This window comes from Giraffa tippelskirchi, chromosome 9, assembly GCF_054371585.1.
Source record: "Giraffa tippelskirchi isolate mGirTip1 chromosome 9, T2T-mGirTip1v1.2.pri, whole genome shotgun sequence".
Taxonomy (NCBI): Eukaryota; Metazoa; Chordata; class Mammalia; order Artiodactyla; family Giraffidae; genus Giraffa; species Giraffa tippelskirchi.
Genome location: NC_137283.1, coordinates 86822667 through 87111024, shown reverse-complemented (window position 1 = coordinate 87111024; position 288358 = coordinate 86822667). Strand labels below are relative to the sequence as shown.

General features: G+C 36.8%; 2 protein-coding genes, 6 long non-coding RNA genes and 2 other non-coding genes across 13 annotated transcripts in view; 6 read left to right on the top strand and 4 right to left on the bottom strand.

The window, feature by feature from the left end:
- LOC145521632 (uncharacterized) overlaps positions 1 to 5800 on the top strand; it is an 8916-nt gene extending 3116 nt beyond the window's left edge. The window contains exon 2 of the long non-coding RNA XR_014065550.1: positions 5413 to 5800. This is a non-coding gene — a long non-coding RNA (uncharacterized LOC145521632). The remainder of the gene's footprint in view (positions 1 to 5412) is intronic.
- A 23461-nt stretch (positions 5801 to 29261) lies between these two features.
- On the top strand, positions 29262 to 30317 carry LOC145521630 (uncharacterized). The gene is made up of 2 exons (XR_014065548.1): positions 29262 to 29493; positions 29612 to 30317. It is a non-coding gene; the product is annotated as an uncharacterized LOC145521630 (long non-coding RNA).
- A 5540-nt stretch (positions 30318 to 35857) lies between these two features.
- On the bottom strand, positions 35858 to 35930 carry TRNAR-CCU (transfer RNA arginine (anticodon CCU)). The gene has a single exon. It is a non-coding gene; the product is annotated as a tRNA-Arg (tRNA).
- A 35652-nt stretch (positions 35931 to 71582) lies between these two features.
- TRNAH-GUG (transfer RNA histidin (anticodon GUG)) lies at positions 71583 to 71655 on the top strand. Its single transcript has one exon. It is a non-coding gene; the product is annotated as a tRNA-His (tRNA).
- Positions 71656 to 110743: 39088 nt separating this feature from the next.
- On the top strand, positions 110744 to 115883 carry LOC145521631 (uncharacterized). Its single transcript, XR_014065549.1, has 2 exons — positions 110744 to 111080; positions 115540 to 115883. It is a non-coding gene; the product is annotated as an uncharacterized LOC145521631 (long non-coding RNA).
- A 6237-nt stretch (positions 115884 to 122120) lies between these two features.
- Positions 122121 to 266045, top strand: PHIP (PHIP subunit of CUL4-Ring ligase complex). Of its 4 annotated transcripts, XM_081530386.1 has the most exons (41): positions 122121 to 122293; positions 122428 to 122486; positions 122620 to 122649; positions 122851 to 122910; positions 138342 to 138492; positions 138593 to 138691; positions 158382 to 158542; positions 170915 to 171136; positions 171412 to 171512; positions 173515 to 173585; positions 174946 to 175046; positions 175144 to 175184; positions 175944 to 176042; positions 177527 to 177680; positions 178097 to 178231; positions 190214 to 190342; positions 191390 to 191615; positions 192884 to 193021; positions 193781 to 193964; positions 197037 to 197154; positions 200918 to 201058; positions 203689 to 203765; positions 206458 to 206689; positions 210264 to 210383; positions 211600 to 211707; positions 212220 to 212344; positions 212474 to 212556; positions 219793 to 219904; positions 220085 to 220146; positions 222237 to 222392; positions 224748 to 224868; positions 227502 to 227627; positions 230670 to 230739; positions 231070 to 231123; positions 231366 to 231515; positions 234614 to 234766; positions 235362 to 235525; positions 235982 to 236241; positions 236795 to 236992; positions 240887 to 241563; positions 265912 to 266045. In XM_081530386.1, the coding sequence occupies exons 1-40, from the start codon at positions 122254 to 122256 to the stop codon at positions 241522 to 241524; spliced, it is 5469 nt and encodes a 1822-aa protein (XP_081386512.1). In that variant the 5' UTR covers positions 122121 to 122253; the 3' UTR covers positions 241525 to 241563; positions 265912 to 266045. The 4 variants fall into 4 exon arrangements, with proteins under 4 accessions (XP_081386512.1, XP_081386511.1, XP_081386514.1 ...); XM_081530385.1 differs by lacking the exon at positions 265912 to 266045 and having other exon boundaries at positions 240887 to 241586; XM_081530388.1 differs by lacking the exons at positions 236795 to 236992; positions 265912 to 266045 and having other exon boundaries at positions 240890 to 241586.
- Positions 149393 to 151530, top strand: LOC145521629 (uncharacterized). The gene is made up of 2 exons (XR_014065547.1): positions 149393 to 149830; positions 149975 to 151530. It is a non-coding gene; the product is annotated as an uncharacterized LOC145521629 (long non-coding RNA).
- Positions 188509 to 196700, bottom strand: LOC145521626 (uncharacterized). Its single transcript, XR_014065545.1, has 2 exons — positions 196547 to 196700; positions 188509 to 189681 (listed from the first exon to the last, which is right to left on the bottom strand). It is a non-coding gene; the product is annotated as an uncharacterized LOC145521626 (long non-coding RNA).
- LOC145521625 (uncharacterized) lies at positions 247127 to 252547 on the bottom strand. The gene is made up of 3 exons (XR_014065544.1): positions 251254 to 252547; positions 249237 to 251085; positions 247127 to 247759 (listed from the first exon to the last, which is right to left on the bottom strand). It is a non-coding gene; the product is annotated as an uncharacterized LOC145521625 (long non-coding RNA).
- Positions 266046 to 269058: 3013 nt separating the features above from the next.
- IRAK1BP1 (interleukin 1 receptor associated kinase 1 binding protein 1) lies at positions 269059 to 284871 on the bottom strand. Its single transcript, XM_081530389.1, has 4 exons — positions 284530 to 284871; positions 276264 to 276329; positions 269681 to 269811; positions 269059 to 269573 (listed from the first exon to the last, which is right to left on the bottom strand). The coding sequence occupies exons 1-4, from the start codon at positions 284842 to 284844 to the stop codon at positions 269294 to 269296; spliced, it is 792 nt and encodes a 263-aa protein (XP_081386515.1). The 5' UTR covers positions 284845 to 284871; the 3' UTR covers positions 269059 to 269293.
- Between the last annotated feature and the right edge of the window lie 3487 nt (positions 284872 to 288358).

Here is a 288358-nt window from a genome sequence, read left to right as displayed (position 1 = left end):
CAAAAGCTTACAGATAGATGGTACTGTATAGATGCAAGCAAAAAATGTGCATGACACTCTGCAGTAGTCATGAAGCTGGGCATTTGCTCTTTGAATATGTGCATTGATGTGTGAGCAATACCCTGACACAGGTTGTGAGGGTGCTATTCTTCCCTGGCCACCCCCCAAAAAGCCTGGAGGTAAGCAATTCACTAGTGGGGGAAAAATTCGGCAATGCCAAGAGCACAGTAAAACAAGAGAAATTCAAGAGATTAAATCTCAGCTGCTGCTTTATTCTCTAATGTGAGCCTGATGGCCGAATGAATCTCTAAGAGGTTTTAGTTTGGGCTCTTCCGTGGAATTCCTAAAGTGGCTTATATTTCACCTAAGACAAAATGAAACAAAAAAACCCCTGCAACTTCAAACATTGTGGTTTGAGATAATGCTTTGCTTTGATCTCATTTTCCAGTTTTTTTCAATGATTAAAAAAAGTCATTTTCCAATTTTCTCAATGACTAAAAACTTGGTTTCAAATTTTCCATTTTCCAAATTGTAGTCATTTTCCAATTTTTTCAGTGATTAAAAAAAAAAATTGGTTCCAAAGTGTTACTAGGCACAGTCCTAAAACCTTATGTAGGAAAAAAAAAACGGAAACAAAAAGAAGGAAAGGAAGAAAGAGAGAAAGGAACCACCACCAGAGGAAAACAGGAAATGGTATTTACGTGTTTCCTCAACTGTTAAATAAGAATAAAAGTGCCGATCTCATAGGGCTATTGTGAGGATTAAATGAATTAATATTTTTAAAAGTTCTTAGAACAGTGCTGGTCATGTAGAAAACTATATAACTTCATTTAATAAAAATGTTTAAACACAAGTGAAAGAAACTCTGCAGGCACCAGTGGAATGAAGTGACCGTCAGAGGAGCTGCCTTTGTCTTCCGTAGAAGTGATTAAGTACCACGAGGCAGTTCTAGAGGCAGAGAGAATTGAGGTGCAGCGGGAGAAATGTGTTTCCAGCAATTCTTAGCTACGTGCGTTATTCCTGGGTTTATTTTCATAATATGAGTTTTTGATTCCTGCATACTTTGAAGATTGCCTCAAGGGAAAAAGTTGAATTGGGACTCTTTGTGACCAGAATCTTTTGGCCTGGCAGGTTGGCGCCTTCAACTGTTTCTCATGCCAAGCCTGGGAGATTCTGTTCCCATTCCAAAAGCTGACAGGAGCTTCCTTGCAAATTTTTCTCAAAGAAATGAATGAGACTAAACTCCAACAGATTTCTGCCTTTATGCACCCTTAACTAGCCTAATTAGCTTGGTGAATTAGCAGTGCGAAGGCCAGAATGCACAGTGCAGTGGGCCCAGCCCCGGGGGCAGGGTGGAGGGGGAGACTCAGGAGGCTCCCAGATCTCGGATGTCGAAGCAGGAACCTTCCCGCAGCTGGCCAGGGATGCTCACGAAAGGCTGCAGTGAAAAGACCGCAGAAAAGCTGCTGCCATCTTTTGGCTGAGTCCACAGGAATGTGGATTTTGAACTTTGAGCCATGCAAAATTATATTTCTACCCAGAAAAGACTTCGTAATGCCAAACCTAGTGAGCGTAAGATATTACATCATGTACACTTTGGGACATAAAAAAAGAAAGAGAATTTTAAGGTCGTTTTCAGTAGCTCTTTTCCATCTCCAAAGGGAGAGGAGGAAGACCGAAAATGGAAAATGGCATTAAACTGTGACGGGAGGGATCCAAGTCTAATGCAAAAAAGAACCTTCAGGCCTTCAGTTGAATAGTTGTATTCAACCCTATTGGACCCACCCACTTTGTATAACAAATATTTAACATTCCTTTTATTGTCCTGAGCTAAAGTTCACAGACAATATACCATGCCTACAGGCATTCAAAAGTTAACATCATTGGTGGGATTGTAAATTGGTGCAGCCACCATGGAAATAATATGGAGGTTCCTCAAGAAATTAAAACGGGAACTACCATATGACCCTGCAATTCTACTTCTGAGTATTTATTTGAAGGATTTGAAGGAAATGAAAACAGTATCTTGAAAAGATATATGTTCATTGCAGCATTATTTATAATAGCTGAGATACGGAAACAACCACTGATGGATGAATGGATAAAGAAGATGAGGTATATTAAAATGGAATACTGCTGCTGCTGCTAAGTCGCTTCAGTCGTGTCCGACTCTGTGCAACCCCATAGACAGCAGCCCACCAGGCTCCCCTGTCCCTGGGATTCTCCAGGCAAGAACACTGGAGTGGGTTGCCATTTCCTTCTCCAATGCTATTTAGCCATAAAAAAGAATGAAAAATTGTCATTTGTGACATGGATGGATTTGGAGGGCATATTATGCTAAGTGAAATAAGTCAGACAGAGAAAGACAAATACCACATGATCTCACTTATATATGGAATCTAAAAAACAAGACAAGTAAAAACAACAAGAAAAACCAAGATCATAGATAGAACAGATTGGGGCTTCCAGGGTAAGGGTGATTTGGGAATAGGTCAAGGGGTCAAAAGGTACAGTCTACCAGCCAGCTATAAAAAGAAAATAAGTTTTGGGAATATAGAGTATAGCATTTGTGATGCATATTTGAAAGAGAGTAGATCTTAAAACTCCTCATTACCAGAAAAATGTCTGTGATATTATGGTGAAGGACACTAACTAGACTTACTGTGGTCATCATATAACATTGGATACAAACATAGAATCATTATGTTATGCACCTGAAACTAATATTGTATGTCAATTAGACCTCAGTTTAAAAAAAAGAGAAAAAAAACCTTGGTAGACTGTTCTAACTGTAAAATAAAGAAGGATGTAAATCAAAGTCATTTATGATGACCTATGTATTTCAATATGTAAATGTTTGGGTGTGACTTCACAAGAAGATATAATAAAGTATAGATAGATGCATAAAATAAGGTCATATCTAAGAAAAGTAAGACATATTCAGTGAGTTATCAGCATATTTCCTTTACACTTGATACTTTAAAATAGGAGATAAATATGTTTATTTCTAAGCTTGGAATCACAGCGATGCAACAGCTGCATTGGCATCAGAGATTCAAACGCTGCAAATGGCATGTTGCTCTTGGTGATGTGGTTTCCTGAAATGGTGCACAATGCTTGTTAAAGTTTTCAAACTAAGCACAACGGTTAAAACTGTGCAAAAAGCAGTCAGAATACTCAGTGTGTAGATGTCAAAACAGAGTTAGATTCTAGGCTCAGAAACTTATAAACAGGATTTTTTAAAAATCCTGGACTTTCTACGTGAAAGTCCAGGTGGACACGTGAAATTCATGAGAGATGCAGAAACAATGTGACGTTGTGCGGGACTGTTCACACGAGGCATAATGTCTGGCATCCCTGGTTCCTGCCTGGGAAATACCAGTCCTCCCCTGGGGACCACCCTCACTCTCCTCCCCACTCTGGCCATTGTGACAACTAATAATGTCTCCACACCCTCTGAAGCAGAGTACAGCCCATGGTAAGATGTGCTGCTCTGAAACCCCAGTCACCTCCCCCACAAAGGCAGGGTGAGAGGTCAGGCCCCAAGGGGTGAGGTCTGTGCTCTTCCTTGGGAGTAGGATGGAATGGGAGGTTTGAGATCACAGATAAATTTCCTTCTCTTTGTTTTTCCACTCTAACTTAAAAATTTTAATTTGCAGTAGGTCCCCTACACACAAATGAGTTCCATTCTGAGAGCGCATTCATAAGTCCGATTTGTTCGTAAGTCCAACTATGACAGCCTAGATACCCAACTAACACAACTGGTTATATAGTGCTGTACTGTAATAGGCTTATAATACTTCTCATGCAAATAAGACATAAAACACACACACACAAAAATAAAGAAAACAGTTTTTAATATTACAGGATAGTACCTTGAAAAGGACAGTAGTACAGTACAACAGCTGGTATCCAGGGGCTGGCATCGAGTGAGCAGGCAAGAAGAGTTACTGACTGGAGAAGAGGAGGTGGGAGATGGTAGAGCTGAAGGATCGTCAGGGGCAAGCTACAGTCACTCACGCCTGACGCTGATGGCACGGGTTCTGGTTCCTTGCTGGATTCAGTTCTATCTACCCTCTTAAAAAAGAGATCTACTTTTTTAAGTAGATCTACTTCCGGGTAGTAGCACGTTCACATCTTTGAAAGTTCACAACTTCAAGATTCCTGTATAGGGGACTTACTATATGTTATTGTTTTTAATCAAATGCTTTAAAAGTCAAGAAGTCTAGTCTATTATTTTAAATAATAGATGTTTTATTGAAGTATAGTTAATTTACCAGTGTTGTGTTAGTTTCAAGTGCACAGCAAAAGGATTCAGTTATATACACATACATACAGATAATTCTGTTTCAGAGGCTTTTCTATTATAAGTTATTACAAGATATTGAATGCAGTTCCTTGTGCTATGCAGTAGGTCTTTGTTGTTGCTCTGTTTCATTTACAGTAGTGCGTATGTGTTAAGTCAAACTCCTAATTTATCACCGCTCCCACACTCCAACCCCACTTTCCCCTTTGGTAACCGTAAGTTTGTTTTCTATGTCTGTGAGTCTATTTCTGTTTTGAAAAGAGCTTCTTTTGTATCATTTTTTAAGATTCCACTTAGAAGTGATATCACATATTTGTCTTTCTCTGTCTGAGAAGTCAAGTAGTCTTAATAGTTCCCTGCTACACACTACCCCAAGCCCTCTCCCCAAAGGCATATATTCTCAGAAACTTTCTCTCATATTTGTTTCCATAATTCTAAATAATGTGCTTTCCTCCTCCTACAGTGTGATTTTTTAAATCATAATCATTTTAATTACACACTATATATAATGATATGTTGTAGATTATTCAAATAATTTATAATCATAAATATTATCTATTGGCTTTCAAATAGGGAAAATAAACTTCCAGAACATGTGTATAGCAGATATTACACTTAAGCTATTCCCATACAGTATTTTAGAATTTACAAGTGAGTTTACACAGACATTGTATCATGTGACCCTTGCAAAAATTTTGAGAGGGATATCATGAGTTTCATTCTCATGTAAAAGATAGGAAATGGGAACACAGATAAGCCCACAGATAAGCCCCTTGGGCATGCGGTCTTGACATGCCCAAGACCACACGATTGTAAAATAGCAAAGACAGGACTAGAGCCGAGGATGTTTGCTTTCTTAGGCTGTTTTTAACCTTGCTTCGATAGCTGAAGTGTCATGGGACTATTCCGCTTAGATTCCCTTCTAACAAAAACTCCTTCGAGGTCCCATTCCCATGGCACCTTCTTCCTGAAACCTTTGCTGATCCTCTCCATGCAGGTCTTTTCTCTGAGCTTCAGTGCCTCCATCTTGGCATTATCACAGTAACTCATTAGGTGTCTTTTTCACACTACTCTAAGCAGTTTCTGCCTCCTCTTTCTGTCCGCAGACCCCAGCAGGTCATCAGTTGGAAGTTGTGGCATCTCTGCTGGGTATCAGTTGGAAGTTGTGGCATCGTCTGTGCCCAGCCACACAAATGACCGGGACAGAACACCTTCCCTCGTTCCAAGCCCCCAGCCAGTAAACCTGTGAATGTGTGATCTACTCTCTGAAATGGAGACAGGACCAGTGACTTCAGTTGGACAGCTACACAGAGACTCATGTCTTCTCAGATTTGGCTGCTTTGCACTTCAAACTTGAAAGATTAGACAAATCAGACCAAAAGAGACACGCATACAGACAAACCCGATTCACAAAATCATGAAGATCCTGCTAGGGGACTGAAGTTAAGAGGAGGCCAATAACAGTATTTTCTTACAAGAACGAGGATGGAACTTGAATTTTGGTGAATGGAAGTGATTTATAAGTAAGGCTAACTGGACAAGTTTACGTTAATCGAGGTGGGAAATGGTAACCGTATGAATGGATATTTTTTCTGGAACAATATTGAGTAGTTTTATTTAGTTATTATTCTTTCATTTTGGCTGCACTGGGTCTTTGTGGTGGCATGTAGGCTCTCTAGCTGTGGCATGTGGGCTTAGTTGCCCCATGCATGTGGGATCTTAGTTCCCTGACCAGGGATCAAACCCACGTCCTCTATATTGGGAGGCAGATTCTTAACCACTGGACCACCAGGGAAGACCCCTTTAGCAGTTTTAATAATGGAGAAAATATCATTGGCTTTCTAGATGGTCAAGGAGAAAGAAGGAGAGGAACAATGAAAGTGATCAGCTTAGCAGCAATATGGTGAGAAAAAGGAGTGGGATTTAGCACTAAATTAGTAATGGACATGGACTTAAAGGGGGTTGATGAAGTTATCAAGTGCTGTTGAGAAATTATGCAGGAAAAGAAAAGAGACAGTTTTGTAGGGGGTGGGTGATTCTTTCATTGCCCAGTTGGGTAAGAAATAATGGTGATGAATACCTAGTATTCACAGTGCATACTGCAGTATAGTGCATAGTGCAGTGCATAATGTATAGTGCAATATTTATAGTGCATAATGCATAGTGCAATATTTATAGTGCATAACATATACTATGTACATAACATATAACATGTTATACCCATGAAAGACTGGTTATACCATAAATGCCATTGAAAAGTATTTGAATTGCCAGCCTTTCTTTTTCAACCTAAGAAGGAAAACATCCTCATTAACTTTGATAAATAACCACAGTTATAAATAAATAACTGTGAAGGGGTAGCCTATTCCTGAGACCAAAGAATAGGCTCATGATGTTTGTCAGTTGCCATACACCAGACACGACTAAGTGACTGAGCACACACACATACCCTCTGAAGGCTTGTATGGGACAAGATGAATACCTCCTACCAGCACCTCCTTGCCATGAAAAGACCAGCTTTGATATATATGATTGGATTAAAAATTGGGGGAAAAGTAAGACTGTATTCACAAACAGCAGGATCCTGTATATAGAAAATCCTGAGGGAAACACACACACACACACACAAACTGTTAGAACTAAGGAGAAAAAAATAAACTCAAAAAGATCTTAGGATGCACGATCAATATCCAAAAATCAATTGTATCTTTATGTACTAACAACAAATAATCCAGTATGTTCTAAAACTGGGGCTTTTGCAATGGTTGCAAAACTTGGTAAACTAACCCCCCCAAAATCATTTTTCACTTAAAATGAAAATATTTTATGGTATGTAAATTCTTCCTCAATAGTTTTTTTTTTTTAATTGGGAGATGTCAAAAATCAATAAAAGGTTTTTTTTTCATAAAAAGAGGATTTACTCATTGTCCATTTCTGATTTCTATGTTGTTATCTCTTGTGTCAAATATAAGTGTGTATGGAGCCTGGCCTGGGGTATTTCTAGGTTATACCTGGAGTGGAAGTTGAGAGATGCAAGCGTCATAAACCTCAGCACTGCCACCAGTGGGCAGGACTTGTTTGTTTGGCAAGGCACTTATAAGCCTGATCACAATAAAAAGAAAAAGATCAAGGACAATTCTGAGGGGTTAGGCAATCCTAACCCCTGGGGTTGGATTGTACTCTAATGGGACAATAGGCCCTGGTTTTTTGGAAAGAAATCATATCCTCGACTTCTAAGACACAGTCAGCTGTTCATACCAGAAGAAAGGCTATGACAAACCTAGACAGCATATTAAAAACCAGAGACATCACTTTGCTGACACAGGTCTGTATAGCCAAAGCTATGGTTTTTCCAGCAGTCATGTACAGATGTGAGAGTTGGACCATAGAGAAGGCTGAGTGCTAAGGAATTGATGCTTTCAAATTGTGGTGCTGGAGAAGACTCTTGAGAGTCTCTTGGACAGCAAAGAGATCAAACTAGTCAATCCTAAAGGAAATCAACCTTGAATGTTTATTGGAAGGACTGATATTGTAGCTGAAGCTCCAATACTTTGGCCACTTAATGCAAAGAGCCAACTCACTGGAAAAGACCCTGATGCTGGGAAAGATTGAGGGCAGGAGGAGAAGGGGGTGACAGAGGACAAGATGGTTGGATGGCATCAGTGACTCAGTGGACATGAATTTGAGCAAACTTTAGGAGATAGTGAAGGACAGGGAAGCCTGGCGTGCTGCAGCCCATGGGGTCACAAAGAGTCGGACATGACTGAGCGACTGAACACCAACAAGGGGTCCTGACTTTGACAACCAAAGTGAATAGAATGCACAACTCTCAACATTTGACTCTTCACAACTCCGAACAGCTTTGTACACCAAGTTGAAAATACAGTCCTGAGCACCTACAAATGATCTTTGCAGAAAGTGTAAATGGCACCATTCAGTTACTCAATTCTTACCAATGGCCCTCTGCCTTAGGCTTTTCAAAGCCCTAGACACTTTTAATTCAAATCACATTTGTAAACATAAAACATTCCTAGGAACAACTGTAAGAATATTTAATAGTTTCATGAAGAATGTGTAGTTCCTGTTTAGAAATATCATGAAAACCATCAGCGGAGTAAATTTACATTCTGGGCTCAGAGACAAAGTTTTCAGATATAATCTCTCATTCTTTGGTGATTAAAAGAAACAGGTGCTCAACAAAAAAGTTCTCTCTCTTGTTTTTAATGCAACGATGCAATTCATGAACTGATTCTATGGCATTGGGCCTATCTTTAAGCTTGGTTTTGTTCTTTTCTAATTTTTTTGTATTTGAGAACTGTTGAGAGACTTGTGATAAATACAGTAATTCTTTGTTATCAGTCATATTTTAGGAGTACTATGCTAGCCAAATACTCTGGTTCAAAGACAGTTCACTATGTGCAAAGAATAACAATAATAATTATATATATGTGTGTGTGTGTGTGTGTGTGTGTGTGTGTGTGTGTACTAGGCCTTGTGTACTTGTTCTAATATTGTGGAAATGTTGCAGGAAGGGGAACCCCTTCCAGGGCCCGAAAGTGGACTCTTGTCTAACACTCAGAAATGAATTGTCTGAGGAGACACACATGCTGACAAAGCAAGAGATTTTTTGGGGAAAGGGTGCCTGGGTGGAGAGCACTAGGGTAAGGGAACCCCGGAGAACCGCTCTGCACGTGACTCGCAGTCTCCGGTTTTATGGTGATGAGATTAGTTTCCGAGTGGTCTTTAGCCAATCATTCTGATTCAGAGTCTTTCTTGGTGGTGCACACCTTGTTCAGCCAAGATGGATGCCAGCAAGAAGGATTCTGGGAGGTGGTCGGACAGGTGGCGTCTCCTTTTGATCGTTCCTGAACTCTTCTGGTTGGTGCTGACTTATCGGTTCTGCGTTCTTTACCAGGACCTCCTTGTCGTAAAACAACTCATACAAATGGTTACTATGATGCCTGGCCAAGGTGGGTGGTTTCAGTCAGTGTGCTTCCCCAACAGAAAGATATTTTACTGAGGAAACTAACATCTTGTCTGTGGTCACAGGAGCAGCTCATAGATTTGCTGTGTCAGGTACTTTGCTGAGCATTTTGTTTACATTATGAACTTTAATCTTCATAATAAATCAAAGAAACATGAATTTAGGAATAATTCTTATCCAAAGCTGTTAATAAAAGTTGTAGAAAGAATCTCACCAGAGTCTACCTGGTTCTAAAGTGTATCCTTCCTCTCTTTTATGCAACATCTTGCAATTCTTCTTTTTTGAGAAAGGATGTAAGATTGTCGACATGTCAAGTTCACCAAAGTTGTCAATGTGAAAGTGAATGGTTATACAGTGTCCAAGAAAAGCTAGTTGACTATGCTCTCTTTTATCAAAAAGGTATCATCATAATTATAATCATTGATAACAAACATTTGCTATTCCCCTCAAAGTCTCACAACTTCTTTTAATGATATTGAACTGTAAAAATTCCTCAAACATGGTAAGTCAATGGCCACTTTGGATTTAGAAAATAAGCTCAATAAGAAGAGCAGCAAAAGGAAACAATTCTTTTTTTTTTAATAAATTTATTTATTTTAGTTGGGGGCTAATTACTTTACAATACTGTAGTGGTTTTTGCCATACATTGACATGAATCAGCCATGGGTTTACATGTGTTCCCCATCCTGAACTCCCCTCCCACCTCCCTCCCCATCCTATCCCTCTGGGTCATCCCAGTGCACCAGCCCTGAGCGTTTGTCTCATGCATTGAACCTGGAATGTTGTTCTGTTTCACATATGATAATATACATGTTTCAATGCTATTCTCCCAGAATGTCCCACCCTCACCTTCTCCCTCAGAGTCCATAAGACTGTTCTATGCATCTGTGTCTCTTATTCTGTCTTGCATATAGAGTTATCGTTATCATCTTTCAAATTCCATATATATGCATTAGTATACTGTATTGGTGTTTTTCTTTCTGGCTTACTTCACTCTGTGTAATGGGCTCAAGTTTCATCCATCTCAATAGAGCTGATTCAAATGTATTCTTTTTAATGGCTGAGTAATATTCCATTGTGTATATGTACCACAGCTTCCTTATCCATTTGTCTGCTGATGGACATCTAGGTTGCTTCCATGTCCTGGCTATTGTAAACAGTGCTACGATGAACATTGGGGTACACGCGTCTCTTTCAATTCCGGTTTCCTCGGTGTGTATGCCCAGCAGTGGGATTGCTGGGTCGTATGGCAGTTCTATTCCCAGTTTTTTAAGGAATCTCCACACTGTTCTCCATAGTGGCTGTACTAGTTTGCATTCCAACCAACAGTGTAGGAGGGTTCCCTTTTCTCCACACCCTCTCCAGCATTTATTGCTTGTAGACTTTTGGATAGCAGCCATTCTGACGGACGTGAAATGGTACCTCATTGTGGTTTTGATTTGCATTTCTCTAATAATGAGTGATGTTGAGCAACTTTTCATGTATTTGTTAGCCATCTGTATGTCTTTGGAGAAATGTCTGTTTAGTTCTTTAGCCCATTTTTTGATTGGGTCGTTTACTTTTCTGGAATTCAGCTGCAGGAGTTGCTTGTATATTTTTGAGATTAATTGTTTGTCTGTTGCTTTGTTTGCTATTATTTTCTCCCATTCTGAAGGCTGTCTTTTCACCTTACTTATAGTTTCCTTTGTCGTGCAAAAGCTCTTAATTTTAATTAGGTCCCATTTAGGAAACAATTCTTATAGCTTTAATACAAAGCATTCATTAAAAATGTAATTTATGAAAAAGGTAACTGAATGAACTTCAGGATGAAGTAATGAATGTTAAATTAGGCTTTTTAAATCTCAAAGGAAGTTGCAGAGTAACCACATACCATACTGTTATATTTCAAATTTTCTTCTTTTATATAGCATTTGTTTTAAGAATAGTCCATTATTCATCTTTAATGGGCATCCAACATTAAATGAATTGATTTTAAAAGAGGGTTTTAATAAAATACATCTGTTTCTAATACATTTCTGTCTCCAACAGTGTCCTTACAGAGTCCAAGAGCTAAAGAGTAATTTGGGATTGGGCCCTTTTAGTACTAGGTGAAATTGCAATCATCTATGTGATGGGGTCAGCACAGGGCCAAATAGCTTTTCCTGAATTAGTGTGTAAAAGGCAAATTCACTGTGTGTGACTAAACTCCACTTTATTTGCTGCTAGATGACACACAGCTAGAGCGGGCAGAGGGCCTTTTTCCAAAGCAGAGCTTTTTCCAAGGAAGCCACACAGATAGCCAACCTGCACATGAAAAGATACTCAACACCATTAATCATCTGGGAAATGCAAATCGAAAACCACAGTGAGATATGACCTCACACTTGTCAGATTGGCTATTGTTAAAAAGACTAGAAATAACAAGTGTTGGTGAAGCTGCAAAGAAAGAGAAGGCTTGTGCACTGTTGGTGGAATTATAAATTGGTATGACCACTGTGGAAACAGTATAGCGGTGCCTCAAAAAATAAAAGTGGAATCACTGTATTAATACAATCCAGCAATTTCACTTCTTGGTATTTACCTGAAGAAAACCACTAACTCAAGAAGATTCAAGCACCCCTATGTTCATTGCAGTATTATTTACGATAATCAAGATGTAGAAGCAACCTAAGTGTCTATCAATGGAAGAATGGATAAAGATGTGATACACACACATAATGGAACATTAGCCATAAAAAGAATGAAATCTTTCCATTTGAGACAACATGGATAGATCTATATGGTGTTATGCTAAGAGAAATAAGTTACACAGAGAAAGACAAACATCATATGATCTGACTTACATGTTGAATCTAAAAAATAATATAAACAAACAAAAGAAAATGAAACCAAACTTAAAGATATAGAGAACAAACTGGTGGTTGCCAGAGGTTGTGGGACTGGGTGAAATAGGTGAAGTGAATTAAGAGGTACAAACTTCCAATCAGAAAATATATGTTATGAGATACTATATATCATAAGAAATAGCATCAATGATACTGTAATAAAATTGTATGGGAACAGATGGTTACTAGATTTATCATGGTGATCATTCTGTAATATATTTAAATATTGAATCACTATATTGTATACCCGAAGCTAATGTAATGCTGTAGGTCAACTATATTTCAATTTTTAAATAAATGATTTAAAAAACCCAACAAGGTAAATCAGGGAAGAGCGAGTCTTCTAGTAAAGATCATTTTTCCCTTTATAATATGAAATAAAATCCACTTAAACAGGTATTTCTAGAAAAGCTCTTGGATTTTACTTATTCATAATTGATTTGGGTAGTAGTAGATGTTATTGAGATGATGTTTCAGCCTGTAGAACAAGGAATATATAGGGATCCAACCTCAGATGAGTCCCCATTAATTACTAAATTCAAAGCCAAATCTCAGAATTTATTACTGAAAGGTGACAAGGAACCTCTCCCAGAGACAATGAAATCAGACCTCCAGAGAGCAATAGAAAATATCTTCCATCCACTTAGCCAAGAGAGATATTATCAAGTCTTTACCAAACCCATTTTACTTTCTTTCCTCTTGGGCCCCTTAGCAGTTAGGCCAGGGCCATGTGAGTTCTGGCCAATGGAAGTTAAGAGGTAGTAACAGCTAACCTAAACTTTCTGCTACAGATCTTCTTAACAAAGGCAAAGCTCAGTCAAGGAGATCTAGCCTCTGGACAGAGGCAGACCAAGTTGGATTTGTAGGGGAGTATGGAAAAGGGCAATAGTCTTCAGACAGCTAAGTTTCATGACATTTTACCTTCCTTCTTCCCATCAACATTGGACTCTTCTCAAAAATTCATTCAAGAGTTGCCGTTCCTAGACTTCCCTGGTGATCCAGTGGTTAAGAATCTGCTTGTCAATGCAGGGGACATGGGTTCCCCTGGTCCCAAGGCTTCCCCATCCCTGGTCCAGGAAGATCCTGCGTGGTGCAGAACTGAGACCGTGCATGTGCCACAACTACTAAGCCTGCTAACACAACCACTAAAGCCTGCGTGCTCTAGAACCCATGCCCTGCAACAAGAGAAGCCACCACCATGAGAAGCCAAAGCACTGTAACTAGAGAGTAGCTCCCACTCAGTGTAACTAAAGAAAGCCCGCTCACAGCAAGGAAGACCTAGCGCAGCCAAAAATAAGTAAGTAAATAAGAAGAGTTGCCAGTTCTCTTTGCTTTGCTTCTGCTTCTCTGGTGAGCTGAATACAGTGTTGGTGAAGGGAAAAAAGAACTAAAATGGAATCAGAGAAGGACCCTACTTGAAATTGCTGGACTCCTTTGATAATTCCACCCCTGGAAAAGCAGACCCTTCCCCATGTCGAAGTCAGATCACTGGGGTCAGCCCTCCTCCAACCACCTTGGGTGGAAGCAAGCTGTGTAGAAGGGCAGCAGAGAAGAATACTCATGCTCACTGTTCTGGGGACCACCTGGCTATGAATGGGGCAGACCACACTGGTGACAGCCCCCTTCTGTGCACCAACTAGCATGAATAGGCTGAACCAGATTTCACCTCCCTAAGAAGAAAACTCTAAAGCCCTCTAAAAGCACCATTTATATACAATTGCAAATATGTTTATTGTGGATCACTTTTAGCTGTTCATTAAACCAAATCCCCTGGGGCCATTTTATGCCTATGCTTTGGAAATTAGTCCTTGTTACTTTATGTAATTGAAACAATAAAGCTAAGTGCCTGTTATACTCTTCTGTAATTTGAAACACGGACGCCCAACCTCCTATCTCCAGGCCCCTTGATGGCCTCAGAGGTAATGAGGGGAATCTGTGTATTATTTTCATGATAGCAGAAAACCTTTCAGAAATGGGAAATTTAACTTAAAGTTGTATGAGCTATCTGTTTTGTCAAGTTTCAGTCTTTTGACTGAGATTACATCAGCCTAGGACAGTAATTTATTGTCTCAGAGAATAATTGATTGATAATTGATTATCTCAGTCTATTTGGAAACCCTGAAGTACAGTCATTTAATGTCTTTGATTAAAATAAATGGGTTAATCACCAATAAAACTTTCATAGAGAACAAATTTTAAGAAATAAGCTCTACGTAGAAAAAATGATCAGTTTAAGAATCTATCCACCAAATGGAAATATTATAATAATCCAAGTGCCTATGAATAAATTAAATATGGTATAGCTCTACAATGGAATACTATTCAGCCATAAAAAGAATGAAATACTGATATGTACTACAACATGAACGAACCTCAAAGAACCATTATGCTTAGTGAAAGAAGCTAGTCACAAAAGACCATATATTATATGATTCCATTTATCTTGAAATGTGCGTTAGACACAAATCTTTCAAGACAGAAAGTAGATTCATGGTTACCTGGGCTGGGATGGAGGAGAATGAGAAGTGTCTGTTAGTAGATATGAGATTTCTTTTTGAAGTGAAGAAAGATTTTGCTGATGGTTGCACAACTTTGTATAGGATATATTAAATCATTTAATAATACACTTACATGGGTGAATTTTATGGTATATAAATTGTATCTCACAAAAGCTATTAACATTTGTCAGACTCATAAATTAAACTCCATAACTTTTCATTTGACTTTACACCAAATTTGTGTGAATTAATGGAATCTTACAGCCTTAGAGTAAAGTTGGGTTCTTGAGAAAGAATGACAAAAGCAAACAGTAACTGTATGTCTTGCCTCGGGGAAAAAATGCTGGGACCTCAGCCCTCTCTCCCCGCTCTCTCAGAATCCTCTCCTGCACCGTTTCTTACCCATGGCAAGAGGCCGTGAGACAAGCCTGTGGTTCGGGAACTGTTTGTCCTAGTGCTGCACCCCCATAAAGAACCCAGGGCTTCATAAGTCTCTTCCACGCAGAGAATAAGGCCCAGGGCCCTTCAACCACACTAAGGCCAACCCTCCTCTTTGAACATTTCTGTTTTTCTCCCTGAAGCCAGTTTTATCTGGCACTAGATCAGCACCTGTGAAACTTTTTTGTTTTCACCCTTTGAGGCATTTAACAAATTTCTACCAAAGTCATCAGCATACAGGACAATAGTCTCCTGATGATGTCATAAGTCGATTGTGAAAATTTCAGAAAATATATGAAACTATAAGGAAAAAAAATACAGCCATCACCTAATAATAACCTTTTAAAAAGACATTTTAGCATGTTTCTCTCTAAAATTATGTATATATCATTTTCTTTACCTAGTGGAGAGCACACTGTAAATTCATTTTTGTGGATTATAGGAATCATATAACTAGTCACCTTGTAGGCAGTAACTGCTGAAAAGCCTAGCATCAAAAATACAAAGCCTTACAACATTCGTGTTGTGGACAAAACTCACTCCCAGCTTAATTTTATGCTTTTCTATTCAGATTTCTTCTGTCCTACTTTCCATCTTCTCTTATTTCTATATTTAATCTTGTTTTATTATATGTATTTCTATAAAACATTCTAAAGGCTTTCCAAAATAAATAGTTTTTCCATCATAACTATTTCAAGTGTACTTTTCAGTAGTGTTAAATATATTCACATTGTAATCTTGCAAAACTGAAACTCTAGACCCATTGAATAATGCCCATTCCCTGCTCTCTCTCCTCTGGTAATCACCATTCTACTTTCTGTGTCTATGAATTTGATTACCCTAGATACACTTCCCCGGTGGTTCAGCGGTTAAAAATCTGCCTGCAATGCAGGAGACCAGGGTTTGATCCCTGGATCGGGAAGATTACCTGGAAGAGGGCATGGCGACCCAATCCAGTATTCTTGGCTGGGAAATCCCATGGACAGAAGAACCTGGAAGGCTCCAGTCCATAGGATCACAAAGAGTTGGACACAACTTAGCATGCACGCACGCAGATATCTCTTATAAATGAAATGATACTGTATTTGTCTTTTTTGTGACTGATGCTATTGTAAATAGAATTGCTTTCTTAATTCCTTTTCAGATTGTTCATTGTTCGTGTGTACAAATATAACTGATTTTTGTGTCGATTTTTATATCCAAAAACTTTGCTGAATTTGTTCATTGGTTCTAACTTGTTTTGTGTGTGGACTTTTTAGGTTTTTCTACACAAAAGATTGTGTCATTTGCAAACAGAAATAATTGTATTTCTTCTTTTCTGATTTAGATGCAATAAACATCTTTTAAAATAATAATTGCTTTCCTGTTTGAGATATAATTGATCTATCATATTGTATTTGTTTCCTATGTACAATGTAATGATTTGAAACATGTATATACTGTGAAATAATTGCCACAACATAAATTTGGTTAACATCCATCACCTCTCATAAGTACACATTTTTTCTTGTAATGAGAACTTTTAAGAACTGTCTTAACAGTTTTCAAGAATACAACACAGTATTGTTAACTATAGTCACCATGCTGTAGATTACATCCCTAGAACTTATTTATATAACTAAAAGATTATGCCTTGTAACCACCTTCACACATCTTCCCAACTCCCACCTCATGCTTCTATTAGGTTGATACAAAAGTAATTACAGTTTTATATCATGAATTTTAAATCATTATATCTAAGCTCAAACATATCTTTATTAATCAAAATAGGAACCATTACCATCAACACATTTTTGCCAACAAGAAATAAGTTTGCTTATTCTTGTAGCATAAAAATCCGTGCTTTGGGAATCAATGAAATCTTGGAAAGCATTTTCTGCCTCCTGTTGGGTGTAGAAGTGTTTTCCCTGCAAAAAAAGTTGTTGAAATGCTTGAAGAAGTGGTAACTGGTTGGCAAGAGGTCAGGTGAATATGGTGGATGAGGCAAAACTTCGTAGTCTATTCGTTCAACTTTTTAAAAAATTATATTTACTTATTTTTAATTGATTGATGATTGCTTTACAATATTGGTTTTATTTCTGCCATACATCAACATGAATAGCCATGTGTGTGTTACTTGCTCAGTCATGTCCCACTCTTTGTGACCCTGTGGACTGTAGCCCACCAGGCTCCTCTGCCCATGGAATTCTCTAGGCAAGAATACTGGAATAGGTTGCCATTCCCTTCTCCAGAGGATCTTCCCAACCCAGGGATTGAACCCGGGTCTTCCACATTGCAGGCAGCTTTTTTACCATCTGAGCCATCAGGGAAGTGCCATAGGTATACATATGTCCTCACCCTCTTGAACCTCCCTCCCATCTCCCACCCTTTCCCAGCCCTCTAGGCTGTTACAGAGCCCCAGATTCAGTTCCCTGAATGATACAACAAATTTCCATTGGCTATCTATTTTACATATGGCAGTGTATATGCTTCCATGCTACTCCCTTCGTTCAACTTTTGAAGAGTTGGTTGTGTGACGTGTGGTAGGGCACTGTCATGGAGAATTGGGCCCTTTCTGTTGACCATAGCCAGCTGAACATGGTGCAGTTTTTGGTGCATCACATTGATTTGTTGAACATACTTTTCAGAGATAATGGCTTCACCAGGGTTCAGAAAGCAGTTGTGGATCAGACGGGCAGCAGACCACCGAACAGTGACCGTGACCTTTTTTTGGTGCAAGTTTGGCTTCGAGAAGTGCTTTGGAGCTTCTTCTTGGTCCAATCACTGAGCTGGTTGTCTTCGGTTATCGTATAAAATCCACTTTTCGTTCCTCGTCACAGTTCAATTAAGAAATTGCTCGTTGTTGCTGCTAGAATAAGAGACGATGACACTTCAAAAAGCTGATTTTTTCTTTTGTTTTTTTGCAGTTGCTCAGGGGCACCAGATCTTTTTCACCTTTCCAATATGCTTCAAATGCTGAATGACCATAGAACGGTCGATGTTGAGTTCCTCAGCAACTTCTCATGTAGCTGTAAGAGGATCAGCTTTGATGATTGCTCTCAATTTGCTGTTGTCAACTTCCGATGGCAGATCACTAACACTCCTCATCTTCGAGGCTCTCTCTGCAAAACTCCTTGAACCACCCCTGCGCTGTGTGTTCATTAGCAGTTCCTAGGCCAAATGCACTGTCAGTGTTGCAAGTTGTCTCTGTTGCTTTATGACCCATTTTGATCTCAAGTAAGAAAATTGCTCGAATTTACTTTTTGTCTGCCATCATTTTCATAGTCTAAAATAAATATTAATATAAAATAAGCAGCAAGTAATAAGTCATTAGCAAAAAACATGAAGTGATAAATGTGCATTAAAATGATGTATAACATAACATTTATTGAGAACATATTCCAATGTCAAATGGCAAATTTCAACAATACAAAAACCACAATTACGTCTGCACTAACGAGGTTTTTTTTAGATTCCACATATAAATGAGATCATACAATATTCATCTTTGTCTGTCTAACTTATTTCACTTAGCATAATACTGTCTAGATCCATCAGTGTTGTTGAAAATTACACAATTTCCCTCTTTTATGACTGTATAATGTTTCATTATTTATACATATCACATTTATCCATTTATCCATAGATGGATACTTATTTTGTTTCTATATCTTGGCTATTGTAAATAATACTGCAATGAACATGCAAATGCAGATTTTTTTCAAGATAGTAATTTCTTTTCCTTCAGATGTATAGCTAGAAGTGGAATTGCTGATCACATGGTTCTGTTTTTAAGTTTAGGGGGAAAATTCATGCTATTTTCCACAGTTGCTATACCAATTTGCCTTTTCACCAACAGCACACAGTGTTACCTTTCCTCCACATCCTTGCCAGCACTTGCTGTCTTTTATCTTTTTGATAAAGCCTTTCTAACAGGTGTGAGATGCTGTCTCATTGTGGTTTTGATTTGCATTTCCCCGAAGATTATTGCTTTCCCCCTTTCATGTACCTATTGGTCATTTTGTATGTCTTCTTTGGGAAAATGTTTATTCAGTTCTTCTGCCCAGCAAATATTAAAAATATTTTGTAACATTTGTAATTAGCACATATGAGTCCATCATCCAGAACTGCCATAAGTGACATGGACATTTCTCATTCCTCTATTGTTGGATATTTAGATTGTTTTAAATTTGTATTATAAAGAACAATATTCCAATGCTGTGATTTATGTCAAAGCTTTATAGTTTCCTGCATTGCATTTAAGTCTTTAACCCATTCTGAGTTTATTTTGTGCATGGTGTTAGAAGGTGTTCCAATTTCATTCCTTCACATGTAGCTGTCTGGTTTTCCCAGGGCCACTTATTGAAAAGGCTGTCTTTTCTCTATTGTAAATTCTTCCCTCCTTTGTCAAAGATAAGGTGCCCATAAGTGCATGGGTTTATCTCTGGGCTTTCTATCTTGTTCCATTGCTCTATATTTCTGTTTTTGTGCCACTATCATACTGTCTTGATGACTTGTAGCTTTGTAGTATAGTCTGAAGTCAGGAAGGTTGATTCCTCCAGCTCCATTTTTCTTTCTCAAGATTTCTTTGGCTGTTCAGGGTCTTTTGAATTTCTATGCAAATTGTGAAATGTTTTGCTCTAGTGCTGTGAAAAATACCATTGGTAGCTTGATAGGGATTGCACTGAATCTGTAGATTGCTTTTGGTAGTACAGTCATTTTCACAATATTGATTCTTCCCATCCAAGAACATGATATATCTCTCCATCTGTTTGTGTGGCCTTTGACTTCTTTCATCAGTGTCTTATAGTTTTCTGCATACAGGTCTTTTGCCTCTTTAGGTAGGTTTATACCTAGGTATTTTATTCTTTTTGTTACAATGGTGAATGAGACTTAATTTTTAATTGCCTTGTTTTTTATTTTTCATTGTTACTGTATAGGAATGCAAGGGACTTCTGCATATTATTTTTATATCCTATGACTTTACTATATTCATTGATTCAGTTCAGTTCAGTCACTCACTGTGTATAGTATCGTGTCATCTGCAAACAGTGAGAGTTTTACTTCCTTTCCAATCTGGATTCCCTTTATTTCTTTTTCTTCTCTGATTGTTGTGGCTAGGAGTTCCAAAACTATGTTGAATAATAGTGCTGAGAGTGGGCACTCTTGTCTTATTCCTGACCTTAGATGAAATGCTTTCAGTTTTTCATCACTGAGAATGTTTGCTGTGGATTTGTCATATAAGTCCTTTATTATGTTGAAGTATGATCCTTCCTCAGGATTGATTGAGATTATCATATGGTTTTTATCTTTCAATTTGTTAGTATGGTGTATCACATTGATTGATTTATGTATATTGAAGAATCCTTGTGTCCCTGGGATAAAGCCCAGTTGATCACAACGTATGATGTTTTTAATGTGTTGTTGGATTCTATTTTCTAGAATTTTGTTGAGTATTTTTGCATCCATGTTCATCAGTGATGTTGGTCTATAATTTTCTTTTTTCTGTGGCATCTTTGTCTGGTTTTGGTATCAGGGTGATTGTGCCCTCATAGATTGTGTTCAGAAGTCTTCCTTCCTCTGCAATTTTTATGAAAGAGTTTGAGCAGTATAGGTGTTAGCTCTTCTCAAAACTTTTGGTAAAATTCACCTGTGAAGCCATCTAGCCCTGGGCTTTTATTTGTTTAATGTTGAGCTCTTTTGTTGACTTTTACATTCCTTTCCAAACCCAGCCCCTCCTTCTTGGGGTACCAGACAGCCAGTACTGCAGGTTGGGTTCCAAGGGGTCAGGTTGGGGTGGAGTAGCTTCCTCTACTTGTAGCAGGTAGGAAGCAACCATGGAGCTGGTTTTAAACCAAGGTCTAGGAAGCAAAGGGCAAGGCAGAGAGTGATTTTTCTGAGGAAATGTAGAACTAGCCTGAATGGCCTGAGGTAGTCTGGACTTAAAATACAGAGCTGTGGCTTCAACAAGGCTGGTGTAGCAGCTGGGGGGCAATTGGAGAGGGGGCATATTTGAGGTTGTCACAATGATTGGGAGCATAGTGCTGGCATTTAGCAGGTAAGGGCAAGAAAGACTAGAGGTATCACATGGCTTGAGACTATTCTCTTAAAGAAATTTTTCAGACCCTAATGCAAATAACTCTCCCAGTGATACACACTTGTATATCTTGTGTTGATATAGCTAAACTCCAAGGGCCATTCTGTATTCTGTTCCTTTTGCCATTAAGGACCATAAAATCATAAAGTAGCTCTTTACTGTACAGCGGAAATGAACACATTGTAAATCAACTATATTCCAATAGATTTTTTAAATGTACATTTCAATGATGATGGGTCGAGAATAAAAGGAGAAAATTTATATTTATTAAAAACCTATTATGTACTGCATAACTTTATTAGTTTCCTATGGTTGCTGTGATGATAGATTACCCTAAACCAGGTGGCTTAGGATAACAGACCTGTCTCACAGTTATGGAGGTCAGATCTCTGAAATCAGGGTGCCAACTTTTGGAGGGGCTGTATTCCTGCCACAAGCTCTAGGGGAGGCTGCAGCCCCTGCTCCTCCAGCACCTGGTAGCTGCCAGCTTCCCTTGACTTGGACTCCTTTCCTCCAGTGTCTGACCCAGTGGCTTCCTCCTCTTCTCTCGTCTCACTCTTTCATAAGGACGCTCGTCATTGGATTTTGGATCCACCTGTCCAAGCCAGAATGACCTTCTCATCTCAAAGTCCTCAGCTGAATGTCAAAAGCCATCTTCCCAAACATTTACAGACTTTGAGGATTAGAATGTGGCTCTCTTTGGGGCTTCTTCCCAGGTGGCTCAGTGGTAAAGAATACACTTGTCAATGCAGGAGACACAGGAGCCGTGAGTTCAGTCCCTGGGTCAGGAAGATCCCCTGGAAGAAGAAATGGCCACCCACTCCAATATTCTTGCCTGGAAAATTCCATGGGCAGAGGAGCCTGGGGGGCTGCAGGTCAGGGAGTTGCAAAGAGTTGAACATGACTGAGCTACTGAGCATGCGTGTGTGCACACACACGTGGACATCTTTGTGGAGTGGTGAGCCATCATCCAACTCACTACACTTTATTCCAGAATTGCGTTAAATTTTCCAGCAATCTTGTGATGGGGGGACATCATTAGCTCTTGCTGATAAATGAGTAAGTTGAAATTTAGAAAACTAAATACTTGGCCTAGGTGTCCTGGTGCCTTCCAGAGCTGAGATTCACCCTGAAGCTCCTGCCACCTGGATGCACTGTTGATAGGGTCCGCCTGGTGCTTGTCAGTTACAGGGCACTGTCCTTACTAATGCAAAAGTAGCCTTAGGCAGCAGCGTTCACAGGTGACCTTGTATACTCCACTGATCTTGACCTAAAAGAAGTAAAAGTTCTCTACTAAAAGAGCATTCCACTTAATATAAGAATAAAATACAGTCGAGCAATTAAATGTATTCTATCACAATTCCAAATAGGTATCCAACTAACCTAAATTTAGACATTCATGTGATGTTCCAAAAGTGCCTTTTTCCATTTTCTTATCCCCTGAAAAGAAAAAGACACATTTCTTCAGCCCAGTTTAATTTATTCTTTCAACATTTGTTGAGTACCTACTATAAGTTATGGTCTAACCTCTCATGAAATCCTTCTTCCCCTATTATGGACATTTTAATTTTAGTGTAAGAATACATTTGAACTCACACAAAAAAAGGTATAAAGATATTCTGGCAGTTTCTACATCCTGGATTATTTTTTAATCTACTTTATGGAGTATTAACTTTTTGTTTTACTCTTTTCCATTGCTTAAATTTAGGATGTTTTAAATAGCGTTAAGATTTTACATAACTGCAACTGGTTACTTCTAAAAATTGTTTTTCTTTAAATAAAGCTTGTTTTTACCATTTAGATTTAGGAGAGGTTTGTAACGGGTTCAGGGTTCACATTCAAATCAGGTCCATCAAAGCAATTATAAAATAAAGAGAATATCATGATGTTTTCAAAGATAGCTTGTCCTTCTATCAAGGATGAGTTTTGCAACAGATATACATTCCAATGCCTCAGGATTGAAGCATCTTACGTATTCAAAAAATTGGTAATTTAGAATCATAGCACCTTTTAGGGAAGGGATAGATTTCTTAAAAAGCTTGTGTGTTTAAGGAAATAACATATTTATTGAACTCACACACACAAATAACATCTGTTATCACTGATTAGGGAAATTTAGTGGAACTGCAAAAATTGAAATGACATTAATTTGGCCACACTGGAGAAGATCTGCAGAAAAGACCCGTGTTTAGATGCTTTAAAATGTAAATAGTGCCCATCAGGGAACATAGCCTCACTTCACATAATGGGTTTTCAGATAAACAAGTAGGGGGAGTTTGCACTAATTCTATAGGGGCATAATTAAAAATAATTAGAAAACAAACACCACATATTTTATAAAATGACTTCAAGAAAACAGATTTTGCATTTTCAGAGGGTGGTAAGCATGTACAGGCTTGGGGTCTGAGGTCTCCAGTGACACAAGCTTCCTTCCTTGTGCAAACCTGCCAATACACTTTTCAAAAAAGAAAAGAAGAAAACATTTACAAAGGACAGTCTCCAGGGGGCAAGAAGGTATGCCTTTAATGATTCAGACCTTGGCAACCATCAATAAGTATGCTAGTAAAAGGCAACGAAGAGTATAATATACATATCGCAAATCCAGGAAAATACTACTGTAGATAGAGAGATGGATGGACAGATAGATAATTCGTGGTGAAATGAAAATGTAGGCAGAATGACCATCGCTCTAGACTTTGCTATAATGACAAATAATAGCCAAATCTCAGTGCAACTGCAAATATTTATTTCTTGCTCATATTACATGAGGGCTATAGGTCTACTGGACTTGTGCTGAATTTGGCGGCACCCTATGTGTCTTATTCTGGGACCCAAGTAGAAAGAGCAGCTGCTGTCTGGGGCTTGCGATACTCATAGTGGAGGGCAGACGTTGAGAGGTAGGGCTAAACCACACTAGGGTGTCATAATTTTCTGCTAAAACGTAGTGCGTTTCTCCTTTGCTCACCTTCCGTTGACCAAAGCAAGTCCAAAGTCAGCAGGACAAGAAAGTTTGTTGCAGTACAAGGAAGCGTGGCTAAAGTGGAGAGGAATGAAAAGTTGTGAACAAATAAATATTTATCACACCTAACATGTAAAAAACAGCACAATAATATGACCAATACATTTATTTTAAAGAAAACTTTATGATTATTAAACACTTAGGCAATTCCAACAGAAAACTCCAGTCAGTGGTGGACTCAAGTTTTATGGGGCTTAAATACATTCAATTTTTGTGATCCTCTTAAGAAAATGTGATCAAATACTCCCATTTCAAAACTAGAGACCCTGAAGTTTAAGTTTAATTATCTTCATGGTAAAGTGAATTTTGCCTTCAGAATATATGTTGGAAAAACTCTGATTCTATTCATCAATAAAATTGTAGCAAAATATATATTGTTGTTGTTCAATTGCTCAGTCATGTCCAACATTTTGCGACCTCATAGACTGCAGCACAGGCTTCCCTGTCCTTAACTGTCTCCTGGGGTTTGCTAAGACTTGCATCATCCACTTTAAACTTTTATTGGCACAAATTCTTTAAAAATAAAATACTCTAGTTTTTAATAGGCAAATGGCCATTTATTAATTTGGATTTAATAAAACAATCTCTGTCGTCCCGAGGCCATATACGTCACAGACTTAAAGGAAGGTAAGAATTCCCTAGAAGTCTTCATTGGAAGAAAACGATTTTTGTTCATTCAAAGAATCCAATTTGTTGCCATTGTTAAATATATTATGACCCATGATGACCCCAGAAGACAGCAAATGTGAAGACCCAAGATTTTTACTAAAATTAATTGATGGCTTTTTCAGCCTACACAGAAAGTAATTTCTTATAAATTTTCTGCACTCCCCAATATTGTTGAGAATAATGAAGGAATGGTATGATTTTTAAGCCAGGTAAGTTAAAACAATAAGAAGAGAACAAGGCTGACATATGTTGAAGTGTATGGTGGTAATCCCAGATCCATTAGTAGGTTAAGACCTAAGGATAATGTGAAAGATGGAGGCTAGAAAGAACACCTCCCAAGTCTTCATCACTCTACTCTTCACTGGGGGTGCTAGGCAATGTCCCCCCATCTGTGTCCAAATCTTCAGAACCTGTGAATATGTTAGGGACCTTGCAAATAATGTTCGGATTACAGACCCGAAATAGAGGAAATTATCCTGGAATATCCAGATGGTTGGATGGCATCACCAACTCGAAGGACATGAGTTTGAGTAACCTCTGGGAGTTGGTGATGAACGGTGAAGCCTGGCGCACTGTAGCCCCTGAGGTCGCCAAGAGTCGAACACATAGCGACTGAACTGAACTGATCAAGATGACGTGCTTAGTCACTCAGTCGTGTCTGACTCTGTGATTCCATGGACTATATAGTCTGCCAGGCTCCTCCATCCATGAAATTCTCCAGGCAAGAATACTGGAAAGGGTAGCCATTCCCTTCTCCAGGGGATCCTCCTGACCCAGGGATCAAACCCAGGTCTCCTGCATTGCAGGGGGTCTTCCGCATTGCAGGTGGATTCTTTACTCGCTAAGCCACCAGGGAGGCCCAGGGAATATCCAGATGGGCCTCATCTAATGACAGGACTCCTTCAAAGCAGAAACCCTCTTCCAGCTGTGCTAGGAGAAAGAGATGTGATGACCATAGGGTCAGTGAGACTTGGGAGAGAGACTCAACCTGCGGTGCTGACCTCTAAAAGCAAACACAGCCTTGCTGACATGTTGATTTTAGTCCAGTGAGATTCTTACCGGACTTTGGTCAAAAGTCCTGTAAGTGTCCAGTAAGGGTGCTTCTTTAAGCCACAAATTTTGTTGCAATTTATTACTGTAGCCGTAAAAAACAAAACACTTGGCAAAGCAGGGAAGTGACACACGCAGATGGCGCCCTCCAGTTCCTGGTGTGAATGCTCCAGGGAGCTCAAATTCCCCAAATCTTAGCTCCCCAGTTTCTGGGTTCTCCCAGGTACATACGCCACCACTCTGCCATGGACCACCGGGCGTGTTTTCCAACCCAGAAATCTCTTCTAGTTATCTCCTACAGTTTCCTCAGTTTGTGAAGTGCCATTCCAGATCCTCTTAGTCTGATTATTCTGTGTGAGATAAAGTGGGAAAATACACTTTGGCAAACCCGTGGGTCACATTCTTCAGTGTGATCAAGCTGTTTGTAGTGGATCAGGGCAATGTTTGGGAAGTACATTCATTTTCCACTGGTACAGTGTTTGACAATTTGGATTGTTCTTGCCGCTGAGACAGAGCAGAGAACGTTAAGTGCTTCTGTGGTCCAGGAAATATTTGAACTGGTTGATGGCATTCTGATTAAACCCACTGAAACCTTGTGGCAACACATGTCTGTATTTTTTTTGTTTTGTTTTCTGCTGGACATACTGCTGTGCAAAGCAAGTTATCTCTCTCATTCCAAAGGGGATACACAGGAAGAAACCTTACAGGAAACTTTAATTAAAAACAAAGACAAGAGTGAGTCATTTGGGAGAATTACGAAAAAATACAGAATAGATGCAAAGGTAAAGAATGGGCTGATTCTGAAGCACTGTTTAAAATAGTTTGAATGAAAATGGTCATTGACTGGAGGTAAAAAACAGTCACACATAAACTATAATGAATGGTTTTCTTTGCACATAAAATAGGCTGAAAAAAGGATTCCAGCAGCAGTGAAGATGTGTTAAATAAATGGGCTAACTCTATTGAGAAAGAACTGAAATCCTCCTGGAGAAAGACACTGAAATAATAAAGTCATTTGCCAAATAATGAACCAGAATGATGAGCTTTGTATTCACTGGCATTATACAGTTACTATATAATATTTTAATATACCTTAATACACATTCGCTTTCAACATCAAAGGATTTAATAATGCTGAAAGGAGCGTTTAGCATCCTCACAGAGCTTAATTTCTGGATTTCAGCTGTGCATCACTGAACAAACAGAATGTAATATTAATGGAGCACTGCTTTGCCCAGAATATTGACTATTTATAATATTACAGTCATTAAAAAGAAGCACCAGTGTACTGATACAATTTAAATACTAGTGGTTGGAAAAAGAGAAGGTTATTTGTGTTCCTAAATTAGAGACATTTATTCATGCCAACTTTCTTTCCACTATAATAGAAGTGGAAGCGACAAGAATATATTGTGTATTTCCCCTGGAGAAACAGCTAAGTGTAACACAGAGCTCTGGACTTGGTGCCAGGACACCTGGGTTTTAGTCCCCATTCCTCTGGTTCTGGCACTGACAACACTTGGATGCCTCCTGGAGCAGGTTCTGTACCTGAAAAACAGAGATAATGTTACCTGTTTTTGTCTGATTCACAAAATGAGGTAACATGATATACTGCAAGGTGAAAGCGCTTTGCAAATTTTAAAGGGTCCTATCCATTAGGGTCCTTACATTAGGCTTAAAAAATATATATAATAGTATATAAATCATTGAAATACCAATTCAGCATAAATATATATTGTTATAACACTTGGTAGAGTTTTTAAAATATTTAATTTTATGATAGTTTCATGATCCTGGCCTTATCATCAACTTAGGCTATGTTCGTTTATAGTGATGTTAACTACACATGAATATTTGGAAAATAAGCATTGTCTTCTCCATAGTTTTGCTTAGAGCTAGGCTTTTCCCTTTGTTTTGAGTTCTCTTATATTGGTTGTTGACAGTCAAATCGTATATCCATAAAAGTGTCAGAATAAATGCTAAATTCATTTATTTACTGACCAGCAAATATCAATCACATATTATGTGCCTAGCACTGTACAAAGTACTATTCAGTAAACTCGCAAAATGAGCAGTTTTATTTTTTTCCTCTTCTAAATTGACTAGCTCTTTGTCTGAATTAATCAAATCAACCAGTAGGTTTTGGGCTTCCTGTAGATACAGCTTAAATGTCACTTTCTATCTTCAAATTGCTATTTTGAGAACTGGTGATGTGTAGGTGGAGAACACTTTACTATTTAGAAATAGAGTACTATACAGTAAGTCTTATTAGACAGTTGTTTTCACTTTGTAGGTTTCATTTCATTTAACTTTTTAATATGGAAAAATTTAAATGTGCATAAGCATATGATGTAAGAAATCCTCATATACCTAACCAAGGTTCAACAATTAATGATTCATAGTCAATCTTGCTTCACCTCAACCCTTCCCTACTGCATATCATTCTGGATCAAACATCAGTGATCATGTAATTTAATCCTTATATTTTTCAGTATATATTTCTAAAAGATAAGGATTCACCCCTCCCCCCCCGGAAAAAAATAATCACTATAGCATTAGTAGTAGTTAGTTGCTCATTCGTGTCTGACTCTTTGCAACCCCACAGATTATACCTTGCCAGGCTCCTCCATCCATGGGATTCTCCAGGCAAGAATGCTGGAGTGGGTTGCCATTCCCTTCTCCAGAGGATCTTCCCAGCCCAGGAATCAAATCTGGGTCTCCTGTATTGCAGGCAGATTCTTTTACCGTATTAGCTACAGGGAAGTCCCTACTAGTGCATTATTACACCCAAAATAAAATTAACAAAAAATTCTTAATAGTATCAAACATTCAGTATGTATTCCAATTTCCAACTATTTTTTAATATTATGATTTTTTCAGTTTGTTTCATTTAGTATTCAAATAAGGGCCACACATTGCAATTTGTCGAAATGCCTCTTAATTTTATTTTAATCTTCAACTCTCTCTTTTTTCTCCCCCTTGCAAATTATTTGTTGAAGAAACTGGGTCATTTGTCCTGTGGTCTTTTCTACAGCCTAGATATTACTGAGTGCAACCTGTTGTATAGTTTAATTTGTTTTCCAGTCTTATGTGTTTCCTGAATATTAGTAGTTAAAAATATACCTGCATGTAACATCTTTTTTTAAAATAAACTTTTTATTTTAGAATAGTTTGGTATACAGAAAAACGTGAAGACAGTACAAAAAGTTCACACCCAGTTTCCCCTATGATTAACATCTGAAATTAGGATGATACATTTGTTATAATTAATAAACAAATACTGATACACTATGATTATCTAAAATCCATACTTTATTCAGAGGCTCTTAGTTCTTACCTAATGTCCTTTCTCTGTTCCAGGACCCCATTTGAGAAACTATGTTGCATTGAGTTGTCATATCTCCTTGTCCTCCTCTTGACTGTGACAGTTTATCAGACCTTCCTTGTTTTTGATGACCTTGACAGTGTTGAGGAGTACCAGGGAGGCATTCTGTAAAATGTCCCCTAATTGGGATGTCTCATGATTAAACTGGGATTTAAGAGCTTTGGGGAGGAAGAGTACAGAAGTAAAGTGCCATTTTCATCAAAGGTACATCCTATACACATGTTTTATCACTGTTGACAATAACCTGGGTCACCTGGTTGAGTTGTGTTTGTCACGCTTCTCCATTATAAACCTACTCTTTTTATCCCCTCTTTCCCTACAGTACCCTTTGGAAGGAAAGCTCTTTCTGAAGCCCCTATTCAGAGTGGAGAATTACTATGCATCTTCTTTAGGTGGAGTAACTACATACATTATTTAAAATTCTTCTTAATTTTTCTATTTATTGAATATATATTTAATCATTTAATCATGTGTTTGTATCAGTATGGACTCATGGTTATTTATTTTATACTTTCGGTTATAATCTAAAGCTATGTTATTTATTTTGTTGCTCAAAATATTCCAGCTTTGGTCTTTGGGAGTCTTTCAGGTGGTTCATTTGTCAGACTCCCACGATTGTGTGTGTTGGAGGGGGAGGCAGGATGTCTGTTTTAAGCACTTTCTCACTTTCTGGCACACAAGTTACCCCAAGTTCATTATGAATATTCCCTGCCTCCATCCTAGAATCAGTCATTTCTCCAAGGAGCCCTGGTTTCTTCTATTGGAGAGTAAAGGATCTGGGGCCAAATTTAATAAAATATTTTAAAACCATTCTTTTGCTGCCATTTAGTCTGTTTTGAAAACTTTGGATTATTTTTGTTACAGTTTTTTTATTGTAAGTTTTTGATACTTTATAGTTCCAATTTGCAAAAGTCATTTTTAGTCAAAAATTTCTGCCTATATTGAATATGGAGCCTTTTATTTTAAGCAAATAATTTGCACAGTTTTGTTTCTATGTATGTCTTTATTAAACTCAGTGTTTGAAAACATGAATTTTTCTACATTGTGTCCATTCAATCAGTTTAAGTGGCTATTTGGTTAAGTGATGCTAAGTGTATGGGACCTTTGACTGTTTTTTAAAAAAATTTTAGTGAATTGACTAAATATTTTGACATCTTATAATTACAAAGTATCTGAAGAAACTAGATAAATAAGCAAATATCATAAGGAGTGATTGTGTTTAGTTTTATGAAAATCATCCAGTTAAAAATTTATGAATGTTTAACTTCCATGGTAGACTTTCCTGTATAACTAGGTAAATCAGTAGCAAAAATTTTCACTGTAAAATTTATGAAATACTTCTTAAGAAAATAAACAGTGGAAATTTTTGTACCTTATACCAGAAGACTAAAAGAAAACATTGTCAAGGAGTGTCATTTCTATAAAAAATATACTAGCTACATTTTTTTTCATTTATTGGTTAGAGGTCTCTTTATATAATTTATTTTTTAAAGCTAGGCTTATAAAAGTTATCAGGATTCCAAAGCCAGGCTACCCTAAGAAAAAACTTATGAACTATCTATAGGGGGCAAGTCTCCTCTGTAAAATGAGTTGTAGATATAAATTGGTTCATATATATAAAGTAAAAGTGTTAGCAATTCAGTTGTGTCCAGCTCTTTGCAACCCCATGGACTGTAGCCTGCCAGGCTCCAGAATTCTCTAGGCAAGAATACTGGAGTGGGTAGCCATTCCCTTCTCCAGGGGTTCTTCCCAACCCAGGGACTGAACCTGTGTCTCCTGCATTGCAGGCAGATTCTTTACTGTCTGGGCTACCAGAGAAGCCTCATACATGTAAAGTAATTAACATATACAAGTATGTGTAATATATGGTATATCTACACATATAGGCATATATGTGTTTTAAATATTTACATATGTGTGCTGTGCATGCTAAGCGCTTCAGTCATGTTCAACTCTCTGTGAAACTATGGACTGTAGCCCACGGGGCTCCTCTGTCCATGGGATTCTCCAGGCAAGAATACTAGAGTGGGTTGCCATGCCCTCCTCCAGGGGATCTTCCCAACCCAGGTATCCAACCTGCATGTCTTCTGTCTCCTGCATTGGCAGGGGGGTTCTCTACCACTAGCTCCACCCAGGAAGCCCCATACATGTATATATGTATATGTATACACACACACACACACACACACACACAATATGTAAATCCTAGCCCTGGTGGCTCAGACGGTAAAGAATCCTCCTGTAATGCGGGAGACCTGGGTTCGATCCCTGGGTTGGGAAGATACCCTGGAGGAGGGCATGGCAACCCACTACAGTATTCTTGCGTGGAGAATCCATGGACAGAGGAGCGTGATGGGCTACAGTCCATGGGGCCACAAAGAGTCAGACATGACTGAGCAACAAAGCACAGCACAGCCCATCCAAATGTTCAGTAACAGTAATCCCACCATAGTTAATATGCTTTCTCCAAGTCAATATTGTAAGGGTATTGTTGAGTTTTTCTCTTTTGCATTTCTTAGTGTGTGACCTTTGCTCATTCTCCCCAAGGCATTAGGGTTATGTTATATCTGGAATGCAAAAATAGAGGCTTTTAATTTACAGCTTTTCAAATCCAAAGCAGGGGTTTTGAATCTGCAGGAAGAAAATAATCCTAAAATCCAGGTTTTGTCAAAAGACTCTGCAACTTTCCAAATTGTTTTAACTCCATGTTGACTTTGTCCACAGCAGTTATCAAATGCCCGGGATAGACGGGATTCAGGACAAGACTTAAGGGAAGACCTCGTAGTTTGCCAAGGCCACAGAGAATTCAGACTATCTCTTTTGTCCTAGGGAAGATTTGTAGCCAGAGGAGAGAAACAGAGATGACAAGGAAGACCCACTCCCAACCATCGCTTTGCAGGCAGAAGCTGCTCTAGAAGGGAAGGTGCTTTAAAGATGCTAAAAACCCTTAGAAGCAGAGGGCCTTTGCTTTGCTCCCTCTGTGGGACTCTGGGGGGAGATATGGGATTGGCACCCACAACAGTGTCTGGTGTAAAGAAGTTATCTAGACCTTTAGGGTCTGGACTCACGGCTCCCCTGGCCTGTGCGTGGCCTGGGCTGTGTGTGGCGAGCAAGGGATCCAGAAGTGAGTGTGTGTCCTGGTGGGGAAAACAAAGATCCAGAAAGGCCCAGTGAACCAATACGATTCATGGTGAGGCATAGAGGCAAATGGTCCACTGGTATGTGTCCACATGGTGACTCACAGGGCAAATGCGACCATCAGTAACCCGCTATCACGCGTCCAGGGACCAGACCAGGCATTCAACTGAAGAGACCAGGGAGAGTCCATGAGGTCACCATCCAAATCCTTCTCACCACTGCTTCCCTCACCCCCACCCTCCTTCCATGACATCATGACTGTCTTGGAGCTAAGGAAGGGGAAGAGAAAATTCTTAAATAATGAGCATTTTCCCCAAAGAGACTGAGTAAACCACCCAAATTCAGTTACAGTGAATCTGTAAATATAAAACCCACGCACTATCAGAACCAGACAAGCAGGGGGTGCAGCACAGCCCTGGGCCAGGAGGCCAGGACTCAGGCAAGAGGCCAAGCTCAGACCAATTACAAGCTGCCAAGTAGAAGAAACCAGGAGATGAGAAGAGCGGATTCAGCTCAGAAGTTGTGAAAGAGAAGCCAAGTGGTAGCAGAGGACCAGGGCTGAGCACGACCTCCCTTCTGAGGAAACAGGGACTGCAGTCTCCAGGAAGGACAACAGGCCTAGGACTACCTGACGTTTTCCTTCATTGGGTGTCTGACCCAAAGGTTGTATATCTAAAAGCAGTTTCACCTGTAAGTATGCACTGAGTATGACTATTAGTAGCGTGGAGACAGAGCCTGGAATTAAAATTAAGAAGCATATGTCAGAGTTGAGAAATACAGAAAGGATAAATCATAAAGCTAAGTGAGATCAGGATCATTCATTCATGAGAAAATTTTTCTCAAAATTTCAATTTCAGGAAAGAGAGCCTTTGCAAGAATCTGGGGGGAAAATTGCTTCAGGAATTCTAAAAGACCAGGTTGCCATAAATATAAATGGGTTCATATTTATGGCACCTAGGAGATGCCATGTTCTTTGTCAGATAATAAAGGAGCCCTTGCTATCTATCCGTAGGAATACAGACACATAAACGGACCTTTAAAACAAACATACAACTGATAAACCTATTTGCAGGGCAGCAATGGAGGGGCAGACATAGAGAACAGACTTATAGACATTGGTAGAGGGGAGGAAGGAGAGAGAGAGAGGAAAGGAGAGAGAAACATGGAAGTATATACACTACTATATGTAAAACAGATAACCAAGGGAAATTTGTTGTATAGCTCAGGCAACTCAAACCTGGCTCTGTAACAATCTAGATGGGTAGGAAGGGGTGGGAGGTGGGAGGGAGGTATGAGAGGGCGGGGACATACATACGCCTTTGACTGACTTGTGTTGATGTATGGCAGAAACTAACACAATATTGTAAAGCAGTTGTCCTTCAATTAAAAATAAATAAATTTATTAGAAAAAGCACAATAACGGGGTGCTATGGGAATGCAGAGAAAGGACATGGAAGGGGGGGACATCTTTTACCCTGACCCTGCCAGCATGTGGCTAGCTGATGAAACATTTCCTTAATACATATTCATGGAGGACCTGCAATGTGGGAGGTTGTCCTAGAGAACATAGAAATGAATGGAGGGGGGCTGCCTGGTAAATGTTGCCAGAGGGGCTTCCTGGTAAAAGTAATATCTAAATTGAGACCATCACTTCATGGCAAATAGATGGGGAAACAGTGGAAACAGTGACAGACTATTTTTTTGGGCTCCAAAATCACTGCAGATGGTGACTGCAGCCAAGAAATTAATAGACGTTTATTCCTTGGAAGGAAAGTTATGACCAACCTAGACAGCATATTAAAAAGCAGAGACATTACTTTGCCAGCAAAGGTCCATCTAGTCAAGGCTATGGTTTTTCCAGTAGTCATTTTGAATATGAGAGTTGGACTATAAAGAAAGCTGAGTACTGAAGAATCAATGCTTTTGAACTGTGGTGTTGGAGAAGACTCTTGAGAGTCCCTTGGACTGCAAGGAGATCCAACCAGTCCATCCTAAAGGAGATCAGTCCTGGGTGTTCATTGGAAGGACTGATGTTGAGGCTGAAACTCCAATACTTTGGCCACCTCATGCAAAGAGTTGACTCATTGGAAAAGACGCTGATGCTGGGAAAGATTGAAGGCAGGAGGAGAAGGGGACGACAGAGGATGAGATAGCTGGATGGCATCACTGACTCAATGAACATGAGTTTCAGTAATCTCTGGGAGTTGGTGATGGACAGGGAGGCCTGGCGTGCTGCAGTCCAAGGGGTCACAAAGAGTCGGACACGACTGAGCAACTGAACTGAACTGAAATTGAGATCTGAAGGAATCCACAGGTGAATCAGAGGGTGAAGGTGATCCAAATCGAGGAAACAGCATGGCCAAAGAGCTGGAAGGGAAGTGGGTTGCTCACTGAGGAATCTGCACATGCTTGACCCACCCTGAGGATGCGCAGAAAGGAGAGGTGGGAATGTAGCAGAAGTGAGCAGAGACACCCCCCACCACCACCAGGTGACTGGGGACTCAGACCAAGGGAGCCGGGGAAAAGGGAGGATGCAAGAGCCCTTCAGCAAGTGTAAGTGACAGGGCTTGGGACCGAGTGGATCTCTGGGCAGATGAAGAGAAGCTCAGAACTAGTCCAGCTTTCTTGCTTGAGCAACTGGCGGTGCAGTTGACCTGGAGAAGCTACCTCAGAGACAGAGCGAACAGGTGAGCAAGGCAAAGGCACACCGAGTTCAGCTGGGACTTGCTGAGTTTGAAATTCCTGGGAGAAATCCAAATGGAGCCCTAGAGAAACAGTTGGCTCCTTGGATCTGGGGTTCTAAAATGAGATCTGGGCTGGAGATGCAAATTTGACAGTGGTCAGTGTAATTTAAGATGCCTGACTATTGAAAAACAGTGACTGTGTCCTGTTCTTTGCCTCAATAGAGCTGTGGGAAATGGTCTTTATTTTTCAAATTGCGTACCATAAAAACAAAGTTTCAAAGTATAGTGTGAACTAGGAATATCATTCTTAATATTAAATAGGTACTTAGTAATTAAAAAAGAAATCTGATTTCAGTTTACTGATTTCAAATGTTACTGTTTCAAATGTTTTGATATGACATATTTTCTAACAAAATCATTAAACGCATGTTTACTTCAAATTATATATTGTTGTTTGTAATCTTGCAATTAAAATGCTTTAATTTCTCTAATTTCTTATTAATGTTAATAGGACTGGGATACAGATATTTTTCAAGCCACAGATCAAGTTTTAACCATTTCTTACAGAATTCAGTTCATTTGTGAGGTCATTTCATTCATTAATATTTCATGTTTTATTGGGATATAATTGGTATATAACATTGTGCAATTTTAAGGTGTATGTGAGATTATTTCTTTTTAAAAAATTTTTTATTTTTTTATTTATTTGGCTTCATTGTGTCTTAGTTGCTGTGTATAGGATCTAGTTCCCTGACCAGGAATCGAACCTGGGCCCCCTACATCAGGAGCTCAGAGTCTTAACCACTGGACCACCAAGGAAGTCCCAAGGTTATTTCTTTACAGAGTAGCTTCATCCAAGCATACATGAGTACCAACATTTTGAGTCTTTCATTGTCAATAGATTGGGAAAATACTAGCATGGAAAACCTTGATTGGTATCATTGGGGACTTATTTATAGCTGTACAGTAACTTGCCACAAACCCCGGTAAGCTGCAGCACACTGGAAATGTCTTTGATTTTAAAATCCTAATCATTGTTCCTTTCTCCATAGAACCAGGTGGGCTGAAGATCAGACTGCCAGCCTTGAGCCCTGCCTGCCTATGAGGCCCTGCACAATCATGGCCTTTGCCCAAGGCTGACACTGCTTGACTGTGACCCCAGTGTCTACAAGGTCAAGCCCTTACTAAAACCCTGGACAACATGCTCTGTGTTCACTGTGGGTTTTTTATTTGATGCAAATGGAATAGTTGGGCTAGACAGAGAGTCAACTTATGTAAATGTCTTAAGAAGACAATTGTCTTGCCAGGTAAGAGTTTTTGTTTTATCATACTGTTATAAAACTTCCAAGGGAATTGTGACAGACACTAAGCACTTGAAATCTGTTTACCAATCTAGTGCATCCAGAATTCCTGTCTGCCATACCTAGTCATAGCTTGGTGAAGTCCCAGAGGGTGAGAATTCTATATCAAAGCTGGTGTGTTTGTCACTTGTGAAAGGTGAGTTTGGGCAACTATTATACGAGAATGGCATGAAAATACTATTTGGAGTTTCAACTTTAAATCCAAATATTAGAGAAACTTTAAAATTGTTAAACTTTGCACAATAGGCAAAATTTACCTTTCTATATCTACCAGCTGTACTCATTATGCTGTTGTTCAGTTGCTCAGTTGTGTCCGACTCTTTGTGACCCATGGACTGTAGCACTCCAGGCTTCCCTGTCCTTCACTATCTCCCGGAGCTTGCTCAAACTCATGACCATTGAGTCAGTGATGCTATTCAAGCATCTCATCCTCTGTTGTCCCCTTCTCCACCTGCCTTCAATCTTTCCAACATCAGGCCAAAGTATTTAAAAACCAGGAGAAAGTCCCAAAAGAAAGAAAGGGGTGGGGTTTAGTGACATATAGAAAATGTGGCTTACTTACCAGAAAAGAGATATTTTATTTTTACTTTCTTACGTTAGCTGGGGACAAATTGTTTGCTTGTTTGTTTTTATTAGTTTATTTATTAAAAATAGAGTATGAAAAAGATGTAGAAACCTATCAGCTTACATTTTTGGAATAATGAAAAAACAGAACCTTTGCAAAGCTGTAATCATGTAGATATACATTTAAAAATCACCCAGCATTCAATGGGCTTTTCCTAGGAGTAGATTGACTACTGAAAAAAAGAATCTATGAAGGAAACAGAAGGCATGGCTTCTGTGGTCAACACTTTATACAGCTAAAACAATTGTTTGATTTAAATCTGACTTTCCTGATGCATTTATTCAGATATGGGTGTAGACAGTTAATGTGAAATGGAAATTTGAAGTCACCTATTTGAACATAGACTGCCAGACAGTTTAAATAGTGTTCTTGAATGAATTTTTTTAGCCTGAAATATCATGTGGCAGCTAGTTGATCAAATATCTTATTAATACATATTTACTGAGGACCTACTATGTGCTCAATTGTTCTAGAGGATATAGAGAAATCCTCTAGAACACTGTCCCTATCTAGGGAGCCTTTGTATTCCAGCAAGATAATAACAGGGCTTCCCTGGTGGCTCAGTGGTAAAGAATCCGCCTGGCAATGCAGGAAACCCAGGTTCAATCCCTGGGTTGGGAGGATCCCCTGGAGTAGTAATTAGCAGCCCATTCCAGTATTCTTGCCTGGAAAATCCCATGGACCTAGGAGCATGCCAGGCTACAGTACATACGGCTGCAAAAAAAAGTCAGGCATGACTCAATGACTAAACAACAAAAACAAGAGCAGGACGATAACAATGTTATATGAGCAACAGCCACACCATTCAGGCAAGGTGTGATGAGGGTCAAATAGACTGAGAAGAGTGACTATCTTGAAAGGTCAGTGGAAGAAAAGGTATCTACAGGTTGTGAGCGTCTAGAAAGAATTCTGAAAGAAAAAAGTTCAGGCTTTAGAGTAAAGATTTTCATCATTTAGTGGAACATAATTATACAAAGACCAAAGAGTTACTTATCTCTTACCTGAGCTGTATGATTCTGTCGGGCTATTGTGTATGCCATTTTGTTTAATTTTTGATGATTTTAGTTTCTAAATTCTTTCAGTTACCAATGAAAACTCAACAAAACAATATTTGTCACATGACTATATATCTCCAGATAATGAATCTATATAAACTCATAGTTATAAAAACAAGTGGTACTAACAAAAGACTCTAATGAATAAGAAGTTATATAACTGTTAATGATAATGTTGTAGCTTAAATCTGAGTGGGAAAAGGTGACCAGTTTTTCTACAAATGTGCATTGATATATTTTCCTTAAGATTTTCTTCACATTCACAAGATTTTGTTTCTTACTTAGAAATTAGCATGACCCAGAGTCACTGCTTTTCATTCAAAATAACCACACTTTACAATTTTCAAAAGAAGTTTCCTTTTTCTAACGTAAGAAGATCCAGATAGATCAGATTTTTCCCAGTGTTTTCCTAGTCAAGTGTTAATTTCTGGCCAAAGATTCTGTCATAAAGGCTAACTTTGGGGGAGATTTAGCCTTAGGGTAAAAAAGAAGCAATATAATAGTGTAATTTTAAGAAGAATATTATAGCTATGGGTACTAATTTATTCTTTTAAATGCCTTAGAATTAAGAATTGGTCTAAACCAGACAAACCCAACTAAATTTGTATTGGATGGTTGTTCAGCTATTATGTATGTGCAGAGAGGTGACATACCATAGGGGTTAAATGCCCAGACCCCAGACCCTGGAGTTCAATTTGCCTGGCCTCAAATCCCAAACTCATTGAATTTTTAGAACATTTCCCTGGGAAGACTGCTTCAACTCTATCATTTTCTCAACTGTAAAACAGGAATAATAGCAGTACTTGTCTCAAAAATAAACTGGTACATGAAAAGCACTTAAAATTATCCCTAGCAAAGAACAATCAGTAAGTGTCAATCGTTTAGTATCATTCAGTTTTCATGTAGTGATAACTGTAGGTGTACTGTTTGTTTCTATTTTTACTTTTCTGTCTAAACCCTCTTTTCTTCCCTCTCCTCTGCCACCCTCACTCCCATCTCCCAGATCATTTGTCTTTCATTTTCATTGCCTAACACAGCATGGTGTCTTCACAAAGGTGCTCAGTAAAGGTTGAATGAAGAATGAATGAACCAGATTTCTAGTTCTTTTCTCAGTCTCCTCAACACCATCCCCAGACCCTGATGCTCTCCTGTATTGGAGAGAGAGCCCTCCTTCTTGCCCCCATAAGCCCTTATGAACACCCAGTTACTGCAGTGAACACTGTAGGCTTGGTTGATCTGTATATGACACTCTTTTCCCTTTACAGTTCTTCAAATTAGCAAGTTCTTGCTTATCACTTAGGAGTTATTTGAGCCAGAATCTGTGAACTTCTTGAGAGTAGTAGCTCTCATCTGCATCACCTGATGCTTGGCAAATGATTGATTGAATGAGTGGATGAATGAATGACTGGACTCGTCCCAACTCCTCAGCAGATCCCTGATAGTCTCTGACCACCTGTCAACTTCCAGGAATTGTAAGCACAGGCCCCTGGCTCCTCTGAAGAGTAGCCTGACCCTGGAAAAGGCTGACAGGAGCCAATAGCAGAGAACTCTGCCTGCTACCATCTGACCACTGAATGAATGCAGTCGCTGGAACTTCCTTTACCCTAATGCCTTCGTTTTACAAATGAAGAAGCAAAACCCTCAGAAAGGTTCAACTCCTAACAAGAACCGACTGTGTAGCACATGAAACTCTGCTCAATGTTATTGGCAGCATCCATAGGAGGGGAGTTTGGGGGAGAATGGAGACATATATATGTATGGCTGAGTCCCTTTGCTGTTCACCTGAAACTATCATAACATTGTTAATCGGATATACCCCAGTACAAAATCAAAAGTTTAATAAATAAAAAATTTAAAATTTAAAAAGCTCTAGCTGTCAAGATCACCTAGCTTATTAGAGAAGCAACTGGAAATACAGTTTAGGTCTCCTGGCTTGTACTCTATACATATTCAAGTACAAATAGATTTTGCATATGAGATTTGCATGCTCCATGGAAAGCTTAGGAGGAAGGAGTGAACCGAGAAGGGAAATTGGATAAACAGGAAATATTCTTGTTTATCTTATTTGTTAGTCTTAACAAAAGTCATTGCTAGTTACAGTATCCTCCCATATGAATGTTTTAACTATTAATGATCAAGCCATATATAGAGCAATTATAAATAAATGTCTTGGTATCTTATATTTTAGAATCTGAAAACATGTACTGCTTTTGCCTACCTAGAATATTCTCTCCTTTTTTGGTGGCCACACCTAGATGTCCCTTTTGGGGGTCTGTGTCTTCCTAGCTGCTAGCCTTCTTCATGGTCATTTCAGGGAAGACGTCCAGATCGCCCCAGTCAAGGTGTGTCCTTGTGAACTTTGCTAAGCAGATCAGACTCTCTCCCAGGAATGTAGATCCTAAGCAGAGAGACACTCAGACAGAAAAGGGCAAGCACAGATTCATTCCAGTAAGCTTTCTATGGACAGTTTTGGATTCCTCCAAAGCTGTGGATTCTATGGATAATCTATGGATTCCTCCTACCTGGATCCATGGAACTGTTCTAGGATCTGTCCTCACCAGGATGGCTTATCAGCTTTATCTTTGATTCTGTGAGCTGACCCATATCCTTCCAACAACTTTCTTTACTGTTGAAGTGGTAGAGTTTGTTTGCAACTAAACTCTACTGGTGGTTGGACTGCAAGTTGGCTTGTCTACAAAGCAAGCTAGCAGAAAAAGAAAGAAATGTGGAAAAGGTATGCATGTGTGTGTGTACTACCAAGTATATAACTGCACAAGAGAAAACAGACTTTGTGCTACTATATATACAAAGTGGAGACAGGCCAACTATGATTTTACCATGGAAATGTGTCTGAAGATGGCCTTGAATTTTAATTACTCAACTTTCCTTGCATGTTTAAAGTTGTCATACTCTTTTACAAAAACATATTATGCAGTACTACAGGTTTCTTTCTATAGTATACATTTTAAATCTAGGTTCTTTGTTAACTGACATATATTTCCCTTACAATTTAATATTTTAAAGAAACCACCTTATTTATATCATAATAGTAAAACAGTAAAACATATCAAATTCATAAATTAGAAAAAATAATACATAATTGTAGCTTAATTTATTCATATTTATTACATTAAGCTACAAATCCATTGCACTTTATGAATACATAGATATATGCAAAATTCTGTGTAAATCTTATATTAATTATTTCACCATGAACTGTAGCTGTTCTTTAATTTTTAATTCCACTTAATAAGCTAGAAAGTTCACTAAAGGTGTTCATGTAAACAAAAATTTATGAAAAGTCTCTAAGAATTAACCTACAAAAATAATCATCTATGCTCTCTATGAAAAATGATTTTTTTTTTGGAAAAGTGTGACACAGAGGTCTTCAATAAATCACACTGGGGAATTTTTACCATCTCTCCTTTTGGTTGTGAAATTTTAAGAAATGTAATCTATTAACTCTTTCTAGGGTGACTATATTTTCCAAGAAGAATGTAACATCAAGCACTGGAAATAATTCTGAAGCAGTATTTATAATGGTAGGGAAAAATTACCTACAAATTCACCAAGAAGTATTTATAATGCCTATAATACACATTTGTATAATATATATACATATATTCTAAAAAGTTTTCTAATGGTTAAAATGTCAGCCTCTCTTGGCATACTCTGGAATTTTTAAAATGCATACAAGTCAATACTAGGTTTTATTTCTTCCTCAATACAGGAGTTTCATACATAATATTTACAACTCAGCAGAAAGATTAAAGAGACATGAGGCTGATATTAATACCATCTCCGTCTCTTTATTTGAGGTTAGTTTCCATTGCCTTTCACACCCTGACCTGTAGAACAAGCTGAAATAACAGTTGTCAGCAAGGGTTTACTTTGAGGTTGTACGTGCAATATTGCTTAGCAAACATTCTCTGATAGCACTTAGTAAAATGGTTTGGTGAGTTGACTGAATCTTTAAAAAGACAGTCCTGGTTTCCTTTAATTCTGTGCTTAGGAATTTTGTGAAAAGTACTAGAAATGTGTGTGTGTGTGTGTGTGTGTGTGTGTGTGTGTGTGTGTTCCATTTAATCACCTGCTTGGGGTTGCTCTTTTGTGCCAGTTTTCAGCTGAGAGTAGACCTTAAAAAAACCACTTTCTTATTGTTTGTAAGATAGAAATCTTTACTTTTAAGCATAAAACATATTTTAAGATTTGGAAAAAATATACAACAACAAACTATGAATTCATGGCTACATTGGTGGAAAAATATTTTAGGGAAAGAAGGAGCAATGGTCAGGAAGGGGAGAAAGGGGAGAAAAGGAAAGATTTTTACTTTTAACTCAGGATTTTTTTCTTTTTTTTTGGTTTTTCAGTAATTTATTTTTTTACATTTCTTATTTTAAGCTGAAGTATAGATGATATACCATATTATATTCATTTCAGGTATAGAATATATTGATTTGGCATTTATACACATTATAAACCGATCACAAATATCTAGTAACCATCTGTCACCATACAAATTACAATATTGTTGACTTTTTCCCCTATGCTGTACATTACATACTGATTTATTTTATAATTGGAAGTTTGTGCACCTTAATCCCCTTCACCCTTTTCACCCACACCCACTCCCCTTTATTCTGGCAATAAGCAGTTTGTTCTCTATATGGTCTGTTTCTGTTTTGTTTTGTTTGTTTATTGGTTTCTTTAGATTCCACATATAAGTGAGAATATACAGTATTTGTCTTTGTGTAACTTATTTCACTTAGCTTAATATCATCTAGATCTACATTGCCACAACCGACAGTATTTCATTCTTTCTATGGCTGAGTAATATTCCCTTCTATATGTATCTCACATCTTCTTCATCCACTTATCTATTTATAGACACTTCGGTTGCTTCCATATCTTGGCTTTTGTAAATAATGCTGCAGTAACCATAGGCGAGGAGAAGGACATGGCAACCCACTCCAGTATTCTTGCCTAGAGAATCCCGTGGACAGAGGAGTCTAGTGGGCTGCTGTCCATGGGGTCACACAGAGTCAGACACGATTGAAGCAACTTAGCTTGCAGGCATGCATTGGAGAAGGAAATGGCAACCCACTCCAGTATTCTTGCCTGGAGAATCCCAGGGATGGAGGCGCCTGGTGGGCTGCCGTCTGTGGGGTCGCACAGAGTCGGACACGACTGAAGAGCAACAGCAAGCAAGCAGAGGAGGCTGAAGAAGGAAATGGCAACCCACTTCACTATTCTTGCCTGGGAGAATCCTATGGACAGAGGAGCCTGGCAGGCTACAGTCCATGGGGTCAAAAGAGTCAGACTTGATTTAGCGACTAAGCCACCACCACCAAACATAGGAAGCATACATGGTTTTGAATTGGTGTTTTTGTTTTCTTTGGATAAATACTCAAAAGAGGAATTGCTGGATTATGTGGTAGTTCTATTTTTAATCTTTTGAGGAACCTACATACTGTTTTCCACAGTGGTTACACCAGTGTATATCCCCACCAATAGTGTTCAAGGGTTTCCTTTTCTCCACTTTCTTGCCGGTCTTTGTTATTTCTTATGTGTGATAATAGCCATTCTAACAGGTGTGAGGTGATATCACACTGTTGCTTCAGTTTGCATTTCCTAAATGATTAATGATCTTGGAGCATATTTTCATGTATCTATTGCTCACCTGTAAGTCTTCCTTGGAAAAATATCTATCAGATCCTCTGCCCATTTTTAAACTGAATTGTTGATTTTGTTTTTTTAATACTGAGATGTGTGACTTCTTTATATATTTTGGATATCAACCCTTTATCGAATGTACCATCGTTTCCAAATATTTTTCCCATTAAGATTGTTATCTTTTCATTTTGTTGATGATTTCCTTTCCTGTGCAAAAGCTTTTTAGTCTGATGTAGTCCCATTTGTTGTATTTTTGCTTTTGCTGCCCGTATCTGAGCAGACATATTCCCCCCAAATATGGCTAAGATCAATGTCAAAGTTTTTCTTCTATTTTTTTCTAGATGTTTTATGATTTCAAGGTCTTACATTTAAGTCTTTAATCTATGAGTTTATTTTGTATATGGTATAAGAAAACGGGACTGGGAGCCTGATGTGGGGCTCAGACCCTACCCTCCTTGGGGAGAACATCTGTGCTTATGGGTTACCACACCAGGAGGGTAGGTCTGACTCAATCTCATCTGTACCCCTCCTACTCATCTCACTGTGGTTCTTTCTTTATATCTTTTGTTGTGGGACAGCAGAACATCGGCTTTTCGTTGCAGAGTGTGGGATCTTTATCTGTGGCATGTAAACTCTTAGTTGTGGCATGTAGGATCTAGTTCCCTGACCAGGGATCGAACCCGGGCCCCCTGCATTGACAGTGTGCCATCTCAGCCAATGGACCTCCAGGGAAGTCCCTCAAGATATACTCAATGTTGACTTACACGGGTAGGACAGCATTGGAGGTGGTCATGTTAGCTATTGAATAATAGCATTATCAGTGTTAGGCTAAGGGATGGAAAAGAAGTGACAGAGAGCTGCTCTAAAAAAGTGTCATGTGGGGGCTTTGAGTAGAAGGTTGAAATGGCTGATTGCACTTGGAAGAGATCAGGAGATCTCCTGAAAGATGTAAGTGAAAGAAAAGTAAATTGGACAGGTTTCAACCTAATTTGAAGATTTGCATATTTTCAATCCTAAAGTGCTGATAAATGAAACTAGGTTTAGGGGTGATCCTTTAGGGCTAGTGATCTGGAGGCAGCTTTGCAAGAGCTGCCAGGGTACTCAGTGCTCTTTAATTGCTATTCATCCTTAGGTCTTTAGGTCTAAAGATCCCAGCAATTTCCTTGGTGAAAATAGGAGGGTGGAGGGAAGGAAAAGTTTTGAGTCTCGTGGAAGTTTACTTTCCTGGCAACTCAAAAATTATACTCTCTGGTGAGCTCCACTTATTGATCCATTTATTCAAACTTTTTCACTGAAGACCTATTTTTGTGAATAGGTGAGACCTAAGTGTTGGAGAAGACTCTTGAGAGTCCCTTGGACTGCAAGGAGATCCAATCAATCCATCCTAAAGGAGATCAATCCTGGGTGTTCGTTGGAAGGGCTGATGTTGAAGCTGAAACTCCAATACTTTGGCCACCTCATGCGAAGAGTTGACTCATTGGAAAAGACCCTAATGCTGGGTAGGATTGGGGGCAGGAGGAGAAAGGGACGACAGAGGATGAGATGGTTGGATGGCATCACTGACTCGATGGACATGGGTTTGGGTCGACTCTGGGAGTTGGTGATAGACAGGCAGGCCTGGCGTGCTGCGGTTCATGGGGTCGCAAGGAGTCGGACACGACTGAGCAACTGAACTGAACTGAACTGAGACCTAAGGATGTGGGAAGTACTCTTGCCTGGAAAATCCCATGGACGGAGGAGCCTGTTAGGCTGCAGTCCATAGGATCGCGAAGAGTCAGATACGGCTGAGCAACTTCACTTTCACTTTTCACTTTCATGTATTGGAGAAGGAAATGGCAACCCACTCCAGTGTTCTTGCCTGGAGAATCCCAGGGACAGCAGAGCCTGGTGGGCTGCTGTCTATGGGGTCGCACAGAGTTGGACACGACTGAAGCAACTTCGCAGCAAGGATGTGGGATCTAGTTCTTTAGACATGTGGGATCTAGTTCCCTGACCAGGAATCAAACTCGGGCTCCTTGCAGTGGGAGTGTGCAGACTTAGCCAATGGACCACCAGGGAGGTCCCTCTCTTCCATTCTTGATTACAGCACTGAATTTGTAACAGGAGATTCAAGTTCCATCCCTAGGTCGGGAAGATCCCCTGGAATAGGAAATAGCAACCCACTCCAGTATTCTTGCCTGGAGAATTCCATGGACAGAGGCACCTGGTGGTCTATAGTTCATAGGGTCTCAAAGAGCTGGACACAACTGAGTGACTGAGTGTGCACATTGCCTATCTTTCCTACTATTCTTTTTCTGCATTCCAGTCATTATCTCAGTTTTCTCTTCACTCCTAAAACAGGCACAGTCATCATCTTTTTCCCTGAAATGATTCTTTTCTCTTTACTCTCCATTTAGACAATATCTACATATGCTTCAGGTTTCCAATTAAATGACACTTTCTAAATGAGTTGTCCCCAGATTTATAAGCCAGATGAGATTTCCTTCTTATATATCTTGTCATAATAATTTAATTTGTTTTATTGCATTTATTTGTTGAATGTATCTTCTCTGTAAGTTCTATGAGGGCAGAGACAGGGGTCTTGGCTTCTTCACTCCTGTCCTCTCAGCTCCCTAAGCTGTAACCCAGGAATCTACAGGCTTCTAAGTCTCTTTATGTTCCTTACCAAAGCCAAGGGAATCGCTGTCTAGTCTGGAAAGTGTTGAGAAAACTTCTCTTCTGACACTTTCTACCTTCTTCCAAATACTTTATCTTTGCCAAGGCCGGTGTTTGAAACTCAAAAGCAAAGAATTGATCCCTTTGTTCTCCACATTCTGCTGTTTCAACCTTCTGCAGAGACAATGGCAGAGAAGTATGGGGTATAGGAATGTGCATGAGGGGGAGGGGACCACTCAAATATTATCTCCACCTCATATCCGTAGACAACACCTGCCCCAAAGATGACGCCTGTTCCCCATGACTTCCGGATCCTGTGCTGCACTGCCTAGATTCCCCTTCCATGACTAAAGGTCTTATTCTCTGGGGAGCCTAGGAATTCGCCTGCTGACAGCTATCAGCTTGGAGCTTTCTTTGGGAATTGCCCTCAGCTATGGAGAGCCTCCTAGCCTAGGTTCAAACCTCTTCCCTTCGATATCTCATATCCAGTATAAAGGGTGGCTCAATCTGCTAACCTAATCTCATCAGTTGGCTGAAGTCTTGTGATCACAGCCCACCTGCTTAGTCCCATCCAGCCTCCTTCCCTTTCCCCATTGGTGTCAATCCCAAGACTCATTCCCAGTAAATTTTCTGCACACAAATCTCTATCTCAGAGTCTACTTCCTGGAGGACTTATCCTGCAACAGCTACTTTTAGACTTCTTCTATCTGTGATTATATGTATTTTTCATCCATCTCCCTCTCAATTCCAAACACCTAAAAGTTGGGGGGGGGGTGTACTTTAGATTGCTTAGAATCTTGCTTCAAACAAGTCATGTAAGGAAAGAATTATAGCTTATTTCTGTTGATTTTAGATTTGGGATACAGTCAGTGGGATACTATTGCAAGGGATGAAAAGAAGAGGAAGAACAAATTTTTCATATTTACTCTTCCTAGACTGCACTGAGGAGGATTTTATGTAGATATATTGGGAGAACTTGTAGAATTAAAAATAAGAAAGGAGTATAAGAGAAAGTTGCTGACGATTTTTTAAGTACAAATTATAAAATTTTAAAAAATGCTCTAAAAGCCAAAATAACGTGTGTCATCTTGAAGAGTAGAACTGATGTATATACGCAGATTGGGAAATTCCATATACCAAGACATTTAGTGTCAACTGCTTTTCCCTAGAAAACTGAAGAAAATCAAGTTGAAGAAAAGGTAAGACTAAAGAGACAACATTCGTCATGTTTTTTAGTGCAAAGGAATAATATAATTTTATTTTTTCCTGAGAGTTGGAAGGATCTTAGAAGTCATAAAGTCCTGGCCAATGCAGGAATATCTTCTGGGAGTTATTATACTTTTGCTTAGCACACACAAATATAATATTAATTTTATATTTTCTTATTTTGAAGTTTAATAATCTTTGCTAAAGATTAACTTGAGGTTATATGCACTACACTGCTTTTTCTTATTCCTCAACTGTGTTAATATTGATGCTTTTACCATCTCCTGTTTAATCTTGCCCCTGGGACCTATTACAATTTGTTAGCGCAGAGTGTCTAAAGGAGATACATTGATTTGCTTTGGTTTGTCCTCAAATTCATACTACACTTAACCCATCCATGTTCATGATTGTTCAGGTTTTCCCTCGTTGCTGGAAAACTACAAAACAGAGGCGGACAGTGTTCAGGTCGTGTAGTATAACAACTGTCTTAAGCAGTGCCTCATTCTGGATGGATTATACCACCAGAATGCATCTGTAATTTGTTTCCCTGTGTCTAAGTACATGTGTATGAGGAACATGGGAATGTCTCCTTTGCCACATGGGTTTTTTGGTTTTGGTTTTTTTTTTTGGCCTCTTTATGAACATAGAGCAATTTTATTCAGAACATGGAAATTAAAGCAAAGTAATAATCATCATCACCTTTTAAAGTGGTTCCTATATTCTAGGCACCATGCTGAGTGTTTTACATACATTTGGCTCACTTAAGGCTCACAACCCTCTGAGGCAGGTAGCTAATACCCATATTTTTTAAATTAAAAAACCCTGAGTCCTCAGAGAGGTTTAAGTAATTTGTCTTAATTTGTATGGCTACAAAGTTATCATAAGTCATAGCTGATTTTTTTTTTTTTAGGCACTCTTTTCAAAACTTTTTTTGAAAAGAAAATTCAAAGATTTTCACTTCAGGTCTTGACTGACTTCTCCCAAAACAACTTCTGTGCCCTTAACTTTCCCTCTGTGTTTAAGTAACTCAATTCCACAGCTTTTCTTTCTTTCCACATAAAAATGCCCCGCGCTCCTTCCCTCCACGTACTGTATCCCCTTCCCCCAGCCATCTCGCTACTCAGCACTTGAGCTCTTTGTTATCTCCTAGGCGTCGCTAACTGGATGACTAGCTGCCAAATAAAATCACAGGAGGAAAAGATAAAGCATCTCATCTTTCTCTCTTGAGCCTTTGCTCTCTACCACTTCCTTGTCAGTGAGTGTTCGAGTTCTCCAGTTTCCCCAGGCAGGCCCAGCGCTAAAAATAGCCCACCCTGCCTGATGGCGCTGGTGGCATTTCCTGGGGTAGAAGAGGCCGAGTGAAAACAAAAACAACTGGTGAGACGAGAGGATCAGACTCTGAAGCAGTCCGGGGACACCCCACCCGCACCCACTGCTGAAATCCTGAGACTTGGGCAGGAATTGGTTCATCGTCGCTCTTGCAAGGATCAGATCAAAAGGAATTAGTGTGTTTCCTCTTCTCAGATGAGAGGGGCATAACTTACCATTGTTTCAAGGGCATAAAACAAGTGTAATCATAGAAATATAATTCAAGTTTGTCTGTCCACCCTACTGTTGTTTCAACTAAGTAGAGAAGTTTGATGAGAAATAAATGTTAATTGAAACTGCTAATGTTTAACAAACATAATGAAACTCATTGCTTACTTTTTCTCATACTTACATAATGTTTTGGGGGCTATCCACGGTGACCCAGTGGTTAAGACTCCTTGCTTCTACTGTAAAGGGTGCAGGTTCAATCCCTGGCCAGGGAACTATGTGGCCAAACGAAGATTAAAAATAATAATGCTATATATATTTAGGGCCTTCCCTGGTGGTTCAGAGGGTTAAGAATCTACCTCTGGTTTAATCCCTGGGTTGGGAAGATCCCCTGGAGAGAGGAATGGCAATCCACTCCAGTGTTTTTGCCTGGAGAATCCCATGGACAGAGGAGCCTTGCAGGCTATATAGTTCATGGTGTCTCAAAGAGTCGGACACGACTGAGTGACTTTCACTTTCACTTTAAAAGAAGATTCCATTTAAAAAAAAGACTTCCTGCCAGGACAAAGATGGAAATGAAATGATTTAAAAAAAAAAAATCTGTGTAAATCCATACTCTCTCCAGCTGTTATTATGAGATACATTTTTTTCCACAAAAATAATAGCTTTATCATTTTTTTCTGATTGAAGTAATAATATATGTTTACTTTTAAAATTCAATCTGATATTAAAGAAGAAAGTAAAAATTACACAAAATCCTCCACACTGAGAAAACCAAATTTTGTGACAATCCTTTTATGCATACACACCTAGGCCTAAGCCCATGAATTCATTTCCCTCCCTACAGGGACTCAGAAAGGTGGCCAGCTGGGTCCAATGAGGTGTGAGAAGAAACTTGCTGTGGCTTTTTTCCTTCACTCTAAGAATGGACAATAGGAAAAAATCGACTCTTTCTCTCCCAGCCATTGTCAAGTATAGATGCCACTTCCAGAAAACCTGCTGTAGCCACCTCAATACCAGCCTCTAGAACGCCAATGGAAAAAAAGAAGGCAAAGATGGGAGAATCACAGAAAGTGATTCTGCTGAAGACACTGAGTTGAGGCACTGTACCTCTGGACTTCCCAGCATGTGAGCCTATAAAGTCCCTTATTGTTTGTATGACTTGAATTTTTTGAAACTTGAAGCTGAATGCATCCTAACAAAGATATAATATGCCCTAAGATAAAGTTTAATATTTATGTAAGGTCAATCCTGTATTTTCTTAATAATTTCTGGCTTAGTGATTAGCTGTTAAAAGTGTCTTCAACATGCAGTTATATACATATATATGACTGAGCAAGCGAGCTAAGCTGCTTCAGTTATGTCCGACTCTTTGCGACCCCATGGACTATAGCCCACCAGGCTCCTCTGTCCATGGGATATTCCAGGCAAAAACACTGGAGTGGGTTGTCATGCCCTCCTGCCAGGATTTTGCCATCCCAAGGACTGAACCCATGTCTCTCATGTCTCCTATGTTAGCATGTAGGTTCTTTATCACTAGTGCCACCTAGGAAGCCCTACATATATATGTACAAAAAACATCTACTTCTACTTTATTGACTACGCTAAAGCCTTTGACTGTGTGGATCACAATAAACTGTGGGAAATTCTTAAAGAGATGGGAATACCAGACCACCTTACCTGCCTCCTGAGAAATCTGTATGCAGGTCAAGAAACAACAGTTAGAACCGGAGATGGAACAATGGACTGGTTCCAAATTGGGAAAGGAGTAGGTCATGGCTGTATACTGTCACCTTGCTTATTTAACTTCTATGCAGAGTCAGTTCAGTTCAGTCGCTCAGTCGTGTCTGACTCTTTGCGACCCCATGAACTGCAGCACGCCAGGCCTCTCTGTCCATCACCAACTCCTGGAGTCTACCCAAACCCATGTCCATCGAGTCAGTGATGCCATCCAACCATCCCATCCTCTATCGTCCCCTTCTCCTCCTGCCCCCAATCCTACCCAGCATTAGGGTCTTTTCCAATGAGTCAACTCTTCGCATGAGGTGGCCAAAGTATTGGAGTTTCAGCTTCAACATCAGTCCTTCCAATGAACACCCAGGATTGATCTCCTTTAGGAAGGATTGATTGGATCTCCTTGCAGTCCAAGGGACTCTCAAGAGTCTTCTCCAACACCACAGTTCAAAAGCATCAATTCTTCAGCGCTCAGCTTTCTTCACTGTCCAACTCTCACATCCATACATGACCACTGGAAAAACCATAGCCTTGACTAGACTCTATGCAGAGTACATCATGCAAAATGCCGGACTGGATGAAGCACAAGCTGGAATCAAGATTGCAGGGAGAAATATTAATAACCTCATATGCAGATGACACCACCCCTATGGTAGAAAGCAAAGAGGAACAAAAGAGCCTCTTGATGAAAGTGAAAGAGGAGAGTGAAAAACCTGATTTAAAACTCAACATTCAAAAAACTAAGATCATGGCATCTGACTCATCACTTCATGGCAAATAGATGGGAAAACAATGGAAACTGTGAGAGACTTTATTTTCTTGGGCTCCAAAATCACTGCAGATGGTGACTACAGCCATGAAATTAAAAGATGCTTCCTCCTTAGAAGGAAAGCTGTGACAAATCTAGACAGCATGTTAAAAAAGCAGCAACATTATTTTGCCAGCAAAGGTCCGTCTAGTCAAAGCTATGGTTTTTCCAGTAGTCATGTATGGATGTAAGAATTGGACCATAAAGAAAGTTGAGCGCCGAAGAATTGATACTTTTGAACTGTGGTGTTGGAAAAGGGACTCTTGAGAGTCCCTTGGATAGCAAGAAGATCAAACCAGTCAGTACTAAAGGAAATCAGTCCTGAATATTCATCGGAAGGACTGATGCTGAAGCTGAAGCTCCAATACTTTGGCCACCTGATGTGAACTGACTCATTGGAAAAGACTTTGATGCTGAGAAAGACTTAAGGCAGGAGGAGAAAGGGACAACAGAGGATGAGATGGTTGGATGGCATCACCAACTCAATGGATGCGAGTTGGAGCAAGCTTCTGGAGTTGGTGATGGACAAGGAAGCCTGGTGTAATGCAGTCCATGGAGTTGCAAAGAGACAGGACTGAGCAAGTGAACTGAACTGAACTCACATACATATATCTATGGACATACATATATATATGGTCTAAATTTTAATCTTTATAAAGCTTTGTTTATTTAAAATTTTTTTAACTTTTATGACTAATGCAATGTCTTTATATGTTCTATTGCAGCGGTCCCCAACCTTTTTGGCACCAGGGACCAGTTTCATGGCAGAGTTTTTCCACAGACTAGTATGTGGGGGTGGTTTCAGGATGATTCAAGCACAGTACTTTTATTGTGTATTTTATTTCTATTATTATTACATCAGCCCCACCTCAGATCATCAGGCATTAGATTCCAGAGATTGGGGAGCCCTGTTCTATCACATCAACCCTGCCAAAGATGTCTTGATCTCAAACTTCTGGCCTCCAGAACTATGAGAAAATAATTTCTTTTGTTTAAACCTCCCAGTCTGTGGTACTTCATTATGGCAACCCTGGCAAACTAATATATCCACTCCTACCCTCAAGCTCAAGCAATCAATGATCTATATAGTATCATTATAAATTTGACCTTTCTTGAACTTTATAAAAATATTGATAGAAGTACACAGTATGTAACATTTAGCATTTGACTCTTCTTGCTTATAATGTTTTTGAGATTCATCCATGTTGTTGCTATATTCATGTTTCATTCTTTTTAATGATGAATAGTTTTCCATAGTATGAATAAATTGCAGTGTCTTTATTCATCTTTCAGTGGATGTGGCTATTATAAAATAATGCTCCTGTGAACACTGATGTATGTTCATGTGTGGACATATTTCACTTAGAAAAATACATAGAAGTGGGATTGCTAGATTCTATGATAAATATATTATTAATCTTATGAAATAACTGCCAATCTGCTTTCAGAAGTTGGTATCTGCGTCATTTTGCATTCCCATAGGAAGACATAAGAATTACTGTTGTTTCTCATTCTTGTAAACACTAGATGTTTATCAGATATTTTATCTTTATTCTAGTGGGTATGTTGTGACGTGTGATTGTGATTTTGATTTGAATCTTTCTGATGAATTGTAATATCAACCATCTTTCATGTGCTTATTTGCCAGCCTTATATCTTTTATTGTGCAGTGTTCAAATTGTGTGTCCTTTTTAGATTATGTTGTTCATTTTCTTATTGATTAGTTTTGAAATTTCTTTATATATTCCATATACAGGTTCTTTAAGAAGGATGACATTTTTCTTTTCTTTCTTTTTTTTTTTTTTTACCAATGAGTTGGAGAGTACACAACTGGAAATAGAAATACTACTTATGAGGTAAATGCAGTGATCAAATTAAAATATCTTCTATCTGTCTAAGAAAATGGTTAAGGAGATGAAAAGACATGAATTGGTTTGAGGGATCTTATGAACAATAGGCAAAATCAATAGGATTTAGTGATTGGAAATGTGGTCAAGTGGGAGAAATAATTGTTGAGGATACTTTTTAAAAAATATTCATTTATTTTTATTTTTGGCTGTGCTGGGTCTTTATTGCTGCACAGGCTTTTCTCTAGTTGCAGAGAACAGGGACTCCTCTCCAGCTACAGTGCAGAGGCTTCTCATTGCAGCGTCTTCTCTTGTTCTGGACCAGGAGCTTCAGTAGTTTTGGCACATGGCTTAGCTGTTCCATGGCATGTGGGATCTTCCTGAACCAGGGATTGGCCCATGGTGGATATTATACCTGCTCATTGAGGAATTTAATGTAAAAATTTGGATGGTAGCACCCAAGCACTAAACATGAGCATGCCTGTTTTGGGAGTGGTTGATGGGTAGCATATGTTTTTGGACATATGGACTTGGTATGTTAGTGAAAATGTGAAATGGGCGCTTGAATAGGTATGCCTGAAGCTCAGGTAAGAAGTGGGTATAACAATCTGAGAACTATTGACATGTAAGAGAGTAAATAAAGCTTTGATGGAAAAAAAAAAAGACTAATGCAATGCTTTTATGTATCATGTGAGGTAGTGGTCCAGTTGTAATTTTTTTCAAATGACTATCTAATTATGCTACTTACCAACATTAAGTGTGCTCATTTGCTAAACCATTCTCTCTCCATTGAAGTGAAATACCACCCTTTTCCTCTGTGGTCCTCCTACACATTCTGCAATTTTTGTTTTGTTATGCTAATCAATTAGTCTGTCCCTATGCTAATAACCAACACTTTTGATTATGCTAACTTTATAACATTTTAATATCAGGCAAGGAATCTCATCATCATTTTTCATGTTTGTACATTTCTTAGCTTCTCATGGACATTTATTCTTCCATATAAAATGTAAGATAATTCAATTTTCAAAGACCATAGAGATTTTAATTGAAAATTCATTAAATATGTCACAATATGGGCAGAATTGATGTATTTGTAAAATTAAATCTTCCCTTGCAAGAACCAGGTATGTTTTTCCATTTATTCAGCCTTGATGTAGCCCTTTAATAAAATTCTACGGTTATTTTTAATAGGCTTTGTAGTTTTCTTATTAAATTTATTTCAAAATATTTTTAAAATTTTGTATTATTGTATGTGGCTTCTTTTCCATTTCTAATTCTATCTGATTATTTCTAGTACATAGCCACTATTGCTTTTGAAATATTGTGTCTACAGGTTTGTTACTAAATTCCCATGTAACAGTTTTAAAATAGATAGAAATTGGTTTTATATAAGTAGCATTTATCATATTTAGGTGATTTTCTTTTATTTCTATTTTGATTGGAGTTTTAGTAGAAATGGCTACTGAATTTAACCAAATGCCTTTTCAGCATCTATTTGAATCATTTTAATCCGTTAATGTATTGGTATAATGGGCTTACTTAGTGTCTCAGATGGAAGTTATGCTAAGAACTCTTTTATTGAAAGAGTTCCTGACAAGAAACTATCTTTTCATCTTAGCAGTACTAGTTCATCACTGACACACTATTGGACTTTATTTGCTAGTTTTTTATTAATAATTTTGCATCTGTATTCTTAAGTGAAATTGGACTATTATTTTTATTATTATTATTTACCTTTACTGTTAACATTATGCCAGGTTCATAAAATATATTAACAAGCTTAGTATAATTTTCTATGATTTGGAATGGTTTAAACAAGATTGAAATTACTTATTCTTCAATAATTTTAAATGTGATAAATGTACTTTTGTCTAATTTACATAATAAAAGAGCACCACGGTCAGCTCTAGGTTACACCTGAGAATACATACACTCTAATAACAGTACAAATGGTCAATGTAGAAAAGAAAACGGATGTGTTAAGTTATATGAAAACCCAAAGTAACTTAACCCCCCATCTCTTAGCCCAAGATAATGGCTCAGGGTGTGTATTCTTCCATTTCCCTTCAGAAAACTTCTTACTTTTTCTTTCTCCAAGTCTGCAATTACTGATTCTGCTGAGAAAAAAAAAAACCTTTTCCCATACAACTTTGGAACTCTTCATTCATGAATATCCACAGATTTTGCTTTATTTCCCCTCATTTTCTTCTCCTCCTCACTGCATTGACTAAAACGTGGCTTTTTTCTTCTCTTTTCTTTTTTTTTTTTCCTGAGTTGTGTAGCAGGTGGGACCTAAGTTCCCTGACCAGGGATGGAACCTGTGCCCTCTGCAGCGGAAGTGTAGAGTCCTAACCACTGGAAAGCCAGGGAAGTCCCAAACATGGCTTTTACTTGATTAAAGTTACTGAAAACTCTTTTTTTCTGTATTCATATATACACACATATATATTCTTTTTCAGATTCTTTTCTATTACAGGTTACTACAAGATACTGAATATAGTTCCCTGTGATATATAGTAGGTCCTTATTGGTTATCTATTTTATACATAGTAATATATATATATATTTAAATTCCAGACTCCTAATTTATCCCTTCCCCCACCTTTCCTCTTTGGTAACCATAAATTTCTTTTCTATGTCTGTGAATCCATTTCTGTTTTGTAAATAAGTTCATTATATTATCTTCTTAGATGCCACACATAAGCAATATCATATGGCGCTTGTCTCTACATGACTTACTTCATATGATAATCTCTAGGTCCATCCATGTTACCGCAATGGCATTATTTAATTCCTTTTTATGGGTGAGTTTGGGGTCCCAAAGAGTTGGACACAAGTTAGCGACTAAACACAACAACAAATATTTCACTGTGTATGTGTACCACGTCTTCTTTATGCATTCCTCTGTCAGCGGACATTTAGGTCATTTCCAAGACTATTGTAAATAGTGCCGCAACGATCATTGGGGTGCTTGTATCTTTTTGAATTAGAGTTTTCTCTAGATAGATGCCCAGGAGTGGAATTTCGGGATCATACGGTAATTCTATTTTTAGTTTTTTAAGGAACCTCTGTCCTATTCACCATGGTTCTGCACCAATTTGTATTCCCATCAACAGTGTAGGAGGGTTGCCTTTTCTCCATACCCTCTCCAGCAAAGATTCTGAAAACTCTTGAAAGGAGAGGTTGTCATCATCTTGTGCTCTCTGTCTCAGCAACAAGTTGTAGGGATGGGCAGTATTCCTAGACTACTAAGCTAAAAGTCTTGAAGGTCATGCCACAGTTATGCCATTCTCCTCTTCTCACGGTCATTATCTTAAGATGTCACGGCGTCAACCAAGGATGGACGTCACACTAGTCCACAATTTTCTTTGTGTCTCCTCAGCACCTTGAGAACACACAGCGCTCACATTCACCAAGTCTCTCCTTCAATTTCGTAACCCCATTTCCACCCACGGTGCCCATCTCCTTACACCTCGATACCCATTTCCATGGCTGCATATTTTCTGTATATGTTAGTCACTCAGTCATGTCCATCTCTTTGCGACTGCATGGACTGCCCCCCTCCAGGCTCCTCTACCCATGGGATTTTCCAGGCAAGAACACTGCAGTGGGTTGCCATTTCCTTCTGCAGCATAATTTCTACCACTATGTTGATAGTAACTCACACGTATAAAGCACTTTATGCCAAGCACTACTCTAAGAGCTTTATGTATATTGACTCATTCAGTTATCACAAAAATCTTTCAATGGAGCTTAAACTGTGCTATGAGGAGACTGAGACACAGGAAAAAAAACACGGCTAACTTGGTTAATATCATATATCCCTAGTAAAGGACAGAGCAGCTATTGAAACCCAAACAACTTTCTCTTAACCATTATACTACACTACTGTCTCTATAATAACTTCATGTCTTTTACCCAGTTCTATACCGATAGTCCGGATTAACTTTCCCTTTAACCCACTAAAATATCCAGGTTTTTGTTTGTTTGTTTGTTTTTAAGAATCTTTTGCTTCATCAGCCTCCTTTGGGCTTCACTTTCTTCCTGTTTGCATCCAGGGCTGTTGTCATTCACTACTTTCTCAAGCCTCCCTAGTTTTTTAAAGATCTCCTCTTCATACCATAACTTTTTTCCCAAGCCCTCATATAGCTTAATTGCTTGTTTTTACTCTCAAGTTGGCAATCACTGCTGTACGAAATGACAAACTCATGTTGGCTGACTCCTCACTATAAATGCAAAAGCCACAGACCCAGTTGAGCACGTACCTCTGCTCTGCAGTTCTTTCCCTTCTATCTACCTGATTCTCTTTCCTATTCTGTAGAGTAACTGTCCCCTCAGCAACTGCCCCATCATTTTATTTCCCTCAGTCTTGCCACTCACCTCCTTAGCAAAACACTTAATTTCAAATATCACAGGAATGTAGTCCCATCATGAATAAACGGTTTTAACTTCTCCTTTCTGACCTCAAAATCCTTCTACACTTTGTGCCCCCCGCCCCCACTAAACTTTCCTACATGTTTCAGAGGAAGAAGTAGCTCCATTTCTCTCCAGATCTCTTAACTTATAACCTTGAATCCATTCTCTGACTCCTTTGAATTATATGCTCATTAAATACTAACTTTGAAATTTGTGTTTTGGTCAGGATCAACTCTACTATGCTGCAGTGACAAAACCCCTAAACTCAATGACGTGATAAAAATATCTTTTTAATGTATTCTGTCCACCAAACCTACTGTGGGTCTGTGTTACCTTTAGGGCAATTGTCGTTGATGTGGTGACTCATGAATTCAGGCAGCCATGATCTCGTGGTTCCTCATGTCAACAGGAGGCCCCCTTGGTTTCCATGACAGGGGAAGAGAGACACTGGAAAAATAACACAGGGGTTTTTCACTACCTCAGCCCAGAAGTAACGCATTAAACTTCTGTTTACCATGTATTGGCCTGACAATTTGTCTGAGCTTGCTTAACAGCAAAGGAACTGGAAAGGTAGCCTTCCTTGTGCATAGAAAGGAAAAATCTGAAACAGATATGAGAACCATGTTTCTTTCATCTTTTGTTTTTATTCATCTCTTTCATTTTGCTGAATCTATTGTCCCTATCACAAGTAGTGCCAAGTCTAAACCATCTTGAAAAGTGCCCGCCCATCATTTTACCTGCATGCCTTCTCCTTTGTATTCCCAGCATTTCAGCCACACTGCACTGCCTGATGTCACCCATATGCCCTTGCATTCACAGACCTCCTTGTCTCTCCTATGTGATTCCACCTTCCACGCATGCAGACGTTTCTTCCTGGAACGTGCTTTCTACATCTCTTGCCTCTAGAGCAGCCCTGCTCATTCTTCAGAGCCAGTTCAAATCTTCTTTTCGTAGGTCTCCCTAAGTCCTGTAAACAGAAAGAAGGCTCTCATCTCTGCAATTTATGAATAACTCTATTTCAACCTATATCATTGTGTATTATAATCATTTGCATGATTTCTTGACCTTCCATCTAAACTATGAATAATGATATTTTATTTACCCTGTACTCAGAAACTTGCATGGGCTTCCCTGGTAGCTCAGCTGGTAAGGAATCTGCCTGCAATGTAGGAGATCGTGGTTCGATTCCTGGATCAGGAAGATCCCTGGAGAAGGTGTAGGTTACCCACTCCAGTATTCTTGGACTTCCCTGGTGGCTCAGACAGTAAACAATCTGCCTGCAATGCGGGAGACCTGGGTTTGATCCCTGGGTGGGGAAGATCGCCTGGAGAAGGGAATGGCTCCCAGCTCCAGTATTCTTGCCTGGCGAATTCCATGGACAGAGGAACCTGGTGGGCTACAGTCCATGAGGTCACAAAGAGTCGGACAGTACTGAGAGACTAAGCCCAGCACAGCAGAAACTTGCATAGTGGTACCTGGCGTGTAGAAGGCTTTCAATAAATGTTTAAATGGCTGAATAAATCCATAAATACTAAAATTTCTGAAAACTGATACTGGAGGGGGTCTGTTGCAATTTTTGAGGTATTATTTATACTAGAATTGTTTCATTTCCAGAGAACATAATAAATAATTATTTTTAAAAAATTATTTGATAGCAGAAGTAGAATGAGGCAAAGAATTACTCAGAATATTATAGTGCATCATTTATGCAACATTAAATAAACATAGTGTGACACAAAGTACAGATTAGACAAAGTATCCATTTCAAGGAGCTGAAGTATGTCTCCATATTTATGATACCATGCCTTGCAATAATGCCTGGGGTACTCTGGCATGTCTCCTATGATTGGTGATAATGTTTATAACAGTAATATAAAAGTGAATTTCACTTCTATGTGAAGTATTGATGTTATAAATGTCCCCTCCAATATGTAATCTTAATGTTGGAAAAGAGTTGACTAATTAATAATTATAATAAGGCTAACCAATTGTTTAAGGAAAGGTCTTTTTAAATATTCTGAGGAAGATTATCATTATTAGTCAGAGTTCTTGAAATTTAAATTTGAAATAGATGGTAAGACTAGGGTTATGAATAAAGCTAAAATATTAGAAAATTATTTCAACCACTAATTTTGAATAGTTCTATAATGCTTATTCACTTGATTATCACAGTCTACTGTTTCATTTGAATTGCAGGACAAATGATTATCTTCTGACCCTTTCTTTTGTCTTAAATTATAAGCAAATAGGGGGCTTCCCCAATGGCTCATCAAGTAAAGAACCCGCCTGCAAAGTAAGAGACATGGGTTCTATCCCTGGGTCAGGATGATCCCCTGGAGGAGGGCATGACAACCCACTCCAATATTCTTGCCTGGAGAATCCCATGGACAGAGGAGCCTGGCAGGCTACAGTCCATGGGATTGCAAAGAGTTGGACACAACTGAGTGACTAAGAAGCACATAAGCAAATAGGCAAGAGGATCCTGGCCAAATAAAACACCATTGTTTTATTCACTCATAATAATTCATCCATATAGAATTTAGCCAATGTGGACCTTGCTTTTGTTAGAAAATACTTAAAAATCTTTTTAATTGGAGGATAATTACTTTACAATGTTGTGTTGGTTTCTGATGCACAACAATGTATATCAGCTATAAGTATAAATATATGCCATCCTTCTTGAGCCTCTTTCCCACCCACCCACCCCAGAAAATGCTTTTCAAAATTAAGGTTTTTTTCATAAACTGAGCTCATCAAAGTCCCCCAAATAGAGACTATTGGTTATTAAGCTTGCCATCCTCCTTTTTGTTAACATATCCTGGAACTGGTTGGAGGCAGCTGGGGAAGAGCCAGGAAGCCATCAGGACAGGTAGCTAGGTATGCAAATATTCATCAAAGGCTTGCCGTGAAATGGGAGTCAGGAACCAGAAAGAATCAAGGGGAGATGTTGAAGCCAAGGATCAAAATCAAGTTGAGCCCTAGGAGACAGAAAAATTGAAAAGCAAAAAGAAAAAAAGACCAAGCAAGGAGTCTAGCAAAAACATAGTACAAGAATCAAGAAGGGACAGAGCAGTTAGCTTGGAATGAAGTAGTGCCAGAAGGATAGTTCAAAGAGCAAGGGCCCTTGTTTAGAATTCTGCCGGACATCTCACTTGCTTCTGTTTTTGTTTATTCTCAATCCTCCCATCCTGGGGCTTTTGATCTCAGGTCTTGAGGGCAAGAAGAATGGCTTCTGACATTTCAACTTTCACAAGCATTTTCTTTCTCTCCAAGAGAAAGTGTAAAGGTCTTAACATTTCAAACTCCAAAGGTAAAAGCATATGACTGAGATCTTTTTTTAACACTGAGGAATTGTTTAAAAATTCATACAAGTCTTTTTAGTCCTATACATTGTTTCAAATTCATCCTAAAAGAGGAATATATCTATATCTATATATACAAGATATATATCTATATGTACATATATATCTATAGGTACAAGAGGAATATATGTATATCTATACATCTATACATGCTTCCATGGTGGCTCCGCTGGTAAAGAGTCCACTTGCAATGCAGGAGACCTGTTTCGATCCCTGGGTTGGGAAGATCCCCTGGAGAAGAGAAAGGCTACCCATTCCAGTATTCTGGCCTGGAGAATTCCATGGACTGCATAGTCCATGGGATTGCAAAGAGTCAGACATGACTGAGTGACTTTCACTTCACTTGATACATACAAGAGGAATATATCCATATGTACACACACACACACACACACACACACACACACATATACATGCTTTTTCTCCCTGAAATACAGTAATCAAATACTTGTCAATCATTCTATATGTTCTATTCCATCTCACCGATTCATTCATCTTCTACTAAGTAAGAATGAGTGGAAAGTATTCAAGTCAACTCTTCGCCATTTTGTTTATTTTATAAAAGATTTGCTGGTGCATTAGGAACATATAAATCTACACAACTCATGGTCATATCTTGCATTTACTGTCTTGTGGCAAAATGAAATTTTGGATTCATTTCCAGGAGGAAACTTGGGCCAAGAATTCTTGCATGGTGGAGGCTTCATGGAATCGTCCTCCTTAGATAAACAAGGAAAAGCTACCCCAGACGGTGTCTGTGAATGCTTAGAGACAAGTGGGCATCCATTTTTCTCTTGTGTGAGGTTGGAAAATCAAAATTATATGATTGCTACTCTATAGCAGGCACTGACATATGTTCTTGTTTAAATCTTCACAATAGGATCCTGACAATTAGGATCCTATTAAGTGGGCATTCTTATATGAATTTAATTCTGCAAGGTGAATCTGAAAGAGCTGGCTTAAAACTGGATATTAAAAAAACTAAGATCATGGCATCTGGCCACATTATTTCATATCAGATAGAAGGGGAAAAGGTGGAGGTAGTGACAGATTTCCTCTTCTTGGGCTCTAAAATCACTGTGGATGGTGACCGCAGCCATGAAATCAGAAGACATTTGCTCCCTGGCAGGAAAGCCACGACAAACCTAGACAGTGTGTTGAAAAGCAGAGACATTAGTCTGCTGACAAATGTCCGGATAGTCAAGGCTATGGTCTTCCCAGTGGTCAAGTACAGTTGTGAGAGCTAGACCATAAAGAAGGTGGAGCACCAAAGAATTGATGCCTTCAAACTGTGGTGCTGGGGAAGAGTCTTGAGAGCCCCTTGGACAGCAAGGAGATCAAATCAGGCAATCCTAAAGGAAACCAACCTTGAATATTCATTGGAAGGACTGATGCTGAAGCTGAAACTCTAGTTTTTCCGTCATTTGTTGAGAACAACTGACTCATTGGAAAAATCCGTAATGCTGGGAAAGATTGAGGGCAGAAGAAGAGGGCATCAGAGGATGAGATGGCTGGATGGCATCACCGATGCAATGGACATGAACTTGGGCAAACTTAGGGAGATGGTCAGGGACAGTCGGAAACCTGGTGTGCTTATGTCCATGGGGTGGCAAAGAGTTGGACATGACTGGGTGACTGAACAAGTAGGCATTACTATCAACATGATTTAAATGCAAGCAGAGGTTCAGAGAGGTTTAAAAGTTTAGTAAAGGTAACAATGTTAGTGAATGGTGGAATCATAGCCAGTCATAGCCAAACATAGCTCTGGTTCCAAAGTTATGATTCTCACCTTAGGCAAGATTGACATTCACTCTCAGCTTCAGTTTTTTCAACTATCAAATAGAAATGCCTTGCTATTAATTTAAGAGAGATCCCGGCACACAATCCCAGGTTGTCTAGAGATGAGATCTTTGAACTTGTGTGAACATGACAAAGATACTGGCCAGTCTCTTCCGAGAGTGGGGAGAGTAGTATATTTCAGCCAATTTCCTCTCTAATGAAGCACATATGTAAGAGGCTTTAAGAAGTCATGGTTAAGAGCACAAAGCTTCCACTTCTTCATCAGTAAAGTGGACTGGACATGGAACAACAGACTGGTTCCAAATAGGAAAAGGAGTATGTCAAGGCTATATATTGTCACCCTGCTTATTTAACTTATATGCAGAGTACATCATGAGAAATGCTGGGCTAGAGGAAGCACAAGCTGGAATCAGGATTGCTGGGAGAAATATCAATAACCTCAGATATGCAGATGATACCACCCTTATGGCAGAAAGTGAAGAAGAACTAAAGAGCCTCTTGATGAAAGTGAAAGAGGAGAGTGAAGAAGTTGGCTTAAAGCTCAACATTCAGAAAACAAAGATCATGGCATCCGGTCCCATCACTTCATGGCAAATAGATGGGGAAACAGTGGAAACAGTGGCTGACTTTATTTTTGGGGGCTCCAAAATCACTGCAGATGGTGATTGCAGCCATGAAATTAAAAGACGCTTACTCCTTGGAAGGAAAGTTATGACCAACCTAGAGAGCATATTAAAAAGCAGAGACATTACTTTGCTGACAAAGGTCTGTCTAGTCAAGGCTGTGGTTTTTCCAGTGGTCATGTACGGATGTGATAGTTGGACTACAAAGAAAGCTGAGTGCCGAAGAATTGATGCTTTTGAACTGTGGTGTTGGAGAAGACTCATGAGAGTCCCCTGGACTGCAAGAAGATCCAACCAGTCCATCCTAAAGGAGATCAGTCCTGGGTGTTCACTGGAGGGACTGATGTTGAAGCTGAAACTCCAATACTTGGGCCACCTGATGGGAAGAGCTGACTCATTGGAAAAGACCCTGATGCTGGGAAAGATTGAGGGCAGGAGGAGAAGGGGACAACAGAGGATGAGATGGCTGGATGGCATCACCGACTCGACGGACATGGGTTTGGGTGGACTCAGGGAGTTGGTGATGGACAGGGAGGCCTGGTGTGCTGCGATTCATGGGGTCGCAAAGAGTCGGACACGACTGAGCGACTGAACTAAACTGAACTGAAGAGCACAAAGCTTCCACTTCTTCATCAGTAAAGTGGAGATGATAATAACTGGCTCATGAGGTCGTTGTGAGGAGTAAATAAGATGATATTTAAAAGTGTTCAGCTCAGAGTTTGCAATGTAATCATCAGTCAAAACATGTTAAAAAGTAGTAATCCTATGATGATGATAATGACTGATGGTGATGTAAAAACTACATCTCAATCTTGGATTAGAATTATCAGAGGCAATAATGCTATTAACAGATTCTAAAAATATAAAAACTCTTAAGTAAGTAACCCACCAGGCTCCTCTGTCCATGGGATTCTCCAGGCAAGAATACTGATGTAGGTTGCCATTTCCTTCTCCAGGGGATCTACTGGACCAAGGGATTGAACCTGGGTCTCCTGCATTGCAGGCAGATTCTCTACTGTCTGAGCCACCAGGGAAGCCCTGGTAACTGTAAGTTACTTTCTAAATACAACAGTTTTCATTTACCTAACTTCCTGGAGAATTTTGCTTTGTAGGATCTTTCCAAGTAGAGACCACTCCAGATGGATGAAAATTCTTCCTGACTTGTACTCAAGGTGCTTGATTCTGAACGTATGATTAGCCAGCTTTTGGGCCATCCGTGCATATTTGTCTGAAGGAGTAGGGTCTGGAACTCAAGGATGTCCCATTACCACTCTAAGCCATTATCAAATTGAACATATTCACAGAGAACCCCCAAACCCACATCTTTGACCTGGGTATAATTTTGGCCACAAGAGCCATTTAATCTTAATGAAGGCTTTTTAAAGTTATTAAAGCTAGTTAAATAGAAATAATAGGCAAGTGATTTGGTTGTAATGTATGAAGAACCAAATTAGGCTTTGTTTTTATCATTTAGACTAGGTGAGCATATCCACAGTGGACATGTAAAATACAAATGAAGTGTATTTCTGATCTTTCCAGGGCTGTGGACCTCCATATGTAAACCAAATAATTGTTGGATCAAATGACCCATTATTTAAAACTCGGTCATCACAGAATTAAAGTCTACCTCATATTGTATATCCACAGTTAACAGTGGGATTTCATGGCTTTAATGAATAAGGAAAAGTGAAATATCTTACTATTTCCATAAAACATTCAAATATTATACTCCTACTCAAATTATTTATTATTATAATGATGCTTTTTATAGAGATCAAGTATGAGTAACCTGAAAAAAAAAAACTTAAGCTGTTTCTAAGGGCATAACATTTAGAAACAACATATGGTTCTTGTAGTCAAGAATAGGTTCCTTAAATTAGCCAAAGACATTCACAGAGAGATGAGTTGGAGGAAATAGGATCGTGGGCAAAAGGAAAAAAATTGTCATCACTCTTCTCTCTGCTCTTCATCATCTTTGCCTGGCTGAATGTGGTTTTCATTTTCTGCCCCATTCGAAACGTAAAAATAAAAGAAGAGTAAGTCTCATACTGCAAGTTCTTTGAATGCACTCACCTTCTGTTTAGATACTATTTTAAGTGCTATTAAAATAGAAGAGTACACCATATCATAAAATGTAATATTCCATTCATTCAGTCAATCAGCAGGCGTGGATGCCTTCTCTGTGCCCAGGGCTGCTCCCTAAAGAGCAGCACCTGTTATCTGTTGCTGTTACAATCCGGATCAAGGGAGAAGGCAGACCTAAACTGGATCCTCTTACCCTCATGTTCTCAACTCTTTTCGTATTCCTCATCTGCCGAAAATGTTTCAGTGGCTTCCCATGTCAGTAGAATAAAACCCACACGGATTTCTCTGTTTCATACAGTCCTGTGTGATCATGCTTCTGCTTCTCCAGTGTCAGCTCGTGCTGGAATCATCCACTGGCCTTCCTTCAGCCTCTCACACTTATTTGCCATGCTTTTTCCCATTGCAGGGCTTTACATGTATCTCTCCTCTGGAGCATTCACACACACCCCCCACACACACCCCATAGCTAGCTCCATTTCATTCTTCAGACTTCAACTTAAATATCACCCCCTGAAGAGACTTTCCCTGAGACCCACATGTAAAATAAGTTACTTCACATGCTCTTTCTTACTCCCTATTATTTCTATTACTACAATGTATAATCACACCACTTACTTACACATTTTTATGTGTGGTTCACATAAAAATCACTCGCATTACCACCTGAACCATCCTCCCCATCCATCCCCAGCCATGGAAACTTTGTCTTCCATGAAACTGATCCCTGGTGCCAAAAAGGTTGAAGACACTGGGCTTACTATAACTGGCTTTGTCAGTTTCTCCTTTCAGTCCCATCACTTTTTGTTCTATGCATTTTGAAACTGTTATTAGGTACATACACATTATGTTATGTTTTTTTAGTAAACTGGCTCATACTATTATGTAATGTCTATTTTTCTTATTACAAAGTCTTTGATATTAATGTAGTAAATTCAGCTGTCTCTTGACTATGAAAGTGAAAGTGCTAGTCACTCAGTTGTGTCCGACTCTTTGAGACCCCATGGAGTGTAGCCTGCCAGGTTCCTCTGTCCGTGGGATTCTCCAGACAAGGATACTGGAATGGGTTGCCATTTCCTTCTCCAGGGGATCTTCCTATTTTTCCATTCTTTTAGTTTTTGTCATTTTAACTTACCTATGTGTGTGTATTTAAAGAGGGTTTCTTATAAATAGCATTTAGTTAGGGCTTGCTTTCTAATTTAATCAGAAAATCTCTTTCAACTTATGTGGTTAACTGGAACTACAGTGTCAGTAAGATAGCTCCCAGCCACATGAGGCTTTGAAGAACTTGATATATCACTTGTCTGAATTGAGATGTAAGTGTAATATACACATGAAATTTTATAGAACAAAATGCAAAATATCTCATTAACAATTTTATATTGATTATATGTTGAAATAATATTATATTACATAGATGCTGTAAATATATGATTAAAATTAACTTCATATGTTTCTTTTCCTTTTTTAACATGAGTATCAGAAAATTTTACAAACTCTATTCACATTATAGTTCTATTGGACTACACAGGTTTAGACCACTTTTATTTCATTGTTAGTATGATTTTATTAAAATCTACCATCTTGCTGTTTGGTTTTTATTTTGTACTCTTCCCCCTTTTCGTCTCTTTCTCTGCCAGCTTTTGAATTAATTTACTATTTCATTTTTATACATTCCTGGCTTATTACTTATAATTTTTAAAAGTTTTAGTGGCTTCCCTAGGGTTACATTGTAATATATTTAATGTACATTAAGGTACATTGCAGTCAATTATTTACTATGTATGTGTGCTCAGTTGCTTCAGTCATGTTCGACTCTTTGTGACCCTATGGATCATAGCCCACCAGGCTCCTCTGCCCATGGAATTTTCCCAGCAAGAATACTGGAGTGGGTTGCCAGGCCCCCCTCCAGGGGATCTTTCTGACCCTGGGATCGAACCCGAGTCTCCTGTGTCTCCTACATTTCCAGGAGGATTCTTCACCGCTGAGCCTCTAGGGAAGCCTCTTATTTACCACAGGCTCCTTTAAATTATGTTACACTTCTATTATACAGTATAAAAATCCTATAACAAGATACTTCTAATTCCTCCCTTCTTTTATGTTATTTCTATCATACATTACACCTTTACATCTGCTATAAACTTGCAAGACATTGCTTCTATTTTTACTTTAACAGTCGATAATTTCTTAAAGCAATTTAAAATAGGGAGATGTCTTTTATATTAACTTCATTTTAATTATTTCTGGAGCCCCCATTTCTTTGTACAGATCTAGGTTTTTGCATGGTATCATTTTCCTTCCATATTAAAATTTTCCCTTAACATGTCTTATAGCACAAGTCTGTTGACAATAATTTCATTCAGCTTTCATTTTTATGAAAAAAATCTTTATTTTCTTTATTTTGCTTTATTTTTGAAAAATATTTTTTCTAAGTAAATATTCTGGGTTGACAGTTTTTTTCCTTTATTACTTTAAAAATGTCAATCCATTATCTTCTGGCTTGCATAATTTCTGATGTAATATCTGCTTTAATTATCACCTCTATCCCCCTGTATGCCATGTGTGTTTTATCTCTTGATACCCTCAAAGTTGTTTCTTTATTTTCAGTTTTACACACTTTGAATATGATGGGTGTAGGGTTTTTTGTTTTTTTGATATGTTGGGATTTTTGGTATTTTCTGAGGTTCTTAGCTCTGTGTTTGTCTTCTTTAACTAAGTTTGGCTATTTTCTTTTCCAAGATGTATTTTGTACCATTATCTCATTCTCTTCCTTCTGTAATTCCAGTTACACATATCTTAAACCTCTTGTATATTGCCCCACAGCTCTTAATTTTTCCACTCTCTTTTTTTCTCTTTGTGTTTTAGTCTGGATAATTTTTATTTAACCATTTTCAGATATTACATCGGAAATTATGCCAGCCAGAAGACAGTAGATTGATATCTTTAAAGTAATAAAGGAAAAAACTGTCAACCCAGAATATTTACAACCCAGATTATTTCCTGTGGTAAGTGAGAAGCACACTGAAGGCATTCTCCATCTCTGTTGCCTTTAAAAAAATATTCTAGCATTTTATTAGACTGTTTTGTGATTTTAATCTCTGTGCTAAAATTCCCCTTTTGCTCATGTTTGTTGCCCACATTTCATAGTTCAATTCAGTCGCTCAGTCCTGTCTGACTCTTTATGACTCAATGGACTGCAGCACACCAGGCTTCCTTGTCCATCACCAACTTCCGGAGCTTGCTCAAACTCATGTCCATCGAGTCAGTGATGCCATCCAACCATCTCATCCTCTGTCGTCCCGTTCTCCTCCTGCCTTCAATCTTTCCCAGCATCAGGTAGTTATTTCATATTTCATAGTAGTTATTTTAAATTCCTTGCATGACTTTCAAGCACTACATCCTATCTGAGCCTGATTCTGTTAATTGCTTTGTTTGTTGAAAATAAGTTGCATTCTCTTCATTTTTTGTGCCTAATAATTTTTACTGAATCCTAGACAGTGTATGTATACTAGACAGTGTATATAATACTAGACAGTGTAGAACTCCTTATTGCCAAATTCAGACTTAAATTGAAGAAAGTGGGGAAAACCACTAGACCATTCAGGTATGACCTAAATCAAATCCCTTATGACTATACAGTGGAAGTGACAAATAGATTTAAGGGACTAGATCTGATAGACAAAGTGCCTGATGAACTATGGACAGAGGTTCGTGACATTGTACAGGAGACAGGGAGCAATACCATCTCCAAGAAAAAGAAATGCAAAAAAAGCAAAATGGCTGTCTGAGGAGGCCTTACAAATAGCTGTGAAAAGAAGAGAGGTGAAAGGCAAAGGAGAAAAGGAAAGATATATCCATTTGAATGCAGAGTTCCAAAGACTAGCAAGGAGAGATAAGGAAGCGATCAATGCAAAGAAGTAGAGGAAAACAATAGAATGGGAAAGACTAGAGATCTCTTCAAGAAAATTAGAGATACCAAGGGAAAATTTCATGCAAAGATGGGCTCAATAAAGGACAGAAATGATATGGACCTAACAGAAGCAGAAGATATTAAGAAGAGGTGGCAAGAAAACACACAAGAACTGTACAAAAAAAGATCTTCACCATCCAGATAATCACAAAGGAGTGATCACTCACACTCACCTAGAGCTGGACAGCCTAGAATGTGAAGTCAGGTGGGCCTTAAGAAGCATCACTATGAACAAAGCTGTGGAGGTGATGGAATTCCAGTTGAGCTATTTCAAATCATAAAAGAGGATTCTGTGAAAGTGCTGCACTCAATACGTCAGCAAATTTGGAAACTCAGCAGTGGCCACAGGACTGGAAAAGGTCAGTTTTCATTCCAATCCCAAAGAAAGGCAATGCCAAAGACAAAGATTGCTCAAACTACCGCACAATTGCACTCACCTCACACGCAAGTAAAGTAATGCCCTAAATTCTCCAATGCAGGCTTCAGCAATATGTGGACTGTGAACTTCCAGATGTTCAAGCTGGTTTTAGAAAAGGCAGAGGAACCAGAGATCAAATTGCCAACATCTGCTGGATCACTGAAAAAGCAAGAGAGTTCCAGAAAAACATCTATTTCTGCTTTATTGACTATGCCAAAACCTTTGACTGTGTGGATCACAATAAACTGTGGAAAATTCTGAAAGAGATGGGAATACCAGACCACCTGACCTGCCTTTTGAGAAACCTGTATGCAGGTCAGGAAGCAACAGTTAGAAGTGGACATGGAACAACAGACTGGTTCCAAATAGGAAAAGGAGTATGTCAAGGCTGTATATTGTCACCCTGCTTATTCAACTTATATGCAGAGTACATCATGAGGTACTCTGGTCTGGAAGAAGCACAAGCTGGAATCAAGATTGCCAGGAGAAATATCAACCTCAGATATGCAGATGACACCACCTTTATGGCAGAAAGTGAAGAAGAACTAAAGAGCATCTTGAAAGTGAAAGAGGAGAGTGAAAAAGTTGGCTTAAAGCTCAACGTTCAGAAAACTAAGATCATGGCATCCGGTCCCATCACTTCATGGCAAATAGATGGGGAAACAGTGGAAACGGTGGCTGACTTTATTTTTCTGGGCTCCAAAATCACTGCAGATGGTGATTGCAGGCATGAAATTAAAAGGCTCTTTCTCCTTGGAAGAAAAGCTATGACCAACCTAGACAGCATATTAACAAGCAGAAACATTACTTTGCTGACAAAGGTCAAAGCTATGGTTTTTCCAGTGGTCATGTATGGATGTGAGAGTTGGACTACAAAGAAAGCTGAGCATCGAAGAATTGATGCTTTTGAAGTGTGGTATCGGAGAAGACTCATGAGAGTCCCTTGGACTGCAAGGAGATCCAACCAGTCCATCCTAAAGGAGATCAGTCCTGGGTGTTCATTGGAAGGACTGATGTTGGAGCTGAAACTCCAATACTTTGGCCACCTGATGCAAAGAGCTGACTCATTTGAAAAGACCCTGATGCTGGGAAAGATTGAGGGCAGGAGGAGAAGAGGATGACGGAAGATGAGATGGTTGGATGGCATCATCGACTTGATAGCCATGGGTTTGGGTGGACTCTGGGAGTTGATGGACAGGGAGGCCTGGCGTGCTGCGGTTCATGGGGTCACAAAGAGTCGGACACGACTGAGTGACTGAACTGAACTGAACTGAACTGAGACAGTGTATGTGGGGCTTCCCTGGTAGCTCAGCTGGTAAAGCATCTGCTTGTGATGCAGGAGACCCCGGTTCAATTCCTGGGCCAGGAAGATCCCCTGGAGAAGGGAGAGGCTACTCACTCCAATATTCATGGACTTTCCTGGTGGCTCAGATGGTAAAGAATCCACCTGCAACGTGGGAGACCTGGGTTCGATCCCTAATTTGGGAAGATCCCCTGGAGGAAGGCATGGCAGCCACTCCAGTATTCTTGCCTGGAGAATCCCATGGACAGAGGAGTGTGTTGGGCTAGAGTCCATGGGGTTGCAAAGAGTCGGACATGACTGAGCGACTAAGTACAGCACACAGACTGTGTGTGTAGAACAGTAGAAATTGAGGTAGATAATTATTTATACAGTTGACCCATAAAAAACAAGGGAATAATGGATGTCAATCCTCCATACAGTTGAAAATCTAAGTATCACTTTACAGTTGGTCCTCCATATCTGCAGTTCTGCATTCATGGATTTAACCAATTGCGTGCAGATGGTGTAATACTGTAGGATTTGCTGTTAAAAAAATTCCTGTACAGTTCAAACCCATGTTGTCCAAGGGCCAACTGTACATGGAAATTGGCACACTTATTCTATAGGCTTTCCAGGTGGTGCAGTGGTAAAGAATCTGCCTGCTAATGCAGGATATGTAGGAGATGCAATTTCCATCTCTGGATCAGGAACATCCCCTGGAGGAGAAAATGGCAACTCACTCCAGTATTCTTGCCTGTAGAATCCCATGGACAGAGAAGCCTGGCAGGTTATAGTCGATAGGGCCACAAAGAGTTGGACATGACAGCACACACTCATGCACTTATTCTATAAGATCATGGATTTCGGATGTTGAGCCAATCTATTCAGAAGTTGAATGGGGTTTTGGTTTTGCTGTTTCTGTGATAACAATTTTCTTTCTACTGGTTTCAGTTTCCTCTAGCCTTACCTTGTGATTAGAGCTGGAGACTCTGGGCTGAATGGTTTGAATTTTTGTTCCAATGTCCCTGAAATACTCTCAGCTTTTGATCTTTCCTGTGCAACTATGCCACACTGGAGTTCTCCACAATATTGCCTATTCCCCAGTGGTAATCAACCAGTCCACCCTAAAGGAAATCAGTCCTGAATATTCACCAGAAAGACTGATGCTAAAGCTGAGACTCCAATCCTTTGGCCACCTGATGCGAAGAACTGACTCATTTGAAAAGACCTTGATGCTGGGAAAGATTGAAGGTGGGAGGAGAAGGAGCCAACAGAGGATGAGATGGTTGGATGGCATCACTGATTCAATGGACCTGAGTTTGAGTAAACTCCAGGAGTTGGCAGTGAACAGAGTGGTCTGGCGTGCTGCAGTCCATGGGGTCGCAAATGGTCAGACATGACTGAGCGACTGAACTGAAGTGAATCTACTATTGTTTATTATTCAGTGTTTGCTGTCTACAGAGAGGGCAGGAAGTTTTGCTGTTGTCCTGGTCAGCTCAGTCCTAGCTATGCTCTGTGAGCCTGGGTCTTTGTAGTAGAACTTTCTTATGTTCCTGTCCCTCTTCCTTATGACAGCCAAACTCTGCCTTGTATCCTTAGGGGGTCTTTTCAGGAGTTTCCAGATTCTCCTGCCCACTCTTCTCAGTTCAGTGACTCAGTCATGTTCAACTCTTTGCGACTCCATGAACTGCAGCACGCCAGGCCTCCCTGTCCATCACCAACTCCCAGAGACCACCCAAACCCATGGCCATCGAGTCGATGATGTCATCCAACCATCTCATCCTCCGTCATCCCCTTCTCCTCCTGCCCTCAATCTTTCCCAGCATCAGGGTCTTTTCAAATGAGTCAGCTCTTTGCATCAGGTGGCCAAAGTATTGGAGTTTCAGCTCCAACATCAGTCCTTCCAATGAACACCCAGGACTGATCTCCTTTAGGATGGACTGGTTGGATCTCCTTGCAGTCCAAGGGACTCTCATGAGTCTTCTCCGATACCACACTTCAAAAGCATCAATTCTTCGATGCTCAGCTTTCTTTGTAGTCCAACTCTCACATCCATACATGACTACTGGAAAAACCATAGCCTTGACTAGATGGACCTTTGTTGGCAAAGCAATGTCTCTGCTTTTTAATATGCTGTCTAGATTGGTCATAACTTTCCTTCCAAGGAGTAAGCGTCTTTTAATTTCATGGCTGCAATAACCATCTGCAGTGATTTTGGAGCCCAGAAAAATAAAGTCAGCCACCGTTTCCACTGTTTCCCCATCTATTTGCCATGAAGTGATGGGACCAGATGCCATGATCTTAGTTTTCTGAATGTTGAGCTTTAAGCCAACTTTGTCACACTCCTCTCTCTTTCATCAAGAGGCTCTTTAGTTCTTCTTCACTTTCTGCCATAAAGGTGGTGTCATCTGCATATCTGAGGTTATTGATATTTCTCCGGCAAACTTGATTCCAGCTTGTGCTTCCTCCAGCCCAGCGTTTCTCATGATGTACTCTGCATATAAGTTAAATAAGAAGAGTGACAGTACCCACCAGCAATATGACTCTCTAATCATATCCACTGATCTAGGATTTGTGTCTATTTCCTGCCTTTCTCTTAGAAGTAGAGAATATTTTTCTTTTACCCATTCACCAGCCACAGTGGCACTTCAGATGTGTCTTGGAAGTATCCGAGTTTGCTGCTTCTACCTCCATGACTTACGCTCTTATTTCCAGGGGTAAAGGTTTCAGGAGGTGCTTTATACCTCTTCCACAGCAGCTCCCAAACCTCTTCAGTGACCCTGTACCACTGAAGCAAGCCCTTTCTGGTCTGCTGTCCTGCCCACAATCTTTCTTGTGAGTACCCAGTGGAAACCCATGGAAAAAGGTTTGTGAGTTGGTGAAGACTCCTTTTGTGTCTGTGGCTCCCTGGTATCTGTATTGTCATACTAGCCCACACTCAGCCTTTTTATCAATTTCTTACGTTTTTAGCTGAATTCGCCTTACATGCTTCTATGATCCGTATTATCTCTTTTTCCTATGCTATGCTGTTGATAAACCAGTTCTCACGTTCTCTCTCTCCTTGCAGAGCCTATCTGGTTTTGGATTTCAGACCTCATGGTTGCCCTGTAATCTTAGCTCTCTGATGGATTCAAGAAAACAAATGAATTTGTAACTCACTGTTAAAATGTTTTCTCATTATTATGATAGAAACAGCACTCTTTCCAACTTTCTACAAATGTACCAAGAGAAAGCAGAAGTTTTCTTCACTATTAAAAGTTTCTTTTTTCTGGGTATAAAAATACAGGTTAAAATTTTTTGATTTATTTTGGTTTCATTTATTTAATGAAGTTCCTCCATTATCTTCTGGACTGTATGGTTTCCGATTAGAAGTCTGCAGTCATTTTTAACTTTGTTCCTTTTTTTTTTTTAATTTGAAAAGCAACCGTTTATTAGAACCAATACAAAAGTATGAAAAGAGGGAAAAGAGGAGGGTGGAAGAGGGGGACAGAATGAGGTCTACATCAGATGTCAGTTGTGGAAATACATAAATTGCCTACTTTTAAACATCTATAGTTAAAAGACAAATACACACACACATATATGTGTGTACCACTTATCAAAATAAATCAAAAGGAGACATGTTTGCTGAAATAAAACCAAGAAACACAACCAAAACACTCTCACAAACCAAAATGTTTATAATGTGTCCTGTATCTCCACATGCTTTTGATATTTGTCTTATCAGTGATTTTTAGTAATTTGATTGTAACATGTCTTGATGTGCTTTTCTTCATATCTATACTTGAGGCTCATTGAGATTCCTGGATCTCTGGGTGTACAATTTTCATCAGAGCTGAAGAAATTTTGGCCATTGTTTTCTAAAATATTTTCTGTTTTGACCTTTCTTTCTGGCATTCTAGTTATATATATCTTATTTGATTGTTTGATATTGTCACACAGCTCATTAATCTTATGATTATTTAAATTTTTTCTTTCTCTTTATCACATTTTGGATAGTTTTTCTTGCTGAGTCATCAATTTCACTATTTTTTTCCTGTAGTGTGTAAATACTATTAATCTCATTCAGTTACTTTTCATTTCAGATCATGTGTTTTTTTACATCTGGAAGTTCAACTTGTTTTTCTTTAATACATTCTATTTCTCTCATCTTCGTGTTCTTATTTTACCTTCTTGAACATGTAGCATATATTCATAGTAACTATGTTAATATCCTCGTCAGCTAATTCTACTATCTTCTCATCGCTGGGTCTGTAGCTATTGATTGATTTTTCGCCTGGTTATGGGTTGCACTTTCTGCTCCTTTACATATCTGGAAGTATTTGATTGGATGCTGACAATATTAATGTCTACACTGCTAGATGCTGAATTTTGTGAAGTGAAGTGAAAGTTGCTCAGTTGTGTCTGACTCTCTGCAACCCCATGGAATTCTCCAGGCCAGAATACTTTCCCTTCTCCAGCTGAATTTTGTAGTACTCATTTAAATATTGCTGGGCTTAGTTGCTTGAAATCAGTTTTAAAGATTTGCTTTTAAGCTTTGTGAAGCAGTCTGAACTAATGTGTTACCATTACTGAGGCATCATCCTTCTGCGGACTCCATTTAATGCCCATAAATTAGGAGGTTGTTTCTCTCTGGTTAATTGGAATAAAAACTATTGCTTGCCTGTGTGAGCTTAAGGATTGTTTAGCCTAGTCCTTCCTAAAGTACTTTTCTTCAGTCTCAGACAGCTCCTTTCATTTATTCACAAATCAGTATTCAGCCTCAAGACTTGCGGGGAACCCTTGAAAGACCTCTGTAGCTACCACCACCACCACCACCACCACCAAAAAAACTCTCCAGTCTCTTCGGCATTTTGCTTCACAAATTCTAGCCACCTACATCTCTTTGAACTCTAAACTCTGTCTCTTCAACTGAGCAAGGCTGCCAGGCTGTCTCTCACTCTTCCCAGTGACTTAGCTGGGGCAATCAAAGGACTCATATTATTAGTCTGCCTTCTCTTAGGGATCAATAGCCTGCACTGCCTACTGTCTAAATGTCTAAAAATTGTCTGTCAGTTTCTAATTGTTAGTGGAAGTTAATATACTTTCTTGCTGTATCATGTCTAGCAGTGGATGTAGCCAATTTAAAGCTGTGAAGGTGTAGAGAACATGGGAAAATACATAGTTAAGCCACTCCAGTGGGCAAATAAAGTTGATAAGAAGAAAGTAAGACTAGAGACCAAATCAGGTTAAGATGCTAGTAGTCCAAACAAGACAGCAAGAGTATGAATTCTTGGCAGTAGACATTGGTAGGGAGTAAGAAGTGATGGATATATTAATAATAAATATTTGGAGCAATGGGGTGTAGTGACAAGATGAATTTGAGAAAATCAAATGAGATAATGAATACAAAATCATTTTCAAATATCCATATAAACATTTATTGAAAAATTACTGTTTGCCCAGCACTGCTGCTGCTGCTGCTGCATCGCTTCAGTCATGTCTGACTCTGTGTGACCCCAGAGACGGCAGCCCATCAGGCTCCGCCGTCCCTGGGATTCTCCAGGCAAGAATACTGGAGTGGGTTGCCATTTCCTTCTCCAGTGCACGAAAGGGAAAAGTGAAAGTATGGTAGGTTAAAGACCACAAATATAAACCTGTCTAAGAGAGGTAACAGACTGGTAACTATAAAAACAACATGTGCATGCTTCATGTCATGTCCCACTCTTTGTGACCTTAAGGACCGTAGCCCACCTGGTTCCTCTGTCCTTGGGATTCTCCATGTAAGAATATTATAGTGGATTGCTGTGCCCTTCTCCAAGGGATCTTCCTGACTCAGGGATCAAACCCATGTCTCTTAAGTCTCCTGCATTGTCAGACAGGTTCTTGACCACTAGTGCCACACTGCTGCTGCTGCTAAGTCGCTTCAGTCGTGTCCGACTCTGTGTGACCCCATAGACAGCAGCCCACCAGGCTCCACTGTCCCTGGGATTCTCCAGGCAAGAATACTGGAGTGGGTTGCCATTTCCTTCTCCAGTGCATGAAAGGGAAAAGTGAAAGTGAAGTCCCTCAGTCGTGTCCGACTCTTAGCGACCCCATGAACTGCAGCCTACCAGGCTCCTCCATCCATGGGATTTTCCAGGCAAGAGTACTGGAGTGGGGTGCCACTGGAAGCCCATAAAAACCAACGCAGGAGCTGACATACTGAAAGTACAAACAAGGTGCTATATTACATAAATAATAGAGCAAAAACAGCTGAAGTGAGGCAAGGAAACCCTTAAGGAAGAGATCATATTTGAGATAGTTCTTACAAGGTAGGTAGAAGTTTTCTAGGCAGATAAGGAAGGAAAGGACATTGCAGGAAAAAGAATAATAAAGGCACGGTGATTTCCGGGAACACCACCAGTTTCACTGTGAATGAAGTGCAGAATATGTTGGATAATCAAGGTATGTAAATATCAAAATGTATCATTATTATATCTCTAAAGGATTGATTCTCTAGATATAGACACCATGTGAAATGTATAAATAACTTTTGCTGATGCTTTGGTACTCAAAGTAGACTCTGTGTCATTATTTACATACAACAGAAGAAATCAATACTTATGCCTACTTGCAATCCAGGATACAACAAATGCAATTACTTAAAATGTCGGCATTCGTGTACCAAATAATGTTCAGACAGTCCGTGCACTTTAAAAGAAATAGAAGTAAATATGTGAAATGGCTCTAAGAAGTAAAGAAAATTTTATGTAGTGTTCATTTCTTAAAGTTTCCTTTATGTGGGCGAACGTCGCTGGCAATTACACATTAAAATAATTTTCTTTTTGTTATTTGTCTCTGTATCCCTAAGCAACATATACAGCACCTTCTTGATAATTCAGTTTTAAGCATCTTAATGTTCATTTTGACTGAATTTACCTGTTTTGTATTTGGAGTTCTCATCTTCTTGTGTGCCTCTTGTTCTTCAGTCAAGACCCTCTCTTTAATCCTTTCCAGAAAATAAACCTCCAATCTGTTGCTGTGTAGGAGAAGGTTAATCACTTGCAATGCAGAATGGAAAAGGTGCTGTAGGTGTAATTGCTTCTCAAACAGACTTTCATCCAAGTCTGTTGTTGCCCTGCACTTACCTCCTCTATCAGAGGTGAAAGTGAAGTGAAAGTTGCTCAGTCATGTCCGACTCTTTGTGACCCCATGGACTATACAGTCCATGGAATTCTCCAGGCCAGAATACTGGAGTGGGCAGCCTTTCCCTTCTCCAGGAGATCTTCTCGACCCAGGGATTGAACCCTGGTCTCCCGCATTGCAGGCAGATTCTTCACCAGCTGAGCCACAAGGTTCTGAGTAAATCAGGCTGCCTCTTGGCTTCTCCCCATGGCAGCCTCAGCTTTCCTGCTACTGATAAGTTAGTTGCCATTTATTTGTCTTCTTCTAGCTTCCCCTACTCTGGTGCTATTGTTTTACTCTTGTTTCCATTGTCCTTGTGGGTTTATAATTTCTTTTTAAAAATCCATTTACTATTACTGTAGTGGTCTCTAGGAAGGAGCTAAAAATGCACGTATTCAATACTTCCTCTTTAACTGGAAGTCCTTCAGTTCACGCTTTTTTTTTTTAAGTTTATGACTGTGTTTTTTATAATACATGTAATATATTTGTATAATAATATGTATATCATTTATAAATAAAAACCTACTATGCCCCTGCTCAACTTCAATTATTATTTTTTCTTCTTATAGTTGATTATATGAGATGATAAAGGTTTGAAGATCACTACTTTGCTTGACCTCTAAATGGTGGAGTCCTCCAGGGCTCAGAGCTTGGCATTTTTCTCTGTGTTCCTACTCCCCCAGGTGATCTTACCTAATCCAAATGTCAGTGAAGCCAAAATTTATATGTTTAGCCTTGATCTCTGCGTTCAGCTCCAGAAATACAGATTCCCATTTGATATCCTCATCTGTATGTCTAATAGGTACCTCAAATTTAACATTCAAATCAAAGATCTGGATTGCTACAACCCCACACCCTCCACAGACTGCTCCTTGTCCAGGACACCAGTTATTCCGTGAAAAATATGTATTAAATATCTAAAGATTCCAAAGCCTGAGAATACAACACTAAACCAAACTGAAAAGAATGCTGTCATACAGCTTACATCCTCCAGGTTGGAGGGGTGAAGGAAGGAGGAGGAGATAAAGAAACCTTTAAAGTAAATATATACCTTATTTGATGGTTGGATGGCATCACTGACTCGATGGATATGAGTTTGAGAAAGCTCTGGGAGTTGGTGATAGACAGAGAAGCCTGGCGTGATATAGTCCATGGGGTTGCAAAGAGTCGAATACGACTGAGCGACTGAACTGAACTGATGTACCTTATGTTTGTATTTATCCACTTTTATCCAGGTTAAGTGCCTTTGAGAAAAATAAAGCTAAGCAAGTGGAGTGGATAGTCTTGAGTGTGTGTTTTCTGTTATCTCCTCTTTCCAGCTTCCAAAATGTGGTCATATTAGTGTCTCCTCTTTTCTCTCTTTATCTTTTTGAGTCCATGGGCTTAAAATACAGTCATTAACTGCTGTTTAGTAGAGTTTGAAGAGAATGCCGAGGAATGTGGTGTGTTCAATCCCCCATCTTCACTTAGAAGATGAAGTGTAAAGGGAATGTCTTTAGGAGAAAATGATATTCAGGCAGAAACCTGCAAGCAGTGAGGAAGTAAGTGAGGAAGTAAGCCATGCAGATATCTAAAAAAAGAGCATCCCAGATGGAGGCAGTTGCAAGTGAGAAAGGTCCTAACGTGGGCGTATGCTTAATGCGCTCAAGGAACAGCAAGGAGCCTAGGGATGCCAGAGTGAAGCTGATGGTAGGATGGAGAGGGAAGGCGATTTAGCGAAGAGTGGTAGAGAGGTGGTGAGGGGCCGGGTTATTTATTGGAGGCCATGGTAAGGATTCTGAATTTTATTCAGAATGAAATGGGAAGGCTTTTGATGATTTTAAGCAGACACCATTAAATTACGTTTTAAAGATATCACTCTGACTGCTGTACAATATCTTGTAGGGAGATGAATGCAGAAACTGAGACATCAATTAGGAGTGTATCGGAAAGAGATGATGATGACTTGACCTAGAATGGTGGCCACAGATGTGGTGATGTTGCTGTGAATTTGAGGTTCTTGCTTCATCATGAAAGAATCTGGAGACAAAGTGATAGGTAAGCAGACAGAGTGTGGACCATCTCAGAAGGTGAGAGAGAGACAGAGAGAGCTTTGAAATATGGCATGGTTAGTTTTTATGGACTGGGTAATTTCATAGACTAATGAGTGGGGGTATTAGTTCAATTATTTTGGGAAAGGGGTAGAGATTTCCAGAGATTGAACCAATGCCCATTTTTGGTCTTTTATGGTTAGCCTCGGAACTGTCATGGAGCTGGTGGGTGTGACATTTAGCATGCTTATGTATTACAATGAGCATATAATGAAGTAAAATCTTCCACCACCTTGGACCTATTTGGTTCTAACCAGTCTCTGCCATGTTCTGTGGCTATATCATTCTTTTAATGATTGTGCCTTGCCCCTTCCCTCCTGTTTCAGTGAGAAATGGTATGACTCTGGATATGCTTTGGAGTTAGAGCAAACAGAATTTTACTTCTGGATTGGGCAACAGAAGAGTCAAGCACATTTCCAAGTTTTTGACTTGAACAAATGGAATTGATAGTGTTTCTGAAAGGATAATGGCTACAAGTGGAACAAGTATTTGAGCGTGGAGATCAGGGGGACAGGAGCTCAGCTAGACATGCTAAATTTGAGATAACTATAAGACAACCAAATGGTGATGCTAAGTGGTAGTCCGGGGTTTGAGGGACTGGGTAGGTGGAAGATACTAATTAAGGCTCATCAGTGTATGAACAGGGTATAAAACCACAAGGCTGAATTAGATCAACAAGGGAGGGAGAGTGGATAGAAAAAGTGTAGAGCTCCAACCACTGAGATCTGAGAGGTTCACATTTACTGATGTGAAGATGATGGACTCACTGAGAAGAAGAAATAGAGTGGCCAGTGAGATAGAAAGGGAAGAGAGGATGGTGCCTGGAGGGAAAATGAGGGTGTTTCAAGAAAAGAGTGATGGACTGTGTCAAATCTGCTAAGAAGTTAAATTCTGCTAAGAAGTATGAAGTCTGGAAAATGATCATTAGATTAATAGTTTGGAGGTCACTGATGACCTTGACAATGGTAACTTCAATGGAACAGAAGGAGTGCAAGCTTAACTAGAGTGCTACAGATGCTGACTGATGACGCAGGAAAGACAGGCATTACTTGTTGAGGCAATGTTCACAATTAGGCAAGAAAGTTGAGATCCAGAGTTCAAATGGAGATGGTGGGTGTAGGTGGAAGACCAGAGATATTGGAGAAAGGGAAGAAGGGGCCATTTTAAGTAAGTTGGCAGATATAGCCAGAGACCCAGAAGCTCACTTTTCACTGAAATAGAAAGCAAGGTCATGATCAGCTGAGAAGATGGAGAATGGAGAGGTAACGAAGGTTAAGGGAGAGAGAAGAACATATAAAATAGTTACTGAGGAGAGCAGGATGATGAATTACCCAGATGTTAGAGAAGGATTGCATGGCAGGACAAAGGCCCATTTGAAGTTTGAGGTCCTAAAGTGAGATCAGTCAGCTTGGACATGTGCTTTTTCTCCATTCATGTTGGGTTGCTTGGGTGCAGATGAAGAGTCAATGGAGGTATATTCAATCAGGTTTGTGGTTTTTCCAGGTAAGTTTGATGGAGATGTGCAAGGGATTGGCCATCTCAGCAAATGCCCTCTTAATCACTTGGTTGCTCCTCTGTGGGTATGAGTCAACTTTCATTCTTTCCTTTTTTCATTTACCACAACCATTTCATCAGTAGATCCTACTGTTATATCCACTATATGTCTACCACTTTTTCTCAAACCCCATGGCCACCACCTTGGCTTAGTCAGTTGTCTCCTTTTCGTGCCAGGGTCTTGGCAGTCTAATTGGTCTACCTGCTTAAATTCTTACTGCCCAGCTATCTACCTTCCACACAGCAGCCAGAGTCACCTTCTGACATCTTCATCCAATTATATAGTCCCTTATTTCAGCCTTTACTGACTTCCCACTGAACTTCTATTTTAATCCAAATGATGGCCACCAGGGTCTTTGCTCCTCTGCCCGGCTCACCAACCTCCTCTAGCACTGCTTTCTCTGATGATCACTGTACTCCAGCCACACTGGCCTCATCTCTGATTTTCAGACATGCATGCTCTTTTTGTCTCAGATTGATGAAATTATTTCTTCTTCTACCTGAAATGCTTTTCCTCTGGCTCTTTTAATTGGTCACTTTTCCTCATTCTTCAAGTCTCAAATCAAATGGTAACTTTCTCAGAGATTTCCCTGAGCTCAGTATTGAAAGCATTTTTACCAATAATCACATCACCCCATTTGTTTTAGAGCCTTACACATCTGAAATCATGTTTATACATTTGTTTACCTGTATGTCCCCACTGTGACGAGGTCCAAGACTCCACTCTGTCTCTTTCATTTTCCTGCTTAAGTCTTAGAGCAGTGGTTCTCAAATGTATTCATCTCAGAGACACTCCACTCTTTTTTGATTTTGCCCACACCATGAAGCATGTGAGATCTTAGTGATCTGACCAGAGATTGAACTTTGTGCCCTCAGCAGTGAAAGTACAGAGTCCTAATCACTGGACTGCTAGGGAATTCCTAGGGTCTTTTCACTCTTAAAAACCACTTAGGAACCCGAGGAGCTTTAGTATAAGTGAGTTATATCTATTACTATCTACTACAAATCAGAAATTTAAACTGATAAATTTAGAAAATTATTTATGTATTCCTTTATTTAAAAACAACATTAATAAATCTACTACATGTTAACACAAATAACATTTTTATGAAAAATAATTCTATTTTCTAAAACAGAAAAAATCATGAGAAGAATAGTATTCTTCATTTCTGCGAATACCTTTAGTGTCTGGTTTAATAGAAGACATGTGCATTCTCATATCTGCTTCTGCATTCAATCTGTTGTCATATGTTTTCTTGCTTGAAATATATGAAGAAAATCTGTCCTTACACTGACATATAGTTGGAAAGGGAAGAATATTTTATAGGCTTTTCAGATACTTGTGTACCTATTTCATCAACTTACAATAGGGTTATGACCCAAAAAATTCATTATAAGTTGAAAATATCATAAATCGAAAATGCATTTACTACATCTAACCTATTGAATATCATAGCTTAGCCTAGCCCACCTTAGATGTGTGCAGAACACTTACGGTAGCCTACAGTTGGGCAGAATCATCTAAAACAAGCCCTGTTTTATAATGAAGTTTGAATATCTCATTTAATTCATTGAATCCTGTATGAAAGTACAAATGGAATGGTTGTCTGGGTAGAGAATGGTTATAAGTGTATCAGTTGTTTGCTCTGGTGATTGTGTGGCTGACTCAGAGCTGCAGCTCACTGATTCTGCCCAGCATCTCTAGAGAGTATCATAGGTCAGGCATATCACTGGCTCAGGAACAGAGAAAAACTCAAAATTCAAAGTATAGTTTCTACTGAATATGAATCACTCCCCATCGTCATAATGTCTAGAGATTGTAAGTTGAACCATCAAAAGTCATGGACCATCTGTATATGTTTAAAGTAGTTCATTAAAGGATAGTTGCAACATGCACTCTGAAATCATATCAATTAAACTTTTCATTGTGCATTAGAATTCATTGGTCTATTTTGAAATTTGAATGGATCAGTTGCCACTGAACGATTTTGTAACTTCATGCATTGGTTATTTACTAACTAGTTTATGAAGATTTTTCAAATGTGACACATTTTATTAGGCAATATCAAAAAATCACATTTGTTCTAATCTCATCAGAAAGTCTTTAAATATTGGGAAGTCATCAAGCTCATGATGATGGATAAAAGTTCTCCAAAATTCTACTTTTCATGTGGAAGCTTAGCTTTTACTGGCATCATCTAATGCTTCTTTTGAAATGAAATATTCACTTTTCTCCTTTTTTGAGGAAATATTTGCCAAATGTCAAGTGTGATAATCATAGTTTGTCAACCAGTCATTTTTTCAGTTATTTTTTAAAAAAACTTTATTACAGTATAGTTACTTTACAATTTTGTATTAGTTTCTACTTAAAACAAAATGAAACAGTTAAACATATACATGTATGTTGTGCTGTGCTTAGTTGCTCAGTCCTGTCCGACTCTTTGCGACCCCACAGACTGTAGCCTGCCAGGCTCCTCTGTCTATGGGATTCTTCAGGCAAGAATACTGCAGTGGGTAGCCGTTCCCTTCTCCAGGGGATTTTCCCAACCCAGGGATCGAATCCAGGTCTCCCGCATTGTAGGCAGATTCTTTAACATCCGAGCCGAACATATACATATGCTGCTGCTGCTGCTAAGGCGCTTCAGTAGTGTCCGACTTTGTGCGACGCCATAGACGGCAGCCCACCAGGCTCCCCCGTCCCTGGGATTCTCCAGGCAAGAATACTGCAGTGGGTTGCCAGTTCCTTCTCCAATGCATGAAAGTGAAAAGTGAAAGTGAAGTCGCTCAGTCGTGTTCAACTCTTCCCGACCCCATGGACTGCAGCCTACCAGGCTCCTCCGTCCATAGGATTTTCCAGGCAAGAGTACTGGAGTGAGGTGCCATTGCCTTCTCCGAACATGTACACATAGCTCTTCGTTTTTAAATTTCAATCCCATTTGGGTCACCATAGAGCAACGAATAAAGTTCCCTGTGCTGTACAGGAGGTTCTCATTAGTTATCTATTTTATATATAGTATCAGTGGGATGAATTAGGAGTTTGAGATTGACATATATACATTATTTTTTCAATTTTTAACGATGTTCTATGAAAAAACTAACTCCGCTTTTAAATGATAGCAAAAGTCTTTTTCCTCAAGATGACCATTGTACTTCAATATGTATACTTTCCATTTTGTCACAAAATATGAAAAAAATACTCAAGCATCAGATTTGATAAAATTAATAATCTTATTGCCTCATCAAGGAAATTCTTAATATCACTGGTGTTTTTAACTTTTTCACTATGAATGCATGTCAGTGGAGAACACAATGACTGTGGGACAGTTTGGTGCTATGGCCTTGATTCATGCTGAGGCTCTAGCAGTTTTACTCAGTTGCTTTTGTACCATCCGTGTAAATGTAAACAGTGGGAAAAGCAAATAAATCGTAGAATTGTTATGAATATAATTTTATTTCACAGACCTCTTGAAAGGGTCTCAGGAATCCACAGGCCATATCAGAACACATAATAGCCTGCCAAATTTCAAAAGTAGGAAGTTTTCATGAAAATTTTGTAACATAAACTTCCAGTTCAAGATGGCAGAATAGAAGGACGTGCACTCATCTCCTCCTGCAAGAGCACCAGAATTTCAACTAGCTGTTGAACAGCCATTGACAGGAGGATGCTGAAACCCCTAAAAAAAGATACTCCATGTCCAAAGACAAAGAAGAAACTACAGTGAGATGGTAGGAGGGGATGAAATCATGATAAAATCAAATCCCATACCCACTGGGTGGGGGACCCACAGACTGGAAAACAATAATACCAAACAAGCTCTCTCACAATTCTGAAGGTTCTGAACCCCACGTGAAGCTTCCTAGCCTGGAGATCTGACAAAGGAACTGGGAATCTGGCCTTGAGGGCCAGAGGGATTTGATTATAGGACTTTTAGAGGACTGGGGGAAATTGAGACTGCAGTCTTGGAGGACACAAACAAAATTTTGTGTCCCCAGAGGAGGGGAGCAGTGACCCCACATGAGATTGAACCAAAACTACCTGCTAGTGTTGAAGGGCCTCCTGTGGAGGTGTGGGTCGGCAAGGGTTCACCAGAAGGACAGGGCACTGGAAGGTCCCCTTGGCATGAACCCTCTTGGAGTTCACCATTAACCCTACCATAGAGCCTGTAGACACCAGGGCCAAACAACTGAGAGGGAGGGAGTGCAACCCCACCCATCAAGCAGAGGATTAGATCTTTTCTGAGCAAGGCCCTACCCATCAGAGCAAGACCCAATTTTTCCCATCATCAGTCCCTCCCATCAAGAAGTTTGCACAAATCTCTTAGCCTCATCCATCAGAGGGCAGACAGAAGAAGCAAGAAGAACCATAGTATCATAGCAGCTAAAACAAAAACCATATTACAGAAAGTTATTTATGATGAAAAAGCAGAAAGTTATGTCCCAAATGAAGGGACAAAATAAAACCACAGAAAAACAGCCAAATGAAGTGGAGACAGGCAATCTTCCAGAAAAAAGAATCTCAGAATAATGATAGTGAAGATGATCCAGGATCTTGGGAAAAGAATGGAGGCAAAGATTGAGAAGAGGCAAGAAATGTTTACCAAAGACCTACAAGAAATAAAAAAAAAACCAAACAAACAGATAAATAATACACTAGAAAGAATCAATAGCAGAATAACTGAGGCAGAGGAATGGATAAATGACCCGGAGGACAGAATGGTGGAAATCACTGCCACAGAACAGAATATAGAAAAAAAGGATGGAAAAAAAATAAAGACACTAAGATATCTCTGGGGCAACATTAAATACACCAGCATTCACATTATAGGGGTCCCAGAAGGAGAAGAGACCTGAGAAAATATTTGAAGAGATAATAGTTGAAAACTTCCCTAACATGGGAAAGGAAATAGTCAACCAAGTCCAGGAAGCACAGAGAGTCCCAGGTAGGATAAACCCAAGGAGGAACATGCTGAGACACACAGTAATCAAATTGACAAAAATTAAAGACAAAGATAAAATATAAAATATTAAAAGCAACAAGGGAAAAACGACAAATAACATACAAGGGAACTTTCATCAGGCTCTCACCTGATTTCCCAACAGAAACTACAAGCCAGTAGGGAATGGCACGAAGTGGTGAAAGGGAAGAACCTACAACCAAGAATACTCTACCCAACAAGACTCTCATTCAGATTTGATGGAGAAATCAAAAGTTTTCTAGGCAAGCAAAAGTTAAGAGAATACAGTACCACCAAACCAGCTTTACAACTAATGCTAAAGGAACTTCTCTAGACAGGAAACACAAGAGAAGGAAAAGACCTACAGAAAATAAACCCAAAAAATTAAGAGAATGGTAATAGGATCATATATTTCGATAATTACCTTAAGTATAAATGGATTCAGTGCACCAACCAAAAGACATAGACTGGCTGGGTGAAAGAAAACATGTACAGATGTGCAGTTCCACTTACCACATCACTCTGCTTGACCTCCCCCTCAAACTGCATGCAATTATTTTATACTGTGTTTTATATTATATAATATATATTATATTTATATTTTATATTTAAATTATTTTATATGTTAGTCATGTCGCCATTATGGCTTGCAATTGTAATTACCTTTTATTTTTTGTCTGGCTATTGATTGTGAAAACTGATAAACATCTTTTACTATTGTGATTATGTAACTATTACTCACTTAATACCATTGTATCATGATTGGCCAACAGAAAAATAACAGAACTCTTTATTACCAAAACTAGGATCCAACAGAAAAACCTGTAATCACTTTTTAAAATCCAGATGCATATCAGCATTATCTTGAAATTTTTTGAAAATTACAAATGCTCAGATATTGCTTTTTTTCACCAGACCTTCAGATACGTTTCTAATGAATAGTCATGTTTAAAAACAACTGGCTATATGATGATCTTTTACTTTTATCTAGTTTGTTTCACTTTTTCTATTTCATATACAGTTCTCCCATTTCATTTAGTTTATATTCTCCAATTTCTCCATCTCTTCATTTTTTCTGATGTTCTTTCTCAAGCCTTTATCAAATGTAGTAGTAAAGGTTTTGTATACATATATACATATGTATAACACATATATTTTAGACAACTTATGAATTTTTGCCTAACTAAAAAGATTATGACATGTTGATTCCACTTGTTTGACTTAGTATGAATAGAATGCTAGATTTCTAATTAAAAAACAGATATGCAACAAGCAACAAAGGTTTACTGTATAGCAGGGAACTATAGTCAATATCTTGTAATAACCTATGATGGAAAATAATTTCAAAAATTTTATATGTATATTTGTATAACTGAATCACCTTGCTATGCACCTGAAACATTGTAAGTCAACTATACTACAAGAAACTATATATATTTTTAAAAATTTTGTAATATAAATGTGGGACTCGATAATTCAAATACTTGAGTGCATTATTATTGGTTCAGCAACTCTTTATTCTAAAAATAATTAGGCCTTAGAATTTATCACTTTTGAAGCATTTTATGAGATAAAAAGAAATCATTTAATCAAGAGTACATATCAATATCTATCTTTACATGGATCTGTGTAGACACTGCACAGATAAAGTTAAACAGATCTTGTCTTGAGTTTACAAACACTCCAGACATAAAGGGCATGAAGAGGGCTAGTATTGAACATGTACATTAAATTAGTTTATGCCAAACTGTAAAGAGATAACTACATGTTAGGGGTGTGTGTGCCTGTGTATGTACTCAGTCACTTAGTCGTGTCTGACTCTTTGCAACCCCATGGACTGAAGTCTGCCAGGCTCCTCTGTCCATGGAATTTTCCAGGCAAGAATACTGGGATTGAACCCAGATCTCCTATGTCTCCTGCACATGCAGGTGGATTCTTTACCATTAGCACCACCTGGGAAGCCCCATATTAGATAAGATATCATTAATGACTTAGCCCTCTAATATCAAAGAGTGTTAAAAATGATTTGAATAAATGGAGATCTAGCTTATGCATATAGATGGAGTGACTTGACAGAGTAAAGATGTCAAATATCTCTGAATTACTCTGCAACCCCAATCCAAATATCAGTTGAAACAGACAAAAGATGAATAGAATAGATGTAAGAATAGATAAAGGAATAACAGGTATAGCAATATTATAAAGGGAACTCCTGGAATCAATAAGACTGAAAGCCCTAGAGAGATGGAAATACATATGAATAAATAATAAGTATATTTTATCAGTTCGCAGAGAAGAAAATCAAGAATGAGATACTATTTTACACCCACAAGATAGGGGAAGATTGCCCACTTCTGTAATGCTAAGTGTTGATGGGGAAACAAGAACTCTTTCACACTTGGTCACTGCCATCCTGGAGGACAATCTGGCACAGTAACTGCACTTGTACCAATTATCTATGATTATCCAACCACACCCCTAAAGGAAAAAGGAAAGAGAGAAACTTATAGAAATAGAAGCACATAAGGGAATATATTTTTCACATCATTGTGGAAGCAGGAAATTGGAAACAACCTTGTTGTCTACCACTAGAGGAAAAAAGCTGTGGATGCACCCTCCTGAACTTGACACAGCAGATAGCAACACCATAGCTCTTAAGATCATAATGTTTGGTGAAAATGGAAGAAAAAGAATGAAATCTATGTATGTAAATTTAAAATATACAGAAAAAACTATAATTGAAAAAGACACATGTACCCCAATGTTCACTGCAGCACTATTTATAATAGCCAGGACATAAAAGCAACTTGATGTCCATCGACAGATGAATGAATAAAGAAGCTGTGGTACACATATACAATGGAATATTACTCGGCCATAAAAAGGAACATATTTGAGTCAGTGCTAATGAGATGGATGAACCTTACAGATGAAGTAAGTCAGAAAGAGATACACAAATAATATATGATATAAATATCATATATTAACACATATATATGGAATCAAGAAGGATGGTACTGATGGACCTATTTGCAGGGCAGCAATGGAGATGAAGACAGAGAGGACAGACTTATGGACCTGGGGGTGGGGGAAGGAGAGGGCGGGATGAATGGAGAGAGTTCATGGAAACACATACACTACCATAGGTAAAACAGACGGTGGGAATTTGCTGTGACAACCTACAGGGGTAGGATGGGGTGGGAGGTGGGAGGGAGGGTCAAGAGGGAGGGGATATATGTATAATTATGGTTGACTCATGTAGATGTATGGCAGAAACCAATGCAGTATCATAAAGCAATTATCCTTCAATTAAAAATGTATAAATAAAATGTATACACATACACACAAACAAAATGACACCACATATTTTCAAACATGTATTTAAACTTAAGAATATACATTAAACACATTATAGCAGTTACCTGTTGGGGAGCAGAATATGTGAGTGAGCAATTGGATACAGGGAGGAAATCCATTTAACATTGCTTTTTTGCTTTGCCCAGATCAATGATGATACTGTGCCATGAATAAAAAGTTAGATTAATTCAACGTCTGCATCTACCCCACTCTCCTCTGAAAAAGATAAGAAAAGACAAAAAAAGAAAAGAGAAATCTGTACATTATAGGATGGTAACAAATTCACATGGCATGCATAAACAAGAATAACTACAAAAACTTGCTACCTACCAATTTTATGATTAATCAGGAAAATTAGCCAGAGAACTGTAGAATTCTTGAGAACTAAAAGAACTCAGTAAAAGCTTTTCTAGTTTCCTGATTGCAAGTATATCTGTTCCCTGACCATAGCAAATTGATTTGTGTCTATTCGTCTTTGGAAAAGTCATCAACAAAATAGCCTCCACATCTTTTAACAGCCTGTTTTAATATTTAACAAACAACCCTATCAGTAAATTCTTTCTTCTTCCATACAATATTTCCAGTCTCTTTCCAGTCATTTCTTAGAGAAGATGGGTAAAAATGGTCTACATTTTTGTTATGGTAATGTCTCATGTATTAGGAGGCTATTATTATCTCCAGACTAATTAATTCCAACTCCTTCCACCTGTTCTCTTGGGTCTTATTTATTCACCACTTTAATCATATTATTAAAATACTCTGAACTTCTCCACTTCGCAGCATCCTCAAGGTGAGGTGACATAAACTGAATGAAATACTAACTCCACAATGGCCCAATGTGTGACTAATTGAGAGAGAAATGATTTCCAACCATTGCCATTACCATGAGTCCTTAAAGAAAACAACCAGTGGCTGAGAAATCTCATCAACCTTTTCTTTATGCATTTTAATTATAACAATCCCTTTACACATATAAATGTTATTGTTACAAAGCACCGTCTTATTTGATCTTCCAACAACTCAATAATGACAGGAAAGGTGTCCTGATTCTCACTGCATAGATGAGTAATGTAAAGTGTGAAGAGGTTAAAGTAACTTGCCTGAGGTCACTAAGCTCTTAGGCCTTGGAGGTAGGACTTCTGATTCTAAGCATGTAGGAAGCAAGCCTGATTTCAAGCCTGTGAAGGGCTTGAATGGGAGGCAGAGTAGAGCAAGAAAGAGAACACACTAACTTGCTGCCCGAGGCCTTGGATTGAGACTCGAGCTCTGCCACTGGTAGCTGTGTGACCAAACAGAGATAATAATAGGGTTGATGTGAAGATTGTGGTTAAGGTGTAATGAACTCTATAAAACTTTGATTTTCATGTTCTTTGTTCTGATGATTTGAATACCTCTGACTTCAAGAAGTTACTTCAAAATAATTTTCCTTTTCTTCTCTGTTACCACATCACCAGTTTAATTCTTCTTGCAAATGTAGTTCTTTTTAATTTATTTTTAATTGGAGGATAACTGCTGTACAATATAGTGTAGGTCTTTGTGCGGGTTTGATAGTGGGTCAGGAAGATCCGTTGGAGAAGAGCATGGCAACACACTCCAGTATTCTTGCCTGGAGAATTCCATGGACAGAGGAGCCTGGCGGGCTGCAGTCCGTGGGTCACAAAGAGTTGGACACGACTGAGCAACTGACACTTTGACTTTCTGCCATATATCAACATGAACCAGCCATCGGCATACATATGTCCCCTCCTTCTTAAAACTCCTTCCCATCTCCCGCCCCATCCCATCTCTCTAGGTTGTCACAGAGCACTGGGTTGAGCTCCCTACATCATACAGCTCCACTGGTTATTTTACATATGGTAATGCACATGTTTCCATGCTACTCTCTCAATTCGTTCCACCCTCTCCATAAAAAAGAAAGTACTTAAGTCAGTCTTAATGAGGTGGGTGAACCAAGAACCTAATATACAGAGTAAAGTAAGTTAGAAAGAGAAAAAATAATATTAAAATTAATATTGTTTCTTAACGCATATATATAGAATCTAGAAAGATGCACTGATGAACCTATTTGCAGGGCAGCAATGGAGACAAAGGCATAGAGAGCACACTGTGGACACAGTGGGGGAAGAAAATATGTTTCTTTTGCTGTCATCAGTTGTTTGGTTTTTATTCCCCTTCCACCTGGAGCAACATTCTCTTGCTCCTCTTGTGGTTTAGCTATTCATTAACAAAATTGGGACGTTAGGAAACACATTTGCTTTGACACTTTTGTCATTCCTTAGATTATGTAATCAGTCTCAAAATACTAATCAACTATGGACAGAAAATGAAAATCATTAGATATTTCTGCTCCCTGATATTTGTGGGTTTTGAAGCAGTAAAAGAGAGATTACATGACCACAGGCATTGAGAGAGAAATAACTAGTATTACTGTAAGTTATGCAGGACAGGGAAGCCTGGTGTGCTGCATCCCGTGGGGGCGCAAAGAGTCAGACATGACTTAGCAACTAAAAAACAATGACTTTTTAAAACTTTAAAAGTTAGTCATTGAGAGCAGAATTTCAGAGCAGAATTTCGGAATGTGTCAGTGATCCAGTATTGCAATATTTTCTTTATTTTACTTTATTGAACATAATTGCAATACTTTACAGAATATAACTGTAGTAAAGGTGATGGAATTCCAGCTGAGCTATTTCAAATCCTAAAAGATGACGCTGTTTAAGTGCTGCACTCAATATGCCAGCAAATTTGGAAAACTCAGCAGTGACCACAGGACTGGGAAAGGTCAGTTTTCATTCCAAAACCCAAAGAAAGGCAATGCCAAAGAATGTGCAAACTACTGCACAATTGCACTCATCTCACAGGCTAGCAAAGTAATGCTCAAAATTCTCCAAGCCAGGCTTCAACAGTACATGAATTGAGTACTTCCAGAACTTCAAGCTGGGTATAGAAAAGGCAGTGGATCCAGAGATCAAATTGCCAACATCTGTTGGATCATAGAAATAGCAAGAGAATTCCAGAAAAACATCTACTTCTGCTTCATAGACTACGCTAAAGTCTTTGACAGTGTGGATCACAACAAACCATGGAAAATTCTTAAAGAGATGAGAAAACCAGACCGCCTTACCTGCCTCCTGAGAAATCTGTATGCAGGTCAAGAAGCAATAGTTAGAACGGGACACGGAACAATGGACTGGTTCGAAATTGGGAAAGGAGTACGGTAAGGCTGTATATTGTCACCCTGCTTATTTTAACTTCCATGCAGAGTACATCATGTGAAATGTTGGACTGGATGAAGCACCAAGCTGGAATCAAGATTGCTGGGAGAAATATCAATAACCTCAGATGTGAAGATGACACCACCCTTACGGCAGAAAGCGAAGAAGAATTAAAGAGCCTCTTGATGAAAGTGAAAGAGGAGAGAATAAAAGCTGGTTTAAAACTCAATATTCAGAAAACTTAGATCATGGCATCTGGTCACATCACTTCATGGCAAATAGATGGGGAAACAATGAGAGACTTTATTTTCTTGGGCTCCAAAATCACTGCAGATGGAGACTGCAGCCATGAAATTAAAAGATGCTTGCTCCTTGGAAGAAAAGCTATGACAAACCTAGACAGCATATTAAAAAGCAGAGATATTACTTTACCAACAAAAGTCCATTTAGTCAAATCTATGGTTTTTCCAGTGGTCATGTACGGATGTGAGAGTTGGACCATAAAGAAGGTTGAGCACCAAAGAAGTGATGTGGTGTTGGAGAAGACTCTTGAGAGTCTCTTGGATTGCAAGGAGATCAAACTAGTCAATTCTAAAGGAAATCAGTCCTGAATATTCATTGTAAGGACTGGTGCTGAAGCTGAAACGTCAATACTTTGGCCACCTGATGCGAAGAACTGACTCATTTGAAAAGACCCTGATGCTGGGAAAGATTGAAGGAAGGAGGAGAAGGGGATAACAGAGGACGAGATGGTTGGATGGCATCACTGACTCACTGGATGTGAGTTTGAGCAAGCTCCAGGAGTGGGTGATGGACAAGGAGGCCTGGTGTGCTACAGTCCGTGGGGTTGCAAAGAGTCAGACATGACTGACTGAACTGACTGACTAGTATTTATATGGGCTTCCCAGGTGGCACTACTGGTAAAGAACCCACTAGCCAATGCAGAAGACATAGAGACTTGGGTTTGATCCCTGTGTCAGGAAGATCCCCTGGAGTAGAAAATGACAACCCATTCCAGTATTCTTGCCTGGAGAATCCCATGGATGGAGGATCCTGGCAGGCTACAGTCCATAGGGTCGGAAAGAGTCAGACACGACTGAAGCAACTTAACACGCACACACATAGTACTTATACACCAGATTTTCCCACCTAGAGTGTCACAAAGCCTTCACAAATTACAAACAATGTGTAAACTTTATCTTTTGCTACGTAGGGAACATCTGCAAGTGTCTAACACTCCTCTTCTTGGATCTATGATAATATATGTTTCCATGCTACTCTCTCAATTCGTCCCACCTCTCCTTCCCCTACTGTGTCCACAGGTTTGTTCTCTATCATTCCCTTCTTCCAGAAAATCCTCTCTTTTTATCCACATAATTAATATTAGCCCAGGGCCTCTGTCTATGTTTCCAGAGTGTTCTGAGGCAGTGATTCCTGACTTATGGATGATTTGGTTGTTCAATACTTCCTCAGATTACATGAGCCGGTTTATTTTTTCTTTTGCCTTAATGTGGTAAAAACTGAGACCTCTCTCACCATCCAACTAATATCTGCTACAACTAAGGTTCACATGGTTGAGGTGATATCTCTCAGATGGGATGCTGAGCTGAGCTGGTCACGTGGAAAAGTGTAGAATAGAAAGCATCATTAAGTTGGCAACAAAGGAAAAAATCATGGAGCATGGGAAGATGCAAAAACTTTATCTCATGAGTATTAAAGAGTAAATAGTCAGGGCACCAGCAACCTAGTACTGAAAGAACCATTAAGCGAACTGTCTGAAAACTGTCTCTGCTTTTATAGACACTACGAGATATTATTATAAAGTTGCCATTAATTGTGTTGTAATTATTGCTCACATTAACTTTGCTTTAAGTCTTTAACTGTTTCAATGTGCTGCCATAGCTAACATGCAAAAGTGTGACAGGAACATGAAGCCTTGGGGATTCAGACTGACACACAAAATAGAAAAGAAAGAAGCGGAAATGTTACCATATTTTCTCAATTCTAGCCTTCTCTCTTCACATTTAATGAGTCTAGAGTTGGAATGTATTTTGCAGAGATGTTTTCTTAAAACCCTGCAAGTATCAGGAGACAAAAAAAAAAGTACATAGTCACTGTCTGTGTTAGTTGCTCAGTCATGTCTGACTCTTTGCAACCCCATGGACTGTAGCCCGCCAGTCTCCCCTCTCCATGGAATTTTCTGGGCAAGAATACTGGAGTGGGGTGCCATTCCCTTCTCCAGGGGATCTTTCCTATCCAGGGATCAAACCCAGGTCTCCTGCATTGCAGGCGGATTCTTTGCCATCTGAGTGCAAACTTGTGTTTCAAGAGAATCTGTTCAACTTGTTATTTACTGTTGAATTTTAAGTTATATGAGGATCTTGTTTATGTGAAGTGAAAGTCTTTCACTGAAGCATTGGACATTTATCTGTCAAAAGCTCCAGCTGGCTTTTAAGAGAGGTAATTTTTAATTTACCAAAAAAAAAAAAAAACCCCACAAAAAACCAAACCCCTATGATTTTGGCCAAATAGAAAGCACAGGGAAAACACTGGTATTCCTCAATATGCCCAAAGAGTCTTCTGTCAGGTTTTAAGATGTCAAAGAGATAAAGGTCTGAACAGGAATTATGAAATGTAGTGGGTCACTAAAGCTGACTTCTTAGATGTCAAATCTGATGTGAAGAGCTGACTCATTTGAAAAGACCCTGATGCTGGGAAAGATTGAAGGCAGGAGGAGAAGGTGGCAACACAGGATGAGATGGTTGGATGGCATCACTGACTCAATGGCCATGAGTCTGAGCAAGCTCTGGGAGATGATGAAGGATAGGGAAGTTTGGCAGGCTGCAGTCCATGGGGTCGCAAAGAGTCAGACACGACTGAGTGATTGAACAATAACAACAAATGCAGAAGATTTACTCTTAAATTTCTATTTGCTGCTGAAAGAAAGAAATATGTAAATATATGGATAAAAGAATGATATTACTGGCAAGTAAAAAGAAATTATTTTAATTTAATATAGTTTTTACCCTTGAAAGCTACTGTAAAATGGGCGAGGTGGCAACTTGTAATTGAGGGATTCATGTATTTTTTCCTGTGCTTCTAATAGATTGCTAGCTGTGACTCTAGTACCTGTTTTTCAAATACGTGAGTCTAAAAAACATTGTTGGAATAAATATACCCAGGTACAGTTGAAGTCTCTACAGATAATTTTATTCTCTTCATCCTCTAAAACTTCCAGGATATGATTAGTTAATAACACATCGAAGCTTCAAGGTTTTATAAGTTTCTGCTACCATACTTTAAAAATTATCTTTTTAGAAACAGTTGGAAAACTTTCTATGAGAGGTTTTCACCAGGAAGTCTTTGAAAACAATTGGTGATGACTAAATGAGTTTCATTGTCACTTTGGGAATCCTTTTTAAACTCTCATGAAGATTTGAATTAATTGGGGTTGAAACAAAAAGAAATCGCCAACTTTAAAACATATGAATGACCTGGCTCTAAAAAAATAGAATCCTGCAGGCTTTGAGGTTAGTGGCTAGATCCCTAACTGAGATGAAGGGATCATTAGTAAGGCAAATAGTAGCTATAGCTGACCATGCCGTGGGTCTTGCATACCACTGGTTTTCTTCCATTATCAATTGAACTGACTGAGAACATTTAAGTGATCTTCAGCTCAGAGTTGTAACAGTTTTGAGACTTTTTATTTTAGAATTTCTCATTTAATTGAATTCTATAGCCTATCTAGAATTTGTGGCCCATGTCAAGAATGCACAGCTTTCTCAAAACCCATAGATAAACCCATGTACCTGTAGTCACCTAATCTATGACAAAAGAGGCAAGAATCAACAGTGGATTAGAAAAGCAAGTCTCTTCAATAAGTGGTGCTGGGAAACCTGGACAGCTACATGTAAAAGAATGAGATTAGAACATTCCCTAACACCATATACAAAAATTAACTCAAAGTGGATTAAAGACCTAAATGTAAGCCTGGACATTATAAAATTCTTAGAGGAAAACAGGGAGAACACTCTTTGACATAAATTGCAGCAAGATCTTTTTGCCCCACCTCCTAGAGTAATGAAAATAAAAATAAACAAAGGGGACCTAATTAAACATAATAGCCTTTGCAGAGCAAAGAAAACCATAAACAAAATGAAAAGGCAACCCTTGGAATGACAGAAAATATTTGCAAATAAAGCAACCAACAAGGGATTAATCTCCAAAATATGCAAACAGCTCATGAAACTCAATATCAAAAAAACAAGGAACTCAATCAAAAAAAAACAAGGAACTCAATCAAAAAATGGGCAGAAGACTTAACTAGACATGTCTCCAAAGAAGACATATAGATGGTCAAGAGGCACAAAAACATACACTCAACATCACTAATTATTAGAGAAATGCAAATCAGAACTACAATGAGGTATCACCTCACACCAGTCAGAATGTACACCATCAAAAAAAAAAAAAATTCTACAAACAATAAATGCTGGAGAGGGTATAAAGAAAAAGAAACCCTCTTACACTGTTGGTAGGAATGCAAATTGATACAGCCACGATGGAGAACACAGTATAAAGTTCCTTGAAAAACTAAAAATAGAGCTACCAAATGATCCAGCAATCCCACTCCTGGGTGTGTACCCAGAGAAAACTATAATTCAAAAAGATTCATGCACTCCAATGTTCACTGCAGCACTACTACAATAGCCAGGACATGGGGGCAACCTAAATGTCCAATGACAGATGAATGGACAAAGAAGATGTGGTACATATACACAACGGAATATTACTCAGCCAGAAAAAGGAACAAAATTGTACAATTTGTAGAGATGTGAATGGACCTAGAGACTGTCATACAGAGTGAAGTAAGTCAGAAAGAGAAAAACAAATATCAGATAATATTGCTTATTTGTGGAGTTTAGAAAAATGATATATATGAACTTATTTTCAAACCAGAAATAGAGACACAGATATAGAGGATGGATGTATGGATAATTGAGGACTTGGCAGGCTGGGATGAACACATATACGCTACTGTGTATGCAGCCTCCCTTGTAGCTTAGTTGGTAAAGAATCTGCCTGCAATGCAGGAGACTTGGGTTCAATTCCTGGATCAGGAAAATCCCCTGGAGAAGGAAATGACAACCCACTCCAGTATTCTAGCCTGGAGAATCCCATGGACAGAGGAGCCTGGCAGGCTGCAGTCCGTTGGGTCACAAGAGTCAGACATGACTTAGCAACTAAACCACCACCACTACTATGTATAAAATAGATAATTAATGAGAACCTACTGTATGGCACAAAGAACTCTATTCAATGCTCTGTGGTGACCTAAATGGGAAGGAAATCCAAAAGAGAGGGAATATATGTATACATATAGCCAATTCACTTTGCTGCACAGAATAAACTAACACAATGTTGTAAACTAACTAGACTCCAACAAAAAGAAATTTTTTTCAAGAATATATAGCTTTCTAGGATCTCTCATATTTTTGTTTTCTGAATAACTGTCATGATATGTTAATGTTACTATGCCTTTTGTAAAGCAAATTTCGTTATGTAAATATTAAAAAAAAACTAATTGAATACCTTTGTTTATCAGGATCCTAGTAAAACGAAGTGTGGATTATTGTAGCTTGATATAACAGATCAGATTCAATGCCTTTGATCTACTTAAGTTTCCACCGGGATGGATCTTAAAATAGTCTCTATATCATGCTAAGATATTGTAGTTTGTCACTTTTGCCACCTGTGCCACCAACTGCCCACCATTGTTCAAGGGAAGCCACATAAAAGTATGACCAGACTTTATTAGCTTTATCACTGTTACTATAGTCTGTAAGTTAAGAGAACATATTAAAAGCATTTCCTACAATCGTATACTACTTTTTTTTTACAATTTACAATTACAATTGCTGGTATTATATTTAGCTTTTTTGAACCCTGGCTTTTATATCGTTATTACATAGGCAAATGATAATTTCCTTTCAAGGAGAAAAGTACTTTACCCAATACAGTGGTTACAATGGGAATAATTAAATAATGATTTAAACTAGCAACTTTAGGAAGAACATATATGAGAGATGGATTTTCATTTTCAAAAAAGACTTGGTACTTTTTAACCAATATTTACTCATTATACTTATAAAAATTTTTAAAATGTAATTCTTACCAAAAGAGAGAAAGACTTAGTAGAAAAACTCAGAATATCTAGCTATATTTATTATATTGGATATTTAGCAAGTAAGATATATCCTCAAATAATAATGTACTAAAATGCTTCAGTGATCAAAGAAAGCACTTCCCTCTTGAAATACATTTGATATTGGTATATTACAGACTTTGTTGTTGTGGTGTGAACTGCTTTTTTGATATACACTGCTTAATTCTTGAATTGAAGAAACCAAAATGAGAAACTGCCAAAGGGAGAGCTGAGTGTAAGCTGAGTCTGAGACATGACATGGAAAGTAAAAATATGAATGGATGATGCAAAAAATTTTTTAAAATATGACTTCATTATTACCATTCTTTTCACCAGAGAAATATTCCTATGTATCAAAAATTAAACTAAATGGAGTGTTAGGTCAAAATATGGAGCTTAATAAGCATAATTCAAAAATAAGGAGACAGACTTTCTCATGAACATAAGCTGTTTTGGAGGATCTAGTTTGTTAGAAATGTCATAGAAATAACAGTGCTTCCCCTATATAAATAGTGAAGTCAAGATAAAGTGAATTATTCTAGAATGATTAAAATGACTAGTTTACAGCCTGAGACCTAGTATTGCTTGACTGGAAAGAGGACAGTAGCCAAGAACTGGCTTGCTGTGAGAAAGAATGATGTGATTTTAAAAATATTTCAAGTCTTGATAGATAATGTAATTAATCTTTTCAAACTGGCTTCATGATTTACTATGGCACTGATAAACTAACATCTCATTGCTTTCACCTGAAAAGTTGATCATGCAGATGGACAACTTTTTCTTTTTTAATGTGAGTTTCCTAGAAATATTTTATAGTCTTAAACATAAGCTTTGCCTGATTATATATTTATTTATATTACATATTTATTTTAACATGACAGAAAAAAATAAAAACCAAATACAAGACAGTCATATTTTTAAGGCACCAAAAGATCTGATTAATCTGGTATTAAACTGCCAGCTATAATTTGGTATATGGCAGGAGATCATCAGACCAAAAATGTCTACTCTGAGGCCTGGGTGATCTAGATTCCTAATTTATCCTCAGAGGACAATTTGATGGGGGTTTCATCCTTGTACTTTTACAACATCCATGTACTTTTACAACAGATTTCATTATTCTGTTGTTCTACTCTACATGGAGGACTCATTTAAAAACTCTCTGTGTATCAAATAAAACTTACAGACTCCATGTACCAAAAATATGCACGCAAATACAAACATCTGCATACAGTTACAAGATGTTCACAGATCACAAAGCTCTGTGTACCTGATTCCAGGTTAAGAAATTATTTTGTAATGTCACATATGCTCTGAACTTAATGTGAGCACAGTCTTTCCTCTGCCACTGAAGTCTATATACCTTCTATAATATGATAGTCTCGCCTGCTAGTAGGTATAATGCTTGCAGGAGCATAGAACAGCAAAGAAGAGGAGCTTTGTCTGGCAGTAGTAAACTCCAGAAGGGTATACACCAGCACACACACACAAAATGAACAAGCCTTAGACAGTCTGTCATCACTGCCAGCCCCAAAGAAGTCAAATCTCAATTTTGTCTAATGTTCAAAGTTTAGTTCTTGATTTTATGGTAGATTTGATATACAAATGTATGCTTTACATAAGTAACTGTAGAATAATTTATATTTTTCTTCTTTTAAATGGTTAAAAAATGTCTTTATGACATTCCAACTAACTAACCCTAGTGGCAAAAAAAAAATACACAAAAGAGAGTATGGCTGGTTTCCAAGCTTTTCTGCAAAGAATAGTTCAGTGATGAAGAAGAATTAGGCACAGCAGTTAAATCTCTTGCTTAGACTTTTTTCCCCCACAATTAGAAAATGCATTCATCATACAAAGTTTTACTGTCAAATTGATCCCAATAGCTTACACTGAAGACCTTTTATGAAGCTGATGGGTGAAAATTATATGAGTCAAGTTTTGAGATGAATACAAAAGTGAAAAGCTTTTTTCCTCCTTGGGGAAAAGTCACATTTTTTACAGTGTGAAAGTTTTAAAATATTACTAAAAAGGTAAGCATAAAGTAAGAGGCATAAGTTAGTCAAATTTGGTTGAGCTAAATATTTTAAAAATTGAAGAACAGACTTTTGCTTTCAGATAAGATGGAATAATAGAGGCTAGATTTACTTTCCTGCTTGAAACAAACTGAAGACTTAATGAAATATATGATTCATTGATTTTTAAGAAATTGGACATCAAGAAATGAGTTGATTGTGATTCTAAAACACAGGAAACAAATCATATGAGCGCCAAGATAGTCTCGGTTTATTTCCTAGAAACAGTTTCTAGATCGTGGCACAGATTGGAAGAATTCAGGTGGAGACAGGGCAGTCTCCTTCAGTTCAGAAAGCATAGTTAAGAGTCCAGGGAGGCCAAGAATGCTAGAGCTTTCAGGGCACAAATGGAGGAACTTTATAAACAGAGATAACCTACAGATACTAACAAAGTTCACTCAAGAAGAAATAGATCATTTTAATGGTCACCTATCTGCTCAAGAAATTGAATTTTTACAGAGAAAACTCTAAGTCCAGATGACTCTATTGGTGAATTCTACCCAAAGATTTTAAAAAGATAAAAATCTTGCAAATGCTTTATCAGAAAAGTAAAAAGAAAAAAAAAAACTTCCCAATTCATCCTATGAGGTCAGCTTTGCTGCCAAGCCGCCCCAGTCGTGCCCGACTCCGTGCGACCCCATGGACGGCAGCCCACCAGGCTCCGCCGTCCCTAGGATTCTCCAGGCAAGAATACTGGAGTGGGTTGCCATCTATGAGGTCAGCTTTAGACAGATATGAAAACCAGACAAACACTTCATAGGAAGAAAACTACAGACATATTTTTCATAAACATAGATGCAAAAATTCTTAACAAAATTTTAGTAATTGAAATAAAAAAGTGGGTTCCAAATGGGTTTTTCTCAGGAATGCAAGGTTGGTTTAACATTTGAAACTCTATCAATGTAATTCATCATATTAACAACTAAAAAGATAAATCATATACTTAGCTGGTGAAGAAAAGCACTGAACAAAATCCACACCCATTCTTGATTTAAGAAAAAAAAAAATCTGTCCACAAACTAGGAAAAAGAGGAAACTTAATCTGATATTTGATAAAGGACATTTATGAAAACCCCACAGCTAACATCAGACTTATTGGTGGCAGACTGACTGCTTGTACCCTGATGTTAGCAACAAGGCAAGTATGTCTGCTCTCACCATCTCTATTCAACATTTCACTGGAGGATACAGCAAGGAAAAGAAATAAAAGATACAGAGAGTAGAAAGTAAAATTGCCTTTATTCATAGGCAACATGATTTTCCTATTAGAAAAAATTTGTGGAATCACATAAAATGTTTAGAACTACTGGAGCTTAGTGAGTTTGAAGCATACAAGTTCATTATATAAAATTCAACTGTTCTATATACTAGCAATGAAAAATTAAAAACTGAAAAAAACTGACAAAGAAACAGAGGCAATTAACTAGAGAAAGGATTATCTTTTCAACAAATAATACTAGAAAATTTGGATATGCATGTACAAAAAAATTTTGATCAATATCTCACATCATACACAAAAATTAATTCAAAATGGATCCTAGTACTTAATAAAATCTAAAATTATAAAACTTCTAGAAGAAACATACAAGAAAACCTTGCACTAGACAAAGATTTTACACATAAAATTTTGGAATTTTACACATTCCAAAAGCAGACTGCATGAAAGAAAAAAATTGACAAACTGGGCTTCATCAAAATTACTCTTCAGATGACACTGTTAAGAGAATGAAGAGACCAAGCCATGGGTTGGGAGAAAATGAATGCAAGTAATCATTACATATATCTCATAAAAATTTATATCCAGATATGAAAAAAAAACCCCACCTCTCAGGCCTCATTAATAAGAAAACAAAGAACACAATTTTTAAAATGATTTAAAATCTTTAAAAAGATTTCAGTAGACACTCCACCAAGAAAGATATAAGGATAGAAAATAAGTATACATGAAATGATGCTCAACATCATTAATCTTTATAGAAATGCAAGTTAAAACTATAAGATATCATCCCATCTCTATTCAAAAGGCTATGGTTGATTCTTGTTGATGTATGACAGAAAACCACAAAATTCTGTAAAGCAACTATCCTTCAATTAAAAAGAAATAAAAGTGGCAAAAAAATTCTAAGTAAAAAAAAAAAAAATAATGATCATACCAAGTGTTGGTGAGGATGTGGAGTAACTGAAACAAAAAAACTCTATAGCTAGGCATATTATTTAGAAACTACAGAAAATCAAAGATAAAGAAAAGATGCTGCAAGAAGTCAGAGGGGAAAAAAATACCTTAGCTATAGAGGAGAAAGAATTATAATTACATCTGCCTTCTCCTCAGAAACCAAGTGAGAGGAGAGTACAGTGAAATATTTAAAGTACTAAGATTTAAAAAACCCATCAACGTAGAATTCTGTATCCTGTGAAATATCCTTCAAAAGTGAAAGAAATAAAGACTTTCTCAGACAAACTGATACTGAGGATATTTGTTGCCAGTTTTTTATGCTAATATATAAGTGAAATGAATGACAGCAATGATACAAGGAACTAGAGGGAGGAATTAGGATTATTTTGTTGTTATAAAGTATTCACCTGACTTATGAAGTGGTATAGTGTTATGTGAAAATCTATATTGCAAACTCTAGGGCAACCACTAAAAAAGTTTAAAAGATGTATAATTGATATACATAAAGGGGGGGAATGGAATCATAAATGTTCATCAGTTCAGTTCAGTTGCTCAGTTGTGTCCGACTATTTGCGACCCCATGAATTGCAGCACAACAGGCCTCCTTGTCCATCACCAACTCCCGGAGTTTACCCAAACTCACGTTCATCGAGTCGGTGATGCCATCCAGCCATCTCATCCTCTGTCGTCCCCTTCTCCTCCTGCCCCCAATCCTTCCCAGCATCAGGGTCTTTTAGAACCACAAAAGGAAGAAAAAGAGCAGAAGATAAAAACAGGAACAAAGAACAAGGACAACAAAAAGAAGCTAGCAACAAATATATCAGATATTAATCCAACTATATCAATAATCACTTCGAATATCAATGGCCTCAATGCACCAACTGAAAGACAGATAAAGTAAATCCAACTATACGTTTTACATAAGAAATCCACTTTCAATATAAAGATACACATAGACTAAAAGTAACTGGATGGAGAAAAACATACCATGCACTAATGAGAACAAAACAGAAGTAGCTGCATTAATTCAAGACAGAGTAGACTTCAAAGCACAGAAAGTTATCAGAGGTAAAGATGGGTATTACATAATGATAAAGGAGTCAATTCTCAAAAAACCCATAATCCTTAACGTGTATTTACCTAACAATATCATGTCAAAGTACATGAGGCAAAATTGACAGAACGTCAAGGAGAAATAGATAAATCTGCTATCATAGTTGAAGATTTCAATATCCCTCCACCAGAAATGGACATATCAGCAAGCAGAAAACCAAAAGGATATAGTTGAAATCCACACCAACAATCAGCTGGGTATAATTGACATCTATAGACTACTTTATCCAGTAACAGCAGAATACTCATTCTTCTCAAGCTCACATGGAACATTCAATAAAACAGTTTACATTCTGAGCCATAAAACATACCCTAATTTAAGACAATAGAAATCAGACAATATCTGCTTTTAGGTGATAATGGGATTAAACTAGAAATCAATAACTGAAAATTCCCAAAGCATGTGAAACTAGACAATATACTTCCAAATACTATATGAATCAAAGAAGAATTCTCAAGAGAAATTTAAAAATATTTTCAACTAAGGGAAATGAAAACACATAGCTTAAAACTTGTGAGATAACTTATGATTATATTTAAAAAAAAAAAAACTCGTGAGATACAGTGAAAGTAGTGCTTAGGAAGAAATTAAAAACATTGAATGCATGTACTAGAAAATAAAAAAGAGCAAATTAAATCCAAAGTAAGCAGAAGAAATAATAAGAATTAGAGCAGAAATCAGAGAAACAGAAAATGAGTTCAATAGAGAAAAATCAACAAAATCAGAAGCTGGTCCTTGAAAACATCAGTAAAACTGATAAACTTTTAATCAGACTAACAAAGAAAAAAAAAAGATAGGACATAAAACACTAGTATTAGAAATGAAAGAGGAGGCATCACTATAGATCCTATGGGCATTAAGAGAGTAATGGAGGAATACTATAACCAACTCTATGCCCACACATTTGACAAACTAGATGAAATGGACCATTCCTTGAAAGACAGTTTGCAAAATTCGTACAAGAAATAGATGGCCCAAACCCATGTATCATGTGTCTCCTGCATTGGCAGGAAGGTTCTTTACCACTGGCACCACCTGGGAAGCCCAATATTAGTACACAAATTGAATTGACAATAACTTTCCAAAACAGAAAACACCAGGCCCAGATGGCTTCACTGGTGAAGAATACCAAACATCTAGGAAAGAAATTATACCAATGCTCTACAATCTCTTTCCAAGAGTAGAAGCAGAGAGAATACTTCTTTTAAAATAAGAGACCAACATTACCCTAATAGGAAAACCAGACAAAGACAATGAAAGAAATGACAGACCAATATCTTTAGCGGATAGATGAACAGATCTTTAACAAAATATTATTTCTTATATACCAATAATTAGGAAGTGGAATTTGAGACTAAAAACACAATGCCATTTCTACAACACCCAAAATCACACAATATGTAGGTATAAATTAACAAAATTTGTGCATGGTGTAATGAGGAAAACTACAAAACTCTAATGAAAAAAAAATCAAAGATGAATGAAGAACATAGATATTCCATATTTATGGACAGAAAGACTCAGTATTGTTAAGTTGTCATTCCCTTCAAATTTGATCTATAGATGCAATGCAATCACAATTGAAATTCCAGCAGTTATTTGTGAATACTGACCAACTGATTCTAAAGTTTATACAAGGAAGCAAAAGACCCAGAATGTTGTTCAGTCATTAAGTCTTGACTGACTCTTTGCAACCCCATGAACTACAGCACGTCAGGCTTCCCTGTCCTTCACTATCTCCCAGAGTTTGCTCAAACTAATTTCCATTGAGTCAATGATGCCATACAACCAACTCATCCTCTGTCACCCCCTTCTTTTCCTGCCCTCAATCTTTCCCAACACCAGGGTATTTTCCAAAGAGTCTGCTCTTCGCATCAGGTGGCCAAAGTATTGGAGCTTCAGCTTCAGTCCTTCCACTGAATATTCAGGGTTGATTTCCTTCAGGATTGATTGGTTTGATCTCCTTGCTGTCCAAGGGACTCTCAAGAGCTTTCTCCAGCACCACAGTTCAAAAGCATCAATTCTTTGGCTGTCAACCTTCTTTATGGTCCAATACTCACATCTGTACCTAACTACTGGAAAAACCATAGCTTTGACTTTACGGACATTTCCATACAAAGTGATGTCTCTGCTTTGTAATATGCTGTCTAGGTTGGTCATAGCTTTTCTTCCAAGGAGCGAGTGTCTTTTAATTTCATGGCTGCTGTCACCATTTACAGTGATTTTGGAGTCCAAGAAAGTAAAATCTGTCACTATTTCCAATTATTTCCTGCTTCTTCAAGTTATATGCAGAGTACATCATGAGAAACGCTGGGCTGGATGAAGCACAAGCTGGAATCAAGATTGCTAGGAGAAATATCAATAACCTCAGATATGCAGATGACACCACCCTTATGCCAGAAAGTAAAGAAGAACTAAAGAGTCTCTTGATGAAAGTGAAAGAGGAGAGTGAAAAAGTTGGCTTAAAACTCAACATTCAGAAAACTAAGATCATAGCATCTGGTCCCATCACTTCACGGCAAATAGATGGGGAAACAGTGGAAACAGTGACAGACTTTATTTTTGGGGGCTCCAAAATCACTGCAGATGGTGATTGCAGCCATGAAATTAAAAGACGCTTACTCCTTGGAAGAAAAGTTATGACCAACTTAGACAGCATATTAAAAAGCAGAGACATTACTTTGCCAACAAAGGTCCATCTAATCAAGGCTATGGTTTTTCCAGTAGTCATGTATGGATGTAAGAGTTGTACTATAAAGAAAGCTGAGTGCTGAAGAATTGATGCTTTTGAACTGTAGTGTTGGAGAAGACTCTTGAGAGTCCCTTGGACTGCAAGGAGATCCAACCAGTCCACCCTAAAGGAAATCAGTCTTGAATATTCATTGGAAGGACTGATGCTGAAGCTGAAACTCCAATACTTTGGCCACCTGATGCGAAGACCTGACTCATTTGAAAATACCCAGACGCTGGGAGAGATTGAAGGTGGGAGGAGAAGGGGATGACAGAGCATGAGCTGGTTGGATGACATCACTGACTCAATGGACATGAGTTTGAGTAAACTCTGGGAGTTGGTGATGGACAGGGAGGCTTGGCGTGCTGTAGTCCATGGGGTCGCAAAGAGTCAGACATGACTGAGTGACTGAATTGAACTGATTTCCACTTTACCCCCATCTCTTTGCCATGAAGTGATGCAACCAGATGCCATGATCTTCATTTTTGAATGTTAAGTTTTAGGCCGGCCATTTCACTCTCCTCCTTCACCCTCATCAAGAGGCTCTCTAGTTCTTCACTTTCTGTCATTAGAGTGGTATCATCTGCATATCTAAAGTTGTTAATATTTCTCCCAGAAATCTTGATTCCAGCTTGTGAGACATCCAGCCCAGCATTTTGCATGACATACTCTGCACAGAAGTTAAACAAGCAGGGTGACAATATACAGCTTTGACGTACTCCTTCCCCAATTTGGAACCAGTCTGTTGTTCCTTGTCCAGTTCTAACTGTTACTTTTTGTCCTGTATACAGGTTTCTCATGAGAGAAGTGAGGTGGTCTGGTATTCCCTTCTCTTTAAGAATTTTCCACAGTTTTCTGAGATCCACACAGTGAAAGGCTTTCGAATAGTCAATGAAGCAGTAGTAGACATTTTTCTGGAATTCCTTTATTTTTCTGTGATCCAATGGGTGTTGGCAATTTGATCTCTGCTGAGTTTTCCAAATTTGCTGGAATACTGAGTCCAACACTTTAACAGCATCATCTTTTGTGGTTTGAAACAGCTTAGCTGGAATTTCACTGACTCCACTAGCTTTGTTCATAGCAATGCTTCCTAAGGCCCACTTGACTTCACCCTCTAGGATGTTTGGCTCTAGGTAAGTGATCACACCATCATCATTATCTGAGTAATTAAGACCTTTTTTGTATGGTTCTTCTGTGTATTCTTGCCACCTCTTCTTAATATCTTCTGGTTCTGTTAGATCCTTGCCATTTTTCTCCTTTATTGTGCCCATCTTTGCATGAAAGATATCATGGTATCTCTAATTTTCTTTAAGAGATCTCTAATCTCTCCCATCTTATTGGTTTCCTTTATTTCTTTACATTGTTCACTTAAGAAGGCTTTCTTATTTCTCCTTGCTATTCTCTGGAACTCTGCATTCAGATGGGTATATCTTCTTTTCTCCTTTGCCTTTTGCCTCTCTTCTTTCCTCAGCTATCTTTAAGTCCTCCTCAGACAACCACTTTGCCCTCTTGCTTTTCTTTTTCTTGGGGATGGTTTTGGTGATCACCTCCTGTTCAATGTTATGAACCTGCATCCATAGTTCTTCTGGCATTCTAACAGATCTAAATCCTTGAATCTATTTGTCATGACGAGTAAGTTCAAGGGATTTGATTTAGATCATACTTGAATGGTCTAGTTGTTTCCCCCACTTTCTTCAATTTAAATCTGAATTTTGCAATATGGAGCTCATGATCTGAGTCACAGTCAGGTCCAGGTCTTGTTTTTGCTCACTGTATAGAGTTCCACTTTTGGCTGCAAAGAATATAATTAATCTGATTTTGGTACTGACCATCTGGTGATGTCCATGTGGTGATGTCTGACAAAATGTGGTCCACTGGAGAAGGGAATGGCAAGCCATTTCAGTATTCTTGCCTTGAGAATCCCATGAACAGTATGAAAAGGCAAAAAGATATTTTACTGGAAAATGAGCCCCCCGCAGGTCGGTAGGTGTCTGATATGCTACTGGGGAAGAGTGGAGAAGTAGGTCCAGAAAGAATGAAGAGGCTGAGCCAAAGCAAAAATAATGCTCAATTGTGGATGTTTCTGGTGGTGAAAGTAAAGTCTGTTGCTGTAAAGAACAATATCGCGTAGGAAGCTGCAATCTTAGGTCCGTGAATCAAGGTAAACTGACGTGGTCAGGCAGGAGGTGGCAAGAGTGAACACTGACATCTTAGGATGTGAACTAAAACGGACAAGAATGGGCATATTTAATTCAGACAGCCATCACATCTAGTACATTGGGCAAGAATCCGTTAGAAGAAATGGAGTAGCTGTCATAGTCAAGAAAAGAGTTCGAAATGCAGTACTTGGGTTAAATTTCAAAAACGACAGTATGATCTCGGTTCATTTGCAAGGCAAATCATTCAGTATCACAATAATCCAAGTCTATGCCCTAACCACTAATGCTAAAAAAGCTGAACTGAACAGTTCTATGAAGACCTACAAGACCTTCTAGAACTAACACCAAAAAAAGATGTCTTTTCATCATAGAGGATTGGAATGTAAATGTACGAAGTCAAGAGATCCCTACAGTAACAGGCAAGTTTGGCCTTGGAGGACAAAATGAAGCAGGGCAAAGGCTAATAGCGTTTTGACAAGAGAATGCATTGGTCACAGCAAACACCGTCTTCTGACAACACAAGAGACAACTCTACATGTGGACATCATGAGATGGTCAATAATGAAATCAGATTGATTACATGTTATATTATAGTACTAGTGTTGAATTTCCTAAGTGGGATTAATACATGTGATCCTTATAAAGTAGATATCCTTTCTCTTGGGAGATATATTCTGAAGGATTCATGTGTTAAGAAGAGCAACAAGGTACTTGCTGGTTCTGGAATTATAGATTTTGTTGAGTAAGTTTGCATTCATCCTACTCATTTTCATCCTGACTTTATTATATTTTATTGTATCACCTTTTAGTTTTCAAAGGTACTAATAGTTTTAGTCAATTTCTGGCAGTCAACTTTCTATATCTTTGTCATTTTAATTATCTTTCTCTAGATGCTTTCTAACTTTATGGCCTTGTCTTCCTTGAGGTGTAGTGACTAGAACCACAAAATATTTCTAATCCTGATGTACAGTATAATGGGATAATGTTTTTTATTTCTGATATTCTTCCTTGTGGCACTTTGCATTAGTTTTTGGTACAAAAGCTTTTTTGGCCACTGTTTTATAGGGGATAACCTAAAATGACAATAGATCCCCTGTCTAGCAGTTCATTGGAGGAGGAAATGGCAGCCCACTCCAGTGTTCTTGCCTGGAGAATCTCATGGACAGAGGAGCCTGGTGGGCTACAGTCCATGGGGTCGCAAGACTCGGACATGACTTGGCGACTAAACCACCACCACCACCACCTAGCAGTTCGTCTTAGGATCCTACCATCTGATATCATCAGCTTGGCTTCATCTTAGGATCCTACCATCTGATATCATTGGCTTGGCCCTTCTTTCCGTATAAGAGCTTACTATCAACTGGAAATTGATCAATGTTTATGTATTAATATTTATGGATGCCATCACTCTCTAAATAGGAAACTTGACTAGCTCCAGTGTTGACTTTGGGGATAGCAACCATCAGGTTCTGCTCTTCAGAAACTTACTAAATTCTTTCTATTATTGAATCTTTGCTAAAATATACTCACCTATAGGTCAAACAAAACATTGATTTTATGTATATGTATGCCTCACATCTTAGGTACATACCTATTCATATGCCTAAGTGTATATTTGGTACAAGAGGAATAACAAATAAGAGAACAGACTGGAACACAGTAAGAAGATAGGCTTTGGAACAAGATCAATGTCCCCCCGAATTCCAGGTCTGACTGGGTTGAACCATGGAATCTCTATGGGCATCTGTGGCCTTCCAGGCTAGTTGTAAACGAATGCATTATGCTTCAAGTAGGTCTTCAGTCAATATTAGGCCTCCTTTTCTTTTTTACATCTGAGAAAGTATGAACATATAACTAAACTTATTAAGCCCTTATTACATACCTGGTCTGTGCATGAAAAGGGGTTTGTGCATATTAATAACACAAAAGTAAGGTGACTGGCTAAGAGGAAGAACTCTGGAACCAGCCTTCCTGGGTTCAATTCCTGACTTTACCAGTAATTAGCTTCAGGACTCCGGACAAGTTTCTTATCCGTCTTTACAGTGGTAAGTAGTAACAGTATTTTCTTTGGAAGGGCTAAGTGAAATAATATTTGTTATTACTTAACAAGCTGTTAGCTTTTATTATAAACAGTATTATTATCTCATTCAATCCTCATAGTAACTCAGTGAGTTAAGTGAAATTACTTTTCTTATATTATTTCTGGGAAAATGATAAGTGAGGCAAAATAATTTGTTCAATAACACTCAGTAAAAACCAGAAATAGGACCTGATTCTTTATCTACGATATGAACTACTCAAATTTCTCCTTATTTCTCTCCAAGCCAATTTCTTGTGAGGATTGTTTAAATAGTCTGATATAGGAACTTGCCAAAAGGTTTTTTGAAAGTGTAAATATAAATGTTTTCTCTAAATCTCCTCAGTCATACCTATTCATCCCCTCAAACAACTCTAGTGAAACCAATAAATATCAGTTCTCGTACAGAAATCATGTTGATTTCTCCAAGCTAAGTTATTTTCTCTTGGTTATTCAGCTATATCCTACCCTTTAACCAATAACATCAGAAAGGTTGCAAGGCTGAGACATTTGAAAAGGAGACTGTAAGTTTGGCTACACCATTTTCTCTCTTGAAAGGGAATCTGGATTAAATAATCTCTAGGGTTCTTCCAGCTCTAAAATTCTGTAATCCTTCGTGTGGCATCCCAGTAATTATGGATGTAGTAACACAGACCCTCTCATTTATTTGCTATAGGAGCCTTGCTGATGCACTATTCCACTTATTTGATATCTTATTTACTTGTATATTTGTTTTCCCCTTGGTTATTTAGGGCACAAGATATAAGATGGAGATAAAAGATACATAAGAAAAGGGTACTAAAAAAAGACAAGTTAAAGTTAAGTGGCAAGGGGGAGAATGAACTGAAGTCATTCACTTTAGGTTAGGCTTCCTTTTTTTGTCATTATTTTGGTATTCTGTGACCTTCTTTTAGTGACCAGTTCATCCCTTCATTTTATATTCAAATAATACTGGAATAAATACTCTGAAACGGTAGAGCTGATATCCAAATGTCACATGATATTCTGGTGTTTCTTTAAGTATTACATTTACTTTGCTTCCTTTCAATGGGAAAACTATCACTGGTTCATGAGCCTCTGCTAGCCCTGTGAAATCATGGCAAACTGGGGTCAAATTTTGTTTATCTGATAAACATATTTCAAGAAAAAAACCAATTAATGTATTCAGTGCCTGTTGTTTATTCTGATTGTTGCATATAATGGGGATACAGAAATCCAAAATTCAGAGACTATCCTAAAAAAATCTTGGTTAATACGTCAGGACAACAAAAAACTATGATATTTCTGAAAGCTGTGCTATAGTTGAGACATACAGGAGATGTTCTGGGGATACAGAGGACCAACACCAAGCCATTTATTTTCTTGGAGGAGAGGTATACAGGCTTATTCAAAGAAGTGATGATTGGTGGTGTCTTGAAAACTGCATAAGAATTGGTTGGATTTTGAGATCAAGATTCTGGAGAGGGACCACCATGTTCAAAAACTGAAAGGACACTATTTGGGGAGCTATTTTCATACAGGAATTGAGAGTGCTCCTGGTCCTGTGGGTAAAGGTGAGTGTGGACAGGTTGAGAGGGTTATGAGGGATCTCATATATTATACTTAACAACTGTCCAGGAGTTCATGAAGCATCACTGGATGGGGTTTAAGGAGTTGAGTGGTATGATATTATTCCTTAACAGTTTACATTTTTAATCAGAACTTCTTAGAAAGAGTTCCAAATGACCATATCCAGACAATCAAGTTTCAGGGCTTAATTCAGCATCTAGAATATGGTAGATGCTCTACAAATGCTTAATTTATGAGGTGGTAAATAAATTAAAGAAACAATCAATGAAAGAATTAAATTCAGTAGAATTTGCTTCTGGACTCCATACCAAATTATTTAGATGGGCAATAATGACATTTACTTTAAAACAAGAAAGGGGGTGGTTGGAGGATAGATTCTATGCTGCTGCTGCTGCTGCTGCTAAGTCGCTTCAGTCGTGTCCGACTCTGTGCGGGCCCCATAGACGGCAGCCCACCAGGCTTCCCCGTCCCTGGGATTCTCCAGGCAAGAACGCTGGAGTGGGTTGCCAGTTCCTTCTCCAATGCATGAAAGTGAAAAGTGAAAGTGAAGTCGCTCAGTCGTGCCCGACTCTTCACGACCCCTTGGACTGCAGCCTACCAGGCCCCTCCGTCCATGGGATTTTCCAGGCAAGAGTACTGGAGTGGGGTGCCATCGCCTTCTCCGATAGATACTATAGGATTGTCCAAATGTGGACAATTATGAATGCTGGGAATCTGGTATCAGGGGATCATACTGCTATTTTCTTGACTTTTTTTGGAATGTTTGATATTCTTACACAATAAAAACGTTTTAAACACTTCTCTTGAGTTAAAGAGATGATGTCTAGACTTCAAATATTAATGTTTCGAAACACAAATAACCTAGTTAAAAAGAACTAAATTTTAAAAGAATGATACATATATGTGTAACTTTAAGAAACTAAAAGGAAAAGAAAAACCTTGAGCATTATAAGAATTTTCAGAGTCAATGCAATTCTTGATCTTAGGTTTGTAAATTTTCAACCTGGCTAGAAATCTTCTTGACTCAAACCTCTTAATAGTTTATACTGTAGAACTAAAACTAATCTGTTAGAAGGTAGTTGTTACAGTTTTTAAAAAATATGGAAATCATATACTCATTTGAAAACATGTTTCCAAAAACTGCTTTCATATTAATCTATATCACACTCAATTGATTATTTCACAACATTTTATGTTATTTTGTAGTTAATAACAGTGGAATTAAATGATGCTAGTATTAATATTTATCAAATATGAACATTTTATACTAAAAGCAATTAGGTTAAAACACAAAAACTACAGTCTATAAGTAGTTTGTTTCTTTTTCAGGAATGTGAATTCTTTGTAGTTAAAATTTGATTGGTATGTATAGCCATTGATTCATATCTCTTGTAGTCCATTCAATAAATTCTTATTGCTGCTAAATAAAGTCAGGTTTTAATAATTGATCATTATCTGGAGATTGGCCAAACTACCACCGAAACCTTTGCTTTTCAGGTATAGTTATCAAAGCGGGTCTCAGTGACTTCAGGTTAACTCTCATCTCTATTATCAGCCTCTAGTGAACAAAGGCATCTCCCTGTGTTGGACTAAAGTACACAGTGAAAGTCAAACTGCAAACCATTGTTTAAATGATGGTTCTTCAGCTGATGTACAGAATGCTGCAATGGGGATGCCACAGCAGGAGGAAAGGCACAGAAAGACCAGGGAGAGACACTAAAGGTGAACTTTGGATCCTTAAGTCAACTCAAACAATTTTGCCTGGAAGAAAGATGGCTTCACAGAAGTAGTACAGGTTGCTGGAACTTGTGACAGTTTTTATTCCCTTTTCTTTTTCATATTTAAAAACTAAATGTATATTAAAATATTCTTAACAATAAAAAGGAAAAAGAAGAGGCCACAGGAGAAACTGGTTGATTGAAAGGGGAAATGACCTTTGTATTATTACCCTAATTTAAAAAAAAATCACGATGTAAACAGACATTAGGGAAAAACATCTTACTGTTTTGCCATGGAAATTTGCCATTGTGTGTTCATCATGGATTTCTTTTTCAAACATTTTTTAGGCATGATGAGATCTGGCCTGAAATGAAGTGAATTTCCATCCTAAATATTTCAAGGAGGTGACGTTAAGCAGTATTGACCAGAGAGTGGTTTGAGTCAATGTAAATCCTCTTCAGCCACTATTAGATTGGAAACTTGACAAGAGTCTGAAAGATGCATAAATTACTCCAAAAATAATTTTTTACAAAATCAGTAATTCCTCTTACTCAGAAAATCTAATGTCTAAAGAGGCCACGTTTACCTCGTTTGGCAAAAATTTAAATATGAAAAATTTAGTAACACAAAATTGTATACGAATACTTCATACACAAACAATGTTTACCGCTTGGCACTTCATTTCTTTACTACTTATGGAGAAGTAAAGAAAGGAGAGAAGACTTTTTTTTTCACAACAGTTATGTAAATGGTTTCTCTAGTCTTTTGTAAAACATCCAGGGGGATAAACAGTAGTAGGGGTGTGGAACATTTTAATGTGTGAGTTTCAATTATAAGAAATAAATAATAAATTCATCTTCATACTCTTAGAGCTTAGGACATATTCAAATTAATTACATATCTTAATTCCCTTACTTGGTTTACCATTAAAGTTTCAGTGATGAAAGAGAAGGAAAATTTTATAGAGACACCAAAAAAAACTGAAAAGCTGGGGATCAGGGAAATGTAGAACTCTTACACACACACTTACCAAAAACTCCAAAACACTGAATGACAAAACAATCTAAAGTACAACACATGCAAACCGGAGAGGTGAGGATGGCAAGACAAAAAGGCAACATATTTCTTCCTTCTCATATGATATCACTTACTCAATATTCTTAAGAAAGATGTTCCTTAATGATATTCAGTGACACCACTTCTGATAACTGTTGAGAGGAAATAACACATATGTTCTTACCAGGAGATTCCAATTAGAGGCTATATTAGTCTTTCTATAATTCGCTGTCGGTTGCTAAGTTTGCATAAGCACTAAAAAATCCACTATAACCACTTAATGTGCACCTTTGTGTGTGTTCAAATGTAAGCAGAAAAACTCTGAATGCAATGGGATTTGTAGCTGTAATCTCAAAATCAAAGTCTAAGGTTTTCTTTTTTTCTTAAATTTTGAACACACACACCTCATTTGAAAGATCTACTTGGTATCGATATTATTTTAAATTTCCTAATTGTATCACAGAACTCATTCTTTGTTTGGGCTAGTTAGCTAATCACCATTTCAACAAATAGGTATGATTATACCCACTGAAGAAAGTAAAGCAACACAGGCATAAGTCAAGGTGATCTTTGCCAAATATATACATAATATATATATACATGAAGAAAAATAAGAGTAATTTACAAACAAGGTGGTATAATGAGACATGACTTTCTATAGAAATTCAGAAACTTGGAACACCATTTTTGATTACAAAGTCAGTTTACACCTAAATTGGTTTCCTTCTCAATTTTTAGTTGGATCTTACTTTTATACGTCTTATTCTCAGTCTCAAGGCAGCCTTGTAGGCACTCTGGTGGTCAGATTGTACTCTTTCAAACAGCCATTGTCCTTCTTTATCAACACTGTCTACTTTGGTGTCCTTGATTCTGATTATCTAGAAGTCCCTCACTCACTTGTCAGGCAAACCTGTCCCTTTCCATGAATAAAATAATTTTTCTTCTTGAGAGAGTTCTCGAAGTTTATGAATTCAGGTACATATGAAGGCAAGTGACTGCATTAACTTCTGTTCTCAAATTCCATCTTAAAATCACGCTGATAATATCACGCTTTGTTTAATACACTACCACTAGTAACTTCTGAAGTCTTGCATCTCTTCTCCTGTGTCTTCCTTCTCTTCTTTCACTGTTGCCCGTTCAGTCCAGCCCACTCTCAATCCATCAGACACCATCATATAATAGAACATGCCTACAGACTTCTCCTTTAAGTTTCCTGCCATCTGGAAGAGCTTTTTCTACTTCATCCACCGTGTTGCTCCAAATCTTTGGGGAATATGTTCTAAAATTGCTTTTCTCCTTTAATCTTTGTAGTTGTACTGTTAACTCATGAGATATATATATATATATATATATATATGGACATATGTTTTTTTCAATTAAGATATGTATTTCTCCTTTTCATGCAAACTAAGACTTATATTTTAAAAAATCTAAGCTACTAAAATAATTTAATTTGGAGGAAAAGAATTTAGTGGTAAAATACTAATAACATTTAAATAAGTAAGGGATCATACAGTTATTGACAACCAGCTAATCTTTATTACAGATGAAAAGGAATTGTGTTCTAATTTAAGTAAAAATGTTTCTCAGTGAGATATAACAGAGACAATGCAAAGTGTTAAAATAAAGTTGGTTCTCTCTATTCTTCTTGTAGCAGCCATAGTATACATGCTTATATGGTTCAAATCTGACACGTATTCAACCTTTGTGATGGAAGAAGAGTATGTATGTTGAGAGGGAGAAAGTCAGACTGACATGGACAGAAACCATACTGGGGAGCAATCCAAAAGCAGGAGTGTGGTGTGTAAAACTACACCCCTTTGACAATTGTTATTTTGTTGTTAGGGAAGACGTGGATTAAAAAAGAAGGTGGTTTTTGAAGAGGAGTGTTTTCTACTTTTCCATTTCTATACTTTATAGGAAAAATTTTTGCTATTCAAAAAAGCATAATATCACACACACAAAAGATTTAATACATAATCTTAAAAGTTGTAATTGTAAAGTGTTTTTGAGCTACACATTAATTCACCATACTAGTGAAGGCAAACTAAATTTCATGAATGTGGTTGAATCTTTCTAAATTATCCAATCTTGCTTCAGAAAGAACTTGAATGGCAGCATTTGATTATTTCATTAGAATAGTCTTCTAGAGACTGTATCATATAAAAACAGCAGTTGTTTGCTTTCCAAACTTTTACTATTTTTGCTAGCCTTCTTATATAAAAAAAAAAAAGGCATGAAAATCTTTTTAAATTGGCATTTTATTTCTGAAGCTCATGAAAAAGTTAAAATAAACAAATAGAAAGGGATATAGATGGAATTTGAACTTATAGAAGTGCAAAAGAGTTAGCTGAGAATGCCACTGCCCTGGGAACTAAAATATAGGACTTCAAAGTAAGATTTTCTTCCTATTCGATATGTGCAGACTTTTTTGTGCACACATGCACAACAAATGACATAATAAACTCTATAGTTAACTGATGATGTCAGATTCCAGAAGTGTTTTATGTTTAAAGAAATATTAAAATGTTATAAAGGAACATTTGTTACATTTGAATAACTTAGTAAAATTCAATTTAACATCTACTGTTAAAAACAAATAGTTTTATTTAGCTGAAAAGTTTTCATTTTTAGCAGTTTAACCTACATTTTCTCATAACAGATTGATAGTTATAAATTAGTTCAAAGGCAGGCTTAAAACTATCTTTAAATTAGGTCTTTGAAAAAGAAACTATAAACTTGTCAAAGGCTAGTCAAAATGACAGGAACATCATATTCAGGAAATTTACAAGGAAAATTTTCCTTAAAATTGTTTTAGGAGCTAAGTACTAGAAGCATACTTAAGAAAAGCTTATAAATGAAAAGCATACATGAGCTATTCATACTTGCTCTCCATGTTTACATAATACTCACAAGATATATATAGAAAACTTTACCCAGAGTAATTTTATATTCGTTGTCATAATTTGGTTTATTTCCTTAGCAAGGATAAAACATCTATTAGTAAGAATCAGGCAAATACATGCATTTTAAAACTTCAAAATTCTAACTGTAATTTTTAGTTTCTAAGAATCTGTTTATTTGAAGATCATAATGCAAAAAAAAAAAACAAACAACCAAACAAACCACAGTTATTGAAGAAAGATACTTCTAAAAAGTTAAGATAAAGTAGGAAGCATCCTTCATAGAAATAAACAGAATTTCAAAAAAGCATATTAAATGTCTATCTTTTCAAACCTAACTGGCTAGAAGCAAGCTACTTTATCTATAATACATAAAGTGGAATTAATGTCTTTAAAAATGCAAATATTTTCAGGTCTTGAAAGATAGCCATTTCAAGAAATAACAGTGACTCTGATAACTCGGCTGCCATAGCACAAGTCATGGTAACTTCTCTTTTTAAAAACATTTGGTTAAGATTGTTACAAAAGGCAATTTTTTATATCCCATTATTCCAAAGAGGTTTAGGTGTTTTTCCTTCTCTCACATGTATGGTGATTTCTGGCTGTTTCAGTACAAGGCATGACACCAGTGCAGTCTTGCAATGCAGCCCACGGCAGTTGCAGCAAGTATTTCCCACTAGGAATGTAAGGAGCTTGGAGGGTACAAGGGTTGAGGAAGCAATCTAGAAAACCACAATGCAGCTTGTGGGTCATTTCCCCACAAATAACCTTTTTAGACCGGGTCCATAAAATGCAGTTTATTATCTAAATTTTTTTAGGGAGCCTCTTTTGTTAAATGTTAACAAAAGAACCACTATCCTATTTCCCTTTAAAATGCAATCCTTAAAAACAAAAATCAACTCTCAAGTCTTTTTGAAAAGTGCTTAAATCATCTGGAGATAAATATCACTTGGTGTCCTTGTTGCCTAACAAATGGCTTTTTCCATTGTTTCCATTAATTTCACCCATATTCGTTTTTTAAAAAACAAGGCCCTTATCCTCATCAGCAAAGGACAGACGTATGATTTAGCATATAAACCCGGTAATTACTACTAATTTACGAAAGATTAATTTTCTTTCTCTTTTCATCAGTTTTCAAGAAGTCTTCCCCTTGAAACTGTAAACAGGAATGGTTTACACCTCAAATTAGAAGCCATTAATTAGCGTGACGAAGTCAACTGCAAGATACACAGATAATTTAAATTATTTAATCACCAATCACCTCGACTAAAGTGTTCTATACTCTTTCATTATCCTTCGGTTAGGTTATTGATCTGTCACTACATTACCTCCAGATCAGTTAGAGATAAATATTAGCGTTCTTCCCTTTCTCTCAGGCTTACATTACTCCTTCTTGTAAACACTTAAAAAAGCTTTAAGGTTCTTTAATCCCAAATCCCTAATTAGCCATTACTAGCCTTTTTGTAAGAAGAAAAAGAGTCTCTGAAGTACAGATCAGGAGTTCGCTGTGCCCAGATAACAATAAAAAAAAAATTTTTTTTAAATGTACGCTTAAGGCAATGGCAGTAATAAAAGATATGCAGAGGTGGCTACAGCAAATAACGGGCTCGCAAACGCAAGCGCTTCTAACAAAAAGCGCCTGAAACCTCTATGGCAATATACAGCACTCCAATAAATTACACAACACTTTGCATAGGCTGCAGAAATAACGCAGGACAAGACTTACACGGATGCCCATCCGCAGCATTTATACATATGCACATGGCCAAGAGACAGAAACCAAACACTATCATTCAACTCGGGCAGGGTAACGCGGTCCCGAGTTTGCCCAGCGTGAGAGTGCTCTCTGCGGTAGTGTCTGTGCGCGCGCGTGAGAGCGAGACCCGTCCTCGGGGCATTTCCCCTCTTTGGGCAGTTTTGCTTCATTTGTTTCCTATTTCTGCTACAGAGAAACTAACTTCCATCTCAGCCCCAGCCAGCGGCCGCTGAATAGAGCCTGTGCTGCGGCTCCGTGTGCGTCAGATTCCTCCGCGGAGCCGTGCCCGGCCCCCCTCGCTCGCTCCCTCGCTCCCTCCCTCCCTCCGCGGTCGGCCTCCACAGAGAAAGCGCCTTCCAACCAACCGGCGGCTCCGGCTCCGACATCTTCGACTGGAAATAAATAAATAAATCGCACCTTCGGCCCGGGGAGCCGCGGGCTGGGGGTCTCGCCGCGCCGGGCTGCGGGGGGCGCCGGGGCCGCGGGCGGGCCGGGGGCGGGGGGTCGGAGGCACTCCTTTTTTTTCTCTCTCAGTGCCGGGGAGTGGTGGGGGCGCGGGCCGCGGGTCGGCTGGGCCCGGGGCCGCCAAGGGCTGCGGACTCCTTTCTGCGGCGGAGGGATCCGCGGCGGAGGAGGCGGGCGGCTGGAGCCGCTTGCCTGAGAGTTGTTGTTTCCTCCTCCTCCTCCTCCGCCTCCGCCGCCGTCGCTTGAATGGTGGAGCCGAGGCTCGGGCTCGTGAACACACACTGACAGCTATAGGGCAGGCGGCGGCCCCGTCCCCGCTTCCCCTCGGCGGCGGGGCGTCCCGCCGGCGGCCCCGAAGTGACCCATAAACATGTCTCGTGAGAGGAAAGGCCTCTCGGAGCTGCGATCGGGTAAGTCGGGGGGCTCGCCGGGGCCGCCGGCGGCGGGGGGCGATCCCGCCCGCGGCCCCCCGCCCCCCGCCGCCGCCGCCCGGCCGCTCAGCCTGTGTGTGTCTCCCCCCCGTGTCCCTCTCTCTCCCGCGCAGAGCTCTACTTCCTCATCGCCCGGTTCCTGGAAGATGGACCCTGTCAGCAGGCGGCTCAGGTAGACGGCGGCGCGCGGCGCGGGCCGGGCCGGCGCTCGGCGCTCGCGGCGTGGGGGAGGGCGGCGGCGGCGGCGGCGGGAGCGGCGGGGCCGCGGCCCGGGGCGCTCAGCTCTCCCCGCTTTGTCGTTGCAGGTGCTGATCCGCGAGGTGGCCGAGAAGGAGGTAAGGGCGGCGGCGGCGGCCCGGCGCCGCGCGACCGCCCTTGGGCCGCCGCCGCCGCCGCCGGGGCGCCCGGGGCGCGCGGGGCTCGGGGGTGGGGGGGTCCCCGGCGGGGGCGCGGGGCGGGCGGGGGAGGGGCGCGGGGCGGGCGGGGGCGCGGGGGGCCGGGCTCACGGGGCGTCCTTTCCCCCCCGCACCCCGCAGCTGCTGCCCCGGCGCACCGACTGGACCGGCAAGGAGCATCCCAGGACCTACCAGAATCTGGTGAGACATTCACGTCGCGGAGCAAAGAAACTTTTCCCCGAGTCGAATAAAAATTGAATTTCCCGCAATTTTTTTTTTTTTTTTAACCGAGACAAAAACTTGGCCCCAGAACCCGAAAGCTCCCTAGGCCCCCGGGGAGGGTTGGGGAGGGGCGGCGCGGGGGGCTTGCAGGGGGCTAGTGGTGCGGGGGGGGGGACCCGCACCCCGGGGCCGCAGGGGCTGCCGACGATTTATTTGCGATATTTTGTTAACGTGCTAGAAATAAAGATACGTCATGAGTGTTGTGCAGTGCAAGGCCGGAGGAGGAGGGGCCGGCGCGCGCGTCCGTGCGGCCGCGGGGGCGCGCGCGAGGCGGCGGCGGCGGGAGCGGGAGCGGCGCGAGGGAGGCGGGCGCGCTCGCTCTGCACGCGCGCTCGGCACGGCTTTCTCCTGCCGCACACAATAGCTGGTGACTGACTAACTGCTCCGAAGTGGCATTAGCATTTCACAAGCGGGCTATTCAGCCCGGGCGGAACCGCTGCAAGACGTGTGTGCTTTTTTTTTTTTTTTTTAATCTCTCAATTTTTGGAGGGGGGTAATCTCTTACCTTCAGAATTAGGTTTTTTTTTGATCGGAAGGGTTCGGATGTGCGATGATCGTGGGCCATCGGCACCTCTTGCATCTATCTGCCCAAGCTTTTTTTTTTTTTTCCCACGGAAGGAAAGCCTGTAAACCCTAAAGTAAGGCGTTGAACCCGGCTTTTTTTTTTTTTTTCTCTTTTTGCTAATTCCTGCGTTAGGCCCCTCGTTCAATTAAAAGCTAGTGTTGGAAGCCACTGAAGAGTTCGGATTTTTTTTTTTTTTTAATTTTATCCGTATACTTACTGTGGAGTGGAGATGGGCAAGTAAAACTTTTTCAGTTTCTAGCGGGACGTCTTTTGTTTTTTAGGTTTAAAAATAACTTTGTCTTAATTTTGTGGGTTTTCGAAGTGCGTGTTTTAGTCATTTCTAAAAAAATTGAAAGTGGACCTATCACTTTTAAGTATTGGGAAGGGCCCAGTGGGATATTTGTATTGGCGAGTTTTGTATTCCGTGCTAATTTCTCCTCTTGAACTCATGGAGGTGGTCTGCCTCTGTGTGATAGGCAGTTCAGGCAGTCACGGGGGCAGAGCAAAGAGCAAGCCTTTGAAATCTCTACAGTGCCTTGGTTTTTCTGAGATGTTTGCAGCTGATGTTCTGAGACAGTTACAAGGTTGCCTCAAGAGTGCTTCTGAAAGATCAGGAAGTTGCAACTCGCTTTAAATGTCTTCCGCGAGATTGAAGGCATGACAAGATTTTTGATGGCTCTTCTTTCATTTGTATATGGACGAACGTCTAACTTTCTTTGTAAATGTGTTAGGATGTAATGTAGGTTGTTGGTAAGTGTTCCCAGGTATTGAAATAGACGTACTCAGGTTTAGTTAATTTAATGAAGACTTCAGAGCGCATTCATTTCCATACAGCAGTTTTCAAGTAGGTAGTGATTTCGGCTAGTCTTACTCAATACTAGGCTAAAATGAAAGGAATTTGAAGCAAACTTAAAGGTTCAGTAACAGCAATATTTAATTTTTAGGTTTGTAAATACTTGACAAAATCTTACGTGGGTGTCCATGTTTTTCTTATTACTTAAAGAATTACTAAGATTGTAATACTCCATTTTTAAGAATTGGAGCGACAGAACTCATCTTGGCCTGTTTTAACCAGGCTCATTTCATAAAACCCCACAAACCCCAAGTCACTGAAGGTGGCTGTTTTTTTTTTTAATGTTCAGATTATTGGTTAATGTTATGTTTATATTTTTTAAATGAAACCGCCAATGGTATCTGGCCAGATTGTGAAACTGTCTAATCCTTGTAGGGATATCATTTGATTTTCCAATAAAAACAAGGTTACCAATATTTTTCAACTTTTTTTGAGCGAATTTCTTATCTCTCAAATATTAATAAAATGAGTTTATATTCCTCGTCTCTTCATCAGATTTAGGATACTATAAGTTCTGTCTTTTATCTTATCAAAATCCACCCATTTTGGATGGAAGTGGTGTTTCTTGATTAGTGTTTCCAAATGTTTTTACCAGAGCAGTCATGTTGGCATGCTCATGAGATAGTTAAGGATTCCCATTAGACTTCAGAGTTCCTCTGGCACATTTTCTCGTTTCGTTTGTTCAGTCTGTATAACTGGATTCGAGGCACCATTTGAGGTGCTTTCATACCCGTCAAACAGTGTATCTAGGTGTGTGGTATTTGGTTTAAGTTTGTTTGACTTTTGATTGAGATTTAGTTAGCTCTAAAAACATTTTGGAACCCGAGGTATTTGAGCACGTTTTTGTTTAACAGTAGGATTTTGAAATTCCGTGGTGAGCTAGGTGAGCACATGCAGTCTCTTGTACAGCATTCTCTATTGTCTTAATTTATTTTTAAGACTGGGAGTTTTATTTCCTATGGAATTGAATTTATTTAACATTGGTTTGAAGATTGTTCTGGTGTTTGAAGCCAAAATAACAACTATTGTTTGTGGTTTCAGTAGCATTTGCCTCTACTTGGGAATTCGTTGCTTGTGTTAACTGATAAATTGGGTAATATTTTAAATGTAAGAATTTGTCAATTTGAAATTTCTGGAGAACCTCAAATTACAGCTATTTAGGATGAGGTATAATATTTGTACTTGGGAGCTTAAAAGACATAGATCAGGATCTGAAGTCGGGTTACAGATAAAATTCACAGTAGTTGAGTTTTGACCAAGCAGAAAGTGGAGTTTAAGAGCAGTTTAAAAGTTTGCAGGATAAAAAAAGAAAAATTAATTTAATACTTTTATTTCAAGTGTCATTGACAAAGGTATTGTAAAAGAAGATTGTGATTATTGTCCTCTACTCAAGACAAAACATTTTTAACAGTGGATGGAATTTGATAGGAAGTTAAAGCATTTTTATTTTTAGCCCAGTGGTATATATTTAATCAGGTTTTCTTTTTTTTTTTTTAAAGGATGAAGTTGCTTTTAAATCCAACGGGCATTTTTTTTTCAACTTTCATTGGAATTTTTATTTTTTAAATGGAGTCACGCAGGAGGCACACTTTACAGAATAAGAAAACAACTAATTTTGGGGCTAAGAGACATCTTTGTCATTTATTTATTTTTCAGTTTGGACAGTGAAATTGGTTTATTAAATTTTGCTCTCCAGTTGTCACCTTAAGTAGTGATGACATATTTAAGTTGCCTACTTATGAGATCTTAAGGCAGAATTTTTAAGTGTTCTTGCCAGGTTTGGGACTCTGATTACATTTCTTGCTTGCAAGGTATTTTCCAAACTGTTCTTGTTTTGCTAATCTGTTAGATATAATTATTATAATTTTTTTTGTAGTGGTATTTGCTTTTAAAAAATGATTCTACTCTATTAGAAATCTAAATCTTTGTGTTCAAGGGAAAGCACTGGAAATAGGGAGATTGTGTATTGTGATCTTAGCCCTGCCAACAGTTAGCCTTCAAGTTAACCTCTGGCAAGTCAGAAATTTCTCTGGGCCCCTGTTATCTCATTCTTATAAAATAAATGGATTGAAATCTGATTTTTAACTAGAAGTAGCAATGCATTGTTTCTGAGAGCTCAACTTTTAAATTTTGGAGTTATTGTCTAAAACACAGAAAAGTAGACCTAGACAAATCATTTGTATTAGGAAATCGTATAAACACTTTTTGTAGCGCCATTCTTAGGTTGTTGTATCATTTTTCCTTGAAAAGATGAAGATTTTTGAGACATGACCACTTTGTAGACTACTTTCTTTTATAATTAGTATGTTTTCACCATGGTTTGAGTACTAGTTTCATAAATCATTGGTGGTTTTAAATTCAGAGATCAATAGAAGTCTTGAATAGGATTTATTTAAGTACTTACTTAGAATATGCTGGTTAATGTGAAAGTGTAGGTATAAAACCTAGGAGACCAGTTTTAAGTTAAAAAAATAGATAACATGTTAAAAATTATTTTGAATTAGGGATTCATATTATCTGGAATGGGAATCCCTAATTCAAAATCATTTTAACATGTTACATAGTAGTGTCAAAATTTAACCAGTTTCAATTTTGGAGGGTGGTGGCATATAATGAAGTAAATGTCTTATAGACTTATTTTTCTGTTTTTAATAGCGTATCAGTGAAATGGTAAGTTTTGCTTGATAGTGTTTGTAACATGGTTTTAATATCTCAATCATTATAATGAAGAAATAATGTTAGATGTAAAGGGAATAGTATATTTCCTTGAAGGACTGAAGTAAATCTTCATCTTTTCTTATACATGCAGTTATTCGATTGATATTTATGCCATTATTTTAAAGAGCTGGAGGCATTTACAAAAATTTTAAAATAAGTACTTGTTAAATTCTTAGCACTCTTGAATAATTGTAAAGTGGCATGAATATAAAGGAGGAGTTGGGTTATCCCTTTCCCAACTGCATAGTGGTGTTTTATGATTGCTGTGAGGCAGAAAAACACTGCTGGAGTCTGTTTCCTAGTCTGTACAAGGGGTTAATAATAGCTCCTACTTGGTAAGATTATTACGTGAGTGATAACTGACTGGTACAAATCAAGTATTATGTAAGGGTTTGTGTTTGCTATGATCAGAACTTTAGTAGTAGAGGTTGTTACAACTATAGTTTTATAATGTATAACATTTAAGAAAAAACATTATTTCAGAAACGATATTCATAACTTTCTGAATATAGTATTTACCATGTAAGATTGGCCGCTTAGATCTTTAAAAGACACTATTAGCATAGTTACTTTGTAGATTCAAGGATGAAGTAATTAAACCTAAGATGAAAGTATAGTAAATGTAAAAAATCAGTTTTAAAGCATTTGTGGATAGATTTCTAGAAAAATTTTGTTGGTCTATACAGTAAGTCTTAACTGTGAACTGTATTTGTGGAACAGTCAACATTAAGAAATATTTGGGTGGTTGAAATATGCAGAATTGATTAGAGGATGCATGAAGCTCTTTCTTTTGGTAATGGTCAGATGGCACTTAGAAATATGTGAAAGGAGCTTGGCTGTTGCATCTGGTTCCTTCTGTACAGAGATTTTCATAATTTAAAATCATCACAATAGTTTTAGTGTTTTGGAAATTTTCAGGAGGAGATGTTTTGTAGTCCGGCTTAAAGATTCTGTTTTAAGCCGAGTTTTAAAAAGAGTTTGTTGAATTTATTCTTGAGTATTAGGTTAAATAAATCTATGAATGTCAGTTTTTTAGTCCATACAGAATTTCTTTGTCAGACCACAAATTTCTGTTTCTTTTATCTAGAAACTTTTCTCACCTTCTGCAGTCTTTCTTCTCTTTCCTAAATTTTGTGGTTATCTATCGTGTCACTACAGAATTAGTAGCAAATAAAATTGTATTCTGCACAGTTTATTTTGGATAAGTGATACCAGGTAGGTGAATTTCATTGTGACTAGTAGTTTTCACATACAAATTTTAGAATTCATAGAAAAATATCCCTAATACTAAGCAAAGTGGCCATTAGTAAAGAGGGCTAAGCATAAACGTTTAGAATAATTTCCTATTTTTAACGTACTTCTAATTCACTTTAGGAAAGTCAAACATTAAAAATGAATATATTAGAGAAAAAGGATATTTAAGTTGCTTTTGTAATTATATCTAAAAGTGATAAAGGCTGTTATATAATAGGAACCAAATTGAAAAGTCAGGAAGTTTTATGTGTAAAGTTTCTGTTTTGTTTGTGAGAAGCTGTGTTGGTGACGTATGAGTGATTCGTGAAAATAAATTATTTTGGAATTAATATCTTATTAAGCATATTGAATATAGAGGGCTAAGTATTTTCTAACAGGTTAGGGAAAATGATAATTTTTTTTCATTAGGGCATTTGAGAATTCAGGGTATTAAAAATAAAAAATTGTGTGACATTGAGCGGTGAAATAGAAAATTCTGAGAACCTTTGGTCACTACAGAGAATGCAGTCATCAGATGTGAAGCTGGTCGACCTTTAGTGAGTTGTCTTACACACACATAAATACACACACAGAAGCAGCTTTATTTGAGCTCAGGGATCATAGATAAGGATGGCCGGATGAGAAGTTTTTGGTATTAAGAAAGTTGGGATCGCAACATGGTTTCTGATGAAGCTTCTGCCTTAGTTAAAACTAATTTAAATAGAGTAAGATTTATAGTGTAAGGTGTAAGTTGTTCATTGCAACATGGGTGAAGGCAGCCTGCTGCAAAGGAAGCACATCAAGAATCCGTGTGTTCTGGCCTCCAGATGGCCATGGTCACGGTAGCATGACCCATTTGGTCTCCATCCGGATAAAGAACAGACACATGATCTGTCTTGGCAGAGGTTATAATATAAATCCCCCAAATACTCACCTTTACTTGAGTCACTGGATTCTGGTTTAGTTTTGGGTTGTGGAAGTCCTTAGTTGTAGGCAACTTGGAGAAATATGGGTTTTCTGAAACAGCTTTACACTGCCGTTATATGTGTGATGTTAGTTATTTTGAGTGTAGTGTTTAAAACTGAAACATTACTAAAAATGAAACTGATTTTTCTCTGAAGTACCCATGTAAATGGGTACTTTAAGAATACGCGGTTTAAGGATTCTCAATCTTTAAGGTAGTGGACACTAACTTTTTTAGCAGAAGCATAGATTTGAGTTTTAAATTATGCTTCACTAAGTAACTGATGTTTTAAAGAAGATTTCTTATTGCACAGATTTGCTTAGCAAATGACTTGATTTAAAAACAAAACTTCAGAATGTTATTTTAAAAAGTTAAACTTTGTCATTTTGTTGTGTTTTAAATTATTTTTATAGTGCATCCTTTATGGTTTGTGGAAACCTTAAATCTGGGTAGAGTTTTTTTTTTTTTTAAACAAATACAGTCAGATTGTATAATAATGAATAAAATTTTGAGAAGCAGTATTGCATTTTATTTAAATGACCAGTATGTATTGATAATACTAACTGAATTATCTAAATGAATTCTTAGGTGATTGATTAAACTGTGAATGTAAGACACAGACTTTCAAACATATTTATTCATAGTTATTTAAGAGTAAATAGACCCCCATGATTAATTTTGACATGTAAGATTATGTATTAATTTTACTATACTCTAAGTACAAGTAAATCATAAGCTTGTGAGAGTCCTTCTGAGACTAGTTACCCAGCTTATAGCATTTAACTTGAAAAGTGGTTATATAGGTTCTATTAAGTTTGTAATCATAAAGCCTGTTTGGCGGTGAGGGAGAAACTCAAGTTTTGAAAAGGAAACTATAACGTAATAGAAATAACACTAAACTTGAAATCAGGAGACCTGGGTTTGAATACGGTTTCTCCCACTTTCTACTGTTTCTCCTATTCATTCTGTGAAATGAAGACAACACTTAAACTTATTTGCTTTTGAAGATAAATAAATGTTGAGAATATAAGTATTCTATATTTTTTTTCTTGGGCTTCCCTGGTGGCTTAGTGGTAAAGAACCTGCCTGCCAATGCAGGAAATGCAGGTTTGATTCCTGGTGGGGAATATACCCTGAAGAAGGAAATGGCAGTCCATTCCAGTATTTTTGCCTGCGAAATCCCATGGACAGAGGAGCCTGGTGGGCTACATACAGTCCATGAGGTCGCAAAAGATTCCAACACAACTTAGCAGCTAAAAAGAAATTATTTTCCTATGTGGAAAAGCTGTTAGAGTTTTGAAAAGCTCAGAAAATGTAAACTTGTGTTAAAGGGTATAAATATAGTTTAACCTGTGCTTTGTAATAATGGTGTAACATTTATAAATTAAAAGTTTAGAAGTTTTGAGATTTTTAAGGACTGGGTTTTAGTAACAGGCCTCAGTAAACAGTGAATAGAGTTTTTTTAATTTCTGATTTTGTTTATATGCTACAATAGGACTAAAAATAAGAACTGTATTATGTTAAGCTGACCTTTTTATAACTCAGAACTATAGTAGAAAGCATAAGCAACTAGCCTTTCAAGTCTGAAAAAATTGTGAGAAAAAAATATGCGAGAAAATCTGAAAAACTGTTTTAGAACCAATCAGGTGTTCAATACATTGGGGTAAAGTGAAGAGCCTGGTCAAATCAGATCGTATTGGTGCCAAAGATTAGGTGGATCTTATTTTCATTAGGACTTCTTAATTACATCCTGAGGAAGGACGGACATTTCTAGGTCTCACAGGTATATCAAGTAGTTGGAATGAATATATTGACTTAACCTCATTTTTAAAAGGTCATTAAAAAGATTCAAGTTTTTTTTCTCTGTTTAGGTCTAGAAGGATTTTTTTCAACGTGAAGGTATGTAATGCGGAGAGTTTTACCGGCCAACTTAAGTGTCAGGTACCGTGGCCAGCTCCCAAGTGGCGGCTATTGCAGTCCCAGTTATAGGGGTTAGGACACCCGGTAGGTGTTTTCCTCCCCCTCAGCAAATTTAAACTGAGGCTCTTGACTTCAGAGTTCTTAATTCAAAACTGCTGACCTTTTCTTTACAAACTGAGAAAAGAAATTTTTAATGACAGTATGGCTGGTGGCTTCCAGGTATTCTCTTCCCACCAATAACACTGTTGACAATACTTTGCACTGATAATGGCAAAATTTTCTTGGCTGAAAAGGTGGTCATGTATAAAGCAGCATATCAAGCAGAAGCAGATCGGCTTAGCCAAAAATACAGGAAAATAAACACACTCAAAGAGCTCAGTTTCTTCCTTGTTCCTTTCTTGCTACAAGTCACAATTTCGGAAGGTTTTGTTGTAATTGATAATCCTAGAAAACGTATGTGCGGTCTGAGAAACGAGTGACCCAAGTTTATGATTTGGGCCAAGATGGGCAAGGCAAGAGCAGACTTGCCTTTGTCACAGAATTCTGTTCCCCTTCTGTGGCGGGACGCCAGGGATCATTCTTTAGGAATGGGTAAATTCGGGCTGTTGCAGGTCAGTTGTGTAGAAGACCTGTTTTTGCAAGGCCCCTGAGCTGGAGTTATTAAATTTTAAAAGAGTTGTTTTTTTATATATATATATGAGATAGTAGCCTTCAAAGCCTAAAATATTTACTGTCTGACCCTTCGCAGGAAATGTTTGCTCAGCTCTGCTCTAGATAATGCAACATGTTTACAGAAAGGATGCATTTATTTAATGCATGTTTTAACTATTAATTATGGACAGTTAACCAAAGATGGTTGATTTTTCTAATTGGGATTGGAGGTGGCGGGGTGGAGATATGAGAAATTTGAAAAAGCTCTGTCTTGTCTCCTGAATTTCAGTGGGTGGCATCAGGGTTTACATTCATATAGCAGGTTCATTTTCATGGGGAAAGAGATGAAATGTCTGTCGAAGGGAGGAGCATAGATTTTAAAAAGTGAAGCAGTGCTGATAACTGTTCACTTAAAAGTTTTTAAAATAGTGATCATAAATTTTATGGTAACCTTTTAATTGTTTAATCTGTTTATATGTTATTTAACTTTAAGATTTAAAAATTTTAATCTTAAAAATATTGAGAAAGGTAGAGTTGGTCACTTTGATTTCCTTTAACCATTTTTGTAGAGAGTATTTAGGGTTGTCATTATATCATTTATCTTCTCCTATCCTTCGATTTTTAAGTGTTCCCCTTAATCTATAGGAATTTATGCCTTTGTGCAAGTTTGCTTAGTAGTGAAAGTCAGCTTCTGAAGCATTTCTTTCTGGTTCAGTTTAATGTGTGTGTTGAAAACTATTCAGGATGTCTGCTTTATAGCTTGCACGTATATTTGAGGAAGTAAGTACTTTGTAGGGTGTAGGGGGTGGGCAGTATGGTTCTGGCTCTGCAGTTAAACTGCCTTGGTTTGTCTCATCTCCACCATCCATTAAATGTGTATGACCTTGGGAGGGTTGTTTTTATCTTTTTGTACCATCATTTCTTTATTAATGGGAATAATAATAGAACATACATCTTACGGTTATTAAAATCATTGACTTGGCTTTTTCATAGAAAACAGCAATTACCATAAGGGCCTAGGATTTACTGTGCAGCCAATATGTGTTCAGTAGCTTCCCAGGTGGCTCAGTCAGTCAGGAGTCTGCCTGCAATGCAGAAGACCCAGGTTTGATCCCTGGGTTGGGAAGATCTCCTGGAGGAGAGCATGGCAACCCACTCCAGGGTTGTTGCCTGGAGAGTCCCATGGACAGAGGAGCCTGGTGGGTTACAGTCCACGGGGTCACAAAGAGTTGGAAGTGACTGGGCGACTAATGGAGAAGGAAATGGCAACCCACTTCAGTCTTCTTGCCTAGAGAATCCCAGGGACAGAGGAGTCTGGTGGGCTGCTATCAGTAGGGTCGCCCAGAGTCAGACACTACTGAAGTGACTTAGCATGCATGCATGCATTGGGGAAGGAAATGGCAACCCACTCTAGTATTCTTGCCTGGAGAATCCCAGGGATGGGGGAGCCTGCTGGGCTGCTGTCTGTGGGGTCACACAGAGTCAGACATGACTGAAGCGACTTAGCAGCAGCAGCAGCAGAGCGACTAAACCTACCTATGTTAATATTACTAGTATTTATCACACTTTACCATTTGGTCATACTTTTTATGTATTGAATATCTTTGAGAGCTTGAAAGCAGTTCCGGCTGTGAAAAGTATGGGCATATTAAAAATGAGAATGTCAAGTTCTGCTTTTCCTAAAGTGTATGGACAGTTACTGAGAATCCAGTAATTGGATGTCTAAATCCAGATATAGACATTTTAGATTAGGGATTTTATTACAATATCATTTCAACTTACCTTTTAATTATTTACTAGTAAATTAAAAGTTCATTCAGATGAAAAAACTTAATATTAAAGATACAGGTTAACATTTAAGTTAATGTTAAAGATACAGGGTTCTTAATTTGAAAATTAGAAGTCATGTATATATAGCCATAAATGAGCTATTTTAATTATTTTTACATTTTAAATATTGACCATAATTACATGAACTAATATCCTTGAAGAATAATGAGAAAAAGTAGCAAAAATAAAGTTTTATTGATTTTTTAAAAAATATGTTTTAGGGGTGTGTGTATATATGATGCATTTAGGAATGAAAGGAGATGGTCCCTGTTCTCATATAATTTATGGTGAAGTCAAGAAGAGAAACATTAAACCCTTAACATTGTTGAAGGTACAGTCATGAACTGGTACATGAGTTAAGAGGAAGTCACCAAGAGTGTTCAGTCAAGATGATATACCTAGGCTGAATAAAGTAAAGGAAAACAAATAAAGTTACATTAAAGGAAAGATCTGAAGCAAGTAGAGTTGTCTGGGCAAAGGGAGGTGGAGAAATGCAGAGAGCACACCCCGTGGGGAAAGCCTGACAGGAGACAGTGCGGGTAAAGAACCTGAAAGAAAGCCAGTGTGTCTAAATGAGGAAAGTGGGGGCTGGAGGGTGCAGGACTAGGAATGTGACAGAGAAGGCAGAGAAACAGTAATGGACTCTACATGTAATTCAGGGCTAGTAGACCATATGTAGGATTTGGATTGCCAAAGAGCACGACAAGCCTCTGAAGTGCTTTAGGTAGAGGTGACGACCAGATCTGTGTTTTGGAAAGAGGATTCTAATTGCAGTATGGAGAGGAGATTTGAATGAGGTGAAAAGGGTCCATAGGGTCGCAAAGAGTCGCACATGACTGAAGCGGCTGAGCAGGCAGAGGGGTAGAAGGCACGTGGATGTGGGAAAGATGGATGCTTTGAACTTGGATTGTTATTATGGAGATAGAGACAGGTAGTTGGGTTTGAGGCTAGGAAAGAAACATTCAGTTGGATGTGGTGGGATATTTGGAATGAGGTGGGAGAGGGAAATGGGCAGTGTGAAAAATGTGACTTTATTTTATATTGGAGAGATGGTAATGTTGCCAGTCACCGAGGTAGGGAACTTGACGGGGGGGCTCTTGGCATGAGCATCATGAGTGTAGTTTTGGACATGTTGAGTTGAGGAGGCTTTGGGACTCCCAAGGAGAGGACTCTTAAAGTTCAGTGAGCAAGCCTAACCTAGGCTGTAGATGCAGATTTGGGAAGTTTGGCATAAAGATTGTCCAGAGAGTATAGAGAGAGTATGAGAGCATCTGGAACTGAGCTGTGGGATGTCAGACCTTAAGGAACCTCTCCATTTAATGGCCAGCGAAGTCAGTTGTTTTCCCCTGCGTATTTTCATGTATTCGTTTATCTTAATAGTTAAACACTTACCTGTAAGTACTGTGTTAGGTTCTGGGCAGACAAGTGAACAAGATCTAATCCCATCTGTTCTAAGGTAGGACATGGACCAAGTAAATTGGCAGGTTTAGTATAGTGTAGAATCTTAATGAACCTCTGAACGGGGCAAGATAGTGGTAGGGACTATATATGTGTTTTTTTGGGGAAGAGGATCATAGCTATCATTAGATTCCTACATCTTAAGAACAATTAATACGGGGTGATAAGTACTACAGAGTTCTGAGGAGTGGGGTAAAGGACTGTTTGGGAAGGAGTTTAATTAGTGTGCTGTGGAAACACAGAATGTCCACAAAAGAAGGGGCAGAGGCAGGTCATGGAAGGCAGTGAAGCACAGACTGACATGGAGGAGAATTTAGGTGTGGAGGTGCATGGGTAAACATTTTTATCAGAGGAGTCAGCTTGCATAAGATCTCGAAGCCAGAAAGCACAAGGAGTTGAAGAATTAAGTATCTCTTCTAACTTTAAAATGAAACTTGGCTTCAAAAAATTGAAATATACTAAATAATCAAGGAGCGATATCACTGGAAAAAGTGGATTCATAGTATTTTATTAAAAAGATACAGTTCTGCAATCAAGATTTTCAAGTTTACTGCTTGAAATGTAAGTAAGACCCTAAAACAGGATCATCACAAAACTAAAGTTAACAAGTAATGAACTTCCTTGTCAAACTAAAAATTGTAAAAAGAATTTTGATCAATTTTAAAAAGTCACATTAGATAATTATCATGTATCAAATTTAACTAGTTTATCAAGTTTAAACTAGAAGAGACCCTATAAATATTCAGACTTTTACTTTCAATTTTTAAGTAAATTATTTTAGGAAGGATTAGAGTATAAATACCATTTAAAATTTTTATATTTTTGTTGTACTTTCTTCTGAATGCTTTTTCTGTTTAAATCATACTAGTGCTCGAAAAAGTATGTTTTGAGTCAAGATGATATTAGGGGGAAAAAGGATTCTGTAACTAGAGTTTGTGTAATTGTGCATTAAACAATTAAATAGATTTATCAGGACATTTCAGAGGCTTTAACATCATTGTGCTTTTGTGAATCTCCAAAGCTGAGATGTAGTATGTATTATTTGATTTAGAACTTCTTTTCCAGAAGTATTCGTTCTATCAGTAATGATTGACCTGACTCTGTATTGTTTTAAATTGTCTAATCAAAGTGAGACAGTATGGCTCCATATTGCCTCTATGACAGTATATTAAGATAAAAAGTAAGATAGGTTCCCCTTAATTGGCTTCAACCTAGAGAATGAATATCAGCTAATTTTTAAAAAATAACATTTATGTTCTTTTTGCAATTAAGAGTATGACAGATACTGCAAGATAGATTGAGATCACTTAATCCCTCACTTCCTCAAAATCTATTTTATAAGAATTCATACTAAAATTGCCAATAGGCTCTTTGACATTTTCTCAGACTTTCCTTTTTATTCCTTTTTTTTTTTTTTCAATTGAGGTGAAATTGACATACAGCATTATTTTAGTTTCAGGTGTACAGCATAATGATCCAATAATTGTATGTGTTGTGAAAGATCACCACAGTAAGTCTGGTTAACATTTGTCACTGTATGTACTTACAGCATTTTTTTCTTCTTGTCATGAGAACGTTTAAGATCGGTCAAAGCTTTCAGTTGTACAGTACAGTATTATTAACTAGTCCCCATGCTCTTCATCATACCCTTATGGCTTGTATATTTTATAACTGGAAATCTTGTGCCTTTTGACTCTTCCTACTTGGGTGCGAAATGGGTAAAGAGTCAAAGGGTGCAAGCTTCCAGTTACTATTTTTTTTTTCAATCTAAATGAACTTGAGTGGCAGTTCTCAAACTTTACCTCAACTCCTCTTTACATTAATGAAAATTACTGCAGTTTCTTTATGTGGATTATGATCTATTCATATTTACCACTTAAAAATTAAAACAGATTTTAAAATATTTTTATTCATTTAAATATAATAAACTCGTTTCACGTTAATATAAGTAAAAAAATTTTTATAACATGATTATTTCCCAAAACAAATTTGTGAGATGAGTGGTATTGTTTTATACTTTTGGGGATGTTTAATCTCTGACTTAATAGAAGGAAGATTTCTTATATCTCCTTCGACGTTCAGTCTGTTGGAACATTACTGGAAAACTTACAATAAACTCATGAGAAAATGAGAGTATAAAAGCAAATAACATCTTCATATTATTCATTTTTTAAAAAAAATTTTGGCTGTACTGTGCATCATGCAGGATCTTATTTCCCTTGACCAGGGATTGAACCTGTGTCCCCTGCAGTGGAAGCATGAAGATCCATAATTTTTACTTGAGAGATCCCTAGGAGTCCCCAGAATACACTTTGAAAACAGCTAAACTAGGCTATATAGGTACTGCAGTGAGAATTTTTTTGTAACTTGATAATCTAAATATAAAGTGAAAACATAGTGTACTTTTTTTCCCTAATTTAATTCTCTTTACATTATTATGCAAATATTGTCTATTTAATAAAAGACTTTTCAGGATGGATAATAAAAATAAAGCATTTTACAACTTGGTTTTGAATGCTAATCTAAATTAAGCAGTATTTTGAAGTTGTTCCAAAAACAGCCCAAACTTTGTAGTTGGTAGATTTATTTTATAGTCAAACTTGTTTCATTTAACAGTTGGAATTTGGCCTTTCTTTCTGTGAAGTTTTTGGTAAATTATAAATTTCAGCATAGAAATTATATAGATGTCTTTAGATTTTGTAATGAGAACATAAACTGTCTTTAATCCTGAACTATTCTGGAAGTTTTTTAAAATATCATTGGAGGTAAAAAATGTTTATTTATAGTTACATGATTTTTTGTTTATTTTGAAAATTAAAATGTTAGACTGGAACATACCATTTTAGGTTATGATATATGTTTTTTCATTGTTCAGTATTTGCATTGACGAGCATCTGTTAGTTTATAACTTCCTGTATTTAGGTTCCATCAATTCTTTAGCACTTTTCTTCTTCAGTGGATTAAATCATGGTTGGGTAGTTGCTTTATACTGTGAGTCAAGGGGTTTCATAGAATGAATGTAATTTTTCCTCCCAAGTGAAATGAAATGTTGACTAGCAAGAACAAATTACTATTTTTTTAAGTACGTTTTATTCACTGTAAATAATTGTATTCCCAGTTTATTTAGCAACATTTTATATGTGTCTTTCACATAATAGGTGAAGTATTACAGACATTTAGCACCTGATCACTTGCTGCAGATCTGTCATCGACTGGGACCTCTTCTTGAGCAAGAGATTCCACAAAGTGTTCCTGGAGTACAAACTTTGTTAGGAGCTGGAAGACAGTCCTTGCTACGCACAAACAAAAGTATGAAAAATTTCTAACAGCATTTAGACGTTCTTTTTCTCACTTTTTGTCTTTGTGTCCTATCTTTATATCCAATAAAAAAAATGTATGTGTTTAATAGGCTGCAAGCATGTTGTGTGGAAAGGATCTGCTCTGGCTGCATTGCATTGTGGAAGACCACCAGAGTCACCAATTAACTATGGTAGCCCACCCAGCATTGGTGAGTTGCTTGAGTTCATTACCAAGTTGATAGCCTCTTAATAAAGAGCTTTTGAAAATAAAAATGTTTTTTACTTACTGGGAAGTCAGAGAATTTTCATTTTTTGTGTATTAGCCTTTAAAGAGGAGAAAGCCCTCAGATTTTATGTTAGTAATCTATAGTGAAAAAGTCATAATGTGTAATTATGGATTGTCAATATTGTACCTGTCTATAATTAGCTCATTGGTGTTTTTACAGAATATTGTTTATTAAAGATGTATGTCATTCGGTTGATTCAGTAGGCAACTGTATCATAATACAGATTAGTTGTAATAGTTTGGTTATTTTTATGAATAGTCATGTATTTTTTTGCCTTTAAAATTTCAAAGAAGGAAAACTGATGCAGATAGTTCTTGAAATGGCCTCTAAATTCATCCTTTTTAACTCCACTACACAAGGCCCTTGTCTTACCTGAATTACCATTGCCTGCTTCACACTAGTCTTGCTTCCAGTATCTTCTTCCTCTCTCCCTTTCAGGTTATACTGTATGTAACCCTGTAATATTACTCTTATTTAATTCTACCACTGCTATGTCTGTCTTCTGCTCAAGGTAGTATGAGAGGTAGCTTATGCTGTTTTTATGGTGTTGCAATTCCTCTACCACCAAGTCTTACTTCTGACTTTCAGAGACCTTCGTATTTCAACCACAGCCTCTTCTATCCCTACCCTCCTGCTTAGTCAGAAGTGTTCTTCTCCCTCTTTCTTCCACCTGTCCAGATTATACTTATTTCTCTTCCTTTTCTGGGTAACTACAGTCAGTATTACCATATTATAATTTGTCAGTATTACGGTTTTGTATAACTTTTGTTTAATGTTTATATAGAATATGCTTTTCTGTTGTTTTACTTATAGAAGTACTTTTTAAGGTTTTGTGTTTTATCTGGGGCATTGTATTTCATAGACAATTTTGATGTATTTGAGTATAAATCTTAACTGTTGGTACTGGAAAGATGATCTCTTTTACTTGGGTTGCTTTTAAGATTTTTCTCATTGGTTTCATGAAGTTTGACTGTGATATGCCTTGGTGTCATTTTTTTCTATTTATCAAGCTTGAGATTTATTAGGCTTCTTGAATCTGTAATGTCTTTTATTGGCATTGGAAAATTGTCAGCCATTATCTTTTAAAATATCATGTCTGCTCCGTTCTCTTTCCTTTCCTCTGAGACTCCAGTTAAACAGATGCTAGACTTTCTCACTCTGTCTTACCTCTTCCCCTCTCTTTTATGATTTACATCTTTTTGTCTCTGATGCATTCTGGATAGTTTTCTCAGACCTGTTTTCCAAAGGTATCCTATGTTTGTATGGTGGATGATTGTGGGTGATCTTTTTTTTTTTTTAAATATGATTGTCCTGGTTAAATAATGATTCCTATGTTGTCTTAGTATAATGAACAACTATAAAACAACAAAAGATTTGGGACACAAAAGTATATTTTCACCTACAAAATTATGCTAGGAAGTAGAACAGTTTTCTTGAAAGAAGGGGAAGGTGAATTGATTAGAAGCATCCCCTCTAGGGAAAAGTTTATCCTTTTTTTGAGAAAATGCATATCCATTTATTAAGGGGAATATGTTGTTCTTTAAACACATTGTTAGGCAACTCTATAGAAGGCAGTGAAAGTGCAAAAATGATTGACAGTAACTTTCCTCGTAACATTTGCTATGTGAGTAATTACTCTGTTCCAGGCACTACTCTAACCATTTTCCATTTATTTTTATCTTTTAAAACCTTAAATGATCTTTAGGTAGGAAATACTTTTACTTTACCGAGAAGGAAATTGAGGCATGAAAATGTTTGGTGACTTGACCAGGGTTACATGTCGAATGAGTCGTGAAGCTACAGTGACTCCTATGATGTTGTGCTTTATTCTTAATAAACTAATAGTTAACAGTTGGTTAACACTTGGCTACTCAAGAAAGTTGGTATTCGTCACATTTTGGAAAAGGATACCAGATATTTATAAAGTCAGATAAAGTATTTTAGACCAGGTCATTAATCATCAGATCAGTAAATATTGCTGACATGGATATAGGGGATTTAAACATGGCAAAAATATCTTGAGCTTTGTGTCACATCAAGAGAAATGCAGCTGGTATATTCAGGTAATAGAATTAATTATCAAGCAGGTAATTGTACCTTTCTGAAGGAGTTTTATTTCATTTTTAAGGTTTATGATACATTTTTCCATTAAGATTTTCAGGAAGTTGCCTTCATATTTTTTAAAAAAACACCTGTACTGAAACGCGAATTTTACCTGATGTTTTTGTATTCGCATACAGTTTTTGACATCTCTAAAGAGAAGCTGGACTAATTAAAATGACTCTACTTATTCATAGTCGTAGTTCAGTGTCATATCTCTTCAGTTCACCTTGGTGACAGTCTTGAATGTCTTGTCATTATTACGAAAGTGTGATTAGGATGGTAATGGGAAGAAAAATTCATTAGGCTTTTTGGCAGAATAGTTTGCCTGCATAGTGATACAATATATCTTTTCAGGTTATCACAGACTATGAGTCAGAAGTTTTTTATTTTTAAATGAGTGTTAGTATCTTATTTTGTTGATTCCTCTGCCATTTCTGTCTGGCTGCCTCTAAAAATTTTCCTTGCTCTTTTGCTTGATCAGTGTAGTATTACCAAAGACCCATGTAATAAAAAGACCTTAGCATTATAACTTTTCTTAAAATACAAATTGAGATGTTTAGTGTAGGTTCAAATATTTAAGGTTTGATACATTTGGGAAATAGGCTTTTTTTTTTTTTTTTTTAATTTTGAAATAAATTACTTACTGGAAAGTTGCACAAAGAACTATTATAACCCGTTGCACAATTTTTTCTCATGTTACAGTCCTATATTATCTAGAATTCCTTAAACTACTCCACCAACGTTGATATGTTATTATTAACTAAACACCAGACCTTATTCATATCTCACCACATTTTCCAACTTAATTACCTTTTCTTGTTTCAAGATCCAGTGCAGAATACAATACTGCACTTAAGGCTTGCACAGATTTTTAATTAAACTTTTTAATATAACTCAGAAAATTGTTTAAGATTGGGGTGATGGTAAATTGGATTTTCCTTTCTTAGATTTTTTTTTTTTCAGTAAGGCCTGTATATTTCTGTTCCAGTCCTTTGCATCTGTTTTCCATTGCCACAGCCACATGTGGGCCTTGTGCTCTTTGCCTGGAGCTCTGCATCATTCATTCACTTACCAGGTAAATATTAGTGTTAGTCACTCAGTTGTGTCTGACTCTTTGAAACCCCTTGGACTGTGGCCCACCAGGCTCCTCTGTCCATGGAGTTCTCTGGGTCAGAATGCTGGAGTAGGTGGTCATTCCCTTCTCCAGGGGATCTTCCCGGCCCAAGAATTGAACCCAGGTCTCCTGCATTTCGGGCAGATTCTTCACCACCTGAGCCGCCAGAGAAGCCCGAGTAAAGGCTGCATCCCTGCATCGTGGCCCATGCTGGCTTAGAGCTGGAGTGCAGGATGATGAGGAGCATGGCCTCTGCTCTGCTAGAATTTACAGATTAGCTGATCTCCTGCCTCCAGTCTTATTCCTCTACCCTAGAACTTAGCTCTAAACCAGGGTTTCTTAACTTCAGCACTGTTCTCATTTTGAGCCACATAATTCCTTTTCATAATTGACTGTCCTGTGCATTGTAGGGTGTTTATCATCATCCTTGTCTGTAGTAACTCCTTTCCTGCGGTTGTAATAACCAGAAATGTCTCCAGACATTCCCAAATGCCCCTGGGGTAAAATTACCTCCAGTTGAGAACCACGGCTCTGAACTTTCTAAAAGGTAGATGCGATCACTAAAAGGCAGATGCGATCACGTCATGCCTCCTTTTCCCCAGCGACTTTGAATAGTCTCAGCCCTGTAATGTGGCTCACAGAACGGACCTTCTCCCAGCCTTTCCTCACTTGTTCCTTGTGCTGCAGCTTTGTACAGCTATTTGGCAGTTCTTAAAATCAGCCAAAGCCTCTTCATCCCTTTCTCTCTGCAGTGTCCCTCGTTCTGTGAACATTTATCTCTTCATGCTTTAAAACCTAGATGTAACCAAGCAGAATTAAATGCTTATACTTACCTCTGCTATAGTTTTTGTCACATAATCATGGCTACTTATTTACCTTTGTTTTTTCTGCTATACTGTGAGGTTCTGGAAGTTGGAAATTATGTGTTTGTGCTCTGTATAGACCCAACTCCTTAGCATTAGTAAATATTGAATAAAGAGGCAGTAGGTAATTGATATAATTGGTGACCTTCAGTAGAACAGGAAAAAATGGGTTGGGAGTAAAAAATAGAGGAGATGGTTGGAAGAAGAGAGAGACTTGGTCTCCAAGGATAACTGTGAGGTAAACAAAAACCCTAAAACTGATTTTTAGGAAATAAAGTTTATTAGTGAACTGGGTTTTTGGTTCATTGTACCTGGAATATTAAAACTCATACCTGTATAATTTCGAAACCAACTCTCGAGTTTATCTCAGTGCTTTCTTACCCTATTTTATTTTATTATCTGCTTATAAATCTTGACTACTTTGTACCTCCTATTATTTCATATAAATTGTGAAAACTGCTTCAATTTCAGTCTCAGGGCAGAAGAACCAGTGTAGTTGGCTCCTTTCCAGCCCTTTACAACCTCCTTTAATAAATGTTTTCAAGAAGCAGAAAAATTAAAAGATACCATTAATCTGTTATCACTAACTTCTGACAATTTTCTGTGGAAGAGTTGTGAACGTGTGCTTGGCATGGCAACGTTTACTTTCAGAGGTACTAACAAATCTCTGATATTTGTCCTTTCTCACCTCCTTACCCATATTATGCCTCTTTTCAAATACAGTTTATTCTGTATTTATTTACCTATGATAAACAACCCTACTTCAATAGTAAGTGACATGGTTGGGGAAGAAAATAGGAGAGGAGATACTTAAATACATTAAGGCTGTTTTCAAAGTTAAGTTTGGAGACTGTAATGCATGTTTATCTTGTGAAAAAGATTGTATTAAATTAAAGCAGTCATTTGCTAATTCCCTTGTTTGCCTTTTTCTTAGATTTAACATGTCAGCAAAGTAAACTGTTTAATCTCTAGGTTTCCCAGTTTTCATCTCTTTTGTTTGCCAGATGCTACCATCTCTTTGTTATTTTACTTGTTGCTTCTGCAGCAAAGTTGCAGTCTTGGTGAGTAGAAATAAGGAGTATTGGAGAACCTGATTCTTCAAAATGTTTGTGTGTAAGGAAACAGCTTTGCCTTGAAAAGCAGCTTTACTCCACAAATACCCAGTTAAGGTTAAAAAGCCTATATAATACTTCCTCTTTATTTTGATGGTGGATATGTTCTAAGCTCTCCAGTGGATATTTGAAATGGCAGATTGTACCAAACCCTACATATACTGCTTTTAAAGAAATATCTGATAAAGTTTAATTTATAAATTAGGCACAGTAAGATAAATAGAACAGTTAAAACTAGATGCAGTTGACCCTTAACAGTCCAGGGATATGGGGTACTAATTTCTCTGTCCCCTGCAGTTATGTAGTACTGTAGTAAGTATTTATTGAAAAAACCCTAATATAAGTGAATCCATGTTGTTCAATGGTCAGCTATACTGGAATGAAAGTTTTGTGAATGTGGTCTCTCACTTTTTCTCTCTCAAAATACCCTATTGTAAAAATTTAATGCCTTTTTTTTTTTTAACCTCAACTAAGCACTTATCATAAAGTGTGGCTGTAGTCGTTTGTGATTTGAAGTTCAACAGCAAAACTAGCACACATTCTTTTTCCTTCTTCACAGTTTCACAGATAAAATATTCATTCTTTTTTTTTTTTTTTGCCTCACCTGGCAGTTTGTAGAATCTTAGTTCCCTGACCAGGGACTGAACTCAAGCCCTGGTAGTGAAAGCGCCAAGTCCTAATCATTGGGCCACCAGGGAATTCCCAGAAAATTTTTTTTCCTTTGTTTACTCAGTTGAAAACTTGCACCTTTTCACTGAAAGGATGCACTTTACAACTTCTCTTTGGCTTATTTGAATTGCCCACATTACTACTCTTAAATTTGAAGTCATTATTAAGTTAATCAAGGTTACTTGAATACAAGCATTGCAATACCAGGGACGGTCAATCTGATAACCGACATGTTCTGATAACTCAAATGACTGCTAACTGAACCAGATATACTGGACTATGGAGAAGGCAATGGCAACCCACTCCAGTATTCTTGCCTGGAGAATCCCATGAACAAAGGAACCTGGCTGGATACAGTCCATGGGGTTGCAAAGAGTCAGACACAACTGAATGGCTAACACAACATGCTGGACTGAAGGATCCTGGGTAGCATGGATCATTAATCACACTAAGAATGGTGTGCAGTTTAAAACTTAAGGGAGTTGTTCATTGCAGGAATTTTTCATTTAATATTTTCAGATTGTGATTGAACACAGGTAACTACAACTGTGGAAAGAGAAACCGTGAATTAGGGAGGGACTACTGTACATTAAAAGGAGTCTTAAATCTTGTCCAAATTTCTAGTTTTCTCTGAGGAAACTAGTTTGAACAAAGGCAACAAATATTCACTTAAAATTAGTTATAATTCTTGACTGTGCTCAAGATGTGTTGCCTTAGGCAAGTTGTTTATTTTTTCAACCTCTCAATTTCCTCATCTGTAAAATGGAGGTAATATCTACCATATGTAGTTATTTGGAGGCTTAAATGAGTTAGCAAAGTGAGGCACAAAGTAGGTGACAAAAGATGTTATATTCTAACCTTCTTGTAATTAACATTCAGTTAATTATTTTGCAAGTAAATCTAGAGTACATTTTTAAAGAGATTTTTTTCCCTTCTCATTTTCACTGTTATATTTTGGCATATTTTCAATACTGTATTTGACTTATTCTGAAATGGCTCTTAGCATATCTGGCACTGGGCTAGGGTCTGCAATTATAGGGCTGATTTTTTCCTTTTATGACTATATTTCGTTCATAGTTCTTAGAAAAACTTTTATATTATTATAAATCTTTGAGCTTTAACATATAATGTCTAATTTAACATTTGCGTATAATTCAGTAAATTTTAAGATTCTGTTCATTCTTTCCCTAATACTCTATTCAGTCTTGTACCTTTTCCTGCCTTCTATACAATCCATATTTTAACCCTTAGTTAGGTGTCTACTCATCGCTTATTTGCATACATTTATTTTGATCTGTTATTTTCTCAGTAATCATTTTTCCTTCCAGAACTTATTTTCTTTTGCCATTTTAATCTTCTTCTAACTAGAAAATAGTTACATGGTTTTATAATTTGTGTTGGTCTTTAACAATTTACATATGGGGGCGGTCCTTGGTTTTGTTTTTTAATCTGTTCCCTGGATGATATTTACTGCTTTTAGGGCTGGAGGATAGAGGTTATATTGTATTATTCCTTATAGATCCAGCTCCTCAGCATTAGTAAGTATTAAATGAAGAGATAATAAATAATTGCTGTAGTTGATGAACTGGGGTAGAATAGAAAAAGTTAAGAATAATATTCATATTTTCACTTGTCACAGATTTTTTTTTTCCTCTCTTTTCCCTCACCCCTCCCCTCCTCACCTCTTCCTTCTTTCCTTCCTAAAAACAGGTAGTTATAAGAGACTACTAAAATGTATTGCATTTTTGTTTTTTAGGGGAAATAAAACTAATGTTCAATATGCCAAAGTACCAAATATATAAGATAGACGTTTATATTTTTCTTTTGTTTAAATTTCTTTTCAAATTATAATTGACCAAAAAAGGGGAGGCACTTTGAAGAATGACAGTTTCCTTGGGTGAGTTTAAATGGTTGCTCTTGTAGCTGTGTTTTATTTTCTTTTGTAAATCGTAAGGTGAAATTTGTTTTTAGGTTATGGATGTGATGAGAAGTCCCCCCCCCCACTATATGACGTGCCTGACATATAATTTCAGTAGCAATTAGGAAGCACTAGCCATTTCCTGTTTTAGTTTGCATCATATCTTTTTCCAGATTGATTATTGGGTTTGATGTTAAATTTCATAGCTCTCTAAGTGAAGCAAATTATCATATTTTCTTCATAAAGTCTCTGACTTTTTATTTCGAATTTCTTCAGGGAAACTTGGAAGTTAAGGATTGAACATATAACTAGACATCTTAAAAACTGGGAAGTCCGTGATTAAGCTGAGTAGATATTTACATAAACAGCATCAATTTGTTCAACATCTTAAGGGAGATGCAGGGGAAAAATGATCTCCCACAAAAGTCTCTTAAAAAACAGTAAAGGAAAAACAGTAAGATACACTTTTATAACATGAAGATTTGACTGTTTAAGGACAGTCAGTATAGATGTTAGTACATAATGCCGTCAAGTTTATAAAACATTTTTATTTGCTTTTCATAATAACTGCAAAATACCCCTACCTTTATTAATGAGAAAACTGAAACTTAAGAGACGTAGTGAGTAACTCAGTTATATTTTTGGATATTTTATTTCTGATCTTATGCATTTAGCTTTGATCACATTTATATAGCACCTTTTTACCTTTTCTGTGAAATTCTGTTTTCATTAGTCTTGTACTACCCTTGTCCATTTTATTGATTTGGGTATAGGAACTTTTTGAATTATGCTCCAGTATATAAATTCTAGAAACAGTAAAACATGATGTGTTCTCTCAAGTTTGTATCTTGCCAGATAAATACTTAAATATGAGAGAAAATATTCAGTTCCTTGAGAAGGCCTTCATAATCTTATTAGCCTACTGATTAAGTTTTTCTAAAATGAAATTTTGTGTTTTGAACCTTCTGATTTCTTTTGTAAAATCACCTTTTGCTTTTAGTTAAAAAAATCAGCTTTTGCTTCTGATCTGTTCTCATTGTAATCAAGAGATAAAATTGCAGTTATCCCAAAGCAAATCATTTACCATATTATTCCCACTTCTTTCTCCCTGGAAAACTTCAACTTCCTGTCTTTGGAAAATAGCCCAAAATGCCTGGCATAGCTTAGAAAGCACTCTGCAGTCAGCCCTCTTCCTCCTTAGTGTTCCCTCTGATGCTTGCTCTTTTGTGCTCCAAGGGCTGGCTACACCTGACTTCCCTTTTGTTGCTTAAATATTGCGCTCCTTCCAGCCTCAGGCCATTGCACATGCCCTTCCCTCCACCTAGATAGATTATGGCCTCCCTGCCTTCCCTGGCTGTTCATTTATCAGGTCGTTTAAGTATCAAATTTTAGGGAAGTGTACTCTGACTCCCTGATAGCCTCCTGCTCTGTATGTTTAGGACCCTTTGCTGTGTATTTCAAGATTTCCCTGTACCTTCTATTTGATGGAACTTAACATTGTTGTAAGTCCTTGTTTCATGTCTTTCTTCCCTGCTAAACTGCAGTCTCCATGATGGTAAGTTCTGTCTTTTCATTTTCTTTGTTATATCCTTTAGTTCATACTTGGCCCATATAGGTGCTCTATAAATGTTTGTTGACTCAAAATTGAATGATTAAAATGTTTGGGGCGGGGGGAAACCCTAACTTTTTAAAAAGTGAATTTTTATTGAAATAGCTATTAAAATATTTTAAAATATTTAAAACTGAAAATATTATACCACTGTATTTTTTGTATCATCACATGAGTTTCCAGGAAAGAAATGAGAAGGAAGAATAATACAAATCAGGGATTGTACAGCTCTAATAAAGTACAACTTAGTATTGTAATGTCTGGTTTTTTGTTTGGTTTGGGTTTTTAGTGCTTATTTTTGCATTTGGTCCGTGATTTTTTTTGCTTAACTCTTGAAATCATTTTTTCACCTTCTGTGTTTTATTTCAGTTAGTATTTGAGTTCTTTTCAGACATTATTCATATTTGTGACATCTGCTAAATCTTAAAAAACATGGTGTCTTTCAAATGGGAATTACAACTAAACTTGAAATTCAATAGATAGAGGTTTGGAGGGCAGCTGCTGTTCTTACTGGTTATTTTAGATGCAGCTGTGAAAGGAGAGAGGCTCTCTGGTGTTGTGCCACCCACGTAATTATTTCCCTTTACCTTTCTGTTCTCTCTTGCATCACTCCTGATCCTTTTTTGTGTGTGTGTGGACAGATAAGCTAATTACAGAATTATTCTTCAAATGTTGCAACCCTTTGCACTTTAAAGTTGGCATTTTTGTTCATTATGATTATTGTTACAGAATTATATTTGTCTTGTTCTTATGTTGGGTCGTTACTAGTTACTTGTGTATTGTGATAGAGACCAGATGATGCTGTGGAAATAAACCAACCTGTGTTGAATTATTTCCTAGATTATCTCTGGCCTCAAATTACGAATATTTGGTTGTAATTTTCTACTAATAGCTATTTGTATCTAATATCTGTTAGAATGACTGTGGTGAGCTTTTCACTCTTGGCTCTATAGAGAATTAAATGTTACAAGTTCTTCCTTATATGCTTCCGTACCAGATAAAATTGAATCTAAACTATCTTTACCATCTTTTACTTTAAAAACTTAATGGGAAAGATTTAGAAACAAACTCATAAACAAAATTGATGACCCTTTGTATTTTATGGCTTCTGAATCAAACTAGATGTGAATTCTTTGTAGTATATCATTCAATCCATTGTCAAATAGGCAATGGTTATTCTCTGATAGCTCAGACGGTCAAGCGTCTGCCTACAATGTGGGAGATGCGGGTTCAATCCCAGGGTCGGGTTCAATCCCTGGGTCGGGAAGATCTTCTGAAGGAAATGGCAACCCACTCCAGTATTTTTGCCTGGAAAATCCCATGGACAGAGGAGCCTGTTCACCACAGTCCATGGGGTTGCAAAGAGTCAGACACGACTGAGCGACTTCACTTTCACTTTCATTCTCTATAGTGTAGTATACATTCAAGTACTTGAATAAACTTAGTCATTAGGGTTTTTTTTTATGATTAAATAAATTTAAATTCCTTGCATCTTTATCCCTGGATCTATTTTTATCAGTCTTTGAATTTAAGCTTAATCTCTTTAGACAGTTCATATTTTTCATATTATTCTTGAGCTCCTCGAGGTAGACTGAGCTATACTTTATTTAATAAAAAATTAATCAGGATGTATATATGCTCAATGGCGGAGAAGGCAATGGCACCCCACTCCAGTACTCTTGCCTGGAAAATCCCATAAACGGAGGAGCCTGGTAGGCTACAGTCCATGGGGTCGCTAAGAGTCGGACACGACTGAGCGACTTCACTTTCACTTTTCCCTTTCATGCATTGGAGGAGGAAATGGCAACCCACTCCAGTGTTCTTGCCTGGAGAATCCCAGGGACAGCGGAGCCTGGTGGGACACGACTGAAGCGACTTAGCAGCAGCAGCAGCATACATGCTCAATGGAGAAAACTTGGAAAACAGAACAGCTGAAAAATTAACCAGTCTGACTGGTTATCTGTTACTAATACTTTGGCATGTTTTCTCTCAGTCTGTTTTCTAATATTTGTCTACTTAAACATCATGGTAAGAGTGCACTCTTTGGAATAAGCTTGAATTCAGACCTGGGCTTCACCTCTGGGAAAGTTACGTTCTTCCTTTCAGTTCTGTTATTGGTAAAGGAGTGTCCCCAGTAAGGGGATAATTTTCGTACCCATTTTAAAAGATCCATAAGGATTAAATCAGAATGTATATGAAGTTCCTTGAACAGTGTCTGGCACATAGTAAAAGCACCCAGTAAATATTAGCTATTATTTCCCAGATCTGCTACACACATCATGATAGTTTTCTGTGGCCTTTTCCCCCTCCACAAGAATAGCAGATAAGATTTTTTTTTCTACTAGATTCTTGAAGTCCCCATAAGAAGCTCTCTCTAGCTTCAATCACTGTTGACTTTCATCTTCCTTAATAGGTATTTTCTCTGGATACTTGATTCTTGGCTTTAGCGTAAGTTTTCTTTTAGAGAATTAGATAGCTTTTTTTTGTGACCTGCACTGCTGCATCATCTTTCCATTTAAGCATTTTTGTGATCCTTTAAAAAAAATTTTTTATGTAATTTTATGTGTTAGCCAAATACCTTATACCACACAATACTTGATTTAGTGGAAATCACCAACACCATGTAGAGACAACTTTTTGGACTTGTCATGAATTTGGAAGATTATTTCTATAGAAATTGGCCTCTGATCGTGGATGTAGCATTATTTTGTTGGGCAAACTAATTATTGTCTAAAGAGGTGGATCATTTTGCAGTTGACTTTCACGTGGTCTTGCTTACATGATTATCTTTATTTTTGTACAGGCAGACCTCAGAGGTATTATGGTGTTCTAGATCACTGCCATGAAGTCAGTATCACAGTCACACCAATTTGTTGGTTTCCCAGGGCGTGTAAAAGTTACGTTCACACTGTACTGTAGTCTGTTAATTGTGCAATAGCATTATGTCTAAAGGAAACTATAGATGCCTTAGAAAATAATGCCATTGGATAAACGGTGCCAGTAGACTTGCTCAATGCAGCGTTGTCACAAACCTTCAGTTTGTAAAAACAAAAAAAACACTCCAGTATCTGCAAAGTGCACTAAAGCAAAGCACAGTAAAATGAAGTATGTTTGTAATTTACTCAGGTTTAATTCTGTAGGTTTCCAAACTCTGACAGAGCCTTTATTAACAGATTGTGGAGAGTAAAATGAAATCTAGATACTGATTCTGCAGAATCTACTCTGTTTTGTACTTTAATTTAGGAACTATTTATATGGTTATGAATTATAACTACTTCTGCATTTTATTTATAGAAACTGTGGAAGCTTTCTAAATGTTGTTTTTTTTTAACCAGAATCACAGAATAAAGTTGGTCAAAATATAGTACAAAAATGAAGCTAATAAAAAATTAAAGTCTTGGTAAAATAGATGTTTCTTATCTGAGTACCCTTTTTTCTGTTACCAGAAAAAGGTCTAGTTGCACCTTCTGAAGTACATATTCTTTTTGCATTCTCGACTGCCACAAACCTTAATTCTCCAGGTTTTCGAATCTACTGCCACCTGCCTCTCTTTTGCATTCATTATGCTGCCAGCATGGCTCTGCTTTCATATGTTGGCAAAAGTGGTAGCCACTAGTCCTGGCCCTCTAGTTCTGATTGTTAAGGGGACAACAGCTAACCCACACTGGACTAGATATTGTATAGTGTTTTATGTTGTTCATAAGAGTTGAAACTTCAACAGCAGCAAAAGCCCAACTTCTGCATTTTTTTTAATTCATAGTAATTTTAATTTTTTTCTCCAATTCATCTTTCTTAACATGACTTGTTTTGATCTTGGGTAATTCATTGCAGTTACACCGTATGCTCTTGTCCATTTTTATTTATTGGCTATACTGTGTGGCTTGTGAGATTGTAATTCCCTGACCAGGGACTGAACCTGGGCCCTCAGCAGTGAACGCGCAGAGTCCTAACTACTGGACCGCCAGGGAATTACTCCATTTTTTAAAGTACTTAGCAGGTTGATCTTGTAGGGTATTTTGCTGAGTGAAATAGACAGAATGACAGATACTGTATGATGTCACTTAACGTGGGATTAAAAAATTCAGCAAACTGGTGAATATAAACAAAAAGAAGCAGACTCATAGATACAGAGAACAAACTAGTGATTACCGAGGGAGAGGAAAGGAGAGGGCCCAATATCAGGGTAGAGAGTTACGAGGAATAGGCTTAAAAGTAAGCTATAGGGTATATTATACAACACAGGGAATATAGCCAATATTTTATAGTAAGTGTAATTGGAGCACAGACTTTAAAAATTGTGAATCACTGTGTTTTGTAAACCTGTAACTTACATAATATTGTATAACAAATACACTTCACCTTTAAAAAATTGGGGCAAAAAGTACCTATTAGAAGGGGGAGGCCTTTTGGAGGGAGGTGATGATATTTCTGCCTTGGTTCTTTCTTATTTGTGGAGATTTTATCATGTTTTTCTAATCTCAAAAATATAGTCACTAAGGTTATTGCAGATGCTCTTTTCTGGCAGCTATCCATTTTTTCCTCATGAAACTTGGTTCATGTGATAGAGATTTGTCTACAGATTTCCCATGAACTTGGTTCACATGGTACAGATTTGTATAGTGAGGAAAACTGAGGTAAATCTGCTTATGTTTATCTTTTTCTAAAATATCTACATTGGAAACTTGGCCCAACTGTAGGATGAAAGTACCATGTTCCTGGATAGACAGATGGCAACTGTATAAGTAAATGGAATTAAGCTTGTATTTCCAACAGATTAATTTTTTAAAACTTTTCAGTAGTCTTCAAACTATATAATTATAAATCAAGAGTAAGATATTTTTTAGAGGACATGAAGAATAGCCACATTCATACTAAAGTGTCACTAATTATAAATTTCAAGTTTTGCTGCTGCTGCTGATGATTTAGTCGCTACGTCGTGTGCAACTGTTGCTACTCCATGGACTGTAGTCCACTGGGCTGTTCTGTCCATGGAATTCTCCAGGCAAGAATACTGGAGTGGGTTGCCATTGCCTTCTCCAGGGGATCTTCGCGACCCAGGAATCGAACCCAGGTCTCCTGCACTGCAGGCAGATTCTTTACCAACAGAGCTATGAGCGAAGCCCACAGTTTTGCTACTAGTATATAGATAAACATGCCATCAGCAGCCTAGCACAGAAATACATGTATGATAATTAAATCACAGTTTAATAGAATAGAGAAGGGTTAGTGAAAAGATTGGAGCAAATAGTTGATTATTTAGGGGAGAAAAAATATCTTTAGAGACTCACCTAGTAACATCTACTAAAACTGAATATGTTAAGGAGTTAAGTGAGAAATTTAACCGCAAAAACGTAAAAGAAAATTTAAGTGGATTTTTATTGTACTGTTGGCTGGTAGAAGAACCCTTCTAAAGCACTAGACCAACTTACAAAAGAAAAGAAAATATGGGATAAAATTGGCTGTGTAAACGTGTGAAGTTATGAGATGTCAAAGAATAGTATAATAAGAAAACCAAGTATATTGTGGAAAATGTTTCTGGATTTATAACTTGAGAAGTTGAAGTTGAGAGTACCTTGCTTAAAATCTCCGCACTGTCATGTTTGAATACAAGTCCATCAAACTTAAAGCCTAGTTTTTATTTCATTAAGGAATATGGATGGCATAGCTATTAAAATTCTTTTTATGAGGGAAAGCTCTGCAAAATTTTATGTAGTTGCTTTAGGTGGTAGAATTATATAAAGACAGTGTTCTTATTTTCTACATTAAGTATGCGTTAGTATTATGATTAAAGAAATAAATTAATTCTTGAAAAATACCTTGGTGTGAACTACAAAGAAATGACATGTGGGGAAATTTTATTTACCGAGGGTGTATGCGCAGAAGTAATAGTTAAGACCCTACTGGCTAGATATATCTAGTTATATACAGAGTTCTACCTGTTAATAACTTTAAGAAATTGTGGGTCTTTTGTTTATTTTGTTTAGTAATTAGTTCTAAATTGTGCACAGAGACTTTGTTTCACAGGCTGTTCTGAATGATTTGCTACAAATGGCACTTCTGACTTTTTGCTCCTTTTTTTCTCCATACTTCATACAAATGAATAACAGTGATTTCTGGAAATTTTATTTCACTTTACTTGTCCATTCACTCATAAAATTTGAATAAATATGTTTACCTATCCCTTTGCTTCCAAATTAAGTAAATTTAGCAGGACTGTTGAAAGGAAGGACAGTGTGGAGATACTTTGAATCTGTAATCTGTCCAATAAAGAAATCCATTTTTGTTTTATTCCTAAACCTAATTGTTTTTTTGTCGTGTAATTAATTTTATTAAGTCCACCAAATTCATAGCTTCTACTACGTGCCAGCCACCACCATCAGCTTTTAGACTAATCAAAGAACAAAACAGACAAAAAAATTATGCCTGTGTGGAGCTTATTATATTGTAGTGGGGGAAGACAGAAAATAAACAGTGAACATAATTAGCAAATAAAAGGTGATGATTGATGGAAAAAGAGCAGATACTAAGCTACATAGGGTCATCAGGAGTTATCAGTGGTGGTAGGGGATGGGTTGTAATTTTCAGTAGGTTGATCAGGTTAGGCTTCATTGAGAAGGTGACAGACATTTGAGGAAAGATACGAAGAAGGAAGCCAGGGAATTAGCCATATGGGGGGAGAGTGTTCTGGCCAGAGGGAATATCGGGTTCAAAGACCCCAAGTTAGGAGCATTACCTGATGTGTTGGAAGAATGGGGGTGATTAGAATGGTTGGAATAGATCAAGTAAAGGGATCAGAGAGATAATGGGACACAAGATTGTGCAGAGTCTTGGTAGGCTGATGTGTAATGAACTTGGTGTTTATTGTGAATCAAATGAAGAACATTGCAGTATTTTGAACACAGGAGTGATACTATAGGGCAGCTGGTTAGGTTGTTTTTAAAATTAAAAAATTTTAATTTAAAAGTAAAATTCACTTTTTACTGGAGGAGGTGGCATTTAAACTGGCCCTGAAGGGTAAGAAAGAATTTGCCAAGTGCAGAAGATAGAAATTTGCTTTGGCAGGCTTAATTTAAGACTATTTCCCATCACCATACTTGGAAACATAAATGTACTTTTAAACAAAAGTCATATGTTACTTGATTTAAGGTTAAGACTATAATAATGTCATATAAAGAACTTATTCCTTTGTGACCTCTTATATCTGCTTAACCATGCTCATTTTAAAAATTGATGTTATAGTTTAATAAAATTTAAGGAGTTCCTATAATCCAAGAGACATTTCCTTTTTACTCAGAAATCCAATTACTGTTAACAATTTCTTGAGAAAGTGAATGATTGCCATTTGCTTTTCTGCCATAAAACTGTAAATTTAATTGAACCATCTTGTGTTTCTTATTATTAACTAAGATTCACTTATATACTTTTTTATTTAAAAGGCACTACACTCAGTTGCAGGAAATAAGAATTAGGCAGAATTTCTGTCCTTAAGGTACTTAAGATCTGGTAGGAGAGACAAGACATTACCCAAATGGTGTAGTAAAAGAAAATGTGAGTTTATTGAACGGGAATCCTACCACATCTTCTCTATCTAATTGACCTGGTCAGACCTTCTTCAAATCCAACCTCCTCAGTTTACTGAAGCATACCTGTATTTTTCTCTCTAACCCCCTGTATCAAGTTTGAACCACCAGCTTATTACCTGGGAACTCTACATACTGTTTTCCCTGTATGTCGTATCTTTTAGTGCTGTTGTACAAGTTTGTAAATTGGTTGACAGCAAGGACTCTGGTACCCTTTCCCTTAGGATGCTGACATAGTAACATTAAAAATACTCAGTAGTTAATTGGCAGCCAAGCATAACATAAGGTGGTGTGAAATACAGTATTTCACTTAATGTTGTTTCTAAAAAGTTTTTCTTGAAGTGTTCACTGTAGGTAGCTTTTTGAAAGGGATGTTCTTTTTCTCAGTTGACCCTCAAAGTGAATATAAAGGTTTAATCCCAGTTTAGGTAGAAATTCAGTAAAAACTGTGTTTAAGAGAGTAGTAACATTTTCTCTTAAGGGAATTAGTTTTTGCTTTATCAACTCTGAAGTATAGTCTTCATTAAAAACCCATCTAAAAAATACTGACCTATATAAAAGTGCCTTATCATCATTAAAATAATAGTTTTGGTATCGTAGTTACCTCCAAAGATCATGTTTTTGTACCTGAACAGTGATAGAGATTTTAAGAAAATTTGACATTTTAAGAATTTTGTAAATTTGGGGTGGAGAGAATTAAACTGTATTGGTAACACAGTACGGTCAACATCTGTGCTATATGTCATCGCTTATTTTTCTATAAAACAGACAATAAGTGAGATCTTCAGTGTTTGGATAAGATCATTTGAGTTCTCATTTGGCAAGACAGTTGATGTCTGTGGTTTTGTGTGATCTTGACTTCAAATCGGTTGGAGCTAAAGTGCAGGTGGTTGTCTTTCACCAGGCCATTTCTGTGCATAAGGCAAAATATATCAAGGTTTATTAGAAACTTAATCAAATCACTGTTACTGTATAACTATTTTCAGCCTAAATATACTAATTAACAACTTTCAACAGTTTGTCTTAGATAGCACAGATGTTGAAATAGATTGTATCCTAGAACTTGTCCTCTAACAGCAGGAGATACACTCTTATCAGAATATAAAATAATTGATGTAGGAAAAGATCATGTAAGCACAATGTAGTTATTCCTTAAATTATATTTTATTGCTTTAGAACTTGCAAAGTATTCTTATACATACCTTCTCGCCAGTCCCCAGTATTTTCTTTTTTGCTTGTAAATGTAGTGTAAGTCAAACATTTATTTTATGTGAATAAGATAATAAGCACTGAGATTCTTTATGATACACCTGAGAGATTTATATTTCATAAACTTTAGGGCATAATTGTAGCCTCTAAACTGGAGTTAAATATTGATAATATCACTACTTTGTATATATTTAATTTGGGGGTGGGGGGGGACTAAATTTAAATATGAGAAACTGCAGTGCTTATTATCCAAAGTAGATGGCAGTCACAGTCAGAACAAAAAAAGCCTTGTATTAACAGGTGATCTGCAGGTGAAAATGCGCCTGCAGACCAGTCAGCATGTATTTATTGAGCACGTTCTTTGTTTATAATTCTTTCATAATTATTGGTATAGAAAACAAAGAACAGTAGAAAGTTAAATGGGAAAGGGAAATCTTCGGCCAAATTCAACATATCAGGCTTTGGAGCAGGAGATAAATTTTGTTCATATATTGAAAGATGGTTAAAATGGGCGAGGTGAAAAAAGCAGGCTGTAGGTTCTAGAAAAGAAATCATTGTACAGGTCTTCGGCAGGATTCCCAGTTTGTTTATTTTTTAAAATTTATTTATTTTATTTATTTTTGGCTGTGCTGGGTCTTCATTACTACCCTCGGGCTTTCTCCAGTTGCGGAGAGCGGGGGTTACTCTATTGTGGCACGTGGGCTTTTCATTGCTGTGACTTCTCTGGCTGGGGAGCATGGGCTCTAGGCACTGGCTTCAGCAGCTGTGGTGCAAGGACTTGGTTGCCCTGCTGCATGTGGAATCGTCCCAGGCCAGGGATCAAATCTATGTCCCCTGCAGTGGCAGGCGGATTCTTAACCACTGGACAACCAGGGAAGCCCTTAATTATTATTATTATTATTATCATTTTTAATAATGCAACAAGTTATTCTTCTGTCTTCATTTGTTGCAAAGTTTTTAGAAGTGTCATTCAGCGTGTCATATTTAGAATGTTTAAGAATTGCTGTTTGTTGAAAAGTAAAAAGCACTGGATCCAGTTTTAACTGCTTTTATGAGAAAATCTATCTCATAGGAGACTTTTAAAGAAATTATGTCATATAAAGTCATTCTGGGTTTTAAAGAGCACTAGACAGAGAATAGAGAGTAAAGAAGCCTGAGTTTTAATCCTAGCATCATGACTGACTGTGACTTTAGGCAGGTTATTTAACTGGATTTTCTTGTTTGTAAAGTGAAGATAATAGTGCTTTTGACTTATTTCAGGTAAAATAATGGGCTTTACTGACTATTTTGAAGACTTTTAACTAGGAGTCATATGCATTAGAAAGCATATTTATTTTTACCAACATGTGAGAAATTGAAATATGTGAATTCTTAAAAGGATAATTAAGAAAATTAATTTCTGAATTATACTTATTCCTCTCCTTTTTCTTGGTAGCGGATACTTTGTTTTCAAGGAAGCTGAATGGAAAATACAGACTTGAGCGCCTGGTTCCAACTGCAGTGTATCAGCACATGAAAATGCATAAAAGGATTCTTGGACACTTGTCGTCTGTGTACTGTGTAACTTTTGATCGAACTGGCAGACGGATATTTACTGTGAGTAGTTTTTAAAGTATTATGTTAATTCATATATGAGGTTACAGAAATGTTGCATATAGCTGAACTTTGAAATAAAACCTTTGTTTTTTCTTTTAATTTGAAAAACTAGAAATTCACATAAAACAGCTTACTGTAACAAAAGGTTGCTTAAATTTGGACTTTGAGTTTGGAATGTTTTTGAAAGACATGTTGTAACACAGTTACATTATTGTCCTCATGGATAAGTGTAATTCCCAGCATTATATCAGATAATGCAGTTGACATTTTGTAAAATGTCATACAGTAGTTTTAATTCTAAACCTAAGGGCATTTTATCCAAAGTGTATTATTAAGCACATTCGAGTCTGAGAAATGGCCCTTAAAGTGGTGATAGAAAAAAGTCCGAGCATATGTAAGCTTATTACCTTTTTTATCTTTAGGACCTCACCCTTCAGTATATCTGGCGTTCAAAGAATCTCTTTGGGTTTGTTTGTTACTGTTTTCTTTTAACTTGTTGAATGGAGAAAAGCAGAGCTTTTCATCTTTTAAGTGAGAAAATTGCTTTTGGAAATATTTCAATTTCTTTTTAGGTGCCTTAAGTATTATATCCACTAAGGGTAACACTTACTACACTACTGTGGTTGTACTTATAATTAAATGTTACTTACGTTAAATACTGGGCTGAAGGTATGCACTTATTCACAGGGTTCCTGTGGGAAACTGAAGTTAACATGAAAATTCCTATCTCTGTCTTTGAAGAGAGCAGCTGCGAATTTTATACAGTCACAACAATTATAGATTCCTCTTTTAAGTAGATATGCTTGTAAACTGAGATTTATTTATATCTACTTTTTCTCCTTTACCCATACACTCAGTCATCTGTATAAAACAGCTAAATGGCAGGATGTGGGAAAGGATTTCCATACTTATCTTTTTCCTGGTGCTAGAATCCTCTTCAGGCATTTGCAGATCATTTTGTATATATTAGTATTCTCCCTTTCACTTCCTCTTTTATGTCTGCTGTTCTTTATGAAGCAGAATGAAAGTGAAATTTTCAAAATTTTCTGACAGGTTGGGACAGTTATCCCTATATTTGCTGAAGTCCTTGATATACCTGCAACAGTAACTTGCTCTCAAATGGTAATGGAAAATTATTTTTAGAGTCAAGTTCAACATATTATTATTTAAATTTAGCTCTCAAAACATGGTAAATTTGGCATTTCTAATGTTAGAAGGATTCTTTCAAAAATAATAATAAATTGAAAGAATGAGAAAGAAGCATTACGTTGTGTTTGTATTTCATTTTGGCATTAAGTTATGTCATGTAGTGAGATTATAAAAAATATCTATAACTTCTTAATTTTTTGATGTCTGTAAAGGAATTCTTTGAAATTGAGAGGGTTATTTGTCATACTTTATGAAGCATTGTCTGTGTGTTGATTTAAATTAGACACACAATCTCTTATACTTTTTTGAGGGAAAAATCCAGTGAATAATACGCTGTTGGCTGTCTTACGGTAGTAGAATAGTAGGCATAGGGCTGGGAGAGCACGCTGAACCTAGGTTTAATGAACTTCTAAGAACCATGGGTCAAATCCAGCCCACCTCCTGGTTTTGTAAATAAAGTTTTATTCAAACACAGACTCGTTCAGTTGTTTACATTGTCTGGTTGCTTTTGTACCACAACATGGAGTTGGGTAGCTATGACAGACTGTATTGCCTACAAAGCCTAAGTTAATTGTTATCTGGCCCTGTACAGAAAAAAAAACAACACTGCAGCCCTTGTTCTAAAAACTTAATTACTAGTTTTAAGAGCATTTGATTTTGGGGGAATAAGAATGATAATGTTAAGAGGAAGCTATTTTCTGATTGTTTTCCTTTAATTGAAGATACATAAATAAAGGGAAGACAATTATCACTGTACTATTTTACGTGGTCTTATCAAGAATCTAAAAATGTTGATGTTTTATGTATGTGATACAATTTTCTAATTGTGCCAAACTTACAGTCTCATTTGTGATTTTTTACTGGTGATTTGCAGTGACAAATTCCAAAATGTTACCTTGTGGTAAATATCAAAATACGAGATTATTGTTCTTTAAAATTTCTTTGTATTTTTATCTTATTATCATTTCAGGTGGAGTTAGAGAACATATTTGTCCACTATTCATTCACATTCCTTTGTTCCCCTGGAAGCACACTAGCCACTAACTAATGCTTTGAAATCCAGTCTTAAGGCAAATAGGATAAGACTTCAGGACAGTAGGTTTTGACTGAACAATGAAAGGTGCCTGTGAGGGAGTGGCACACTGTGGTTACTTCCTAGAATAACAATTCAGTAATGGACGACTCAGTGTTTCCCTCTTATGTATTTAGTATCTTAAGACTTTGTAGACTTATCGTTAACTTCTAGTATTAGATGTATTTGAAAACTTTGCAAAGGACGCAGCAATTCCAAGGGACTTTTGAGTCCTTTTGGGCAGGCACAACTAGAGGCAGTGTAGTCCTGTGGTTAAGAGCGTCATCTTCAGCATTAGGGGACGCAGTACAGCTCACAGCATTACCATGCCCTAGCAGTGCAGTTTACAAAGACTCCCTCACCCTTTTCATCTACAGTGTTCTCAGCTCTTTAAAAAAAAGTAGGGAAATAGATAACACTAGTAAAATAGATAATAGTAGTACCAATCCCACAGGATTTTTTCTGGGATTACATGAAATGATGTATGTAATTACCGTAGAACAGGATACACAGGAAGCAGTCAAGTCTAACTTGCTGCTTTTAATTTTATAGATAGATTTAAATAAATTGTATACATTTTATTTTCTTATCTAAAATCTTTTTTTATAAATGCTATACAAGATTGAAACTGAAATCATTGTGATTGATAAGTGAAATTCTATGTTAGGAAAATTATCCAGTATTTTGTACTGGAATATTTTAATAATGGATGTTTCCCAGTGGAATAATGAGAAGAGCCCACGGAGGGAGTTCATGTAATCGCCAAGTCTGACTGTTTGCTAATTTTCTCTCTTTCTTAGTTTTCTAAATCTGTTTACTTGGTTTCAGAATCATTGTGTCAAATAATATTTACCAAAGAAAAACAGTTAATTAATTCTCTCAGGAGTAAGCCATTCACTCCTAAATGTATGTTGAGGACCATGTAAAAAGATTTCGTTTTTCAAAAACATAAAGTATATCTCTTCAAATTAAGGCAAAAGAGCATTAACTGTTTCCATAAACTCAATCTTTTGTAGTAAGTACTATGAGTTTATTCACTGCTTTAATGAACTTTGGTCTTTTAGGAGAGATACACTGTTCTAAACACTTAGGATATTGAAATGACAGATACAGTTATTTGTTGAGAGTTCATAGATGATCAACAACACAGTGTTGATGTGATGTGATGAGAAGCTTGATAGAGGCAGCACAAAATGCTGAGGTACCGTAGGAGAGAGGTACCTACTTCAGGGTGTGGTAGGAGACGGTAAGGGAAACTGCCTTGAGAAGTGGCACTTGCAGCTGAGCCAAGCTGGATATTTCACAGTTTAGGGAAAGGCATTTACAATCATTGGAAGACTGTAACATGCAATTGTGTATTATTTGACATGGCGAAGAATACATATAGACCACTGTTAAACAAGAGTTAGAGGTGTTGTCAGAGGACCAAGGCAAGATTCTTTTCTGACATTTGAAGGGGGTTCTTCCCTGAAGCCATGGAACAAAAATGATGGCTTTAGAGGAGTGAGTAGAATTATCTTTTTAATGATCTTTTGAGCATTTTGTAGAGGATGAATTAAAGCTAAGTCTATATCCAGAGGTATTGGTAAAAAGGTTCTAGGAGTGATCCATGAGAGTCACAGTGGAAGTAAGGATGGAATTAATAGATTAAAAATAGAACTAGGATTTAAGAGGTTCATTTGCATGTGGTGAGGAATTGAGAGGCAATAATATGAAATGACATGTGTTTTAACTTGTGCAACTGGTTAGAAAGCCATGTCATTGCCTGTGGTAGGGATTTAAGTGGAGAAGTTTGTGAAGGTTGGGACATGTTGAATTTGAGATCCACACATAAATTGCCAAGTTGAAATGCTCAACAGGCGCTGGGAGTGCCGGAGAGAAATCTAGGCTAGAAGATTCAAGTTGGGAAGCATTGAGTATGGAAGTTGATCATTTTACCTCATGTATGTAATGTGAGAAGTCTGAGTCTTCAACTTTAAAGCAAACTAGCAAGAAGAGAGGAGTCAGTTATTTAAACTGAGAAAGAGCTGCCTAAGAGGCCACAGGAGAAAAAAGATGTGGTGTCTTAAAAGCCAGAAGATTTGATTTTACTAAAGATAGAAACCTAAAGTAAAATTAGAACTGAAAGGCATCTTTTGGATTTGGCAAGGCCATTAGTGACCTTAAGGAAAAAAATCTTTTTTTATTTGTTTTAAGTTTTAGGGAAAGGAGTGAGATTGCAGTACACTAAGGAAAGATTGGGAATTGAAAATTTAAAGAGACAGTATAGAGTAATCTTTCAAAAAGCTTGACAGTGAAAAAAATAGGCTGTTTTCTGAATGTGGTGTACTACCACTGGGCATACTTGTATTGTATTGTCCTCTGTTGCAGTGAATTTGTTTACGGGTCTGTCTCTCTTAAGCTGTGAACTTCCTGACAGCAAAGCCTTTCTCAAAACTTTTTAGATCTCTAGTGCCTTACATTGTATCTGGTGTATACAGTAGGCATATGACAAAAAAGAAAGATGAATGAATGAACCAGTCAGAGATACAGAAGTGCATAATGTCCTTTCTTGTACGAAACTTCTGTTAAGGAAGATACATATATAAAAATGTCCGTGAGATGAATTCTCTCCTCCTACTGTGCTTCATTTACCCTAGTCTTTTTCTGTGTTTCAAACTTGCAAAGCGCATTTATGTCTTAAAGCCTTTGTACTCTCTGTTCCCTTATTGCTGTGGCTTAATTTGTTTTTTTAGCAGCTCTGGTCAAACACTGCGTATATGAGATTTTTCACTGACTGTCTTCCCTCCTCATATTGTATCATTGTCTGTCATATTACCTTACTGTGTTTTTCTTATAATATCTATCACTGTCTGAAATTCTTAATTTTTAAAATTAGCTTTAATAATATTTTCTTACTAAAGAAGCTCCGTGAGGACGGGTAGGGCCTTGACTGAGTTATTTATGACCACTGACTAAAGTAGGCATCCTTGAGTCTACACTGATGTAAATTTGTAAATAATTAAGTGAGGAAAAAGGGAAAACCCTTATTTACGGTAGAATGCCAACTGATAGTTATAGAAAGAATGCTGGTTTGGCAGCTATCATAGTGGTGGTTGATTCATTTGTGTGTCATCGATGGAGGGTAGATTGGTTGATACTGGTTTGAAGATCTTGGGATAATCTTATGTTCCCACAAGATACTAATTTAATTAAAGGGGGGGAAATTAGCACTTTCCAGGGGGAAAATGAGGGAAACACTTGACTTGACAAAGTTACTAACTTCAGTAGTGGTGAGATGGGGGTTGACATTGCATATCCTCTGAAGTGGTACATTGAGGAAAACACAGCATCTTGTCTGTGGAATTCCTACCAAGACAGTATGATCTGACAGAATATAAAGTCTGGGTTCTTCATAAACTTCTAAGGGCATGAAACAGAGAGAAAGCCTCAGGAAATACTCCAGATTGAAGAGATTGAAGTGACAATATAGCACACGTTGCTATATGGGACCCTAGGCCAAAAAAGAAAAGGGAACAGTGTCAGGATAGTTGACAGAATTTGAATGGGGCCTGTGGATTGGATGGCGTTTTTATCAGTATTAACTTCTCCAGTGTAGGGAGATGTGTGTCCTTGTTTTAGAGGAATGCACACTGGGATATTTAGAGGTGATGGGGCATCAAGTCTGTAGGTGTATTATGTGGAGAGAAAGGACAGAAAGGTGGTGATGGAGCAAATGCAGTGAATTGTTAATAGTTGATGTGTCTGGGTGATGGAAGACATTGGTACTGCTCTTGAAATTCCCATAAGTTTGAAATGCAGAATTGCTTTTTCAAAGTACTTGGAAGGTAGTGTAGGGATGATACTATATATTCAGTAAGTTTGGTAATAATGGAAGGGGGAGCTAGAATACGGTAATTTATAAGGTAAATTTTTGCAAACAGGGTCGGGGTAAGGAACTAGGAAAGCAGATGTAAGAGGAGATAACTGATGTGCAGTGGTCTTTATGGAGGATAGATAAGTGAATAAATAGATTAAGAGCAGTTTATGTGGACTATTTAGAAAGATAATTAGGTTTACAATGAACAGATTCTGCTTTTCAAAGTGAAATATTTTACATGATGAAGAGTGTTGGTTAGGGAATGAGACTGAGTTCTAGAGATGAGTGATAAAACCTGGTAATAGGGAAAGAGTGATGAATAGGGGCAGAAAAGGATTGCTGATTAGCCTTAGCCATCCAAATAAACAGGAGCTGTGAACTTGCAGTGCTGCAGAATTAGTGTGCTTGTCTTCTTTTCCATAATGGTATGTGGCATCTGGGAGCAGGGTAAGAGCAAATGATGATTATGTTGATAAAAGGTTAGTCAGTGGTGGTTTAGATAGACAAGGAGTAAGAAAATTCAGCCTATGTTGAGATGATTGACTCTAAAGTTTAGGGTAATTTGGAAGGGAAATGAAATACAGGTCTGATGAATTGGTAAGAAAATCATGGCCTCTTCTAGTAAATACACTGAACTAAATTTAAAGTATAAGCAGTTTTTAGCTGCCCAAGTAAGTGAATTGTTATTCAGATAAATAAAAGACTACTATGCAGATGGTGATTGCAGCCATGAAATTAAAAGACGCTTACTCCTTGGAAGGAAAGTTATGACCAACCTAGACAACATATTAAAAAGCAGAGGCATTACTTTGCCAACAAAGGTCCATCTAGTCAAGGCTATGGTTTTTCCAGTAGTCATGTATGGATGTGAGAGTTGGACTATAAAGAAAGCTGAGCGCTGAAGAATTGATGCTTTTGAACTGTGATGTTGGAGAAGACTCTTGAGAGTCCCTTGGACTGCAAGGAGATCCAACCAGTCCATCCTAAAGGAGATCAGTCCTGGGTGTTCATTGGAAGGACTGATGTTGAAGCTGAAACTCCAATACTTTGGCCACCTGATGTGAAGAGCTGACTCATTGGAAAAGACCCTGATGCTGGAAAAGATTGAGGGCAGGAGAAGAAGGGGACGACAGAGGATGAGATGGTTGGATGGCATCACCGACTCGATGGACACGGGTTTGGGTAGACTCCAGGAGTTGGGTGATGGACAGGGAGGCCTGGCGTGCTGTGGTTCATGGAGTTGCAAAGAGTCGGACACGACTGAGTGACTGAACTGAACTGAACTTCCCTGGTGGTTCAGATGGTAAAGAATCCTCCTGCAATGTGGGAGACCTGGGTTCTACCTGTGGGTTGGGAAGATCCCCTGAAGGAGGGCATGGCAACCCACTCCAGTATTCTTGCCTGGAGAATCCCCATGGACGGAGGAGCCTGCTGGGTTACAGTGTGTGGGGTTGCAAAGAGTCAGATACAACTGAGCGACTAAGCTCACAAATTTTTTTTCGCTTGAAAAAAAAATGACATTATAGTATGCATAACCATATCCATGATGTTTTTAACATTTAATTCTGTTTGTTCTGATGACATCAAGAGGTGAAATCTGACTCATAAGCTATGTAGCAGTAGCAAGAGAAATTAGAATTCTCTTTGTTGATTCTGCCAAGGACTGCCAAATTCTCCAAGGTACTATAAGTTTAAGAATCATGAAGATCATGCCAGAGCAGTAATTGTTGGTTGGTTTGTTCAATTGATGCTTCTCTTTTAGCAGGGAAAAGTTTACAGGTCTACTTGTTAACTCTAAGGTTGTCTGAGCACAATTAACCTGCTGTACTGTTGCCCAAGTGTGTGTGGTTTTCTCCTCGTAGAGGTCAACAGTTCTTTGTCATTTACTGTTCCATGTTGTCAAGTACTTTTCTTCATCACTGAATAGTTCATATAATTGTTACAGCTATTTTCTAGGTTTCAGTTTAAATAAATGTCTACATATATACTTAAATAGTTCAATTAAGACCTTTAAAACTTGTCTTCCAGAAACTTGAAAGTTGACTTTAGATTCTACTTTAGTTTTTACATAGAATATAAATGATCAATGACCTTGTACCTGAAGTTGTTGCGTAAAGCTTTCCTATCAGTAAGTAGGACATTTTTTGTAGATTTTAAGATGAATTTTAATATCCAAGTGCTCAACAAAGTAGAAAGCCATGTCACAGATCTGTGGAATTTTTCTTGACCAGAATACAAAAGCAAATGTATATAGATATTGCTTTTGTATATACATATTTAATTCCTGGGCTTTAAATATGAAGAATGTCAGTATTCATTTTTATTTATGGAGAATGTTAGCACTCATTCTTATTTATCTGAAATTTGTCTCTCACACTTTTTATTTTGATGAAACTTTGTAGTTTCCAAAAGTGATTCACAGAATAGGGACTTCTTTGGGATAGACTTAAGAAGGGAAGGGGGGGGTAGGTGATTACCTGCTGTGTAAGAGATCCAGTTAAATTCTAGAAGGAAAGGTCATTGGTGCCACCATTTTCATAGTCTGCTTAAAAGATTAAAGAAACAATGATTCCAGAGTAAATGTCTGATTCAATTTCCTTCCTCTGCCCTAAGCTACAGAGCATGTTGATAGTTTTTAAAGGCACTTGGCTTTATCACTTGGTTGTGTGGCTTTAAGTGTGACTATGGAAAAAGAAAATTTATGGGGTACTTTAAATTCATAAGTCTAAGTTCCACCCTTTATCAAGTCTTTTTACAAGTGATATCTGCACTGTTTTTTCAGAATAGAGTAAAGTTACTTTTTCAGCTTTCTTGGCATTATCTTTGCATTGACAGGATATCTTGACATGTAAGAGAAAACAGTGTAAATTTGATATGTCTCATTTTATTTGGGGATTTATGTAAGCTAAAGCTACATGTTCTTTTTGATATCTTTATACTCAGTAAACAGATAAATGATAAACGTGTCATTTATCTATATTATCATGATAACACATTATGTTACTATTAACACATACTAATGAACACTCTTTCATGGTAATTATGACAATTTTACATTATTGAAAAGTGAAACTAATGATCCATTGCTACCTTTTATGTTTGCTTGGCATTGACCACTAGCATAATACTATAATTTGATTTAAAAATGAATTCCACAAAAGCATCTTCAGTTTTCACCAGCTCATATATTTCTTAAAACTTGTGGTTAAAATATAGTAACCATGTCTTGTCTGCTTAAAATTCTTCATTAACTTCCCTTGCCAGGTTAAATTCAAACTCCTTAACAGGCATTTAAAACTCTACCCTCTATGATCTTCCTCAGATAAAATCTTTGCAGCTTGATTTTTGTTTTTAATTTCCAACTTACACTTCATACTCCCAGCTTTTCCCACTACCTTGCCAAATCCTCAGTCCTAGCAGCAGTATCTATGATTACTGAAAATAAGCGTCTACTACTTTTTCCCCTGGGCATTAGAACTTTGTTTAAAAACCTTGTCAGTTCAGGTTTTTTTCTAAAATCATGTTGTCTAATTTTAACTGGAAGTTCACTGTTGCTTCCAGTATTTTTCCCTTCACTGTTGCTTCCAGTATTTTTCCCTTATTGCTTATAAGATTCTGCCACATTTTAAAACTTTTCTCACTTTTTTTGGTTCCTTCTTTTGTTTCCCCCTTCTCCACTTTTGGGGAATAATCCTCAGATAGTTGTCTTGGTACTGAGGTTAGAATCATCTAATTTCTTTGCTGCTTGCTTTACAGTTGCCATGTCCGCCATAACTCTTCCTCTTCCATGAGGCCTAAGAGCCCATGTGTCCTTCCTACCAAGGCCGACTCCTGTGTCTGCTTTCCAACTCTGTTTCCTTTCACCATTTAAGTGACATTACTTTTACTTTCATGTCTGTAACTCTTTATAACGTTTTGATTGAAAGACTATAATGTTCTATTCTTTGGTTTATTATAGACTTTACTAACATTTGACGTAGGCTTCTGTAAAGAATGATCATCTGTTCAAGTTCTGCTTTACAGTTTGGTCTTTTTATAAGGAATAGTTTTATCAGTTTTTTATTCTTTCACATGCAACTTAAACACATTTATGGTGCTTTTAAGGATATTTTCCTGGTAAATTTGATTTTTCTTCTTGTCTGCACTCCTTTTCAGCAATTATGTGTACTTGTATTTCTGATGGGCTTCCTTTGTGGCTCAGCTGGCAAAGAATCCACCTACAAGGTGGGAGACCTGGGTTCAATCCCTGTGTTTCTGATAGTCATTTTAAAAGAACTTAGTTGAATTTGTCGGATCATATTAGTTTTCACATTCACATAAAAATAGATGATCACAAATAATGATTCATGAGATAGAAATTGCCTGAGGATGCTTTAGGATTTTGTTTGAAATTCTGCCAGGAGTTCTGGGGATCGGGGGTGAGGGTTGGGACAGTGTACTACTTTATATCATAGAAGAGGATAGTGAAGAGAGATTTCCCTGAAAGTAAGATGAAAACTTTCTCTCCTGTAATTTAATGGAAGAAAAGAAAGGTTAATTGGGATAATACACACTAAAGCAAATAGTGTACAGTGTTTTTTTGGGGGGAGGGTTGGTATTGGGGGGGTTTGTATGTGTCAAAGCAGAATTATAAAATAAGATTAGTGAACTTAATACATTCATAATATAGTGGGACTTTCTATTCAGTTTTATTTGGTGAAAAGTCACTGGAAGCTGACTTTTAGATAACAGGTTGCCCCCTGTCCTTTTCATAAAAGCTGGCATTTTGGTCAAAAAGACGTGTGTGTTTCTCTGTTTGTTTGTTTTCTGTTTGTTAACATAAAAGATTATCTCAAAAGATCTTCAACAGAATAATAAGCAGACTTATTCAGATACATAAGAAATAATGAGATGACGTGATTTTATTCTTTGTGTACATTCTACCTGTGTTGGCATACTTAAAATTTTATTTTTGTTGTGAATGTAGGTCAGAGTCAAATAGTGCCTTAGTTTTTAGAAGCAGATACTTCTTGTGTCCTTGTTGTTGTAGATCCTCTAAGTACTTTCTAATGTCAGATAAAATTGTGTGCGTGTGGATTTTTTAACAAATTAAATTGGAATATTTGTAAAGAGTTCTAACCTACAACCTTTGAAATCTTCTAATTTCGAATCTGGGGAATGGATATATGAGGTTAACGGTAATATATTGTACTGTTTGTGTATTTAAAACTTTTTAATAGTAAAAACTAGGGGGGATATAGGGAGAGGTTGGTAAAAGAGTAAACTTTGAACTATAAGATAAATAAGAAAAATTAGAGAAAGAAAAAAAAGTCTAGAAGTTCTTAGCGCTGCTTTGGCTAAGTGAAAGTGAAATGTTTATTTGTAAATGTAGATATTTGTAGGAAACTGTATTCTTTAATTTCTCCCTGAGCTTATGTTGCTGCAAAGGGTAAACAGGTAATATATATATTTTTAATGACTTCATGCAGCTAAAATTAACTTTTTTCTTATAACTGACATTGGGTGACTTTGTATGTAATGTATTTAGCTGAAGATCAATGGTGTTACAGATTTTGGCTTTGTAGGGGGAAAAAGCATCAATAAGCTTCCTTTCATTGTTATATTAACGTAGATAGGATTAGTCACTATTGCATGTTACATTTGTTTTACAGTTATAGTTTTGTTATTTTAGAAGTTCAGATTCTTTGACAAGATTCCATATAGAGGCTACCTTGGGTAGTGGGTAGGGGCCATTGGTAAATGTTAGTTATTGCTAACATCCTACCTTTCCTGTTAGATGGTATGTACATACAAGTATTCTTTATAAGTGAATAATTTATAAAATAAAGCACCTTGTGTAGAGGAAAGTTTCTAACACAAGTATTTAACACTTTTTAGTACTTAAAGTTCGGAGAAGGCAATGGCACCCCACTCCAGTACTCTTGCCTGGAAAATCCCATGGATGGAGGAGCCTTGGTAGGCTACAGTCCATGGGGTCGCTAAGAGTCGGACACGACTGAGCGACTTCACTTTCCCTTTTCCCTTTCATGCACTGGAGAAGGAAATGGCAACCCACTCCAGTATTCTTGCCTGGAGAATCCCAGGGACGGTGGAGCCTGGTGGGCTGCCGTCTGTGGGGTCGCACAGAGTCAGACACGACTGAAGCGACTTAGCAGCAGCAGCAGCAGCAGCAGTACTTAAAGTTATGACTGTTGGGAAGTGGATATAACAGATAGGATTTTTTAAAAATCTGTGTTAAATATTTGAACTGAAATTTATAGTTAATTCAGTAAATATCCATTTTTATTTTAAGGGTTCTGATGACTGTCTTGTGAAAATCTGGGCAACAGATGATGGGAGATTATTAGCTACTTTGAGAGGGCATGCTGCTGAAATATCAGACATGGCTGTCAACTATGAGAATACCATGATAGCAGCTGGAAGTTGTGATAAAATGATCCGAGTCTGGTGTCTTCGAACGTGTGCGCCTTTGGCTGTTCTTCAGGGCCACAGTGCGTCTATAACGTCACTACAGGTAATCATTTTAACCCCTGAAAAATCCTCTGTGGTTACAATTTAAAGTAAATTTTAAGAAGCCACCTTTATAATCCATTGTATAAAGCCAACTAAAATAAAGAAAGGAATGTGTCTCTTTTCTCTATAAATACATGGACTTTAAATATGAAGGTAACCATGATGTTTGTCATTTTGGAGTGTTTAACCGTTATTGTTATTTGCTATCTTAGTAAAAATAGGTTTATCATTTGGACTGTGTTACTCTTGTAAAATTGTTTGTTCTTTCTTTTTCAGTTCTCACCATTGTGCAGTGGCTCAAAGAGATATCTGTCTTCTACTGGGGCAGATGGCACTATTTGTTTTTGGCTCTGGGATGCTGGAACCCTTAAAATAAAGTCAGTTGCTCTTTTATTTCTTAGAATAAATATGTTTAACTTAATGGCTGAAATTGCAAAAGTATAAAGTAGTCAACAATAGGAATACTTATATTATTCTCCTTGAGTAACATTAGTTTTGGCTCTTCACTGACCTCTCAGTCTTATGCTTTCCTTTTTGTTCTCATGCTTTAAAGAAAGTTATATGTTAACATATTTATTTCTTTTTTCCTAGCCCTCACTTTTTCAGAATATGCCTGTTTTATTACTACTTCTTTTTGTATGCTGTAGTAACTCCTTCTGGTACTTAGAACACAATCTTCAGAGTTCTAGTTCTTTAGAAGAATTGTAGTTATTTCTGTTATTGTACCATAGCCTAGATTTTATTGTAGATCTAGGGAAATTTAGGAAAATGGAATCATTAAATTTTCACTAAACTACATCAAGGTAGATAGATGCACCTTTCCCTCTGCCCCATAATAGCATTTTGTTTTTATGCTTTTACCTATAATGATATTTTGGTTTATCAAAATAAGTTGTCTGGACAACACTTTGTTTGGGTTAAGGACACTTAGGCAAAGAAAGGTTAAATGACTTTCCCATAGTTAAAACAGTCTTTAAAAATGGCAAGGCCAGGACTGTAACATTTCTTTGCCCTCAGGTTTTGTGCTATTTCATGTTGCCTCTCAAGTGCATCTGGTGGGATAGTGCTATATTTACCCCCTGGACAAATCTGTGAATAGAGAGGTGATGTTCACCTCCATTTTACAGATGAGGATACTCAGGTACAGAAATGTTAACTTGCGTAAGGTCACACTGATAAGTGGCAGAACTGGGAACTGAACTCAGAGGGTCTGAATCCTAGGCCTTGTCTTAAAATATTTCCTCAAATGTACATTTAAAAATAAATTATGTGTGCCTGCGTATCTGTTTTTTCCCTTTAAAAATACCAGCATGTGTTTAAATGACAGTCTGTATGATCGCTTCCCACATCCTGGTTATGGGCTCTGGCTAGCTGCTTGTTTGGCGTGTGCCAAACATTAATAAAAATGCACCACAGTCTGTAAGATATTAATGACAGCAGTTCTTTTCATTGCCTATATGATTTCAGATAAATTTACTTAGAGTTAAATTTTTTCTCTAAATAAATGTTTAGGTTTCAAGAATGTTTTAGTAACTTTCTCTAAACTGTATCAGTTACGCTTAGCTATAGCAGAGCTAATGAATATTAATAAAACTTGTTAAAATGTCGGTTAACAAAATATTCTGTACATTTTTCCCCTAAATGATCACAAAACTGAAACCATTCTGTGTTCAGTAGCTGTGGATAGTGAGAGTTATGCAGTGCACTCTGACTGAAGGCTCTAATTATTTTTTATATTTTTCTCTCCTAATATTCTGAGAAAAACTAGGTTGAAATGTATGTTAAGGGCTTTAAATGTAATCACTGTATTGGAATATTACATATATATTGTATATGTATTGGAACTGGTATGGATAAAATCCGTAATTTAATTTTTCTTCATTATGGTTGATTGTAACAGTAAGCATGTAATGTCAGTACTATTAATATAAATGTATAATCTGTAATATAATTATGTAATGTAAACATAGTTAAGTGTGACCTATTTTCTATAGATCACTATTTTAAATGAGCAATATAGTTTATGTATTTGTGACTTTTATTTCATTATATATTTGTGCATTACTGTTCTGCTGTATGAAACTGAGAACCTGTTAAATTTGATTAGAAGTGAGTGTAACAACCATGTGTCAGGTGGGACAGTGACTTTGTTTCATGTATAGATTATTATATAATCAGGAGCTCCTATAAAAATCTATATGTAAAGTTTCCACATGATCCTGCTGATCATGACACACAATGATTTTGCACTTGTTTTTAGAAAGGGCGCCATCTGTTGCTTCTTATTTTGTCCTTCTGTAATTATTTTTTGAGACAGCTGAGTTCTGGTGATGTTGATCTCTTTGCGATATTTTTAATTAGTTATTTTTTGTATTACAGTCCGAGACCTGCAAAATTTACAGAGCGCCCTCGACCTGGAGTTCAAATGATCTGTTCATCTTTTAGTGCTGGTAAGATTTTTTTTTCTTCCTGACTCTCCACTTAAAAGTTGTATATTTGAAGACTTGTTGTGGAACACACAAAATTTTGCAATATACCTACTGTTGTAATAGAAATCATATTCTCTTGCACGTACCAGAGGGTGGTCATAAATTAGTTTATAAATATTTGAACTTTGCTCGAGTTTAGCTTACATACTCATTTGGTTGAGTGTGTTACTAATTAAGTGTTTCTTTAAGAAGACAATAATTCTTTGGTAGGAGGAAATAGTTTCAAATTTTACAGTTAAAGAATAAGTCTTCGAATAATTATCTCATTGAAAGAAAAGTATTTTAAATCGTTTATATTTTTAGGAATTTTGGTGGTACTTATGGCTGAGTAAAATAGATTGATAGACATTTGTACAGACTTAATTTGCTCCAGATTGTTCTTATTTTCTCTTCAAAAAATAGCTATATAGCAGTGATGAAATTCCAGTTACATTTTGAGTTTACGTAGTAGCATTTTTCCTGGATATTGGAATCTTGATAAACAGATTGTGATCTGGAGGTTTTAAGTGAATTGATGAGAAAATGAAGCATGAATTAATGTTCCTAATACTAGTTCTTTCCACAGTTTACCTTTTCTTTTCCTTTCATAATTGTGGTTAGCAATAGTACCAGAGACAAGTGATTGCAAACTGATGACATGAGTCTTATTTTTGCTGTACCAATATCTAAACATCTTTAATTTCTAGCTTCTCGATTTCCACTGCTACTGCCATGCGGACGGTTTTACTTCTAGTATTAATACAAATATAGGCTCTGCATATGCTTCAGAGTACTCTAGATGCAATTTTATATAGCATTGTTTTCAACACTGTGGGAGGGTATTGATTCTGAGAGAGAGTAAAACTTCACGTACAAATAGCTGTAATGCCAAGTAGAATGTATGTGCCCCAAGACAAAGTCGTAATGAGAGTTCAGAGGAGAGGAGGCGTATTGGATTGCAAGCCTGGAAGGCCTGTAGTGAAGGAGTTGGCCCTTAAATACTTGGTAGGATTTTAGCAGATGGGGAAATGGGGCGGGAGAGGGATTTTAGCAGAATTAAGACATGTTTTCTGATAATATTAACATGATTATGTAATTATTAGTGAAATCATTTGTAGAAGAAAGCTTCTATAAATACTGAAAAATTCCAGTCCAAGCTTATGTTAGGAGACTCTTAATTCCAAGTTAGAGGTATTATGTTCATTAGGATAAATGTGAATAGTTTTAGAAAGAAATATTAGTCATTCAGTATATATTATGATAATGTTGCTTGCATTTCTTATTTAATTTTCAGAGATTTTCAACTTGTGTTTTACTCATAAATGTTGCTGTTATTCCTCAGGTGGAATGTTTCTGGCCACAGGAAGCACAGATCACATTATTAGGGTTTATTTTTTTGGATCAGGTCAGCCAGAGAAAATATCAGAATTGGAGTTTCATACTGTAAGTATTGTTGAAAAGACTTAGATGAGTACGACGTAAATGAGTCTTAACAGTTTATATTCAGGATCCTCTTCTCTGTTCATCTGTTTGTATATAGGACAAAGTTGACAGTATCCAGTTTTCCAACACTAGTAACAGGTAAAATAATTATTTTTGTTTGTCAAATTGAATCCTAGTTTTCAAATATGAAATAAGGACAGTTTCTATAGTCAGGTTTTAATTAGCTTTGTATGTTAATTAGCCACCTAGGATAAAGATCTTGACCAGTTATGATGAAAAGTCAATTTTCATCACATTCCTGTTAATGTGTGTTTATGTTTTATCTGTAATAACGTTAATTTATTTGGCCACTTTTTTTTTAAATAATAGGGACTTTCATCCACCCTACATATATTCTATACATATCAAGGTGTAAGGAAACTTTTAGTGAAGATTGGAAATACATTATAATGTAATATTTGAAGCAGAAGTATTTATTGATAATAAACTTAGATGATAATTGTGTAAGTTTTCTCATATTCTTGTTTTAAATTTAAAAACGATATTTACATCTTGAGTAAAATGTTGAGAGGAAAATCAGTGTTTTTCTCTTGGAAAGTATCAATTCTCTTTCTAAGGTAGTAAATAGTGGCCTTGAGTCACTTTTGAACATTATGAGACCTAGCCACATATATTAGAATGTGTGTATGTATGTAACATTTTAAAAGCCTCTGATGTTTCAGAAATTCTTAGATTTGCAGAAAATATCAGGTAGAATAATCTATTATATTAGAAGGCTGTGTAAGGAAAAATGAAAGGTGTTTTTAGCATTTTTAAAAATATAACTCTATTGGAAAGTGCATTTTGGTAAAGCACATGTGATTATTTTTTTTCTTTGGGGGGTGGGCTCCTTTGCAGATTTGTAAGTGGCAGTCGTGATGGGACAGCACGTATTTGGCAATTTAAACGAAGAGAATGGAAGAGTATTTTGCTGGATATGGCTACTCGGCCAGCAGGGTAAGAGATCACATTTGAAATATTACATAGATATATCTAGATCATTCAAAGTTGTAAAGCTATTTTACAGGTTAGTGTGAGACTCACCCTATAAAAGCATGTATCATAATCCATGTTAAACTGATTACTTTTCGGTGATAATTAGAGGTGCTTTTGGAGATGAAAATGTTGATTTTTATAAAATGAGTTTTTGCCCTGTATGTGAATTAATGATACTCTGCTGTTCAGTTTTGTTGACAGTATGATAGTACTGTAAGAATAGCTGTACCTTTTACTACTTTTTAAAGAAAACTAGAACGTACAGTGTTGCATCTGACACAGGGATGACGTGGTATATCCACTGGTTATCTCTAGCCAAGAGAAATCATACTACATGTTGAAACTATCATTTTGGTTTTAATATTTTAACTTTTTTTTCTATTTGTATTTACATATAGTAGTCTTGGATGAGGAGCAAAGTATCAGGGCATGACAGCAACAGTACAAGATGGAGAGTGAGCAGCAGGGCACAGAGGTCTTAGACCCAGAAAGATATTAAAGTCAGTCATATTTACTCAAGCTCATCTATTACTAAGGAGCATAGGAGCGTTGGAATCCTGATTTTGCTGACTCCATGCAGTGATTTTTGCCATCGTTTGTTTGTTGGTTCAAATTATTCTTAAATACTGTGTTAACCAATATAGTTTGCTGCTGCTGCTAAGTCGCTTCAGTCGTGTCCGACTCTGTGCGACCCCATAGATGGCAGCCCACTAGGCTCCCCCGTCCCTGGGATTCTCCCGGCAAGAACACTGGAGTGGGTTGCCATTTCCTTCCCCGGTGCATGAAAGGGAAAAGTGAAAGTGAAGTCGCTCAGTCGTGTCTGACTCTTAGCGACCCCATGGACTGTAGCCTACCAAGGCTTCTCCATCCATGGGATTTTCCAGGCAAGAGTACTGGAGTGGGGTGCCATTGCCTTCTCCCAGTGTAGTTTACTAACGCATATATATGGAATTTAGAAAGATGGTAACCATAAACCTATATGCGAGATAGCATAAGAGACACAGATGTATAGAACAGTCTTTTGAACTTTGTGGGAGAGGACGAGGGTGGGATGAATAGGTAGAATGGCATTGAAACATGTATATTATCATATGAGAAATGAACCGCCAGTCCAGGTTCTATGCATGAGACAGGTGCTTGGGGCTGGTGCACTGGGATGACCCAGAGGGATGGGATGGGGAGGGAGGTGGGAGGGGGGGTTCAGGATGGGGAACACATGTACACCTGTGGTTGATTCATGTCACTGTATGGCAAAACCACTACAATATTGTAATTAGCTTCCAATTAAAATAAATAAATTAAAAAAAAATGAAATACTGTGTTAAGCAATAGTTAGTTATCCATGTTAATGAATGTAAACTAAGAAAATACATTTAGGTTTTTGTCATGCTGATATTTTAATAAATAATATCATTGTAAACAAATACTGCCTCCATCACTTTCAGCCAAAACCTTCAAGGGATAGAAGATAAAATCACAAAAATGAAAGTAACTATGGTAGCATGGGATCGACATGACAATACAGTTATAACTGCAGTTAATAACATGACTTTGAAAGTTTGGAATTCTTACACCGGTCAACTAATTCATGTCCTGATGGTGAGAAAAAAGACTAATTTTTATTTGGTATAAACTGAAGCTGGTTGTAAAATAGAATATTTTTGTTAAGAAATAAAGTCTTTTATGTTATCTGAAATCTCTTACGTGCTGGCTAATAGGTCTTTTTGGGAGAATGGAAATAATTTTAAAATGAAGTTAGACATGTTTGGCTTAGAAAGGTGGATCTAGCTATTTTTTTTTAACATTCAGGGCTGGATCAGTAAATAGTATTCTCAGGTTTCACTCAATAATAGCAAATCCCTGGACAGTGATTTTATTTTAGCTCAGCTTTTTTATTATACATTTGATAAATTTGAAGATTTTTACCATTTACAGAAATGTTGTCATATTGGTGTTTGAATTTTCTTTTTATCTTTTAATATTTATAATTCTTTAACACTTATAAAATATTTCAGGGTCATGAAGATGAGGTATTTGTTCTTGAGCCACACCCATTTGATCCAAGAGTTCTCTTTTCTGCTGGTCATGATGGAAATGTGATAGTGTGGGATCTGTCAAGAGGAGTCAAAATTCGATCTTATTTTAATATGGTAATTATCAATCTCTTCATTTGATAGCTGTTAAAGATTTGGGGAGTTGTTGATACAGGTCCCCTGCATATCACAAAGGAAATCCATTTAAGACTTGGTTCAGACATTTTCACCTTAAGTTTCAAAAAAGTTATTTATTCCATACTTTTATTAAATGCTAAATTTAAAAGAAAATTGTGTATATTATAATAACTATTTATTGTGATATAACTAGTTTAGTTTTTGAAATAGTTGTTATAGTGAAATGTTGAAAAACTAACAAGTATGAAATAACAATATAGATAAGAAAAATGTTTCAAAAACCATGTGAAGAAATTATAAAAACTGTGTCATTGTATTTTATCAGCAGTCCTCCAGTACAACAGAATTTGATTCAGATATATCAATTTTAAATTAAAGCCAAAGAAACAGATATTCTTGCTTTTTATCATTATGGTATATTAGATATTTCTTTGGGTTAAGCCCTTTTTCCCTCCACATTTTGTTTCTTAAATAGATATTTGACGTATTCTGCTGAGTATTTAAGTTGCAGTGGTTTAATATCTTAAAACGTAATGTGCAGTGTTTCACTCCTCTACTCTATAAAGACAGAAGTGCCCCTCAGATGCTGACTTTGTGTACCTAGACATTTTGGTTTTTGTCCCTTACCATATATTAGGGATGCCTTTCAGCAAAGCAAACAAAAAGGCAGGCATGTGTCTACTATTTTAATATGATTAAATTTAAAAAATCAATTGTAAAAGCCTCTAGTAATAAATCATAAAGCAATATCATTAATATGTGTATGGCCAGAATTATTTTGCAAAAAAACTATTTGACAAAAACCAGTCATTTGTAAAATATAATGGCTTGTGAAATTTTTCATACAAGTGACACTCTACTTGATTGATAATCATAGTAAAGTTACTTCTGTGTAATAAGCAGAATATGAAAGAAATTTTTATCAGTGAAGAAATTAATTTTAGCTGTTGTCACTATGCCTCAGTCTTCATAAGATAAGATATAAGATTGGTCAGATTCTTTTCTAAAAAGACAGTGTTAATTATTTGGAGTACAAATGTTAGTGATAGATGGATTTCCTTTGTGATTATGTATATAGAGGAGAATTTTTTTTTAAAGTAAATCCTTAACTATGCACATGAAAAATTTTTTCCTCTCTCCTTCTCTGTCCGTGTGTTTCTGATTTGCTCCTTTTTGGAACATCTCTGTCGAATAAGGAAGTCCTGTCTCAGTTGGCCTTTATAGCTTCAAAAGAACATAAATTGTGGGCTACACATGTTAGTTTCATATTTTCAAAGATCTCTGATGTATTAGTAGAGTTTTTGGAGGGAAAGTTTTCTCTCATACTTGAATATTACTCTCACCTTTCAGTTATGAAGGTGAATTTTTCCTCATCAGGTAAGTTGATCACAATAATACTCCACCTTGTCTGTAGATACAAGAACTACAGCTTCTTGAGATTGAAGTGACTTGCTCTTAGACCATTAAAAGTTAGTGAGGTAACCAGGAGTAGAAGTCAGCCGTATTATGTTATATACTCTTTGAAATTAGGCAAGGGGTTAGTTACATTACTGCCTTATAAAGTATTATTTGTTTAATAAGAGTTTTAGATAAAGCTATTTTCCTGTTTTTTCTATGAATAAGATAGGAAAAAAGCCTATAAAGAGGGGAAGAAACAGATTTTTGTAATAGTAGAATTGGATGATATCTATAGAATCTTCAAACTCTGAGGAAAAAACATAGGCTAAAAAGGGTTAAAATATCTTGCATTTAAAAAACTGGAACTTGAGCTACCCCTCATCTTGTTAAAATACAGATACTCCTTTTAATTTTTTGCATGATCTTTACAGCTTCTTAAGTACTTCTACTTCCGAAATGCATAATACCTCATTTGGGCCTCATGAAACCTTGCAATATAATTGGGGTGGATTTTATTGTTACTGGTTTTATGAATGGAGAAACTGTACAGAGATGAAGTGATTTGCCCACGTTTACCCAGATCACTAAGCTATCATATGGGCACTTGGAGTTTAAACCCATGTTTTTTGTCCCCTGCTAATGTGTTCTTAATGCTATGCTGTCTCGAGTTATGGTTGGTTGTTTACATATAGCTAGCTAACTTCCAGCTATGTCCAGTTAGTGATATTTCCAGAGGGAAAATATTTTCATAATGATAGCTTTGAGGTAGATCTTTTGAGATCTTATTATTTAGCTTGATGGTTTTTTCCTGTCTCTTAATTTGTAAGTTATCTAAGTGCCCTACTTTTTGCTCTTCACTCCTTTGTTTATTTCATTTTTTTTTTTTTAATCTATAGGCAGATAGAAGATAAAGCATCCAGCATTGCTATTAAGAAAATAAAAACCATTTGAGGGAGAAGTAGAAGCTTGTGTTCACTATCTGCTATCATGAATGTTGAGTTTTGGCTATAGTTATAACTCTTTGGCTGTGTGTAGCTATCAGTAAGTTTTTGAGTTACTAAAATAACAGAAGTTGACAAGTACAAATTCAATCCATGGTATTAAATTGTACGTATTTAATTGTATTAGATCATAAGTTCAATTTACTAAACACTTCTTGAACACCATGTAGAGGGACTCATTATAGTGCCTGGGATGATTTAAAGGATGAATAATTCTAGTGGAATATACCCCATTTTTAGACTAGAAATGGTAAAAGTTTACACTAAGTGTTGAGATTAAGTACTGTTCCATGTGAGTTTCAAAATTGAAGCTTACATTTTGCCATCAAGCCAGGAAATAAGGGATGTAAATTGTACCTTTAGAAGAACAGAAATTCTGTATACAAATTGGTAAAAAATATCAAGTCTATTTTGAGACGACTGCTTTGAATTTTGTACTTGAAATTTATACCTTTACAAAAGGTAATAAAACCATGTGACAAATAATTATTTTGTATTAATCAGCATTTTACTGCACTCTTTTCGCCTGTTACAGAAATTAAAAAAATTTTTTTTAAGTAAAAAATCTTTTATCTTCAAAGTATTTTTAAAAATCCATGTTTCATATATAGTGATTACAATTTAACAAATTTATTAACAAAGGTAATAGATTTTAAAATATAAAACATTTTAGTATGGCACATGATATCCTCAGATAAATATTCTAATTCCTTTTTTTTTTTCTGTATCAAGCACAGTTTTTAAAATCTTTTCAAGACCACCTAAATCTGTAAACAGATTAAAAGATTTAAGATTGAGAATTGAGATAAAAATGTTTCAATTCCTTGTCTGCTTACATAATTCCCTTATTTCAAAATCTTATAAATAGATTCCCAACTTGCTGGTGGTATTGTCTAGAAAAACTGATGGGGTTATTTTCCTTACTTTTATTGCTAGCTTTCCTCTTAATAGAGGATCTGCATGATAAAAGCACTTGAGGGGGTGTGTGTTGGGTTTGTTTTTGTTACTTATAAGAAGTTTGATGAGGGAGATGGTTTACCTCAGGACATAAAATGGGACAGACAGTCCCTGCTCCTTGCTCTCTCCTGCCCTCTGTTGTTTCTCATCTTCTAACTAAAAATAAAGTAATCTTAACATAAACTTTTAAAAGTATTTGTTGAAAAAGCATACTATGTAAGGCCGAAAGCTTGAGCCCTTTTCTTTTTTTAATGAACCAGAGAAAGAAGCTAAAGAGAAGATTAACATGAGATAACTTTATTCTTCAAAGAACAACAACAAAAAAAATGCTAATTCTAGGCCTTAAGCTTTACTTTTTTATGTTCATCTGAAAGCTTAGTCAGTTATTCCTATTTCAGCTGAACAGATCCTATGTAACTTGAGTATTCTGGGCAAAGGTTGAGTATTTTGGGATATTTTATTGAAGGTTGATAGTATATATTAAGACTATTTCAAACTAATAGCACAGAGTTGAGCACAGAGTTGAGCAAGCCCACATTTTGTCTTTGGCAGTGGCAGGAGATAAACTTTATCTTGTTTTGATAAGGGTTCTGAATTCTAGTAAAGAGGCTCTAAAGTCCTATTAAATTCAAAGAGGCAGATAAATTAATCCTCCAAATAACTTGAAAATGTGTACAGACTCTCTTAACTAAAGTTGAGGGCTTTTGTAATATTCCCCATTCTCTGAAAGAGATAGGCAAGTTTAGAAGTTTAAATACAACCATAAATGTTCCTAAAAACAGAGTTGTTTTTATACCCCTTTTTCCCTTTAAATTATCACAGTACAGCTAAGTTTTAACTACAGGTTTAACTAAAATGAATATTAAGTTGATTTGAAAAGATACGAAAAGAGACTGAAATTTCTTAGTACTAGGCCATTTGGAATTTGTAGATCCCATTTTAGTAGCTTTTGTTGTATGTCTGGCACCTTCGCTGTATCTTTTCTGCTCTCTTCTATTTCTGTTGTTGTAGCTGTGTCTGTCTGTCTGTCTTTTCATATCTTTCTATTTCTATAATGTTTTTCAAAGCTCTAGTTTTTACCTTTTGTCTGGTTTTGATATTGAAGAGTACAATGTCTCTGGCTAGAAAGCAGTTTTACTGAATTTGAGTTTTGCTTTGCTTTTGTTGTTTCCTGGGTAAATTCCAAATAACAATTTTCATTTATGTAATCAAATTTTCCTTATTTTTATAATTGTTAACCTTTCTTTTACTTAAGAGATTAAAAAAAAAATGTTCCAGTGTCCACTAATCCAGAACAATATATTTCTCCTTGCAACGTTCCAAACAAGCAGAGGCTGCCAATCTACCACTCAGAATTTTTGCACATGCATACTTCTGACATTAACATGTTCTCAGTGTGACTTCTGTTTTAGTTTTGGATGACTGTAGCTACATGTATCTAGGAAAGGGAGAAATAAGCTCGAAATAGGTATATCTCATATTGTGTTCTCTTGTGAATCAAGATTTCAAGACCTTTCTCTTCCTCTCTCTTCCTTCATCTCTTTTTCCTTTTTTTCTCCTTCCTTCCCTCTTATCTCACTACCTATCATCATCTAACAAGATATCATATACTTGCACTCTGTTTGTTAAAAGAACTTCTTTTTATGCTTCTAGTCTTTGTTTCAGCCTCTCTGCGTAAGAAATTACCTTCAATCTTCTGATTATAAACTTGAGTTATTGTCATTTTCTTTCAGATTTCTGGGATTCTTTTGATTCTGTCTGTCTCTTTCCCATCTATATCTTGGTATGAAAAACATATCTTAAAATTTGTTGCCCTGAATGTGAACTTGTCTCTAGCTTGTCATACTATATTTGGTGAATTACTTCTACATAGTAATTTTTTGACGTGTTCCATGATTTGCTATCACAGGGATATTTGAGATTTGATAGTTGTAAGGGAAAGTATATAAAATTATAGAATGTATATATGCAGGTATAAACATTTTAATTAGCATATATCTGAGTGCTTATTTTGTACATAAGCACAGAACGTAGACGTTGTCCCTTTTTTGTCTTTTTTACTCCACCTTGCTGCAGTTTTTGGGGAGATAAAATATACCTGAAAAGGTAAATGTGGCTAAATAGTTAGAAATGATAGATAGCTTATAAGGAAAGATAATTGGTACATCTAAAGATGTAAGGATCACTTCAGGGTGAATGGTCAGAGGAAGAAGAAGTAAGAGAACTATATTAATAACCAAATAAAAAATGTTAAGACATGTTCATAGAGTAATTTATCAAGTTTTTCTGGAATAGATTTTGAAAAAATGGGTAATAAAATAAAAAACATAAAGTGAAGTGGCTTGTTGGTACCCTCATATTACTTGTAAACATAAAGAATATTTAACCTAGTGGGAGTTAATTGGTAAATTAATTTATAAGTTACTTTATATTCCAAAAACTTAAGAGAAGAATAGCTTGGTTGCCAGTGGTAGTATTTCAGGTATGAAATTGGATAGGTGGAAATCTGCTTTCATCAGTGAAATCATAATGAAATATTACAGGAATGGGTAGTAAATTTGTGAAAGAAAATTATGTAAGACTTGGTGTTTTGTGATGGTAAAAAGATTAGAGCTAGAGAGTAACAGAAAATTTAATGTGTGGAGAGTGTTGAGCCTATGTAATCTTGACAACAATAATACTATTAATGGAAATATGAAAGATGTGAGAGAAAACATATTTTCATACGTTTATTGTGACATATTGTTGGGCTATCTTTGTGTTAATGGACAGCCAGGACTTGGAGATAGACTACTTGGAAAGGCTAGTTGTAGAGAGGAAGAACTATGGTCTTCTGTGTAGAACACTGTCTACCTCATAGAGATGGAGAGGACAGTGTAGCAGATTTAAACGTTTACAAGTACAGTTGACCCTTGAACAACGTTGGCTTGAGCTGTGCAGGTCCACTTAGGTACAAATTTTTTCAGTCATAAATACTGCAGTGTACTACCCTAGAATCATACCTAATCTATGGTTAGTTGAATCCACACAATGCAGACTGTTGGGATAGAGAAACTGCATATATGCAGGAATGCTATAAGTTATATGTGGATTTTTGTACAGAGTGTTGGCAGCCCTAATCTCCATTGTTTAAGGGTCAACCCTTGAACATGTTTAGCAGAATGGAGACGAGATTACAGTCTCTAGAAAGTGTGTTGGAAAGACAGTACACTGTTGCTGTGTCAGAGAGGCCAACAGAAGAGAATAAATTTCAAGGTGGACTTGATTAACAGTATTACTTCCTCAGAGAAATCAGAATATGGGTTAACAAAATATAAATTTGAAAATGAGTTCTTTATTTGGTAATACATTTTTCTTTTGATGACTGTTAGAATTCCTCAAAATCTCTTTTAGATGTTTACTGGTTTTATCAAGCCACTTACAACAATTTTCTTTTTTATATTAACTTTATCTTGGAGCCATTTATTATAAATAGCCATCTTTAATTTGTATGTAATAATGTTGCCATTAATTAAAGAATTTTCAGTGTTAAAGTAAATATTTAGAAATAATCTTTTAAAGTAATTTGATACCTGGACAACTGAAGTGTGATAGTTTCCCTTAAGATACATTATTTATTTACACTTAACTATAGTAGTAGTTAGAAGGTGACCAAAGCATATTTTAATCATAGTTATAACTGTCTGTCTCCAGTATCTCATGCACATTCTTAATTAAGTTTTCATGCACATTCTTAATTAAGTTTATTCTTCCCTGGGTTGATAAGCTTTAAAGGTTCTTTATACATAAGGAAGGGCTTTCTACAGGTAATTCTTAGCATAATTTTAGTTTTTCAGCTCTTTTATTCTTGGGATACGAGTCTATCTCATAAAAGTATTAGGGTAATTTTAAATTGTGGAGTATTTTCTCGGTGAGATACTTATTCCCTTCTAATCAATAGTATTTTTTTTTTAAATAATATATTTTAAAGTGAAAACGTTAGTTGCTCAGTTGTGTCTGACTCTTTGGGACCCTGTGGACTGGAGCCTATGAGGCTCCTCTATCCATGGGATTTTCCAGGCAAGAATACTGGAGTGGATTGCCATTCCCTTCTCCATGGGATCTTCCCGACCCAGGAATCAAACCTGGGTCTTCTGCATTGCAGGTAGATTCATTACTGACTGAGCTATGAGGGAAGTACTTGAGTGGGTGGCCATTCCCTTTTCCAGGGGATCTTCCCAACCCAGGGATCGAACCTGGGTCTCCTGCATTGCAGGCGGATTCTTTACTGTCTGAGCCACACAAAAATTGACCCTGGTCATAGACGTGGGGTAATTCCATTAAGAAGATGATTCTGCGTTAAGAAAGCCCATATTTTAACCGTCCTGATTGAGTTCCTTTAGAAATACATACTTCTTGAATTCATCTCTAGTATGTTCCTCACAGTTGATGTGACTTAGACCCTGTAATTTTAGTATGCATGCTGGAGCTTTTAGCATACCTCATTTCCAGATTATCCAATTCTTCCAAAAGGCTTCTTGAAAATTAGGTGTTAAGGATTTTAGAATTGAGTAGGGCTCGAGTGATCATTTAAATGATCTCTGTCATTTCCCAGAGATACTAAGTGATGTACCCATTACTAGAGGAGAGGTCTTTTCATTCTTAGGCCTCACTCTTCTGTCTCCTTTAAGTATTCATCTTTCTACTTGACAAGAATTATATTAGAAGTTGTGGATTTGAATTCTGCCTTGAAAAGGGCATTAGTATTCTTCATTAAGGGCTTCCCCATTAACTCAGTGGTAAGAATCCACCTGTCCATGGAGGACAGTTGGGTTCAATCCCTGAGACAGAAGGATACCCTGGAGAAGGAAATGGCAACCTACCCATTCCAGTGTTCTTGCCTGGGAAATGACATGGACAGAGGAGCATAGAGAGCTACCGTCCAGGGGTTGCAGAAGAGTCAGACATGACTTAGCAACTAAAACAACAACATTCTTCATTAAATATGACAGTTCTGTCATCATCAAAACTCTTAATTCATAAGTTTTTGTATTGATTTAATTTTTTCCAAGTTGAATATAAGCCTCCAACAAGATTCTGCTGCTCATTTCTTGGAAATATTTCTAGAATTCTTCAGTCAGTATGAGAGTTTTCCTACAAAGGAGTCATTTTAACTTCTGGTCTTTTCATCTTTTACTGTAAAAAACAGAACAAAATATCCTTATCATAGTTACTGAATATATTTTTCTATTTTTTTTTTCAACTCCTATTCTTGAAGTTTTTGCATTAATAAGTAAACATTGTCTCATTGATTTTTCTCAGCTTTCTTTATTGTGATTTAATAAGTATGAGTTTTATTGTGTGGTTTTTGTTTACATATGTCCCAAATAGTATGTAGCAAGCATGCTTGATATTATTAGGGGAAGAGTTCATCTAAACTTTACTTATTTTGAAAATTTGGTGGGTTTTTTTTTGTTTTTAAACTTATTAGAGCATGCTTATAAGCACTAGAATAAGTTATACATAATACTAAATTTTATGTTGACTTACTCTCCTATTGAGCATTTAATTTTATGATAGATTCATTAACTTTATTTCCTAAATATATTTTTTAATTGAAGCATAGTTGATAAATAATACAGCTTCATTTAACTTTATAACTTTAATGTGAATGGAAAGGATATTTATTTTCTTCCGTTTCATTTTTGAATGTAGGTCTCATTGATTTCTAGTTACACATGCATATTCAAACACTGCCTTCATTAAGAATTCTTTTTTTTTAAGAATTCTTAATCATAAATATCCTGACCCTGGTTTAAGAAGAATCTGAAAAAGATTTCTTTTCAAAGAGAAGTATTTAACTATATTTTGTGGTTGGCATAGTTAATCATAGCATAAATCATAAAAATAGCTAGGGTATATTTAGTTATATATGTGTGTGTGCACGCTTCATCATGTCCAACTCTTTGCAAGTCCATGGACTGTAGCCTGCCAGGCTCCTTTATCAGTGGAATTTCCCAGGCAAGAAAACTGAAGTGGGTCTCCATTTCCTCCTCAGATTATTCCAGACCCAGGGATCAAACCCACATCTCTTTCGTCTCCTGCATTGTCAGGTGGATTCTTTACCACTGCACCACCTGGGAAAGCCCTATTTAATTATATAGGAAAATATTTTCCTACTTTGTATCAACTACAAAGCCTAGACTGCGTTTTGTAGTTAGGACTGTTTATTATCTAAGGGCCTTTTTCTAAAGGTAAATTTGGCATTTTAAATAAGGTGGTGATGGGCACCTTTTCTAATTGGTTTGTAAGTAGAGCAGATCTATTTTCCTTAGTGAATAGTTAATCCAAATAATGTACTTTTGAAGTACAATTTCGTATTCTTCGTAACTCTGGAGTTATACAGATGGCTTATCCCAAGAAAATCAGTACCATTGTGCCATATTCACAATGGCATGTGTTACTGTATAGGAAAACAGTGATCTTTAATAGGATTGCTATTTTTTTGTTTGCTTTTTTGAAAGTTCACCTCTCCCAAGTATTCTTTTAGAGATCTTCTGCTAACTGTAAACATTGATAGATAGCACGGATATAGGGTCGATTAATCCCTGTGACAACTTTCCCCCAACCACCCTGAAAGGAAAATGTAGAGCAGGATTGCCTAAACATTGTATGAAGGATGCCATACTTAGGAGTGTCTGTCAGATATCCTTTAGCATTGCTGAGTCAGACTTGCAGATCTCTTCCTTCCTCTGTTCTATTGCATACTTAGAATTGGAAACTTAGACTTACAATAATATTATAGTTCTGGAAGCATTTATTATGTAAGATTTATAAAGTAGTTGGGGTTTTTGTTTGTTTGTTTTCTGTTTGTCTTTTATGAAATTTTGAGGGAATTGAGGTAAATAAAATACGACAACACATGGTCAAGACAGTTTTAATTCTTTGTCTTGAGTTTCTTATGTAAAATTCTATTTAGAGGTAAACTTTGTTCATGTGATTAGTTATTCATTTATAACAGTTCATGTAATGTTTTATTTCCCTAGACAGCACTGAAAAATAGAGATGTGAATCCAGACATTTCTAGTTGTAGCCTTCCATGTTTTAGAGAATACAAAGCTGTCTGGCTACTAACACACGTAGGTTGATTTGGAGAAGTAGTTCTTCTCTTTCTCATTTTTGAATAGTTTTAAAGTAGAGTTGGAATCAGTTCCTTCCTCTGTTATCTTATCCTCCAAGATTCTTCACAACCAGGAAATGATCCTGTTTTACTCATTCATTTTCTTGCTTTCATGTATATCTTTTAGTGTATTAGACATAGATTGTTTCACCAAGTTTCTTTCATGTGAGTAAATTTTGAGAAAAGTTATTGCTTTTCCATTATTATCACCATTCAGAACAGCGTTAGTAAGCACCAGTGTCCTCATTCCTTCTTTTCGACAAGCCAGAGGAAAAACCAGTTTTCTTTTTGAGGTAGACCTGTTTTTTGTACTATGGAAACTTCTTAGGCAGAGCCCTTCCTTTTAGAACATTTTCTCTTTTGACCAGAATGCAAACTTGCCTCGAGAAGTCAACTATTCTTCCTTGAGAAGTCAACTATTCTTCTGAGTTTTAATTTCACTCTGTACTTGGTGAACTATACATTCATCCCTATGCCATATTTTTAACACTACAGAAAATTACCACTTCTTTCTTTTCCAAGCATTTACTGGGATTTTGGGATATTACTAATAAAACTCAATTTGTTCTAGATCAGTGGATACCGGAACAGAGAGGAGGTATTTCTTACCTGATAATGTGTGTGTGTTCCGATTCTGCTAATCCAGAAATCCAGTCACATTTGTTGAAAATCATCCTTAGTTGTTATTTGTTAGGGAGTCAACTCCCTATTTTAGTTGTTTTCTGAAATTCAGTCCCTAGATGTGCTTTAGATAGGGTAGAATTTTTACCTCTTTCAGAACACTGCTAAAGAAGTTTTCAACTGGAACATAGTCTGAAGAAGCACTGAGAGCAAAAAATTCAGAGTGGTGATTGGCCACCTCTGTTTGATTGACAGGTTGCAGGGAGAAACCCATTCGTTCTGGATTAATGGAACTGGAAAACAGAAAACAATTATCAGGTAAAAAAAACCTTTTCTTTAACCTTTGAAATTCACCATTTAAAAAATGAGTCAGACCATCAAGGGAATTTATTACCAAAAAGGAAAATTTAGTGTCTTGTGAGCAGTGATCTCTGGCTATTGCTTCAAGTGTTACAAAAATCACTACAGTTACTCCACATTGTCAGCCTTTGCTGAAACAGCTTGATTAAATACAGATAAGATGGACTGTAAGGTGCAATTACATTTTAAATCTGGGTTAAAGACATGAAGCAGAATTCTATGGGTGGGGGAGAATGGTGGTGTTCTATTTCCTGCCTTGTGTCTGGTCTATGGATAAAGCTAATACATTGGTTTTCGAGGCTTTTAATCTGGCACTTCAAATTTTGTACTATACTGTGTTTTATCTTTACTTCAATAGGATATTTACTTACATATCTTTTACCATAGAATTTTAGTAACAGTAGTCACCAATCAGCTCTTTATATTTTAATGCAGTTTTCTGATTGTTGGTTAAATACATTTCAGATTGAAGGCCAAGGACACGGTGCAGTATTTGACTGCAAATGCTCTCCTGATGGTCAGCATTTTGCATGCACAGACTCTCACGGACATCTTTTAATTTTTGGCTTTGGCTCCAGTAGCAAATATGACAAGGTAAAGTATGATGATGCCTCTCTCTATATGTACTCCTTATAATTGTTTGTTTGTTTGCTTGCTTTTAAATCCATAGATGTTTAGGGGTTATATTTCATGGAGGGAAGTTACACTTTTTATATTTCAGAAAAAATAACTTTACGTAGCCAGCTAGAACAATCTAGATAGCGGTTCTTAGGTTGGGGTATATAAGATATAGCTTTTATTTATATATTTTTATTTATATATATATATGGGAGATGTTCATAAAGGGATTTGTTGAAATTATGTAAAATGTTTTACTGTGTGGATAATATGCACTTATCTGGGTATAATTCTGTGGCTTTTATGTGGTTCTCAAAAAATGTATGGCCTACTTTAATGGTAGCTAAGTTTTTAAAAATATTAAAGATCCTATCTGAGATTAGTGACTAGAAGATTTAAATTGTTTATTTGTGGTAGAGTTGTTTAAAACATTATAATAAAAATGGAAGTTCAAGTTTAAGAAATCCAAATTAAAGATAAAATTTTGAAGTTAGATGTGTTAGGTATGAATTTTTATTTCAGAAATCTTACAGATGTTTTTAATATTATTATATAAACCATACTTACTGTATACTTACGGATCTTCTTAAATTGTATTTGGTTTCATTGAAGAGTTTAATTCAAAGAATAAATTGATTTTTCATTGTAAAATACTAAATCAAATGACCATACGTAGTCATTTTTAAAACAAGATAAATCATGGTAGCTTTGGGAAAGTAAAAGTACTGTTGAAAGATTTATGCCTGGATTTAATTTTACCATCTAATTTCAAATTATGTTACTTTAAATGTTTTTTATGAATACAGTCTCTTCTTGTTCAAGGGGAAAATCACAGTATCTACTTTTCTAATCATAAAATTTAATGCAGAAAGTACAGATAAAGATTTACTTACAATTCAAGAAAATAATATTCTTTTATATTGTTTAATACCATGGTTTATATTTAAATGTTTGCCTTCTATTAGAAATCTATAATGATAAATTTTCCTTTGTCCAATCTTTTATGGGCCTTTCTTTTTATAGATTGCAGATCAGATGTTCTTTCATAGTGATTATCGGCCCCTTATCCGTGATGCCAACAATTTTGTATTAGATGAACAGACTCAGCAAGCACCTCATCTCATGCCACCCCCTTTTTTGGTTGATGTTGATGGTAATCCTCATCCATCAAGATATCAGAGATTAGTTCCTGGTCGTGAAAATTGCAGGGAGGAGCAGCTCATCCCTCAAATGGGGGTAACTTCCTCAGGTAAATGATCATTTGAATAGACATCCAAATTTTCCTTTTGAAATCTTTTAAAATGGATAATTGGGTAGAACTTTGTTTTTAATTGTTTCGAACAAATGAGGAGTAAAATGATTTCTTGTACTCTTTTAAAAAGTTCTTCGAATAAATACTTAAGTGAAAGTGAAGTTGCTCAGTCGTGTCCGACTCTTTGCGACCCCATGGACTGTAGCCTACCAGGCTCCTCTGTATTGTAAGACAAGTAAAGAACATTGGAGGTTTAATTAATTTGGGGCTATATCTATTTATAACCTTCTGGGGATTAATAGGGTAAGTCTGTGTTTGGTGTGGGATCAGTCAGTTCATTTATTCATTTGGCAACATACATTGTGAATTTCCTCTGTCCCTGACACTTGCTAAGCTGTGGTATTCAGTAGTGAATTAAACAAATGCATTCCTTGTTCTTATGGAGTGAGATAGGTTTGTAAACAGTTATAAACAAATATATAGTTAATCATGATGAGTGTTATTAAGGCAAATAATATAGTGTGATGTGAGAGAGAGAATAAGACTAGATAGCCTATTCACATTGAAGATTGTTTTAAGAAGTGAGTGATCGACTTTTAAAAGTTTAAAAGCAAAATAGGGATGAAAAGTGTTGCTGTTTTGGAGAGTGAAAGTTAACGTTAAATTAGTTGAAGATTCAAATGGGAGTTGCTTTTCTCATCATTTTCTTTGTTGACAATAAGAAATTTGTTGAATGAAGCGTTAAAGATTTTTGAGAAAGTGGGTAATCAGGTTTGCCTTTTTTTTTTTAAAGAAGATCTCAGATTAAATCCTTGTTTGCCACTTAACTGGATATATGACTTTGAATAGTTAATTTTGGTTTTTCACTTTATAATACCATATATAAAACCATGGTATAATATAACACCATAATCCCATAGGTACTATTAATTCTGCTTTATAGATACCATTTTATAGGTATTATTAATTCCACTTTGTCTATAAAGTGGAATTAATAATACCTGTGGGATTGTGGTATTGTAAGGATTTTGAGTACCTGAATCATGGTAAACACTTAGTAAAAGTTCTGTCATCTTTGTTATTTTTAATAATTAAATTTGAAGGGGGTATGTTTCCTTTTTTTTTTCCTCTCTCTCCCCTATCATTTACAGTTGCTCGTTTTAAGTCTTTTATTCAAGCAAAATTTGTATTTAATTCTGGACTTAAAGTGAGGTTGATGAATGAAATGGTTTGAGGTATCCTTAGCATTTTTGTGATTTACATAGGACTGAATCAAGTTTTAAGTCAGCAAGCAAACCAGGAGATCAGCCCACTGGACAGTATGATTCAAAGACTACAGCAGGAGCAAGACCTGAGACGTTCTGGTGAAGCAGCTATCAGTAATACCAGCCGTTTAAGTAGAGGTAAGCAGTGACTATTTCAAGTGCAATGTTTAAAAAATTAAAACAGTCTAAACCTACAACACTGGAGAAGCAATTTAACAAATATAGTAAATCCATGATATGAACTATTTGACTGCCAAAATAAGCATAATCATGCTTTTGAAGAATATTTAATGATCTAAGAAAGTGTTCATAATATAGGGTTTCAAACTATGGACAATGAGTTGTTTAATAGGTACATTCTTGCAAATTTCTTGTGATGAACATGTTTAACTTAGAATAATGTTAAAAATAAATTTCTTCAAATAAAGTTCTTGAATAAATTTCTTCGATAGTGGAATACATTCAAAGCCACATTCTTGAACGTCTCACCACCCTTATTGTTGTATATTACTAAATTTTAGAGAAAATTTAAAGCAAATTTATGAATCATAAATGTCTTTGGGTTTGTCTGTTTTTGCTTCTTACATGGTTTTCCCCAAAACATACAGTGGGCATCTTTTAAAAATAACGATTTTACATCTTTGGAGATAAATAGTCAGTAGTTATAATTCATTAACTTACCTGGTCAACTAAACAACCTTGTTTTGTTTTCATTAAGCTTTTGTTTGTGGTTTAGTTCCTGATTTAGTAATTTGATTATTTGCCATAGTATGAAGTTTCATGTGAAAGATAGTATGGATTTTTTTTCTCCTGATTTTTTTGTTTGTTTGTTTCCTGTTATAAGCTAATGGAGAAATATCTCTAAATAGAGCTTTCTATATTAATTTTTGCTCTTAGGCTCTACAAGTTCTACCTCAGAGGTTCATTCACCACCTAATGTAGGACTAAGGCGTAGTGGTCAAATCGAAGGTGTACGGCAGATGCACAGTAATGCACCAAGAAGTGAAATAGCCACAGAGCGGGATCTTGTAGCTTGGAGCCGAAGGGTGGTAGTGCCTGAGCTGTCATCTGGTGTAGCCAGGTAAGGGGAGTCAAGAATTGTGATGTACCGCAGTTGTTTGTATTCATTTTGAGTTGGTCTTCAGAGTACCTTTCCAGCTTTAATTTGTCTTAAATTTATCTGAAAAGAGCTAATGTTTTAAACTATTCATGACTCTGGAGAAAAGTTAAATTTCAGTAAATGTCCCTTTCTAGGATGATTCAAGTAAATGATACTTGGCGGGGTAAGAGTTGTTAAAGTGAATGGAGGGAGTTATAAATTTGGCTTGAACAAATATAGGAGATTTTACTGAGTAGCATATTTGAACTTTAGTTTGTCTTATTTAACTGTATCTTAAAACACATTTCATAAAGTTTGTTACAACTGAATTTTTTATGGATTTTACTAATCATTCACACCATGTCATTCACAGGCATAATGAAAATACATTTTTTATTGATAGGTTATTATTGATTTTTTTTTTATATTGAAAAATATAGTGTGTGTGCTCAGTGGCTTCAGTCATGTCTCACTCTTTGCAACCCCGTGGGCCATAGCCCACCAGGCTCCTCTGTCTATATTTTCAAGGCAACAATACTGGAGTAGGTATCCTCCTCCAGGGCATCTTCCCGACCGAGGAATCAAACCCATGTCTACTGCATCTCCTGCATTGGCAGGCGAGTTCTTTACCAGCTGAACCACTGGGGAAGCCCATTTAAAAGTATACATGTAAAATTAAAAAGTGTTGATTTAATGTAATCCTATTCTTAAGGTCCTTGGTGTGAGAGAAGTTTGTATCCAATTCCTTTTGATTCTTTAGTAATGAAATACTCATGAATGAGGTCCATTTGAACCCCAACTAACACTTACTGCATATTTTAATACTGTACTGTAATAAAAAATAGGATCAAATTTGATTTTCGGATTGTCTAGTTCTTTAAAAGAGTAATTGTATAGTTAAAATATTTTTAATCTGATTTTGCTTTTTTGATTGAATGATACCTCAGATTTGTTTTAAGTTTTTTAGGATTATACACCTAAAGTTTAAATTTGAACCATAATTTTATCTGATGACAAGCACACTCAGATGTTCTTAATAAAAATTAACTTAGTGTATTTTTAGTTATATTCATGTCTACTTGTTAATTCTAATGTTAAGGTTTGAAGAGGGTGCAGTAAGTAACACCCATCATTTTAAAAACAGATCTGACTACTTGAAAAAGAACTCAGAAGAATAAAATAGGAAATCAGAATATTACTTTATTATTGATGCAGCTGTGAAGAACATAACTTTTATCTGCATGAATGTTTGCTTCCTTATACTGAACTTTAACACAGGTAGCACTGGGCCACGGTATTTCTCTCCATGTGAGGCAGTGGTTTGCCTCTTTAAAATGCAGAGCAGAATGTATACATTACAAATAGGCATAGAACTGGGCCATTCTAAAATGGATTTTCCTTCTAGAGCATCCCAGTGAAATTAGTTCACTCTTCCTACCACCAGCAGTGTGTGTAAAACAGTGAAGCCCCTCTGGAAAAGTTTGGCATTTTCATAGAAACCTAGACTATCACAAGATCCATTGATTGCACTCTTAGGAACTTACCCCCAAAGAAATTAAACTTATTTTAACCCAAAAACCTCTACACAAATGTATAGCAGCTTTATTCGTAATAGCCAAAACCTAGGAGTACCCTAGATGTCCTTCAGTGAGTGTATAATCAAACTACAGACTATCCACACCATAGAATACGACTTCATTAAACAGAAACAACGTATTGATACACATCTTGATTGAATCTTGAGGGCTAGAATGCATTCCGTTCAGGGACTAGTCTTGACATGTCAAAACTATAGAGATAAGAGAACAGACTAGTGGTTGCTAGACATTGTGGGGAGGAGGGGCTGAGGAGAAGAATAAGGCGGATATGATGATTAACAAGGCACACAAGGGATCTTTGTGGTAATGTTCTGTATCTTGATCGGGGCAATGGATATAGAAACCTACACATGTGATAAACTTGGATAGAACTAAATACACACATACACGAGTAGAATAAAACTGGGTGATTCTGAATATCAGTGGATTGTATTCAATATCCAGATCCAGGTTATGATGTTGTACGATAATTTTAGAAGATAGCACCATTGGAGGACACTGGGTAGAGGATACAAGGAACCTTTCTGTATTCTTTCTTAGAACTGTGTGTAAATCTACAGTTATCTCAATAAAAAGTTTATTAAAAAAAATTAAGAACAAACAAAATTAAATCCAAGGCTATTCTTATCACAAGATTTAAGTTCACTCATTTCCATTCAGAATTCCAACCATCTGCATTAGAGGTTCTGCAGTTAAGTATAAAATGACAGCATTAATTCACCCTAGTAATAAAGTATCAACATTATAGAGCACTTCCAAGTTTGAATATTAACTTCCTTCCAACTGTGTTATCTCCAAGGAAGAATTAAAGTTCAGAGATTAAATACCCTTGCAGTTCAGAAACTTTGAAGTTTTAAGGGTTTAAAATTCTAAAAAAATTCTCTTGTCCTTGTGAGTTCAGGTTCTATGAAATTAAACTTCACAGTTAATGTTCCTCAAAACTTCTATTGCTCAAGAGCTTGATACCTGGATAGAGTTGAAGGTTTTTCAGTGACTGAGGCCTGAGCTTCCTTTCATTGGAGAGAATGTAGTTATTTCAGGGCTTCTGGAGTTAATAGTAGATCTCCCTCAAAGATCTGTTGTGCCTTTGTTTGTTTGTTTGAAGATTCCAACTGTCTCTGTGACACATTAAGATTATCACAGCATAAGCCCAACACTGTCATAATTAAATTGTTTTTAATGTTTGACAATGTTCCTAGATCCTTAAACTTTATTTGCCAAAGACCATAGCAGAAACGATAGTATCAAGTTCAAGTGAACAGTCTTTCTTTCCTACTGGAAAGACATCCAGTCATTTAATACTAAATGTTCAGAACTCACAGTCTCTGAATTTAAGCTCAGAAATCTTTATGACATACCTCATCTGAAAAGAAAACTGATGCCTGACATTTCCTTTGGGGAGAAATCAGTTACAGAAATTATGGATTAGGATATGTGGCTTTGAATTCTCTTTCAGTAGGCAAGAAGAATGGAGAACTGCAAAGGGAGAAGAAGAAATAAAGACTTATAGATCAGAAGAGAAAAGAAAGCACTTGACCGTTCCAAAAGAGAATAAAATGCCCACTGTCTCAAAGGTAAATAGTGGTTACTTTGATGTTTAATATTTGCTTTATTAATATAATGACCATTGAAAGGGGGTTTTGTAATTAAAGATGTGAACATTATAGACAGGCTATTTAACTAATGAAATAAAGTTAACATAGTTAATTCTCAGTTATCTTTAGATTATCTTTGAATCTTTATACATGTCGTACTTTCTAGTGTACATTTGCCTCAAATTCCAGTTGTAATATGCCTGTTAAATCTAATAAATTTATACCTTAAGCCTAAGCAAGATCTTTTTTCAGTTTTGCCTTTGGTGGCACACTCTAAAACAGTGGTTTGGTTTAAATTTTTGTCCTACTTTTTTTTTTTTTTTTTACTTCACTGTTTTGCACCAATTTGTTACTGCAGTCAGCTATGCTGCTATAAATAATAGTTCTCATTTTCTCCATTAAGAGAGGTAAATTGTCCCTACTAGTTTGCCCTGTTGGTTTTTCTGTCATCCTACTGTGGAAAAAATTTTCAGTCCAGTGGATTTCAGTTGGTTATGCCCTAATCTGGAAGAGAGATGGACTTGACTGCTGGAGTGTCAAAGGATGACTGGTCTCTTGACCTGTCCTCTTATCTGAGCTCCTCAGATGTTCTGAAGTAGTCTCCTTTATTATAACTCTCTCTTCTGTTTTGTAACCCTTTGCAGAACTTAAGTAGTCCTTGCCACTTTATGTTTTCCTGTAGAACAGTAGGACCCCACCCTGCTAGAATTTATTAGTATAATTTGAAATAATTTTTTCTTTTTTAAGTTTTTTGTTGGTTGTGGTGGTGGTTGTTTTCATGGTGGCTGGAAAGCATGCCTAGTTTTAATTTCCTTTCTTCTGACTCCAAGGATGTGGGGACATGAATAATAATTGTAAGCTATTGCTACCACTTTTATGGATAGGATATGGTAATAGCTGTAAAGTTAAAAGGATGTGCTTATCTTTTAATCGAACAGTGGTTCTTCAAAGACTTTTTTTTAGAAAGGAAAGGATTGATGTGAATGTTCGTATGTTTGTGTGCATGCAGATATTTATTGTCTCTGATGGCAAAAACTGAAATAACTTTAGTGTCTATTGGTGGAAGAAAGTTAGGATGTCATGACATGTATACATGGAATATAATAGTTTTTTTTTTTTTAAAGAAGTTAGAGTTCACTCCATTGCTGTGGAGAAATACTCATGATGTATTTGTTTAGTGAAAAAAAGCAAGTGTAACAATAACATGACCTCATTTTTGTTTTTCAAATTTTATGAGAATGGAAAAAGGTTTGAAAGCACTTACCACACGACTGATAACATTGATAATCACAGATGTATGAATTGTGAGGTGCTACCTTACACCTCAGAGTTGCATTAATTTTTTTCCTCTAATAATAGAGGGTACTGACTGTGTAGGGGAGTTGTATGAGTGAATGCAGAAAAACTGTTATCCCTGTTTATCAACAAGGGATAAAATAATGGAGAGAATGAGGGAAATGTGAGAACCATGTATATATGTGTTTTTGTACGTGTGTGTTGTATACACACATACATACACACTAGAAGTACGTAGTAAAAAAGCTTTATTTAGTAAGAGTCTTCGAAGAAGAGAACGACATACAGAGGGAGCAAAGAGTTGAAAAAAATAGTGAACCAAAATTTTCCAGAATTAATCTCTGAGCAAATGCATAGTATGCCAACTAAAATAAAGAAAAAATAACGTAAAATATAAAGATATAAAACCTTAATTAAGCACATTATAGTGAGATTTTAAAACATCTAAAAGGAAATATCCTGAAACTTTCTGAAGAGAATAAGAGAATTACTTAAAATAACCATGAACTTGACTAATGTTAGTTTTTGTTTGGTGTTAACAAAATGGGTTCCACTGAGCCACCCTATAAGTGAGAAGAGTTAAGAAGATATTAAGGAATTGATTTACATTAAGAAAATTGTCTGCAACCCCAACACAGTAGTGTTTATGCCAGTTTCTTATTGGAATGGTGACAACATGCTGGAGCCAAGTGCTAATAACATGTCTTGGTTTAAGGGTTGGAAAGTCACCTGTAATGATGGTAATAGCAACGGAACAGTGAAGCTTAAAGCTCTGAATGGCATCCTGCCACCAACTTGTCTGACTGACAAGCCCTTGGTGCCTGCCCCTCCAGGTAGTACTGGACCTGTCCCTGTGGGCAAGTTGGAGACTGAGGTTCTCAAATCTGGCATGTGGTCACCTTTGCTACAGTTGTCATTACAACTAAAGTGAAAAAAAGGTCTGTTGAAGTGCACTTAAAGCCTTGAGTGAAGCTTTTCTGAGGACAGTGTAGACATCAGTGTCAAGAACACGTCTGTCAAGAGATGCTTGCCATGGCGTTGTTGCTCCTGAGAGCAAAAGTAACCCATCGATGGAAGCAACTAGCTTCACAGCTGAAGTGATTATCCTGAGCCAACCAAGCCAAGTCAGCTGTGTCCCTCTTCTGTATTGTCCGCAGTTAACATAGCAGGATTGCCGAACTGAAGAAGCTTCTGAAAGATAGCCTCAAATTCTTGAAAGATGTTGATGCTGCCTGCCACTGTTGATAAGGTTCCAGGCAAGCCACCTGTGTGTTGAAAACTCTTCTGACTATCCTCTGGGTCGTTTTGCTATTTGTGAATGAGACAGAGATTTACGATGGTGTCATCAAAGCAGTGGACAAGAAGGCAGCTAGAGCTGGCAAGGTCATAGTGTGTGCCCAGAAAGCTCAGAAGGCTAACTGAATATCATCGCCAGTACCTGGCACCCCAGGCTTCATCAGTGGTGGAAGAACTGTCTCAGGACTGTTTTGTCTCGATCAGTCATTTAGCAAAAACCAATTAATGATAGCAATGATACCAAAACCTTGAAGGAAAGGAGAATGTTTTGTGGACCATCTGTTTTTCTCTGTGTGGCAATTTTAAATTACTAGTTTTTAAAGCAGTACTTTTTAATGGAAATAACTTGACCAGAAATCTGTCACAGAATTTTGAGATCCTTGTAAAACAATGAGAAGAGAGAGGGGGAAAAAAGTGAGGATATAATTACAGGTTCAAAGAAGTGAGGATATAAATAAAAGGTTCAAAACTATTTTCTCTTAGCACTTTGAAGATAGTGTTCCTTTTTTATTGTATGATTTATTGCATGATGTATATGTAAGTCTGACGTCAATCTCTTTTTTGCAGGTAATTTTTAGTATTTTCCGTTTATTTTTTATGTTCTTTAGTTGGGTGTCTTTTTCAGGTGTAAATTCTTGAGTTTGTTGATGTCTGTAACTGTGTTGTACTCTCATTTATTTTGATTATTCTTAGTTGTTTCCTCTGCTGTAGAAGACTTTTCCCACATTAGCCTGCAGCCGGAGAGAGACAGCCAGTTACCTTGATACCCAACCCTCATAGTGACCAGTTAGCTTTGTGATCACTGTTTTGTTTCTTAGTTTCCCTCTGCCTATCACTTATGCCTCACAGTCTGAGATCCTTTTTCCTTTATCTATTTTATAGCTTTGATGTGGATACAAGAGAGTTCAATATTAGACTTAGTCTGTTTTTATGAATCCTTATTTAAAAAAAAGGTTTTTATAACTTATCAATCAGCTAGTAAGTTTCAGCCTATCACAAGCCTGTGTTTTAGCTTAATGTTAAAATACTTGAGCTGGTATTATAGTTTACTTATGTGGTAATCTTAAACATGAATGAGAAAAAAATGTAACTTTTAAAAAGCATTTTCTTGAAGCATACTGTAAATAAATTGAAGTTACTTTTTTTCCAGAATCATGCTCATGAACATTTCTTGGATCTTGGAGAATCCAAAAAGCAGCAGGCAAATCAACACAATTACCGCACGAGATCTGCATTAGAAGAGACTCCTAGACCTTCAGAAGAGATAGAAAATGGCACAAGTTCTTCAGATGTGAGAGCTCAGGACATTGATAGATTTTTGTTTTCATTTTTACTTTTTTAAAATATAACCTGTATTCTTTGCATCCATTGATATATTTTTAGGTGTAGCTCAAACATGGTATATCTAGGTCTTAAAATGACAGTGATAGCTGAAGACCATAATGTGTGTTCAAGGCATGGCACAGTTATTCATAACCTCAGGTCCACAAAACAAGTGCATCTGAATTAATTACTCCCATTATGAGAGCTCTGAAGTTCAAAGATGTTTAGATTACACATTTACTTAACTATTAAATGGTAGAGCAGGGAATTAAACTCAGGTTCCTTTTACTCCAAAACCAAGTTTTTTAATACCGTAAAGCTCTAGTCTGTATAATACAGCTGATGAATAGACAGTCAACAGTTTTGGTTACTTTATAATCTCTGTACCAATTTATAGCTTTCTTGGTGTAAATTTTAAAATACTCCTTATGTATAAGTATTTTCGTAAATATCATTGTCCCCACAAAATTATATATTCTTTTAGCAAAGGCAGTCCATTTGCCTTTACAAATCACGCTTACTTAGACTTACAACTGTCTTTCTTCTCCTGCCCTACTCTCCTTATTACCCTTCACTCACAGTTAAGTCAAAGACTGATCTGAAGTGTTAACAGCTATACATTTTTGAAGTCATGTTATGTTTTGCAGTGGCAGGCATGCGTGGGGATTCTCCACATATACTCTCTACGGACAGGGTTATATTAGCTCAAAGGGAGTATTCGAACCATAATTTAAAAGTCTCCGCTGGCTTTAGGTCCTAGTATAGCCAGAACAAAATGATATGTTTAATCTGGTAAAAAGAGAAAACATACTCTTTATATGAACTTGACATACCACAGAATATAAAATATGTGTGTGCTAGTTGTTTGCATTATAAAGTGTTTATTTTGGAAAGATTTATAGTATTCTTTTAAATAAAAGTTTCTATAAAATTTTAAAACTACGAATCAAGTAAAAATGTATTTCCAGGTACAAATGTTACATAAGAAAATTATGAATTCTTTCATTTGTCTTCAAAACTAATTTGTTTATCACCTTAAGTTTGTAGAGGAGAACAGTGAGAACAGAATATCACCTTTGGCACAATATACTTTTTAAAAATGAAACAATCTTGGATTTTTTGGTTCGAATATTTTGTAATTCCATATAGTACCTTTTTGTATTTAGAATATAGAAGTGTGTTTCTGTTCTCCCTCTTTAAAGAAGTAATATAATAAAAGTGGAAATAATCAGATAATTTGTTTAGTTTCTTTTCAGTTACAGTGAGCAGAGATTGTTTGCTAAATAAAATTTGCTAATAGATTTTGATCTTTACATATTTGCTTGATTTTCAAAGCTCTGTGGAAGTTAATTACATTCTTCATTTTTAAGACATAATGGAAAATTTTTCTCCCCAAAATGTAATATTTGATTAGTAAAAGAATACATTTCATTATCCTCATGAAAAATTATCTGAATATACCCAGCAATTAATCACACTGAACCATTCTTGTTAGAATGGGTTTAAGCTTTGAAGTACAATGACCTGAGTTCAAAATAGGCTTTGTTGCTTATTAATTGTGCCGCCTTGGGTAAATTTCTTAGCCTCTTGAAGTTTTAGTTTCTTTTATTAAAAAGCCTATTTCCCTAGAATCAGTATTATACTTGCTGGTTAATAGAGAACCAAAGATTTCAATATGTTAAAATAATGAGGTAATTTTTTTTAAATGGTAGGATAGTGTAAATAGAATAAAATAATGAAATATATTTCAGAAATCACTTGTAACTGGGGAAAAAAAATCTGTTTCCTCTCACCAGTCACTGTTTTATCTAGATTAAATGGGATGACATATACAGAGTGCTTAGAACAGTTTCTGACATATAGTAAAACGGAGGAGCCTGGTAGGCTATAATCCATGGGGTCGCTAAGAGTCGGACACGACTGAGCGACTTTACTTTCACTTTTCCCATTTATGCACTGGAGAAGGAAACGGCAACCCACTCCAGTATTCTTGCCTGGAGAACCCCAGGGATGGCGGAGCCCGGTGGGCTGCCATCTATGGGGTCGCACAGAGTCGGACACGACTGAAGCGACTTAGCATCAGCATTTTTATTGAAGCAAGACTTTATGACCACAAAACAATTTTTACAAAGAAAATGGCTTCACAGGTAGTAGCGTGTGTTGACCAGTGAATATTTGCTAAAGAGAAACAGAGTGTTTTGGTAGTTTTTAATCTTTCTTATGTGTATAAAATAATACCTAAATTGGAATATTCTTTTTTATATGATAAAGCTATTTTAATAATAATTATAATAAATAAAACCTAAAAGTTCCTAAATTTAAGTTTGGTATTACCCAATCTAGAAGTTGTGTTTTGAGGCTTTAAAAAGTTAATCCATCCAGGAGATTGCTCTGAATCCATTATTAATAATTATTTATCTTTGTATATTTTTGTATAAAAATAGACTTGTATTTTACAACTAATTTAAATCAGATTTTAATAAGATATCCTAATAATATTCATACTGCTAGATATCACTGATATTTTCTATTAATATAATCACATAGAAAGTTATTCTGTAAAACTACACAATAAAATATGTATTCACTATCTCTTAGGAAGGTGAAGTTGTTGCTGTCAGTGGTGGAACGTCTGAAGAAGAAGAGAGAGCTTGGCACAGTGATGGCAGTTCTAGGTAATTTAATGAATTTTTTTTTTCCCACAAGTAATGTAAATTCTTTAGAAAGGTAAAGATTCTTTTCTCTCAGAAACATAGTTCAGAGTCCCTTTGGGTTTAAAATTGTAACTCAATCTACAAAGTGATGCTTTTAACTTTTTTCCTCGTTTGATATTTTATCTTCTGAATGCTATTATTATTTGTAATAGTGAACCACAAGCTAGTTTCATTACTGATTTTGAGAAATACTTAAGCATTAAATTATGAAAGTAATGATATTTTGTAGAATTAACTATCTTTTATAGTGGAAGTTGTTAAATGCTAGTAGTATTTTCTTCTGGCTATGAGAATAAGCTTTCCCTTTTTCCTGTTTTTCCCACCCGATTTGATCATGTAAGCAAGGATTCCTTCAGCCCCATTAACTGGTGATTCATATTGTTACAGAGCTTAATGGCCTTGTCTGACATTGTGAGGTCTTAGTAGCAAGAAAGAGGTAGAGCTTTTGGGAATGGTAATTACATTTAGCCCTTGATACTTCCTCCTTGACAGCATTAGTTCTTAAAATTCCAAAGAAACCAGGAGGCTATGTGTAAAATCTCTTCACCTCTTATTATCATGAACTTTCCTGTTTCCACAGTAGTTGCTCCCAGTAAGGATATGCAAGGGTTCATCATTATGTCTGGTAGTTTCCTGTATTTAAAACAAGACAGCAGAAGAAAAACTCACTTTCTTTTGGTTTAGCAGTGGAAATAGAGTATAGTTATACTTGGGAATACCTCAGGTTTTACTCCAGACCACCAGAATGTATATTGCAGTAAAGCAAGTCACATGAGTTTTTGTTTTCCTAGTGCGTATAAAAATGACATGTTCACTGGACAGTGAGGTGTGCAGTAGCATTATCTCTAAAAAAACTCAACATTTTAAAACAGCATTAATTTAAAAATAATGCTATTGGGAAAGTGGCACCAATAGACTTGCTTGATGCCAGGTTGCCACAAACCTTGAATTTGTAAAGAAGAAAAGAAAGAAAAAAAGCTACAGTATCTGCGAAGCACAGTAAAACAAGTTGTGCTTGTATCTCAGACCATGAAACAGCATAGAGGTTATTGTTTTGAAAAAACAGTGTTCACTTCAGCTGTTGGAGAAACTATTGTAAAGAACATGGGCCTCTGGGATTTGTAGTTCTGTTCTGGCAGCAGCAGATTTTCTTTAAGAGCTGAGTGCTCCATAGAATAGCAACAGTGAGCAATTTGGCAAGTGCCATTTACAGTGATCATGGCTGAGGTCAGTGTAAATAGATGTTCTAAGTTCAGTATGGCCAATTGGATAGCTGCTTGCCCTGCAGATGTATTCCCAAATATCCAGAATAGTATCTGAAAATGTTTTTTATGTAACTTTAAAATTTTAAGTTTTAAGATGAAGTCATGAAAATCATACTAGAAAACACCTTAATTATTTGACTTTTATCTGCAATGATTATTCTTAGGGAGATAAAAGGTAAATTGCCCATAAAAAAAGAAAGTTGGGCCAGAGGGATGAGGTAGTAGAATAAAACTCCAGAAAAATATGACTTCAGCCTTGTCAGCGATATTTTTAGAGAAGTGAGGATATACATCAGTAAATCTAGGCAACCTGATAATTGATTTTAACATAGTATAATTTAGATTCCATTAAGGCAATTATATTTATAAAACTAAAAAGTCAAGTAATTAAATATTCTCATGTTCTAAAATTAGAAGACAACTTAATTGGATTCTTTATTTTGTAGCATCAGTTTAGTAAAGCTTAGATCTGTTGGAGTTTCCAGTAAGATACAACCAATGGCAAACGTGATTGATAGTAATACAAAAGATACTAAGGCCTGCATTTTTCTGAATCTTACTATGCTTTGAAGCATAATATACACCTCGAGTGTATGTAGATGCTTAGTAAAGTTTGCAGGCACTATCTTCCCACTGGATAGAATACTTCTGACCCTGCCAGGTCGATATCTAGCTACCATGACGCCACCAGTGCCCTACCATGGGAGTTTGCATGTCAAGAGTGCCCACCTACCCTCGAAAAAGGAATCGCTATGCTTCTTCCTCAATGTTGATCCCTCCTATGCTATCTAGAGCTCTCTTTCTGTTGTTGAGGATTGAGGAAAGTGACCCTCTCTCTGCTTCTTACCTTTGTGACCCCACAATATTTTGAACACATGTAGCACTCAGAAATCTATATTTTTGTTAAAATTGTAAATGGTATTTAAATTCATTGTTTAATTAGAACTACTTTAGCTAGGCCTCATTTATCCTAAAATATTTTGGAGATATTTAACTAAGTTAAGCCTGCAGACTTCTAAGCAACTATTTAGAAGATGAGTTGGGAGTTAGGATGTATTTTTAGTTCATTTAGTATGTACTATTCTGTCATGGTCACTCAGTCGTGTCTGACTCTTTGCGACCCCATGGACTGTAGTTCGCCAGGCTCCTTTGTCCATGGAATTCTCCAGGCAAGAATACTGGAATGAGTTGCCATTTCCTCTTCCAGGGGATCTTCCCAACCCAGGGATCGAACCTGGGTCTCCTGCATTGCAGGCAGATTCTTTACCATCTGAGCCACCAGGGAAGCCCATTACTTTTTATTATGAGTGTTTTTTACATGTGCATACAGCAAAGTCTTAACGTGTATCTTGCTCTGTGTATTTTTTAAATCCCTTCTTTCCTTTTAGTGACTACTCCAGTGATTATTCTGACTGGACAGCAGATGCCGGAATTAATCTGCAGCCACCAAAGAAAATTCCTAAGCATAAAACCAAGAAAGCAGAAAGCAGTTCAGATGAAGAAGAAGAATCTGAAAAACAGAAGCAAAAACAGATTAAAAAGGAAAGGAAAAAAGTAAATGAAGAAAAGGATGGACCAGTATCACCAAAGAAAAAGAAGCCCAAAGAAAGAAAACAAAAGGTTGAGTTATATACTTACATATATATTATATATTTATTTATATATATATAATTATATACATAGATATTATACATGTTATATGTATATATGTTTTCTGTGAAAACAAACTACACATTTTAAAAGTGCAGTAGATAAACATAAACATTGTTCAGGTATACCGGTTAAGTAGTAATAGAAAAAACATAGACTTACACAGTAGTAAAATAAAGCATGTAGAGATCTGTTTAGTTTTCCTCAATTTTGAGGAAACGTTTGAGAGTATTTACTTGCAGAATTATTATCATATTGTTATATATTGAGCATTTGATCTTAGAACATGAGCAGAGTTTTCTTGAGACTCCAATAGAATTTGTTTATGTAAAAAAAATAATGCTACAAAACATTTTATTAGCCTTTAATTGCCTTTGCCTTTCAGCCATCCTTACAGACTATCACTGCTGAAAAGACTACTATGGCAACAAGCCTTCATTTGCAGAGCTTGTGAGCCATTGCTAGTCCTTAGGGCAGTAGTATTGGTTTGATAGCTACATCTTTAGTCTGTGAATAATTTGAGACAGATCAAAGAAAAGGGATAAATGTTATGGGAATAAGATCTGTTCTTATGGAGTCGGAATATTTTAAAAATAGGAACTGTTTAACTTTTGCTCTAAAGGAAATGAAATACAAGGGACATATTGTCTAGTCCCCAAAAGACTGTAAGTTGGAAGTACATTTGGTGAAACAAACGGAAGTTTTTTTTAAAAAACCTCTGCCATTTTTAGAATTAAATGGAAGCTATTATCTGTAGAATTAAATACTAGGGAGACTATAGGATGTTTATCTTTAGAGAGCTTTGAAAAATTCCAAGACTACATCTCTGTTAAGTGTTTATTTTATCTGCATCAGTTGAGCTCTTGTTTGTTTCAGCTGTATAATTATGGATTATGGATTACTTTAATTTGGATTCCGCAGCCTCCTTTTTCACCTCCTTTGCCTTTGTCTGGGGAATATTTCCCAAAGAGAATACCACACATTAGCCACAGTATTCTTCTTCCTTGTCTGTGATGGTAAATGTAGGCTGACCCATTATTTTACATAATAGATATATAAAGCTGATTCAGCCATGTATCTGGCAAATGAAGTAAACATTTTTGTTTTTTTCATCTCAAGACAGTTTTGGAAACTTTGGAGGTTTGCAGTGTTACCTCCCATAATTCTTTTGTCCTAAGAATGCAGTTTACTTTACCTGGTCCCCTTTTATTTGATAATTATCCATAAACTGATGCCTCAGGCTCCGTCTTACATGCCACATTTGGATCCATTGTTATTATTTGGCATATTTTAATTTCACTCTTTTGCTTAAAGTACTACCCCAGGGTCTATTTGCCACGAATTTGTTTGGTACATGTTTTAAATAGTTTAAGGTTAGGGTATTACAGGTTACTCCCTGTAATTTGGATTTTGTTTACATGGTTTGTTTTCAGCCTATCACTGAATCTGACAGTAGATAGAATTGCTCTTATTCCTTAGTCATCTTATCTCAGGTAAACACAGTAACATTTCCTTTCTTCTGCATAGAGTTGTAAAGCTGAAAAATAACTGAGACATCATTAGTTGATGTTTATTCCATCTGTGAAAAAGTAAAATATTTTCCATATGGTTAATTGTTTGAATCAATGAAAAAAAAAAAAAACCTTGTTAGGCACATGCTTATTAAAATAGAATTCTCCTGAGATACAGTACAGTTATCCTAGATAGTTCTGACATCATATCCCTTATGTTGTTAGGAGCTCTGGAAATCAGAACGATGAATTTTTACCTAGTACCTGCAATACAGTCAATAAAAAGAAGTGTAAGACATAGTACTATTCCAAAAACAATGTGTGACCAACAAGTTGTTTGAATCCCCTCCCTGCAAAATAGGAGATATATCACATGATATAATACATTTAATTGGCAAAGTAATTTTATAGATAATAACTCAGAAACCAAAGGGAGACATCTTAGAGTTTCAGATAAGCCTTCCAGAAGAAATCAGATTTTAGGTGGGCCTAGAAGAATTGCCATGGATAGAAAGAAAATAGATTAATTACCTTTATCTCCAAAATTAAATCTCAGTTCATGAGCCTGGAAATTTAGAGAACTATCGATGAGTTTTATCCCATAAATGATTATTAGTACTGACAGAAGTTTAACCAAAACTTCAAGGTTCCCCAAGAATTGAGTAAGATTGATTATCATAATGATTCTTGGCTATGCCATAGTCATATAGTTTTAAATATGATTACTTCTATTTAATATCCAATTTACCTGGCTTCATGTAAGAGCTGTTAGCTGTCCCACTCGACACTCTGGGAAGAAACACTTGAGTAGTGTAACTCATAGTTTATATTGAGGCTGGAGTTAGTAATTTTTAGCCTTTTCCTGCCTTTTTTTCATTTTACCTAGGTCAAAGGAAGCCTTTTTCAAATACTTTAACTAAATACCTCGATATATATAAGACTGATACAATCTCTGGATCTCAGTACATGGGATGGATTCATCTCATGTATGGTAAATGCCAGAGTCCTTTATCCCTCCGTTCTTCTCCACAGAGAGCACCTAGTGTGTTTTAACAGAAATACGAAGGTGGTTAATATGAAGAAGAGTTCGTTGGAAAATGAATACTGAGGAACAGCTAAAGGAACCTGCTGCAAGTCATACTCTCTGATATCCCATTATGACCGTGTTTCTTTTTACGAACTTTCATTAACTCACGGTGATAACTACCTTATAACTTCCCTTTTTTTAGCAAACACAAGAGAATAAAATTTAGAAGTCTTAGTTTACAAACACTGAACCAAAACATTTTTAATCAGTGGCATGATGTTTCTCTACTTATATATGTTAGGTTTCAGCTCTTAGAAAATCTGTTTTTCCGAAGTCTAAGGTAACAGTTTCCAGGCTATCATGGCCACCTGTAGGTGATTAAACTTTTCTTAAAGGCCTATTCAGAAAGTTACGAAGTAAGAGACCTGGCTTGAGAGCATTCTGTCCAAAAAAAATTTTTTTTAGAAGCTTACATATGAAATGGCTGCTTTAACAGGGCTAGGGAATACTCCTGGGCTATGTGCAAGTATAATGTCCACCCCATAAAACAGTTAGCCTTCTGTATCTTGGCACTGCCCAGCCCATATAAGAATATCTTACTTACTTCTTACCAACATGCTATAACTAGAGTTTTTTAAAGGAAAGCCTTGCATATGTATTGGTTTGTTACATGGTATGTTTATGAAACTGAGAATGTTTAGAGGAAAGGCGACTACACAGAGCTTCTGTTTTGTTTATGGGAATATCTCATCACCTATTTTTGTTTTGAATATTGTCTGTGGAGCTTTGGTTGATGTAGTGCTTTTTTTATGAAGTGAGTTGGTGAGATTGAATGTAACTATTATGCCACTACTGCTATCTTCCCAGAATAAGGTTTTTTAATTCGTAAAGAACATGCATTTTTGTACAAAGATCCCTTTCCCCTTTTGTGTTTTTAACTACCTGGGCAGACTGATAGATGAATGCTTTCATGATAATATTACTTGATATTATTTTACACTCTTAGAGATTGGCTGTGGGAGAACTAACGGAAAATGGTTTGACGTTGGAAGAATGGTTACCTTCAACTTGGATTACAGATACTCTTCCCCGAAGATGTCCATTTGTGCCACAGATGGGTGATGAGGTAATTTTTAACTTCTAAAAAATATCCTTTGTTTCATTCAAATAACTTTAAATACTTTTTATAGCTCTTGAAACAGAATTCTAGAGAATTGTAGCAGTTTTATGAAATATCTCAGTTTATGTTTTGTAGCTCTGTATGGAAAAAGGAAAATTAAGAGGAAAGCTTTAATGGTAATGTTTTTTGTGGCTACTATAAAAATTGCAACAGCAAATTAAATATTCTAAGAGAATAGAGGTTTATTGGCATTTTAAAAACTGGTATGTATTTTTTAATAAGAGGATGTTGTGGCCAGTTTTCTTTTTCCTAAAATAAAATAAATGGTAAAGAAAAAGCAAAATTCAGCATTTATTTATTTTTAATTGTAGGATAATTATGCGTTTTATTTTTATTTTATTTCATAAAACTTTTATCAGTGTTTAACTATAATGTTCATAATATGTTTTTCTTGGATCTTTAAAAAATCTATTATCTTCCAATTATCATTTAATTTTTTAAGAAAATATGATTGGTCATCATTTTGGACTATGTTTTTGTCAATTTGAAATGAAAATATAAGATACTAGACCAACTTTTCCACTCAGGAGTACATGTCTCCTTGTGTTCTGTGTAAATGTTAAGAGGCAGGGCTATCTGGTATTCAGTAGGTTCATAGTAAAAAGTTAAGATAAACTTGGATAGCATTTTTGAACAAGCTAAGCTATTTTAGTTGTGGGAAAGAACACTTGGTATCAGAGTGCTATATTCACACACCAGTTCTACTTGTAGTCAGGAGTCACTTAAATTTGACCTCCATAAATGAGAATAAATATATGCCTTGCTCTCTTCATAAGGATAAAATATATATGAAAATATATTTTTCATTTTAAAATTTTCTGCCGTTGTATAAACTGCTTGGTACAAAAGTAGGTAAACAATAAACCAAACATGACCCCAAGTTACAACAAACTTTATTATACAACATAAATTAAAATGGTGAAACCAAAAAGGCATAAAATAACTGCTTATCCTTAAAATTTTAATGTTATTTTGAACACTTTGGTTATGATTAAGTGACAGTAGGACAGCTCAAGGAAAAGGAGGAAGATAAAATCAAAATAGTAGAATTTCTTTTCGTTTATAGGACATTAAATTCTGTACAGTTTTAGCTGATACTATGCATCTTGAGTTAAAGGAAGCACATTCAAGTTTTAAAATTGTGACTTTATTTACTTTTTAGGTTTATTATTTCCGACAAGGACATGAAGCATATGTTGAGATGGCCCGTAAAAATAAAATTTATAGTATCAATCCCAAAAAACAACCATGGCATAAAATGGAACTACGGGTATGGTATCTATAATTTAAAGCCCCAAAAGATGTGATCATAGAGAAAATAGTATTGAATGTTATTATTTTCACTATAAGAAACTGTATCATGAAGATACCTTTTTTTTTAATTGAAACAATTCATAGGCATAGATTTTTAAAGAAAATTAAGATTGAATTACATATATTCTAATAGTTTATAAGTTGGGAGTAAAATGTAATTATGGTGAGAATTGGACAACATTAACATATTAAGGCACACTTCATCTTTGTAAATGTGAAAGTATTTCTAGATTTATCAGCAATAGTTTAAAATTATTTCTCAGTCTTTGAAACTGCATTAGAAAATTCTTATTTCAATGAAGTTTTTCTTTCTTTTTATAAAATTGTTATATAGCTTGCATGCTCTCAAAATGCACCAATCTTAAGTACACAGCTCAGTGGGTTTTTATACATACATACAGAATAGTTACCTAGTGTTTAACAGTTTATTTTGTGAATATGGTTTCTTATTTTGTGTATCTTCTTCAGGAACAAGAGCTGATGAAAATAGTTGGCATAAAGTATGAAGTGGGATTGCCTACCCTTTGCTGCCTTAAACTTGCTTTTCTAGATCCTGATACTGGTAAACTGACCGGTGGATCATTTACAATGAAGTAAGGACTGTTGAAAGAGGCAGTAGTTTATTAGTATTGTAGATTGTTTTTTAAGATTCAGGTACATTTGAATGTATTTTAGATATCTGTACCTATGTGACCTGATCAGTTTGTTTCTGTTTTAATTAGATACCATGATATGCCTGATGTTATAGATTTCCTGGTCTTGAGACAACAATTTGACGATGCAAAATATAGGCGGTGGAATATAGGTGCGTTATTTATTTAGAAGTTGTAATGCTTGTTTTATCTAATAAGTGATTTATATTTTTCATAATTTAGATAATCAGGTAAATAAACATTGCCATTTGTGGCAATGTCAATAGGAAAGTAAGATATTGTATCAGGAATTTGGGGTATTTTTTTGTTTGTCTCTTTTAAAGAATGATAATACTTTTAAAACTAGGTGATGCTGAAATTCCAAATATTTTCTCTCTTATATTTTGTAACTATGTATAAGATTGTTTATAGTTATTCCTTTTGCTACTACATGTACTGAAATAAATGTTTATCCAAAAGAATTGACAGAATTCAAACTTGAAGCAAAAGAAGTCTTCCACTGAAAATGTTTAATTGGACTGGGACTAAAACTAAACTGACATTTTTCTTTCATTGGTTACCTCTGTTAAAATTAAAACTAATATTGTAATCAATATTATACAGAGTGAAGTAAGCCAGAAAGAAAAACACCAATACAGTATACTAACACATATATATGGTATTTAGTTAATCGATAAAGATAACCCTGTATGCGAGACGTCAAAAGAGACACAGATAAATAGAACAGTATTATGGACTCTGTGGGAGAGGTCGAGGGCAGGAGGATAAGGGAGAATGGCATTGAAGCATGTAAATTATCATATGTGAAACGAATCGCCAGTCCAGGTTCGATGCATGATGCAGGGTGCTCGGGGCTGGTGCACCAGGATGACCTGGAGGGATGGGATGGGGAGGGGGGTTCTGGAAGGGGAAAACATGTACACCCATGGTGGATTCATGTCAATGTATGGGAAAGCAAATACAATATTGTAAAATTAAAAAAATAGATAAAGAAATACATAAAAGGTGCCATCAGTTTTCAAAAAAAAAAAAAAATCAAAAAGCTTTAAGAAACCTTAAAAATCTCCAGGCATTTAAGATACATTAATTTATGTACAGATTGTTATGCTCTTTACTAGAGTATTTATGTTAAGAATTTCTAAAAGGACCATTCTGGAGTAGAGTATGGTGCCTATATGCTATATTTTGCTTTGAGAAAGCACCTCAGTTGATACATAGCATTTCATTCCTCCTCCAGTACCATTGGAAGGCCTTAGTGTGGTGAATTGTTTACTGTTTGGTTTTGGTAAATATAGAAATTTACATGTGTGCTATAGTGAAAGTCACTCAGTCATGTCTGACTCTTTGCGACCCCATGGACTATACAGTCCTTGGAATTCTCCAGGCCAGAATACTGGAGTAGGTAGCTTTTCCCTTCTCCAGGGGATCTTCCCAGCCCAGGGATCAAACCTGGGTCTCCTGCTTTGCAGGTGGATTCTTTAGCAGCTGAGCCACAAGGGAAGTCCAAGAATACTGGAGTGGGTATACATGTGTGGTATAAAAAGAAAAGTTATGGAAATGCAGTCATTAAAAATAGGGACATGGAAGCTGTAGAAAAAAAATTTATATCCCATGTACCATTTCTCTGAAAGCTTTGAAAGATGTGTTCCATCAAATTTTGTTATTCAGTTGCTCAGTTGTGTCTGACTCTTTGCGACCCCATGGACTGCAGCATGCCAGGCTTCCCTGTCCTTCACCGTCTCCTGGAGCTTGCTTAAACTCATGTCCATTGAGTCGGTGATGCCATCCAACCATCTCATCTTTGTTGTCCCCTTTCTCCTGAATTCAGTCTTTCCCTGCATCAGGGTCTTTTCCAGTGAGTCGGCTCTTTGCATCAGGTGGCCAAGGTATTGGGAGCCTCAGCCTCAGTACCAGTCCTTCCAATGAATATTCGGTGTTTTATTTCCTTTAGAATTGACGGGTTGGATCTCCTCGCAGTCCAAGGGACTCTCGATAGTCTTCTCCAACATCACAGTTCAAAAGCATCGATTTTTTGGCACTTGGCCTTCTTTATGGTCCAACTCTCACATCTGTACATGAGTACTCGAAAAACCATTGCTTTGACTAGATGAACCTTTGTCAGTAAACTAAATGTCTCTGCTTTTTAATACACTATCTAGGTTTCTCATGGCTTTTCTTCCAAGGAGCAAGCATCTTTTTAATTTCATGGCTGCAGTCACCATCTGCAGAGATTTTGTTTGGAGCCCAAGAAAATAAAGTCTCTCACTGTTTCCATTGTTTCCCCATCTATTTGCCATGAAGTGATAGGACCTGTTGCCATGATCTTAGTTTTTGAATGTTGAGTTTTAAGCCAGCTTTTTCACTCTCCTCTTTCGCCTTCATTGAAAGGCTCTTTAGTTCCTCTTTGCTTTCTGCCTTAAGAGTGGTGTCATCTGCATATCTGAGGTTATTGATGTTTCTCCCAGCAATCTTGATTACAGCTTGTGCTTCATCTAGCCTGGCATTTCTCATAATGTACTCTGCTTATAAGTTAAATACACAGGGTAAGTTAAATAAGCAGGGTTTCAATATACAGCCTTGACCTACTTCTCTCCCAACTTTGAACCAGTCCATTGTCATGTTCGGTTCTTCTATCAAACAAGGAAATAAAAAAGACTAGGCATCTCAGTAAGAGACAAGAAATTCAGGACAGGAAAGCGCCAAAAGAAATTCGCAGATAACAGTCAGCTGAAGTCTCAGTATCTGTCTGGCAAGTTTGTAAAATAGTCCAGAAGACACTGTCCTCTTAGAGTGAAGTCTTCAGGAGAAAAAGTAAAACTGATAAATTTTCTAACACGTTTGACTTTGACTTTATTGTCATTATTGTGGGAAATTATCTATTGAAAAATATTTTATAGTTTGAGCTGTTAGAGAATGTGGGAAAATGTATTCATAAATTCAGAGAAAATGAAGTGATTATACAGATTTTTACATGAAGGGAATTGTGTGCTATTTGACTTACTGCTGAACAACATTTATACAGTATAGTCATGACAGAGGACAACTGAATATGGATTAAACAAAATGCACATACCCTTTATATATAGTTATATGGAGAGAGGCCAGTACTTAATGTCTGAATTTGATGAGTAAAGAAATAGCTATATACTCATTTAGAAAACTAAGTAAATTCAAGAAAGGTAAAACTTCTTGGTTTTGGATATAAGCCTTTGGTACATGTGATTTTTAAAATTATTTACATGTGTTAATAAGATTAATTGCATCTGTTATTTTTTTTTAATTTTATTTATTTTTGGCTGTGGTGCATCTTCGTTGCTGCATGGGCTTTTCTCTGGTTGTGGAGAGCAGGCTTACTCTCTATATGTGATACACAGGCTTCTCATTGCAGTGGCTTCTCTCAACACAGAGCACAGGCTCTGTGTCATGTGGGCTCAGTGGTTGCAGCTCCCAGCCTCTGGAGCACAGGCTCAATAGCTGTGGTGCTCAGACGGACTTAGTTGCTTTGCACCATATGGGATCTTCCTGGATTAGGAATCGAACCCCTGTCTTCTGCATTAACAGGTGGATTCTTTACCACTGATCCAGGGAATTTTTCTCATCTCTTATTTTTAAGGACATGCATCTGCCACTATAAGTTGGCAGAGCAAATATTACCAGTTAGAATCCAGGAATATTCCAGAAATGCACTGACAACATAAGGAAGGAAATAATGGCAAACATGGGCCGAATTGATGAGATATCTCAAATGGATGTACATCAGAATGTTCTCATTTGGATCTTACAATTTTAAATTTTTACATTACTATTAATATTTCTTCTAAAGTTGGTACTAGTTAACCTTCTATTTCTGAAGATCTTTTTACCAACTGCCATTTAAAATTACATCAATAATAATTAATTCGACTAGTCCTCAGATACACTTAAGGCTTACTCTGGTAGACTCTGCTGCTGCTGCTAAGTCACGTCAGTTGTGTCCAACTCTGCGCGACCCCATAGATGGCAGCCCACCAGGCTCCCCCGTCTATGGGATTCTCCAGGCAAGGACACTGGAGTGGGTTGCCATTTCCTTCTCTAGTAGACTCTATTCCTTGCCTAATTTTATTGTCATTATCCTACAGTATCATTCATTGTGGTTCGGCACATGTTACCCAGTTTTTCCTCTTTAGCATAATGTCATCAGTCTAAGTAGGATCATAAGAAATAGCTTTATGAAACTCATTTCTATGTTTATTTTTAGGTGTTGGTAATGTCAGTAATGCTGTTTCTTAAATTATGTAGTATCTTCTCACTAAGCATAGTGTCACTAATATGAGTCTCAGGAGCAATTAGAGACTCTCTAGTAGTAGATCACGTTTCCCTGTTGATATTTGCTGTTCAGATGCTTGCGGTTTGAACCTAAATTTGATCCCAGTGCATGCTCGCCCAGAATATGTATATACACACATATATATAACACAGCAACATGCAGTTGTGATCTGTTAACTTAGCCTGGTCCTACCTTTCCTTTTTTGTCATTAAATTTCTTCTATATTTTTAAAAGCATTGTATGCTCTACAGTTGGTCCTCCATAGCCACAGATTCAGTCAACCTTGTAGCAAAAATATTCTGGAGAAAAAAATTTCCAGAAAGTTCCAAAAAGTGAATTTGAATTTGCCTTATGCTGGCTAAATATTTACATAGTATTTACAGCTATTTTGATAGCACTTACATTGTATTAAGTATTATAAATAATCTGGAGATTTAAAGTATGCAGGAAGGAAGGTATACATAGATATATGCACATATACATGATTTTATATATGGAAATTGAGTATCCACAGATTTTGGTATCTGAAGTGTCCTGCAGCCAATCCACCACAAATATTCAAGGATGACTACATGTCTCTGTACATTGTTAAATCCTTTTTGGTTAAAAAAAAAAATGTGAATATAAACACTTTTTTAAATGGGTTTGAAAATGAAACTGATTCAGATAAGATGAATTTGTTTAAAGTGACATGTATAAGTTATCTGAACTCAAATCTTTCAGACTTACCAGGAGAAAAATCACTTAAGTACTATGAGAGCTAAGAAAGGGGAAAGCATGACAAAAAGACAGGAAGTAGTTAACAGTTTTCATATGACATGGAAGCAGGGTGAGGAGATAGCTTATTAGGGTCTTTGAGGAAAGCAGTTTTTAGTAGTATCAGTTCAGTTCAGTCGCTCAGTCGTGTCCGACTCTTTGCGACCCCATGAATCACAGCATGCCAGGCCTCCCTGTCCATCACCACCTCCCGGAGTTTACCCAAACCCATGTGCATCGAGTCGGTGATACCATCCAACCATCTCATCCTCTGTCGTCCCCTTCTCCTCCCGCCCCCAATGCTTCCCAGCATCAGGGTCTTTTCCATTGAGTCAACTCTTCGCATGAGGTGGCCAAAGTATTGGAGTTTCAGCTTCAACATCAGTCCTTCCAATGAACAAACAGGACTGATCTCCTTTAGGATGGACTGGTTGGATCTTCTTGCAGTCCAAGGGACTCTCAAGAGTCTTCTCCAACACCACAGTTCAAAAGCATCAATTCTGTAGTGCTCAGCTTTCTTCACCGTCCAACTCACATCCGTACACGACCACTGCAAAAACCATAGCCTTGACTAGATGGACCTTTGTTGGCATAGTAATGTCTCTACTTTTAAATATGCTATCTAGGTTGGTCATAACCTTCCTTCCAAGGAGTAAGCGTCTTTTAATTTCATGGCTGCAGTCACCATCAGCAGTGATTTTGGAGCCCCAAAAAATAAAGTCTGACACTGTTTCCACTGTTTCCCCATCTACTTCCCATGAAGTGATGGGACCAGATGCCATGATCTTAGTTTTCTGAACGTTGAGCTTTAAGCCAACTTTTTCACTCTCCTCTTTCACTTTCATCAAGAGGCTCTTTAGTTCTTCACTTTCTGCCATAAAGGTGGTGTCATCTGCATATCTGAGGTTATTGATATTTCTCCCAGCAATCTTGATTCCAGCCCAGCATTTCTCATGATGTACTCTGCATATAAGTTAAATAAGCATGGTGACAATACACAGCCTTGACGTACTCCTTTTCCTATTTGGAACAAGTCTGTTATTCCATGTCCAGTTCTAACTGTTGCTTTCTGACCTGCATACAGGTTTCTCAAGAGACAGGTCAGATGGTCTGGTATTCCCATCTCTTTCAGAATTTTCCACAGTTTATTGTGATCCACACAGTAAAAGGCTTTGGCATAGTTGATAAAGCAGAAATAGATGTTTTTCTGAAACTCGCTTGCTTTTTTGATGATCCAGCAGATGTTGGCAGTTTGAGCTCTGCTTCCTCTGCCTTTTCTAAAACCAGCTTGAACATCTGGACGTTCACAGTTCACGTATTGCTGAAGCCTGGCTTGGAGAATTTTGAGCATTACTTTACTAGCGTGTGAGATGAGTGCAATTGTGCGGTAGTTTGAGCATTCTTTGGCATTGCCTTTCTTTGGGATTGGAATGAAAACTGACCTTTTCCAGTCCTGTGGCCACGGCTGAGTCTTCCAGATTTGCTGGCATATTGAGTGCAGCACTTTCACACCATCATCTTTGAGGATTTGAAATAGCTCAACTGGAATTCCATCACCTCCAGTAGCTTTGTTGGTAGTGATGCTTTCTAAGGCCCACTTGACTTCACATTCCAGGATGTCTGACTCTAGGTGAGTGATCACACCATCGTGATTATCTGGGTCGTGAAGATCTTTTTTGTACAGTTCTTCTGTGTATTCTTGCCACCTCTTCTTGATATCTTCTGCTTCTGTTAGGTCCTTACCATTTCTGTCCTTTATTGAGCCCATCTTTGCATGAAATGTTCCCTTGGTATCTCTAATTTTCTTGAAGAGACCTCTAGTCTTTCCCAATCTGTTGTTTTCCTCTATTTTTTGCACTGATCCCTGAGGAAGGCTTTCTTATCTCTCCTTGCTATTCTTTTAGTAGTATGACAGTGACTGAATGCAGTTGGGTAAGGAAAAGGTTATAAAGAGTGCTGTCTGTTTTACAAAGGTTAGTTTTTGTTTCGTTTTTTCTTTCTGTAGGAAGGGAAAGTGAGTGTAAAGTGGTAGATTGGTAAAAATGTTTAAGGTAAGAGTGAATTTCTCCTTACCATCATAAAAGGTAAAAAATGGTCTGAAAAGTGGTAAGTCACACTTCAGGTGTGCTTATTAAGTAACTTTTCCTCTCATTATTGCTAATTTTATTTATTTACTAATTTATTTTGGAGTGTGTAGGTCATTTTTCATAGGTCTTTTAATAATAATATAGGCTTTTTAGTATCTTAAAGGGGTGCTTTGGGAAAGAGGAGTAACAGCAGCAGCACCTCATTTAAGAGTAATGAGATAGCTTTTATTCTTGTCCAGGTGACCGTTTCAGATCAGTCATAGATGATGCCTGGTGGTTTGGAACAATTGAGAGCCAGGAACCACTTCAGCCTGAGTACCCTGATAGTTTGTTCCAGTGTTACAATGTTTGGTAAGGAAGTATTGTGTTTTGGTTCAGCCTGACTTGCTTTGAATGTTTTCCCTATCTGTTAAAATGATAAAGATATTCCTTTTAAACACTGATGTAGTTATTTTACTTTTCAGTGTGATTTTATTGAAATTGCAATCCAGTGTTTAGATTTTTTAATATAAAGGTTTTCCTTTCTTTAAGCTGGGACAATGGAGATACAGAAAAGATGAGTCCTTGGGATATGGAGCTTATACCTAACAATGGTAAGTGTAAAGTTTTTTGTGTCTGTGTTACAGAATTCATTTCTAAATAAAAATCTGATTTGATAACTTGTAGGTACAAAGAGTTCTTGATGAAGAACAAGTAGAAAATATTCATTCCACATGTATTTTTATTGACCCTGGAGGTAGGGGAGGCATAATAGTGAATAGATTAAACATAATCCTTGTCCACTTGGAATTTGTAGTTTAAAAGGGAAGGTTGAAGATAATTACAGCACAATGTACTGACTTGCTTGTTATTGTTCATTCTAGAAGATGAGCATTTGGGAGCAAAGATGTTTTTACAACTCCAGCAAGATACATAGAATACAACATAATACTGAGAGTTCAGGCTTTTTTGAGTGAAGTATAGATTCATATCCTAGCTCTGCCATCTTCTCTCTGTGTGATCTTGACAAGTTCCTTTAGGCCTTGAAACTCGAGATGCTTGGGATTCAGTCTTTGAAACTGTAAACTAATGCTTTCCTTATAGGACTGCTATGAGAATTAAATGATATCATATGTGTAAAGTGCTTATTACAGAGCCTGACACATACAAGGTCTCAACAAGTAGGTAATTAATAATAATAACTGTCATCTTGCATATGGCCTGACACATCGCCTTAGGATTTGGGAGTTAGCCTTTGGCAGTAAGTATGACATCTTCCTGTAACTGAGAAAAAACCAGTATGGCTGAAGCCTGAATACTGCATTTTCTATTTCATTGCCTATATTTGTTTCAGTTTAAAAAAATACAATACACACAACTGTATATGCCTAAAAAGGTTTAAAAGGATGGGGATATGAGGACTTCCACAAATTATCTTTTACATTATTGTGTGTTCTTTTTAATAGTATGTTACTTTTACTATCAGATAAGAAGAGTTAAAAAAAAAAAAACAAAAAACCTGACTTGTAACATAGTAGAAGTAATCATTTATAAGTGGAATTGCTCACTAATTATTATATTCAAAAAAATCAGAAAAAAGATAATGTGAAAAAAGTAAACCCAATCTGGTAAATCTCAGAAATTGGTCATGCTGATTTTGATTAAGACTAGCTCTTTCTAGAGATTGTCACTTTGAGAGACCAATATCAATAATGTCTTTTTCATCTAAATTAGGGTTGATTAGTACTATAAAATATCTTAATCGGCTTGTAAATGTGTTACATGACTTACCTTCCAGTTTTATTTCTCTCCTTTGTGAAGGTTTGAATTTGAAGTCACATCAGACTATTGTGAATGTGAGAGAAATGAAGCTAATTGATGTAATGCCTGGGGTATTTCTTGAAATGAATGAGTAACAGTAATACGCTGTTGTTTCCTACCTCAATATATTGCTGTGTGGAGGGAGTGATTTTTGTTGTTTTTGTTCTATTCAGATATACATACATAGGCACTCAGAGTTTAATTACATTTCGGGAGGAGGAGGAGTTTCGTGAACAAATAGTAGCATATTTCCAAATGTTTCTCTCATGAAGTCTAATTCAAAGAAAAATTGCCTTGGCAGATTTGTAGGTTTTATGTCACCACCACCCCCTAATTATTAAAGATTCAGACATGCAGAAAGCATACCTTCATCATTTAAGAGCAAAAAGCCTAAGCATCATCTGTTATTATTCATAATTCTGTGTCTGTCCCTACACTTTTAGAAAAACAGTGAGGCTTTGATTAAAGCATTTCTGGAAAAAAATACCACTTTTGTTCAAATTCACCTGGCATATTTTATCAGAATAAATGTAGAGATTATATATTACTAAATGATTCAGAAATTTTTTTAATTCTCATGATTTTATAGGGATACTTTCTCCTTCACCTGTAACTGATAATAGAGCAAGTTGTGAGGTATAATTTTGGAGAAGTAATTACATGCTCATCTAGAAAATTAATTATGAAGTTAAGGTTTTAAAGAATAAATTTTATTGACTCTTGAAACATAACTTTCCTTTAATGAAAATAATACTTACGAAATCTTTACAAAGGAATAGTTTAATTTGATAAAAATATCAACTCTGATTTTTAAAGGTAACTTAAATATTAGTTATATTACCACATATTTTCATTAAATCTCATTTCTTTCTTTGTATTTCAGCTGTATTTCCTGAAGAACTAGGTACCAGTGTTCCTTTAACTGATGTTGAAACCAGATCATTGATCTATAAGCCTCTTGATGGTGAATGGGGTTCCAATCCCAGGGATGAAGAATGTGAAAGAATTGTTACAGGAATAAACCAGTTGATGACACTAGGTGAATAATAGTAACATATGAATATATATGTATATATTCTCTCTCTCTTTATATATATGTCTGTGTGTGTGTTGTATCCATATACAAAAATATGCATGAAGATAGACAGAAAATGTTGCCAGTAAGCAAAAGGAAAACATTTTTTATTCAAGCAAAATTATTTTTCATAATATCATAAGTCATTGTTTTCAGATATTTTTAAGTGATTTTTTAATACAATTTTACATAAGACTCAAATATCTAAAACTGTTATAAATGCTCTAGTTGAATTTCAGTGCCTGCCAAAGAATGTTCAAACTACTGCACAGTTGCACTCATTTCACCTGCTAGCAAGGTATATGCTCAAAGGTATATGCTCAAGCTAGGCATCAGCCAGTGTGTGAACCAAGAACTTCCAGATGTGCAAGCTAGATTTAGAAAAGTCAGAGGAACCAGAGATCAAATTGCCAACATCCATTGGATCATAGAGAAAGCAAGGGAGTACCACAAAAACATCTACTTCTGCTTCATTGACTACCCTAAAGCCTTTGGCTGTGTGGATCACAGCAAACTGTGGAAAATTTCTTAAGAAATGAGAATACGAGATCACCTTACCTGCTTCCTGTGAAATCTGTATGCAGGTCAAGAATCAACAGTTCAAACCAGACATGGAACAACAGGCTGGTTCCAAATTGGGAAAAGAATATGTCAAGGCTGTATATTGTCACCCTGCTTATTTAATGTCTGTGCAGAGTACATCATTCAACATGCTGGGCTGGATGAATCACAAGCTGGAAGCAAGATTCCTGGAAGAAATATCAACATCCTCAGATATACAGATGATTCCCCTGTAATGGCAGAAAGCAAAGAGGAACTAAAGAGCCTCTTGATGAGGGTGAAGGAGGAGAGTGAAAAAGCTGGCTTAAAACTCAACATTCAAAAAACTTGAGATCATGGCCTACAGTTCCATTACTTCATGGCGCAGAGATGGGGAAAAAATGGAAACAGTGACAGACTTTATTTTCTTAGGCTCCAAAATCACTGCAGATGGTGACTGTAGCCATGAAATTAAAAGATTCTTGCTCCTTGGAAGAAAAGCTGTGACCAACCTAGACAGCATATTAAAAAGCAGAATCATTACTTTGCTGACAAAGATCCGTCTAGTCAAAGCTATGGTTTTTCCAGTAGTCACGTTATGGATGTGAGAATTGCACTTTAAAGAAGGCTGGGCACCTAAGAATTGACTATTTCAATTATGGTGCTGGAGAATATTCATGAGAGCCCCTTGTACTGCAGGAAGATCAAGCCAGTCAGTCCTAAAAGAAATCAACGCTGAATGTTCATTGGAAGGACTGATGCTAAAGCTCCAATACTTTGGCTTCGGGGATCAGCCAACTCATTGGAAAAGATCCTGATGCTAGGAAGGATTGAGGGCAAGAGGAGGAGGGGACGACAGAGGATGAGATGTATTTATGGTATCAATAGTGAGGGACAGGGAAGCCTGGCGTGCTGCAGTCCTTCGGACACAAAGAGTTGCACACAAATTAGCAGTTGAACCAGCAGCAAGCTGAATTTCAGAGTGAGGGCTCCAGAAATGCCAGGGGTACCAGTGAAAAACGTAGATCCTCCAGAATCTAATTTTAAAACCCTTGACGTACTCAGGCTTCCATGATGTAGATTGGAGGAGGGTTGAAAGCTGAGTTACATGGGTAGCTATACCGTTTTTCCTCTTAACTTGATGTACATTTACACAATAGAATATTGTAAAGGGAGGGATGAGGGTATTATGAACTGCTTTGCTTTGTTTGAATAAAGAACAGTGGCCATAGAGCATAATTATCTGAACTCTGGTTATCAAAAATACATACTCTTTCAGTAGGGAATCTGCTTCAAAGAGTCTAAGGCAGAAATTAATATGAATAAGAGCTGAAGACATTGGAGACACATACTGGATAATATTTTCATCTGATGTCTTTTGTAAGATGGCAACTCTTAATGAATTACTGTCTCAGATACTATCTTAAGTAATTTTAGTAATTATGTCAAAACAGTTACTGCCAAACACATAACATAGATTCAGGAATGACCTGGTTTTAATTCTAGAAATACATGTGGATGTTTTTAATAGGTCAGATTTATATATTGTCTATCATATTTTCTAAAGAATCTTTGAATAACATTCCTAGAATTTTGCAGTACAAATGCAGACATAATAAAAAGTGAGACTCTGTTAGCCAAACTGTATGTTTTTTCTGTCAAAAGACAGTGGTAGACTAATAGTTACGTGGATTGGAACTTAAGGCTTAATTCAAGCAGAATTGTGAAGTACTTTAAGCAATAAAAAAATGAATTTATAAACTTATTTATTTGTTTTAGATATTGCTTCAGCATTTGTGGCTCCTGTGGATCTGCAAGCGTATCCCATGTATTGCACTGTAGTGGCATATCCAACGGATTTAAGTACAATTAAACAAAGACTGGAAAACAGGTTTTACAGGTTAGAACCATTTGCTTGCTGTGCTAAGTCGCTTCAGTCGTGTCCGACTCTGTGTGACCCCATAGACGGCAGCCCACCAGGCTCCCCCGTCCCTGGGATTCTCCAGGCAAGAATACTGGAGTGGGTTGCCATTTCCTTCTCCAATGCAGGAAAGTGAAAGTGAAGTCGCCTAGTCATGTACTGCCAAAAGAAAGCTAAGTGATTCTTTCACCCATTTACGGATCCTCCATAGCAGTGTTTCTAAAATTTTAACGCACATCACATTTAACAATGAGATCTTGTTAAAAATGCAGAATCTGGTAGTAGGTTTAGAGTAGACCTGAGATACTGCATTTCTAACAGTTTTCCAGTGATGCTGGTGCTGCTGGTCTGTGGACCATACTTAGAAATAAATATGTACTGATGGCCACTCTCTTCATTCTGTATTTTATGAAATAATCCAACATATTTAATTTTCTCCTAGATAGCACATTGAGATATTTGTTCATGGATTTTTCATAGAATAATATTAAAAATTGTTCTCATTAATTTAGCATATGAATACTTCTTAAAAGTGAAATTAGGAAAATTTGGGCTACTTTAATAGTTGTAGCTTAGTTTGAAATATAACTAGAGTTTTTAAAAGATGTAGTTTCATTTAATTTGCATCTGCTGGTTAGCAATTTTGATAAACATTGAGTTCTAATCTTGGGCAGACTTTGTAGGTTTATTGGCTAACATGTCTTAACAAGAAGTAAGATTAAGTTCATTTTTTTGAAATAAATGAAATTATCCTTTTCCCTTTTCATCTTTCTTAATGACTTTTGCTTAGCAGGCCAATAGCATTTTAACTTAACTAATACTGCATTAAAACTTAATTTTTGTGACCTGTTTTTTATTAGTGCAATTATTTATACTGCTATTTACTTAATTTACTATTTAACTTAAGGAAATTTTTCATCATATTTTGTGTTCATATTTTTCTATGTAAGTTGTTTTCTACACTCTAATAGTTGGACTACATCTAGAAAGATGAATTTCTGCCATCTCCAACCATTGTTAAAAATGTGCGTTCTCATAGAAATTCTGCTCAGCATAAGAATTGCTAAGGTGTACTCTTTACATTGCAACTTAATTAGGCTTTTTGGCTTTAGCCTAGCTTAGTAATCAATTGAGGAAAGGATCTTTTGAAACAGAGTCCTTACTTGAATTAGAAGTGGCCTGATTTTTAACCAGATAATGTAGTTATAGACCTGAGTTATGTTCTTAATTCATAATAATAAAGCCATCATGTGCTATTTCACTGTTTCAGGCTCTTTTGCTTCTCCGCTGCTCATTGGCTTCAGACTTCTTACAGTTTATAGTTTGCCTCTTTGGCACTTCTAGTTCAGTCTTAAACCACTGTCAGTTTGCCCTACTGATAATAAATCCTCATGCCTTACATTTTCTATAGGGTACCCTGAAAATGGCCTGTGATTCTTTTATTAGAATGAGCCATGGCGATGCTATTGGAAACTTACAGAAGCTTTTCTGTATGCTTCTATATGCACAATTATATGTTATATATATGTAGTATTTTAAGTTGCATATAATTGTTTTCTGTTTACACATCAGTAAGGTTTTCTGAGTATTTTCTTCCATGTCATTTTAAGCTGGTTGATATTCTAAAAGTTACCTTTGGATTTTTCTTTAGTTAAAACGGAAATAAAATAAAACTCCAAAATTTTAGTACAGTTGACTCATGAACAGGATGGGTTTGAATTGCACAGGTCCACTTACACATGGATTTTTTTTTCCAATAATACCTATACTGTGCTGTGCTTGGTCACTCAGTTGTGTCTTGACTCTTTGCGACCACATAGACTGTAGCCTGCCAGGCTCTTCTGTCCATGAGATTCTCTAGGCAAGAATACTGGAGCGGGTTGCCACGCCCTCCTCAGTAATACCTGTAGTACTACATAATGCATGGATGCAGAACCTTGAATAGCGAGAGCCAATTCTAACATTCTACTCAGATTTCAGACTTTGAGGAGGGTTGGTGCTGCTAACTGCTGCATTGTTCAAGGATCAACTGTATTATTAGTTTAGTGTAAAATTTTTTTTTTTTTCATTTAGATAGATTTCTTAGTATACTTAGTAAATATAAAAACTTGTTTTTATATTTTTGTGTCCCTTAAGCAGGCTATTAGTTAGCTTTTCACTTTAAAAAGTTACTTGATTACTAGCAATAGAATTAGATTGAAATTGGTTGTTTCCCTTTTTATGACAAAGTTAGATATGTTTATTATTAGAATTGACACCACACATGAAAAGAATACATAAAGGAAAAACTAAAACTCCACCGTTTTTCTCCTCCTCCGCATGCTCTCCTTATAGTGTCTCTCCCTAAATGAAGGCACTGTTGATAGTCTAATGTGTCTAATACAGATATTTTCTATGCCAATACATAATATTGCTACTCTTTTTTTTACCCTATGACAAAAATGAGGTTCAGGGGGTTTTTTTTGGAAACAGTTTTTTAAGGTGTGAGTTTTATAATTGATTTAAGACTGCAGTTAAAAAGTCAGAATGTCTTGGTTTTAAGCTGTGTTGATGTATTTCTAAGTTTATTCTAAAGAGGCTAATAATGACTTCTGCATTTTGTTTGTTTAAAGGAGAGTTTCTTCCCTAATGTGGGAAGTTCGATATATAGAGCATAATACACGAACATTTAATGAGCCTGGAAGCCCTATTGTGAAATCTGCTAAATTTGTGACTGATCTTCTTCTACATTTTATAAAGTGAGTTATTTTTCCACACTTTAATTATATTACTGTAATAATTAATGGTGGTATTTTAAAATGTAAAATGTTGAAACAGAGAATACAATCTTTTTTTATTATACATCTTGTCATACTACACAAATATGTGCTGTGATAACCACAGGTTATCACAAAATAGGAAGCATATGTAAGTTCATTGGCTGATAATAATTATGAAATCATGGAGAAGAAAATGGCAACCCACTCCAGTATTCTTGCCTGAAAAATCCTGTGGACTGAGGAGCCTGGTAGGCTACAGTCCATGGGATCGCAAAGAGTCGGACACGACTGAGCGACTTCACTTTAACTTTTAACTTAAGAGATTGTATTACAGTTGTGTTCTGATTTACATAAGAAAACATGGATGTTTCTCTAAATCCAATGTTGGATAATAATAGCAAGCTTTTATTGAACATGTAATGTTTTAGCTAAATAAGCTCTTCTAAGTCAAATAAAAATACAACAGATGGGAGTAAGAAGATTAAATCTTTCAGAGGTTAACTTGTTTCATTTTCACAGTAAATGAATGTCTGCCATTTTATTTGAGAACCTTTCACCTTAATATTGTATGATCCCTGTCAGGTTGATGAAAAAGTATTCAAATAGGTCAGCAGGAAACTGAACTTAACATTCAAGGCTTTTTTCTTCAAAGTAAAGTTTATTTCCTCATTAATTAATCCCATACCAAGAGTGATAGCTATACTTCTTAAGACAGTAGGGTTTTTATTTCCTTGTCTTACAGATTTTATGTTTTCATAGAATGAGTTGAGTCTTCAAAATTGAAGCCAGAGGAGTGGATCATACGTTTTGTATAAAATACAGCTATGAATTCATATTAAGTTTATTTATATTTGATAATTTTTTCTCATTAATAGAATAGGATATTTTATAATTTAAGTTTCAGTACTCTCCTGCTATTAGCTTGCATTTCTATATAAAGGGATTATTGAGGCCATTTTATAAACATCTTCAGCTTCATTCTCATTACTCAGCATAATCATAGGGTCCCTTTTCTTGGTGTTAGGTGAGTTTGTTTTTGTTTGTTTTGCTAAGGAATGTAAGTAATTGCAATATGAAAAACCACCAAAGGAAATTAGTACGGTAAGCTTAATGTCCTTCCTCTACCTTATTCTCTAAGGAAATGCTTTACCTTTCAAGTAGTAAGTAGTTCCAGGGCTGTTGTTGCTAGGCTTTTGCTGATTTTCAGTAAAATTGATAATCAAGATAATAAAATTTTAGTTATCCTCAGAAAACTATTTATATAACTTGGTTATAAAGTTTATAATATCTTAACTAAAATTTTTAATTTTGTGTTTTATTATGTATGTTATGAACATTATTTTTCCAAAGAAATAGGGATCAGTAGAAATCACATGATAAATTGATATTTTAGCAAATTAATTTAGATGAAGCCATTACGTTTGGAATAGGCTTTGAAATTGTATTTCTTTCAAATAGTTATTTTGAAATGCCTTATGAAAATAGATTAATAGTGCATTTATGTTGTATATATCTAAAAGTGGTTTTAGACATATACAGTTTTTAAATGGTATATAATTTGTTAAAAACCACTTTCAGCTGGCAGTACTTTTCAAGATGTTTTGTATGTCTTGAAATTTTGGTAACTACTTTTTAATTGAGTTATTTGGCCAAATTTCAAGTAATAGATACATACAAAGTGTTGTAATAGATACTTGGAGATAGAAAGAAATGCATAATTACCCTCTTAATACAGCTTTATAGGGTAGGTAAATCTGTGACTGATTATAATATAGGGAAAAAGTAAAAAGAGTTTGTGTGAATGTTTAAATGAAGGGTAGGGTCACTTCTGGCTATGAGAGTGGGATTTCAGGCACAGGGAGAAGTGTGTTAAGATGTATGGACAAGGTAGATAGTGATTCAAAAGTTAGATGAAAGGAAAGCACTTCCAGGGATGGGGAATGGTATGAGGGAGAGAAGTAAAGATTTGTTAAGGGAATTGAGTAAATTGAAATCAGGTGAAGTACAGAATACATGAGCAGAAGTTAATAGTGGTAGAAGTGCTAAACTTGAGTTTGGACTGTATTGCAGAGGACCTCAAATGCTGATCTAACAAACTATACTTAAAATAGGAGCATAGGAAGCAAGAGGCTATTGAAAATATTTGTGCATAAGAATAGCATGAGGCATGCTGTGCCTTAAAAATACTAATTTGACTGCAGTGTCTAATGTTAACTGATGGGGAAGAGACAGAAAGCGAAGGACTATTGAAATTATTTTAACATGAGAATAACATGATGCAAATTGCCTTAAAAAATACTAATTTGACTGCAGATTGACTTCTATAGCTGACCAAGTAAGAAGTGATGGAAACTGAATTTATGAAAGTGAGAAGCAGGCAGATGCCAAGAGATTTTGAAGGTAGAATCACAGACCTTGACCAGTGATTGGGTATATAAGGAGGAGGCAAAGGAAGAGATAGGAAAAACCACTCATTACTGTGTGAATGAAAAAAAGTTGAAAAGGGAGAGTGGGAAATGACAGTTGGGTTTGGACATGGGAATTTTAGATGATGGTAGGAATCACCTGAAGAGTCAAACCAAGTTATAGGAATTTGGAGGTCATTAACACAGAAAAACTGCAGATATACTGAGCAAAAGGTATAGACGATAGCTAAGGACAAAATTTTAGGGAATACCTGCACTTAAGAATGAAAGGAAGAAGGAATAGAAGACAGGAGGTAAACTAGCTATCTCTTGTAGACTGAAGAATGAGGGAAAGCATTCTAGGCACAGCAGTGACCTGAGCAAAACCTGAGATGGGCATTGGGCTTGGTGTGATGAAATGGGCCAGGGTGGAGGCTTCACATAGAGTGGAGGGGAGGGGCAGGGGCAGATGTGTGTGCATAGGGTTTTGGAGTTAACTGATGAAGAATGTCTTCAGCTCAAAAGTTTTATCTTAAAATCTGGTTTTAGTAACAGATTTAAAGAACAAAAATCTTGTGACTCCAATCTTGTATACTAACATTTCCTTGTTATTTAGGGATCAGACTTGTTATAACATAATTCCACTCTACAATTCAATGAAGAAGAAAGTTTTGTCTGACTCTGAGGTATTTAATATTTCATTATGATTACTACATTGGTTGTGTCCTATATATAAAAAGAAATTTACATGTAGTTTTCAGACAACCGCTATTATGAAATTTTTTTTTTTTGCCTAATGCTATCAGTTAACTTAAAAAAAAAAGTCAGAATTGTTTCAGTTAAAACTGTTTTAAACAGTGGGTGGAGGGAGACTTTTTAATGAGTCAGTTAAGTGTTACAGTATCATATATACTATGAGTTTTCCAAAATGTAAAGGAGATAATTGGTATTAAAAGACTGTAGAATATAGTGGAACCTTGAATATTTTATTAATCTGATAAATTCTTGCTTCAAAGGAAGAAGAGAAAGAAGATGCTGATGTGCCAGGAACTTCTACTCGGAAAAGAAAGGTAATAAATTTTTGTTTTAACAAAGTACTTTATATGAATTAAGATGTATTGAGCAATTTTTTACTTTCAGTAGTTTCAAAGATAATAGATTAAGTATTACTTCCAAATCAGCTTCCATCACAAAAATGCATGGTTTTCAGAACTAGAATGAGTGATGCTTTCTTTTATCTGAATTACTCTATTATTACCTAGTTATCCAAGATTAATGTTATTTTATTGATATATTTGAACATTTAATTTAGGACCATCAGCCTAGAAGAAGATTACGTAACAGAGCACAGTCTTACGATACTCAAGCATGGAAGAAACAGTGTCAAGAATTGTTAAATCTCATATTTCAATGTGAAGATTCTGAGCCTTTCCGCCAGCCAGTAGATCTTCTTGAATATCCAGTAAGTATTTTTGAAAATACTTGCCACTTTGATTTTTGTGTATATATGTATGTATCTTATACATGACAGTTTACTATTTATTTTTATGATTACCGTTTATTTACTTTTTATTTGAAACATGTTCCCATTATCCATCTGATTATGTAGAGCATCTAAATTGAACAATGTGGTAAAAAAGAAGTAGCCCTGGACTAAGACTCCAAAGAACTGAATTATTGTCCCAGCTCTCTCTCTTACCAGTTCTACAGTTTTGAGCAAGTCACTTATTTTATATCTGGTATATTTTTGCCATTTCCTTTTCCATTCTCATTTTATGGATTTATTATGGAAATTATCTAGGAAATAAGAATAATACTTACTATTAATAATTATAATCTCTAAGGTTAATAAAAATCTCTAAATCATTATTACAGAGTTATAGAAATGGAATGAGAATATTGCTACTTACTATTAAACATTAAAAATAGATTTTAAACTGAAACACGATATGTAAATGTAAGGTGGTGTTATTGTATATGTAGGTTATGCCAATTTATGATTTTTATGAAATTCATGGTAAAAAGTTTGCGTAAACATGTTATAACTATTTATTTTTGATTGCAGTCTTAGCAATCTCAATTTAATTTCGAGTAATTTTTGCCTTCTTTGTTTCAGTTATTAAAGATTGTATGGTTCAGATGACATTCATGGTTTCAAATGAAAATTAAATTTTTTATAAGAGATCATGACCTGGTTGTGGTATCTGCTGTGGCTTTATAATCCGTTTTGTTATGTATGTATTCTAATTTGCTATGGTGAAAATAGAGAAATTTCATCAATAGGTAGATAGCATAAAATGACTTTTTTCTTGTCATTTAAAAGTCAAGAAACATGTAATCTTAAATGTAGAAGATAAATCTATAATTCCAACAATGTGGTAAATTAGACTAATTCAAACCCTACCATCTGAAAACCTCTTAGAAGAAATAAGCTAATGCTGTAGTGCTCTGATTTTCATTTCTCTTTGTTTTTGGAACCTGTAGATTTCCCTTTGTTTCTTGCAAGCCTAAGTATGTATTTCATAATCTCTAAGCCCAGGTGTCCTCACTGAAAAATTCTGCCAGATGTTTAAAGAATTAACTCTCTTCCTCAAGATAAGGAATGCTTCTATACTCATTCTATGAAGCCAATTATTATCCTGGTGTCAAAAACAGACAAAAATAGTACTAAAGAAAAAAATGCAAAAATTCCTAATAAAATATCAGCAAATAGAATTCACCGGTATATAAAAATGACTTTGTACCCTAAGTGGGTTTTTTTCCCAGGGATATAAGGCTGGTTCAGTATTTTAAAATCAATCATTGTAATTAATTACTAAGGGAAAAATGACATCGTATCAATGCAGAAAAGGCATTTGACAAAATTCAGAACGCATTTGTTTTAAGAATGTACACGTTGGGTGTGATATGCTGTAATCGTTGTGGCCATGGGAGGAAACGAGAATGAGTCTTAGAAGGAAGAAATTTATTATACTTGCGTGTCCCAGAGAAGGGTTCACCAGACGCCACTTAAGGCTACTGGGCAAGCACAACGTTTTAGTCAGGTTGCAGAAGACAGGAGGAAAGGAAAATCTTAGGCCAGAGCCTTAGGCCAGAGATTTCTAAGAGAGGCAGGGCTGGGCCTAAGTCAACAGCTTAAGATGGGCTAGTTTGAATTACTCCAGTGGACTTTGGGGTAGGAGGGTGGTCTCTAGTTGTCTTAACATTAATTCCTTACCCGGGATGATTAGGGCAGAGGAAATACTGGTTGGTATGTGAGGATTGCTTAAGGACATGGTCAGTTTGCATATGAAAGATGTATTCCTAGCACAACCCTTTGCTCTTTCTAAGAATTGCCTAGTCTTTGGCCATATGAGGAATGGATATCAACTAGACCTACATAATGTAAGAAAACAACACCATTAATGATAAAAACAAACTCTTAAGAAAACTAGGAATAAAAGGGAACTTTCATAACTTGGTAAAGAACATCTGTTATTAAAAAACCTACAGCTAATCTCATGCTTAAACATGAAAACCTGAATGCTTCCCCCCTAAGATTGTGAGTGACGCAAAAATATCCACTGTTATTCTCACCACCGCTATTTAACATAGTACTGCAAATTGTAGCCAGTGCAGTAAGAGAAGAAATGAAAAGAAAAAGCATTGCAGATTGTAAAGAAAGAAATAAAACTGTCCCTGTTGATAAAAGGCAGTTTTACTGTTTGCTTTATGATCAAACATATTTGATCATAATTTAAACTTGATGGGGTAGAGTCAAGTTACTGTATTTCAAAAAATACAATTACATATTCTGGGGCTATGGAAAAGGTATAGCACTATTTATTCCTCTTAAAAGATACCATATTCAGATCATTTTATACTAGTCTGTTGCTTTTTTCTCATTTCATTTGTCTGTTTCTATTACTTCTAATTTGTTGCTTTATTTTATACACAGTTGAGTAGGGGAGATTGAGTGATTGCACTTTCCTCCATAAAATGAAGTGTAAAGACTTTGTGACAGATGTTTACATTCATAATTCTTGATTTGTGCAAAGTTCCCAATTGTACTAATTGTATTATTGAAGTTGAAGGTACTAGAACTAAGCCCTTCACATTAATGTGATGTTATATTTTCATTGTTTTTATGTCAGTTTTAAAGATACAATTATGTTTCAGTGAATAAGCAGCCTTGAGAGTTTATGTGTAGCATCAAGTTTCGGGTTTTTTTACATCAAACTTGTGATTTTAGAACTGAGTTTTTCAATATTGTTTTAATCTCCTTTTCCCAACAAAACTTGATGCTTTACCTCTTTCTGAAGGCAAAAAAAAAAAAGCAGAACTTATAAGATCTTGAATGAGAGAAATCCTATGTTGATTGCAATAAAAGGTAAGGGACATGAAAAATAAAAATAAAAAATGACTTTGGAAAAAAGGAACATTGAAGAGGGAAACAAGAAATGATTATTAATAGTTCTAGTAGTTGCAGTCATCACAGAAATTGTATATGAATCTCTTTTATGAGAAATAATGCATCATCATTACTATTAATAATAATATGACCTGTTTTCCTTCTCTTAGGACTACAGAGACATCATTGACACTCCAATGGATTTTGCTACTGTTAGAGAGACTTTAGAAGCTGGGAATTATGAGTCACCAATGGAGTTATGTAAAGATGTCAGACTTATTTTTAGTAATTCCAAAGCATATACACCAAGCAAAAGATCAAGGGTATATAATTTAATTACTTTTTTTCTGTCTAAATTAAATGAAATTAGTAGAAAAGTATGTTAAGTAACTAAATGCTATGTTTAATTAAAATTTAGAGCTAAGTTGACAAACTTTCTATTAGGTTCTTAACCTAGCGGAAAGAAGAATTCACATGTTTCTATTTTATTCCTTCTGTGAAAAACGCTGATGTCATTTAATGTTTAAGAATGTTACTTTTCTTGAAGATCGTGTAGTTGAATAAATATCATGTACGTACTGTCCTGGTACATGTTAGAGGTACGTGTGCTTAAGTTTTTCAGCTCTGTTCTGCTTTACTGGAAAGGAGCATTTTTTTCCGTTTAATGCTCATATAATTCAAAAAAAATGAGTAAACCTATAAATATCATTAACCTTTTTTTGGCCAAATACAAAAATAATTTGTCATAATGCTAAATAATGATGCTTCAGTTTAGTGTTTGTCAGAAGAAATTGAGAAAAAGCAACATTTTAAATTCTAAAAAATTTTTGCTAGGAAAAATATTTAAATTTATATGTTAATATTTTCTGAACAGCCATTTTCTTGGCAGAATGTATGAACAGTCTTTTTTCTTTCCAGATTTACAGCATGAGTTTGCGCCTATCTGCTTTTTTTGAAGAACACATTAGTTCGGTTTTATCAGATTATAAATCTGCCCTTCGTTTTCATAAAAGAAATACAATAACAAAAAGGAGGAGGAAAAGAAATAGAAGCAGCTCTGTTTCCAGTAGTGCCGCATCAAGGTATTTGATTTTTTTAAATATCATCAACTGATCTATATAACTTTGTCATCTGAGTGATAGAACTTGGTGTTTTTTAATACTTCCTTTACTATTCCCTATATTGCAGAATGATATATTTGACATGCAAGTTCCTATGATGTGGAGGATTTTTAATCTTTTAACTAAAGCTATACTAGTGTAAGTGCTTAAATTCAAACTGCTAAATCTGTACAGTTAAACAGCATTTTTAGGATAGTGATGGCATCATGCTTTCTGTCATATAACTATAGCATTTACAGCAATCCTTCACTAAATATTCACTTTTCAAAGGCTCACAACCATATGAAATCCACTACAAATCTCATATTTTAACATATTTCATAACAGTACAAATATTGAATCCAGCAGTATTATAAAACTATTTTATTCATCCCCATAGAATTATAAGAATGACTAATGATACTATTTTATTTACAGCCCTGAAAGGAAAAAGAGGATCTTAAAACCCCAGCTGAAGTCAGATATTACTACCTCTCCATTCTCTGTACCTACACGGTCAATACCACCACGGCACAATACTGCTCAGATAAACGGTAAAACGGAGTCCAGCTCTGTAGTTCGAACCAGGAGCAATCGAGTGGTGGTAGATCCAGTTACCACTGAGCAGCCGTCTACTTCTTCAGCAGCAAAGGCTTTTATTTCAAAAGCTAACACATCGGCAGTGCCGGGGAAAACAAGTAAGGATCTGCTACAGTTTCTAAACTGAAGTATATTTATATAATGCATTTTTTAATTTAAGTACTTACTTTGCCAAATGGGATATATTAGATTTAGTAAATTCCAGCAGACATTGGAATTTTACTTTTCTTTATTATTAGTTTTCCTTTTCTTTATCATTTTTGCACTTTTTAAAAAATTTTGTTTTATTTACAAAGATACTGAGGTTTAGGAGTGTCAGTATAAGATAATGCTTAAAATGGTGGGGAAAATGGCACATCTGATCCAAACTGCCTAAATTTAAATCCTGGAAGCCAGACTTGATAGCAGTTCGCCAGCACTTGCCTTGATAATCTTTTGGTGACTGGACAGCTTCTGAAAGGACTGAAATTATTATGTATGCCTTTTCCCTTTTTGAAAGTAGATTTCCTTCAGAAGGTTTAAGCATCCTCCAGGTTTTGTCTTATTGGCTAATTCACACAATTCACATTAGAAGTAATCTTAACCTTCTTGCTTGTTTGAAGGTTAAATAATTTAACTCTTAGCTTGTAATCTCCTGTATGTGTGTTTTAGTTCTAGAGAATTCTGTGAAACATTCCAAAACCTTGAATACTCTTTCAAGTCCTGGTCAGTCCAGTTTTAGTCATGGCACTAGGAATAATTCTACAAAAGAAAATATGGAAAAGGAAAAGCCAGCCAAACGTAAAATGAAATCATCTGTGCTCTCAAAGACACCCCCTCTCTCAAAGTCATCACCTGTCATTGAGCAAGGTACCGTAGACTTACAAATGATGATTCTATTGGAGATAACACTTACATTCATTTTTTAGGTTGCTCATTTAAAAGTCACATATTCTGTATCAGTTGATAAATTTACTGAGACATCTTTTGATTTGTACCAAAAGCAAACAGTATTGTTAGTAAATTTTAAAAGCCAAGAAAAACTTGCTGTATGAAAAATAAAATCATATTCTAAAATCAAAGGCTTTTAATGATACAGATTTAATAGTTTTTAACTTCATTATTACAGAACCCAAAAAAGTATCTCCAAGAAGTTTAAATAAGTTGAATTTAGTTAACCCAGGATAACATTTAAAAAAATTTTTTTCGAGTTTTTACATCACAAAATTCAACATACTGATCTTTAAATAATCCATATTCTTAAATCTTAAATTCTTCCAGATTCTTTTGTCTGCAGATTTTCATTGTAAAGCCTTTATGTTTGAAGGATGAAGAAAGTAACTGATAAAATACACCCTATGACATGTTAAAACAATTCTGTCTTCTTGGTAGCAGACAGCTCAAAGATATGCATTTTTTTGTCATGACTTCCAGAGTATGTCTAGACCATTTCCTTCCCCCAAGAAACCTCTCACAATTTAATTTTTGTACTGAAACGACCCCATTTTGATTAATGATATTGGGATCCACCCACCTAAAGAAGCTTAAAATCAGTGAGTCATCCTAGCCTTCTCTTTAGCAACCGAATGCTTGTTTCTTTCTGCCTGCTTAACATCTCTGAAATCCATTTCCTCTGTTCTGTTCTCACTTCCACAAACTGTCATGCTCTCATGACTGGTATCCCTGCCTCAGTTCTCAACCCTTCCTTACTTAGTCCATCTTCCACGTTTCAGTGACCTTTCTCATCATGTGCACAAGACATACACACACACACAGATTAAGATCCTTCCCTTCCTTCAAATCATACATGGAATCAGAATTTAATGTCGTTTATGTCAAGCAATGTAGAGTCTTGTGTAACGGTGTTGCCTAACATTCCGGCTGTCCTTACTTTTCTTTCTCCCTTTTCTGTCCCAGCCATCCTAAACCACTTGAAAGTCCCTAAATATTCTTTTCATTTCTTCCTTTTTTTGAATTTTTTTTTCCCTACTGGTTGTTTCCTATTCATTGCCTTTGTGGCCCTTATAATGTTGATAGAGTTATTCTTTTTTACATTGTCTATCTCCAGTAAAATCTAAACTCGTGTTTGCTCATATTTTTATTACTTGTACTTAGTATATAGTAGACAGTGTTTCAATAAATCAGCAAATGACTTTATATGTGAGTATTTTACATTTTTATATTAGCTTCCTTTCTGAACTGAGTTCAGAGTTTTGAATGTTATATTGGCCTTGCTTCTGTTAGTCTTGAATTCTAGAGAAATCAAATGTATGTAGAGAATTGGTTCTAGCATTATGATAGGGAGATTCAGTAGCCAATTCGATTGATTGGTTTTGGGTATTACATATGCCAGTACAGTACAGAAATATGATAAGCTATTACGTAAGTCATTAATGATGACTTAACCACATGCATATTGGCACTTGAATTAACTATTAAGAAACAAGAGCAGTGCTCTACAATTGAAATACAATACAAGCCACATATGTTCTCGTAACCACATATAGCAACAGCAAACAGGTGAAATTACCAGTTTTAACAGTGTATTTTATTTACTCCATTATATCCAGAATATCATTTCAGTGTGTAATCAGTATTTGAAAATGTATATTGCTTCAATACTCAAATTTAATTAAATATTCAGTTCCTCAATTGCAGTTACATTTCAAGTGCTCAGTAGCCACATAGTTAGTGGTAATACTATCACAGGATAGTACAGGTCCAAATGAATGATTTCAAAAGCTTTGTAGCTCTTGAATTCCTTTTTAAAAGAACTGCATTGATTCTTAACCTTTTTAGGTAATGTTTTGTAAAGTTTAAAGACCTTGTAGTTTTTTTCCCCCAAAGATGCACATGGGCATATCCACACAAAATTTGGGCCAATTGAAGGGCTTCCCTGGTTGTTCAGATGGTAAAGAATCTACCTGCAAGACAGGCGACCCGGGTTCGATTCCTTGGTCAGGAAGATCCCCTGAAGAAGGGGATGGCAACCCACTCCAATATTCTTGCCTGGAGAATCTTATGGACAGAGGAGCCTGGTGGGCTGCAGTCCATAGAGTCGCAAAGAGTCAGATACGAATGAACGACTAACATACGCACACACCTACATACTACACCCCATCCCACCCATGTACCTCCTAGAGTCTTTGAAGCCAGTCTGTAGAACTTCTATAGGATATATTAACTGGATATTTATTTGCCAGTAGTCCTATGTAAAACAAACGGAAAGATAGCACAGAACCTTAAAGAGTCCTCAGGCACATTAAGGGTATTTGTTAGAAAATACCTGACTACTTAATGCACACACACATTTCTCCCGTTCACCACTCGCCTGTTGTGCAAAACCACTAATCTGAAGAAAAGTTATTAGTACTATGGGGTCAGGGTTTGAGGGCTTTGTCTTCTTCCCCTGCTCTTGGCTCAGAGACTCCTCTTCTGAGACAGTTATTTCTTGAAATTCACAAAGCACTCTACTATCGAAGCCCAGGACGAAACATGAAGAAGCATTCTCTTTAATGGCACAAACTGTAGAACTTTGGAAGAAAACAGTGCTAGTGCATGTCTGTCATCTTTCTTCATCTGAAAGGGTAATAAGCATTTTTTTTTTTTTTTTTACCATAGGCAGTTCATGATTTGCAGTTCCTACAAATCTAGAATTTGATCTTCAGATTTTTTTTTAATAAAGCTTAATAGCCTTTATTACGGAGTTTGTTATCATGGGATTTTAATCCTGATGATAGTGACACACACAGTGGATTTGATTGATACATGCAGCTAGTATTGCTTATAATAAATCAGTCATTTGCCATTCAGGAGCATAAGGAGATAGGACTGTTCCAAAAAAAGAGCTTGTGAAGAAAACTACCATTTAGTTGTCTTTCTTAACCCTCTTAAAAATTCTGTGACTAAGAGTAACTTATTTTTACTCTTGTAAAAAAGATAGATGAAGAATATCAAAGCCATAGTAGTGTCTATGGAGAACTACTGGTATAAATTATTCCAGTAGATGTACTCTCAAACCTTTTGCATAGGAGTTAGTAGAAGAGGAAATCCTTTTTACTTCTGAGGAATGTAAAGAAATATTTAGACTGTAAATACTTTTCTGACATCAGAGAGGTCATGGTCATCACATCCAATAGAGGGTTAAATAAACGTTAGAATCATGCCAGTTTTGATAGTCCCCTTTTCCACTTCCATCTGTAGTAGCAAAAATGATTAGAGGAAAGTAGAGGGGATGATAACGCTTATTTATTCAGATTACAAAGCTTAAAGGTCATAGATTTTATGCTAAGGTTATTTTCCATGAGTGAGCTACTTGATAGTAGGAATATAGGAAAATCCTGTTAATGAAGTAAACCCTAAAATGCTTTGTTATGGTGAAGTTCCATGTGAGTAAACAGGGTAACTTTGTATAATGAAAACAATGTTCATACATTAGAATGTGTAGTAAAGGTAGTAGGAGTAAGAAACTTGGGTAATTCTAGCTTTATCATAATTTGCAGTATTAACTTAGGTAATTTATTTGCTGATTTTCATCTCTCTCTTGTCAAGTTGTCAGTGACTTCATTGAGGATGTTTCTCCTCTGTGAGTTTTAAATATCATTAAACTATTAGCTTTTTGTCAGTTCTTTTTCTCAAACTAGTAAAAAAAAAAAATTAGGATTATATCATTATGTGTAAGTATAGCAGTGGACTTACTGACTAGTTTGAGGGTCAGATAAGAAAACAATTTCTTATATTAAGTGCACTGTTGTTCCCTTTCAGCAGACTGTAGAAACAATGCTCTTGTACCTGGAAGCATTCAAGTAAATGGCCATGGAGGGCAGCCATCTAAGCTTGTGAAGAGGGGACCTGGAAGGAAACCTAAGGTGGAAGTGAATAACAGCAGTGGCGAAGTTACGCACAAGAAGAGGGGTCGGAAGCCCAAAAAGCTACAGTACACAAAGCCTGAAGATTCGGAGCAGAATAGCGTGCATCCCATCAGAGATGAAGTAGTTCCTTCCTCAGCCTGCGGGTTTCTTTCTGAAACAAATATTGTAAAGGAGGATTTGTTACAGAAAAAGAGTCGTGGAGGCAGAAAACCCAAAAGGAAGATGAAGACACAAAAACTAGACTCAGATGTCATAGTTCCTGCAAGTGTTAAAATGCTAAGGAGAAGTAACCGCAAAAAGACAGATGATCCCATGGATGAGGAAGAGGAGTTTGAGGAACTTAAAGGCTCTGAACCTCACATGAGAACTAGAAATCAAGGTCGAAGGACAGCCTTCTATAACGAGGATGACTCTGAAGAAGAGCAGAGGCAGCTGTTGTTTGAAGACACGTCTTTGACTTTTGGAACCTCTAGTCGAGGACGAGTCCGAAAGTTGACTGAAAAAGCAAAAGCTAATTTAATCGGGTGGTAACTTGCGCCAAAATATTTGACTTCAGCATCTATAAAGCAGGTACAGTTAAGGAGTATGTAGAACTAAGGCTTCTGCGTCCTTGCTGCTATGACGGATATGGGAATGTTATGATTTGATTTGCAAAAAAACAAACAAACTTACAAGACACTTCACTTCTTTAAATGAATATATATATATAAATATATACATATATATTTTAAATGTTTGCTATTTATTACCCTTAGATAGGTTATGCATTTCAACATTCATTTCATTTACTGTTCAAAGCAAAAGAAATTGAGGCTCTATAATGAACTCCCAATTTATTTCTGGAAAAGACAGTTCTGCTACACTCTTAAGGAGCATATAATATTCCTTAGTGATAGAACATTTTATGTTAAAATGAATTATTTTTGACCAAGCCAGGTACATTTCTGTTTATACAGAAGTCTTGCCCCTAGGAGGACAGGTGTTAACCAGAGTAGCAGTGAATTAAGAATTGTGTTTCCTCTAAAGATAAATTTAAAATTCCCACCATTTGATACCCTGAAAAGTTTAATTTTAATTATAGAACGTTCATCTACAGAGAATCTAGAGGAGGCTTTTGCTGTATTCCATTTCTGCCAAACTTAAGAGAAAAATGTACTGATGAAAAGGAAACATATCCACATTGGAAAACATTTGACTGTCTAATTTTTCAGACCTTGATTCTTATGTCAATCACTCAATCTCTGTTTATTGTGCCAAAGACTGAGAATCAGTGCAGTGGAAAGCCTGTTTTTGACTGTCAGGACAGCATACACTTTTTCAATAATGGAAAGGCTATATATTATTCTAAAGAGCAAGTTATTAAAGAGTTATGCTGAGATGTATCTTTTTTTGGTACTAATAGTAGAAAATAATGCACTGGTGGGTCCTTTGACAGAGATGTTTTAGAGAAAATGTTTAAGTGGTTAAAGGATTCAAGGAAAATAACAGGAAAAAGGTATGGGATTTGATGTTTACTTGTTAATCTGGATTAATGTCATTTCTAAACTTTAGACATACCTAATAGGCTAAAATGACTTACAAAGAAATGTGTCTGTGTGTGTATGTGTATATATTGACAAATGGGTATAATTGAATATATATACAAACACATACTTATATGCTATTACCCAGGTATAAATTCTTTTATCAGGATTTTTTAGATAGTGGTAGAATAAAAATAATTTTAAAATGTCATACTTTATAGTTTAATTTTAAGGGGAAAATTGGTTATTTTCAATTATTAAAGGTTTAAAAATAGGCCAAATCACTTTTTATGCAATCATGTTTTATACAGTGGTCTCATTGCACATTGTGTTTTTTCTGCACTTTTTACGGTATCCTTCACGCTGGTATGTCAGTATACACCCTAAAGAAAAATTCCATTTAATGATTGTGCCTTGTATTCTATTATTTTTTGCATCATTAGTAAAATTAAGTTGTCTATTGTAAATGATAACTATATGACTTAGGAGAATGTATTGCTATATGTACTGCTATGGAAAAGGAAAGCAGTTATTTATTTGTTTATGGTACAGTTAGTTATTTTATACCTTAAAAACCAACATAAATACCATTTCTATTGTTTAAAGATTATTGTCCATTTTTTTAAAAGTTTAAAGAATGTAGTATTTTCTGAGGACTGGTATGGTACAAAAATGTAACCAAAATTTTCAGATACTACATTTTTAAAAAGCAAGGATGGGGAAAATATGTATCAGCATGGCCCTGGTGTAGAAAAATAAAGTCTTTAATTGAACCTTGGCAAAATACATTACATAATTATTTCTGTAATATTTCTGGTAGGGATAAATGTTAGCTGTCAGTTGATTATGTCTTGAAAAAGAATGGAAAGTCACGCATTTGGGCTTTTTAGATTGTTTGTAACTAAATTTGTACAGAAATCCTCCTGTGAAATTAAGTAAACCATTTTCCAGATCTTAACTGGATTGCTGTGATTTTGCAGTTGAAAATAATTTCAAATTTTTCAGGTTTTTTGTATATTTATTTTTTTCTAACAAATATATTTAACTATATAATTAAAGTTCAGTAGTTAAACTCTTCATAATGCAGAAATGGATGGCTTGGTTGTATAGTGAAACGAGTCTCTCAGTTACACCATTATTGAATATAATAGTGTGTATGTTTGAAATTTAAGTCATTAATTTGTTGCTTTTGAAGGCAATCTATTTGAAACATGTAATTTCCTGATGGTATCTGCATTGTGTTAGAAAATAAGGCTATAAAATCATTTTTGTAAAAAATATGTGTATAGTTTTAAGGTGTGTACAGAGAAGGGAAGAGCGTACACAGTCTTAAGAGTGAAATTTACTGCTAGTAGGGTGTATTAGTTCTAACACTTGAGCAAAAAAACGAGTATTTACCATCTTACCTGCAGGAAGTAAATGTATAATTCTAAATACATTCTAAAGGCACTATATACTTATGACCTTATTTGCATATTATTAGACACTGGTTTTGGAGAAGGCAATGGCACCACACTCCAGTACTCTTGCCTGGAAAATCCCATGGACAGAGGAGCCTGGTAGGCTACAGTCCATGGGATTGAGAAGAGTCAGAAACGACTGAGCGACTTCACTTTCACTTTTCACTTTCATGCATTGGAGAAGGAAAGAGCAACCCACTCCAGTGTTCTTGCCTGGAGAATTCCAGGGACAGAGGAGCCTGTTGGGCTGCTGTCTATGGGGTCGCACAGAGTCGGACACGACTGATGCGACGCAGCAGCAGCAGCAGACACTGGTTTCCTAGGCAAAAATGACTTGGATCAGCTTCTTTGTAATTGAAACACTTAAAATGTATTAGTAATAACCAGATATATCTAGAGTTTATATTTTTATAATTTAGCTTCTATACACTGCAAAAGTTTAATTGAGAAATTTAAGTCATCACCATAGTCTTGTTCTGTTTGATTGCTAGAAAAATCTCTTCTTTGAGTCAGTTAACACCAAGTATATACTGTTTATAGGTCAAAGGAAATGTTGGCAGTTGTCTTAGGTGAGCAATAAAAGAATACTAAATTTACTCAGAAGTTTCAGAATACAACTTTTGGTTACATTCTTAGAAACTGTAAATCAGTTTTTGTATTTTTAAGTATCTAACACTAATCTTCTCCCCTTTGACCCCAACATTCTCAAGTTCCAGTGAAATTTTATAAAATTAGGGGATGTAGATGAGCAGATTAAACAGTCTGATTACAGTCTGATAACTCTGGGCAGTAGACATACACTTTTTAAAAATTGTATTCTTTTTCAGTCTACTATTACGGCATTGAACCATTTTCTGCATATATTCATGAACTAAAGATTTGGCCTTGCTTTCATTGTTTTTATTATTGCACAACATCACAAATTTGAAGACTATTTGATAGTATTGTAACAAAATGATCTTTAAATTTATTTAGAATAAATGTGCAGAGTATTTGTGAGCTTGCTTAGGTCACATCTGAGACATGAAGTTTGGTTGAATCTAGTATCACTTGGAAATGAATTCTGTAATACACACTGATCAACAAAAGATCCTTGTAGCATGTATGTTAACACTTTAAACTCTCCTTTATCTGCAATGCAGTAGATTAATCAGACATTTTAACAAAAGTCTTCAACTAATATTTTTAGCTTATGATAGCATTATTTACATGTTTGGATATATGATTTATAATATAAATTAGCTTCTCCAGTTTATAGTATTTAATTCTAGCATTCCATTTTATACATGCATATATACCTCTCTCTCAGATGTCAACTGGAAGCAATTTGGACTGTTTTCTACCTAATGAAGACAAATTGTTATTCTGAATGTTTTTGTTCACCTGAAATTTATTTTTGAGTAGGTTGAAAGGACCAAGATACTTGTGTGTTAAAAGAGCTATAAGTGTCCTCCTTATGTGCAGGAAATACATGATTTTAAAAGTCACAAAAGGGGAAGTACTTTTATGCTCTGTGAATTACCCCATATTTATTTTTTTTTAGTTTGTTTTAAAACAGGTTGAGAAGTGGTTTAGTTAAATTTAGGTGACAATTTATTTTCCAACTAAAATTGAAAAATTTTCCTCACTTCCCTCCTTGCAGTTCCTCTCATTTCCCAAGTTGCCAAGTGATTTGAACTAAATATTAACATTTATTGAGAAGCTGTTTTTGTTCTTAATTATACTGAGCTAAGCACTCCAGATGGAAAGTCATTTTGTACTATGTACAATACCCAAGAAGAGGTCACACTAAGTTAGAAGACTGTAAGTACCACTTTTGACGCTCCAGATATTAACCTTGTACACACTGTAATAAAACAGTTAGAAAATATTATGAGCTATAAATATATATATATATAATTTTTAGTTTTGATAGCTCTGTGCTTAAATACTTTTTTAATGCAGATAAAATCATCAGGAAATTAACCTTATATGGCACAAACCAAATACCTAATAGTGGGTGGCTCTGAGTTTCTACGTTTAAGGAGCTAAGAAAATAGGTTTGAATAGTACACACACCTATGATGCAGATGTACACATGCTCGTTACTTTTAAGATTGTGCTGTGTTGATTGATCACAATGAAAGGTTATAAGTTGAGACAAAATACAAAGTTACATTTTTGGACCATATTAAAACTGCAAGAAGTTGAGGTCTTATTTAAAGATCTTTTAGACAACTGTTAAATCCTGTCACATGATATTTAGACGTGTAGAATGTAGCTCAATTTTTGAAAAGTAACTGACCTAGAGGGTTAATGTTGAAACTGACACATTTTCAAATTAAAATGCTTATTTTGTACAGAAAACAACGTTAAACACAAGCAAATCTGTTGTATGTAATAAGTAACAGAGTTTTAAAAAGAAATTAATTATTTAGCTTTATTGAGGTTTTTGGTTTTTCTTTCTGGAAACCTAAAGTATCATGTTATAAACGGCAGTCTCACACCAGAATAGCAGTGCCCTTTCTTTTTGTACATATTGATTGGACCTTTCTTTACTGTTAGGTGGACACTTTCTATGTTAGTTTTGAAGCATAATTCTTTGAATCCTTTTATACAAACTAGAATGTATGTGTAAGAATTCCTGTCCCTGCAATGTAGTAACTACAAACTTATTTTTAAATAAATAGAAAACTTGTTTTTCTAAGCTATTTTGTAGAGCCTCCTTTCTTTCTTTTTTATTTTTATTTTGTAACACGAAAATCACTCAGTACATAATTTCAAGAAGTATTACATAAATGCTGTTACATTAGTGTTCCCAATGCCTTGTCTGCTTAGCAAAATGTTAAAATATATTAGCTAATTAAAGGATTGTGGGTCCCCTAATGTAATTTAATTCCCAAAAAACCCAAAGGTTAGAGATGTATTTGCTTTTCAGTGTGACAACTACATTGATTTGCTACTAGAATAAGTTACCATACTAGGTATAAATCTTCAATATTCAAACTTTTCTGTGAGATACATTTCAAAGGAATAGTTTACTTAAGTATTTTCTCAAAAATAGGAAGTGAAATTTCTGGGAAAATTAAATGGAAGAGTGATGAAAATGTTTCATTTGTTAAGCAGTTACATAAAATGAGATTTATAAAGCTTTGGCTGTTTTTCTAGACATTTGTTCAGATCGGTATACATTTTTATTGACATCCTGAGAATCCCAATTTTAGTACAAAGAGTACAAGACTATAATAAATGACAACTCCAGTTAAACACAAGGTAATTTGTGTTTTTAGTGATCATTTCTCCTTAAGAAATCGTGTTTAAATGACTTTGTAGAAAGCAAATTTTTAAGTTGAGGAAAGCAGATAAATGTTTCCAGGTACCTTTTCCTGAAGCATGCTGATACTAATAATTAGTTTATACTTACGAGAACCGGCCAAGAAAAAGTTTAGTAGTTTTAGCAACCACTTTTTACTAGTTTCTCTTTTGCAATAGTACCAACTGTATGTTCTAGGCTAAGCTTGTCCATTATTTGAGAACAAGAAGATGAAAAGCCAAAGCTCAAAATTTCTGTTCTTTGCGATAGAAAACCTTGTATTTGTAATCTCTTTGCTTTCAACATATTTACCATATATTGATTACTCTTGTGGGGTTTTGTTTGGGGGGGGAAATAGTGGAAAGAGTTTAGTACCTTTTTGCCTAATATATTAGGCACGTTGATAATAGAGTATTGTTGATAACAATTGTCATGGGAAGAACTGGGTTTGGAGTTGAATCATTTTGCCTCTTGAATTTCACTTTTCTCATCTGTAAAGTTAAAAAAAAACAAACACTGATTAGACTGTGTGCAAGGTCCAATTCAAGTCAAAGAGTTCACGGTTATTTCTCACGTGTATGTTGTCTTGTGTACTCAAGGCTCAGTTGTGGCTTTTCTATTTGGTCCCTAAATATGCAGTTTAATGTGTAACTTTCAGGCAAATGTCTTGTGGCCATGACATGATTGTAATAAGTACGAGATCTTCTGAACCCTTAGTTTCAATGGTACTGTTGTAACACACCATAAATTGTGAATTGAGTTCAAATATTTGTATACTAGTAGTAAGTACAGAAGTTTATGATTTTCCCAAGGGCCCTCTGAGGAATCTCAAAGACTGTAAAACGCATCCTGAAATTTCCATTTAAGATCCAATCTTTGGAAAGCAAAACCAAAATATTTTGAGGAAATTTAATCTCTTTTCCCTGAGAATAGTAGTTGGTTCCCCATTTAATTAAAAATGAAATAAAATATGTAAATGTCAAGGCAGAACTATTTTAAGAAAACTTAGATCTTTGACAAATGGATACATTTGTTTTACTTTGGTCTTCGTTTTAATAAAAAGGACATTGTAAAGTCAAAGCAAAGCAAATCACTCTGATGAGATACAGAAAATCCGGGCAGATTATGCAGAAGTTAAAGAGCAACTCAGTCTCTTTTCAAGCTCTATAAGAATATGATTATCGTAACAAAACCAAATTCTAGTTTGGTTTTGACAGTACTTAGCAGTAAAGGTTTTATAAGCTCACTCTTCCTTTCTTGTGAATAAGTGCATCGAAGCTAGGGAAACTGGCAAATTTTTAACACACTTTTCTGGTTCTTGTTCCCTCTTCCACTTAAATGTGCTTCTTTTTCATATTTTGGAGCATATAGATGCTTCAGGACAAAACTCTTTGTCCTAGAAAAACTCACTCCATTATCCTGATACTCAGTTTTATTTTTCTGTCACTATCTGTTCTTGGTCAGCTACCAATATTAATTACAAATTTTAACCAAAAATAACTTTCGATTTCAGAGAAAATTGAAAGTAACTTGAAAACCGTCACATGCAAGCCTTTTTTTAGAGTGCAAAGCTCATGAATACACATAATTTTAATCTTAAAATTGGAAAAATAAACATTTCCGTTACATATATGACCCAAAGATAGCCACTCCATAGTACATAAATACAAGCAGATGTATATGAACTTAAAATTATGCCTGGCAATATTTCAGTATTGAATCTTACAATTAGGTGCTCAGTAATTACAAATCACTACAAATAGGTACCCAGTGATTATCCATTGATTCGGTTTCATATTAGTTCAGAGTTTTAGGTTACTTGAAGATCTTGAGGATTATGTTCAAGCTGACATACTACAGAACATAACATGTTATAAAAACATCTGTCGGAATTATGATTCAATATACTTGAACACATATTTTGTTTTTAGCACTTCCAAATATTATGTAAGAGTAATGCTAACTTACCTAGTCAGTAGACCAGCATAAGAAATTTAGGGGCTTCAGATTAAAGTGTCTCTTGAGACAGCAGACCCAGTTCTCACTTAGAAAAAATACCTTTGTGTTATACTCCATGTAAGTTTAATTGGTCCAAGATTCGTCTTGCTTTTAAATTTTATTTATCCATGGCTCTCCTGGGTCTTCATTGCTATGTGTGTGTTTCCTTCGTGGCAGACGGGCTGCTCTCGGGTTGCGGTGTGCGGGCTTCTCATTGCGGCAGCTTCTCTGTGACAGACCGCGGGCTCTAGGGCGCCCAGGCTTCCGTAGCTGGGGCTCCCACGCTTTGGAGCACAGGCTCACTAGTCATTGTGGCACACGGGCTTGGTTGCTCCACGACATGTGGGATCTTCCTGGATCAGAGATCGAACCTGTGTCTCCTGCATTGGCAGGCGGATTCTTTACCACTGAGCCACCAGGGAAGCCCAAGATTTCTTTTAATTATATGAATTGAAATTGTTAAAATACTTGTGTTTGTTACTTCTGTAAGATTGTTTTTAATGTCTTACTTAGAAGTAATAGAAATGTTTCTCTTTTCTGTGAATTTGGGAAATACTCAGTTTATAAATGAGTGAAATTGTGTGTTAGTTTGAGCATTCTTTGGCATTGCCTTTCTTGGGGATTGGAATGAAAACTGACCTTTTCCAGTCCTGTGACCACTGCTGAGTTTTCCAGATTTGCTGGCATATTGAGTGCAGCACTTTCACAGCATCATCTTTTAGGATTTAAATAATTCAGCTGGAATTCCATCATCGCGAGCTTTGTTCATAGAAATGTTTCCTAAGGCCCACTTGACTTCACACTCCAGGATGTCTAGTCCTAGGTGGGTGACTACACCATCATGGTTATCCCAGTCACGAAGACTGTTTTTGTACCTGTTCTTCTGTGTATTCTTGCCACTTTTTTTTTCAATCTCTTCTACTTCTATTAGGTCCTTGCCAGTTCTGTCCTTTATTGTGCCCATCTTTGCATGAAATGTTCCCTTGATATCTCCAATTTTTTTTTGAGATTCTAGTTTTCCCCATTCTATTGTTTTTCTCTATTTCTTTGCATTGTTCACTTAAGGCTTTCTTATCTCTCCTTGCTATTCTCTGGAACTCTGCATTCAGATGGGTAAATCTACCCTTTCTCCTTTGCCTTTGGCTTCTCTTCTTTTCTCAGCTATTTGTAAGGCCTTCTCAGACAACCACTTTGCCTTCTTGAATTTCTTTTCTTGGGGATAATTTTGGTCACCACCTCCTGTACAGTGCTACAAACCTCCATCCACAGTTGTTCAGGCACTCTGTCTACCAGATCTAATCTGTTGAATCTGTTTGTCACCTGCACTGTATAATCATAAGGGATTTGACTTAGGTCATACCTGAATGGGCTAGTGGTTTTCCCTACTTTTTTCAATTTAAGCCTGAGTTTTGCGATAGGGAGCTCATGCTCTGAGCCACAGTCAGCTCCAGGTCTTGTTTTTGCTAACTGTATAGAGCTTCTCCATCTTCAGCTGCAAAGAAAATAACCAGTCTGATTTCGGTGTTGACCATCTGGTGATGTCCACGTGTAGATTCGTCTCTTGTGTTGTTGGAAGAAGGTGCTTGCTATGACCAGTGTGTTCTCTTGGCAAAACCCTGTTAGCCTTTGCCCTGCTTCATTTTGTACTGCAAAGCCAAACTTGCCTGTTATTCCAGGTATCTCTTGACTTTCAACTTTTGCATTCCAGTCCCCGGTGATGAAAAGGACATCTTTTTTGGTGTTAGTTCTAGAAGGTCTTGTAGGTCTTCATAGGACTGTTCAACTTCAGCTTCTTCAGTATTAGTGGCTGGGACATAGACTGGAAAGGGCAGGAGGAGAAGGGGGCGACAAAGAATGAAATGGTTGGATGGCAGCATCACTGACTCAATGGACATGAGTTTGAGCAAACTCGGGAGATAGTTATGGGGAAAATATCTAGACAACATGACATCAGTCAGGCTGTCCCCACTCCCTTACCCCCTCTTACCTTGTGTTCAGTAAACAACAGTATTGCTGACCTTGCATGGTTGTGCAGCGGCTATAGCACTGCGCCTGTGTGCCCGTTTGGCTGGGGCTACTTTTGTTCTGTCTTAGTCTATCAGTACTACTCGAGGACTTCCAGCAGCTGCTGCCCGGAGAGAATAAACACGTCCGCAGTCCCCACGGCTCTTCAAGTCTTCTTCCAGCTTCCCCAGTCCTGCCTTATCTATCCCGGGTTCAGTGAACCGTGCGAGCAACAAGACAATAGTGAAGGACAAGGAAGCAGAAGCAGCCAGAGTGGGGTCTTCATCCCTCTTCCCACAGGATTGTGGATGGATCACTGACAGTGGGGAATTGTAATAGGGAAGAACCTGTGTATTCTATCGCTTGAGCATTCAATCACTTGAGCATTTAACATACAAAGGAGGTCTTGGCCAGAAAGAGTGATTGGACATTCTGGAATGTATGAGAAACTACATTTCAGAGTGAGGTCTATCAGAAAGTTAATCAGCTCATTCCTGACTGTCAGTTGTACCCAGGGCTCCTATGGGGAGATTGGAATTGGGTACCTCCAATCCAAGGGGGCCCCTGGGCCTGCTCATACATCAGAGTGTTCCTCTCGTTCTTCCTTGTGAGAGGCTCTTGGCTTTCTCCTTTTGTTTCTTATGTTTCAGCCTAGGGCAATCTTTTTTCTGATAACCTTCCTCTCTGTAGTAAGCACACTGTTCCCTCCTCGATGGTGACTAACTTTCTTTTGGGTTACTTGCCTTCTGAGAAGTCAATGATGCTGCCAGAAAAGTGTCTTTTTGTTTAGCATCTTTATTCTGTTGCTGTTCCCTCTTGAACACTTTAAAAGCAACATCTACCAACTGGTAAAGTGTTCATTCCAAATGTACCATCTAATTGTTGCAACTTTCTACTGATAATCCGAGGCACTTTGCCCACCCGCCGCCCCCGCTCCGTCCCCCAGCAAAAGGTCAAATTTACCGTTCTAGTATGTTCAGGGGCCTCGGGATATGCACTCATATGTCTGTAGGCCTGATAAATCCTTTCCATAAATTCAGAGAGGTTATTTTTTTTTTTTAATTTTCTGAGTCTCTTGGATTTTTTTCAAACACTTTTGCTTTGGTTTCCCTTTTCAAAGCCCTGCCAAGATGTCCTAACAAGTAGAACTCTAATAAGGGACTTCTGCCCTCCTTGGGGCCCCAATTTGGTTCAGCTATGGGTACTTCCAAGTGGGCTTCAGATGTAGAGCATCCTCTCTGTAAGGAGGTTGCAACTTTTCCAATTGAAAAAGCCCAAGAAACCCAGCCCACTGGCTGTTTACATTTAGGACCCCTGTGAGGTAACAGTGTAAGGGAAACTGGTCCATCTTGGGAGTGGCTCTGACCCAAATTGAGTGCCCTCTTGGGTTGGGTCTTAGATGGCAGTGCCAGGTCCCTGTGCCCCAGAAACTAACACAGGCTTTTCTACTTGCTGCCTAGAAGGAAGGTGGAGGTAGCCCCGGTGTCAGGAATAGGGCTTGGGTAGGAAGGGAAAGTGGTGGAAGGGGTGGGTATAGTGGCATAGCGGCCAGAGAAGCTGAGACATCCAGATCTCTGGAGGAGTTAAGGTCTGAAGCAACATATCCTCACTGTCTTCTTCTTTTTCCTGAAGTAATAGCACAAATGCTTGTATGTAAAGGATTTCACCATTCTTCCCCACCTCTTCGCAGAATAGCTACCAAGCCATTCAAAAGCCACCATAAGACCGTAAGTAGCCATTGATCATCTCTAACCATTAAAAGGGTGCCTTTTTGCCCTGGAATCAACCAACCAGGCTGAATTCTGGGATGGAGCTTTTGGTAATTTTAGGAGCCAAGGGGGATCTTTCTTTTCTCTCTTGGGAAAAGAAACAGAAAAGAACAATTTTTTTTTGTTTTTTTCATGTTTCTTTGCTCCACTGGACATCAGTAGAAGTTTTAAATAGCACCAAACTGACTTGGCTGTAAATGGAGAAATGGCACAAAACAGATTGAAGCAAAATACCCAAAGGAGAAACTAAAAACTCTAAATAAGCCCTCAAGTTTTTTCTTGGGGGTTTTATATATGCCAGTGACTCAGGAGACCACAAATGACATAATTCACACAGCAAGGCTGACAGTATATGGTGCACAGGGTCCCAAGATAACCCTGCCTAAACCCCTATCGCTCATGAGTTCCTAGCTGTAATCAGATCACTTATCCAAAATGGGCCTCAGAGGACTTTCTTCAGGGATTGGGAAACTTTCCCCATTTTTTAAAGACAGAAATACAAGACAAACAAAACAAAAATGGTGCACACAATGCTAGCATCCAAAGAAAATCTGGTATATAAATTGGGTAAAAGTCCAGCAACTATTTCCTCTCTGTAACAGCGTACCTTGCTGAAATTAGGAGAAAAAAAACTGGCTTATTCTGGATGGAAAAAAAACCCAAACAGAGAGGAAACAAAATTTTGGCCATACTCATGGGAACAACTTACCCTACTGTGTGGAACTCATCAGCTCCCAGAATGCCAAGTGCTGGAACAGGGGAATTTTGAAGGGAAGATCCACAGGACAAGTGACCCTGGCAGTTGCTGGGGCCTTACTCAAAAATTCCCCAACTGGAGAATCCTAAGGGAAATCAACCCTGAATATTCATTGCAAGAAATGATATTGAAGCTGAAGGTCCAATACTTTGACCACCTGATGCAAAGAGCCAACTCACTGGAAAAACCCTGATGATGGGAGAGATTAAAGGCAGGAGAAGAGGGCAACAGAAGATGAGATGGTTGGATGGCATCACCGACTCAATGGACATGAGTTTGAGCAAACTCAGGGAGATAGTGAAGGACAAGGAAGCCTGGCGTGCTGCAGTTCATGGGGTCACAAAGAGTCAGACATGACTTTGCAACTGAACAACAACAACGAATGCTTGCCTGGGAGTAGGGTTCCCAGACATGGGCCATTGTGTGTGATTTTAGCACACCGGCAACATCCCTTTAGTGATTGACTTGTAATAGAATACAAAGGTTCTTCCTTATGACACTTTTTATTGAATACCCAACAGATATTTCTAGACATATGTATTAATACAGATCGTCCAAGAAGTAGGTGAGAATATGGTATTAAACATACAATGATTTGAATAAAGGAAGTGCTATGAAAGAGTCAACTCATCGCCAAAGACCCTGATACTGGAAATGATCGAAGGCAAAAGGAGAAGGGGACAGCAGAGGATGAGATGGTTAGATACCATCACTGACACAATGGACATGAATTTGAGCAAACTCTGCGAGATAGTAGAGAACAGAGGAGCCTGGAGTGCTGCAGTCCATGAGGTCACACGAGTCAGACGCAACTTAGCAACTGAACAATGAAAGAAATTGGGAAGGAGCCAGGAAAGGCTAGGAGATCCATCAGACTGCGGTGTAAGTCTGACCCCAGTGAAGGAGAAAGTGAAGTAAAGTTGGGTGAAAGTATCCCAATTGCCGTGTAGTCTAAGAAAGGTCAGCAGGACGAGTGGAGAGTCCTTGAGTCAAAGCTGACCAGGGAGGTGTGGATCCGCAGCACAAATGCAGTGATGGAATTCCGAGTGCAGTTACTGGGGCCCCTAGTCTAGGCTCCCTGTAAATGCAGTTCTTCCAGCCCCGTTCTCATGGCCGCTATGACATGCTTAAGAGTTTGGGGCTTTATTCTAGACTTGAGGTCAGTGTAACATTTCTGCTTACATGATTGCCATTGCTTCAACTTCTTGATGGATTACATTGTTAGGAATGCTGACTCACAGTCCTTGAATAATTTTCTCTACCTATCTCAGTTATTTATAATTTAGTGCATGATATGCAATCTGGTATACAAGGATCCATATGATGTGGTCAGAAGTATACACGTGAATCAGGACAAAAATTCTGCCAATAATACCTAAGCTATAAAAACATTAACTTCATTGTTAATGTTAATTGGTACCAATAAAATATATTCAGCTTATTAAACCAACTAGCATAATCACCTGACAAGGGAGTCTTCCATGATCACATAGGTAGTGGGTGATTCATTGACAATCTTGAAAGCAGTTCTGTATATGTCGTATTTTACAGCAAGCTTTGAAATTGTGCAGAAGTGTTGCCTTGAATTAATTTTTTACATGAAAGAAGGTCAGAAGACTGCAAAGAGGCAATTTCAGCAAAATGGCTCCATGTACATAATACAGAAATGTCAGATTCCAACTTCATAAATAGAACTTTTTAGCCTGAGAAACATTATTTTTTTCCTCACAATTTGGATACTTGTCCACCAATAGTCTTGATGTGCAAAAGCCAGGTATTTTATTTTGGAAACACAAAGTATTAAAATAAATGACTTTAATGCACTGAATATTCTGATACCAGTTCTCAGATGACAGCTTATCTATAAAATGAGCATTCATTTCAGTCAAGACTTTAAAAGAAGCTACCCTCTGGGTTACCATATTCATAATTCTTGGTACGTGAGAGGAAAGTTAAGAGAGACACAATTTTCCTTGAATTTTGAGAAGAATAATTTTGTCTTACATGTTATTCAAATTACCTAGGAATTAGTCAAAACATATATTCATTAGTTGACCTCTAATTAAATAAAGTTTCTTTTCATTTAGAAGAATGGTTAAGATGACATATTACAAATGAAATTTTATTTGGGAATATTTAGTATGACTCAGGCTTTTTGGCATAGTAATACTATTGTAATTACAAATATAGATTTAAAATTTTGTCACTGCATGGTTACTAAGGAGCATCTCAGTTCAGTCGCTCAGTCGTGTCCAACTCTTTGCGGCCCCATGAACCACAGCACGCCAGGCCTCCCTTTCCATCACCAACTCGCGGAGTTTACCCAAACTCATGTCCATTGAGTCAGTGATGCCATCCAACTATCTCATCCTCTGTCATCCCCTTCTCCTTCTGCCTTCAATCTTTCCCAGCATCAGGGTCTTTTCAAATGAGTCAGCTCTTCACATCAGGTGGCCAAAGTATTGGAGTTTCAGCTTCAACATTAGTCCTTCCAATGAATATTCAAGGCTGATTTCCTTTAGGATTGACTGGTTGGATCTCCTTGCAGTCCAAGGAACTCTCAAGAGTCTTCTCCAACACCACAGTTCAAAAGCATCAATTCTTCCGTGCTCAGCTTTCTTTGTACCAGAAAGATCCCCTTTATACCAGACTGAGAAGATAGTGTACTGTAGGCTGACCTCCACTAGAAACTACTGACTCAGGTATGGCAGTGGTTCTGCTTAGAGTCTTCAAGAAATCAAAGGGTTGTACTGTATTGTAATTCTTTTATTTTCTTTAATCCCTAAAAAAAATAGTTACCATCCTTCAGAGGAGAACTTTACACATTACTTAAAATAATATTTTTGGGATTGTGGGGGCAGAAGATGATTAGCCCAATCAATTTAGAAGCTTTTGACAAATAAAAGCTATTAAACAGCGTGTGTACATTTTACCATTTATACTAAAAAGTAAACTCCAGGAATAGAAATCCGCTAATACAGTGATTGGAGAAGGCACTGGCAACCCACTCCGGTATTCTTGCCTGGAAAATCCCATGGCCGGAGGAGCCTTGTAGGCTGCAGCCCATGAGTCACCAAAAGTCGGACATGACTGAGCGACTTCACTTTCACTTTTCACTTTCCTGCATTGGAGAAGGAAATGGCAACCCACTCCAGTGTTCTTGCCTGGAGAATCCCAGGGACGGGGGAGCCTGGTGGGGTGCCGTCTATGAGGTCGCACAGAGTCGGACATGACTGATGTGACTTAGCTGCAGCAGCAGCAGCAATACAGTGATAGAGGCTTCCGTGGTGGCTCAGTGGTAAAGAATCCACCTGCCAATGCAGGAGACACGGTTGTGATCCCTGGGTCCAAAAGATACCCTGGAGAAGGAAATGGAAATCCACTCTAGTATTCTTGCCTGGGAAATCCCATGAACAGAGGAGCTTGGTGGGCTACAGTCCATGGGGTTGCAAAAGAGTAGGACACAACTTAATGTAAACAACAGCACAATGAGATAGTCATCCTTCTATAAATATTTGAAAAAAAACTAATATAAGATCAGTATTCATCTCCTTTTGTAGTGGAAGTTCTGAAATCAAATCTCCCCTTATCTTTTTCTTGAGGGGACAAAGAAGGGTGGCTTAATAAATTATAATACTATATCGACTTATTGAGATTAGTACAATATTTTTCAATAATATTTTTTTTTTATTTGCTATGAAGTGATGGGACTAGATGCCATTATCTTACTTTTTTTTTTTTTTGGCAAGGTCTCTGATAATGACTGAATCACAGCAAATTTAATTTAATTTAATTTAATTTTTTTTGTTTTGCCATACATTGACATGAATCCAGCATGGGTGTATCAATAATATTTGATAGATTCAGATACTTTAAAATTGCAGTTAACTTTAAGAACAAGCGAGCACTCTTCTTAAAATCTTTTTAAAAACTAGCTAGAGCAATGATGGGCAAATGGGGGCTCAAAACAATTTTAGAAAAAAATAAAGTCACTTGAAAGTAAAAGCGTTAGTCGATTAGTTGTGTCCAACTTTCTGCGATCCCATGGACTGTACCCTCCTAGGCTCTTCTGTCCATGGAATTCTCCAGGTAAGAGTACCAGAGTGGGTAACCATTCCCTTTTCCAGGGGATCTTCCTGATCCAGGGATCGAACCCAGGTCTCCTGAATTACAGGCAGAGTCTTTACTGTCTTGGTCTTCCCGGGTAGCTCAGCTACTTCAGCTTCCTCAGCTACTGGGGAAGCCCAAGACAGAAACTAATTAGGATCAGACTGAAGAAGCAAATGTGTATGCTCAGTCACTTCAGTCATGTCCAACTCTTTGCAACCCCATGGACTGTGGCCCACCAGGCTCCTCTGTCCATGGAATTCTCCAGGCAAGAATACCGGAGTGGGTTGCCATTTCCTCCTCCAGGGGATCTTCCCAACCCAGGGATTGAACCTGCATCACCCGTGTCTCCTGTATTGCAGGCAGATTCTTTACCTGATGAGCCATGAGGGAAACCTTAGATGACAAAATGTAATTTCTGAAAAATACTTACTCTTCAGCTTTATCTCAAGGAAAATGAAGCAAGACTATGAGGCTAGTGGAAACATGATCTTAGTCTGTTTTTTGTTCACTTTCTTTCATGTATCATTTCTGTATATATATGGAAAAGAAACCAGGTTATTCAGGAAAAAAAAATATTCAGCATTCCATATACTCCAGGGTAGTTTACTTTCACCTTTTTATTGGTGTATACTCTCTTTACCCTTTGGGGAAAGGAAATTACTGAGTTACTCTTTCAGGCAGACCATGTATATCAGTTTTTTGGTCTTGCTAAATCTGGATTTTCATCCTGAGGTTTTTTTTTCTTTCTTTCTTTTTTTCTTTCCTTTCTTTTTCTTGCAGTTTTGTGAACTTTTGGGACATGAGAGAAGTACAGTAAAATACTGTTATAAAATCACATATTGATGCTGAATATTGGTATATGAGACTTCAGAATTCTTTTTTACTATTAGGTCAATTTTGAGCCTATAGCGTGAAAAACTCCATAGTATTCCAGCAGTGATTGATTGCCTCATAAGGTATATGTCACTTTTTAAAAATAGTGTGCTCATAAAAGTTTTTCCTAAACAATAAACTTTACCTGATGTATATTCCTTTTAAACATGTGGAAAAATGAGAACAAGATCCTTTGTGGAAAAGAGAAATTGGCTCTAATGAATAATAAAACTGTAATAAAAATGCAGAAAAATAGTATGTAGTAGATTATACTTTTCTGATTAAAAAATTACATTCTTAAGATAAAATAATGTGAAGTTCTGAACCTTTACTTCTCATACAACAGAAAATTTACTGGTCATCATTTGGAGTGTGTGTGTGTTTGTGTGTGTTTATGTATTTTAATACTCTTGTTTCATGGAAGAGGTCTATTTTCTCTTACTTTTATACTGACAAACTCAACATGGTTGGCTAAAAGTCAAGTTCCTCTCGCAGAGATGATAGCTACTCATAGGTAACAAGCAGCATCATTTGCTGTATATTCATGTGCATAATGCTATTTGTTGTTTTAAAACCATTTTATGTCTTTTTAAGGCTCTCTGACGGTCAGAATAGTTTTGTTTTTATTTCATTTTAGTTTTTGGTTGCACAGGGTCTTCAGTGCTGCGCACAGGCTTCTCTAGCCATGGTGAGCAGCGCTCCTCTTGTTTGGGAGTGCGGGTGTTAGGCACACGGGCCTCAGAAGTTGTGGCGCCCAGACGCAGCAGTTGTGGCCCCCAGGCTTCGCTGCTCTGTGGCAGGTGGGATCTTCTAGGACCAGGGATTAAGCCTGTTTCCCTTGCAATGTCAGGTCGATTCCTATCTACTTGGCCACCAGGGAAGTCCTGGAATGGTCTTTTAGATGGTAATCCCATAGAGTGAAAAATGGATGGCTTACATGAAGCACTGGCTATTAAAGACGGGGTGGGGGCATTTATAAATCTGCTTTCAAATTTTGCTTAATCTGATTCTTGGTTTGTACATACTCTTTCCGAAATATATTTTGAACTAAGATACTGTGTATAAAATAAAGGAAGATAGGAATGGTCTTTTCTGACCATCTAGAAGATTCTTCAGTTTCTAGTAATCTACTTAAAACTTATTAATTTCATGTCGAAAAAGTAAAGTGAAAGTGTTAGTTGCTCAGTCTTGTCCGACTCTTTGTGACCCTATAGACTGTAGCTCACCAGGCTCCTCTGTCCATGGAATTCTCCAGGCAAGAATTCTGGAGTGGGTAGCCATTTCCTTCTCCAGAGGATCTTCCCGACCCAAGGATTGACCCTGGGTCTCCTGCATCGCAGGCAGATTGTTTACCATCTGCTGTTATTCCTGCATAAATATTTTCAAGGCCACGGAGCTAAGAATAAGGATAATTACTTCCTGTATATAAAGAAGAGGCAGATTCATTTTGTTTAAACTATACAGTTAGTAGTAGTGGAAAAGTGGCAAGGGAGTCATCCCTTTTATTTTGATAATTTATGTGTCTGTGTATCTAGATCTATATATACAAGTGTTTATATGGCTTCCTCAGTGGCTCGGTCGGTAAATAACCTGCCTGCAATGCAGGGGACCCGGGTTTGATCCCTGGGTCAGGAAGATCCCCTGTAGAAACAAATGGCAACCCACTCCAGTATTCTTGCCTGGAGAATCCAATGAACAGAGGAGCCTGCTGGGCTACAGTCCATGGGGTCACAAGAGTTGAACATGACTTAGTGACTAAACCACCATATGATTTTTCAGATAATAGTGTACTTCCATAAATTTAAAAGCATCAAGACCTCTTAAGGATCAAAAGTGTTCTAAAAATAATTACTGGCATAGGGATATAACTGACAAGAGACATCTAGTAAACAGATAGCTTAAGGGATTCTACAAATGTAAGAAGATTATCCAATATTCATTTAAAACCTTGACAATAAAAACTGTTTATTTTTGACATTTTCTTTTTTATGAAAAAGAATTAAATCTGTAAAAGATAATTAAGCAACTTGACATTTATTTCAACATTTGTCCCAGGTTAGTTTAGGCCTGGTTGAAAAGGAGGATATATTTTGGACAGAGTATGAAAAAAGAATTACGATGCAGGTAGCAAAAAAATACCCTAATATAACTGTTGTTAAGACTTGATGATAAAGTTTTTAAGACAATTATCTACTTTTTCCCCAAATCAGTCATGAAAACCTCACCAACCATGATAATTCATCTTCTCAGTGGCAAAAGTTAAAAGATGCCTGGCCTTATTTGCAATATGATGGACTTAGTCAAGGGTACTTATGTGCAAGATTTTGGGCTGTTTGTTTTGACCATATATGACTAGAAAGAGAGAGCATTCACGAGAAATATCAATTTGTATGTGAGACAAGGTAGGAAGGGGAGTATTCAGAATTCTTTTTTTTTTTTTTTAAGGAAAAAACCTAAGCAAAATTTTGATTACAAGACTGCCCCTTGGTGGCTCAGATGGTAAAGGATTTGCCTGCAGTGCAGGAGACCTGGGTTTAATCCCTGTGTATTGAAGACCTCCTGGAGAAGGAAATAGCAACCCATACCAGTATTCTTGCCTGGAGAATTCCATGGACAGAAGGGCCTGATGGGATACAGTTCATGGGGTCACAAAGAGTTGGATGCAGATTACACTTTCACTTTCACCTGGGAAGCCTCAAATATTGCCTGAGCTTGATTTCTTATATGTTTTATTAATACCAAGCATTTTAGTTTTAGCTTTTACCCCTTCTTCTTAGCTGATGTTGCTTGTAAGTTTAGCATTACAACTACATACTTTCCGGATCATGATTTGAAAAAATTCTTATATTCAGACTTAACATTTTTCTTTTGAAGCTCTGGCAGGTAGCCAACTGCAAACTGCAAAGTAAGCATTGAAAGAACTGCCTCCACATATACTTCTGGGAGTGATGTCACAGCCCCGATCATGCCTGTTGTTTTCCAAGAATAACAAAGGAACAAGGGAACTCCCATATTCCCTTAATGAACATGTGAAGAAGCAGAAGTTGGGTGGCCTATGGATGCTGCTACGGTTTCTCCTTTTCCTGCCATCAGGGCTATTGTAGGAGGCCTAAGAGCTAGACTCTCTCTTAAATCTCAGGGCTGTAGGTATTCTCTTAGTTATTCAGTTGTGTGGTTATTGCAGGGTTATGTTTCCAGTATTGTCATCAAATAATATGAAAAATCATTAGTTCATATTGGACAATGAAATGTTTCATCCTTTAGATGAAACATTTCTAAAGTGTTGGGTTTAATGTTAGTGAGATCATCAATTTTCTATTTCTTACTCTAACGAAGTACTAAACAATTGAATATTTTAAATGAATGTAATGTTTAACAGTAGTAATATTTGGGGATACTATGAATTCTCAACATTCCTACAGAATGAAACAAATATAGTTCTTTCTCAAATATATGCAAACCACAGGTTTGCAAATAAAAATTTCAAAGGTTTCAGCTATATATTCATAATTAGATTCTCTGTAGAACACATCAATCCGTATTATTGCATTTTTATCATTTTAGGAACAGATACAATGAAGAAGAAAATTTATGCTTTCCTTGCAGGTATTGTGCTAGGGAAATATTTGCTGTATTAAAACAATTTTGTATTTTATTGACTGACTTTCAACTTTAAGTTAATTATACCTCATCTCCTACTCTAACACAAAATGTAATACTTTAGACCTTTTATAATTAGTTTAGCATAAACTAAGGAAAGTTTTCTTTTGATGCTATATTCTTACTCGGGGCTAAACTTGATTTATCTGGATCATTACAATAATGTTAAGTGGAATTGTAATAAATATGACTGATTCAGTAAAAGGAAAAAGATAAGATCATTTTTGTATGAGGTATAAATTCATTATTGCTATCAAGTACAAATACAATCTTCTGGAAGAAGTTTTGAAAGTAAAATTAATGGTAAGGAAACATTCAATTTAAGCTAAATCTGTTTATCAGAAGTTGTAAATTAACTGAATTTCTTAGATGCAGTTTTTTTTTTTTGTGAAGTATGTTTTATTACAATTAAAAAGTACAAGAAAAACTTCCATAGGATTTTTTTATACATCAAAAAAAGAGAAAAGTCTATGCTTTCTTATTAAATAACTAGCAAAATTGTCTGGTTCCTCGTCCTAACATGTATTTTTTTCCCATCCTGTAAGCTGTACTGGTATCTCTTATCATTTATTTCCATTTCAAATGAAATGTACCTTATAGATTTAAATTATCACATAACGGCCTTCAACTCCAAAACTGAGTCCAGGTCCAAGATGGAAAGTTTATACACACGATAACTGACAAGTCTAGTGACTTTATTTTTTTATTTTTTATTTTTTTTATTTTTTTATTTTAGTTGGGGGCTAACTACTTTACAATATTGTAATAGTTTTTGCCATACATTGACATGAATCAGCCATGGGTTTACATGTGTTCCCCTTCCTGGACCCCCCACCCACCTCCCTCCCCATCCCATCCCTCTGGGTCATTCCACTGCCCCGGCCCTGAGCCCTTGTCCCATGCATCGAACAAGGAATGGTGTTCTGTTTCACATATGATAATATACATGTTTCAATGCTATTCTCCCAGAACGTCCCACCCTCACCTTCTCCCTCAGAGTCCATAAAATTGTTCTATGCATCTGTGTCTCTTATTCTGTCTCGCATATAGGGTTAGATGCAGTTTTATATTGGGTGCAGTCAGAATTTCAAAGCAACTTTCCCCGAGAGTTTGTCATGGCTTGCGTGTGAGCGATGTGTGGCACAAGTATTGCTATCATTACTCTCAGTGGTGACCGGTGGTTAGGGCAAAGGTGCCCACTTAGAGCTGACCCAGTAAGCTTACGATGAATACAGTTTCTGAAACAATTTAGGAGACCAGTTTAATGACAAAATGTATGTTGTGACATAGCCACAGACCTCTTTCCTGAGAAAGCTAAACTTTGGAGAAATAAAAGCATGACTGTTAGAGAGAAAATGTACAAACACAAAATGAACTCCACGTGTTAACTGGTCACTGAGAAGACCCTCCGCAGAAGAAAATTGAACAGGATGGTCACCAACTGGCATCTTTGCTTTATGTTCTGCTAGTGTTGCTTGTCTGGGCGGTGGTTAAATAAATCACTGGTTAAATAAAAACAGTGAACGTAAGCCAAAAAAAAAAAAAAGTCTACAAAAAACAACAGAAGAAAACCCCCCCAAAACAGGCCAGAAGACAATGTCAGGGAAAGTTGCTTTTGGAATTCTGACTGCAGCCACTGTAAAACTGCGTGTAAGAAATTCAGTTAACTTACAACTTTTAATGAACATGTTTAAATCGAATTTGTTCCCATTAGTGTTAATTTAACTTTCAAAGCCTATTATAGAAGATCATATTTGTATTTGATTCTGGAATCAGTGCCCTGCATTTCCCATCCCCACTTCCACATGTACCAACATTCAGGTACTCTGCTATAAACACGATCTTTCTCATTTGGGGATAAAGCAGAATAACTGACAGCTTTTCCTCCTCTCAGCCTTTCATTAGCCAGGTACTAGGAAAGAGATGTTTAAGACGTAACCCCACTTCTGAGGAGTTCATAGTCTTGAGTAGAGACAGATGAAAAATTAGGATGTAATTAATAGGGCTTCCCTGGTGGCTCAGATGGTAAAGTGCCTGCCTGCAATGTGGGAGACGTGGGTTTGATCCCTAGGTTGGGAAGATCCCCTGGAGAAGGAAATGGCAACCCACTCCAGTACTCTTGCCTGGAAAATCCCATGTACAGAGAGGCCTGGTAGGCTACAGTGCATGGGGTCGCAAAGAGTCAGACACGACTGAAAGACTTCACTTTCACTTTCAATGTGATCAGTGTAAATTTTTATGTTGTGAAGTATTGGAACTATTTACTTGTTTTTGACTCTTTGGTTCAAAATCATTTGTAGAAGGGAAGGAGCAGAGAATCTCTATATTTAAAAAAATGGGGACACACACATGCATACCCCTGCCCCACCACCAGATCGTAATATGATATTTGGAGGATTTATTTTTAATTCAGGGATCACGACCTTGTTTCAGGTAGATTTGTACTTTCTTCTGCCACCTAGGCTTTTAATCTCTTAGTGTGGAAACTAATTTTAGCTTTTGGTTCACTAATTTGTGTTATTAATTGTACCAAGCATTATGAAGCTCTGATAGATCTTAAACTCTCTGTAGCAAATATATTTTTGATCAGTCTTTTCTGCTTTTTCACTGTTATAACAGAACCACCTTACATCTGAAGTCCAGAACCAGCATTTGTTCATGTTGAGGTGGGACTGGTGATCCCACAAGTGACATAGCTATCTGGGACTACTTGTTGGTTGGGGTGTTGAAGCCAGAGCTCCAGAGAGTGACTCAAACATAATGCCCTCCTGCCTAACAGGTTATGTGCTGTGCTGTGCTCTGTCCTGTCTCTTTGCGACTCCATGGACTGCAGTCCACCAGGCCCCTCTGTCCATGGGAATTCTCCAGGCCAGAATACTGGAGTGAGTCGCCATGCCCTCCTCCAGGGGATCTTCCCAACTCAGGGATCGAACCCAGGTCTCCCACACTGCAGGTGGATTCTTTACTGTCTGAGCCACCAGAAAAGCTGGAATATACTGAAGTGGGTAGCCTATTCCTTCTCCAGGGGATCTTCCTGACCCAGGAATCGAACCCAAGAATCTGCATTGTAGGCAGATTCTTTACCAGCTGAACTACCAGGGAATTCCTTAACAGGTTATAAAAGAATATTCTTCTTTTAATAAAATACTACAAATAATCCCTCTTGAAAAGCGTCTATTATCTCACCCTGAGAAAAATGTTTGACTTGCATTAGCCCCTGTGAATTCTAGTCTTTTAACATAACCGAATATGATTAAGAGATTTAGGCCACAACAGATTACAGCCATCAGAAACTATTTGGCTGCAAATATAATATGAATAAAATAATAAATGCTTGTTATTTTGACTAAACTAATTTATGTAGTTTTTTCTGGAATGAATAATGAAGCATTTGTCTCCCAGATAATTCTGTACTGTAGATAATGTGTTAACTCCCACTTTTGACCTAATAATTCTTTTTTTTTTTTTTTAGGCCAGTGAGAAGAATTCCTCACTATAAAACTCTCATCAAGTCTGACAGAATTGGGATATCCTAAACCTACATTTCCAAAGAGGACATAACAATACTTATGGAACATGAGGTACAGAATCTTAGGTTAAAAAATATTTTTGCTGGTCTTATTTATTTACATTGAACTCAAGTTAACTCTCAAATAAGAATACTGATAAAAGTAAGGTAAATTGCTGCCACCAAAAAATGTAATCTTAGTCGCTGGGAATTTGCTGTATGACTCAGAGAACTACAACCAGGGCTCTGTAACAACTTTGAGGGGCAGGGTGGAGAGGGAGGTGGGAGGGAGAGTCAAGAGGGAGGGGACATATGTATACCTATGGCTGATTCATGTTGATGTACGGCAGAAACCAACACAATACTGTAAAGCAATTATCCTTCAATTAAAATAAATTTTTTATAGCTGAATGGAATCCTATTTTATCAATAATATCCAGAAACCTTATTTTAATAGTATTTCCTTCTAAAAAGGAGCTTGGAACATAGTGGGTGGGTCTGTTTCAGTTCAGTTCAGTTCAGTCCCTCAGTCCTGTCCAGCTCTTTTCGACCCCATGGACTGCAGCACGCCAGGCTTCCCTGTCCATCGCCAACTCCTGGAGCTTGCTTAAACTCATGTCCATTGAGTCAGTGATGCCATCCAACCATCTCATCCTCTGTCGTCCCCTTCTCCTCCTGCCTTCAATCTTTCCCAGCATCAGGGTCTTTTCCAATGAGTCAGTTCTTCGCAGCAGGTGGCCAAAGTACTGGAGTTTCAGCTTCAGCATCAGGTCTGTTTCAAATATTCTAGCTAGAAAGAAATCTTCTTTCAGAAAACAGCAATTATAATTTTCTGCTTTCTTGAAAGATTTTCTTTAAAAGTAAGAAAGATTTAAGTTCAGTATAGGTTATTCTAGCAGGCTTTGTGGCATAGATCCCCTAAGTAATTCATTGTGAGATTCCAGCATCTGCCACGTCTCAGAAATTAAATTGATATTAACTGACAACTAAATTTGATACTCTTAAAGTGCACAGGTCATACATAAACCAGTCCAATCATTGAAGGATCTCTGCTCTTACATACTCTATACAACTGTAGGACTGCCCATTTTATAGGATTTTTTTTTTTAAGCAATGTCTGTAAAAATGCCTGTGAATCCTAAAAAGTGCATGCTAACTTAAAATTTGTTTTTGGGTATTGATATTTCTTGCTAAGTTGAAAACCTTCTCTACCAAATATGATGGAACCAAAAATATAATGTAGCCATGGCTAAGAAAAATCACTCCCTGTGATTAAATTTTACTGAGTGTGAACAAATTTTTTCTTGATACAGACTCAATTGTACTTTTTTACTCAAGTGGATAAATAAATGCTAAGATATAATTTAATTTTTTTTTGGAAATAAAAATTCAACGTATCTTTAACTGATTTTCTGATATGTTTATTTTTAATATGACTATTTAAAAATTCATCTTAACGGAAGACTTGGAAAAGGCAGCTTTTACTTGAGTTGACAATAATCAAAGAATGCAGTTGATAAGAGTGGCTACCAGTTACCAAATGACTGCAATGTGCTAGGCATTATTCTTTGTCTTACATTTATCAACTTTAATCCTTATAGTAACACTGCAGGATAGATATTAGCCCCATTTCACTGGTGAAGAAAGAGAAGCTTAATTAAAGTGACTTGCCAAGTTTTTATAACCGGTTTATGTGCTCAGCAGATATTTGAGAACCTACTCTGTGTTGGCCCAGTCACTATGCTGAGACTGAGAATGCAGCTATGAATGAGGACAAGATCTCCATTCTAAAGAAGCTTATACCCAAGTAGTAAAATCAGGATTTTAAAATAGCAGCGTCAGATTCTAACGTTCTTCTTAGCTTCCATATTCCCTCCCACTAAGGATACTACAGAAGAGATGGAGAAGTGGTTTTTAGTGCCACTTAAGAAAGTGGGTGGGGAATGGAATCTACATACTGGAATATGTTATAGGAAAGAAATATTGGCAAACGAGTGTCAAGAAATATCAGAAAAAAACCTTAGGGCCTAGCTGTGTGGTAGGGAATGGTAAGCCTGCGCAACATGACAGACTTGTTTTCTGTAGATACACTTTAGACAGTGTATATTGCAATAGCAGTGACTTCCTTGCTGAGATAGCCTTAAGGATCATCTCAGTGTAGGGCTGTGCTGTCCAACATGGTAGCCATTACCTACTTATGGCTTTCAAGTCCCTGAAATGCGGCTAGTGCAACTAAGGAACTGAATGCTAAAATTAAAAAAGTTTTTTTTTTTAAAGTTAAAAACTGACACTTGATCCAGTTACTAGATCTTTTAAGCATGTCTGAAACAACATGAGTGTGTGAATCTATTTTTTTTCTACCTATATTTTAAGAAAATTATATACAGATCAAGTATTTGATGAAAATATAGCATATGAATTGAGATGTGCTATAAAATACACACTGGATTTTGAAAACATGATAAAGAATAATACAAAATACCCATTAATTATGTAGAAAATAGTTACATGCTGAAATGATATTTTGGATATGCTAGGTTAAATAAAGTATTAAAATTAGTTTCAACTGTTTATTTTCTAATTTTTTAAAACTATACCTACTAAGAAATTTTCAATTACATACATGGATTGCATTATATTTGTACTGGAGAATGCTGGTATAATCAAAGGAGCCCTGGTGAAGAGAGTCTGGTCCATATATTACCTTTTATTGCTGGCATCAAAATATTTTCTTAGGTATACATCATTATCCTTTTATCAAAAGTTATGTATTGCTTATTGTTCTAAGAATGAATGTTGTGAAAGTGTGAAAGTTAATCACTCAGTTGTGTCTGACTCTTTGCAACCCCATGGACTGTAGCCCGCCAGGCTCCTCTGTCCATGGAATTCTCCAGGCAAGAATACTGGAGCAGGTGGCCATACCCTCCTCCAGGGGATCTTCCCAACCCAGAAATCCAACCCAGGTCTCCTGCATTGTAGGTAGATTCTTTACTGAGCTACCAGAGAAGCCCACCGTTCTTTCTAAGAATGAATGTTAAGAATCATGTTAATAACTGTGTCAACATTTTTTTCCAGAGTAGAAATACAAAATTATTTACACATGCACTTATATGAACTGTCTGTATACAAGCGTATATAACACATTTATTTCCAGAGTATTTCCCATAATAAGTTTGTGAAAACAGAAAGTAAACATAAGTATTCTGTGGAACTATATTCAAGGATTGAGAGACTTGGGGGTGAAACACTTTATTATATACTATATAATATATGTATTTAGGACAAAAACAACATTATAAAAAGTATAAAAATAGATTAAAAAAGATACAAACACAATATATTTTGGTCAGAATTTTAGATGTGTTTTTTTTTTCTTCTCTCTCCCCTTTACTTCAAAAGTTATAAATACTTTGGAAACAGCATGTATTGTTGCACTTTTGATTTTTTGTTGTACGGTTAATGAACTTGAAAGTCTGGATGACTGGGGATCATCTATTTGGCCTTCCCATTCTTTCGTTTCTTCTTCTTTGATTATTAAAGGTTTTCCTAGAGTTTGGCCAACAAGGTTACAGACTTCTTGAGCTTTGCGCCATGCGTTTTCTACAGCAGCAAGACAGGCTTGTCGTCTTAGGAATTAAATGCAGAGATGATTAGTAAGACATTCAACAAACTGTAGGATGAAACAGTTTTGTTTAATTAGTTGATAATTCATTTAAAGATGTGCTTAACTTACCGAAGGTTCTCAACAGAACCTGGCATATGATAGAACTGGGCTTGGCTGATGACAACAGAGCTATCTAGCTTTTCAACAAGAAAGTTACAGATATTTTGCATTTTTCCGAATTCTGTAAATGTAATGCAGACCTGTAAACGAAATACCAGTTGAAATTATTTTCATGTCTGATTCATGATTTCAAATTTTTTTCTAAATGTGAGTTAAAAAAAAGTAAAGACAGACTATAGCGAGGTCATTTTATAGTATGTAACAGATAAGAAGGGCCTACTTGGTACTTATAACCAAATTTTGTTATTGAATTTATTTTTGCTTATGAATTTTGTAATTTGTTTAATGTTGACTTGAACATTTTATTTATTTTTTTTAATTTAATTTTTATTCTTTCATTTTTTAAATAAATTTATTTATTTTAGTTGGGGGCTAATTACTTTACAATATTGTAGTAGTTTTTGCCATACATTGACATGAATCAGCCATGGGTTTACATGTGTTCCCCTTCCTGGACCCCCCACCCACCTCCCTCCCCATCCCATCCCTCTGGGTCATCCCATTGCCTCAGCCCTGAGCATTTGTCTCATGCATCGAACATGGAATGGTGTTCTGTTTCACATATGATAATATACATGTTTCAATGCTATTCTCCCAGAACGTCCCACCCTCACCTTCTCCCTCAGAGTCCATAAGACTGTTCTATGCATCTGTGTCTCTTATTCTGTCTTGCAAATAGGGTTATCGTTACCATCTTTCAAATTCCATATATATGCATTAGTATACTGTATTGGCGTTTTTCTTTCTGGCTTACTTCACTCTGTATAATGGGCTCCAGTTTCATCCATCTCAAAAGAACCGATTCAAATGTATTTTTTAAAATTCATTTTAAATCAGTCAGGAACTTTTTATGAAACAGAATTGGGTGGCTTCCCCTTCAATTTTATTTAAAATTATTTATTTATCTATTTTTTAACTTTACAATATTGTATTGGTTTTGCCATACATTGACATGAATCCACCATGGGTGTACATGTGTTCCCCTTCCAGAACCCGCCTCCCACCTCCCTCCCCATCCCATCCCTCTGGGTCATATATATGGAATTTAGTAAATCGGTAAAGATAACCCTGTATGCGAGACAACACAAAGAGACACAGATATATAGAACAGTATTATGGACTCTATGGGAGAGGGTGAGGGCAGGATGATATGGGAGAATGGCATCGAAGCTTGTAAATTATCATATGTGAAACGAATCACCGTCTAGGTTTGATGCAATTTTATTATTTGGCTAAATTCTTAGCCTGATAATATTTCATGACTCTTTAGACATCTCTTTAGACATTAGCTAGCTTCCTGATTAGCGCTAATTACTTCATGCTTCATTGCTGTCAGTGGGGTATGCTTCTTCATCCAAGTTACTTTCAGATCTATATGCAGAAGCTCATCTATTTCATTATGCTATCTGCCTTTAACTATGTGGAAGCAGTTCTTATATATTCAGCAATACTTGAACACTGTAGTCTTCAAACATTCTATGGAAGCAAACTAAACCTTTTTCCGAAGGAAACTTTACACAAGCTCAATATGTAAAACAATAAAGTACAGGTACTGAAGTACTTTATGTAAATTATGTAAAACAATAATGTACAGATACTGAAGTACAGGCTGAAGTAGCAAAGAGTCATCTTATACAATATAGAACAGTTGCCTTTCATCATAAATGTTATCCATGGAAGACTGATGTTCCGTCTGGTTTCAATACTTACTTTGGATTAATTTGCTCTTTTTTCTAGTTTCTTAAGGCAGAAGCTTATTTATTTCAGACTTTCCTTCTTTTTACTATATGCATTCAATGCTACAATTTCTCTCTAAGCCCTGCTTTTGCTGCATCTCATAGTTTTTGATAGATTGTATTTTCATTTTCATTTAGTTCTAAATATTTTAAAATTTCTCTTGGGATTTCTTCATTGATCCACATGTCATTTAGCATTGTGTTGTTTAATCTCCACATATTTGGGGATTTTCCAATTATGTTTCCGTCACTGATTTCGTTTAATTCCATTGTGATCAGAGAGCAGACATTATATTGTCTATCCTTTTAAATTTGTTAAAGTATAAGTTTTGGCCTAGAATGTATTTTAGGGGAGTGGGGAGGAGAGAAAGGTTTACTGCAGAGCCAAGTATTGAGAATGGGTGGCTTGTTCTTGAAAGACCCAAACTCCAAATGTGTGATATCATGGCAAATGTTCCATGAGAGCTTGAGAAGAATTCTGTTCAGGGGGAAGTAATTTATAGATTTCCATTTTGTTGTTGTTTTTGAGTCACTAAGTTGTGTCCAACTCTTTGCGAACCCATGGCTCCTCTGTCCATGGGATTTTCCAGACAAGAATACTGGAGTGAGTTGCCATTTCCTTCTCCAGGAGATCTTCTTGACCCAGAGATCGATGGGACCCATGTCTCCTGATTGGAAGGTGGATCTTTACCACTGAACCACCCGAGAAGCCCTGTAGATGTCCATTATATCCAGTCAATTGATGGTATTGTTGAATTTAACTAGATTTTATGCCTGCGGAATCTGCCCCTTCTTTTTAGTGACTTTCCTTTTTTTTTTTAAAAAAAAATTTATTTGGCTACATCAGGTCTTAGTTGCTGCACGCAGGATCTTCATTGCATCATGTGGAATTTTTTGTGTGGTGTATAAGCTGTGTAGTTGCGGCCCACAGGCTTAGTTGCTCCATGGCATGTGGGATCTTAGTTTCCTGACCAGGGACTGAACCCATGTCCCCTGCAGTGCACGGTAGACTCTTAACCACTGGACCACCAGGGAAGTCCCTGAATCTGTCCCTTGTTGATAAAGGAAGTTGGAGACTCCAACTGTGATAGTGGACTCATCTATTTCTCCTAGTGGTTCTATTAGTTTTTGCCTGATGTAGTTTGACACTCAGGAGAATGCATATCAAGGACTGTTACTACTTTTTGGCTGTGCCACAGTGTGGCATGTGGGATCTTAGTTCCCTGACCAGGAATCGAACCTGCGCCCCCTGCACTGGAAGCAGAGTCTCAACCACTGGACCACCAGGGAAGTCCCCATGGATTGTTATGTTTCTTGGAAAACTGCCCTTCTGTATCCTTGATAACTCCCTATTATGAAGTCTGCTCTGTCTAAAATTACAATAGTGACTCTTGCTTCCTTTTGATTAGTTAGCATGATTAACTTTTCTCCATGGATTTACTTTTAATCTATATATGTCTTTATATTTAAAACGTTTCTCATAGACAAAATATGGTTGGGTGGTGTTTTTTGATCCACTGTGACAATCTGTTGTTTAATTGCTGCATTTAGACCACTGATATTCAAAGCATTACTGATATAGCTGGATTAATCTCCACCATATTCTTCACTGTTTTCGATTTGTTCCCTTTGTTCTTTTCTTCTAAGTTCTGTCTTATGTCGTTTGTGATTTTAATTGAGCATTTCATGGTTTCTTTTTTCTTCTCCTTTCTTAGCATATCAGTTATATTTTTTTAAGCTTTTATTAGTGGTTTCCCTAAAGTACATAATACATATTTACAACTAATCCAAGTCCACTTTAAATAACACTATACCACTTTATGGGTTGTATAATAATATAATAACTTTATAATAACAAAATAATCCTAAGTATTCCAGCCCATCGCTTGTATCATTACTATCATTCATCTCACTTATATATCGGCATGCGTGCATGCAAAGTCGCTTCAGTTGGGTCTGACTCTTTGTGACCCCATGGACCAAGGCCTGCCAGGCTCCTCTGTCCATGGGATTCTCCAGGCAAGAATACTGGAGTGAGTTGCCATGCCTTCCTCCAGGGGATCTTCCCAATCTAGGGATCGAACTCGCATCTCCTATGCCTTCTGCATTGGCAGGCAGGTTCTTTATCACTGGCACCACCTGGGAAGCCCATATATCACCATACGTAAGTATATATGTAAGAAATATGCATGAGCATACATAATGAATGTGTGTGTGTAAGTCACTTCAGTTGTGTCTGACTCTTTGCGACCCTATGGACCGTAGCCTGCCAGACTCCTCTGTCCATACTACAGGCAAGAATACTGGAGTGGCTTGCCATGCTCTCCTCCAGGGGATCTTCCTGACCCAGGGATTGAACCTGTGTCTCTTATGTCTCCTGCACTGGCAGGCAGGTTCTTTACTGAGCCATTGGGGAAGCCCCTTAAATTATTTGTATTTAACGTGGTTATTGATATGGTTATATTTAAACTTCTGATCTTGCTACTGATTTTCTATTTGTTTCATATTTTCTTTGTTCCCCTCTCCCCATTTTCTGCCTTTTTTGGAGGAGATTGAGTATATTTTTTATTATTCCATTTAATATCCTTCATTGGTTTCTTTACTGTAACTTGTTACTTTAGTGTCTGCTTTAGAGTTTACAGTATATACATGTTTAATTTATCGCAATCTACCTTCAAGAGATACACCATTTCACACATAAGAAACTTTAAATATTATACTTATATTTCTCCCTTCATGAGATACACCATTTCACACATAAGAAACTTTAAATATTATACTTATATTTCTCCCTTCATGCTACTGCTGTTGTATGTTTTACTTTTACATATGTTATAAAGTTCATCATTATCATTTTTGTTTAAACAATTTATATAGGTGTAGAGTTATAGAGATATAAGGAAAATATCATATCTACCTATGTAGTTACCATTTTCAGTGTTCTTCATTTCTCTGTGTAGATTCCTATTCCTTTCTAGTACTATTCTCTTCCACCTACCCAACTCCATTTAACATTCCTTGGATTGAAGGTCTATGGTAACGAATTCTTTCACCTTTCTGAAAAAGTCTATAATTGGCCTTTGATTTTGAACAATATTTTTGCTGAACATAGGGGAAAAATAAGATAGGAGAAATATGATTTAAATGCATAAATTCTCCAGGCAAGAATACTGGAGTGGGTTGGGAGAATCCCATAGACATAGGAGCCTAGACGGCTATATATAGTCCATGGGGTCACAAGAGTCGGACACGACTTAGCAACTAAAATCACTAAAACCACAAACCATGTATAAAATATTTCACAACAAAAATGAAGAGTTGAGAAAAGATTAGATGAGATAATGTATGGAAAATACCTGAAACATGGAAGCGTGCAGGGGAAAAGGAGAGGAAAAACTGGTTATACTACTTTTCCTATTTAATAGACTTTTTTTGAATGATTATTATGTCCCAGGCTTTTAAAGTCTCTCCAACATTGAAACTATAACAAGAAAACAACATGAGAAGTGTCAAGAGTAGAGATAAAGGAATTGCAAAGCCAAGGTTTTACTTCAACATTTCCCAGGTGGATCCCTAAAATCATCGTTGTTGTTGTTTAGTCACTAAGTCTGGACTCTTTGCGACCCCGTGGACTATAGCCTGTCAGGCTCCTCTGTCCATTGGATTTCCCAGGCAAGAATACTGGAGTGGGTTGCCATTTCCTTCTCCAGGGGATCTTCCAGAGCCAGGAATTGAACCTGAGGTGCTTACGACATCTCCTGCATTGCAGGCGGATTTTTTTTATTGCTGAGCCAACAGGGAAGCCCAAAATCATAAGTATTTTTAAAATTCCTTCAGATAGTTAAATTTTAAGTGAAAAAATTACACATTTATTCAAGTAAATATAGGGACAACAGTGTATTATGATAATTACTAACTCAAGAGGTAAGAAACTAGGATTCTAATTTCCATTCTAATTCTTGTAATATGATCTTTAAAAAAGTCTGAGCCTAAGCTATCTAAGCCTAAAGCCACACCCTTAAATTTAGGAAAAATAATGTATTATCTGCCCGAAGGAAGGACTAGGTGATTTCTTGAATTATTTTCCACCTCTAAAGGCAAAGGTTCTCTGATCAGATTAACAAAATTCCATTCTAATCCAACTTGTTTGTTTCCTGTGGCAAGGAAGCGGTATGACCAAGCACACACTCCAAGAAGTTTGGAATCAAAAAGAGACGGCAGTCTTCTAATCTAGCTGTAACTACTTATAACGTACTCTGACTTCATAAAGTCCTGATCATAAAATCTTTGAAGTAAAAAGCTCAACAGTTGTAGGAATGAAATGTTTTCATTAATTGTGTGTAAAAAAATGCACAATTTTTTCAATTTGTGCAAAGGTTGAGTAGTTTTTATTTTTAAATAAATCTTAACACAAAATAAAATTGTCTTGTGAAACAAAAGAATGTTGAAGTCTTTCAATCCTTTATGCTATGACTATTAATTTGCTATTTATCTGAGGAGAAGAAATTTTTCCTCTGTAGTGTTCCCTCCCGTTGACTACATGATAACATTACTAAAATTTTATTCAGGTGGCAATTAAATGCTACTTCCCTCTTGCTATTTTTATTCCATTTCAAAACAATTTCTCTTAAATCTCACCCAGATATGTAACACCAAAAATGATTTTCAGAAAAACGATCTTTTATCAACACCATGAGAAGTATTTTTCCTGTACTTGACTTTCAAGAATAAAATTCAATGCAAATTGTCCCCACAAAGTCATGCTGTTTCCAATTATTTGTGAAGATAATACATACCTCTGCTTCCATGTGATAAGCATTTTCTACCCTTTTAAAATCCTTTGTCACAGTTACATTTTCTGACTGAAAAAGAAAGTACAAGAATATGATTACTAATTGTTTGGCTACTAAATACAATTACTCTAAAACATAAAGTACAAACCTGTACTTATTACAATCAGAATAACAAAATATGCGAAAAGAACTGGCTTGCCTAATGCTTTAAAACTTTGCTAAAAATAACATCAATTCAGAAACCTACAAATATTTTACATTAGCTAGTTCAAAAAAGTATGAACTTAGGGTGATATATATATATATATATGTATATATATGTATGAAGCATTATTTTTACATAAAACATTCTGAGTGTTGTAGGGGTGTTAGAGTTTATAAAATGTTTAACTTACAAATAATACTAATTTACTGAAAACATACAGTATACAACTTTGGGCAAGTTACTCAACTTTTTGAGACATAGTTTCTACACTCATAAAATTGTGTTACACTGCATGTGAGGTAGTAGGTAGATGGGCCCCAGGCTGAGCCACTGGAGTTTGTCAGGCTGAGCAACTGGAGCTTGTCTCTCCCTCTCCCAGCATTTCAGGGAAAAAGATAATGGCGGGAGCAGAGAGGAACTAAGCTCTGCTGGAGTAAAAAGATGACCCGATCTTTCATTCTTCAGGAAAAGGAGACCTCCCTGACTGTACATGTGCAGAAAAGTTCCTAGGGGGTCAAAGAGGAAGGGGGTGCTAACCCATAATTTGTTTTGCCAACCCCTTAGAGACCCTTGTGCTGGAATCCATCTTGGCCAAAAGATTCAAGCACACATTGAACAGGGCCCTGAGTCAGATCAGACATGGGCAACAAGCAAGATAACTGGCTAGAGGAAAACAAAGACCTGGAAGAAGGCCCCTATTTAAGCAACTCAGATCACACCTTTAGTGCTCTTCCTTAGCAGAGATGCCCTAATTCTTCTCTGAGTGTGTAGCTCTGCTTTACTTCTGTCCTAAATAAACTGCTTTTCTTTGTGCTCTTTCACATGTATGGTGCTTCTAATAATCTCTGCTGTTTTACAACCTTGGTCTCTTAGGAAAATTCTTTTTACAAAGAGGTCAAGGGCCAGGGCTTTGCTTCTAGCCAGTATTCTTGCCTGGAGAATCCCAGGGACGGCGGAGCCTGGTGGGCTGCCGTCTATGGGGTCGCACAGAGTTGGACACGACTGAAGCGACTTAGCAGTAGCAGTGGTCTAGTGGTTAGGATTCCTGGTTTTCATCCAGCCAGCCCAGGTTTGATTCCCAGGCAGGGAACTCAGATCTTGCTTCAAGCTGCCACTCAGTGCTGTTACCTTCGAGATCACACTGAACCTTTTTGAGGATTTAATGAAAAGTTGTAAATAAAATGCTTGACACAGAAGGCACTCAGCAAACAGAGATGCAATACCATTATGATATAAACATTTCCTGAAATACTGGACCTAAGCCAGCCTGTTCTTAGAAAAGTAACATTAATGCTTTTTGATTCTCTGGGTAAGTACAGGATATATAATTCTGATAAAAAAGTTACACTTATTTATGTTTCAAAAGAGTTTTAAAATTTAGTGAAATGAATTCTTGACCTACTCCCACTCTTGGGGATAGGCATAACTTATATTTTATAAATATTTGTATCTTTAAAAATATATGCAAAATAAAGATTATGATGCTTGATCATTTAATTATGTTATTTGGTAAAGGATTTAGATGCACATGAATTTTAAGATATACACTAATTTCAAGCCATTTATAGACCTAGAAAATTCAAAAAAACTTTAACCTTAAAATCTGAACTTAAGTTCCAATTATAGCTCTGATGTTAGTTTCAATGAAAATATTAATTCATTTTTGTGATAACATTTATTATCATTTTATGGTAATATTTATTCATTGTAGAAAATTACAGTATTGATAAATATAAACTAAACCAATGCTGTATACATTGCTTGAAGTTGAAAACATGAAACTTGATACATGAAACATTTGTCATTTAATATTCTTTCATGACATGTAAACATATCTTCTATTTTCTTAGATGTCTTTTTTTCAGTCTTCCCCCACTTCACTTGATAAATATATATAAGACTTCTGACTGAAAAACCATTAGAGAAATAATTTTAGGAAAGGTAGAAAAAAAGAAAGTATCTTTTATTGTTGCACTTAACATTATAGTTTTTATAAAAACAATATACACTAATTAATGAATATTTAATACTAGAGAAAGAACAAATAGTCTCCAAACCCCTTATGTTAATATTTCAGTAAACAATTAAATCATCTATCCATGCACATAAAAATTTGTAGATCTATGTACAGAATTCTTCATAATGAAATTATACTCTACATGCTGTTCTGTAACCTTTTAATAACTTCTACTTTAGAAAAATTTAAAATCTACAGAAAAGTTGCCAAGATAGTAGAGTTCCATATACCTCAGTTTCAGATTTTTCTGATGTTACCATTTTTTTATTACTATGGTACATATCAGTTCAGTTCAGTCGCTGTCTTTTCCAACTCTCTGCGACCCCATGGACTGCAGCATGCCAGGCTTCCATGTCCATCACCAACTCCTGGAGTTTACTCAAACTCATGTCCATTGAGTCAGTGATGCCATCCAACCGTCTCATCCTCTGTTGTCCCCTTCTCCTCCTGCCTTCAAACCTTTCCTAGCATCGGGGTTTTTCTCAGTGAGTCAGTTCTTCGCATCAGGTGGCCAAAGTATTGGCGCTTCAGCATCAGTCCTTCCAATGAATATTCAGGACTGATCTCCTTTAGGATTGACTGGTTTGATCTCCTTGCAGTTAAAGGGACTCTTAAGAGTCTTCTCCAACACCAGTTTAAAAGCATCAATTCTTCTGTTCTCAGATTTCTTTTAGTCCAACTCTCACGTCCATACATGACTACTGGAAAAACCATAGCTTTGACTAGATGGACCTTTGTTAGCACATGTCAAACTACAAAACCATCATTGGTACATAATCATTAACTAAAGTACAAATTTTACTTGCATTTCACCAGTGTTTCTATTAATGTTCTTTTACTATTTCAGAATCTAATCCATGATACTACATTAGATTAATTTGCCATGTCTCCTTAATCTCCTCTAAGACAATTTCTCAGTCTTGTCTTCATAACCTTGAAAGTTTTGGTCAGGTATTTTGCAGGATATTCCTCAATTTGGGTTTATTTGGTGGTTCTTCCTCATGATCAGACCAGGGTTGTAGGTTTAAGGAAAGACTATCACAGGGGTGAAGTGCCCTTCTCATTGCAGCATCTCAGAGAGTACATGATATCCACGTGACATTACTCGTGATGTTAACCTTGGTACTTCATTAAGGTCATGTCCTCCAGTCTCCTTTAAAGTTACTATTTTTCTTTTCCCATGGTTTATTCGTAGGAGGCAAGTCACTAAGTCCAGCTGATATTCCCTCAGTGTAATACTACATTATTTATTTTGCTGCTTAAACTGTTCTAGCTTTGGCTACTGAGATTTCTTTCAGGATGGATCTTATATTCCTTGACATACATCCATCCTTTTATTTTTGGAGCACTTCCTTACTTTCTGGTACAAGATGCTACTGGCTCACATGGTTTCCCTGCCCAGTCCCAGAATCAGCCACTTCACCAAGAAGCTTACTATCTTTCTCTGAGATTGGTATTTAGAACCAAGACCTGGGTGTTGAAACTGCTCATCACTATCCAAGTGTCATTCCTTGTAGGCCCTCAATGGATCGAGTTTGATAATACATGTGTACAAACTCACATACACACATATACCCACAACTGTTTCTGTATCTATCCATCTGATATATACTAAGCTAAACATGAGTTCATACTGATGTTTCTAACTCTAAGAACCACAGAGTTTATTCTAACCTTCCTTTCTTATCTGTAACTTCCTCTCCAATAGTCAGAAACCTGATTCCCCTCATCCACCAACCACCTATTTTTCAAGACTATTATATATATAAAGCAGTTTCAGAGCTGTAAACCCTGGAAAAAACATTTACTAACTAGAGTACAGAGTTTATGTATCTTTCATCTTTATCATTAGTTTCTAGTAGAACGTAATTTTCCAAACTTACCTAGGATACTCCGCTCACCTTCTATCCCCATGTTCAGTGCAATTACGTCATTCATTTGTAAAAGTTAGGTTCATTTGTGACAGTCTGTGTTCTGTCCTGGAACTGACCTGTGTTTTTTTTTTAATTTACATAATTAATGTTCCTTTTTTGTGATTTACAGTTTTATGGGTTTTGACAAATGTATTCACCACCCCAGTACCACACAGAATAGCTTTTTTCCCTTGAAAAGTTTCTCTGTGCACCTCCTTATAGTTAATCACTTTGCCATCAAACAACCCCTGTCCACTGATTTATGTCCCTATAGTTTTCCCTTTTGCAGAATGTCACATGAATGGATCACAGAAATGTAAATCTTTTGAATCTGGTTTCTTTCAGTTATAATATTTAAGATTTTCTTCTGTGAATCAATAGCTTGTACCTCTTTACTGCTGAGTAATTTTCCAATGCAGGGATGTAACAGTTATCCATTCTGCTGTTGAAAACATCTTGGCTGTTCCAAGTTCTAAAGTTTTAGTTTTAGTGATTTATGAATAAACCTGCTATAAATATTCTTATGCAAATTTATATGTCAACATAAGTCTTTGATTCTCTTGTGGGTTAATGGTTCCTTTGGTAAGTCTAACTTTATAAGAAAGAAGCTGTAAGATTGTCTTTCAAAGTGGCTATACCACTTTGCAGTCTCACCAGCAATGAATGAAAATTTCTGTTGTTCCACATCTTTGCCAGCATTTTATCATCAATGACATTGGATTTTAGTCAATCTAATGGATGCATAATGGGTATCACATTGTGGTTTTAATTTGCATTTCTTTAATGACAAATAATGTGGAGGATCTTTTCATGTGTTTACTTACCATCTATATATATATTCTTTGGTGAAGTATATATTCAGGTATTTTATGCTTTTTAATTGAGCTATTTGTTTTCTTATTATTGAATCAACCATAAGATCAAACAAAGCAGTAATTTTTATTTTTAAGGGCACTTGAGTTAGATTCTTGCATGTGCAGTAAGGGAAAGATAGACTTCAATAAATGATTTCAATAGATGTTTTCTTCTAAATGGGTAAGTACAGCAACTTACCCATTTAGGAGAAGACAAAACCCTTTTCCTTATACCAAAATAAATTCCAAATGTGGTAAATATTTAATGTACTATAGCGAGTCCCTAAAAAGTCCAGGAAATATTAGTTAATGGTTATGTAGCCTCAGGCTTGGGAAGGAACCAGTAAACATTACACCAAAGTCAGAAAACTTTTTTTTTTTTGCAGTAGAAATGTTTACTTGAAGTGAAAAACAATAAAAACAGTAGTGTTTAACTAACATATGAAGCAGAACAAGAAAACAATAAAAACAGATTACATTAGTTCTTACAAATTTGGGGATTTAAAAAACTCTCATCAGTTAGCTTCAATCTCCTTAAGAGAAGCCTTCTTTATGACGAAAATAAAACTTCGAAGAGTTTAAGTGATTTACTAGAAGACTCAAAAATATCGTGAAAAATTGTACTATTAAGAGAATTTAAATAAATCTTTAAAATTTTTAATGTTTAATACTGCAAACAAGGTTACATGGCAAATATGATATTGGGAAAATTTCTGCAATATATGAGAGACAGTTATTGATAATCTTAATTTTTAAAGTTCTCATAAATATCAAAAGAAAAGATAACAGAAAAATAGGAACAGTGATAGGGAATGTTTACTAAGTATTTTATTTAAAATGCAGCAATCAGGAACGTTTAATAAGTATTTTATGGTTGAATGAGTAAATATTGCTTGGGACTTTGAAACATTTTTCCATGAAAACACTCAAAATGAGGTCATGCCTTCACAGGTGAAACTATATATAACCATAAAACTATATATGATCTATACAATAGCTGAACAGTTTATTAAAAACCATTTTCTAAGTACACATTATTTGAGGAGTATGAAACATAAGCCATCAATACAAAACAAACAAGAGACAAAATGGTCTCCACTCTGGAGAGGTTTAGAATATGGAGGAGAGACAACGAAAACAGTAGTTATACTATAAAGTGATACATTTTATGAAAGGTGGGGAATGGAGTATGGTATGCAAGGAGTAGTGTAGGAAAAAAGTGCTCAAGAAGTGAACTTGGGCTGGGTTTTAAAGGAAAAAACTGGAAGTCAGTCTATGAGGGGAGGAGACGACAGGAAATGAGAGTTAAGCTCCATCTATTAAGCAAAAGAGTTTGGAATATGAGGGGCCTTTTAATCAGGGGAGTGATGTTTATAAACACAGATTTTACAGTTTAAAATGAATAAAGATTTTGTGAAGACCCATTAAATTCACCCTGAAATGTAATATAAATGATTTTATTTGCATTGTCTACTGAACAAATTGGACTTCCCTGGTAGCTCAGACGGTAAAGCATCTGCCTACAATGTGGGAGACCCGGGTTTGATCCCTGGATGGAGATGATCCCCCGGAGAAGAAAATGGCAACCCACTCCAGTACTCTTGCCTGGAAAATCTCATGGAGAGAGGAGCCTGGTAGGCTACAGTCCATGGGGTCGCAAAGAGTTGGATACCACTGAGCGACTTCACTTTCTTTCACTGAATAAATTATTTACAACTGCTTTCCTCCATCAGCAGAGATAAATCAGGAGATTACTGACCTTTGCGTGTCTTGAACACTAAGTCTTAATGTAATTACTGTAAGTTGGATGTAGTGATTTATCCTATTTTACATATTAGAAGTTACAGCCATGTGAGCTCGGTATACATTTTAAGTAAAAAACGTTAAGAATTAGTTATATTATTCAAATACATCTGCAGCACTGGCAGCAGTTTCGGGGAGAAAATATTTTTCTATATATTAAGTTCATTTTATTCACATAATTTATAATTAGCAGCAGAATCCTTCTAAACTGTAAAATTATTTCGAGACATCTTTTCAAAATGACTTTTAAAATAAATCTATGTTTATAAAGGCAATCTATGTTTATAAGTACAAATAAAATTTCTCCTTAAAATAAAGACTTGCTTTTTCAGGGTGTGTCATTTCTAACAAGAGCACTTTTAAGAACTCAGTGTTGGGGGGACACAAATCACACCTCTGGCCTTCAGGCTACTCTGTAATATGAGGGATCTGAGACAGCCTACGAAGTCTGTGCTTTCTAATTCTAGGCTAATTATCTGGAGCCTAGGCTAGTTGAAAGAAACCTAGATGTTGGTTTTGACAGTACAGGAGTTCAAATACAACCCTGGGTGTTCAAAGCATTATTTAACCTCCTTAAATCTGGAAAGTGGGGATATTAAACCTGCTTAACAGGGGTGTTGCACGAATTAAATAAGACTCATTCATTTTTTTTTTTTTTTTAAGTGGGCTTAGGGCAAGATTTATTTAGGGATTTGTTTCAGGAACATCTCTGGTAAGAAGAGGTAGTTCATATATGTGGCATGTACAATACACTGGCTTAATTTTCTTTTTTAAGCTAAAACTAAACAATTCGGAGAAAATTTTGAGTCTTTATAAAATGAAAATGGGTACAATATTCCCCCTATCCCGCCCCAGCCCCACATTACTTTTTGCGAAAAATACCGAAGAATCACTTCTTGTAAAGCTTTCCCAGGCTGGGAGGAGGGGTGCAGAATAAAAACAAAAAAATGATTCAGTGTCTAGCACACTACTTATGCAAGCATTTACATCTTACTGTTTCAAGTTTAACTTCGTCATTTCAAGGTTAAAAACAAATTACTGCAACAAGTGATACCAAATAAAGCCCCACTCAATTTTAATTTTTTTGTTTTACAAGTCACTGCGGCTGATAATTACTTTCCCCTAGAAGGATGGGCTGGGAAAGATTGAAGGCAGGAGAAGGGGACGACAGAGGATGAGATGGCTGGATGGCATCACCGACTCGATAGACATGGGTTTGAGTAAACTCCGGGAGTTGGTGATGGACAGGGAGGCCTGGTGTGCTGTAGTCCATGGGGTTGCAAAGAGTCGGACACGACTGAGCGACTGAACTGAACTGAGGAGGATCGGCCAGATAAACACTCAGCCAGGTCCTCGCGCCCCTCACGCCGCCGAAGACACAAAGGTGTCCCGGACGCTCAAAACCCTCCCCGCCCCTACCCTCCGCCGCCGGCTTTTCGCGGTCGGGCTGGAAGCTCCTGGCCCGCCGAGCTCTCACCTGCACGCCCTGCTGCCGGAGGCTCTGCGTGATGTAGTCCAGGCGGCGGCAAACGCTCTTCTTGGCCTCGGCCGCCGCCTCCTTGGTGCTGCTCACCTGCACGACCACCTGCGCCCGGTCAGGGCTCGCAGACACCTCCGCGGTGCCGCTGACATGCACCTCGCGGGTGGGAGTTTGGGCCGGCGCTGAGGAGAGAAGGCGGCGGAGGCCGGGCAGAGTCTCTCCGCCCGAGAGCAGATAGTTCTCCCGGCTCCGGTCAGCCCAGGGAACCAGTTCCACGAACACCCGCGACTGAGGGGTCTCTTGCAACGACATAGCGAAGGCAGCTTAGTTGTCCGTAGCAACTCAGAGCCGACGGCGGCCGAAGGGGTCCAAGCGCCTCCAGGCTGGCGCGGCGCGGCGCTGCGCAAAGGATGTCGGGATGGGCTTGGCGGTCTAGGAGCCGCTGTGGAGGACGCGAGTTAGGCTTTGCTGGGGATTTTGCCGCGTCTCCTTTACGAGTTGTTGACTGAGCGCGGCGCTCTGGTTTTTGACTTGCTTACTTTGTGGCCTTGGAAAACCTGAGGGAGGTTTCTGTGCGGCCACCCTTTCAGTGAGCTCCCCTTTCCACGCTGTCCGTCTGCCTTGGCCGGCGACGCGCCGTGGGTACCTCGGAAGGTTCCTCAGAGGCCAGGACGGCTCTCTTTATCCTTATGTGCTGTGGCTCTGCGACTGTTCAGTTTTGTCTTTACTTTTGTCTGACTTTACCATTCCAGTTGGCGCAGAGAACCCCGTGGCACCACAGAACGCGGAGATTTGTGTTGGAATGAACTTGACCAGTTTGATCTTGGAAGTTTATGATTCCTCGAATCTCAGTTTCATCGCCGCTAAAGCCGTGTTGACAATACATTCCACATTTGCAATGTGATCATGAAATAATTGCCATATGGAAAACAGAAAATAATGGATAATGATAATAGCTAAAGCTTTGGCATGCTTTTCAAATCTCTCGAATTTTGTCTAAAATTCCTGGAATGGTTCTGGCCTTGAGTAAGGACACGAGAAACTCAAGTGGTATCGAAGCACATTCAACGTGGACATTGCAGAGCCTTACCCTACTTAGTTCTTATCTTTACCCTTTTCTTGAAAAAACATCACAATCTTTAACCCAGTAACCCACATTAAGTAGATTTTCTTCCTACCAAAAAGTAATGATGTATAAAAATAGACCTCCTGTCCCAGAGGGAAAAATATTTTTTTGGACAGCTAATTTAAGGCGGCTATTCTCTTAAAAGGAGCCTGAAAAAGGCAACCGACAATCCTCAGGTAGTTTCTTCTCTATTATTATTCTTTTATTTTTGATGAGTAAGATGATTCAACGAAATCAGACAGTACCTGCCACCCCTTCATTGGTTCATGGATAGTTTTGTATATATTTATTTTGATGTTTATTGTTAGATAAAAGCAATTATATGTTAGTATTTTAATTTTAAAAACCTTCCCACTACATTTTTTAAATAATTTGTCACCAAAAATAATGTTTCTTGAATCTTGTGGAGAATTCTTTTTGTTTAATGATAAATGTGGAAAAATATAATCTTCAAGGTGAGCCACTGAATGAATGAACATCACAGGTAAAAAGCAATAGTTTTAACTGCATATAAATATTTAGGGTATGATAAAAGTAAGTTTCAAATAACTGGGAAAATGAGTAAGTGATACAGGGATAATTGTTTGGCTATGTGAAAAAAGTATCTGTATTTTACATGCACTAAAAATAAAATTCAGATGAGACAAAAAAAAAAAAAGAGAAGAGAGAGTGGGTAACATAGGAATGAAAAAGACTTTTGAGGCATGATTTCAAATGCAACAACCATAAGGAAAGGTCTGAAAAATTTGACTACACTGAAACAATGTCAGTATGTGAAACAAACAAAAAGGTGAGGGGCAAATTGGGAAAAAATATTTGTATAAAAAGCTAATAGTCTTAATGTTTGCTGCTAAGCTGCTAAGTCGCTTCAGTCGTGTCCGACTCTGTGCGACCCCATAGATGGCAGCCCACCAGGCTTGCCATCCCTGGGATTCTCCAGGCAAGAATACTGGAGTGGGTTGCCATTTCCTTCTCCAGTGCATGAAAGGGAAAAGTGAAAGTGAAGTCACTCAGTCGTGTCCGACTCTTAGCGACCCCATGGACTGTAGCCTACCAGGCTCCTCCGTCCATGGGATTTTCCAGGCAAGAGTACTGGAGTGGGGTGCCATTGCCTTCTCCGTCTTAATGTTTAGTGAGCTCTTAACAGAAAAAAAATGAAAGAAAAATGAATAATTTCACAGATGTAAACCTTGGATCATTCATAGCTGCCATAATAAAATACCATGGAGTGGGTGGCTGAACAGAAATTTGTTTTCTCTAGAGGCTAAGAATTCCAAGATGAAGGCTTGGTGTCTCCTTGGTTTGCAGACAAGCTTCTCACTGTGACCTCACGTGACCTTTCTTATGTGCACAGGGATCCCTGATGTTTCTCTTCTTTTAAGAAGGCCAGTTCTGAAATACCCTGGAGAAGGGAATGGCAACCCACTCCAGTATTCTTGCCTGGAGAATTCCATGGACAGAGGAGCCTAACGAGCTACTGTCTATGGGGTCATAAAGAGTTGGACACGTATGAGTGAGTATTGGATTAGAGCTCTAACCTCATTTAACCTTAATCTCTTTAAAGACCGTATCTCTAAATACAATAATATTGGGGGTTAGCACTTCAACCTATGAATTTGGGTGGTGAGGGGACACAATTCGGTCCATAACGCAAGCCAGTAAAGCAGAAATATCAATAGTCTATAAAATGAGGGCAGAAAAGTTTTTATCTTAGTAAAAAGTGCAAATGTTACAATACAGTCCATGGAATTTTTCAGGCCAGGATACTGGAGTCAGTAGCCTTTCCCTTCTCCAGGGGATCTTTCCAACCCAGAGATCAAACCCAGGTCTCCTGCCTTGCAGGCAGATTCTTTACCAGCTGAGCTACAAGGGAAGCCCAAGAATACTAGAGTGGGTAGCCTATCCCTTCTCCAGGGGATCTTCGCTACCCAAGAATTGAACCGGGGTGTCCTGCATTGCAGGCGGATTCTTTACCAACTGAGCTATCAGGGAAGCCCGAATTTTACAATAAATATCCTTTTTTTGAATTGTCATTTTGGAAAATGATAAAGTCAGTAGGAATGGAGATGGGATAGATAAACGAGTAATTTTGAAAGAAGAATGGCATAGTTCATGGCAAAAGAACTATATAGTAAATAAAAGAGAAGGATAAACCAAAGCTGATTAAGATTTTCAGTCAGAACTGGGAAAATGAATGAGGATGATAGAGTATGTATATTAGTTCAGCTCACAATGACCTAGTTCTCCTTTAGAGTCATTGCTGAACCTCTAGCACTCATTTTGAATAATACATCTCTTGACTTTGTACTTTATACAACTTGATTAGACCCAGAATAGGTAAGTTCAGCTCACAATGACCTAGTTCTCTAGAGTCAATGCTGAGCCTCTAGCAGCCATCTTGAATAGCACACCTCTTGCCTTTGTATTTGATCAGACCCAGAATAGGTACTTGTTTCACACTGGTCTGGTTAGAGGGTTTTTTTTGTTGTTGTTGTTCATAGAAATCTATATTTACATAAAATTTTAAAAATTCAGCCACTCAGATGTTGAACCATGACATATATGTACTTGAGAAAGATGGATTTGCCATTTTTCATATGCAGTTTCTAGTAGAGAAGCAGAAAATGTCAATGTGTCAGTGGATAGAGAAAAGGAAAGAAAAGAGAGAGGGAATAAAAGCATTTAGGGAGGAACAGAGAT

Bases quoted from the DNA above. Each gene is read 5' to 3' on its own strand.
- PHIP (XM_081530386.1), top strand. From the start codon at position 122,254: ATGTCTCGTGAGAGGAAAGGCCTCTCGGAGCTGCGATCGG. The intron at 193,022-193,780 runs GTAAGCAGTGAC...TTTTGCTCTTAG, and splicing joins TACCAGCCGTTTAAGTAGAG to GCTCTACAAGTTCTACCTCA. The intron at 236,993-240,886 runs GTACCGTAGACT...GTTCCCTTTCAG, and splicing joins ATCACCTGTCATTGAGCAAG to CAGACTGTAGAAACAATGCT.
- IRAK1BP1 (XM_081530389.1), bottom strand. From the start codon at position 284,844: ATGTCGTTGCAAGAGACCCCTCAGTCGCGGGTGTTCGTGGAACTGGTT. The intron at 269,812-276,263 runs GTATGTATTATC...TTTCGTTTACAG, and splicing joins CTTATCACATGGAAGCAGAG to GTCTGCATTACATTTACAGA. The intron at 269,574-269,680 runs GTAAGTTAAGCA...TTAATTCCTAAG, and splicing joins GGTTCTGTTGAGAACCTTCG to ACGACAAGCCTGTCTTGCTG.